This window comes from Cnephaeus nilssonii (genome assembly GCF_951640355.1).
Source record: "Cnephaeus nilssonii genome assembly, chromosome: 3".
NCBI lineage: Eukaryota > Metazoa > Chordata > Mammalia > Chiroptera > Vespertilionidae > Cnephaeus > Cnephaeus nilssonii.
The window spans coordinates 4,545,383-4,833,740 of NC_137074.1; the positions used below are offsets into that span (position 1 = coordinate 4,545,383).

A 288,358-nucleotide genomic window follows, 5' to 3' on the forward strand; every position below is an offset into this window, starting at 1 on the left:
GAGTGTGTGTGTGTGTGTGTGTGTGTGTGTTTGTATTGATTTCAGAGAGGAAGGGAAAGTGAGAGATAGAAACATCAATGATGAGAGAGAATCATTGATCGGCTGCCTCTTGCACGTCCCCCACTGGGGATCGAGCCTACAACCCAGGCATGTGCCCTGACCAGAAATCTAACCGTGACCTTAACTACTGAGCAACACTGGCTGGGCCCAAACCTGAAGATTCTTGCTTCAGTGTCAGCGGAGTCCTCCATGAGGCTGCAGTCCCCAGGGCTGGCATCAGCTCTCCAGGAGCATCATGGAGCCACACCCCTGAATTCCCGTCACTTTCCCTCCAACTGTCTTCCCCTCCTACCAGTTTCTTCCTGCCTGGCCCAGCTTCCCGCCATCATATAAATAATAATTTGTTTGCCGGCCTGTGATGGTGGTCCACCCTATGAGTCCTACTCTTAGTTCAGCTTCCTCTAAGAACTTGAACAACACAGGGAGTAGGCATAGAAGCTTTGGAGTCAGAAAGCCTCTGACTCAAATCCTGTCCCTGCTGCTTAACAGCCACGTGAACTTGGATAAAATGATTTTAACAAGCGCTCAGCCTCTTTTAAGTGAATGATCTGGAAACTCCGTTGTTTTCTTCTTCAATGAAATAAGGCAGCTTTCCTGTGAGCACGAACCAGACAGTGCTGGTTTAAAGCCCAGTGACCATTGCATCATCCCACCTTGAAGTGCAGCAGGCTCTCTGCCTCGTGGCCATCCTCTCTGAAGCAGGTGGTCACTTCCTGTCCTGCACCCCTTCTTCCGGCTTCTTGGAATATCCTGGCCTTCTAATCAAAGACTTTATCCAATTGCCGCATACCTTCTAGCCCAAATTCTTCCTCATATATTCAACCTCCAACCCCATCTCTTCCTTAGCTTCATAAGTGGAAAGCCAGCTTGGCTGCCCGCCTGATGCCTGCTGGGAGGTGTAAGTGGTTAGTCTGGAGCTGGGTTGAGGCTCCCTGGGGCAGCTGAGCCATGACTAATGCTGAGCAGACTGTGACCAACAACCCCAAGGCGTGTGCTTTTATGGAAGAGCGGTACAGTGTGCCAGAGGGGTCTCCCTCCTAAAAGAAAGTGCCGGGCGGAAGTTCAGCAGCCCCATCAGCCAGTGCCTCTCACCCTTCACCTGGGCCTGCAGAGTGGAACAGATAGGATGCATTTTAACCTCCGAGCAGACTGGGCTCAAGTCATTTTGGAGACAAGAGTCACAGGTCAAGCAAATTTGAGGGATTCTAGTGCCTATATAATGTTTAACTCACAAATGTGCTCCCGCCCTGAGGACTAAGTGATTCTGATCAAGAGTGAGCTTCCAAGCCATCATTTCAGACCCCTCTCCCCAACTTTCCATGTATGTGTACATGACATTTCATCATTTTGCATAGAACCCAAAAAAAGACCTAGCTAGTCAAGTAGTCCACCTATCATGTGCTGCTGAATATCTGGTGAGTGGTCACATGGTCCATATGAGCACGCCCACATGCAGGAATGCCTGGGCGAAGGCTGGCCATTCCACATGGTGTTTCTCTAATTTAAAGCTCTTTCTGGAGTTTGGCCATTGGGCATCCCTAATGTTACCTTTCTGATGTTCATTCGCGCACACAGGTGAAGACATGTCCTGGTCGCTTCCTATTGCCATGCACCATGCTGGGTCCTGGACTGATGGACCATAAATGTAATCTTGCTTCCAGCGGAAACTCCAGATAGTCCTTCAGCTATTCCTCCAGGGCCTAGGATGGGTGCCTCCACTGGGCTTGCTCTCGCTGGACTTCCCTTCCTGACGGGTGCTGATCGTTAGTCGGTACTCTGGCCATGTCCAATCAGCCAGTCATGACCTTGTAAAAATCTCAACTGTTTTATGAAGCCCTCTCGAAATTAAGTTCGGGCTACTATTTTGTCTCATGTTCTTTAGGGAGCATATTATGTGTCCATGAAACATAAAAAAAAAAAAAACCTAACTCTTACTGATTTTTTAAATAAAGTTCTTACATTTGATACGCTTCCTGTATAAGTCTGTAGTTAAACATGTTCTGGCACAAATCACAATCAGGTGATATTATGTCTTGCTTCGCCAGAATAATATTTCGTGAAAAACGTTTATGAGAAAAATAATTGAAGCTATTTTGCTTTATAAAGTTTTTTAAAATAAAAATTGTACGTTAGAAGAGTCTGCATAGCTCTGTCTCTTACAGAACTAACTTGGGCTGGCTTTTTAACAAAATCAAAAGAAAACTAAATACTGTGGAGAAGCTGGCATTAGCCCTTACATTTTGGAGACAGACCATCTGATTTGCACAGAGGTCCACGTTCCCAGTGAGAGAGGGAGCCATGGAGCACGGGGCTTCGGGTATACAGAACTTAGAAAATGCTAGAAGATATACTTACCCATAATGTGTCAGCAGAATTCAGACATGGCCCCCCAGATTTCCATTTCCTGGTGCACATGCCCTGCCCAGTCCTCTGGAATGTGAGCAGCTCCTGTGACTAGGAGGGAGTCTGATTCCCATGATTAGGGTATATTCTCTGATAAAAGTAATGTTTCATATGTAATTAAGGCCCTAAATGTTGACGATGAGTTAATTATAAAAAATTAAAAAAATATATTATCCTGGGTGGACCTGGCTTAATCAGGAGAAGCCTTAAAAGAAGTCAGATTCAAAGTGAGAGTCTGTTGCTGGCCTTGAAGGAGCAACTGCCTTGCTATGGAGAAGGCCACGTGGCAAGGACCCTAGGTGGCCTCTAGGAGTTGGGAGTGGCCCCTGGCTGGCAGCCAGTAAGGAAATGGGATGTCAGTCCTACAACCGCAAGGAACTGACTTCTGCCAACAACCAGCGAACTTGGAAAAGGATCTCAGCTTCAGATGAGATCACAGTCCTGGCTGAGTCCTGCATTTCAGCCTGTGAGGCCCCGGGCAGAGGACCCAGTTGTGCTGTGTCTGGACTCCTGACTCACAGAAACTGTGAGATAACCAGATGTGTGTTATTTCATGCTGAGGAGTATGGGTTCATTTGTTACTCGGCAGTAGGTAACTAATACACACAGGACCAGTTAACAGTCAGGAAGAGAGTTGCTCAGAGGAGGCATAACCCAGGATGACACTTCAGAGTAACTCACTTAACCTCATGGTCAATTGCCATGTAGCCACAGAAAAAACTTGAAGTGATTGAGATTTCACACTGAATGTTCCATACCTGGACACGGATCATCTTTCCTTCCATTGCAGCAGTTCTCCAACTTCATCCGGCATCAGAATCCCCTGCCAGGCTGTGGGAGCCAGTGGTGGGTTGGAACTGAGGGCTAAGTTTCAGGAGGTCTGGGGCAGGGTCAGAGAATACACACCCCTCACAAGTCCTCAGGGCAGGCCGATGCTGCTGGCCCGGGGGCCACGCTTTGAGAGCCACGGCTTGTGATAAATCAGGAGGTCCTCATTATCTCCAATACTTGATTTCTGTTATCCAACCTTTTCCTCATTGGACATGAAAACATGTTAACAAGGTTTTTTAAAACAAGGTTTAAGCCCAAGCGGATTTGGCTCAATAGATAAAGCGCCAGCCTTCGGACTGAAGGGTCCCAGGTTCAATTCCGGTCAAGGGCACGTGCCCGGGTTACAGGCTTGACCCTCAGTGGGGGGCGTGCAGGAGGCAGCCGGTCAATGATTGTCTCTCATCATTGATGTTTCTATCTCTCCCTTCCTCTCTGAAATCAATAAAAATGTATTTTTAAAAATTAAAACAAGGTTAAAATAAAGAGAAGGAACAGAACCTGGTATACCTTGAGTAATTCAAAGTGCTTTTTATTCTCTAACTAGTCATCCGAGAACCAAGCGAGTGATGAGAGACTAGTTAAGTCAGGTTTTTAAAGAACTACCTTGCTCTGTTCCCACAGTTAAAGATCCTCTTGGGTCCCACGGACACCTGTGTTTCCCCTCTTTGCCGTCACCTTCGCAGCTCCGAGGGTCAGATGTCCGTCTTGCACCTGTCACCTGAGGCACCCCTCCGGGCCCCGTAACCAGATGTCAGTGCGGAGAGATGCTTCGGGGCAACAATAAGTTCTCCAAGCGCACCAGTCCCCACCCAGGACCTCGCCTTGAACCCCTCGGAGATGCAGCCAGAGCATCCGCCTGGAGACAGAGTGAAGTTCTGGCTGAGCCTCAGGGGTATGCAGGTTCCCGGAAGTGCCCCAGAGACTGGGACGAGGAGAGAGGACCTATCTCCTGCCAGCAGAAGCGAGACTGCGCGGGGGTCCATGGGGCCGGGGCACGAGTTGGCGAGAGCTTGGAAACTAGATTGTGAGGAGGGCAGAGGGTCAACGTTCTTTTATGACATAATTTAAGAATGATTTATTTGGGAGGACTCAGCATTATCATCTGATCCAAAGTCACCCTGCGTGTCAGAAAGCTCAATAATCATCTGGGGGCGGTGGGGGCATGGAGGGGGGTCTAACTGGAAACAGCTGAGAGGTTGAACGTGACCAGCGTGTCTTGTTCTATTATTTGGCTCATGACACAGCCTGGAAGGAGTGGGCCTGAGTGCTTATCCGAGCGCATCTGCATTTCTGTGTAGAATGTAGGTGTGCCTGCCTTGGCACCCCAGAAAAAATGACTGATCTTTTCCATCAGAGCAGCCTGGGTCCCCCAACTGCCAGCTTTCCTGCTTTTAGTTATTTCCGCGCCCCCGCCTCCCCACCCCCCCGAGAGAGAGAAGCACTTCGGGGGGCTTTCCCAGGCCGCTGGAAAATGATTGATGGTGGAACTTCTTTGAATCCGGTAAGGCAGTGGGAATCGAACCCCACGGACTTTGAAGGCCACTGCCAAACACCCACAGCGCCGAGGCCTAGCAACTTCACCTAATCACAGCGCGAGGATTGCGGGGCGCAAAGCAAACCCCAAACCAGCTGTGCAGCGGCCCCCTCGGGCTGAGAAGCTGGTCCGTTTAGCTTCCTCTCACGTTGCTTCGTGTCCCGCCTCAAACTGCCGTCCCCTTGGCCGAGGGCGTCAAAGGAAACTGACTTTATGTCAGAGAAATACACCAGGTCTGGTGCTATGCCCGGCCCGGGGCTGGTGAAGCCCACACCGTGGCACCCGGACAATGCCGTGGCGGGAAGACCCAGGCCACAGGCTACCTGGCGAGATCCTCGGAGAGAAGAAATGAGTGGAAAATTGAGAAACTGTCCTGTTTCTTTAAAGCGAGGGATTGCAGCTGTCTCTGACGCTCTATTTACCAACAGTAATACAGCTTGCCCTGCCCTAACCGGTGTGGCTCAGTGGATAGAGCGTCGGCCTGTGGACTGAAGGGTCCCAGGTTCGATTCCGGTCAAGGGCATGTACCTTGGTTGTGGGCACATCCCCAGTAGGGGGTGTGCAGGAGGCAGCTGATGGATGTTTCTCTCTCATCATCCCTCTCCCTTCCTCTCTGTAAAAAGTCAATAAAAAATATATTTTTTTAAAAAGTTATAGTTTGCCCTGAGAGCAATAGCTTGTTCACCCTTCGACCACAGAGGGAAGTCAGGGTGATGTGTGCCCGTGCTAACCTGGGATGTCTCAGCAATCACCTCAGCGTCGGGCCTGTTTCCACTTGGGGCACGGATGTGGAGGCCCCGGCGGGGAGCCTCCGGTCCTTCTAGGACTAGGAATACGAGAGAGTGGGCAAGAAGGGCGGAGAGCCCACGCTGTTTGGGGGCCAAACATCCCAGCTGCTTGGCTCTCCCTCCCGCACGTTCCCAGGGAGGTGATGAGATCATAACACAAGACGCACAACCATCCGCACGGGTTTCTCTCAGGCAACGTCAGTCACCGAAAAAGTGCGAACGCAGACGCCGGGGTGAGTCCGACTCGCCGTGCTAGGCCAAGCTTGTTTTATTACATACATTCTGCACTCTAAGAACTAATAACTTCGTATTGTAAACATTAAGCATACAGAGTGAAATTTCAAGGCCACATTCTATCACTGATTGTCTCTTTTGTCATGTATCTTTGGCTGGCCGAGATCAACTCGTAGTGTATAAATGCATAAGTTATATAATTATTATATAAAAAAGGGGGGGGGACCGCATGGACTTGTATACTTCATTCTGACAAACGCACAGCGTTCGCGACTCGAAGGGAACCCTGGAGCCCGCCTGGCCCAGAGCCGGTGATGTCGGAGCGCAGCGGCCCAGAGCGTGTCTCGCCGGACCCCCCCACCCCCGGGGAACAGAGCCCCCATGAAGCCATGCCGTCCCGAACGACTCTTTTAAATATCAGACAATTCCAGTTACAATTTTTCTTTGGACAAACAAACAAAAAAAAGAGATGCATGTTTTCGTGTCTGAATCCCACCACTGCCCCTCGCTCCGTTCCGCCACGTCCTCCCTCTCACTGGCTTTGGTGTGGCACTGACCGCATTCAACCGCGAGTCCCCGAGATGCCTTCTCCGCAGTCCCAACACCGTCCCCTGTCCAGCCTGCCCTGCTTGAGCTCCCGCCCAGTCCTGCCTCCTCCGGCTCGGCCCCTCCCACCCGCCTGCACATCCTCCAGCCCTCGTCTGCATCCACACTCTCTCCACGCACGTGCTCAGTCCCGCGTCCGGCTCCCGGTCCCTGGAATACTGTAAAGGAGTTGGAAACTCTGGGTCGTCTTCACAGTTTGGGAGAGCTGACCGCCCTCCGTCAAATGGAATGAATCCGATTTCACCCGGAACAGCAGACGCCGATGAGTTCCGTATCAACGTCTGTTGCACAGTCTCTCTCTTTTTTCTTTTTTTGCTGGTTTTGTTTTGTTTTTGGTATGTTTCTGTTTTTAAATACAGGTAGTTTTCCTTCCAATGGTGTTAGGAACGGTACGGTAGGTCCAGACTGTGTTTTCTGGAGTGCTTTGGTTCTATCCCGGTTTGCATGAGCAGGATCCTGGACTCTGCAGAGTACACACGTCTTCAGACCGCTTTTTCTTTGGCACTGTGTCCTATGACCTCATGCTTCTACCTACAATGTCTTTTACAAGGTTGGCCCAGAGATTCCAGGGCCGTATACGTCCCATGGTTCGCATCCGCTTGATTCCTGTAGTAATACTTTGGTATATCATTCCCTCCCGCTAAGAGTCTTTGGATCTCGTCCCTGGCTTCCTTCCCCATCCCCCGCCCAGCTTTCTCCTTCCTCTTGAGGCACTTTTTTTTTTTTTTTTTTGATTCCTGGTCTCCAATAGAGTGTGTGGCAATGTCCTGGCGCCCGTGTGCTGTTGGGAAAGGCCTCTCTCGGGTCTCTAGTAGTAAGTGCCCAGGTGAGAAGGCATGTGGCTGGCTGGCAGCCTCGTGTTAGGGTAGATGCCTCCGGTCGGGGAATTCCAGTACGGGTTCGGGGCCGCGAAGAAACTGGACGAGGTCACGGGGAGGGCCGGGGGGTGGGGCGCCACAAAGTTCATCTTCTGCGGGTGGGCGTGGTAGGAGCCCATGTACGGGAGGTCCGAGGGGTACTTGTAGAGAGATGACTCCGGCGGGTGGGGCTGCAGGGCCTGGGCGATGCCGTGGAAGTCGAACTTGTAGGCGTAGCGCTTCCCGTGCACCTTGGTCATGATGTTCTTGTCGTAGTAGTAGCGCAGGGCGCGGCTGAGCTTGTCGTAGTTCATGTTGGGTTTGCTCTTCCGCTCGCCCCAGCGCCGGGCCACCTCGTCGGGGTCCGTCATCTTGAACTCCCCGTTGGTGCCCTCCCAGGTGATGCAGTTGGAGTTGGAGCTGTCGGAGAGGAGCTCCAGGAGGAACTGCCAGAGCTGGATCTGCCCGCTCCCTACAGGGGACAGGAAACAGACCGGTGAGGGTGGGGTGCACAGAGAGGCGGCCTTTCTTCAATGACAAGGGGGTGCTACGGGGCACCCGGGGCCCTTTCCCAGGCCAGCACCCGTCCCTCAGACGCCGGGGCCTCCCGTTATATTGATAACTGCCCGTGGCTGGACAGGAGCCGCCTGGCCCATTCCCAGCAGCTGCGGCCAGAGGGACAGACCAAGGCTACGGGAGATGGGCCCCCGTGCCTCAAGGAGGGGCACAGTCTGGGATGCTGTTCATGCTCCCGAGGTTCCCTGCGATCAGACTGAAGCAGGGGTCCACTAGGGCCCCAGTGTCCTCTTCCCCTGCCCTGTCCTGCTTCCTCCCTCCCTCTCTCCCAGAACATGTCCTTAGCTAGTCACACGCACAAGGATCCTTATCCCAAACGCTGCATCCAGGGAACCTGCCCTAGGACAATGGCCCTTGGTGACCAATGGTCTGGTTACAAACCCAAGTCCTTCCTAAAATGCAGAGAATTCCTATGGGGCGGGTGGAGGGCAGGCTGGTCCCGTCCATTCCTGACTTCTTAGAAGAGCAGCCAGGTCAAGGCGATGTTTTCCGGGGTGGGGGGTGGAGGGCCCATTTTTCCTATGCGGTGAGGCAGCATGTGCCGTTATGTGGATGGCAATGATGACTTAATGCCATTTATATTGGCTAGGTCAAGTGAAATAATAAAAGTCAGATTTAGGAAATGAATCCTAAAAAGTTTATGGAAAAAAAATAAGAGAATGGAAATAAACACCATTATTTCTAACATAACATTTCGCTGGCACTCGGAAAGCCATTCTGTCAAAACTTTTCCTAGAACAGAACGCGCCCACTCGAAACGAGGAAGTTTGGAGAAGCGCTGGCCCTCTTCCAAACCAGCGCGCCCCTTCCAGCATGAGGCCAACGCGCCGTCCTGGAAAGCCACGTGTGCGCCCGCCCGCGCTGCGGTGCCAACTGCGCTCACGAGTTTCCAAGGGAAGAAGAAGTGCAACAGTGAGTGACTGCAGGTCCCGGGGGGCGGGGGGAAGGCAGACGCCAACGAGGTCGAGGGGGTCTTGCTTGACTGGGGTGCCCCGTCAGGATTCTCCTGACCCCCTGGGAGCCAGCTTTCAGAGATGCAGCTTTTATGTTTTCTTAAATTCAGAGACAGCCGTAACCGGTTTGGCTCAGTGGATAGAGCGTCGGCCTGCGGACTGAAGGGTCCCAGGTTCGATTCCGGTCAAGGGCATGTACCTTGGTTGCGGGCACATCCCCAGTAGAGGGTGTGCAGGAGGCAGCTGATTGATGTTTCTCTCCCATCGATGTTTCTAACTCTCTCTCCCTCTCCCTTCCTCTCTGTAAAAAAACAAATAAAATATATTTTAAAATAAAAAATAAATAAATTCAGAGACAAATCGGGCACAACATCCTCACCACGATGTTACGATACCTTAAGCTGATTCATGGCTCGCTAAAGGGGAGAAGCATTAAATACTGACAGTCATACTGAATCCCAGGAGAGACCCAGGGGTGTCCCGACAGATGTTAGATGCTCTGAAAAATGCGTCAGAAGCAGGGCCTTTCTCCTAGACTCCCAGCGACAGCGGCCTCGGGCTTAGGGCCACGAAGACCACCTTTTACCATACTCTCAGCGAGAACCCAGGGACGTGACCGGATGGCCGAAGTCGCTTTAACGGGCAACCACTCAGGGAACCGATGTCACGTAAACCTCAATTACGAGTTTGTTTTTCACTCAGTCCTTCTCACCAGCTCCCTGTATAAGCTGCCCGGCTTGCAACTCCTCGTTCCCACGCTGGCCACGTGGAGAGGGCTGTGTCTGCGAGCCCACCCCCCGCCAGCTCCGTGAGAAAGGTCAGCCTCTCCTGGCTGCGTCCCGCAGGCGATGGCGTCGGGTCCAGCTGCACATTTGAAAGGTATTAGCAGCTTGTAGGGCGTCACCCCGGGAGCCTTGGCCTTCTCGGGACCACCAACTGTTCTCAATCAAGTCTTCTTGCCCCCAACGTTTCATTAATATGCATGTTAAACACACACACGAAGGATGGTATGGGAGGACCATATGGTTTCAGTGTATATATTGTAACCAAAGGATTAATACTTGGGGAAAAAACACCCATATGGGACCTGGGGATAGAGAAGAACGTGGATTTTTGATTTAGCAATCTGACATATGCTTCAGGATAAACAGGGAAGCAGCTGAAAATAAATATTCAGTGAGCCTCCTCCCGCGAAGAGCAACTCCACAGATTTGTAGACACACACAGCCCTTCCTATGCAGCCAAAAGAATACTCGGTATCGACCCAAACCCGGCACTGCCCCTCAGGACCTGTCCCCCTGCCGCTTCCTGTGCCCACGTGGCCCACGGGACCAGCGGGCAGCGGGGCCTCCATCTCGCCTGCTTCCGAAGCACACGCTGGCCCGGACTAGAACCCCTGGCTGGATACTCAAGCTCAAGAACCGGCTGAGCATTGCTCACTGTTTGCCCTAAATGAGCCCTCAGGGCCTGGGCTCTGGCCTCTGAGCATCCCCAGGGTCTGTGGGGATGAGATCTGTAAGCAGCATTCATCGCTCAAACCTGAGAACCCCACGTATATGCAAGCTCAGCGGACGCGCAGGAAACGGACACTATGCCCGGCTCATTCACAGCTCCATCTGATGCCCATCACCAACGCCACCATCTGACGCCCATCACCAACGCCACCATCTGACGCCCATCACCAACGCCACCGCCGCAGCACGAGCACGCTGCCTCCCCGGCGAGAGCGTCGGGTGCACGCAGTAGCCGGGAAATCGCAGTGGCAGGGGAATTAAAGGGATGCCTCATGGCCACAGAATCTCAACAGCAATCTAGTCGGTTCCTTTACTGTCAAAGCAGTAACGTTGAGTGCATTTTAGACCAGTGGGAACGGGTTCCAAGGCAAGATACCTAAGGTGTGGGAAGTTTAGAGTGACTTGGGTCGCTCGCTGGCCAAACACACAAGTAAAAGGAGGAGTTCTTATAAGACACAAGCCTCCTGTAAGCATCACCACCGGCTCCTCACGAATAACAACTGTCTCAAGAACATCCTTACCACCAGGAAGGGGAAGTCAGGTCTGACCAGGGCAGACCTGGGCGGTGGGGGCATCATGGGGGGCTGCCCGCCTCCAGGAGAGCCTGGCGGGGTGAGCAGCGCAGGGCTTGTCAGAGGCCGCCAGGCAGCCCTTCCATTGTTCAGAGGAGAGAAGAGAAACAGGGCGGCAAAGAGTCCAGACTGAGCACAAGAGGCAGAACATCTGGACGGTTTACAAACCGCAGAGCAGAGCAGGCAGGCGGGCAGGGAGGCAGGGAGGCAGGGAGGGAGGGAGGGAGGGAGGGCGTCAGCAGCTGTGGGACGAGCAGGGCTGCCCCTGAGCAGGACCCTGTGGGGACAGCTGACGGAGGGCCCAGCAGGCTCCACGGTGGCCGCTGTCTGGGGCCACTTTCTCCCACGGCTGGGATGCCGCACAACACCGTGTGCACAGCCCCCACCGTGTGAAAATCAAGGCGGCAGGCGTGGCCCCAGGACCCGTGTCCCGGGCTGCGTGTGGCTCAGAAAGGACTTGCTGGAGAGCCCGGGTGTCCGGCGGCCGCCAGGGCCACTGTGGTGACAGCACTGCTGGCTGGATCCTGGCTCCACCACGGATGGGACCTGGGGCAGCTCCCCCAGTGCTGTGCCTCGGTGTTCTCACCTGTAAAACGGGCTGATGGCAAGGGCACTGCCTTCAGGACACTCTGAGGATGAACGCAGTAGGTGAACGCTCCTATTCTGACTGGTTTGGGCTGAAAACCCAAGTTTAAAGGAAGGCACGCCCCTGGCCTGGAGCCGGAGGAAGCCCTGGCTGCTTCCTGGGTGCCAGAGACGCAGGTGACTCATGTGCAGAAGGTCAGCGAGGGTCGGAACCCTGCCGCAGGCTGCAACCCTGAGTCACCGCACAAACCTGCTCTCCGGCCCACACCTGCGAGTCCCCTCCAGTCCCTCCCGGGGTCCCCTCCCTGGGCCTGGCGTTGGGAAGTTCCCAGTGGGAGACTGGCCACGCCGGAACCCCCTAACAATGAGCAGAACATCCTAAAACAGTGTAGGGTTTTGCCTGAGCCACGTGCAACGTCCCGGCCGCCAGGGAAGGCTCCTCAGGGGTCACCAGCAGCCACCCAGCGTAACACCACGGGGCTCTCTCGTGGAAAGGTGGCCTCGGTCCATTCAAGGAGCCACGTGAAATGCTCGGCCCGCCGGACGGACACAGAGGAGCCGTCCGGTCCCCATGGAAACCCAGGGACACCTTTCCCAGCAGGAGGAACACGGGCCAAGCGCACACCAGTGAACGCTGGGGGCGGAGATGGAGCGACGCTGACATTGCCCGGGCATCCATGCTCTGTGATGTCATCCTCCCACCGAAAAGTGCACGCTGTGCAAAGAGCCAGCACTGGGAGTGACGAGGGGTTTATTTTTCAGAGCGCGGAGTAAGGGACTCCGACAGGAAGGAGCATTCACAGGAAGATGAGACACACTGGTACGGGGAAAGGCCGTGTGAATCCAGCTGATGGGGCCCAAGGCCGGATGGAGAGAAGGCCTACTTCATTACAAGCTAAGGAAACGCCATCTTCGTGTTCAGGTCAGGAGGAGGGTGCCGCCACCTCCCCCAAGGCCGCTGAGAGAGGGTTCAGGGGTAGAAGGCGGTCCTTCACTCAGATGTGAGTGTCCCTGGCTACTTAGGTACCAAGACATCGTCCCAGACCTCCTGCCTCCGCCCAGGCCCTCTCCCCACAGTGGGCATCCCAGCTGCTGGGCACCTGTGCCACTGTGAGAGCCGAGGCTCTGTTCACGGGCCGGCCACTCTCGGGGGCCCCCCCTCCCCTAAGCCACACCTTGGCGCTGTGACATGGCGGGGGCCTGCATCTCACTGGCCAGCGTGTGTGCGGAAAGGCCAGTTTGGCACCCCAGGCACTTCGCTCCCTCCATCCCTGACCTCAGATCCCCTCCCCCCAACCAGGGCACCTGAACAGCTGTTAACCGCATGGCGAGCCTTCCTTTCTCTCCCCTCACTCCCCGTTCTCCAAGACCTTACCCCCCCACCCCTCCCTGGCTTGCTCAGGGCAGTTTAGGGGAAGGCAATGAGAGACGTTGCAGACTGAGTCCGGGTTCAAACCTGGCCTCCCTCTGACTGGCTGTGTGACCCGGGGAAAGTTACCCACTGTCTCTGGTCCTCCGAGTCCCCTTCCATTGGATGGAGGTAATGACCTCCGGCTGCCAGGACCCTCGGCGTGAGCGCCCGCGCAGGCATCATGTGGGGGAGCAGTCAGAATGGGGTCTCACGTCACCGAACTAACGCTCCAGTGTCCAGCTTCCTCCTTTCCATGCTCGCGTCTCCCCTGAGCGCTGCTCCAGGCCCACCCACCTCTCTAAGCACCTCGACTCACAGCCATCGCTTCAGTTCGAAGGCCAAGGAGGCCGCTGCAGACGGAAAGCCGACCACGGGCACGAGGAGGGACTGAGACCCCAGAGATGCGCCACCAGGTGGGGCTCGTGTTCGAGGGTAGTGCCTGCGGCCGCCCTGGCTGCATGGTGTGGCCATTACCTACGGCCTCTCCATCCATGTGAGCTCCCTGGGGGTCAGGAGCTGTCTTATTGCTCTTGCACTTATTTCTTCAACGAATACCGTATTTTCCGGCGTATAAGACGACTTTTTAACCCAGGAAAGTCTTCTATACACCCAGTCGTCTTATACGCCGGAAAATACGGTAATTACTGAGCACCTGGTGGGGCCCGGGGGAGGGCAGTAAACAAACAGGCCTTCCTAACCCGTCAGACGCTTAAAGAGTATTTGCTGAATTCGTTGACGTGAACTAAAATAGCATGTGAAGATGGCAGGCTCTCCGTCAACATATTTCATGTCCCCAAAGTGCAGCCTCCCTCGTGGGGACGTGTGCTGAATCTCAATTTTTCCACTTCCAGCCCGAGCTTGGCCTCAACGTTCAGGAAATGCACGTTCCAGCTCGTGCCGGCAAGGTGCCCGTGCCATCCTGGCGTTTGGTTTGCTGCTGAGAAGACGCAGCCGGCGCGGTGGGCTTCTGCAGCCCGGCTGGCTCGGATCCGAGTGCCAACAAATAAAATAACGGGGTTGGCGCTGACAGGTGCCCACCCTCGCCAGGCCCGGGCTAGGAACGGGCCAGGTAAGAACCCGCCCTTTCTCCTGGCATGGAAGTGGAGAAACAGACCATTCTGAAGGTAACCCTGAATTTGAAATCGTAGGGTTGCAAGTAGCATTCTCCTTTCTGAAATATGATTTACCTGCTTGTGTAATATGTTGAATTGTGCCCCCCTCCCCCCCCCCCCCCCCGCTTCCCCAAATTCACATGTTGGAGTCCTAACCCCCCAGAACCTCAGGATGTGACCTTATTGGACACGGGGTCTTTTTGGAGGTGATCAAGTTAAAGTGAGGTTATCAGGGTGACCCTAATCCGATATGACCAGTGCTGGTATGAAAGAGTGACAACACGGGGTACAGAGACCCACGCAGAGGGGAGACAGGTGAAGGGACGCAGGCAGGAGGTGGCCGTCTACAAGCCAAGGAGAGAGTCCGCACCAGGTCCCTCCTTCAAGACCCTCAGAAGGAACCAGCCCTGCAGACAGCTTGACCTTGGACGTCGTCCTTCAAAACTGACACAGGAAACATCTGTTGTCCAAGCCTCTGTCCCCCTCCGTGGCCCTTTTTCTAGTGAACCTGGGAAATTCAGGCAGCGTGGATGAGGTCATGATGTCCTTTGCGGAAGTTAAAATCTTCATTTATAAACCGGCCCGTATTTTTCCGCTTGGGCGACTCATCCAGCGAGACCTAACCCTGAAACGGGTTCCGTGGAAGGAACTGGTCACCCTTGCCAACGTGTCTTTCACAACATCCACTGCCATAAAGGTTAGCAACCACACCAGCCGTATCTCACCTGGGTTTGCAAGGCGGCTACTCGTTGGTCCAAGGATCTGATAAGGATCTACAGAGAAAAGAAAAGAAAAGGAGTCAGACCCCGAAGACACAGCTGTGACTCGGGGATGGCACTGTGGGCGTTCTCCTGACCGTCTTGTGCTCCCCGATCTCAGAGCTGAACGTGGCCCCCACACCAAGGTCACCTGGCATCACCCCTGTGTTAGATAAAACTTCCCAGGGGAACCAAGTGCCTTGCTCAGGGCCTCCTCATTCGGCTGAGCTCAGACGTGGCCTGGGGTTCACCCAGCCCGTGCTCTATCCACCCCAGGACACAAATAGGGCACACGAGTTACATCCCCAGTCTCCCGGCTCCGTGTGGGCTGTGCGGACAGCATCCCTGGTAACATGGACTCCCACTGCGCTGCCGCGCAGACTGGGCACCAGTGTGGGCATTGCTGCACCTGTGGCACCAGTGGGGTGTGTCTGGATGGTAAGGTGAAATTAAAAGGACTCGTGGGTCACACAGAGACACCCTGTGTGCAAGCGGGATGTTCCCTCCACGTTCACTGAGCAGACTGTGGAGATGTTTAACCAACTCCCCAGTCATCCTGGCCGAGGAGACGGATCGTTCCGTCCCCGATTGACATAGGGAGGAGTTGTTGTGAAGAAGACAGAGCAGCATGAGTCTCGTTGAGAAAAGGACACATTTTAGAAACATGCCCCCCCAACCTGCTGCTTCTCTCATGGCCACCGGGGCTCCCGGACACATACCTAGCTGAGGCCGCTGGTCCTCGGATTTGGGCACTGCGGAAGGAGATGGCTGAGCAGCTGGACGTGAGAGAACAAGGGAGACGATTAGCTGTGACTTACACGTGGCCACTAGTCTTGGGTGCTGTTGTATCATCGTCCCATCAACTACCTCAGTGATGTAACAGCCTCCCTTTTATAATAAGATACGTCTCACAGGAAGGAAACATGTCTTTCCTCATGAAACCAAATGTGCACATTGTAGCAAAAAAAAAGCACTCTGTATTATTTAAAAAATGTATTTGTACCCCCTTTTTCCAAAAGAAAAGAATCTGAGATGGCGTACAAAACAGATTTAAACAAATCGCAATATAAAATAAGTGAAAGGGAAATGATCAGGAAAATGAAATAAAGCAAGGGCCACTTTACACGTGGCCAAGACTAGGAAACCACTCAGCGTGTAATCTGTATGCAGCCGTCCCGGGAGGCACGCGTGAGTGCGCACGGACGTCCACGACACCAGTCGTTTCGGTGTGTGTGGAAGTGGGTGTCACCCCAACAGAGAATCGCTGCCTCTGAAGACTAGTTGTGCCTGCCTTGCCGATGGGAGGAACACGTTCCATGTTGGAAAAGCACAGATCAGCTACAGAAATGACGCTGACTCCATCGGGAGGGACCCTGTGACTGGTGGGGGGTGGTCGGAGCCAACACCGTACCTTTCGACTGGGGGGCGGGGTGGCCGTGACCGGTCCAGGCTGATCTCCTGGGTGGTTCATAAGGTAAATCTGTAAAGACGAACAAATGGACTAAGAGATCAATAATTTACTTTCACCACAGGTATCTTCTATGCCTTTTGCTTTGTGTTTATTTGAATAAATACTGTGCGAGAAAAGCCAGTAATCCAAAGAAATTTTCAACCTGGATCCCATTAGATTCGGGTTTTATTTACAAATGATAACTTTGTGCATTTTATTGATCTAACATTTCTACCCGTTAATCTGCAACCCCCGCTGACAGATTCCCCCAGAGCCTGCGGACTCTCCCACGGTAACCTCCAACCACAGGTCATGGCCACATTGAATGTTTCTTCCCGTCTAAGGCGTCCTGCACCCCAATGGGACTGATCTGTATCCAGCCCCCCCCCCTTTTTTTTTATCTCCAGGACCATCGGAAACTGAGCCCACAGCTCTGACGCATCAACCAGTTCTGGCCTGAGGTCTGCACCTCCGCCCACCACATGATGCTCGCGTTCCTTTTCCGTTTCTTCCGTGGAAATGAGCTCTGCCTTCTTATCCTTATTCTCCGGCTGCCCCCCTCGGCCACCCCTCACTTTCTCTCTCTAATCTCAGCCTTTTACGTTGAATCACTCTTAACTGTCTCCTTCTTTTCCTATGCAGATGTCTCCTCTTTCTTCTTCTCGCAATGAATTTAGAATTCCTCTAAAATAAGTGGCATGACATAAACGGCAAGGCTGAGAGGACAGCGTCCCCACCACGTGTCAGCAATGAGCGTCAGGGCCTCCGGAGAGCCCAATCATCCCTTTGCATGCATCACGTGTGACCACTTGCCCCATCAATCTTTATGCACTTTGCACATGCCCATTTAATACCCACTTCTGCCTCCTCGGGGCGAGCTCTAGCAATGGTTAAGAAGACTCTAAGTCATTTTAAGTTTCTTTCGAAAACATATTCCCGGGACACTGTTACGCACGCTCCAACTGTGCACACATAAAGCTGCTCCTACCTCCATCTTAGTACAGAGCCATTTCCAAAAAAACAAACGACTTCTCGGACTGAAGGGTCTCAGTTCAATGCCACGGGTCATTCCGGGCCAAGCGAGAAGCCACAGCCAGATGTTTGGGACGTCTTCGCTGCCAGGCACCTGGAGGTGGCTTTAGCATCGCCCTTGGAGGGCGGTGCTATGCCGCTGGTTCTAAGCCTCGCTTTAAACAGCTCATTTTACCTCTGAGCCTCGCTTTAAACAGCTCATTTTACTGCACTTAAAACTGGCAATTTGGTGGGCCCATCTCCCCAAAGCTGGACTACGCTGCGGGAGACGTGTCTCTCCCTATTTTCAATCCCAGAGAGAAGAGCGGTGAAACGCAACGTGATCAGCACAGAGTGGCCGCCCCTTACTCGGCCTGCTTGGCTGCAAGCCTCCCCGGGGGGTGGTCGCAGAAACCCTACCCTCGGGCTGGACGACTTTTCTGCTTAAACTCGGCCACGGCTCGCCACTCCCTGTCGGCTGGCACCGACCGCCAGCCTCTCCCACCCGGCTCCTCAGTCTCACTTCTCTGGTGTCGGGGTTGGTTACCCGCGGGGATTAAGCCGGCAGCCGCTATCCATTTACAACGAACAGAATGCCAACGTAAGTTTCTGGGAGTGTTTTGCATAGGAATGCTCATCCAGTTGCATTTCGTCTGAAAAATGGTTAGTTAGCCCGAGTTTCCACTGGAGAGCTGTTTCAGAACCAAAGGCAGGTCTACCGGCCAGGCCATCCTCCAGCATCTAGCCCAGTTCAGGGGCAGAGATGACCCGTGTGTCCTACTTGTGTCCTGGAGAGCACGGGGCTGGAGGCTGGGAACCCCAGGGGCTTCTGGGTACCAAATGCTGAAGCAAGGTAATATGTAGGGTGTCCCCAAAATTATATCCACCCACTTTGAATACTCATAAAAGCCGTGTTTTTAAAATACACTTCATTTTCAACAAGGAGCTATCAGCTGTTACAGTGCCGACACATTTTTGGGAGGACACCCTGTAGAAATACATTCTAGACCAGTGGTTCTCAACCTTTCTAATGCCGTGACCCTTTAATACAGTTCCTCAGGTTGTGGTGACCCCCAACCATAAAATTATTTTCGTTGCTACTTCATAACTGTAATTTTGCTACTGTTATGAATCGTAATGTAAATATCTGTGTTTTCCGATGGGGTCGTGACCCATAGGTTGAGAACCGCTAGCAGGGCCGCCTAAGACCATCGGAAAATACAGATATTTTCATTACGATTCATTAACAGTAGCAAAATCACAGTTATGAAGTAGCAACGAAAATAATGTTATGGTTGGGGGTCACCACAACATGAGGAACTGCATTAAAGGGTCGTGGCATTAGGAAGGTTGAGAACCACTGCTCTAGACCCTCGTTTCTCCAAGTGCGGTCCGCAGGCCAGCAATACGGGCAACCTCTGGGAGCTGGTGAGAAGGTCAGAATCTCTCTGCAGATGGACTCTTCCGGAACCCGCATTTACCAGGATCCGGGGGACGGTGCACACGGACACCGAGGAAGCCTGCTCCAGGCATTTCCGCGGCTGATTCAGAACGCTGTGCTCCGCAGCCAGTCACTCAGAGGCACTGCCCGAGAGTGGCCACGCAGAGAAAGGAGGGTGTGCACAGAGGTCTAGATCGATGGTTTTATCTGAGCTATAAGAACACTCATAGAATTAATAGCAAGTGTCAGTAGGTTAGTTTGCTGCTATTTTAAAGTAAAGAAAAAAAAAGTATTGCGGCTGGAAAAAATTAAACACCAAACTACTAAGAGAGAAATATTTTTGAGACTCTATTTCCACCCCCACCCTCCAAAAAATCCTCCTCAGGGTGTGGCACCATGTCCATTCTCCCTTGGAAATAAGTCAGGACCTAAACGACACCAAGTCTGGTCTGTAGCCAAGAATCTGCCATGTTCACATGAACAATGACTGGCATGTTCGCAAACATGTGACCAGGGAAGATAAGCGGGCTTTGTTTGCCTTCGTGACATCCTGGCCCGATGCAGCCTTATCAGGTGCCGATCACAGCTGAGGGTGCCCAGCCCCCGCCTCCACCTCGGGGGAGGGAGGTGTGTGACAGGGGAAAGGCTGGGTCGGCCTCCCTGAGATGAGGCACGCCCAGCAGTGACCCGGCAGCACCGTCGCCCTCGGGGCAGAGGCCGAGGGATTTACTGAAGAATGGCCGCTCCCTGCACATGGGCTACCTGCCCTCAGGGACAGAGCAGGGCTTCGCACACGGATCTGTGCACACTCCACTCTCCGGGGCCACTCAGTGCACTCTCCATGCCTCCCCAACCTTGATCTTCGAGGCGACTAACTCTTGGCAGAAGGGCCTGCTCGGGGAAGGTGGATTTCTAGCAGCGATCTGGCTGTTTATTTCTGTAACAGACTGTGTGTAAAAACCGAGCTTTCTGCACCCCATTACACCATTACACAGGCAGCTCGGGGTTACAGAGAGCATGCATGTGCCATGATCCACACCCCCACCTCTGGGTACTTGCTGGGAGCTGGGATCAGTTCCTGACTCTGAAAGAGCCTCCTCCCCCCTCCCTAGACATCACGCAACCAGGACAGCACCCTCCCGGCTCTTCCTGCAGTTCGCTTCCCACAGAGCTAACCTCACCCAGTTCACATGCTCCTCCCTCAAGCCCTCGGAAGAACCGCCCTCTGGCCCTCTTGACGTCCGCCCTCCCACTTAGTTTTCCAAGGGCCAGAACCGGGACTGTGGGAGAGCCCCCCTCATTCTGCAGGACCCACCCCACATTTACAGAGCAGCTCCCTGGATGGGGACGGACAGGCCTCGCTGGCTCCCGATGAACTCAGAGGCCAAAGGCAAAGGCAGAGAGACGAGAGCTGTTGCCGGAACCAATCTCTAACCCAGGTTTCATGGGAGGAAGATCCAGACGATGAAGTCGCTCTCCTGTTTTCCTCCAGACATTTCCACAGCCTTCTAACCCCGCCGCCCCCCAAGGCATGGGGAGCTGGGGCATTTTACAGGCCTCCCCCCCCCCCCCGCCCCAGCTAGGTGTGCAGACATCTGGGTACAGTACAGTCATGGAAAAGGAAAGAATGTGTGCTTAGCCATTCGCTAAGATCCGGGCTTTCCAAAGCACCCACCCGACAGGGGAGAAGGGTTCCCACTGTCTGGTTGTGCCTGGTGGTGCTGACCGGACTACGCTGCCAACTCCAAGGGAGGGGTAACTCGTAATTCCAAGAAACCTTGGAGAGCAGCTGCTGGAAAGTGAAAGTCAAGGCTGCACTTGCAGGCTCAGCTCGCCACTCTCTTTTGATAACATCCTAGATGGCTATCAGGATGCTGGAGTACAGAATGTCCTCCTTGGCACACATGAGAGCTTTCACATAAACTGCCCCTGAGATGCCAGGTGGGGTGGCACGTGTCGCGGTCAGAAACCAGCTTGCACGTTCCTAGGAGTCAGACCTGTCTCTGTCCATGCCAGCTGAGACCACGAGGACCGTGGCTCCAGAGGCCCGCGCTCGGCAGGGGGGGTGGGGAGAGGGTTTCTGATGCTAATGACTGACAGCACGAGGAACACATGAAACACATAAAACAATGGAATGTACGTGATGCGCCTCCGCGCTACCACCTCCTAGGCGTGGGGGAGGGGCTGCTCTGGATGCTGATGTGTGGGAAAGGGACGGGGGCAGGGGTAGCAGGGGGTGGCCAGGGAGGAGGTGCATTCTGAATGGGGAACATTTGGGGAGAGCTCATAGGAAGCAGCCTGGGAAGAGGAGGGATGAGCGTGAATGGAGGAGTGAATGTCCACATGTGGTTTATCTGTCAGGTCCCTAAGTCTTGGCCGATCACGGGGTCAAACGGAAATGCCACTGCGACGTGACAGGGCAAGCAGTAGGGGACTCGGGAATAAGGGGTCCATTTGGGAAGATCAGCCACAAGAGGGTAGCGGCCCAGGGGTGGGTGACGCGTGGCAGGAAGGGAAGAGGGGGGGGGGGTGGGCAGCAGGACTGGGCGGCAGGACACAGATAGGCGGGAGGACGTGGGAGTGGGGGACTGGAGTGCACACGCCGATCATGACACGGCCACCCGAGGGTGCCGGGCACAGAAACCCGGGTGCCTACCCGGGGCTCCAGGCCCTCTCCAGGGGAAGAGTCCACGTCACCTCTTCTGACAGCAGAGAGATGCCCGCTGACCACAGGGACATGGTCACACTCCAGGGACCCCCTTTCCCAGGACTCCTGCAGCCTGGGGTCAGCTTGGCAGCCCCCCGAGCTGTCACAAGGATCCCACTGACACCATCACGGGCTGTCACACGCACAGGACCCTTCCTTCCAGGCCGAGCGCTGCCCCGCCCCACACCTACACCCTGCTCCCCGCTCCAAGGTCAGTCCCCGCCTCTGGCTCTCGGCAGCAGCTAGTTCCCCGCCTGCTCTCCTGGCTTAACTTCCTTCAGCTCAGGTACCACTGTTTGCGTCTCCTCCCATCACCACCGCCGTCCTCATCACGGGCATTTCTGACACAAACTGAGTCTTAGGAACACACCCTACTGCTAACGGAGATACAGAAGTGGGGTCTCTCCCGGGTCACCCTCAAATGACGGACGGAAGGAAGGACATGACCCGAGCCACGGGACGTGCATTTGAGTTTGACACCCTTGCCGTTCCCTCCGCTGAGGCACAGAGAGGGAGACCCAGCCTTCACCCTCCCAGCCACCCGTTCACCCGATGGGTCGTGGATCCCCCAAATCCACCGCAGCCTCAGACAGGAAACCTAGTAGACCCAGGATCCACTGTTCTAGCCACGTAGCTACAAGCAGCCAGCCTGCTGCTCTAACCACTGGGCATACCAACCCCTTTGGCCAACGCTGTCGGCCTCTGGCAGAACTCCACGCCAGCTCACAGCCCCGCTTTTGTAATGCATCAGAGGCATCATGAGATAGCATCACACAAACAAGCAAGCCCTGGCCAGAAGCCCCACAGACAGCGATTACTTTTCTTTAAGTAAGGATGGAGATGACTTTACACATTCACAAACCATTGTGATGCTCCTGCTCCCCATTTGCCCCAGGCCGCGCTTCCAGTGTGAACAGAGAGCCCTCGAGCTGGAGGTAACCGGGCGATGAGAGCCGTTCTCGGGACCCAGGCGGGGTCCATGGGACGGGCTAGTGTACTCTGCACCCCGGTCCCGTCCAGGACCGAGCGGCCTGCGCCATCTCTCGCATGCTGGATCCCAGCGCCCTCGGAAGAGCCTCCCACCAGGCTGCCCAGGGCCGGGGCACAAGCGTCTTCTCTGCGGTCGGGGAGCCGGGCGCCAGGACGCTACCAGGCAGTGTCAGGCGGAATGACACCCAAAACCTTCTTAACTGGGGCTCCTCGGCCCCCTACCCCATCCCCCCTTTCTCTCTGGGGAGAAACCGCAGCTCCAAGCTTAGCGCCCTCCCCAGCTCCAATGAGGTTCGTGAGCGGACAGGCGGTTGGGGTCCAAGGGCCACAGCCCGGGTCTCAGGGGACCGCGTTCCAGATCCGCATGGAACACGGAACAACGACCCGCCGCCCTGAGTCACGGCTCGCTCAGCTGTGAGGCTGCCATGACGACATCCAGCTTGTGGGGCTGTTGTCAGCGTGGGGAGGGGACTGGCTAGGGCACGCCGTCCCCTCCTGAAATGCCACCCCCCCCTCCTCCTCGGGGGGCATGCCGTCCCTCTCTGAGCCCCCACCCCCTCCTGCTGCCTCTGGTGGAGGGGAACTCCTCCTCCTGCTCCGACAGCGCCAGGCGAGAGGTGGCTCCTCTGTGGTGAAACCAGGACTGCCTGTCGCCTACATGTCCGTAGTGTCAGGGGATTCCTCTTGCCCGTGCTGTTCCCCGAGGAGCAACCTTAACCCTCAGGCCTGCAGTGAACGCAGAAGCAGGCGGGCTCCTGCCTGCCCGGCACCCACCCGGTGCATCTCTGCCCACCCGGCTCCCGGTGACGGGGCTGATCTGCTTTTCATTCCCCCGGGGTTAGAGGCGCCCTGAGGAGTGTGATCTGTGAGTGACATCAGGCTCCAAACCCCCAGAGGCCCATCGGACTGTGCAGGGCCCCCTCCGGGCGGGCCCAGGATCGGCTCTCTCGGGATCGCGTGACCCGGGTCACGGATCTCCCGGGCCGTCCCGGGTGGCAGGGAGCACAGCGCACAGGGGTGTTTCCGTACCTGGCCTAGTTGTAATTCTTTGCGTAGCTTCGGGATATACGGAAGTATTGGGGAAAATAAAAGCTGCACCCCCTGCAGACAAAAGGAGAGACAAACAAGTGAAGGTCTTCGGCTGCGTCCCAGGTCCATCTCCGCGGCAGCGCCCGGCCTGCCATGCCCGGTGACAGGGAGCAGGGGCCGGGGGGCCTGCGCAGGGCGTCCCGGCAGGAAAGGACGATGCCCGGGCCAGAGGCGGATCCTGGAGCTGGGAGCGGACACGCGACTCTCCGGGCCCCACGGGTGGGCAGGTGTCCCGCGTTTTGATTTTACAGCTTCTTGTTGAAGGGCATCCTGGTGCCCCACCACGTGCCCAGCAATCTCGATTTATTTTTAAAAATCCTATGGGGGGAGGGTGTTTTGATTTTGAAATTGCTCACTCAAAAAAAGTGAAATATTTTAGAGCCCTTGGAAAGCAGCCCCAAAGAATTGTATTTTGCCAACGACTATATGGATCTTATGAAAAATGAACCCACATCTCCACTCGAATGCCTCTTTTCCCTTTCTGTCTCTCAATCAACACGTGTGTTAAGTGAGCAGAAAATATTCCCTGTTCTCGGCTCCGTCCATGCGGAGGTGGGTGTCCCGGTCTTCGGTCGCTTCTACGCTTAACGATAACAAAAGGAATGACATCAGCGCTGTCTTGAAACTTTCACCCACTGTTCCAGTTTTTAAATAACCGTGAAATGATCACCAAACACATGTCACTCAAAGGTGTTTCCTAAGAGGGGGAAGTTACCTTAAGTTATTTGTGATTTCTGGCCACAAGGTCATTACTAAGCTAATGAGTGTAACCCACATGGGGAGAGTATCCTACACAAGACATTTTTTTTTTTTTACTTTACTTTAGCTTAAAAGCACAATGTTCTGAATTCTGAGGACCAAGATCAAGTGGCAATTTCACTGTGATACTCAAACCTGGACCCCCATGATACGTTTTAAAATAAAATGGCAAGTATCTGGAACACGGCTGCGTTTCTGCGTGAGGGCTGACCCCGAGTTGCCTGACTTGCTTACAGGGGTGACCTAAGCCCCGCCCTCACTGGCTTTACCCCCAGCCTGGGCCTGGGGGGATGGCAGAGGGTCCTGCAGGCTGAACAGTGGGGGTGGGAGGGGGAGGAGGGGGCATGGCCATGCTCCTGCTGCTGTCCCCTCAGGAGGGGGGAAAGGGACCCCAACTTCGGGCACATTCATGGGCAGGAAGCCCAGCCCCTATGCGGAGCCTCTGTGATGAGGTGAGGGAGTGAGGGAGGGAGGTTAGCCTGGGAGAAGCACTATGTTACCGGCTCCTGGGCTCAGGCAAAAATAAACAAACAAATAAAAGGTAGACTCCGTGGTTAGAGACAGAAGAGCAGGTACTCGGTTAGTAACTCGTATCATAGCCTCCAAAATCCCAACACCGTCTCCCTCTCCACAGACCCTCGCAATAAACACCGCCATCCTCCGACCGCCTTTCACAGGTGTTCAAAGTCTGTGCTAGAAAGACGAACGGCAAGACGGAGGCCTAAGATTGACCCCGGAGGAAAAAATAAAACGCCTGCTTGTCCTAGTCAACATTCCTCGAAGAATAAAAAAGAAAAAGAATGCTAAGGGCCCCTTTGGATCGGACATGCTCTTGGTGACTACAGCCAGCACAGCGCCTCCTACCTGTCAAAACCCCTCAAGCGTCCACCTCTGCTTCTGCCTTCCTGACACGCAGACCGGCCCACACTCCACCTCAAAGCATGCACCTGCGGAGCCCCTCGCCCGTCCGGGGCGGGGCAGCATTACCTGTGTTTCTAGCATGCATTAACCGCGGAGAGTTTTGTAAGGCTTTATCAACATCATCTGAAGTCAAATGTGGAAGAGGAGCTACAAAACAAAACAGCAACGTCAAAATGAAAAAAGGGAGAGAATTACCTTCCTTAAAAAAAAAAAGAAAAGAAGAAGAACACCCCCTCCCCGCCAGACCCTACCACCACAGCTGCTTGGCAGTCTCTCACAGCCTGACTGGTTAGCGTGTTAAAACTTAGACGGGGCCCCCATGTGACCAGGGAGTGAGTGGTGGGGATGCCAGGCAAAGCGTTTACCCCAGCGGTTCCGCCACCCCACGCTCGCCCTGCGCCTGTCCCCCGACCATGCTCGCCGTCTGAGGAGCGAAAGCATGCAGCAGACTCTGTGGTTCATGCCTCTCATCCCACCGCGCCTCCCCTTCCGTACGGTCCCGCCACATCTCATGAGGCCAGGTGGAGACGCCCCTCACACGTGGACGTGGGGTGTGACGGGGGCTTGGTTTAGCGCGAGCGAAGGTCAGCCCATACACCCCATCCTCGGGGAGCCCTGGATGCCTCCAGCTCATTGGGGCACCGTGGAGACAAGATAACGCGACCAGGTAAAGCTTCCTGTCCCTTGGGTCTTCGCGGCCCAGGGGACCCTGCAGGAGGCAGCTGAGTGCTAAGGTGACTCTCTGGCTTCCTCTAAAAGCGCCGAGGACTTCTCAGCCTGCGTTCGCCTACGGCATCGCCTTCTAAGCGACCCGCTCTCTCAGATGCTCTCTGGGGACTGTGTTAGGACAGAAAGGTGCTGTCGGTGAACTGGACGGAACCCTGTGCAGCTCACGTTGACAAGAGCCACACCCACAGGGGCCTGGGTCTGGAGCGGGGGCCCTCTTACTCTCTCTGAGGTAGTGGAGGTGGGAGAGAAGGATGTCGGCGTTGTAGCTGGGCGTGAGCCTCTGGAAGTCGTCCTTGGTCATCTTGCACAGCTCCTTGCCGTCGATGTTCTGGAACAGCAGGATGTCGACGTCCGGAAGGCCGTACTCTTTCACGGCCCACTCCAGCCACTGCCGCACGTGGTCCGTGCTCCACAGCGTGGGATCTGCGGGGGGATGGAAACATGCTAGGTCAACTCCTGGAGATGGGTTTCTGGGGCGGAGTCAGGGGTGGAGCTAGGCTCCGGGACAGGGCATGACCTTGAACCATGCTCTCGGACAGGTCATGACCTTGAGTCAGGCTCTGGGATAGGTCATGGCCTTGAACCATGCTCTCGGACAGGTCATGACCTTGAGTCAGGCTCCGGGACAGGTCAGAGAGAATGTCTGGGGGAAAGACAAAAACACCCACTGGCTCGCACACACAGATCACTGTCCTTAGCATGAACTGTCCTGGAAGTTTAGGCTTCCTTCCCCACGTGCCCCGCCGTTGCTCGGATACTCTAAAGTTTCCTGCAGGGACGGGGGCGGGTATTCTTTGCCCCCATTTACATTCATTTTAATCTTTTCGCTTAAAATAAGTATGAATAAATGGAAAACTTCCTTAGAACACGACCAGTATCTTTATAGGAAATTATGACTTAGCAACACATGTCAGGAAGATGCTAATTATAGATTACAAAAAGATCCAAAACAGCATTTACACAAGGACAGAATGGGACAGGAAGCACAGGTACAACCCTGGCCCTGCCTGGGAGCTGGCCCTGCTGGGAGCGAGCCGTCCGTTCCATGTTTTCCTGCCGAGAACATGGCTGTGCAGCCAGCTCGCACCTGCAGGCTCCGGGCTGGCCTGGCCGCGACTCACATTCCGCAGCTGTGGCGCCCACACGCCCACAGGATGCAGGCAGGCGATGGCTTCACGCTCCCCCGAGTGTGAGGGAGGGGACCTGGGAGGGCAGGGCACTGGGGAGAAGGAGCTGGCGATCCCCAACAGAAACACAGCCAGGGCGCCCCACCCAAACGCCTGGGGGCCGGGGATTCAGGGCGCCCACTGGCAGAGGGGGCTCCTCCCCAGTGGCCCTGGGTTCCCAGACACCTGGGCCGGGAGCAGGAGCCCGGAGCTGTGACCCCAGCGCCTCTCAACTTGCTGCGGCCTCTGCAGGTGCCTCTCGTCTCTGTTTTACATGTAAAATGTGAGCTTAACCCGCCCGCACAGGCCCGCGGGGTCAGGCTGCCAGGATGCTCTGGTCACGGTGAGTGAAACGTTCCGGCGTGGAAGTCAGTCATCCTACTGAATCACTATTTAGCTGATCATTTTAGCCCTGTTTGGTCTTACTAACGTCTAGGCCAGTGGTCGGCAAACTATTAGTCAACAGAGCCAAATATCAAAAATACAACGATAGAAATTTCTTTTGAGAGCCACATTTTTTAAACTTAAACTTCTAACGCCACTTCTTCAAAATAGACTCCCCCAAGCCGTGTTATTTTGTGGAAGAGCCACATGTGGCTCACGAGCCGCAGCTTGCCTACCACAGGTCTAGGCTACCCACGAATGGGGCATGGCGTGTGCCGGTGAAATCAATTTAAGTTTACAGGAGCAATAGTGATAGTGAAAAATCTCCAGACAGTCGTGTATCTGAGTTCTCTTTCCTCCCTCCCTCCCTTCCTTCTTTCACTCATTCCCTTCTCTTTCACATCTTTTTAAAAAGTTAAATGCATTGGGTGACATTGGTTAATAACATATAAGTTTCAGGTGCACAATTCTGCACTACATCACCTGTGTGTTCCATTGTGTGCTCACCACCCTGAGTCTAGAGTCTCCTTCTGTCACCACCATATGTCTGACCCCCTTTAGCCTCGTCATCCTCGTCCCACCCCCTTCCTCTCTGATCACCACCCCACGGGTGTCTGTGTCTATGAGTCTATTTGTTGCTTTCTGGTTCGTATCTCACGTGAGGGAAATTATAGGGTTCTTGTTTCATGGATATTTCTAATAGAAAGAAATGACTTCAAATCCATGCACACTACCCTCGCCCCACCCCCTCCTGCACCCTCCAGGAGTAACCACTGAAGTGCATGCTTGCGTCACGGCTATGGATGCCGATACTGTCACCCCATCACGCACACGCATTGCTTTCTGTTCTTAGAGTTCACAGCAGTGGCTGCTGACTGGCTTGGGGCTCTCCGCCCTGTATTTTCAAGATGTGCCCAAGTTAATGCATGCAGGTACACTCAGCCATCTAAGTAGCTCTCCGCACCCCTCCCATACAAATATGTCCAATTTACTGATCGATGCACCTCATGTACTGTTTCTGCATCCATGTACATGCGAAGGAATCTGCATGGTCCACGGGAGATGGAAAAACTTCAGCTGCCTGGTCTTGCCCATGGAGGTCCTGACTTAATGGCTGGAGGGCAGCCCGGACATGAGGGTTGTGCAAAGCTCCCTGGGTAATTCCAACGTGCAGCCCAGGTCAAGGCCACCTACCCGGGCCTCTCTGCTCAGAGTGTGACCCTGGGACCAGCAGCATCGCCATGACCTGGGAGCTCATTAGAAATGCAGAGTCTCTTGCCCTGGCCGGTTCGCTCAGTGGATAGAGCAGTGGCCTGCGGACTGAAGGGTCCCAGGTTCCATTCCCAGCCAAGGCACCTGCCTCGGTTGTGGGCTCGATCCCTAGTGTGGGGCGTGCAGGAGGCAGCCGATCAATGGTTCTCTCTCCTCATTGATGCTTCTATCTCTCTCTCCCTCTCCCTTCCTCTCTGAAATCAATACAAATATATGTTTAAAAGGAAAGAAATGCAGAGTCTCGGGTGCCCCCGGGACCTGCTGAATCAGGGTGTGCATTTCCTCAAGCTCCTCAGTGACCCCCGTGCACACTAAGCTTGGGGGAGTCCTGGTCCAGGGTGCGTACCCAGATGTGCGACTGCCGGGTCACAGGGCGTGTGCCCGGTCACCTTCACCAGCTGTACTGGATTTCAACCCATATTCTAACCCTCTCTCCCCATCAGCAATCAGTGCGCCGACCCTGCAAACAAAGGCGGAGCCCGGCTCTCCTGCAGAGAGGAGATCATCTACAAAAACCCCCACCGCCCGAGACAGGAAGGCGTGCCCTCCGCCGTCCAAACACATGGGAACAGCCTGTGAGTCTGCAAGCCGAACGTGAGGTGCAAGGTTCACTTTCTCCGGCTCACCGGGGTTCAAATGGCTCTTTTTAAAAAAAAACAAAAAAAAAACAGTATGTTTTTATTGATTTCAGAGAGGAAGGGTGAGGGAGGGAGGGATAGAATCATTGATCAGCTGCCTCCTGCACGCCCCCTGTGGGGATCAAGCCCACAATCTGGGCATGTGTCCTGACTGGGAATCAAACCGTGACCTCCTGGTTCATAGGTCGGTGCTTAACCACTGAGCCACACTGGCCAGGCCACACAGCTCTTGGTCACTGGGTCAGGACTCTGCTTTCAGGGTGACAACGTGCACGACTCCAGACTGTGTTCACAGGTCTCTTCTCTCCTTTCCCTCACGCACGTCATGATGCTCACACAGACAGACATGCATGGAACAGTGGCCCGGACCCCTCACGCAAGTCCTCCTGTCCTCAGTGCCGTGCAGAGGACAGGGCCACCTCTCAGAGGCAGCCTCCCTGTCCCCCTCTTCTCCCCAAGGCATCTCCCGGGACTCCTCCAGGAGACATTGGCCAAACTTGGCTTCTTTTCGCTTTGCTTTGCCTTGAACCACCGGGCAGGGCCAGGGTAACCACTGCCTAGAAACCAGCTCACCGGGAATGTCCTCCTCTCAGCGGCAGGACCAGAGTCTAAGGATGACACACAATTCCCTGAGAGCCACAGGGCCCTGCCGCCACGGCGACAGGACATCGTAGGAGGGCAGCCACCAAAGCCCAGGCCCTCCCTGTGCCCGTCAGCGGGTCCCCCGCCCGAGCCAGGCGGCTCCGGCTCAATTGTCTTCCAGTGACGCCTATGCAGGACGCCAGGCACCAGCTTCTACACCGGCACCAGCTCATCTCTGAGATTTCGGTGAACACCGTGCTCCCGGGCTCCGGGCGGGAGTGTACGCTGCACCCACCCCTCCCGGAGCCCTTTGGCCACGCGATCTCCGTGCCTTCTGAAAGAATACGTGCACGTTCTCTGAACCACAAACCCCACTCCCAGAAACGCATCCTAAGACAGTGGCAGAGGATGTGGGAAGTGATTTATGCCCACGGATGTCCTCTGTGGGTTGTTTATGATGGTGCCGCGCTGGAAACACCCGAACTGCCCACAGGGCTGGGAAAGCGAAACCCACACGCCTGGTGCGTTTACCGGCAGGAAAAGCCGCTCGGGGGGATTCAATTGAAAAGTCTGAAAACACTACGGCAGCAGCATCGCATTTTGCGAAGGAAGAGAAGTATGTCCCGGGAAAGGATTTTGGAGGAATATGCAGCCAAGTGGCAACTGCCTTTTTCTGGGGAAAAGGCGATGGAGATTTTAGATTTTTATTTTTTACTTTTCACGAAACTGTATCTTCTCTTTACTTTTTCCTTCAAAAAAAGCAGATAATGCCTGGGTTAAAAATTATTTATTAAAAAAAATGTATCCTCCCCTACGTTCCAAATCAAAACAAGGTCTTACGGGGATTAAATATAGATTTATATGGGTACTTATTTGTCACAGGGTTTTTATAAAATTTCAAGGGTATACAATTTTCATCTCGGCCCGGTCCGTGTGGCTCAGTGGTTGTGTCGACCTATGAACCAGGAGGTCACGGTTCAAATCCCGGTCAGGGCACATGTATGGGTTGCAGGCTAGATCCCCAGCGGGGGGCGTGCAGGAGGCAGCTGATCCATGCTTCTCTCTCGTCACTGATGTTTCTCTCTCCCTCCCTCCCTCTCCCTTCCTCTCTGAAATCAATAAAAACATACTTTCAAAACATTTTTCATCTCGCTTGCTTAGCTTGTTCATGGGAATTGCTTCATTTGAAAAGAATATAATTAAACAAAGTCAGGCTATGTCCGTGTGCTTTTGGGATCTGACGTCCAGGCCTCTGCCCTGAGAGTTTATAAGTAACAATTATAAAAAGGAAGTATGGCCCCTTGCTGGGGTGAACGGGGACGTCCCTCTCCGGCTTGTGCACCCCAGCTCTGCGACGACTCTCAGGGGGGTGTGACAGAGACCAGTTTGAAGGGACAAGCCCACCCTCTGCCGGGTGGAGCACGTGGCCCTTAGCTCATCCGGCCCTGCGGTCTTCCCAGACACTGCCCACCCCTCTGTCCCACAGCCACACACTATCACTGCCCTCTCCGAACCAACACCAGGCCTGTGCCCACACAGCACCCACTGCTTCTGCGGCTACCTTCACCCGCACTCACCACGCCCTGGGGGGCTGCCCTCCGTTGCTCTGGAGCTGTAAGTACTTAGAGCGAGTCTCTGGGCAGAGAAGTGATAACAGGCCTGGAGGCCAGGCCCCCCCCAGTGACAGCCCACACCGAGCCCCGTCCCGGCTCCCTGGGCCAGCGGGGGTGCTGCAGCTGCAGACTGGAATTTTCTAGGGCTCAGGCCAAGGTGCTGGGACCCAGCTCACCCTTCCACTCCCCAGAGAGCCCAGTCGAGTCTCTGGGTCTCCTCTGAGACCCATGACATGTCAGCAAAGCTTTCCTGCTTCTGTCCCACCTGCCGTCTGTCCCACCTGCCGTCTCAGAGGGAGCTCACAAGGTCCCACAAGATTCAACGGGCCTCGCCCAGCGAGCGTGGGTCAGTGGATGAACGTCGACCTATGAACCAGGAGGTCACGGTTCCGTTCCCGGTCGGGGCTCGTGCCGGGTTGTGGGCTCGATCCCCAGTGTGAGGCGTGCAGGAGGCAGCTGATCAATGATTCTCTCTCATCACTGATGTTTCTCTCCCTCTCCCTTCCTCTCTGAAGTCCATAAAAATATATTTAAAAAACGATTCTACAGGCCTTCCCTCCTTCCCTGACCCGCAGGCCTGGGCGTGAAGGAGAAAGGGGAGGAGGCAACAAGGGAGTCCCCACGAAGCATCAGCTGTGCCCGCATTCAGACGCGGCGACCACACCGTCCGCCTCCAGGTGGTGGGGCGCCTCGGGACACGTCACCTCACCTCCGCCTGAGCCAGGTTTTCCTCGGTGGGGAGCACCAGGACCCGGAGACTCCAGCAGGACAAGGGCTGAGATGACTTCAACTCAAGGAAGAGCCATCCCTGAGGCTTCCTCTGTGACAAGGACCCCAGGGTCAGAGGCGGCCAACAAAGGGATGCTGAGGATCCTCCGAGGGAGGCAGCTACACACACAGCGCGGAATGGAATGTGTTGTCCAAGCAGGTCGTGCAAGCCCAGAGAAGCTGCAACTGATCCCAACCGGGAAAAGGCAAAGGTTTCACCAGGGGGGTATGGCTTGAGTCTGCAGTAACAGAAAGAATTTGAAAGAGTAGGAGAGAAGCCCTTCAGTTTAAGGGAACGGCTTGAGCCCAGCGTCAGACCCACGGAGGCACGAAATAGCTCATGTGTCCAGGGAGACCTGGGCGTGGCTGGAGGGGAGGGGTTTCGAGGGACCCCAGCCACAGACAGATGGCGACGGAGATGAAAGGTGGGATCCGGTCAAGGGGAGCCCTGAGTATCTTGCTAAGGAAGCTGGACTTTATCAGAGTCTTCGGAAATGTCTGAGGAATCAAAGAATGTTTTAAGTTACATCAAGCACCACAAACTTGGTGACAAAATAAAAGGCTTTACTGGGGGTCAGGATACCCATATGTGGGTCTGATTCAACCATTTATGGATGTCAACGTTAAGCTCCCGGGGAGTCGTTGTCGGTGGGGGGTTAAGCAGTGAGCTGTTAGGCGACCAGAGAAGTAAGTGAGATAATGTATGTGAAAGCACTCTGCCAACATGACGTATTGCAGCGAAGGAACGCACCCACACCCTGGGCTCTGCACTGCAAACTCGGCTAAAATGAAATAAACAATCTATTATCGCCGGCAGCCTCTTCCTTCAAGCACAAAAGTCTGATTTATCACTTTATTTTAAGAAGCTCTTGGAGGTGCTTCTGTCAGATGAATCATGAGCCACCAAAGATAAGTGGTGTTTTCAGCCTCCAGGCCAATTGTTTTGAAAACATCTGTGTCATCACTCCGCATTTCACGGACATCCACGCGGCGAATCCCCGCACAGGGGCGGGGACGAGGAGCCCTCGCTCTCTGAAGCCTCTTATTCGCATCTTAGCCGACATGGTTAATATCCCAACGTGGTACGAATGCTGTTTCAGTGAATTGGAATTTAAAGAATAAATAAAAGCAAAGCATAGAGTTCTGAAGTTGCAATGTTTCCTGTACTGGGTGGCTGGGCGGAGAGGCAGTGGATGGGAGGAGGGTTGAATTTTTTTTACATTTCCCTGCCACTGGATTCTGACCTGGAGTTCCGCTGTTGCCAGGAAAGTATTAAGTAGATATTTAAATTAGCTGGAGGGTATTGCATTGCTGTAGACATACTGTACACCGTCAGGAAACCGAATCCCTCGTGCAGGCAGGCATCCTATTTCGAAGACCCCTCCTGGGGCACGACTAGCAAGCTTAAGCAACAGCCAACAGAGTTCACTGGCTTGAACTTGAGCTTTAATCCACCAGAAATTGAAATGTGATCTCTTTACAGCCTACCCTCAAGGCTGTGTCTGAAACTCTTGATTTCCAAACTTATGGGTGGAGGTGTTATCATTCTGATCATTATTAATTTCTAACTTTATTGCACTTCAGTTGGTGAATGAGGTGATATGACATGGATTTTCTTTTATATTGGCTGTTTCCGTTTTTGTGGGTTTTTTTGGGGGGGTTTTTTTGTAGATGTGTCTTGAGTGCTCAAAAATTATAAGATCTCTAACTGTTGGGTGCAGGTTTCTATACATAACTACTGAATCAAAATTGGTAACCTGTATGTAATTTTTATGCCATCAATTTATCAATTACTGAGAAGGGCACATTAAAATCTCTCACTAAAGTGGATTCATCTGTTCTTTATGTATTTTTAAACTATCTGATTAGGCATAGACAAGTTTGTCATTGTCATACATTTCTGTAAATGCAATCCTTTTCCATTGTGTAATAATCCTCAATTATCCCCAATAATGCTTTCTATTTCCACTGTTGTCAGCTTCCTTTTTATTAGAATTTGATAGTATGTCTTATTCTGTCTGTTTGCTGTCACTCTTTCTTTGTACTAAATATTTTTGTAGAGAGTATACAACTCCTTTTGGAGTGTTTTTAAGAAATCTTTCACTCTCTGTCATTAATGACCAATTTGGTGTATTTACATTTATTGTTACTGATTTAGCTATTTCTACCACCTTATTTTGTGCTATTGACCTTGCTTTGTTCTTTATTTCTCTTTTCCAAATGTCTGATTACATTGATCTATTTTTCTTCATTTTTTTCCCTTTCTCTACTGGTTTGGCTGTTTAACATTCTAGCTCTATTCTGTTTCTTTACTTGTTAACCTTTAAACAAAACACATTTAATCATCAAATACATCCTTTTCCCAAAGAATGCAAGGAATGCAGAAATCTCCAACTCTCATCGTCCATCCCTAATCTTACATGATAATGTTGTCCAATGGTTTTATTCTGCCTTATTGTACTCCCTAGTTAGGAAGCTGTGGTTGTCACTTTATAGCCATTTCTCTTTAATCTGCCCTCATGTTAACCAATGTCATTGCTCTCACTTCCTTCTTATATCTCACTCCTTTGCCCTAGGACCCATTTTCTCTCTTTATTAAATCCTGTTATGGCCTGAACTGGGGGGTCAGTTAGCAGCAAACTCACTCTTTGAAAGAGTCTTTATTTCACCCTCAATGGACCTCATAGATTAGACTGTGCTCTTAATAAACCTGTTTCATTTGCATCTTCTCAAGTTTACTTTCTTCATCTAAACGCATTATTCTAAAGAACCCATTACTTCCCCTGGCTACCATGACAGAAAAAAAGAAAACAAAACAAAACAAACAAACAAACAAAAAAAAACGGGTTAAGAGCCCAGAGGACAGCTAGAATATGCCTGTTTCTCCCGGTCTCAGGAGATCTTTCGTCTATGGCCCCCTGTCCTCTGCTCTGTTCCTGAGGAGTCTGTGCCCTGTAACTGGCATTATTTGCAGATGGTCCGTGCTTTTTCCTGAGGTGGCATTTAAGTGCTTTGTCTCTGCTCTTGCAGGCTCACCAGAATGTGATGGCTGAGGCTTATTCTTATTTTTTCCTTCGCTGGCTGGCGCTTCCTATATTTGGGAACCGGTCTTGTTCATCAATTTTGGGAAGGTCAGCATTTATCTCTTCAAATACTTCATCTCTTTCATCCTCTGTTTCCTCCTTTCTGGAACTTCATCAGATCTGCACAGGATGCTACCCCGAGTCCTTCCCACTCGGACCGTCTCATGTTTTCCATCTCTGTCACGGTGCTGCACTCTGAGAGCAACCTCAAGTCTACTTCCTTCCAGTCACTCATCAAATCAACTGTTTACCGCACCTTCTGAGTTTCTAACACTTTTTTTGAATCTTTTTTTGTGTTTCTAGCAGTTCTATTTCTTCTTCTTCAAAATAATATGTCCTTTTCCAAATTACCTTGTTTCTCTCCTTTTTGGTTCCTTCTTGTATGTATTGCATCATTTTAAAATCTATTTACTTTACATTCCCCGTCCTATACTTCAATTATCTACCATTCTTGAGAGCTTAATTATGTCAACTGCTGTTTCTGCTGAATCTTGGTCTAGGGAGACTTGTCTCTTCCTATTTTTGTAATTTGGGGTTGCAGAGCCATCTTTGGTGGGTCTTTTCTTTAAAAAAAATGTTTTTATTGATTTCAGAGACAGGAAGGGAGAGGGAGAGAGAAAAAGAAACACCAATGATGAGAGAATCATTGAACAGCTGCTTCCTGCACGCCCCCTACTGGAGATTGAACCCATAACCCGGCATGTGCCCTGACTGGGAATTGAACTGTGACCTCCTGAGTCATGGGTCGGCACTCAACCACGGAGTCACACCAGCCCTGCTTCCGTGGGTCTTTATCTGCAAGAAGTGTGTAAGGCTCAGATGGAAAACATCCCCCCCCCCCCCCCAGGGAGATTCTGTATCTACTTCTGTCTGGGTTCTAGGAGCACCTTTCAGTGGTTAATTTCTCAGCCTGGGGGTTGCTGGGATAACACAGTGGTGTGCAGGTATGTATAGGGATTGGGGAGGGAGCCAGGTTCAAATCCCTGTGAAAGCTCAAAACCTCATCCCTGCCCTAACTGACCTTTAAACTCCACATCTCTATATTATAGGCACTGGTACCCCAACCCCACCCACGCCACCTAAGCTGACCGGTGCCAACGTGAGACCAGGCTGCTGTTCCCAGTTCCCTCCTTGTTTTAGTCTCTAAGGAACTCACTTCTTCCCGGTTCAGCTTTGCATTAAAAGGATGTTAGCCTCTGGGCAGCATTTCCAGGTTTGAAGTTCAGTGTCTCACAGAACCAAGAGCCTTTTCTGCATAGTTTTTACCTATTTACTCTACACCTTTTCCATGTTGAAAGGAAGAGGTTCGTGATCGTTAATACCTGTCACCCTGACTGGGTCACAGGCCGCCCAGATATTTGGTTCAACATTATTCCTGGTGGGGGGTGTGAGGGTGTCTCCAGAGGAGATTAGCATTTGAATTGGTGCCTGAGAAGCAGGTGGCCCTCCCCTGGGTGGAGGGAGTCCTGACCTGGGGCCTGAGTAGAACAAAGGGGTGGAGGCAGGGAGGACCGGAGCTGCCTGACTTGGGCTGGGCCTTCTCCTGCCTTAAGACTCAGGCTGAAGGCACCACGGTCAGCTCTCCTCAGTCTCGGTTTGCAGATGGCGGGGTTGTGGATTCTACGATTAACTCAGCCTCATGATCACGTGAGCCAATTCCTCATAGCAGATGGAGGAGAGAAAATGAGAGACAGATATGAGAGAGCGGGAGGGAGAGAGAGGGGGCGCTCTGCTTCTGTGAAGAACCCTAATACCAAGTTGAACAAAGATCATCAAGACTCTTTGCACCGGCCCCCTCGGTGATCCTGACTCGCCCCTCGGTGATCTTGACTCCCACTAACTAAACCCGACAACCATTAGAGCCATAACTGCCGTTCACTGACCTCTGCTTGCTGCTCTGTCTGCTGACAAAGATGCAAAATCATAATCACCGTCCCACGAACCTTATAATCTAATAGACTGGCTCATAGATAACCAGCTCTAACAAGTTTGAAACATAATGTGCTGGCCTTCCAGGCTTGGTCAGAGAGCAGATTCTTCTATCCCTTGTCCTCCATCTGCTTTCGAAGCTCAGCCCTGAGATGCCATACGCAGGGAAGGTCCTGTGAGAGCAGCGGGAGCCTCTGCCAGTGTGAGAACTCAGAGCCCCGACTTTGCACCTGCCCTGGGCACGTGCTGGCTGCTCACCGAGCGGCTCTCCGATGGAACCCCTGCTCCCTGAGGGTGGGTGTCTCAAGAACCAGGCTGGTGGAACGGGCTTTGCAACCGGGCAGGAAGGGGGGTCACGTCTCCAGCCTGGACAGGCTCGAGGGTCAAGCCCAGGGGTTCCTCCCTGGGACACACACTGCCCTCCCTGCGACACTTCTACTTGAACACAGGGATTGTTTCCCCAAATAACTCTTCTCACGTTTTTGTTCTGGCTGCCAGGAAACTCAAAAGCCACACTGGAGCTCAGCTACAGCATCGCGGCTGAGCCGGGTCAAAGGGCTGCATTCCCCCTCCATGGGGGCCTGGCTTTCCACAAGTCTTTTCATTTTTGTGTTTGGAGAGTGAGGAAGGAGGCAAGGGGGCGTATCAGGATGACACTTGAACCAACTGAGCTGCCCAGCCAGGGCCCCACTAACATTTTTAATTGCCTTCGTGGTGCCCCTAATTTCTATTGGAACAGGAGTCTGGTTCACATGCTTATCGGTAGTTCCTTTCACAAGGCATCTCAGCTCCTTCATGCAATTAAATAGTGTACCTGTATGTAAGGAAGGATAGAGAATATAATCTAAAGCAGTGGTCGGCAAACTCATTAGTCAACAGAGCCAAACATCAACAGTACAACGATTGAAATTTCTTTTGAGAGCCAAATTTTTTAAACTTAAACTTCTTCTAACGCCACTTCTTCAAAATAGACTCGGCCAGGCCGTGGTATTTTGTGGAAGAGCCACACTCAAGGGGCCAAAGAGCCGCAGGTGGCTCGCGAGCCGCAGTTTGCCGACCACGGATCTAAAGCAAAATGAAGTGTTGTAATAAAAGACTTGCTAAGGTGCAAGAGAAGCAATTTGTTTGCCAAAAGATCAAGGGTGGGTTTCAAAGAAGCCTTGAGGAGTGAGAAGGGTTGCGGGCACAGACAGGAGGGGACAGCACAGAGGAAGACGCTGGGTTGGGACAATGCAGGGAGGTGACTGGCGGGCAGGACGTGGCGCAGGGAAGTGGCGGGGGAGGCAAAGGGATGCGGGAATCAGGTCACGAGGGGGAGAGGAAGCTGTTCTTGACCAGTCCTGTTTCCATCCATCTCGGTCCCCAGATGCCTTGAGGCATCTGTCTGAATCATTCATGGAAGTCTTAATCACACACCTCCTGCTCTCTTAGCGTGGGTCTTATCTACTTGTTCTTATCTCCCTCTGTCAGGGCGGTCATTTCCTCTGTGACTCCTGTGAGTGACAAGTGCTCAGTGAATGTTGCTTGAATTAAGCAAAAGTCCCCGGCATGCAGGGTCTGAGTAAGACACAATGAGTAGTTTCAACCGTGTGTGTTTGGGGGCCATGAAGAGGGGGTTTTAAGTTGCATAAAAGCTTTTATTCATGGTGACTGGAGCACAGTAAGTGCTCTGTGAATGAATGAATGAATGAATGAATGAATGAACGAACGAACGAACGAAGAGAGAAACCAGTGAAGAGATGAATGTGGCTACTCTTTCTCTCTGAGACTCATGATTACCACGAGTTCTTAAGGCCAAGGTGGATAGTTAGAAGATAAGAGTAGCATCTTTGAAAAACCCAACACTTTGGCATCCATTTTAGGGAATAAGAACAGAGAAAAAGAAAAATCTTTCAAAATAATGTCAGCGGCTAGAACCAGAGGCCCGTTGCATTTTCGATAGCATTTTGCAACTTTTGAGAAAAGTGGATGCAGACGGTGCCTTCCTCTTTGTGAGCCTCCTGGTTAGCACATCGCGAGCACAAGTCACAGCCCACGGAGCAGCAGAGGCCGCCAGAGGCACCCGGGCGGAGGGACAGCATCCCCGCGAAGCTGACCGAGCCACCCACTCATGCTCCTGAGAACAGGCCCGTTCCCGGGTGCCCTGGGGACCCGCTGACTCTACACACGGGCCTGTGCTCGCAGCCCGGGAGGCAGCCCTGGGGACACTGCCAGCCGGGGGGCTGCTGATAGGAACGCAGTGCCATGCACCCGGGCCTGGCTGGTGCTGATCCAATTTGTCCAAACGGAACTCCGCGCTGACACCAGTGGCCGTTGGCGAGGTGCCCTCGGCGCTCAAGCTGTGTTCTGGTCCCGGGTGTCCCTGGCAATGCTTTGCCCCATGGCCTTTACCCAAGTGACTGTGCCCACCAGTGACTAAAACCACATCGTGAGGGAGAAACTTTAGGAAGACCAAGTTCCCTCCTACCAAATGGGGGATGACGATGATGACTTTGGAATGTCAATGGGAGATTACTGCTTTCCATTCTTCCTTTGTGCCACCCCCTCTTCTGAAAGCGACAGAGCATGCCTTTATTAAGAATAATGAACACGGATTAAAGTAAACTTTACTTAGTGTCTTCTGTCCAGATTAGAGGTCCTCACACTTTATGATGTGTGAAACCCACCCAGGAGCGTGTTAACAAGGCAGGGCCCTCACCTCCCACCTGGAGGCAGAAAGTCTAGAATCGCGATTCTTAAATCAAAGCTCCCAGGCGTTCCTCGTGGCCGTGGTTGGAGCAGACCTGGGGAAACAGTCTCTAGTCGGGCTGCAATCAAGCAGAGCCACCAGGAGCCGTTTACCGGGCACAGGTCTCGGGCCCCTCTGATTAAGACCGAAGTCACAGAAAGCCACTTTGAGGTACATCTGTGTCAGAGAGAGCCAACCCGTGAAATGCAGACCAAGACACACAGATATGCACACCAGAGAGACAGACAGATCGATGACAGACAGGTGGTATAGATCCACAGGCAGATGCTAGAGAGCTGATAGATGATAGACAGACAGATGATAGACATATGGAAAGACAGACAAATAGATGGCACACAGACAGACGGATTAGAAGTGCAGATGTGGTTTACTGTCTAACTAGTATGCTCTGAGAGGGAGAGGCACAACCCAACAAGTTTGCCAGGGCAACAGGCATAAGCCAGGGCCTCCCAGAATGTCTGGTGGCCCTGCCAATAAGGGCTTCTCTCGTGACTTTCCTGTAATCTTCCTATAACAAGCCAAGGAACACGTTTTTCTCTTGACTCAGAGTTAATAGCTGGGCTTCATCTTTCCCACATTAGTTTCCTGATGGATACTGAGCCATGAGTCCCCTTTACACTGCCCGCTGACACCTGGGAGCCAAATAACACCCGCTTTATAGCTCGAGTTAAAGACGGTATCAAAGGGGGGACACTGAGAAGTGAGGGGTGCAAGTATAAGAACGCCCTCTGAGCACAGACAGGCCTGGGCCTGCTTTCGTGCCGCCCTGTCTACCCGCCGCTTTTCTGGCCAGTGCTATCAGGACTGTTGGTAGGTCTGGGACATGAATGTCGGTATGTAGCTGCTTGCTGGTATAAATACTTAGAGATAATCTTTTCTTTCAAGCTATCTTTCTGATGTGCACACCTAGTGTTAAGCAAAGCATCTAACTAGCACAACCACATAAACCCCTTGGACCCCCAGGTCTGGAGAAGTCTATCTCTGGATGCAGAGCCCCCATGCCCAAAATGTGCCTGAGAGAGGCCTGGATCCTGGAGCAAGGGTGCAGGTGGGGGTGCAGGTGCAGGTAGGGGTGCAAGTTAGGGTGTAGGTGCAACTGGGGGTGCCAGTGAGGGTGCAGGTGCAGGTGGGGGTGCCAGTGAGGATGCAGGTGCAGGTGGGGGTGCAGGTGCAGGTGGGGGTGCAGGTGCAGGTGGGGGTGCAGGTTAGAGTGCAGGTGCAGGTGGGGGTGCCGGTGAGGGTGCAGGTGGGGGTGCAGGTGAGGATTCAGGTGCAGGTGGGGGTGCAGGTGCAGGTGAGGATGTAGGTGCAGGTGGGGGTGCAGGTGCAGGTGGGGTGCAGGGGGGGGTGCCGGTGAGGGTGTAGGTGGGGGTGTAGGTGAGGATTCAGGTGCAGGTGGGGGTGCAGGTGCAGGTGGGGGTGCAGTTGAGGATGTAGGTGCAGGTGGGAGTGCAGGTGGGGGTGCAGGTGCAGGTGGGGTGCAGGTGGGGGTGCCGGTGAGGGTGTAGGTGCAGGTGGGGGTGCAGGTGGGGGTGCGGGTGCAAGTGGGGGTACAGGTGAGGGTGTAGGTGCAGGTTGGGGTGCAGGTGCAGGTGGGGGTGCAGGTGTAAGTGCAGCAGCTGACAGAGTGGCCTCAGGTCCTGCAACCTCAGGGCCATGTTGGGGAATGATCTGGATTGTGCAATGCAGCTGTGTGTGTGCGTGCACACATGTTCATCTGTGTGTCTGTGTATGAGCACAGATACATGAAGCTTGACCAATAACTGAAAGATACAACTTGCAAAACCAGCCACAACTAACTCTCTTACAAACACTGTTAACTGAATAACTGCCCGCACTCGCGTGAAGCAACCCCAGGCGGGAGCCGCTGAAAGAGGCCTTGCCTCAGGAGCTGAAACCGGCTTTACACAAACACTCTGAGCCAATCTGCGCGGCCAGCCCTCCGCCCTCCCCACCGGCACCGGCGATGGATCAGAAATGGTGGGCGCTCAGACTTGATTAAACTGGTACAATACTGCTCCCAACTGTTTGTTTTCCCAGGTAAAGAAACAATTTTTTAAAAACCAGCAAGGCTACCACCTGTTACAAATAGCACTTCATAAAAGAAAAGATCTTTAACACCACACAATCGCAGGGAAAGGGCAACTCGTACCTGTAGGTCACTTCCATGGACATTCTCTCTCTCTCTCTCTCTCTCTCTCTCTCTCTCTCTCTCTCTCTCTCTCTCTCACACACACACACACACACACACACACACACACACATACACACACACCAGTGAACATTTCACTGTATGTGCACAAACGCCTGCTGGCTCCCATGTACAAACCTGCTGTAGACCAGGGAGGGGGCGGGAGCCACAGGCGGAAGGACAGTTCGGGGACCCCTGGGAAGGGCACCTCACCTGCGGGGACGATGACCCTGCGCTCGCTCGTGGTCATGTTCGGGGGCGGCAGGTGCTTCTCCTCCAGGTAGCTGCCGTAGCTCATGCCCACCTCCGGGCTGCCCACCATCTTCCCGCCTTTCGCCACACTGCACTCATCGGGCGAGTTTCTGGTGGAGAAAGAGAAATTGCTCCATTACTGTGGCAACGGACACCACGCTGCCTGGCCCTGCCCTGAGACAGGGAAGCGGGAAGGTGAGGCGGAGGTGACTGGGGAGAAAGGAGGAGACGCGACAAGGCAAATTCAGGGCCCGCTAGGGACTGAAGGTGTCCCCCAAAGTCCATAGGTTAATGTCCTAATGCTCAAAGTGATGACATTTAACCCTTTGCACTCGCTTGCTTTTTTCTAAATTCATTTATTCTAATGCTAACCGTGTCGAGTCACACTCGACATCCGAGTGCAAAAGGTTAAAGACGGGGCCCTTCTTTCTTGTTTTCTTTTAAAAATATATATATATTTTACTGATTTCAGAGAAGAAAGGAGAGGGAAGAGAGAGAGAAACATCAATGATAAGGGATGTCCCCCAACCCGAGCATGTGCCCTGACCAGGAATTGAACCACCACCTCCTGGTTCCTAGTTGATGCTCAACCACTGAGCCAGGCCTGCCGGTCGGGTGGGCCTCCTAATTAAGTGTAGATGAAGATGCAAGGGTGAGGCCAACATATTGGACTCGTGTGTCCTTATGAGAAAGAGGGGAGACCAGAGAGCTCGCTCCGTCCCATGAGGAGCTGGCCTTCCACAACCCGAGGAGAGGGCACTCCCAGCCCACGACCCGACTGGCACCTTGACCTTGGGCTTCCCGTCGCCAGAACCGGGAGGAATCCTGTCTATTGTTCCAGCCCCTCTGAAGTGCCCAGGCTCGGGCCCAGCCAGGAGCGGGCGCGTGGGAGCGAGGCGGCCACCTGGCTTCTATTTCTTCAGCAGCTCCTCCTGAAACTGTCATGTCAAACCTCCATCTGCAACAACGGATTGGAAACACGTGCAGAAAACGGCGAACCGCCGTTTGTTCTCACTGCGTGACAGTAAACAGGCCACGCAGACAGATGCTGGGACGGACGCCGGCGCCCTCCGCCAGGCTCAGCCTAGAACCAAGTTCCTCTTTCTCAAAACCTCAGAACACCATCCTCGGGTGGAATTTCCGATTCCAATTTCACGCCCATCTTTAGTGATGGGGCTTGGAGCCTCACCATGTCCCAAGCTCGGTGCCAGCAGGCAGGCTGAGAGGGGGGCAGGCACCCTGGGAGGGGGGCATGCAGCGAGCAGTGAGGATGCAGAGGGACTCAGCCGCTGGCCCCCGGGGCCAGTTCCCAGGGCTGTATGTATAAGGCAGCCACAGCCATTAGGATAAGGACCGCCTGCCTTGCTGGACAAAGAAAACAGGGAATTTTTTGAGATTCAAAAAACTTGAATTTTTTGGTACAATCATATTAATATTTGATATAAGTCATATTAATAAGGAAACTCCAAATAGAAAATCCAGCTTAACCAGGAAACAGAAAAATACGTAAAATCCTTCTGAGAGGGTCCCCCACGGACGGCGAACCCAGGACTACGGCAGAGGCCTCTTCATAGTCAGGTCACGTCTTCCCAGGTGGCTTTCTAGACATGGCCTCTCATCCTCAACCCTGCACATGCTTATTCATTTTCCCAGGACACCCCGAGGCTCCCCTGGATTTTAAACTTCCTCCCCGTGTCCAAGGCCTGAGGGTGTGTGGGTGTCCTCCAAACGTCATTAGTGGGGGATGTGCCAGCCACCCGGCATGGACTTGACCTTCATGTCTGACAAGGTCACAGCCAGTCAAGGCAGGAGGGCCCTCTCTGGGTGGCGCGGGGCTGGGGTGGGATGCAGAAGGTCATTCCAGACCCCAAGGCCACAGCGGGGGAGTGGACAGGAGGGGCAGAGAGAATCCCCTCGGCATCTGGGACTTGGAAAATGTACGTCTGTTCCCAGCGCCACCTGCTCATGTGCCTGGTGCTGCTGGAGGGAACTCTGTGCCGGCCATGAGCGAGGAGCCGTTTGTGTCTGTGGACGGAGGCTGCAGTCGGGGCCACCCAGGCCTGAGGATGGACCAACACCCCGCCCTGCTCCACGGCATCCTCGCAGCTGTACTAACACGAAGGAGATTTAAAAATAATAACGGTCTGCGTTCCCATGGCGAGGACCCGCGAAGTTTCCAGCGCTGCCCACACATGCATTATTTCCCCTCGATGCCGTTTTTCCTGGCTTCCCACGTTTATCTCCGAAAGACCCATCCTAATATCAAAGCACTGAGTGTCTTCGCTTCAGCCTTGGTTTCCTAGCCTTTCGGAAAATTCCACCCGTTGAGCGGAGGGTATGTTTGGGTCTATTTGTCTCAAGGAGAGAGAGTTACTAGGCGAGTGAGCTACAGGGAACTAGATGGGACTCAGGTGAGGGGCCTACTCAAGGGACAACCCTAATGTCCAGGCTGAGACTGTTCCGAGTCCTTCAGGCACTCGGCCATTCAGGCCAGAGTTTAAAAAAAATATATTTTTGATGATTTCAGAGAGGAAGGAAGAGGGAGAGAGAGATAGAAACATCCATGATGAGAGAGAAACATTGATCGGCTGCTCCTGCATGCCCCTTGCTGGGAATCGAGCCCGCCACCCGGGCATGTGCCCTGTCTAGGAATCAAACCGTGACCTCCTGGTTCCTAGGTCAATGCTCAACCCTGAGCCACACCAGCTGGGCCGTGCCATTTTGATTGAGTGCCTGCTGTACACCAGGCACCCTAAGTTCTTTCTTCTCCAGCAAGGCAGTTACCTACCTAAAAAGTGAAAGGTCAAAGAGATATATGGAGCCACAGAAATAGGAGACTTGGGGGTTATGGACCCTTCTGATCAATGCTTTAATTTTCTTCTAATTCTTAACAGTTGCATTTCCGTTATCTGAGGACATGTACTCTGGGCATGGGTCACAGTAGTTTTCCCACAGCTTTAAAAACAAAACCCCCATCAAATCCTGAGAGGTGACAAGCCCTTAAGTCTTGTCCCGAGCTTTCCAAAACCGTGTGCAAGTATTTAAAGTTGGGGCCGTTTGAGTGAGGTTCGTTTGTTTTCGTGCTGTGACCACAAGACATAATTCATCGCCTGAAGCTTCCCCATGCCCGCTGCCGTGGTGAAAACAGGCCTGCAGACCCCATGTCAACAGCCGCCCCTTCAGGACAATGAAAACACAGTCCTTTCCCACTGTGTCTGGTTTTAGCTTCGGGGAAAGGGAGAGTGGAACTCTGCTTTTGACCATTTCAAATAGCTGTTGTAATAAATCTACGGGAACTCCAACCGCAGAGCGGGGAGAGGCTCGCCCGTGGGGCCGCGTGCTGGACTCAAGGTCGACGTCGGCGACAGGGGCCCAAGGCGTTCTAGTCTCAGTGTTTAGTCATTGCCCCTGGTTCTGACTCTTGGGAATTCCAACAGCAGAAGAGCGGCGTCTATTGTGCAGGCCCTGATCTGAGAGGGGAGCCGTGGGCCCGGTGTGGTGGGTGCAGCTCAGCCCCCGTCTGGAGGTGTGGACAGGAGAGAGGGGCTCGCTCCGGGACGCAGAGCCAGGGGGACGCGGAGCCAGGCTAGAGGCTGGGCAGCCTGAACTCACTGTCACTGCTGGCCCCTGCCTGCACCAAGGAAAGGTGGGACGCTGCCCTTAAAAGGTAAAGCAGCCGGCCAGTGTGGCTCAGTGGTGGAACACGGGCCTGTGAACCAGGAGGTCACGGTTTGATTCCCAGTCAGGGCACGTGCCCAGGTTTCGGGCTCGAGCCCCAGTGCGGGGCGTGCAGGAGGCAGCTGATCACTGATTCTCTCTCATCACTGATGTTTCTGTCTCTCTCTCCCCCCCCCTCTTTTTCGAAATCAATAAAAATATATATTTTTAAAAGGTAAAGACAATCGTAACTTCAGAAAGGCATCAAGAACTCCCACCCACGTGTCCCTGGGCTGCAGCCCTGCAATACACTTGCCAGTCCTATTCCAGGACGCCATCCCCGGGGACTGCTCCGCCCCCACACGGCAGGCGGCAGACACAACCAGGACGGGTGTAAACAGACATAAGAAACGGAGGCAATTCCTGGAGGAGCACATTTTTCCAGGGGCGTCCATTAGGCACGGCTTTAAATAAATGAATCCTGAACATGACTCGGAGAACGGGAAGTCCGCAATGAAAGCCTCCCATCGCTGCATTTTCACCCCGGGCCCAGGTGTGGTGACAAGGGACCCACGCGGCGGGAGGCCAGCCTCTTTGTCGACGGCCCTGTACACGGCCATCACGCATCCTGATTCGAGTCACGGGGGGACTTCCCACCACAGCCCGGGGTTCCGCCCGCACCAGGCCCTGCCTGGAGGGAGGGCCACGCGTTCTCCGCTCTCACATCACAGGGATTTGCACGTTCCACGCGTTGCTTTGGAAATGCACACGGCAAAGAGCGTTCCTGTCAGCCCTGGATTCTTAGTGTTCATGTAGGTGCTGTCTAGCAGCTGCTGTGAACATGCCAACGCAAGTCATTAGATGCTCGCTAAACGGAGCCTCGTCGGCGAATATGAAGTGCCTCTGTCCTACTGTTTGGGGCATAAACGTCTTTATTGCAACTAAGCACGGTTAAGGCATTTCTCTCAGACTCTTCAGAGCACACAGCAGTTATTATGCAAATCAGAGCCGCAACGAGCTATCACCTCACACCTGTCGGGAGGGCTGCCTGGGAACCGACTCATGCTAGGGTGGCTCCAAACTCCTTTCATGGAATATTTACATCAGAATAAATACGTGGGCAGGGCACTTAAAATGCTGCCTCGCACACACGATAAACGCTATGGGGTAGCTGTTCTTATCCTTTTCATCAACACGCCACCACGGGGTCGGTACCTGCAGCAGGGATGTTACAGATAAAGCCCAGAGAGGGGGATACAGGTCATGCCCAAGGTCACATGACCAGCAATGGAGGAGGTGGATTGGAACCTAGACCACGGGAGTCCTCAGTCCAAGTCCTTGACCCCACACTATAGGGTCCCCCGTGGCCTCTTTCCCAGACATAAAACACGATTGAATTGCCCCTCAGAAGACTCTGGAGGGTTTTCCGAAGGACATCCTGGGGGGCCCTGAAGACAGTCGTGCAGAAGGCAGATGTGAACGCGACAGGGGAGGCGCACTGTTTACTTGGACGCACGTGTGAATTTTGGTAAGTCCGGCTCCGGAGACGTTGGCCCCCTCAACGTGCAGCTGAGTGTCATATGCTCCTCCCCGGCCCTCCCTCGAGGGGCTCGGCGTGGGGCGCGCTCTGCAGGGGACGGGCCAGCATTCCTGAGTGGGAGAGGGGCTCAGAGGCAGAGGGGGCCGGAGTGCACTCAGATCCTGGGCCTGGGCAGAGAGCGAACCGAGGACCAGGGCAGAGGCTGGGCCCCTGGGAACGCAGTCAAGGTACTTCTGTAAGGTCACCTGGGACACAGCCCAAGACAGAGGCTCCCTTCAGCTGTTTCCACACGCCATGCCTTTTCTGCGGGAGGGGCGGCCTCGGGGGGGGGAGGGCAGTGATGTGCCTGTAAAAATGCGCCGAGGAATTAAAAGAAGGGCTGTGGTTGTTGAAAAGCGAAATGAACTTGGCATCTGACGTCGGTTTTCAGAGTCGACTGAGAGCAGGCAGTCCGTCACGGACAGAGCCCCCAGTGAATGGCACCGGCCGAGCCGGGAGCCTAACAGGGATGGAGCCCGGCCCGGTGCTGTCGTCTGTGCCCGGTGAATGGACCTCGTTTATCCAAGATCGACCCCAAGGCAGCCCCGAGCCACGACCCCGGGCTCGCCAGCCACAGCAAGCCTGTAATTCCCCCTCGGTCCAGAACAGTGAGCGGAGATTCGGGCCTGACAGGAAGTCCAAGGCGTGCCGACGTGGAATTGAGGAAATCAGCAGACCTCCTTCCGGGGGCGGAGGCACGGCTCATCCCCAAAAACTGACCCATCCTCGGAGACCTGTCCTCCAAGACCCGCCCTCCTTCCTGTTCCGAATTCCTCCTGCCCTGGGAGACTGCCCCACTGCCCTGCTCTCCACCACATGCTGGTGGGGGGTCCCAGCTTTCCTGCAGAGTGATCTTCCCAAATACAAACCCGCCCGCCCCGTGCAGCCCAGCCCTCCCTGACCCCAGGCGCCCACGGATGAATGCACACTCCCTAGATCCTCCTCGGCATCTAGTCATTATTCATTTAATACATATTACAGAGTAGCCCTAGCTGGTTGAGCTCAGTGGATAGAGTGTCAGCCCTCGGACCAAAGGGTCCCAGGTTCGATTCCAGTCAAGGGCATGTACCTTGGTTGCAGGACTAATCCCTGGCCTTGGCTGGGGCACGTGCGGGAGACAATCAATGTGTCTCTCTCACATCCATGTTTCTCTCTGTCGCTCCCCCTCCCTTCCACTCTCTCTGAAAATCAATGGAAAAACATCCCCGGGTGAGGATTAACAATAAGAGAGAGAGAGAGAGAGAGAGAGAGAGAGAGAGAGAGAGAGAGAGAGTCAGTCTGCCAGGCACTGTCCCAGGTGCTGGGGATACCTGAGTGTCCCTATTGTCATAGTGGCTGTGATTGTGTGGCTTAAGTCCCTCTCCTGACTCCCCGTACTCTGCCCCAAACACCCCAATCCACGTCACCCCGACACCTATGTGGGTACGCAAGCCCCTGCTGCCTCCCATGCAGTCTCCAGCTCCTTACTGCTTATTAGAATGTCACTGTCTTCACGAATGTTCTTCCGTTTATTGGGTGGTTTAATGTGATGAGCTCCCGGGGCGGGGGGGTGGGGGGTGGGGGGGACAGGAAGTTTCCCAGGCAGCTCCCCTCTGTGAGCCCAGGACATCAGTTCTAAGGGAGGGCTCACCGGGCAGCGAGCCGGCAGGCACTCCAGGCCCGGCTCACACCTCAACATCAAGTTCCCTTTGCTGACCAGCCAGTGTGTATCAGTGGTTGACCCATGAACCAGGAGGTCGCTGGTTTGATTCTGGTCCGGGCACATGCCTGGGTTGTGGGCTCGATGCCCAGTGGGGGGTGTGCAGGAGGCAGCCGATCAATGATTCTCTCTCATCATTGATGTTTCTCTCTCTCTCTCTCCCTCCCCCTTCCTCTTAGAAATTAATAAAAATATATTTTTTAAAAATTCCCTTCACACGTGGTTTTCTTCCTAAGAACCCTGAAAGCACACACTTAGCCCTAAGCGAGTGAACAAACGCCTAATCAAGGTTTGGAGCAGGAATTGAGGTAAGTCCCCACAAAAGGTATTTTTAGGCCCGAGACAAGGAGGGGGTTGTCTGGAGGGCTCCGGGGTAGTTGGCGGGTCTGTTTTGTTTCTGAATCAGAGGCGATGGAAAAGCTGCTTCAGGCCCCGCGGCCGGGCGGCGGGTGGAGCGCCGTGATTCATGGACGGCCCGGCTCGGGCTGACACTGGGGCTCTGTCTTCACAGCCCAGCGCAGCTCTCACCCTCGTCAACACCCCCTGCACCTGGCATCGCAGCCTCTTCCCACCAGCCTGCCGCCCCTCCCCTCTCCCAAAGAGCTGAAGACCAAGTTCATTAAAAAGTCACCACAACCCACAGCGGGCTGAGTCCCTCCCTCCGCGGCCGGAGTGTCCTGGGAAGAGCCTCGATATTCAAGGACACATTTCCCCATTTCTCTTCTCAGCTGGGAACGGGGATTGGCGAGGCCAGCCGACAGTTAGGCCTGGAAACCTGGGGGTAAAGGCATCTTCTGGGGGCCATCGTTTGGAAATGAAATGCTCTGTAGGACAAGGTATCCACAGGTAGTTACGCGACAGAGATGGGTCGTGACATCTTTTCTGTGTTGTGAGGTTTTGTGTTTCTTTTTGTTTGTTTGTTTGTTTTGCTGGAAACACTTGCATTTCTCAAGAGAAAAGACGGAAGCCCAACCATTACGGTGGTTTGGGTTTTTCCCTACCTAACAGGCTATGGAAATTCTGGTTAACCCAAACCATTTCCCTTTCGAGGCTAAAAAGTGCCCAAGCAGTGGCCCAGTGCCCACTGCCCGTGCCCACAGGGACCCTGTGGGATTCCCCGGCACCGGGGCCCTCCTGCTACAGGCGGTGCCCGTCATCTGACTTCCGAGTGATGGCCACGACCAGGCGGAGAGCCCGCCTCCCTTCCTCGATTTCCCCGCGTGTGGCTCTCCGTCCCTCCGTCCCCTCTCAGCTCCGCAGCCGGTGAACTGACATCCCGAGTCCCAGGCCCCTCACCAGCCGGACACGCTGCACCTGGACCTCATAAAAACCACCCGTTTGCGGGTCCCCAGCACAGGGCCACCCACAGTGGGAAACGGTCCTGCCAATCCGCCTCGGACCCGGGCGGAGAGGCGCACAGGCGGCCTGGCTGTGACTCCCGCTGCCCTGCAGTGATGCCCAGGCTCAGAGGACCGGGAATGTGGGGGGGAGGGGGGAGAAGTCAAACCTCAGTGAGTCTCAGGAGGAAGGCCTGCAGGGGGCGGGTCCCATGGACCCCTTTCAAAGAGCAAACACTGAGTGCTGCACGCGAAGCGGGAGAACCGGACGTGCCAAGGCCATTAGCCGAGCCGCCATCCTGCAGCCGGGAGGGGGCACAGCCCCGCTTCCCTCACGGTGACAGCCACCACCCCGAAACGGACACGGTTTATTTCTAACTTCAGCCCAACAAGTATCTGAGGAGGCTTCCTCACACGGACTCTAGGAGGTGGCTGGCTGGGAGACGCCCCCTGAAGACAGCGGAAGGAGAGGCAGGGAAACTGGCCTGCTGGGCTAGAACAAACCGGCCCTCCTAGGCCAATGTCTCACCTGTGCAGCATCTACAAGAGATCACAACAGTATCTGGATCCGTGCACCTCAGCAGAGAGGATAGACCATATTGCTTGCCCGTCAGCGGAGAACACTCAGCTGTCCCAGCCGAGAGAGAAGATGCCCACTTTAGAAGGAGCCTGGAGGGCGTGAGGAGGCGCACAGGCTGTGGCCACATTGCCTACGACAGGAGACTCGATGGTCTCCATCTGTGAAATGGGTCTAGGCCAGTGGTCGGCAAACTCATTAGTCAACAGAGCCAAATATCAACAGTACAACGATGGAAATTTCTTTGGAGAGCCAAATGTTTTCAACTTAAACTTCTTCTAACGCCACTTCTTCAAAATAGACTCGCCCAGGCCGTGGTATTTTGTGGAAGAGCCACACTCAAGGGGCCAAAGAGCCGCCTGTGGTTTGCGAGCCGCAGTTTGCCGACCACGGCTCTAGTCCAATGGTCCCCAGGGGGGACCTGGAGAATGAGTTATTAACAGTGAACCTTCTTCATTTCTTACGGTTCTAGGGGCCTCATATACAGTGTATAAACACATATTGTGACATAGGTGTGCATTTCAGTTCTCTACTATGTTTTGAAACTTTATTTGCTATGTTTTCATATCACTTCATATTATTTTTTTAAAACAATTTCTTAGTGATTCCTTCCTCAGTACCTCAACTGTCATTTCATTCTTTGATTTTTTCTCTCTCCTGGCTGCCATGTTCTTTGGAAGCTTATTTAGACCAAGTTCATGGCCTTTTAGGCTTCCTCCACGTGAATAGGAGTTCACTTTTTGAATAAGAATTACATGTCACGGGGATGACGGGGGGAGGGCGGGCATCAGGATTTTAGAGATGCTTAGGTGGGGCATGGCCTAGTCACAATGCCATCTCCTAGATTTAATGAGGAAACTGGATGACATCGTGTATATTATAAATCATGATGTGCTATAGAAGTGGTGTTTAATATTACTCCTCACAGACGCTCTCCTTCCTGCACAGGTGGTGGGAGTCACCCCCTCCCCCCCTCCCCTCCCCCCGCTGGGGCGGGGCCCTGAACACCCCTCCGTCCTTGTACTTGCCCGTGTGACCTCACGGGACCATCTCCACCTCTGCTGGACCCATCCTCACAGCAGCCAGCCCCGGGCGCGAGGCAGAGGAAACCCCAATCACGGCTGCTCTGGCGCAGGGCTCCCACCTCGCGGACGGCTGGCGCTGGGCCAGCTCATTCCTTTGGAGGGGAGGTGCTGCCCTGCGTTTAGGACGTTGAGCCTCATCCCTGGCCTCCGCCCACTAGATGCCAGGACCACCCCCCCCCCCCGAGTTATGACAATAAACATGTCTGCAGACATTGCCACACGCCCCTGGAGGCCCAGTCACTGAGGCTGAGAGGCACCGAGGCCGAGAAGGGACGTGCTGTGTTCACGCAGCGCACAGTCAGCTCAGTGACAGCGAGCGCTGTGCCTGCTGAGGCTGCGGTGGTGACGACCCCGCTGGCTCACAGCCGTGGTTCCTTCCTTCCCTCTTCTCTCCAGCGTCTTATGGAGATCTATCCTCATAGCAAGAGGTCCCACCGCCCCACTGCCTTTCATTTCAGGAGCTCTGAGCCACAGGGCTGAGGTTTTGTCACATTCTACCGCGCGGGGTCACAAACAGGCCCTCCCTCCTCCCAGAGCCCGGGGCCTTTTCCTCCTCCGAGGGCGGCTGATGGAAGGACACGGAGAGGACTGTCCCCAAGGAAGCGCTCTGCGTGGGAGGAGCCGGGTCCTGTCCTGGCAACTCCTCTCCCGAATCCCTGAGGGCACCCCTCCGGCAGGGAAGGCTGCCCTGCAGGGCAGGTGGGCATGGCGCTGGCTACTGAAGGCGGCCCGGGCCCACATCAGAGGACGGTGGCTGCTCGCCCTCCTCCTCCTGTTAACGCAGGAGCAGCACAGAGAGAACAAGAGAAGCCCTGTTCCTGCGGCACCGCTCTCACCTCCGCACCGAGGCTCTCTCCGCGGCTCCCTAAATCCAGGCCGGCCTCGGGGAGCTGGCCCTCAGCCCCACCCGGGAACAGGGACCAGGGCACGCCCGCCCTGCCACTGCCGGCTGGGCAGCATCTCGGTGCCCTCTGCCCAAAGTGTGCGCTCGCTCTCTCTCTCTCTCTCTCTCTCACACACACACACACACGTATACACACACACACACACACACACACACACACACACACACACACACATTTCCTGCACACAGAAACGGGTGTTCGAAGCAGAAAGCTCTGGAAATGCATCTTGCTCTTAGTGTCCCCCCGACGACTCTCCTGGGTGTGCATGGGGGGGGGGGGGTCACGTGACCCCACCAAGAGAGAACCCACTCAGTTCCCGGGGTTCTCTCCACCCTCCCCTCCATCCCTCCGCTGCGTTCCTCCCCACATGGCTACACACACTCCGTCCTCCTAAGTCCCAGAAGTGCAGGGCGGCGGGGGAAGCAGGCGCGTGTGGAACATCACACAATAACTAACTCATATCCACGCAAGAGTTCACTCTGCGTTTCGTGCGCTCGCCACGGTAAACCTGTGCTTGGTGGAAACACTACCACACAGGACAGGACGGACCTGTAGGATCATCACACGCATCACGTAAGCACCCGGGACTCGGGGATCCTGGACCCGGGGCGGCGTTTTCTACCCGGGACCTCTTGGGGGTCTGGGAATGAATCCCTTGGCGAGGTCCGACGTGGCCGCCTGGGCCTGAATTCCACGTGAAGCCCCCTCGCCACACCAACGCGCCCCTTCGGAGCGATACTCCCAGAGTCAGGGAGAAAGCCGACGCGCAGAGCCCAGGAGAGGCAGGCTCTGACCAGCGCCCTGCACGCACGCTCCACACTCACGATCCCCTCTAACGTGCTGGGACCGGCACCTTCATCGAGGCCGCCCCAGAAGCGGGCACACCGTTTCCAGCGCCTATAAAAACGCAGTTAGCCTTAAAACACCGGGTGTGCCCCAAAAGGTATACACACACTTGGAATAGTTCTAAACGCAGTGTTTATGAAAACACGTTTCATTTTCAAAACTGAGCACGCAGCGGTGACTCAGCTGTCACTCAGCTGCTAAGCTGTGCGTCCATTGTTCTGGGACACCCTCGCCCCACGCGCAGCAAAAAGGGCCGTTTAGTGGACAGCGCCCTCGGTGTGGAGTCAGACACCCTGGGTTTGAATCCAAATGGAGCCCCGTTAAGTTGTGATCTTGAGGTAGCCAGAACAAGTCTAAGCCTCGATTTCCTCACCCGTCCAATGGGGACGAGCACCCCTCACCGGGCTGCTGGGGGGCGCGCGGGGGCACGGGAGGAGAAGGGCCTTGCGCACGGGGAGGCGGCACCAGGGCGGGCGAGCTGTCTCGCACCTCCACGTCGGATCCTGCAACATGTTAAGAAATTACCCTTTCTTTGTCCTGCGATTTTATATGCTTCTTCCTGAATATAGATGGGGTATGATATCATAATTGAAACCAACTTTACTTTTCAAAACTACATCCGACGAAACGCTTGCGAGGGCCAAGGCTCGTTCTGCATTTGAGAACACATTCTATCTGACAGCCCCGAGACGTTAACGACCATGGCGCTAGGGGAGCCCGGCTCTCCGTGTGAGTCAAGATGAGAAGCAGCAGCGAGCGCGGGGAGGAAGGGACAGAGGAGGGGCGTTGGGGGGGGGGGGCTGGTGAGGGTGGTGAAGGGCAGATGGCTAAGCAGCCCCCTTAGCGAGGGCAGACGGCTCGGACATATGCTGCCGCCTGGCCACTAGCTGACACTCTCTCTCCATACAAACGTAACACAGCCTTCTCTTCCGGACAATAAAAGCCAGAGATGAACTCTGCCACATGTGTGCAAGCCCCGCCCCCCCCCCCCCTCCCACAGCGCCCTCACGCCTGGAGAGCTGTATTGAACACCACATCTTCAAAGCGAGTGCTCGGTAAACATACCACCAGTTTTACAACCTCCGTCCTCAGCACGGAGCCGTCGGGGAACACGTTTCCTCAGCCTGGGCCCACGGGACGCCTCCGCGGCCTTCCTTCCCGAATGGATCTTTGTGGGAAAGAGGGGCCGAGTTCCCCTGGGCCTCCACAAGGGACAGGGAAGCCGGGGGAGGGACAGGAGCCAGCTTACCTGGAGCCGTTCACCTGGTTAGGGTTGCATTCCATCTTGATGGTGACCCTGGCCGGGGGTTGCGACAGCCAGTCCTGCTGAGGGACGCGCGGGCTCATCTTGGAGGTCTGCCCATAGTCGCCGGAGGAGGAGGCGGTCATGTCCGTCTTCGCCAGGTGCGGCGTCCCGTAGGCGCACTCGAACAACGACTGGTCCTCGCTCACCACCGATAGCGCTTCCTGCAGCCCAGAGAGACACCGTCAGCGCCCCGGAGGACAGGCCTGCTTCCAACAGGCCTTTCTCACCGGGACCGCGGCTCAGGGGGTTGGAGGGTCTACCTTCCAGAATTAAAAAAAAAAAAAAAGAGGACCTGGCTTTCTCCCCTGCAGACCCTGGGAGCGGGAGCAGGCCGGCCTAGGGAAACTTTTCCGCAGGTCTCCGCGCGGCCCGGGCCCGACTGCAGCCGCCGAGGGACAGCCCACTTTAATCTCCACTCAAGGAAGTTGGATTTCAAAGGTCTTCGAAGACATCCAATTGCATGTGTCATTATTTGACAAATGCAATCTATAATTCAAGCAGACAGGGTACAGGACGGCCGTGAAGATGAAAAAAAGAAAAGCGACGCTCACACCTAAGCATCTGGCGGAGTGGCCACATTCCCCGGAGACGCTGAGGAGGAGGAGGAGGAGGCCCTTTGGGAGGGGAGCGGGGGGAAAACGGAGCGCGAAGGACAGACACACAGATATGAATTTTTCCACTTTGGAGTTATTAGCTGCAATAGGCTCGCAAGTGGTGGTTCCATGATGGCGAACATCTGGATGATAAATGAACCAGGGGAAAAAAAAAAAAAAAAGCTGTGAATTATCCAGATGCCTCCCAATACCAGGATGTTTAAAATATCTGGATCAGCGACTCACTCTTCTTTCCCCCTTCCTCCCCATCGACATCTTTGCTCTTTTGCGTAATGTGGGGAGAAGAAGTAGACCTTGGTTGCGGGTGGACCATCCTTCCGTGGTTTTAAGTCAAACAAGTGGCCAGCCCACGGCAGAGGCGACGTGGGGGCCTCCCCCGCGTGAGCGACACGCTGCGCAACACCCACGCGCCACACCTGAGAGGACCCAGCGGTGGTTTCTGTCACACGCACAAAACCCACGGGACAGCTCGTTCCGACTCCAGCCTGTTGGCGAGCTCAGGGCTGCTCTCAGCTAGAGAGATGCGGGTGCGGGCTGCGTCCCACGGTTTTTAAAAATGGAAACTTTGGAGCCTGGGGGACTGTGGAGACCGCCTCATCCCCACATGAGAAGATCGGAGATCAGAGAGATCCAGACCTTGATGTGAGCGGCCCAAGGTCAACGGGGCATCAGTGATGGAGCTGACTGGTGTCTGGTCATCTGCTCCTCCTGCCCCACAGCCCACGATGCCCTGCTTCTCTATACTAATAACAGCCTAGGTCAGTGGTCGGCAAACTGCGGCTCGCGAGCCACATGCGGCTCGCGAGCTGTGGTTTGCCGCTCTGTTGACTAATGAGTTTGCCGACCACTGACCTAGACTCTTGATTCCAATAATTACAGGCTGTCGTTGTTCCTTGTGATTAAGCCCCTATCCCAGTGGTCAGCAAACTCATTAGTCAACAGAGCGGCAAACTGCGGCTCGCAAGCCTCATGTGGCTCGCAAGCGGGTTTGCCGACCACTGGCCTAGGTGGTCCTCACGCCATCACAATCCCACAATTCATCACCAGGAGGCTGCGTGAACAGCGGGTGCACGTGGGTGGGCGGGGACTTGACGCTGCGTGCCCTGTGCACCGCAGAGGCGGGGCCCGGCAGCCGCTCTGCACAGCCAGGCCTGGGGGTCCCACGGCCCCGCGTGGCGCGAAGGAGGTGGGGCCCGGCCGCATGACCCCCGGCTCTGGCCTACCTCTTTGGGGCAATCCATCGAGGAGCCCCGGATGGGTGGGCGGGACCTACCTCTTTGGGGTGATTGATCGCGGGGCTCCCGCTCTGCGAGAGAACACAGGCCAGGCTGGGGGACCGCCCCCCCCAAGTGCACCAATTTCGTGCACTGGGTCTCTAGTATGCTGATATTTCCTGATTTAAAACGTGCTCACATTTGCACTCCCTTCTTATTCTTTGAGTTGATACTTAAATAAGTAAGGATGCTCCCCAATAGTAACAGAGCCTCACGGAGCAGCTGTTCTAAGACCAAGACCTCCCCCCAGCCCCCGGCACAGGAGTGTCAGAATCTTTGTGGAACACCTGGGATTTCACAAAACCAGCCCGGAGTGCTCCCAGCCACCTATCCCACCGGCCACTCTATGCCACTGGCCACTCTATGCCACCGGCCACTCTATGCCACCGGCCACCTATCCCACCGGCCACTCTATCCCCACTGGCCACTCTATCCCACCGGCCACTCTATCCCACCGGCCACCCTATCCCACCGGCCACTCTTATCCCACCGGCCACTCTTATCCCACCGGCCACTCTAATCCCACCGGCCACTCTTATCCCACCGGCCACTCTATGCCACCGGCCACTCTATCCCACCGGCCACTCTATCCCCACCGGCCACTCTATCCCCACCGGCCACCTATCCCACCGGCCACTCTATGCCACCGGCCACTCTATCCCCACCGGCCACTCTATCCCACCGGCCACTCTATCCCACCGGCCACTCTATCCCCACCGGCCACTCTAATCCCACCGGCCACTCTATCCCACCAGCCACTCTATCCCCACCGGCCACTCTTATCCCACCGGCCACTCTTATCCCACCGGCCACTCTATGCCACCGGCCACTCTATCCCCACCGGCCACTCTATCCCACCGGCCACTCTATGCCACCGGCCACTCTATCCCACCGGCCACTCTATCCCCACCGGCCACTCTATCCCACCGGCCACTCTATCCCACCGGCCACTCTATCCCACCGGCCACTCTATGCCACCGGCCACTCTATCCCCACCGGCCACTCTATCCCACCGGCCACTCTATCCCCACCGACCACTCTATCCCCACCGGCCACTCTTATCCCACCGGCCACCTATCCCACCGGCCACTCTATCCCCACCGGCCACTCTATCCCACCGGCCACTCTATCCCCACCGGCCACCCTATCCCACCGGCCACTCTATCCCCACCGGCCACTCTAATCCCACCAGCCACTCTTATCCCACCGGCCACTCTTATCCCACCGGCCACTCTATGCCACCGGCCACTCTATCCCACCGGCCACCCTATCCCACCGGCCACTCTTATCCCACCGGCCACTCTATGCCACCGGCCACTCTATCCCACCAGCCACTCTATCCCCACCGGCCACTCTTATCCCACCGGCCACCTATCCCACCGGCCACTCTATGCCACCGGCCACTCTATCCCACCGGCCACTCTATCCCCACCGGCCACTCTATCCCACCGGCCACTCTATGCCACCGGCCACTCTATCCCACCGGCCACTCTATCCCCACCGGCCACTCTATCCCACCGGCCACTCTATCCCACCGGCCACTCTATGCCACCGGCCACTCTATGCCACCGGCCACTCTATCCCACCGGCCACTCTATCCCCACCGGCCACTCTATCCCACCGGCCACTCTATCCCCACCGACCACTCTATCCCCACCGGCCACTCTTATCCCACCGGCCACTCTATCCCACCGGCCACTCTATCCCCACCGGCCACTCTATCCCACCGGCCACTCTATCCTACCGGCCACTCTATCCCACCGGCCACTCTATCCCACCGGCCCCAGGACGGACTCCTTCCTTCGCTTCCCAAGTACGTGAACATCACGCTGTGAATCGGTGAGTGGGGAGAATGACAAGGACCAAGCTCAGTGCTTTGGCTCAGAGTGTGGACACACCACCTTGACTTCTTCTTCTTCTTCTTTTTTAAATATATTTGTATTGATTTCAGAGAGGAAGGGAGAGGGAGAGAGAGAACATCAACGATGAGAGAGAGTCATTGATCAGCTGCCTCCTGCATGCCCCACACTGGGGATTGAGCCTGCAACCCTGGCATGTGCCCTGACCGAGAATCAAACCCTGACCTCCTGATTCTTAGGTGGACGCTTAACCACTGGGCCACACTGGCCAAGCATGACCTCGACTTCTTTAAAATCCTTAGAATCTGAGCCCTGCGACACATTAGGAAGCAGTAAGCTAGGGTTTACGCAGTACCACCAAACATACCAAAGGACAGGTGTGCCAGCCAGAGAGCCAGAACCAGGCACAAGAAGAAAAAAACAAGAAAGGCATGGGGGACACACAGCGGCTCAAAGACAGCCACAGACTCACAGCAGCAGCCTGAGGCTCCAGCACATTCGGGGTGCAGAGCCTGGCAGGCCGATGTCAGGGGACCCGAACGGCAGGGCTCTGTCTTCTGGTCACGAACCGAGTGAATGAATTTGAGGCATCTAACGTCACAGATGGGGTTTCCAAGTAACACTGGCCCCCTGGATTTAGGTAGCCGTACTCATTCATCAAGACAAGAATGGCAGCTTCCGAAATCATTTTGGCCAAACAGACTTGCTCCCCTCCCGTGGCGGCACCAGAGAGAAGGGTTTTACACACTCGGACCAGGGACGGGGCCGGGGCTCCGCGGGGAGTCACACACTCGGCGATGCTGGCGTTGGCTCACCGACCAAGAGGAACGTGAGCAATGGTGTGGTTTATGTCAGAAATTAGCAGAAACAGGTTAGACAGAAGAACCGGGCTCATTTTAAAATTACAGATAACAAAAGAAAAGGGCTTTGAGGGCGGAAAGAGAAGCAATGCTACCATCTCACTCTGCCCCTCAGAGAAGTCCGGTGCCCTTACAGACACATCGAAGGCCACGTCCACAGAGCGTGGGGTTTTGGAAACGGGCTGGAATGTCAGAGCTGAGACGAGGCCAGCGCGTGCTGGGGGGGCGGGAGCGGGGGGAGCCCGCGCCCACATCTGGCCGAGCGTCACTTCAGCACATGCTGTTCTAAAGGAAGGAATCAAAGTGAACTAAGATCGATTCAGGGGAAAAAGTGCATGAAAGCTAGAGGTAAGGGACCCACGTCTTTTCCCTCAGATCTCAAAGTCCCTCAGAGTCCCTGGTGCAGTGGTCGGCAAACTCATTAGTCAACAGAGCGGCAAACCGTGGCTCGCAAGCTGCAGTTTGCCGACCACTGTCCGTGGGGCATAAGCAGGAGGGCGGCGGTGTGATCAGAGCAGCCGAAGATGCTTTTGTTCATCAGAGGGAGAGAGAGCCCAGAGACAAGGCTTCAGGATGAACATTTCCGAAGGAGCGAGACGCAGTCCACAGCTCAGAAAGACAGAGCCCCCACAGTGTTCTTTTATAAAAATAAATGTATTTTTTATTGATTTCAGAGAGGAAGGGAGAAGGAGAGAGAGAGAGAAACTTCAATGATGAGAGAGAATCACTGATTGGCTGCCTCCTGCTTGGATCAAGCCCCGCAACCCAGGCATGTGACCTGACGGGGAATCGAACCATGACCTCCCAGTTCATAGGTGGACGCTCAACCACCGAGACGCGCCAGCCGGGCCAAAGTGTTCTAACCCACCCGAGACTGCCCCAACGTGGAATTAAGTGCAGGTCAGGAAGAGAAAGCAAACAAATACAATCGCGCGCGCACACACACACACACACACACACACACACACACACGTGTGCGCACATGCTAGTGGAGCATGTTTTTAACAGTGGGGAGTGAAGAGAAGCCACAGGATGGTCTGGAGACCTGCTTCGACAGGGATGATCTCTACAGACAACACACGTGACAGACCAGGTGTGTCTCTGCTCCCCACGGCCCCCCACATCCTGCCCAGCAGCCCTGGGACGCCAAGGCTGGGAGCGGCTTAGCCCGTGGGATTCAGACCAGAACGAACAGCTCTGAGCGCAGGCTGGCACCCAGGAGCTCGCACGCCAGCCCCCTGCTCAGGCTCCAGCAACTTCCTGCCTTGACGGAGGCTGTCCCGCCTCCCCCCTCTGCGGGCCACCTCACTGCCCACCTGCCTACCTGCCCGCGGTGTCGCCTCAGCTGGCGGGCGCAGGCGGCTCTCCCAGGACCTTCGGCCAGCCGCAGGACTTGGGGACTGCGCTGGTTGCTTTATAACAGAGAATTCCAAAAAGTCAGACCCTGGCAGGAACGGGGCATAATAATTTAATATGCCTGCCTCTATGTTGCTATAAAAAGACCTGAACTTTAGATTGGTGTGTGCGCGCATGGGGGGGTGTTTTTTCCTGCAGCTCCAGGAAAGCTGGGATATTCTGATGTGGCGAGTGGCAGACGACCAACGCCATTTTTTATGAACGTCGGAGCAGCACATAAATTCTAAGCCAATGGCCCCCAAACAAAAGGGCCCGCTGTGTGGGTGCGCGGTGTTTACGATTTCATGTGAACGCTAAACACACGGATCACATGTGAGAACGATGCCTTTGGGTTTCGGTCAGAGGGTAACAGCTGACCCATAGTTCCAGAAACTCGGCAAGATTGGATTTCATAGCGTAAGACTAAAATATGCTTTTATTTTTTCCATAACAAAGTAGATTTGGGTATATAACAAAGGATCCAAAATGTTTCAATTAAAAACTAAAAAAAGAAAAAGTAAAACGTCGAATGTTCTGTGTACGCAAACGACCATTTCCAGCCCGCGGTCCCCACGCCTCTCCTAACAGGTGGGTGTTCAGAGAGGCCCCCTCATTTCCAGTGAAAGAACCAGAAAACAGGATCTGGGCTCAGATTTGCTAAGTTGTGCCCGATGATGATTCATAAAAATGCTAGAATGTTAATAGAGAGAACCCAACACGCTTAAATGTTCATGACGAGCCGGGTGCGGTCCCGTGTTGACAGCAAGAACGTCTTAAAGAATGACGAGCTCGCTCTCTCTCACAGCTGGAGCCTGGGGAGCCCACACAGGGATGTGGGCCGTAGGAGGTTTTCAAAAATTCAGGAGAGGCCCAGCCAGCATGGCTCAGCGGTGGAGCTTTGACCTATGAACCAGGAGGTCGTGGTTCGATTCCCAGTCAGGGCACAAGCCCGGGTTGCGGGCTTGATCCCCAGTGGGGGTTAGGGGGGCGCGGGGGTTGGGGGGGGAAGTGCAGGAGGCAGCCAATCAATGATTCTCTCTCATCATTGATGTTTCTATCCCTCTCTCCCTCTCCCTTCCTCTCTGAAATCAATTTAAAAAATCAATAAAAAATAAATTCAGGAGAGGCCAGAACTGGATGTGCAGGGACCAGATTTCCAGATCGCTCTCTGGTTTCCCCAGGCCCGTGCACCGCCCATGGCTACAAAAAGCAAATGGGGTGATCGTCAACCCTCAGAGGGAAGGCAGGGGAGGTGGGGGTGAGGGGGAGAGATCAACCAAAGGACTTATATGCATGCACATAAGCCTAACCAATGGACACAGACAGCAGGGGGGTGAGGGCATGAGTGGGGGAGTAAGGGGTAATGGGGGGGGGGTAAGGGCACATATGTGACACCTTAATCAATAAAGGAAACAAATGGGAAAGCTGAGCGGGGCAGGCCTGCTCAGACCGTGGTCCTGCTTCAGAAAGTCATTCCAACCAGAGTCCTCGCTGTCACACGCAGTGTCCACGCGGGGAAGCCAGTATCAGCGTAACCACCAGCCCCCTCTCCTCGGCAGGTTCTCATCTCCTTCCCGCCCAACGCCAGCCCTTCCTGCCTGGGCTTCCTCCCGCACACGAGCAGCCCAGGTCGGTCCAGCCAGAACTCCCTGCACTGCACACGGCAGAACTTTCAGCCTCTCTCTCTCTCTCTCTCTCTCTCTCTGTCTGTCTCTCGGCTCAGAAGCAGCTGCTCCATCTCATAATAAACCAGGTGACCTTGGGGAAGCACTTTGCATGCATTATCTTTCCAATATCCATGTCGCTGCTTTTAAGAGAATCCAATTTTTCACATTTTACCAGCTCTGGGTGCCTCTCACAACCCGTGGCACGTCACAGCTCGTCGGCCGCGTTCCTTCTTCCTTCGTGGCAGATACCAGGATGGCTCACTTGACAGCCAAGGGCGTTTCACATCTTATGAACTACGGCCACTCCATCCCGACCACAGTCCGGTGAGCTCGGCTATCATTCCTGCCCTCGGAGGACTGAGGAGGATGTGAGCGGGAGGACGAGGCAGGAGCTGGGGGTGTGTCTCTAAGCGGCGTCACCCCCCACAGGCTGGACACTCACTACCTGGGCGTGACCAGAAGGAGGAGGCTGGGCTCATGGAGGCCTCGGGCAGAGGGTCTGCCCCGCCCCGGCTGCTCATGGCCTTGGAGAGAGCAGAGATGCTGTCACAGAGAGGATGGAACCACCTAGAAAGGCAGAGAGGCCGGCAGGGAGAAAGGTGGGAGGAGGGAAGGGATAATACCGACTCCGGGATTAGGACGGGATGCAAGGACCGGGAGAGTGGGAGTCCTTGGCAACAGTAAGGGGCTCTCCTGCAGCCTGCTCCCCGCTGAGCTCTGCAGCCCCGGGTCCCAGACACACCTCAGCACCCCTCACCGCACGGCTGGAATCAGCAAACTGCTCTTCCCTCGGGTCAGTCAGGTTATTCAGATGCAAGCGGACAGCCATATAATGGGGTGCGTTCATTCTGGGGGGATGCCTGACTTTCCTTAGTGAATAACACACAGGAAAAACCGGGCAGGGAGGAACCCCGATTATAAACAGGCTCCGGCCAGTGCCGCCCGGAGGCCGTAACCGGGGGTCCGCAGACCGAATGCCATTGGAAACTCTCCCTTAGGCTGCCTCAAGCCCCAACGCCCATGGCTTCTCCTCAAGGCAGAGCGCACGCAGGCGATGCTCTGGAGCAGCGGTCGCCAGCCGGTGGTCCATGGACCACTGGTGGTCCGTGAGGTCCGAAAGGTTGGCGACGGCTGCTCTGGAAAGTCTCCTCCGCATCCCACGTGGAGGAGACAAAAGCCACGCAAACCCCACAGACGACACCCCTGGGAGGAGCCCCCTGTAACCGCCCGCCCAGGAGCGTGCGCCCCGGCCCCTGGGTTTTATTCTAGATGCTGACAGAGCGGGCGTCAGGGGGACGGGAGACGATCTGGCCGGCGTGACTGTGACCTGTGGCCCGCGGAGGCCAGCGCTATACGGTACAGACGCCTCGTCACGCGCATGCGAACCACTTGCCCCTCCGACAGGCTTTTCCTTTCTGCAGTGGCGGAGACGTTAAACCACATATTAAAGGCAGCATCCAGCTTTGTGCTCACGTTTTTCTCATTTAACACGTTGCTATTTTAGTCCTTCAAAAATATAAAAAATCTTGGATTAGCCTCAAAGGAAAAATGTACATAGGCAAACGAAGTCCATCTCAAGAGCGTATTTCTCCAATGTGGTATCACTTCAGTGTCAATCAAGTTTACAGCTCGCAATAGCTGCCGGCGGGAGGAGAACGAGAACCAGGACTGGTGTGAAGGAGCATCCACACATATACGCCACACGCATATAAACACATTCACAGCACATGTATGCTCATATACACACATACACTCATATGCACACATATACACACATATAGCACATATACTCTTATGCACATATGTATGCACACGTATACATATAGCACATATATACTCATATGTACACATACATACACATACAGCACATATACGGCCATATACTAGTGCACATATGCATACATAAATATAGCACATAACACTCATGCACACATGTATGCACACATACGCATGCATACACTTATGACGCATATACACTCATATGCACACATACATGCACACATATACACATACATGTATATATACATATGCACATGCATACATGCATGCACACAGACATACCTATCTACCCATCCTCATTATCGTGGTTCACCCAGCACTGTTAGCAGGTCCCCAGGGCAGATGTTGCCTGAGCGATGGAGACGACCTGGATTCTCCCCTCTCGCCTTTACTTGCACCTCCTCCTTGTCCTGGAAGGTGCATGCCTTCCGCTCAGCACACCCCTTTGGCAGAGAATGCGCTGGAGCTGGATCCCCGGGGACCTGGAGTGGAGTTTCCTGCTCTGAACTCCCTGGCCTTCTCCTGGGCTCAGGCGTGGCCCCCGGAATTCTCTTTGCTCACATACTTCTCGCCCCACTCCCGCCTTTATTCAAATATAAGCATTTTCAGGGCAGGGTGCTTTGTGTGTGTTCCAGCATCCAAACAGCTTCCTCACATCACATGCTTGTTGATATCGCATTAACCACAGAACTAAGTCAAGGGAGGCTGTGCGAGGACTGGGCCTTGCTCACTGCCCTTGGCCTTTCCCTGCAGGCCTGGTACCCCGAGCACATGGCTGCAGGCTGTCCCTGAGATCCACGTGGCTGGAACCAGGGACCCCACACAGCCAGGGAACATACGGGAAACATGAGACGACGTTCCACATAATGCAAGGTAGACTGAAGGGAGCCCTGAGGAGCCAGAAGCCCAACAAGCCCGGTGTCCCAGCCTCTCCGCGCCCCCCCCCCCCCCTCGGCGCTCTGCAGGACGCCCTTTGAAACGCCTGGAAGGAAGACCGATGGGACTAGTTAGCCTGGCTATCGAGGACCCACGGTTTCACATAGGCAAGAGGAGTAAGTCCTAGAGAGCTACAGCTCGGCTCAGTGCTACCGTTAACCACACTGTACGGTGAACCTAAAAATGTGCCCCGAGGTTAAATCTTACGCTGAGTCTTCTTATCGGAACAAGTAAATCAGGAGAGAGGAAGTAAACCTCGGAGGGGATGGATGTGTGCATGGCACTGATTGTGGTGATGGGTTCCTGGAGTCTGAAGTACTTATCTCCAACCTCCCCGAGTTGTATACATTAAATACGTGCAGCTTTTTGTAGTCAGGCAAGCCTCAATAAAGCGGTGCGAAAACAGCCCCAGGAACACTGTGTAAGGGATGTTGATAGCTTCTTTGTTCTCCCGCGAAGGAACGCCCTTTTCCCACAGGCTTCTTTCCTTGTTGGTGATGAACAGAAAGTGTAAAAACATGTGTGAAAACATCCTGTTTGTGCATCTGCAGTCTGCGGGCAAAGGGTGCCCTCGACGTGTGGCAGGTCTCTCTGCGCCCTCCGGGGTCTGTGAGGGGCTGGCAGTCAGCACTGATGTGTGCTTTGTGAATCATATCCATCACAGGACACTTGACTATATTCATCAAAAGCCTTCATCTTATTCATGCCTGGTTTTAAATAATCCACTTGACATACAAAGGTCACTTTCATCTCGCTTTTTATAAGCAAATTTAGGATAAACACGGAGGCGCACCCAAATGCAGGAGACAGCAGCGTAGAGAACTGTGGCCCCGCACTTGGGATCAGAAAACCCGAGTGGGAAGCCCGATTCTGCCCCTGCTGTCGGTCTCCCCTGGGGACCTTCTGGGACCCCTAAATCCACCTCCTAACAGCATCCCCCTGTGAAGGCGGCCAGGCAGGGCCCACCCGCATTAGTCACATTTATTCTTGTTTTGAGTCTCAACTTCCTCAACGATAAAGGTGGTGCTAACAGCTGCCCAGCCCCCGACCAGGGTTGTTCAATGGGCCAAATGAGCGAGGGACGGAAAAGGCTTTTATAAGCCTTAAACTTCAGTATTTTCATTGGGATCACATTATAGAAAGTTGACGTGATCGCTCCAAATCCCCCACGCGGTTCAAGGCAGAGGTTTGGACCATCCACTCCCAGTCACATTGCCCTAACAAGCCACAGCCAGGAAAAAGGACACAGTCCCTCCTAGGCAATGCCGCTTACTCCTTACTGGAGGCCCGGTGCACGAAAATGCCTGCACTCAGGGTTGGGGGCGGAGGGGGGAGGGGCGGAGGGGGGGCGGGGGGCCCTCAGCCCGGCCTGCGCCCTCTCGCAGTCCAGGAGCCCTCGGGGCTGTGCTGCACATAAACCCACCGTTAATGACTAACAGACACTGGGGCTCAGGCCAGGGAGGAGCACAGGCCCGGAGCCCCCCATTTCTCCAGGGGCACCAGGGACCCCCTTCTTCCCCTCCATCCCCTCCCCGAGTATCTGTTGGCACGGGCCGAGCTGCATAAAGCAGACAGACACTCTTTTACTCTTTTTCTTGGACGCGGACTCCCCTGTGGAGGGAGCCAAGCGCTCACCCACGGCGAGGGCCCGCCCCTGCCGAGCGCTGGCCTGGCTCCCTGAGCCATGACGCCCCCTCCTCCCCGGGGCTGAGGGCTAAGCCCATGCTGCAGACTTCCCAGCGCATCAGTCCGCCTGGTGCAGCCCCGGAAGGGGACCAGGGTGTCCGGCCTTTGTTCCTGCTCTGACCCGAGCTCACTTCTCTCCCATGATGCAGTTCGGGGCTGCAGGGACACCCCGTCTCGTTGGGGACAGTCTCATGCACCAGCTCGCTGGCTGCTGCAAGACCTGATTATGTGTATGACCCTGGGAGCGCTGAGCTCCACCTAAGACATTGTCAATGCGGCCAGCAGTTGCAGACGACACGTACACGGATCCCACCCAGCAGGGCCCCCCGGCAGAGCTATAAATGGGTCCCGGGGGGGAGTCAAATCGCCCTGAGAGTCTGGGGACCCATTCACACCAAACCAATCCAACCTGCAGAGCAGCTCACTGGCCTGCGAAGCCCCATGGGCCCCCACGAGGGCCCACACCTCGGGTTTGGGATTGCCTCCTTATCCGGGACCTCTATTCCCCGTACCCCGAGTCCCCCAGGAAGCAGAGCCTGGGAAGTCCATGTCTGCCCCTCATATCCATGAGGAAGAGGAAGTGGCCAGGGCTACGGGCCGTGTGCACCACTGTACAGCCCCGTGCTGCCCCAAGACACTACCGGACAGGTGAGGGAGGGCGCCGGCCACCAGCCCTGTGGCCTCAGAGGGAAGGGGTCTAAGTCACCCCCCCCCATCCACTTGGCACAATGAGCTTTGAGGATGGCGAGTGTGGCTATGCCCGCTTAAAAGGGCAACTGGCTTAGGACAGAGATAATTTGCCTCCCCTGTCGCCCAGCCTGGGGACTGGCACCGACCACGACCGTAAGCACAGGTGCACTTGAACTTAACAGTTAACACAGGTGTGGAGACGGAGCAACCAGAGGTCCCATCTTGAGCTGTAAGCTCCTGATCTAAAAACAAGCGGACGGGAGCCCCGCTGAAGTCCTGGCCAACGGGGGTGAGGCAGCTTCCCAGGGGCCCCCACATCTGAGGCCAGACTTTTATTCATGCATTTAATGCTGGTGCAGTCTTTCTACAATCGGAGGCCCTTCCACACATCTATCCACCCACGTGGATCATACCGATCCCTTTATTTTCACTCGGGTCCATGCCTCTAACCTGCATACTTTGCTTTCAAGCAAAAGTGTGTGTGTGTGTGTGTGTGTGTGTGTGTGTGTGTGTGTGTGTGTGTTTCATGTCGGTGCCAGTGGGTGGGGTGCAGCGGGTGATGGATGGACTGCACAGGGCCACACCCCAAGCCTTACAGTGTGGTCCGGTGGTGCCTGCCAAGATCAGCACTGAGCTCTCTGTAACACCCTCAGCTCTGCACTCCCAGCCTTTCCCTTCATTATCCACTCAAGGACAGGCAACAGAAAACGTTTTAAATGCAAAATAAACATGCAATTTCTGGAGCGAATTACAACCTTGCTTTTCCAAATTTGAAGCTGGACCAGTCGCACCCGCAGCACCTGGGACCCCATGGGATGTGCAGAAACCCAGGTCCCACCCCAGAGTTAGAACCCGGGTTTAACATTCACACGGTGGGTTGCACACACGTTACGTTTTGAGAACTGGGTTAGAAGGTGGTTAGGTGCTCTGAAAAGAAAAAAACACAGAAAGGCAAAACTGAATGAGGAGGGTCAGGAGGAGAGGGGCTGATGGATGCTTTCACCATGGAGTGGTCAGGGAGGCCCTCCCGGAGGAGGTGTGGCCTGAACAAACTTGAAGAGAAGGAGCCAGTGGGCTCCTGGGGAGTGAGCCTCCCAGGCCACAGCAGCAGCTAGAACAAGGCCGGAAGTGGGCGCTGAGGTTTGAGGGTGGGGCATGGGGTTCAGGGACCGCCAGGGAGGAAGAGCGGCCACTGGAAAGGAAGGGGAGAAAGTGCGTGGCGTGGACGGGGAGGTGGGCCAGGTGAGGCTAGGCAGGCGGAGCCGGGCAGGGCGCTGGCAGGGCCTGGGCTGTGCCGAGCGGGAAATGGGCACCTCGCCAGCTCCTGTGACTAACAACCCAGGAATTGTCTTCGTTCCCGAGATGTATTCATATTTTCCGCCTGGCAAGGCCTCTGCACAAGAACATTCTTCGGAATTTTATTATTTGCAAAACTGGAAGGATCAGGATGCAGGTGCGCTGCGTGCCCTGTGCACACGGAGCCGCGCCCGCGAGGACGTCAGCGCCGCCCTTTGCCCTGCACGGCGGGAGCTGCCAGCCACTCGCCACCTTCGGAGCGAGGCCTCGGGAGGTCGGAAGAGGCGCTTTGCCTGCAGACAGGCTGCACCGCTGTGACCGCTTTGACGGGTTCGCCCACGTCGGAAACCCTCCGGAGGCTGCCCTGCATCCCTACAGTGGGCGGCCCCCGGGAGACCCCCCACAGGTCCCCCTGCCCGCAGGTCCCTGCCGACCGCAGAGCCTTGGATGTGAGGCCTGCGCGTGGCGTGGGGCTTGGGCACGCATGACAGCTGGTGGCCTCCGTGCCTCTTGCCCTCCCCGTGCTGGAGCTGAGGTGGAAGCTCGAAGCTGGAGCAGGGAGGCCAAGGGCCAGCGTTTCCTCTCTGGACCAGATGACAAACTGGCCTTCGGAAGGAGCATTTATTTCATGTCTCCAGTTTAAGTACAGCGGGCGCACACTGCTCCAGGTTCCAGGCACACAGCACAGTGACTGGGTAGTACGTGCCTCCGATGCAGTCACCTCCCTCGGGCCGGCAGCCGTCTATCCGCCAGCCGAGTTCTCACTATGACTCCCTTCCCCGTCCCTTTCTCACCATCCCCCACAGGCGAGTGTGGGGGCACACAGGTCAGCCTGCAACAGGCTGTGAGCTCCAGGGAGCAGAGGACGTGTCCCTGCTGGACCCCTGGGCCTAGCACTGCACCAGGGGCCAGACTAAGCACTGCAGGCCAGTAGTTCTCAAAGTGTGTCCCAGGAACCCCCAGGGGCCTCCAGACCCTCCCAGGGAGTCTGCTGCCCGGTGCTGCGTTTATAATAAACTGTTACCGTACTTTCCGGCGTATAAGATTTTCCTGGGTTAAAAAGTCATTTTATACGCCGGAAAATACGGTACTTGCCTTTCCTGCGCTCATCCTCCCCCAGGTGCGCAACGATTTTCTGGAGGCCGCGTGACCCCTGACAGCCCAGCAGATGGGCGGTGGCGGGCCTGGGAGCCTGCTACTCAGCCAGGGGAGCAAGAATGTGAGTCTGGGCCTCTTCTCACCCGATATCTTTTTGGAAAATATACTGATTTTTCATAACCTATTACTTAGGTTCACACATGATGGGGTGTTATTGTTACGCTTCCATGAACCCATAAATACCTGTTTAATAACATCTCAGCTTCTATTGCTCATTCGGTGGGTGCCAATCTCGGTGACCCCCCTAAGCAAAGGCTCGGCAGCACCCTCACGCACCGCTCGGCGTGGGAAGGGTCCTGGGACCGGAAGTTCAAGGACCGCAGCTACGACCAAGTGGCCAAGACAGTCTGTCTTCTCTGAGGCCACCACCGCTTCCCAGTGACGAGAGGCTTTATAACAAACACAATTTTAGTAACCAAGTGTCACGCAAAAAGCAAGCCTGGCAACCCCTAAAGCTGACAAGAGCTCTCATTAAAAAAGAAAATAAAAGCCACCCTCAGCGCTCCCACGGCAGCACTTACTGGTGTGTTCACTAACCTCAGCGCGTACACGCTTAAACCACCCAGTCGGGGGCCGGCATTTCCATGCACCCCAGCTGCTGAGCGCCGGCCCGGACTCTAACCCTGGACGGAGCTCCTGCAGAGGCAGGCTGCCCACCCCGCCCTGGCTACCAGCTACCTGCGGGCCTCCGTTCCCAGCTGAGCCTTCTGGAAAGCGCTGTGTCCGTGGCGAAGTGGGAGGAGATGTGTGAGGGGCCCCAGGCTAGCGGGAAATGAGCAGAGGCTGCAGACCACTGACCCGCTGCCAAGCCCCAGAGAGCGGTCCCGGGGCCGAGACTGGAGAGCCCGGGCGCAGACGCCCTGCCCAGCTCCCGCATGTCCATGTGGCACATTTGACATCTCTGGGTTGGCAGGTGGCGCTCTCCCATTGATGGTAGGGACCACCAACGACGAGGTCAGGCATCAACCAAAAAGCAGGGCTTCTCTTCCAGAATGTAACTCCACCATGTCCCCTGCTGCCCCCCCATAAAACCCAACTTCCCACTGTGCTCTGGCCCCTGAAGTCCTGCAAAGAGGGGTCCTGAGCTTGTCGTTCTCACTACGGGCTCTGGCAGTCGCCTGAGTGACGTGCACTATGAAGGCAGCTTCCAGGGAACCAGAGGGGCAGGTGCGCTGGGCAAGGCCTGGCCCGCACGCGCGGTCACTGCTGGAAAGCCTGCCTCCTGCTCCCTCAGGAAACACCTGGATGCGCCGGTGAGCCTCAGGGCCCACGCTCGGGGTTCAGGTCACGGAGTTCAGGAGCGTGTCCTGGATCTGGATGAGGTCCCACCTTGTAGCTCAGAGAAAGAGCCACCCAATGAGAGCAGAAATGCCACGCCACAACCACCAAAAGCAAGAGGCGCATCCGTGTACAAGTCGTGTACTGCGAACACTTCCAGGCGTGTGCTGGAGGGCAGGGGCCGGGGTGCTGTACCATGGTCCCAGACAACCCTCTCTCCTGCTGGCCCCGCATCTCCGTACACTACACAGCCCCCTAAAGCCGTCAGAACCAAAGTGTGGAATCAGAAAGACACATTTTCAAAGAAGCAAGAAAATGCATTATCCTAACAAGTCAGGTGAGGTGGGGACCGTGGGGTGGAGGGGAGGAGAGAGAGGAGATCAGGAGGGTGTGCGTGAGGACTGGAAACACGCGACGAAGAAAGAACTTCAGCAGACACACGGAGAAGGTGCTGTGACTGGCCACGTGCTCTCCAGAGCGCCAGGTCCAAAGGACACGCATCTGAGGCCAGACAGTACCAGGGACTTGTACCTTGACCTTGGGGCTCCCAAGGATTCGGTGGTTACACCTCAGGGCCAAACAGCAGAGAAACAATATACATGCAAGTCACACAGTCAGTTGGTTAATTCTAAGGAAAGCCGCATACCAACAACACAAACACACTTTCTGGCATATGCTGTAGACATCGCCTAATTAATGCACGTGCAAGCTCCCGTGCGGTGTATACATGCATGCCGTCCACGTACGGGCTACGTGCACACCCACTTCATGGCCTTTCGTGCCAGGGCCTGCTCCCCACTCCGGGAGTTCCTCAGCCTTAGTCTTTCTCCTTCCAGCTCGGGCCTTCTTAAAACAGGCCAGCGCCCTCAGCCAGTGCCCGGAAGCTGGGACACCGGGAGGAAAGGTGAACCCCTCCGAGTGCACGGGGACGCCTCGGCTCTCCAGGTGAAGGTTCCCAGTGGGAGCCCAGGAAGCCAGGTCTGTGGTTTATGGGGACCTGCGCCTCCCTCACCCCCCAGCAGGCCGGTCAATCACCAGAGCTCACCCCCGAACCTCCCTGGGCTCACCCCTGAATTCCCTAAAGCTCACCCCCGAACCTCCCTCCCTGGAGCTCACCCCTAAACCTCCCTAAAGCTCACCCCCAAACCTCCCTGGAGCTCACCCCCGAACCTTCCTGGGCTCACCCCCAAACCTCCCTGGAGCTCACCCCCAAACCTCCCTGGAGCTCACCCCCGAACCTCCCTGGAGCTCATCCCCGAACCTCCCTGGAGCTCACCCCCAAACCTCCCTGGGCTCACCCCCAAACCTCCCTGGAGCTCACCCCCGAACCTCCCTGGAGCTCACCCCAAACCTCCCTGGAGCTCACCCCCGAACCTCCCTAGAGCTCACCCCCAAACCTCCCTGGCGTGCCTGCCTGCTGCTCTCCCCGTTGGCCTGAAGCTGTGCCGAGGGAGAAATACGTGCTTGGATATTGGGGGGTAGGGGAGTAGCATGGCCTGGACACTGTGAACTCAATTGCTTTCTAAAGGCACAAATTAAACTCGGGGGAAGCAAAGCTTTTCTAAATGCCCACAGCACCGGTCAGTCCCTAAGGACGGGCTCCTTGACGAGGATGACGGAATGGCTTTGAGGGTCTGGCTGTCCCGGTGAGCACAGTCAACGAATCTTCAACACAGGTCACAGCAGAGGCAAGAGTGGAACATTCTAAATCCCCTTTTTTCCCTTTTTTAAATCGTTACTGTTGGGAGTGTTACAGATGTTCCCCCGCCCTTTTCCCCTCATTGTTCCCCTCCACCTGGTTCCCAAGCCCCCCCCAGGCCTTCATCACCCTATTGTCTGTGGCCCTGGGCGATGCATACATGTAGCTAGGTTCTCTGGTTCCCCTCTTTTGGCCCCCACCCCCTTCGCTCCGAGATGCGTCAGTCTGCCCCATGACAACTGCAGCCCAAAGGGAGCCTCGGGGGTCTTCCGTTCCCCTCGCAGATCCACGGGAATGAACCCCCCGCTGCCTCCCAAAAGCAGGTGCCCCACCACGAGGTGAGGCTGAAGACCAGCTCTGGCCCCTGGTCCCACCCAATCCCGACGGAACTGACGGTGCCACTGGGGTCACGCGCTCCATCTCCAGTGTAGATGTGTTTCTAAGAAAACGGTTCCGGTCAGAGAACCCGAGCCACTTGGGCCGAAGCTCATCCTCTTCTTCAGACTCGGGATGTTCTTGTTTTTAACATTCCAGCTATGAATCCTGGGCCCGTTCATTCACATGTCAATCATTCACATGTCAATCATTCACATGTCAAACATGCACTGACTCCTCACTCTGTGCTGTGCCCTGCAGCACAACTTCACCACTTCCGACCGACCACCCTGGGCCCTGGCCGCCTGCCGCTGGCAGGCCGTGGCCTGAAGGCGAATTCCCATCTCCCTGGATGGGGACGGTTCATGGAAATCCAGCCGCACATGCTCATTAGATCATCGGCATGAGCTGGACGCTGGTGCGGGGGGAAGACCCTGCTCTCTGAGAAAAATGAATGAGGGCCTACGGGTGCAATTAGCCGTATTATCATTTCCCCTGGAATTATCGTATTTATTGCTTGGGGCTATTCTCTTTCTTTTCTTTTAGGAAATAGTACAGACTATTTCCTCGTGGGCATTATTAATTATGTAAGAAACTCAGGCTGATGACATGATGCGTTATTAATTATGTAAGAAACTCAGGCTGATGACATGATGTTGGAGTAGGAAGGATAACCCCTCCCCTTCCCGCCTATGAGCTCACAGAGTATGTCTACTTAACCATCTCATCTGCCTCCCACAGACACACGTCTGCTACCCGCACTGCGCTACGCGTACTGCGCAGGCTCCTCGGAGAGCCGGAGTGCTGAGATGAGGAAGATGGAGCTCTGAGAGGCAGGAAGGAAAGGAGAGAAAGTGGACATTCTGAGAAAGTCACCCACTCCTGAACCACAGTGGGAGGGGGAGACAGAAGTTCTTTCTCCTTTTCAGGACCTTAGAAGAAGGACATGACAGCACACGGGCCAACGTAGAGCTCCGGCCCGTGGGACTGTCCAGGTTTGCCTGCCGTGTCTCTTGGTGTTCGCTCTGCTCCCTCTCAGGAGCCCCCTGGGGCCACACTTGACCTTGGCACCTTGGGCTGACCTCGGCTCCTTGCCTGCAGCCCCAGTGTGGGGCAGGCAGCAGCAGGGCGGGGCTGCCGATGCCCGAAGACCTGCCTGCATCCTTCTGAGCTGGGATGTTGACGTGTAGCATGTTTCCAGAACAGTCTGCAGAAATGCGCTTCCAGATGAAAGGGACTCAAGAAAGAGGCGGAGACACGTCAAAAGGGCTCAGGGACCAACGAGAGAGGGGGGGGCGGGGGGGGGGGCTCCCGGTGGCTGAAACTGGGACCGGGGGAGCAACAAGGTAAGTAACGAGAGTACTGGATTCTAACCCAGAGAATAAGTATCCAAATAAATGCCCACAGGGCTGTAAGTACAGGATGGAATTCAATCAATAAGTGGGGGAGAAGGAGAATAGAAGAGCCCACATAACAGACACAGAAGGAACGCGGCCAGTACGAATCACCGCCAGCACTCCGGTCTAACTGCTGTGGGCAGGGTGCTCACATTCGTGCCTGCCACCTTAAGGAGAAACAGGCTGTCTGAACACCTCCCCTCCCATATTGATCAGTTGCCGTCACGTTAACACATGTCCACGGCGTCTCTGACCATCCTCCCTCCAGGGGATGGCGGTGGGTGCCCGTCCCCGAGTGGGGGCTGCACTTGGTGACGAGCTTGCAGGCATAAAGCATGGGAAGGGAGAAGCAGCCGCTCTGTGATGGGGAGAACGGGCAGGCGGCCCCTGAACCCAGCGATCCCGGTCAACGCCACCAGCAGGAAGACAGACTGGTATCACGTAGCCCTGCCCTGACGCAGTGAGATGCCCACGCCAGGTCCCAGGGACCCTCTTCTAGGCACCTGGAACCCCCGCCTAGACGTGGCCGGCCCATAGGAGGGATGTCCCACCAGATCCCTGAGCAGTGCTCGTCAAAGAGGTCAAGGTCACAAAAGACCAGGAAAGACCATGAAACAGTCCCGGGTGGAGGAGACTAGTGCAATGCGGCATCCGGGACCGGAAAAGGGACATCGGTGGAAAATTGGGGGAATTTGAATAAAGTGTATCTTTTCCTTAAGAGGGGGAGGTGGCAATTGTTTATTTTTTCTATCAAGAGCCAATATGTCCTAGTAAATGTTTTTGGCTTTGGAGACCACTTAACCCTGTCACTGTGGCTCAAAAGCAAGGACAACATACACTGAGTGGCCAGATTATGATGATCTCTGAACGCATAATAATCTGGCCACTCAGTGTACATCCTATATAATAAAAGGCTAATATGCAAATTGTCCCCTCGACCAGGAGTTCGACCAGCAGGCAGGCCGGCCAACCGCCCATGTCCCCTCCCCCTGGCCAGGCTGGCCTGACCCCACCCATGCATGAATTCATGCACTGGGCCTCATATATATATATGTGTGTGTGTGTGTGTGTGTGTGTGTGTGTGTGTGTGTGTGTATATATATACACACACACACACACACACACACACACACACACAGAGTGGCCAGATTATTATGCGTTCAGAGATCATAATAATCTGGCCACTCAGTGCATACATGAATGGGCATGGCCATGTTCCAATCAAACCTCACATACAAAAGCAGGCCGTGGGCTGGCTTTAGCCTGTGAGCCAAGTGTCCTCACTCCTGGACCATGACATTAAACCTGTGTTAATCTCTTTGTTTTGATCGCTGTGCCTGGTGATGTACGATGGAAACACCGGGGGAAGTGAGGGAGAAGGGACTTGGGAACTCCCTGGGCTCCCGTTATGACTCTTCCATACATTGAAAATTATTTCCAAAAAGTTGTAGAAATAACCTGGTGATGGTCTTGGTCACCCCTACCCTGCACCTCTTCCCCCTGGCGACCCCACATACGGGTCCTGTGAACATGGCCAAGTCCGTGAACTGTTCTCTGTGTCTGTTCTGCACAGAATGAGAGGAAGCAGGCTCATGACATCACACGAGTGATGAAAGCGATAGCAGGACACACTTCCTGAAAACGAGGGGTCTGAGCCCCAGAATGGATCTCTGAAAGGCGGGAAGAGGGGTGACTCTGAGCAGCAGTAGTCCCCCCGACACCGTGCCTCTGTTCATAAAATGCTGGGCCGGCATGGCTCAGTGACTGAGCGTTGACCTATGAACCAGGAGGTCAGGGTGCCATTCCCAGTCAGGGCACATGCCTGGGTTGTGGGTTTGATCCCTGGTGCGGGGTGTGCAGGAGGCAGCCGATCAATGATTCTCTCTCATCACTGATGTTTCTCTCTCTCTCTCTCCCCCGCTCCCTTCCTCTCTGAAATAACAAAACAACAGCAACAACAAAACATCCTATCACCTTGGAACCCGTTCTCCAAGCGCAGTCCGAGGCGGGATGCGGTGCATACAGTGAGCAGCCTCCCAGAGAAGGGACATGGGGGCTTTGGAGGATGGAGAGGGCTTTGGCAGCACGGGAACAGAGCCTGAGAGCCCCCCACGTTGGAGAACCCCGACTGTGGCCCCCGGTCAGGTGGTGGGACGCACCTGCGTGCTGCCCTGAGCAGTGTGGCCTGTCAGGAGCTGGGGGCTGGAAGAGGGTTTTCTGCGGGGGGGTGGCATGGCCACGCTTGTATTTTGGAAAGAGGGCACCGTCGTGGAGGTGGGTCCCCGAAAGGAGGCTGACATGCCCAGAACCAAGAGGACAAGCTGGCTGGACCCTATGGGGTCCACAGCCCCAAGCCCGAGACCCCGGAGCAGGCCTGGCCGGGAGAACGCAGCTCATTCTCCTCAGGCCTGGGGCGGGTGCAGGCCTTGACCTTCTTAGCAGAAGGACAAAGGTCTTGAGCCCGGGGTTCCCCTGCGCCAGCCCATTTGGGTGGGGTCTGAGCCCCCGAGTGGGCCACCTCCAGGAAGCTGCGTTTTCCCCTTGCTCTGCACTGGGCTGCTCGGCTGGGTTAAGGAGGTGCTAATTGCCTCTGAAATGTAAATTTACGACTCAGATTTCATAAGTCAGAGGCACAGCCAAGAACACCCTGTGCTGACGGAGCCCGTCGAGCAATTTCCTGCACTGGGTTCCCAATCGCCTCGGCCCGTCTCGACGTCACGCACTCCGTCTGGGCAGGGGGTGCGCTGAAACCATTCGGCCTGAGGACTCCCCTTCTTCTGTCTCGCTCAGCGTTGCACTTTGCTGTGGGACACTCAGGCCATTTTTTTTATATTAACACTAGAGGCCCCATGCATGAAATTCATGCAAGCGGCTCGGCCCTCACAGCCCCTTGCAGCCCTGCCTTCTGGACAGTCGTTCTGCTGTCCGGTCTAATTAGCATGTTAGCTCTTTATTACATAGGATGATCCTACATTTAGTTCCATGTGTGAAACTGTTCTCTCTTTTTTTTTTAGAATCCTTAAATAAGACAACAATTATTTTAGCTACCAAACTGTGAGGAAACAGTAATGGTTCAAATGGAATCCTATCTTGACGAGCGGAAAACGGACTCAACTTTGGGAGTGTGATAAAAATCAAGAAGCATCTACAAACGCCTAGAAGGGACTACCCCACTTCAGGGACAAGAAATCATAGTGGAGCTAGGGGGAAGGGAGGAAGACAGTCTGACGACACTCTGATTTGGGGAAATGATACTGCATTTCAATGTGTGGTGCAGATATGACTTTAAAGTTCACTTACGTTCTACCTATCTGTAAGGCAAGGGAGCTTGGAATCAAGCAAGTACAAGTATATTTTTTAAACATATTATATACGTACATAATATATAAATGATATAATAAATAATAAACATGTACCTATAACATCAGAAGAGGAAGTAAGTTGAAAAAAATAAGCTAAAGATTTTTCCCCCTCAGAAAGGCATGAGGTCGGGGCTAACAAAGAATGGCTAACAGTCTACTCGTGTAAGTCTGTCTTTTAAGGAGTATTTCCTTCCCACAAACAGCAGTGGAGCCGGGAGCGAGGGCGGCTCCTGGCGATGCCTGAGTCATTCACGGACTGACTGTAAGAGGTGAGGCCCACTGCCGGTCCAGGAATCCACTGACAAAAATGGTCATGCCCGAGGATTCCGGTCCCTTCCCCGGGCCCCACCAGCCCTCACGGCTGTGCATTCCTGACAAGGCCTTGCGACACAATAGGAAGTGAGAAAGCCGTGCCGACGGGCCCCACTGGGTGCAGCCTCCACAGGTGTCCGGAGACCGTGCAGATCTGCATGTGGGCCGAGCATCTTCGGCTCAGGTGACCTCGGGCACAGAGCCCTGGGGGGTCCAGGGGCCTGTCCCCGGCCCTCAGAGGCCCCGGAAGAGACGCTGCACCAGCAGCTCGGACTCCACCCTGCCTCCCTTCTCTTCCTCAGCTTTTTGCCCTGAAAACCATGCACGTCTTGTGGGTTTAAAAATCTCACGGAGCCACGTGATGGCTTGTGGGACAGATAAAGCACTTGGTCTTACAGGCCCCGGGGAAACACTGCGATTCCTGCCTGGGGAGGCGGTGGCTCTTTAACCTTGGTTTGGAGAATACGGAAACAGGGCAAGATGACAGCCTTAGCTCCGGCTCTCTCTCTATTTTTTTTTTTTTAAACATTGTGATAAGTCTCTAGCCAACAAAAAAGTCTCTGGCCTTCATGATAATGTATCCTTCCCTTTCTCGGGGAGAGAGATGCCTCTAAGTAAGGGAAACACAGACCATGGGGAATCTTCGTAACACCAACAGCTAACATCACTGACACAATCACAGCGTCGCAGGCCCGTGACAGCTGCCCCTGTGAGTTCACACATCTAGCCTGCCCACTGGCCTTTGAAAGTCGGAGCTGCCATTATGCCCATTTTAAAGATGAGGAGACTGAGGCTCAGCAAGTTGCCTGGAGCAGAATGCTGGTAAGTGTCAAACCCGAACCCAGACGCCTAATTCCACGCGGTGTGTGTTTACCCACAGAACGCACTGCTCCAAGTGGCCTAGGACGGACGTGGCTGCGAAGGCCCTCAGACATGGGGAAACTGGGGGAAACTGGGGAATATGGAAAACCAGCCCGGCCCGTGGGAAGAGGCCACGGAAGGAGGCGGGAGGACAGGGGAAGGGAAGGGAACTGAAGTCACTGAAGCTTCTCTCCAGGTCTTTCACTCTGGGCTCCTGAAAATGGACCCCATTTCACTGCTCCCCCAGGGCCACGTCACTCCCCAGTCTTTCCACACCGGGTCCCCGCCAGCCCCTGACGGACACGTAAGCCGATGGACCTCTTCGTGAGAGCGGGACTGTTCCTCTTACGGCTGCCGCTGGGAAATTAGGCTCCGAGAGGCCGTGTGCCACCTCCCGTACGCGGCTCCCCTGAGCGCCCGCTGTCCCTGCCTCCGGCCTCTGCCACTCCCTCGCCCACACTGTTCCCGGGTCCCCAGCCTGTCCTCACATTTCCTGCGGGGCTCTGCTCCCCGATCCCCTGACCACACCTGCTCCCCTGCCCCCACCTCTGTCATGCTTGCCCCCTACCTCCTGACACAGTCTGTCGTCGCTGCTGCCCCATGTTCCACTTGTCACACCTTCCCCATCCCCCGTGAGCCTGACCCCCAGGCCCGTGGCCCCCGTGAGCGCCGAGACATGGTTAGTGACTAAATCAATGAGTTGATTCACACACGCCAAAGCCATCAAAGCTCCTTGGCCATGCCCGTGGGAACATGTCTTCTGACAAACCGAAGAAATGAAGCGACTAGTTCCCAAATAAAGAATAATCTGCCCCCTGTTTGGGGGAAAACATGGGATGACGGCATCTCAGAGGCCCCGGACACGAAGCAGAAGCCGGGCAAGCGCACAGATGTTCCAGGGAGGGGTCCCCGGAGCGGCGCCCGGCCACAGAGTCCCGTGTGGACGCTGCACAGAGCCAGCTCCCCGCGCGGAGGGGCCGGAGGAGGGAAGATGGGATCAGGGGAGGCTGTTCTGACACCCTCAGAGGCAAGCACAGCCCCGGCGTCTCCTCGGAGAGCGGGTCCCGCCTGCCTCACGCGATTTCAGGGAGCACTGGCTGGCGTGGCCCCGTTGTCCCCCCACACCCCCCCCCCGCCGTGGATGAGCCCCCATCTTCGCACCGCCCCTGGAATGCGTCCCCCTGAAGATGTCCCCCGAGATAGGACACCGCGAGGCATTGTTTCGCCCACGCCAGCGCTCGGATCCCGGAGCAATCCGCCCTGCTGTCAACGGCCGCTGGCAGCTCCAGGAGCTGGGCAGAAATCAGTTGAAGGAAAGGGAAGTCTTGTCGGAAGCGAGATTAATCTTGTAACGAGTGTTCAGCCCTGATAACCCATCTGGGCACACAACTGCTTAAACTGGAGAGCAATTAACCTTCACCCGACAAGCTCTGTCCAACCGTTATAAACATTAAAGAGACAGAGGCCGCCCCCGCGCCGCGTAGACTAAACAACCAGATTGGAATTCCACGTACACGGCCTCTCTCCGCAGATGTGCGGGGGGGGGGGGGGGAGGGGACAGGGTCCCGGGGCAAAGGTGGGCTCGGCTCTGCCCGGCTCAGGTGGCCGGGCCACCGTGGGGACAGGCTGAGGTCACTCGCGTGAGAGACAGACAGCTCAGGGCATCCTTAAGCAAAGCCACGCGCTTTGGGGCGCCGGACGGAGTCGGTTTCATGCGGGAACATGTCTGCTAATGGGAACACCCTTCGGGGGGGGGGGGAGGGTGTCCTTCTCTTTTCCTTCTTGCCCCACAGCAGGAATATCTGCGCTGAGCTCCCTTCCCACCTGCCTCGACTCCTCTTCCAAGCGTGGCGGCACCTGCCTGAGCGACGCAGGTTGTGGTCACGGAGGGAGGTTTTCTTTTATCGCTAAGAAGTCACTGGCTTTCGCGGGGAGCCAACCTGTGACCTCGCCTTATCTGTGAGCCCTGCACCCGAGTGGGCGGAGCAGGCGGCCTGTGTGGAATTCCAAGGGGTGGGGAGGCGGCCAGGAACGCTCCGCTTAAAAACAGCTTTCTCCACGCGGAGGGGACATGGGAGGCCGTTGAACTCCCCACTCGGGCAAGAGCTGGCCCTGGCATCGGTGTACACTGAGCCCCCAGACTGCGTTCTGGAGGAGACCCATGCACCTTACAGGGGGTACAAACCAATGTGGGTGCAGGACTTACCCCCCCCCCCAGAGGCATGTTTAAGCACAGGCACAAAGTACCATGAGGGGCAGGTGCCCTGGGCACTGAACCAGCCTGCCTGCTAGTGTGCCCACACCCAGAGTTTAACAGACAGTAAGAAGGTAATTAAAGGGGGGATGGACACACGCACCTAGCATATTCTCTACAAATTTCTCTCCGAGGTTTGAATCGGCCTTCGTGATGGCCAAAGACAGCTCTCAAAACCGTCCCTCCAGCACGAGATCGTCCACCTCCGTGAGCCCGTTTCTCTCTTCCCGGCGGCCGGGTCATGACCTCCCGCCTCGGGGATGTGTGCACACAGCAGGCTCAGTGTCCGCAGCCCGTGTCCCCGTGGTCTCAGCGTGGCCTCTGATCACAGCCCTGGGGAGCGGCGAGACAGAGGTGTGCGAGGTCCCGGGCCAGGGTCCCAGCCCCGGGGTCTCACTTTCCCGGCCTGCCTTGCTGCGCCTTCTCCTGCCATCAGCGGCAGGGAAAGCCCTCACGCCCCAGGGCAGAAGCTGTGACAAGGGAGCCTGGGGGGCTGACGCCTCCATTGCAGGGACTATACCATCAGCATCAGCAGCTGAGGATGCCAGGGTGCAAGCCAAGGATGCCCCGGCCCAGCTCTCCCCGTCACCGGTGTCTTTGCCTGAGGTGAGGGGCGATGAACACAGCCACCTGAGCTGCCAGCTTCCATCCCCAAGGGCCCATCCTGCGACCTTGGTGCAGATGGGGACACGCAAACAGCATGGCGAGCCCTCCTCCCCTCCCCTCCCCCCCTTCCTCCCCCCACCCCGCCCCCCGCCGCCCCGATCTGGTTCTCAATTTAAATGTGCGCTTCTTTCCCAAGGAAACCGTGCAGAGCCTTCCCAGGCGGTGACCAGATGAAGGTCACTGTCTGGCTGGGAGTCAGGTGCGGGTGACCACGCCTCACACCAGAATGCCTAGGGGCGGTCCACGTTTCTGGGCTCAAGTCCCCTCCGTGTAGACCTCAGTGGACATCGGAGACCGAAGACAACAACGAAAGCACAGCCCGGACAGGGACCCAGCCTACGCCACCGCGGTGTGAGCTCCGTGTTAGAAGCACGGGCTCCACCGGAGGACTTCAGCGCAGAAAGACGCCCGCACCCGTTTTATAAAGGCAGGCAGCCCTTCACCCATCAGCCTTGCAGCGTGAGGACCACAGGCTGCCGAGTAGCAAGTGCCCCACGTGACCTGAGGGGCGGGCGGGGGCTGCCCCAACCTTGTCGCGCTTCTCGGCACTGACCGAGTAGAGAGGAGAAGCGGGAGATAAGAGAAACCGCAGCACCCACGCCGGGGGCTTGTGAAACGGACACGGCTGCAGGGTGAACGCTCTGCCTGACCGTGATTTCTGCTGTGAGCACCGCACGGGATTCCCCGACGGCACGGCTGGCGTGGGTGCTAGGAGGCTGTGTACTTTTTCTTTCAATGAAACCCAGTGCATTTTCAGATTCCAAAACGGCACCTCCAGGTCAGTGATTTCCAGGTCCGGAGGAACGTGAGACTCCCGGCTTCCCCGCCTCCGTGGCCAGGCATCCTCAGGGGGCGGTGTCCTGCTCGGCCAATGGGAAAGCTCCATCCGGAGAAGAAGCCGCCACCCTGGCAACCCGCGGTGTCTCCCACCTACCCGCAGCGGGTTAGAGGCGTCCCCTCCACCACCGCCATCTGAAGGCCACCTTGTCTGGAACCTCACTGTCTCCACAGATGTAAGTGAAGTAAGGACTGAGAGGAGGTCACACTAGATTAGGGTAGGCCCTCCCCTGAATGCTACCGAGAGCATCCTGAAAGGAGACCCAAAGAACAAAGACTCAGAGAAGACGGCGGGGTGAAGACAGATTGGAGTGATGCATCTACAATGCAAGGAACACGAGGGCGTGGGAGGCCCCGGGGCTGGGAGAGGGCTTGGGAGAAGTTCTCCGGGTGTGTGTGTGGGGGGGGGGGGGGGGCGTGGATCCCAGAAGGAACCAGCCGCTGACACCTTCCCTGGGACTGCTGACCTCAGAAACAGCAGGAGAATGAAGGTCCATTGTGTTAGGCCTCCCGGCTGCGGGCGTTTCTATGGCAGCCCTAGCAAACGGATCCGCGACCAGGGCTAGTGTTTTTAACCGAAGTGTTGCCATTTTAGGGCATTCTATGGCCCATGCTTTGACTTACAGCGTTAGAATCGCTTTTAAAAGTGCACCAGACGATGCTAAGAATTAAGGAACTTCCTGGTTCCAGCGACCAGATCGCCTTAATTTTTTTTTTTTTTTTCAGAAAAACACTCGTTTTGTGAAACCTTTTCATGTAAACTCCTCTGGTGGACGATGCCCTGCCTTTTCTGCTTAGGAAAACATGCCCTCAGACCACTGGGGATGGGGGCGGGGAAATGTCTACTTCACATCCTAATGGAAGTCGGGCGGGGACGTGTTTGGACAACTATCTTTAAATCTCTCCGAGTTTCGTTTGAAAATAATGTTAGAAGGTTTTTTTTTAAAATATGGAAATTAAAATATAATTTCTTTAGTATGTTTTTCCGAACATTTGTGGGCAAATTAGTCCCATTTGGATTGCTTCATGTTTACTCCCCAAAAAAAGCCTCGTTCTCTGAGGAGTTCCTTTTAATTATCCCCAAAACAAGAGTCTAGCGATCCAAAGTATCACTGGGTCGGGAAACGCTGGAACTAAAGAGAACCCAGCGGGTTTCTTCCAACGTTTGCACTCCCCAGTAAAAGCTGCTTCCTCTCCCTCGCCTCCTTACACACCGCCGGCAGTTCTGCTGGGAGAGCCACCACGCCAGGTTCCTTTTAATCGCGTGCCCTGCTAGAGACATGCCTCGCCCAGGGAACCTTCTGCCGCCCCATTGGTCATTCACTCGTAGGTTCATTCACAGCAACTATTTATGGAGACGCACTCTGTACGCCACGCGCTGTGCTGGGGAAAAATCCTCTCACCAAGATGAAAGAATACTTCTGGTTTTATGAAAGACCTCATTTTCTTAGGCTTATACACAGGGTGTCCCCCAAAAATGAATCCACACTTTAATAGCTGATAGCTCAGTTTTGAAAATGAAATAAATATAAATACTGCCTTCATGATAGTTTGACCAGTGAAGCCTGTTACGTTAAGCGATATGTTTGCTAAACTTAAAATTTCAGTAGGGAATTCCATTTTATTATCTGACTTAGTGAAATTGATTAATTGCTATTAAAGTTAATCATTATCATAAGGCAGATTATCTTGCCCTTGAATACGAATAACTTAGCTATTTATGAAGATGCTCTAGCACCTCATTTCTACTGCAGATGTCACGTTTACAAGAATGACAGTGCACCCGACCGGCGTGGCTCAGTGGTTGAGCTTCGACCCATGAACCATGGGGTCACGGTTCGATTCCTGGTCAGGGCACATGCCTAGGTTGTAGGCTGGGTCCCCAGTAGGGGGCGTGCAGGAGAGAGCAAATCAATGATTCTCTCTCATCATTGATGTTTCTATCTCTCCCTCTCCCTTCTTCTCTGAAATCAATAAAGGTACATTTTTTTAAAAAAGAAGAGTGACAGAGCTGGAGGAGCTGCCTGGGTTACAGGGAACAAGGAAACCCTCGGTGGAGACCATGCGGATACGAGCAGATGTGCCCTAGCGACTAAGTCACAGCTTCACTGACATCCCGAAGGAGGGACGACAGTCCAGAGGAAAAGCCAACAGCACCCATCAGAGCCCATTAAAGACAACCTGTCATGGCGTCAGGGGTGTGCAGCGCATGAACACTGAGATAACCCCATGCAGACCCTGGCTGTGTGAACACCGGGAGGTGTTGCCACTCCGTAAAAGCCAAACGCCCGCCTGGTGCTGGGCCTCACGCAGACAAGTGTCGTGGAACACAATGCAGGCCCGAGGGCTGTGTCTCTGCTTGTAGGTGTCAGAAGCATCCCCAACGATGGCCCCGCAGAGAGAGTGTGCTCATCGCTCAGGTGCTCACACACTCAACACCCAACCCCATTCCGGGCAGCCGCACCATCCCCCCACCTTCCCAACACGGGCAGGCTCTTCAGGCCACAGAGACACTGTGTCTCACACAGGCACTCAAGTCATGCAGACGCTGGGCCAAGACACAGTAGTAACTCTCTCCTGACCAAGAAGCACCACTTCACCTGGCCGGCGTGGCTCAGTGGTTGAGCGTCGATCTATGAACCAGGAGGTCACGGTTTGATTCCCTGTCAGGGCACATGCCAGGGTTGCAGGCTTGATCCCCAATGGGGGGTGTGTGCAGGAGGCAGCCAATCAATGATTCTCTCTCATCATTAATGTTTCTCTCTCTCTCTCCCCCTCTCCCTTCCTCTCTGAAAGCAATCAAAAAATATAATTTAAAAAAGCAGCAGCAGCACAACTTCCCTCCCATCTCCTAGAGGTGACTTACAGGATGCTTTGCATGTCAGCAGTCAGCAACTGCTCATGGATTAAATGAATGCATTCTCTATGACATGGGATCAGGTCCCACCTCGCTAATGAACGCGCTCACTCATGCACTTATCACCAGGCAGATGTCCATTCACTTATGGAGTTTTTATCGACCAGACACCGACTGCTTCTTACAGGCATGGTCAGCCCAGACACAAGATGACAAGACGTGTAACTCAAGGTGGAGAGTGCTGAACTTGAACTCCCAGAGTTGCAAGAGTCTCTGGTGGTCAGTAAGGTCCGTCATTCGGAAGGATGACCATAACCTGGCAATGTGACCGCTCAGTACGTGCCTGCCCCTCTCCTTCTCTGCCGAAGGTTCCAGCGCTCGTCGTCAGTTCTAAATAGCAGCGGACGCCTTCCTCCCACCCCAGGGCCACTCCAGAGACCAGCTGTCACTCACATTGAAGAACCTGTCCGTTCGCTGGCCAGGGAGGAGGCTCAGGAAGAGACCGGGAACACCTCCGGGCCTCCAGCGTGGCTTTTCCTTGCAGCCTCACACCATCGGTCTCTTGAGCTCGTGAAAATGCGGCCGAGTTCGGCTGCTGGAAGTTGGGTCGACCTGTTGCTTGAACCAGTAAACGGGCTCGTGATGGGGACTCTACTGTGTTGCCTCTACTGTCCTCCAAGGAATAGCATGAGATGGAAACAAATAACATAGAGGGAAGTGCATTCATCTCTTCAGAAGCTATAAATACCCAAAGGGTATCAGAGGAGTCCCTTCAAAAGGCAAACATTGGAAACAAATACAGTCACGAATGGGTTACGCCAGAAAAAGCAAGTGAATTAAATACTAGGATGAGACCAGCATAGTGGAGAGTGAATTAAATACTAGGATGAGACCAGCATAAGTGGCCAAAAAGAGCCCCTAACAGGGAGCACTCTTTGCACACTAATGCACACGACTGTTCAAAGCACGCAGATGTATTGAGCGGTTTTATCCCTGCACCACCGCCAGGAAGCGGGTGTTGTCATCATTACGGAGTCGATGCTCCAGATGAGGAAACTGAGGCACGGGACAGTGAAGTCAGCTCGCCAGGGCCGTGGGGCAGGCCTGCCCCCAGCACTCGCATTCTGCCCCATAAGAAGGGCCCTTGGGAAGAGATACGGGGCCTTAATCGCTAAAGATCGTATCAAATGCAACCCTGACTCCTCTTTTCTTCACTGTCCTGTAAAAAAGGGAGTGAGTGGAAAAGAGCTACCAAAAATGAGTCTGGTTTCTCATATTTTATTATTCTTTTTAAAAAATATGTCTGTGTGCATGGGGGAAAAAATACCCCACCCTAAATCCAAAAGAATAAAGTCTTACAAGACTCTTGGTGGTGTAATACCAATTACTTTAATTTCTTTTTCTAGGAAATGTTTATTTCCTAATCGCCCCCCAAAATTGTTTAGAAATGGGGGAAAGAACACAGTCTGATTTTGTTGTTGTTTGAACAATATGTTATTCAATGGATAGGTCGGACCTGTATTCCCTCTGGGCTAAAGAAAACAAAACATGCAACCCCCCTCCCCAATCCGTAGGCAGACAGAGGTGACTTCCAGGGAGAATGCCAACAGGGGTGCCATTCCATCGGGCGTCAAAGAGGAGTGTCTCGGCTGGACAGTCCTGCACCAGCATCCCACAGCCGAGATCCGGGCGCTGGGACCAGCGAGGACTCCGGAGGTCCGAGCAGTCACTGTGCAAAGCATGCTGGGAGATTCAGGGATGCCTCCCAGAGTTCCCTAAAAGCTAACAACGCTGTACCATAGAGGTATCCGGGGAACAAACCCAGAGAGGCAAGCAGTCTTCCTTCAAACCGAAGGGTCCTGAGATTTTACAGGGAGCTAAAGCATATAAACAAGTGAGTCCTCCCAAGACCGTGGTCGGCAAACTGCGGCTGGCGAGCCACATGCGGCTCTTTGGCCCCTTGAGGGTGGCTCTTCCACAAAATACCACGGCCTGGGCGAGTCTATTTTGAAGAAGTGGCGTTAGAAGAAGTTTAAGTTTAAAAAATGTGGCTCTCCAAAGAAATTTCAATCGTTGTGCTGTTGATATTTGGCTCTGTGGACTAATGAGTTTGCCGGCCACTGTCCCAAGAGAATGTCTCTTTGGGTCATTTCACCATCAGTTCAACCAAGATACGTGGATTAAGTGTGTAGACAAGTCACTGGTGTGTATTCATGGACTAGCACCTTCCAACATGACTACATGGAACCACGTCTGGCAGCTTCTCGGGGTCAGACACCCCTGCCTCCCCACCTGTCAGTCAGCCACGCCCATGGGCTGGGTGCTGAAGGAGGGATCTCTCTGGGCCAGTCCCTTGGTCCATTGCAAGGCAAAGCTCCCAGGCCCTTTGTCATCAAAGGAGGTGTTTCACCAAGACGGGAGCCAACAATGAGCGGCTGCCGGGTCTTCTGACGATTTCGTGGGCGATCTGGAGCCGTGGGCTTCCTTGCTCGGAGAGGTAAACATCACTCGTTGGCGTGTGGCCAGCGCTTCAGTTGTGTGGCGTTCAGGTGCTATTTATTTTATTTAGTTTATTGTTCAGGGTTACTGTTTATTGACTTGATATGTTTTTTCCCCTGCACAGGGGCCAGTCGCTAAGGCCATATCCTGTGGATGGATAATTGATGATTCCCTATTGTTCGGTGTTTGTGTGTGATGGTTTTATTTGCTTTTTGGTTCAAAGGACCTAAACAATGCCTCGCTGGAATTTAATAACTAGTGTAAAACCAGCCCCGGGAACAGTCTGTGCCCTGAGGTTGTTGTACCCAAATCTGGTGATCTCGGCTCGACTCAGGAAAGCAAAGTCTCCAACGACTGTTACCCGTAGGAACCACGGAGAAAACCTTCAGCCGAATCTCAAAGCGGCCTATTTCCCAGCAAATACAGAAGCAGACGCATGCATCTCTCTCCGGGATAAAAAGGCGGCCGAGATGCCTACGGGACACGGATCTTAGCACAGACCTATCTGGTCCAGTCACAGTCTTCGCCGTGAAAACCAGCACGCGGACCAGCCCGAGCGTGAGAAGGAGGGGCTGAAGCCATTACTGGAGGAACATTCTCACCTCCTCCAAGACGAGCATCCTGCCCGAACATCTGTGGCAACAGGCTATTCCCCTTGGAGGGGAGATCACGAGGCCACGGCCCGCGCGCTCTCGCAGAGGAAGCGTCCGCGGGGAGCCCTTCCCGCCCCGCGTGCCCCTGGGGGGCTGGCTACGGGCGGAGGAAGTGAGCGCAGGAAGTATCTGTCTACAGACCCTTCATCCTCGAGGTAATTGCTACAGCAGCATTTTGCTGTTTACCAGAGCAGTAAACACGGGGGCTAAAAAAAGATGTTTTCCATCTCCGAGGACAAGGCTGGAAAACACGCACGTGCGCTTTTTCATAAGCAGCTTCTTATCAGAGCCGTTGCCATCTGACGGGGCTCCCAACGGTGAGCCGGTCCCTGCCATCCATCAGCCTTCTGGGGAGAACAGAAGGGACCCTCTCAGATGCCCGAGAGACAGGACGGCTTCTCTCCCGGGGACGCTACTCTAGCCACGGCAACGGTGTTTCTCGACTGTGCTTGACCCAGGCTTGGCCGTCCACAGGCTTCGGCGTGACAGGGGTGGGGACCTGTTCTCCTGCCAAGGGCCATTGGGATATTTATAACATCTTTCCGGGGCCATACACCATTACCAACCTAAAAATGAGCCTGCTACATTTTGTCAAACATTCAATGAACTCAGCCCTAATGCTTTTGAGGGCCTTCTACGGCCCGCGGGCCGGGCGTTCCCCACCCCTGGAACAGGTAACGTCTGTGAGACTCTCCATGTTAAGTCAATGTGGTGGAAAGGATACTTCGGAAGTCAGAGAGCTCACAAGGTCACTTATATTTGACCTTGGACAATGTTTATTTTACATGTGAACATCAACGTGCTTCCAATTCCAGGAGTTCCCACGAGATGACGCTGAGAGGTAAAACACAAGTCGAGGTGTAGCTACTGCTTCTGACACTGTGCCCTCACCCAGGCAGAGCCTCCTGCCCCATCTCTTTATTTCTTTGGTCCAGACCCCAGGTTTGCAGCCAAACTGTCCCCGATGTCCTGGGATGAGGGGAGTGACCCAGTATCGGTGAGAGGCAGAGGGAAGTGGACGAAAGCAGGTCTGAGAGGAACCCCTGAACATTTGAGATGTTCTAGGAGCCCCTCATTCTCATGACTGTCTTTCACATTATAAAACTCTCCCCTTGGCCTGGCTGGCCTGCCTCAGTGGTTGAGCATCAACCTATGAACCAGGAGGTTACGGTTAGATTCCCAGTCAGGGCACATGCTCCAGTTGCAGGCTTGATCCTCAGTGTGAGGTGTGCAGGAGGCAGCCGATCAATGATTCTCTCTCCTCATTGATGTTCTCTCTCTCTCTCTCTCTCTCTCTCTCTCTCTCTCTCTCTCTCTCTCTCTCTCCCTTCTCTGAAATCAATAAAAATATATTTTTTGAAAAATCTCCCCTTGGCTTATTAGCTATTTGCAAAGCAAGAGGACGAGCAGGGAAGGGGTGTGAGCATGCAAAGTGCGAAGAGAAAGAGGGTGACAAAGGCTCGAAGGTCATCCCCGGGCCCAGCTGGGCAGGGGCCAAGGCTCACCCAGCAGCAAGGTTTCCTAGCCCTGCCTCAAGTCATCCGTGCCCATCAAGTGCTCGGAGCCACGGGCACTCACTGTTCTGGAAGAGTCTTTATTTCATAATAAATAGAAAAGAACATGTTAGAGAAAAACTGGCTTACCTAAAAAAAAAAAATAATAAAAAAATGTCAATTCACAAACTGTCGTAGAAATGGAAAGAAAAACAGAGCTTTTATGGATTTCCTGATTTTAGTCCTGCAAGGAAAATGTATTTGAATGGAATGAATAACAAAATTAGCGAACAATGGACCCAGCTCCATTCATCTCGCCACAAGCCCTCGGGGCAGAAACTAGTGTTACAGAGGAAAAGGCCCAGGTATCTGAGTGGAGACCGGGCAAGGGTGAAAGGTCAGGAAGCCCCTGTCCCTGGTTCCCCGGAAGGAGCAAGGCCAGGAGGGGCGAGTTCACCTGCTGAGGTCGCGCAGCATCAGAGGGACGTGGCAGCCCCCCCCCCCCCCCCCCCCCGCTCCCTCCCCACGTCCCCCCACCAGCCTCTGCCTCTCGCCTCCCTTTCCATGGGAGCAAGATAAGACCCACCCCTTCCCCCGCAGAGGCTATTTTAAGGAAGCCCTGGAGAAACAGCACCCCAGGGCCTCCCTGGGCGGGAGACAGACACGGGCTGTGCTTGCTCCTTCCACCCTCCACATTTCTGACGCTCTGGGCACATCAGGTCACACCTACGAGCCACACGGATCCAAAGAGGACTTCGTAATATAAAACCACATACACTTCTTTTTTCTCTTCTAAACTTGGAGCAACGTCTTGGGAAATCTGCCTCAAATTGAGACACAAACTAATCGTGTTGACACGCTCTGGGGTGTTGTTTCAACAGCTCCTCTTCCTCTAAGGTGAGCACGGACCAGCACGCGCACAGAGCTCACCCTGAACAATGACACTCGGGCAGACCCCCCCCCACCCCCCCCACCCACCCCCCACCCCCGCGGGGCCCATGCTTTGAATGCGTGGCCTCCGGGGGAGTCTGAGTGGGGGCTGAGGGAGAAATTCTCTCTCCAGTGCTGGCTTTGCCGATAATGGTGCAATGCCCAAAAAATGCACTTGCCGCACTACAATATGGAAAGAAAGATGCTAAATCCTCGAGGAAGAATGCCTGGGAGGCGGCGGTGTCCGACTCAGAGCATGTTCTAAATGTCCCTTCTTTTCTTCTCCACCCTGTGACAGGCGTGGTCTTGCAACAGCCCTGATGGAAATGTTCTGACTGGACTATGATGCGGCTTTAAAAATAAATGACGCTGCTCGGCCTTGGCCCTTCTTTTCTAGATGTCCCTGCCCTTATCTGTGGGCAGCAATGGACTCCCCATTCCCCCCCCCCAAAAAAAAAAATAATTCCATGACCGCCCCGAAGGTTGGGTGACACCGGATGGAAAACTCGGAGCTGCACTTTCAGTCCCAAGACGAGAGCAAGGAAGTTGACACTTGGGACGAGGAGGAAACGCCAAGCAGCAGCTGGTCCGGGACCTAGAGCCACTGCCCCTTGGCAACTGCCCCTTGGCAACTGCCCCTTGGCAACTGCCTAACAGGGGAAGAACCTGGTCCCCAGGCAAACACGGCGTCTGGCGCAGGGTTCGGGGCCTGAGGTTTCTGGCCCCTTCGCTGGATTAACCACCGAAAGTGGAATCATTGTCGCCTGGGTGTGTTGTTACTGTTTTAGACAAAAGCAGTAACGTAAATCAGCCGGTTCTAATCATTTTCATTATTCAATGAACTGCATCACTGTATCATTGAACATCTTTTTTTTTTTTTCCTGCACCGTAGTTTACTATTTGAGGCTAGGGCCACGAGCAGGAAAAGGAGATGATCTGATGATAAACTGAGGGGAAACAAAGAGACTTGTGTGACTTGAGCAACGTTCTCAGCCTCTTTGATCCTCTGTCTTCACTGATACAAACGCAGCGGCATCCAGGCTGCGGGAGGAGCACATGAGACCGTGGGAGCGCCCAGCACGGCGTGGCCTGGACCCAGCGGTGCTGAGGATGATCATCAGTGGGGTTATAAACTCAAGATGCAACAGCTGCCTTTAAAGCTGTTTTTCTGTGCTCTTTGGAACATCAACATACCTCTATTTAATTTTTACTTACCTAGGAGAGCTCTCTCTAAAGCAATACGACGTCTATTTAAAAATCCACAAGAATGATTCTACTACCGTGTTTAGAACTTCAGAAGGAGCTAGTCTCTGGGGGAGAATGTCTTCATTTTTCTCTTTGGGACTTCAAAGGATCTTAATTAAAAGTTATCTTTTCAGCAAATTCTTACTGAGCCCCTACAGTTTGCCAGTCACTGTTGAGGACACCCGAGAGATGGAGCGTCTACACGGAAAGCGGGTCCGATGGCTGACGCGGGTCCACGCGAAGTTCTTGGAGAACATCCACAAACGCAAGTGAAGCCAGGGGAATGTGCTGACAGGAGAGAAACGAAGCGGGAGAGAGTGGACAGAATGAGGAATGGTCTTAAACTTCACACGGCGCGCCTCCGCCAAGTGCAATAGGGGAAATATGTGGGAAAGAAGTCTGATCAAACAAGGCATGAAAGGACGCATAAGAAAAAGATCCAGGGGTCACAGTGGCCACTCGCTCAAATAGGTTCACAGTCAAAAAATGTAACGAAATACCATAATTAAGGAAATACAAATAAAAATGAGATTCCAGCTCTGCCGGGCAGAGTGGCAAAGATTCAAAGAGGAACATATTCAGAGTTGTTATGCGTACAGAGAAACCAGCCTCATCTATGGCTGGAAGAGGTGGAAATTGGCACAACCTTTCCCGAGAGGAAATGGGCCCATTTTTTTTTTAATTGGCAAATATTTATATTTGGCAGAGACTTAAAAATTATGGATACCCATTGGTCCAGTCGTTCCTTTCCTTAAGCCCCAGGACTAATAAAATGAATTTTAAAAAATTAGACAGAGGCTGAGCTGCAATCTAGTTAGTGAAAAACTGAAAGCAGTATTATTTCCTACAACAGGGTATCAGTTAAATAAATTATAATGTTATTTTAAAAGGAATATAATTAAGCATAAAAAGCCCGCTTACCCTTACCAAATATTTTGAGTGACCTGGGGACATGGTTGTGAAACAATGTTAACTGAGAAAAGCAAGACAGGCAGACAGAAGGACAGAGGGAAACACACAGCAGGCAGACACAATAGATGTTGGTCACTTTCTCTGGCTGGTTGGAATTAGGAGCAATGTGTATCGACTTTATCATGTTGTTGTTGTTGTTTTCCATTTAAAAAAACAATCAAGTGCATTTTTTCACCGAGAATATGAAGGACTGGAGGTACTCCAGGAGCCTGTTCCTGCCCCCGTCAGGACAGGCGGCTTCGTAGGCTCTGTCTCCTTCAGCACAGAGCCCACCGCTGCCCGCTGTGGGGTACCTGACCTGTCACATCCTTATTCAAGGACACCACAGGCTCCCTCCTCCTGACCTCCCCCGGCTGCGGCCTCCCAGGCCGGTGTGCCTGCCCTGACAGGCAGAAGGGACCTGCTATTCTACCTCTTCAAAAGCTTTAGACTAAAATCCGCGGGCTCTGGGCTTCACAGCTGAAGCAGGGCAACCGAACAGCAGAGAGTTCAGAGCCAGGCCAGTGCAATCTCTTAGGAACAGACAGACTGTCCTGCGGCAGCTGCCATTTGCTGAGCACCTGCTAGAGGCTCTCCAGCCGCCACTAGCACCAGCACGGGACAGGACAGCCTTTAAAATCCCATTTTACAGGTGAGGAAATGAGGTCACACAGGTGAGGGCCCTTGCCCGGGGTCACGGGACTGTACGGATTCCAATGCAGGTGTGTCTGTGGCCACCGAAGATAAGCAGAGAACAGCTGCCCTCCATCCTGGCCTCCCCAGAGGAGGGACGAGTCCCCTGTGGCAGCTGAGGCTCCCCTCGCTCTCGAGAGAAGACCCTGCCCGGCCGAGCACCGAGCACGCCCCTCCGCTCAGAGACCGTCCCCCAGGGCCGCTCCGACCCCCGCTGCCCCGGCCAGAGCCTGTGTCCCCTCCGCACCGGCGTCCAGTCAGTTCCTGGGGCCGGTGGGGTTCTGTGCTGTGGGCTGTGCTCCCTCGGGGGGAGCTGGTTCCGAGGCTAAGACTGGAGCCGGATTTCCCAGAGGCATCGGTAACGGCTGTTCCCTTATCCACTTCATTCTCTGGGCGCTTTTCCGGGAGACGTGAAAAGCATACATATGAGTGTGTTTGTGAGGGTTTTCTTTCCAATAAAGGTGTGTTTTGCAAAAAAAAAAAAAAATTGTGAAATCATCACTTTAAAGAAAATGTAATTAAGCAATGGTTCGGTGATTCAGAAAGTTCCCTGAGAGCCTGGCAGTCCCGTATAAATGTACTTCATGGGAAGTAATATCCACAAATTCAGTGGCCCCATCCGCTCTCCGGGCCGCTGAGTCAGGTGCCCGGGACGAGTGCGCACAGGGGCTCAGAAACCAAACATGCCCCGGAGCCACGCCGCAGCGCACGCCGCGAGCCATCTGAAATAATGGCCTGAACTCCCACTCTCAGCGCTCCTCTGGGGCACGGTACTCACAGAGCAGGCGGCGGCATCTTCCATGTCCCACGCCTTCCACTGTCACACACCCCCCCCCCCAACAAGGGATGAAACGGTTCTTATTCCGCGTAAGCCGATGGGTTGATGGAAACCATGCATACACCCAGAGCTATTAAACTCATCAAAACCAGAGGAGATGAACTTCCTCCACAGAACCCGGAGCTTTTCAGTAACTTTCTGTGCTCACACATCAGAGCCGATACACAGCAGGCGCCTGCGGGGTGGGGTGCAAGGCATGAAATGTGGGGAAGGGGCTGGCTGCCTGTTGGTCAATGAACGCTTCAGGTGACAATTACCATCCAACCCGGCAACCTCTGTTCAATCAGAGAAAGTGACTCATCTACACAACGGATTGGAAACAGTACTATCTGCTTCCCCATCAGGCCTCGGTGGTAACTTTCCATATCCTGTGGGATCCTCGCCTGCTGCGTGCTGGGCTGGCTCCCTCCTCCTCCTGCACCACCAGGTCGCTGGGATAAAGGAAAATCCCCACATTCCCGCCCCCCCCCTTTTTTTAAAGACTCAAGACCATTCAACTCTAGAAGCAGGGGCTGTTACGGGGGCCCCTGGACCACCCAAGGAGTCCAGGGAGAGCAAGACTTTCACCAGATTTAGCGTCTCCTGTCCTGCGCCCGGCTGCGCTGCCTGCAGGTAAAAGCAGCGTCTGAGAGGGGACCGTGGCTGTAGCGGCCTTCCCAGGTGGCCTGCCGCGTCACAGGAGGATCGGGGACGTCTCAGGGGTGGATTAAAAACACCAACAGAAGCACAAATAGCGCCCCAGGGCGACCGGGCCCAGCTGTCTATGGGAGAACAGGGCGCGGTTTTGAGGGGCAGCGGGGGAAGGGGTGTCAGCGCGCCTCCTTACTGTCCCATGGCGCAGAACCAAAACCGATCCGTGACCTGCACGCGGGACCTCACCCTCAATGTTCATGGGCTTTCTGACAACTCGTGATCTGATCTCAAAATCCGGGAACACTTAGAGATAAGCGTGAGCCCCTGAAATCCCTCTACTGCTTCCCATAAACAGTGTGTTTCCAGTCCCAGACCAGCCCGGGACGATAAGGGCGAGGGTCGCCAAGGCGGCATCAAAACATTTAGCCTGTCATCACGCCTCACGGGGCCTTAGCGTCACGCCGAAAAGCCAGCCCCCCTCAGGTGTGGAACGCCGCCGCACCAAGGCAGCGCCTCCGGCACTTAATGGACCCACTGGTTTATTCACGGAGAGCACAGAGCACACAGGGCTCGCGCGTGGGCCCGGCAGCGCCTGTCGGGAAGACCGCGTCCCAGACCCGTGGACAGCCTCAGCCTGCCCTCCGCCGACGTGAGCTCTGCACTCACAGAACAAAAGCTGCGGTCCACGGCTGGTCCCACAAACACGTCGGTAAAATCACCTCCTGGCCCTCCCCAGGAAGGCAAACAGAAACCTATCTTAGAGGAAGTGGCCTATAAAGAGGGGCCATTCCGTTTTAAGGGATTAAAACGCATTCACTTGACGTCATTTTAAAAGTCCGCCTGAGACGTACACAATCCACAGATAACGCAGCGCAGTAAAACGGGACAGCAAGCGGGGTACCCCCGACACGTGGCAGCGCTGCCCCCAAAAGGTACTCTGAAAGCCACCGCACGCTCCGGCTCCAGGAATGGCTTCCCGTCTTCAGAAGCGTAACGCTGGGGTGCGTGGCGAATGCACCCACATTCTGAAGGGTGGTCTGTTGTTTTCATGTCCTTGAATGCACGGCCTTTTTGAAACACACACACACACACACACACCTAAAATCGCACTCCAGCTAGCCAAGGTGGACAAAGAATATCCGATGTAACTGCTGTGCCATAGGGACTTACTTCAGGGCGAGACTAAAATGAAGAGGGTAGCATGCTGGCTTATAAAAGAAAGTAATTTCTACTCATAGAGCTGAAATGGAGCCCGCGCCGCCCCCCATTCCACCACGGCTTTCTGTGAGTGGCATTTAACAGGCTGTGATCCCGGAGCCAGAGGAAGAAAAGTCTCTATGAGGCAGAAGTCTCTGATGCCTGAGCATTGGGCTGTGTTAGTGAACAGAGGTGGAGAAATAAAACCAGCCTGGAGAAGTGAAAACTCAACAGAGCTTCTGAAATGCAGCTCAGACGGGGGGTGTTCATCGAATCCCCTAACACAAGCATTTCCAATGACACAAAATCCCAAACCAAGGCGGATTTTTGAAAATGCCCTGGCTCCATTCTGGGCAAACTTTCGTTTTCAGGAGCTTTCAGATGAACTGAGACCGGCGATGAAAACACGCCCGAATGCTCCTCGCCTCTATGCCACCGAACAAAAGGCACGCACAGCTACCCAAAACTGTCTTTTTCCTCCTTTCTGGTGACTTTTCTCGTTTCTCCAGACGTCACCCAGGCACGGTGGCCGGGGACACATTCTAACAGCCTGGCACTCCACAGACTCCATGCCGCTGACTTGCACTGACACGGACATGGGTTTCACTTCCAGGAATGAGGCCGCAATGTAGGTTCCCACCGATACCGAGTCACGTCCACCTTAAGCTCTGTACACTAGACAGCGGACACGTTTGCAGGAAAAACACATCGGAACCCACAGCCCCCAGCACGGCGCCCGGGCAGGCCATGCCTCTCCAACCCCCACAAAGCAAACAGCGCGGGGAAGGAAGTGTACTCACAGCGCACAGAAAGGCAGGCATTTTATTAAAGACGGACACAGGACGGAGCAAGCCCAGTGACCACCGTGTGAGTGATGAGAACCCTCCGTTCTCAGCATGAAGGATCCAAAAAGCAAGTCAACATTGGCGTGTCCGTCCCATGACCAGCAGCTGCTGGCCGGGCGCCTCTTCTCCTCCACCGGGCCTGGCGGCGGGCACCCCGGGTGCCCAGGAGCCACCCCAGAGCATCCGAAAACTCTGCATCCGCAAGCCCATCCTCGCCTCGGCCCCTGCCCTCCAACCGCTCCACGTCCACCGCCGCCCGGCCGAGCGGCGTCCGGCCCGTGGGGGACAGGGACAGAGCAGGGAAATGCAGACGCGCTCCGCAAAGCCCTCGCCCGAGTCCTCCACGGCACGCCGCCGCCGTGAATTTAGGAACCCCATTTTTTTCTGAGTTTGAAGTTTTTAAGCCTTGCGGATGGTTGGAGTAGGAAAAAGGAAATTTACTAGGCAGCGCAAAGGAAATCTTGTTGTCCTCTATTGTGGCAGCGGGGGTGTTGCCCAATCCTCACTTATCTGCCTTGATAAAGGAAACCAGAGAAAAAGAGCAAGAAGCACAAGATTTCTGCCCAACCCAAGGTACCCTCTCCTTACCTTAATGGTGCTGGCCATAACGCAATCACGTTTATTGATCGTTAATAAATGTTAATAATAATTATTGCTTCTCTCTGACCAGAAAGTAGTTTTGATGAGGTTGTTTAGAGCGGATGAGATTGTGCTAAGTCTGGGAAATGAAGTCAGCCAATGGCAGGAAGGGCTTTCTATTGGTCCTGGCCGCCCAACCCGAAGAAACAGGATATTTGGGAGTGGAGAGATAAGAGACCCCGAAAACAATGTTGTTTTTCTTGATGATATGCAGCCAGGAGTTTTGTGTGGGTTTTTTTTTTTTAATTTAAAAAAAAAAAAAAAAAGGCCTCCATTGCCTGGGACTGGGACGGTCACAGCAGGTGTGACCCCGTGCGCCCGTGTGACACGCCGCGCCGAGGCAGGATGCAGATGTGGCGGGACTCCGCGTGGCTTCACACGGGCCGCCGGCACCTCGGGGACCTGCAGCCGGTGCCGGGCCTGCTCGGGCCCCGCCTCTGGAGCTGCCACTCCACTCGGACCCAGGGCCGGAGCCGGCCCCCTGCTCCTTCACCCGAAAGGAAACGGCAGGTAGAACGTATTTCTGGGCGATGTTTCACGATGGCCCCTGGCCTGCAGGTTTTTAACCACCTTCCTTTATTCCACATCTCGTGGGAATGCCCAAAATCGTTTCTTTTTTTTTCCCTCCAAACACACCATTTCTATTTGCTCCACCATAAACCCGCTGAAAACACAAAGGCTCTAGAATTAAAGGAAGCTAGAAAAATAAAGAGAAAAATAAACCTGTCAAATCCTTGCTCTAAAATATTTATTTAAAATCCAAATAACTACCCGGCTGGCGTGGCTCAGTGGTTGAGCGTCGTCCTATGAATCAGAAGGTCACGGTTCGATTCCCAGTCTGGGCACATGCCTGGGTTGTGGGCTCTATCCCCTGTGTGGGGCGTGCAGTAGGCAGCCAATCAATGATTCTCTCTCATCATTGATGTCTCTCTCTCTCTCTCTCTCTGGAGTCAGTAAAAATATATTTAAAAATAAGAAAGTAGAAAAAATAAAATCCAAATAACTAAAATCATGACGAACACTTTTTAACATGGCAGCCAGCTGGTCCCACCCGGACGCACCTCAGACGCAGACCCGAAGGCCCTCTTGCCCAGAGATGCCCCGGAGGGCCCGAGCCAGTGTTCCAGGACCCGAGCTGCAAGTTCAGGGCCACACACACATCTGTTTTCCACCCGAAGGAAGTCCAGCTCGTGTAGGCCTGGACATTCCTTGGAGGACTGCGGGCCTTTAAGCACTCTTTTCAGGAAATTACTTCTTCTCTGGAAGAATCAACATTTCGCTTTGGATCTGGCTACATGAACGCTGGCCCCGTCAAGAGGTGTGATCTCTGCAGGGGCCACAGGACACAACGGACCGAGCCCTGAGTCACGGGCAGCGCCTGGTCTCGGGGCCGCATGGCCAGCGAGTCCTAGAATGGCACCTCCAATTCCAGGCCTGCATGTGTCCGGGCTCCATCACTTCTGTTGTCCCGTGATCTCCCCACTCAGGGGGAAGGCTAGACGGGGGGGCGGGGGGGAGCGCTGAGAAGGAGGGAAGAAGGAAGGAAGGAAAGAAGGATGGAGGGAAGGACAGAAAGAAAGAAAGGAGAGATCAAGGAGAAAGTGGAAGACATAAAGACACAAAGGAAGAAAAAAATAAAGAGAAAATAAATCCCGGTCTGTGTAAGAATCAGACCCTGACAAATTCTCAGCACCCATGGTTTGAAGAGACGTGGGCTTCCGCTCTTTTCATCTCTGAACAATGAATGAGATGGTGGCGGGCTGATTAAAATTTTGTTTCCCCTGAAATTTCAAAGCACTGGGTTGTTTGATCTGGGGAGCTTCCACGGGCTGGGTCAGGAGCACTGAGAAAAACACCCTTTCCCCCCGCCCCTCACACCCCCCCACCCCTATAAGGCTCCTTGTTTGCTCTAAGAAGCATCAATTTCAAGTGTCGCCTGTGGTACCCAAACAAGCAGGGCCCTCGTGTGGCTTTCTCAGAAAGCAGCCTTAAGGAGGATGACTCCTTTAGGGGGACCCCCTCGCCAACACCGTTGCCGTGGAAGAACTTCCACGTGGTCCTGTCACCCTGACCTGGTTGACTTCCAAGCCCTTGGCTTCGGCAGCAGGAAGCCCTGGCATTCTATGGGGAACTCCTTCTTCGCTGAACACTGACATGTTTTAAACTCTCTAACTGAACGCCATTTCAAACCTACAGAAAAGTTACAGAGTAACGCAAAGAACTCTGAATATCCTTCACCCAGTTCCGCCACCTCCTGGGGTCATGTACATCGCTGGCTCTGTGTTTTCTCTCTTAATTGAGGTGAAATGCATGTACATATGTATTCGTGTAAAATGCACAGACGTATTTTTATTCTTTAATAAGAATAAAGAAAAGATATAAAACCAGATACTATTATTTGACCGATTTCCCGAATTTATAGCCATACATTTCATGATGTCTGATTTTTAAAACGTATATCAACTTAAAAAGTGATCTAATAAAAAGCTAATTTTGAGATAATGAATCATAAGAAAACAAATCTTCATTTCGAATGGTGCAATGTTTGACTGATTCTCATCATCTTCAAAGAGAATAACTGCTGAGTCCTAGAATGGCACCACAGCATCCCAGCCGGTGTTCTCCAGATATTTAATGCAAAGTTCTGAAATCAATGAATATATACACTGAGTGGCCAGATTATGATGATCTCTGAACGCATAAAAATCTGGCCACTCAGTGTGTGAGTGTGTGTGTGTGTGTGTGTGTGTGTGTGTGTATGTGTGTGTGTGTGTGTGTGTGTATATATATATATATATATATATATATATATATATATATATATGAGGCCCAGTGCATGAATTTGTGCATGACTGGGGCCCGGCCAGCCTGGCCAGGGGGAGGGGACATGGGCGGTTGGCCAGCCTGCCTGCCGGTCGAACTCCTGGTCGAGGGGACAATTTGCATATTAGCCTTTTATTATATAGGATATACACTGAGTGGCCAGATTATTATGCGTTCAGAGATCGTCATCATCTGGCCACTCAGTGTATATAAAGGTGCTACTTTTAATCCCACTTCATTTCTGAGGAGGTAGCTGAGGGCAATACCAGCTAAGGCAGCAGCTAATGGAAGCCTGATACTCCCACCGTGGGAGTTACGTTACAACCAGCTCTGCTATCCTCCTACCTGGTACCAAGGGAAACAATGTGTGTCTGCAAAGACTGTGCTCTGCCTCTTCTTTATTGATTCCAGAGAGGAAGGGAGTGGGAGAGAGAGAGAAACATCAATGAGGAGAGAGAAGCATGGATTGGCTGCCTCCTGCACACCCCACCCTGAGGATCGAGCCCACAACTTAAGCATGTGCCCTGACCAGGAATCGAACCATGACCTCCTGGTTCATGGATTGATGCTCAACCACTGAGCCACGCCAGCCGGGCTGGTTCACCTATATTTTCAGAACATTTACAATAAACATACATTCCAGTCTAATGTCAACGTATGTAAGTAACGTAACTTTCTATGTTTTTTGTAAATATCTGTATCGTATGAGCACAGGATCCCGTAGTGGTCAGCCTCTGTGTGCGTGCACACCTAATGCACAGTCCTTCCCTGTCCACAACAGGAACAGAGCAGCTCTCCTGCACGAACTGTCATCAGACACCCAGGAGACACCTGTGTTTCCTGACGGTCCTCTCTCCTCATCAGCCCACCCCGTCAGTCCCGACGAAGGAAGAGCCGCTCCACGCCAGGTGCTCGGCCGGCACTAGGAAGCAGGGTGACAGGGCTTTGTCCAGTCACTGGGTGCAGGGAGGTCAGGTTAGAGGCCAGGAAGTCTGTGAATCAACTTACATTCCACACACATCAAACCCGCGGAGGCTGGGCCGGCCCCCGAAACCCAGACTTTTTAAGGCAAAACAATGGGACCCAAGTGCTGTACATTGTTCCTACAGTGACACACGGATCTCAGATCGTGGAATGTTTGGATTATTTATGAGGTTCCTGCGAGGAGGATGTCCCAAGGCCTCATGCCAAGACCTTCTGAGACTGCAGATAAGGATCGCGCATCTGGACCGGCCGCGCCATGGAAATCTCCGTCCTCCGTGGGGCTTTTCCACCCGTGGCCACGGGACCCGCGGAGAGCAGGCAGCGTGAGGCACGCCGAGCCCCACGGCGCCCACTGCACACTCCTCAAGAGCCGTTTCTCTGGGGTGTGTTTTTGTTCTTTTTTTAATATATTTTTATTGACTGCAGAGAGGAAGGGAGAGGGGGAGAGAGAGAGACAGCAACATCAATGCTGAGAGAGAATCATGGATGGGCTGCCTCCTGCAGGCCCCACACTGGGGATCAAGCCTGCAACCCGGGCAGGTGCCCTTGATGGGAATCGAACCCGGGAGCCTCTGTCCACAGGCCGATGCTCTATCCACTGAGCCACAGCAGCTAGGGCAAGCTGTTTCTCTGTTCAAAGCAGACTTGGTGAGCACAGCTTCAGGCCATTGGGTAAGACCACGTGTGTGTGTGTGTGTGTGTGTGTGTGTGTGTGTGTGTGTGTGTAGCATATCCTCCCAGCCCCCCGTGAAGCAATCATCCAATGACCATGTGAACAGCTATTGTTTCACCACTGTCTCTGGCGGTGACTACCCCTCAGCGGCTCCGCTGCTGGGAGCTCGTGGAAACCGAGGAAATTATCACACCCCGCGTCCCAGCTTCTCAACACCAGGCGCAATTTCCTTCGCTGCGCGGCGCGTGTCTGCTCAGCTCGGAGGCCCGTGGAGCAAGGCCTCAGTGAGCCGTTTCCTGGGCGCTGCTCCGTGCCCCGTGCTGCCAGCTCCAAGGCGCAGGAGGGCTGGCCCCTGACCCGGGTTCCACAGGTGGCAATGGGTCGCTGCGGGCTTTAAAGACTACCCTGAGGGCAGAGTACTGATTCCGACGCAGTAAATCAGATGAAAAAAACTCGCAGATCATCCTGTTTCAATGACCATGTTGCTACGTTCAGAAGTGGGCAACAGTACATTTACAGCTATGACTACACTAAACAAAAGAGTTCGTTCCTGCGTTATTACTTATTAACTAGAGGCCCGGTGCACAAAATTCATGCACAGGGGGCGGGGTGGCTGTCCCTCAGCCCAGCCTGCACCCTCTCCAATCTGGGACCCCTCGAGGGATGTCCGACTGCCCGTTTAGGCCCAATCCCTAAACCGGCAGTCGGACATCCCTCTCACAATCCAGGACTGCTGGCTCCCAACTGCTCACCTGCCTGCCTTCCTGATTGCCACTAACTGCTTCTGCCTGCCAGCCTGATCACCCCCTAACCACTCTGCTGCCAGCCTGGTTGATGCTTAACTGCTCCCCTGCCAGCCTGTTTGCCCTAACTGCCCACCCCTGCAGGCCTGGTCACCCCTAATTGCCCTCCCCTACAGGCCTGGTCACCCCTAACTGCCCTCCCCTGCAGGCCTGGGTCCCCCCAACTGCTCTCCCCAGCAGGCCTGCGTCCCCCCCAACTGCTTTTCCCTGCAGGCCTGGTTGCCCCCAACTTCCCTCCTCTGCCGGCCTGGTCACCCCTAACTGCCTTCCCCTGCAGGCTTGATTGCCCACAACTGCCCTCCCTTGCAGGCCTGGTCCCTCCCAACTGCCCTCCCCTGCTGGCCTGATCACCCACAACTGCCCTCCCTTGCAGGCCTGGTCCCTCCCAACTGCCTTCCCCTACTGGCCATCTTGTGGTGGCCATCTTTTGTCCACATGGGGGCAGGATCTTTGACCACATGGGGGCAGCCATATTGTGTGTTGGAGTGATGGTCAATCTGCATATTGCTCTTTTATTAGATAGGATAGAGGCCACGTGCACGGGTGGGGCCAGCTGGTTTGCCCTGAAGGGTGTCCCAGATCAGGGTGGGGGTTCCCTTGGGGCGTGGGGCGGGCTGGGCGAGGGGCCTGTGGTGTTTTGCAGGCCGGCCACGCCCCCCAATGACCCAAGCGGAGGCCCTGGTACCAGGGATTTATTTATCTTCTACAATTGAAACTTTGTAGCCTTAAGCAGAGGCCAAGACAGGCCAGGGCTGCAGAAGCTTGGCTTCCTCCATCGCGGAGGGGAACCCTAGCCTCCTGCTCTCTCCAGCTCCATGGACTTATTGTTGGGACTTATTTATCTTCTATAATTGAAACTTTGTAGCCTTGAGTGGAGGCCTGGGCTCACCAGGGTGTGTGGAAAGCTTGGCTTCCTCCATCACCAGGGAAACCCAAGCCTCCCTCCTGCTCGCTCTGTGGCCGCAGCCATCTTGGTTGGGGTTAATTTGCATACTCACTCCTGATTGGCTGGTGGGCATGGCTTGTGGGTGTAGCAGAGTGATGGTTCATTTGCATATTACTCTTTGATTAGATGGGATTATTGTATTATTTTCCACACGGACCATGGTGAACCTACTTCTTGGCCACCCCACATAATCTGGGAACCACTAACTGCATGTGAAGGTCCGTGTCCACAGAGCTGGGCACACAGAGAGAGAGGTGAGACTCGCCTGACTGCCACAGGTAGCCACAAGGCTTGCTCCAGCACCCCTGACCCATGATTTGGGGGTGCGCCCTGCCTAGTGTCCTGCTCCTCTGCCCCCTGCTCAGATCTGGACTCCTGTGTCCAGTCCCCCTCCTCAGACATCACGTCCGTCCACCCTGAGAAGTCGCCTGGGCTGCCAAACTTAACTTACGTCTGGATCGCTGGCCAGACTTTCCATGTGCTTTTTACATGTATCGATCTCATGGGTAAGCTATTGCACATCAACATTTATTTGTCTTGATCTGTAATTACTTTATAAATTCATTTTAATAATAGACACACTCCTTCCTCAGGAAAGACAATCAATTGCACAGGACAGCGTCAGCAAGTGGCAGGGACCGCCCAGAAGCCGGGACTGAAGACGCTCCCTGCACCAGAGAGGCCGCTGTCCTTCTGTCCGTCTGCGATGGCACAGCCTCTCCCTCCGCAGCCTGCTCTACGTATGTGTTTGCTCACGGGGGTGTCTCACAAAGCAACCACAAACGGGCCCAGGAGCACAGTGCTTCTCTTCAATGCACTGACATTCAGGAGGGCCATCGGGCACCGCACCCACTAAGCCAGCCAGCGACAGTGTGGGTTAGTCCCGCCATGGAGCTGCTGAAATGGCCCCCATGCACTGTCCCCTCTGCACTGCCCACTCTGCACTGCCCTCTTTGCACTGTCCCCTCTGCACTGTCCCCTCTCTGCACTGTCCCCTCTGCACTGTCCCCTCTCTATACTGTCCCCCTCTATACTGTCCCCCTCTGCACTGTCCCCCCTCTGCACTGTCCCCTCTGCACTGTCCCCCCTCTGCACTGTCCCCTCTCTATACTGTCCCCCTCTATACTGTCCCCCTCTGCACTGTCCCCCCTCTGCACTGTCCCCTCTGCACTGTCCCCCCTCTGCACTGTCCCCTCTGCACTGTCCCCCCTCTGCACTGTCCCCTCTCTATACTGTCCCCCTCTATACTGTCCCCCTCTGCACTGTCCCCCCTCTGCACTGTCCCCCCTCTGCACTGTCCCCTCTGCACTGTCCCCATCTCTGCACTGTCCCCTCTCTGCACTGTCCCCTCTGCACTGTCCCCTCTCTATACTGTCCCCCTCTATACTGTCCCCCTCTGCACTGTCCCCCCTCTGCACTGTCCCCTCTGCACTGTCCCCATCTCTGCACTGTCCCCTCTCTGCACTGTCCCCTCTGCACTGTCCCCTCTCTATACTGTCCCCCTCTATACTGTCCCCCTCTGCACTGTCCCCCCTCTGCACTGTCCCCTCTCTGCACTGTCCCCTCTGCACTGTCCCCTCTCTATACTGTCCCCCTCTATACTGTCCCCCTCTGCACTGTCCCCCCTCTGCACTGTCCCCTCTCTGCACTGTCCCCCCTCTGCACTGTCCCCTCTGCACTGTCCCCTCTGCACTATCCCTTCTCTGCACTGTCCCCTCTCTGCACTGTCCCCCCTCTGCACTGTCCCCTCTGCACTATCCCTTCTCTGCACTGTCCCCTCTGCACTGTCCCCCTCTGCACTGCCCCCCCCCTCTGCACTGTCCCCTCTGCACTGTCCCCTCTGCACTGTCCCCCCTCTGCACTGTCCCCTCTCTATATTGTCCCCCTCTATACTGTCCCCCTCTGCACTATCCCCTCTGCACTGTCCCCTCTCTGCACTGCCCCCTCTCTGCACTGTCCCCCCCTCTGCACTGTCCCCTCTGCACTGTCCCCCCTCTGCACTGTCCCCTCTCTATATTGTCCCCCTCTATACTGTCCCCCTCTGCACTATCCCCTCTGCACTGTCCCCTCTCTGCACTGTCCCCTCTGTACTGTCCCCTCTCTGCACTGTCCCCCCTCTGCACTGTCCCCTCTGCACTGTCCCCATCTCTGCACTGTCCCCTCTCTGCACTGTCCCCCCTCTGCACTGTCCCCTCTGCACTGTCCCCATCTCTGCACTGTCCCCTCTCTGCACTGTCCCCCCCTCTGCACTGTCCCCTCTCTGCACTGTCCCCTCCGCACTGTCCCCTCTCTATATTGTCCCCCCTCTGCACTGTCCTCTCTATATTGTACCTCCCCTTCTGCACAGGGAGGTAGAGGAGCTTCTTAGACCAAGTGCAGTTCCAATCCAGGAGCCCAGCTCCTTCCCAGGTCACCGTTCATCTGTGCGTTTAATTCTGTGTGAATGCGCTGAGTGGAATCCAAGCTCTGATGCGGACTAATTCACCTTTCACCTAATCCCAGTGCAAGTCCCAGCATTCCCGGCGGGACATGGAGATGTTCCCTCTTAACATACTGTCACCGCGAGGCCAGGAGACAAGCGCTGTTTGCCGAGTGCCTATGACTGCATCCTTTACTCACAGCCACGAAGCGCATCCTGCGGCAGGGTTTTAGGAAACAACCACCTCCTGGCCAAGCCTTGCCCTACTGGGGCATCCTCCAGCCAGAAACAGCAGGCGGGCGGGAATCGCCCCGGAGCGGCTTGCATTGCTGTCACTAGAGGGCGCTAAGTGTCCCTGCAAAGGCCCTGAGAGGGGGCTGTGGGGATGCCTCATTCTTGACTTTACATTTCTGGAACGGATACTATCAGTCTCAGTTTTATCCATTAAAATTAAAGCCCCAATTTCATAAAGTAGAAGTTGTTTCCCAAAAATGCCAACTGGTCCTCATTATGGAGCGAAAGGAAGTATGCGTGTATAAGGAGCAACGATGGGTGATGCAGGTCTCACAGAAGACTAAAGGCATCGCTGTTCTGGCTGAGATCTGACCATGAAGCTTGTCTCCTTGTTCTACCCCGCTGTGAATAACTTCAAGACCCGGCAAAGGTTCCGCTTCCCAGGAATTCTCAACAGTTTGGTACATCCCCAGTCCACCCCCCCCATCGAATCGACAGGTACATTTTGAGCATCCGTTCTCTCTGTAGACAATGTCGGTCTCAGCGCTAGCCCCTGGCCTCAGCGCAGGTATTGTAGGTCCTTTCCAGAAACGAGAGCTGGAAGCACATGGGTTACGCTGCACACGGTGTGTGCAAGGGGCTTTGTAATACTTCCTCTTATTTAAAAAATGGCGTAGCTCCGGCCAGGTGGCTCAGTTGGTTGGATCATTGCCTCATACACCCAAAGGTTATGGGTTCGAACCAGTCAGGGCACGGACAGGAGGTAACCGATCAATGTTTCTCTCTCATGTTGCTGTTTCTCTCTCTTTCTTCTTCTCTCTAAAATCAATTATATCTATATAACATATACACTGAGTGGCCAGATTATTATGATCTTTGAACGCATAATAATCTGGCCACTCAGTGTATATCCTACATAATAAAAGGCTAATATGCAAATTGTCCCCTCGACCAGGAGTTCGACCAGCAGGCAGGCCGGCCAACCGCCCATGTCCCCTCCCCCTGGCCAGGGTGGCCAGACCCCACCCATGCACGCATTCATGCACTGGGCCTCTAATATATATATATATATATATATATACATATATATATATATATATATATATATGTATATATATATATGTGTGTGTGTGTGTGTATATATATATATATATATATATATATAGTACAGGGTGGGATAAAATTAGGTTTCCAGTGGTGAGTACACAAAACACAGTTTACTCTTTATTTTCCATATGAACAACTATAGACCTACTTTTGCCACACCCTGTATATATAATACATAAACGTATATCTCTTCAGGTAAGGATAAGGAAAGGTGGAGCATGGGATATGCCTACAGTGCATCACTAATAATAAGGGCATACAACATTAAAATATATATATGTGTGTGAAATTAAATAAGCTTTCAAACGAAACATGAGAGCTTTCTTGAAAATAATTCCGCAGTTACCCTTAATTTCATCAACAGGTTAAGCACGTCACGCAGAAGGCAGTGCCCTGGAAATGCCTGCAAAGCCTAAGAGGTTACTGATTTGGCAACTTGTCTCTCTCCGTCCTCACTTGTACTTAAAACACTCTGCGTGTTTCCTCCCTTTGCGCTCCTGTCCCTGGACCGAGGCCGCGTGGGGTCCGTGGGTGAGCGCCGTGGGTCCGTGTCCCTGGCTGTGTGGGCGGGTGCGGGCACCGGCCGTGCGGTCGGTGCCGTGTTTCCCTCCGGCCCTGCCCTCGGAGCGGAGGTTCACGTTCAGTTGCTCCCAGGAGGACAAGCCGGCCCCGTTCCAGCTGCTGGTCTGCGATGCTTAAAGGGAAAGGAGCGGTACGTGGCACGTCAATGGCACAGAGGAGACAGGACGGGACGGGGCGCTGCGGATTCTGCCCGGCTCCCCGGGCCGCAGCTCCCCATCAGAGACTGGCAGAAGAGCAAGGCGACGCCAGGCTCAGCACGGCAGCCCCGGCGTGACCAGCTGGCTTAGGCGGCAACGGAGGGGGAGTGCACAGCTGACTCCTCATCGGCAAGTGGAGGACACGAACGTCCCGGGGGCGGGAGGCTGGGGACCACCTCAGAGGATGAGCCCCGGGCAGCACCCTGGTCCGAGGCCTGGGCTCGGATGGTGAGGTCTCAGCCTGGCTTCCCCTCACCCGCTCAGTGATCCAAAGTCTTCTACGGCCATGCCATAGTCCCGTGGTCGGCAAACTCATTAGTCAGCAGAGCCAAATATCAACAGTACAACGATTGAAATTTCTTTTGAGAGCTGAAAACCGACTTCTGCGCATGGGCCACGAAGTTTCAATCGCACTGTACGTGCGCGCCCGCATGTGGTATTCTGTGGAAGAGCCACACTCAAGGGGCCAAAGAGCCGCATGTGGCTCGCGAGCCGCAGTTTGCCGACCACTGCCCTAGTCCATGTGTAAAAGGTGAGGAACTCTGCAGGTTCCCGCCAGGCCAAGCGCAGCAAACCCCCACAGCCCCCAGGGCTGTCACCGGGCGGGCACTCAGCAAGCATTTGCTGAATGAGTCACGCAAGCAAGCTGGCATGTCCCTGAGGCAGGGCCCCCGGAGCACTGGGGAAGCCAGCCCAGGACATGCCCTCAAGGGCCCAAAGTCTGACTTGAACCTGAGCCGCCACCAAGATGGGGGAGGTACATCTGACAATGAGAGGCCCTGGGGCGGACCCAAGCCCTCTGGGGCTCACCTGAGGCGGTGTGGCCAGGGCCCATGGTACCCCAAACACTCCTCGTTCCTCACTCCTGAACAGAATGTGCCCAGCACCTGTGCCAGTCACCTGGCTTCCAACGGCTTGCCGACCAATTCCTGAGAAGAGTTTCACTCAAAATTAAGATGAAACCTGGTACTTAAGTTGTGAGCCACCCATGCCTCCCCCATCGCACACACATAATAAACGATGATGATGGTGATGAAGAAGATGAAGATAAATGAATGGATGGATAGATAGATAAATAGATAGATAGAGATGGATGGATGGATGGATGGATGGATGGATGGATGCAGAGAAAGAGACAGGGAAGCTGGCCATCTGCCTCACCACCATGCCCCTTCCCCCAACAGTCTGCCAACTTCTCTCCCAAGTGCCCAGGCCACAAGCACTGGGTAACTTTAGAGGTGACTTGCTTCAGCAATTTTCCCATATCGAGGCCCTGGGGAGTGAAGAAGGCAAATGGTCTCTAAGCGACTTGCCGTCTCTAGATGTTATGGACTTTCCCACTCCACAACTGACCTAACAGGACCTGGCAGTGAGCAGATATTCAATTAAAAAAAGACTGAATAAATGAGCAAGTGAATGAATGAATGAATGAGTAGATGACCTCTCTTTTGCCAGCAGCATGATGCATTCATAGCAGACTCACGGGAATTTCTAAATAAAACCGCTCCCATCTGTGTATTACTTAGCCCTTACAATTTTCCAAAGCAACACCGACTAAAATGATTTCCAGCTAAACTATTTCAGCAGCGGGTTGCTTTCCCGTGCCCTGGCTGGAAACCATGAGCCTGGCAGATTCACTGCATGTCTAGACACGGGCCCTAGCACCCAGGGCCCAGTAAGATTTCCCATCACACACTCCCTTCTTACAAGGTGACGCTGACAGGGTTCCCATCAAAAACGGGGGCCCGTGTTCCCACTCCTCGAAGCCGGTGGGCCTGTGACCACAGCACAAGCTCAGCGCCGTGACTTCCAAGGCTACCTGTGCAGGTGAGACAGCGTCCACCTGGCGTTCCTGGCAACACACTCTCCCACCTCCCCACCATGCTGGAAGGAAGCCCAAGCCACACGGGGAGGCCATCTGCAGGTACTCCAGGCGTCCGTCCAGCCAACAGCCAGCACCTCCCCCAGAGATGGAAGTGAAGGAAGCGTCTAGATGACTCCAGCCCCAACTACCACTTGATTGCAATGGTCTATGAGGCCCGGAGCAAAAAAAAAAAAAAAAAAAAAAATGCCTATGGCAGCCCGGTCACCCGGGAACCACGAGGAACTGGGAGTAACATCATCATTGTGACGTTCGGCCAGTCAGTCTAGAGAGCCTCGCCACGCAGGAAAGGTGACTGGAACGCCACCAGAAGGTTCCTTATTCAACGAGCGATCCCGCAGCCGCCCGGGGGGAGCAGCCTTCCTGTGAGAGGGACGCCCCGTCCATTCGGCGGATCTTCGCCGGCATCCGCTGCAGCCACAGCTCTGTGGCAGGAGACAGGAGAAAAGGAAGCAGCCCTCAGCCAAACACACGCAAACACTCACGCCAGCTGGAGAGAAACCGAGGCCACGGCATCCTGACTCGAGAGAGAGGGCAAAGCCAGGCCATCCCACCTCCTCCCGCTCCTCTTCCGCCCCACCCCCACCCCCCGCCTGCACTCGTTAAGTGTCCGTGTGCCTGGGGGTCACTTGGCCCATCCCGGTGGGACACCCCACCCCGACTTTCCTCCTCAGTCTACACCCAAGGCCGGCAGCACCCCAAGGCATCGATGGCTGGTGCCCCATGCCCATTTTCTAGAAACATCTCTACCCATCGAGCCCAGATTGCTTTCCGGAGGAGACGTGGGAACACTCTGACTTCCCCCTCTGTGGCTTCCCCGGCGACGGGGGGTGGATGAGAAGCCGGGGAGAAAGAAAGCCCTAGTGTTCAGAAGGCGCTGTCATTATTTTCCCTGAAACACTAGCTCCTTGCAATGAGGGCCCCGTCCCCGTGTGGTCTTCGGGGCAGAGGGGGTAGGGGGGGTCCCCATCGGTCAATGCTGACTATAATGAGAGCCGTCTGGAAGACTGCAAAGGTGGCCCGGCCAGCCGGCCAGCCACCAGCCACCGGACGAGAACTTTCCAAGAATCACAGTCCCGTGCGCCCCTCCCCCAAAGGAACATGAGCTGAACAGCCGTCCTGCGGGGAAGTCGCCCCAAACATCTGGAGGCTTCTCGGAAGCCAGGTAAGTTATCTGGCTTTGAGACCCGCAGGATGAATTCCTGGAGAAGGCGACGCTCTGACCCCAGAGGCGGAGCGCCCACACTCACCCCCCAACACACACACCCACCCACCCCCACGGGGCTGGGACCGGCGATATTTGACTCCCTATGACTTAAAGCTGTTCCCAGCTTTTCATCGGGCATGGAAACCATTAATGTGTCTCGCACGCCACTCTCCGTTTTATGGAATTCTTGCACCGGGGAGCCCTTGTTATTTTATGATTTTCTTTAACAGCCAGAAAGCTGGGAAGTTCACAAAGAAATTTTTCAACTGCCTCCCGTGACCCTTGACCTAACAGGTTTGGCCTAATCTGTAAATTGGAGTTAAAAGTATTCCCGGGCCTTCGGAGCGGGGAGCTCTTTGTCTCGGGGCGCGGGGAGCCCGCTAACAATGGGGCTACACAGGCCCGCGCCTCTTTGTCAGTTTCCGCAAACCAGAAACAGATGGGGATACAGCGGCGGCTACCTGGTGCTGACCCGGGGAAGCCGCGGCTAATCCAGATCATTCTTAATAACTCCAGACGGCCACCCCTTCACGCTCTCGTTTCTTTCTCACTTACCGATGCCGAGGAGAACTGACAGGACACGTTAAAACCCATTTCCCTCCGAACACACACAGATTCCCCCGGTAAGACCGGGAACGGGAGCTTTCTCCCCCACGCTGGGCGGCTGTCCTCTGGGCTGCAGTTTAAGGGATCGGACCGCTGCCTTGAACAAAATGAAACCCGGCAGCAGGGAAGGTTCGCTGGAAATGAGATCCACCTGTTGTTACCTTTCCCCAAGGTGCCTGTCAGTGTGAGAACACCTCGAAAACCAAAGGATTTCCCTGACGCGGAAACCATTTGAATTTCCATCCTCCTGAGCTTAAAGCAGTGAGTGTACGTGAAGGAGAACAATCCACGGGAAGGAGGCAGAGCCTCCCAGATGCAGAAACCCACCATTCCGCACTACGTGTGAACATTCCACCCATACTGTGCCTACCTGCTGGGTCCGAGAGGGACTATTTTAACGTGAAATCCAAGATGAAATTGTTGCAGACACTGAATACTGCTTTTTACCTTAAAGTGGGCACAACGGTGGTGGAGTAACTTCATTTCTTTTTTTGATATATATTTTTATTGATTTCAGAGAGGAAGGGAGAGGGAGAGATAGAAACATCAATGATGAGAGAGAATCATTGATCGGCTGCCTCCTGCAGGCCCCACATTGGGGATCAAACCCACAACCCGGGCATGTGCCCTGGCCAGGAATTGAACCGTGACCTCCTGGTTCAGAGGTCAACGCTCAACCACTGAGCCATGCTGGCCTGGCCAAGGTGGAGTGACTTTAGAAGCAAGGCTAGACACTGATTGGCTGATTCCTAGCACTGGTAACTATGGCAATGACGCTGTCCTGCTATAGCACGGCCTAGTCCAGTGGTCGGCAAACTGCGGCTCGCAAGCCACATGCGGCTCTTTGGCCCCTTGAGTGTGGCTCTTCCACAAAATACCACGGCCTGGGCGAGTCTATTTTGAAGAAGTGGCGTTAGAAGAAGTTTAAGTTTAAAAAATTGGGCTCTCCAAAGAAATTTCAATCATTGTGCTGTTGATATCTGGCTCTGTTGACTAATGAGTTTGCCGACCACTGGACTAGTCCTACACTGAAATCAGATGGATGCAAAGGGAAGGGGGGATCAGAACAGGCACGCTACCACACTTCACCAAGGCACGGCTGTGGATGGTAAGATGTAAAGCTCACCAGGATGCAGGTATCACTAGGGAAGAAAGAAAGAAATCTGCCGAACAAAATGAGCCATACGACAGTCTTACTCATCAATTATAAGACGCATCGAATTTTTGAAAACGAACGCGTGCCTTAGAAGAGCTGCACCGGGATGTACTTACGAACAAATCCCGGAAGCGCGGAGAGGTTACTTGGAGTGGACCGCAGGGGCCTCGGCCTCGGCGCGATGGACACGCGGGGCTGGGTCAGTCTTTGCTGTGGGGGTCTGTCACTGTGGTTGTTGGCTGCCACCCTGGCTTCTAGATTCCAGGAGCACCCTCCTCCCCCGAGCATAACAACCCAAACTGTCGTCAGACATTGCCCATTGGCCCTGAGGGTAGAAGCAAAAGCACCAGCTGAAAAGCACCGCTGCAGAGCAATCCCATTGGATCAGCTTTGCAATATGGTTCAGTCTCCGTGTCAATGATAGATGTCCGCCAAGGGAGACTGTCCCGCGGGGTGAGACATAGTGACCTAAACACATCACAGAAGCAGACGGGTAGTGCACGTGCAAGAGTGGGTGCTGGCAATGGAATACTACGCTGCCATAAAAAAGAAGGAAGTCTTACCATTTGCAGCACCCTGGATGGAACTGGAGAGCATTATGCTAAGTGAAATAAGCCAGTCAGTGAAAGAAAAATACCACATGATCTCACTCATTTGTGGATAATAAAGAACATTATAACCTGATGAACAAAAAGATAGATACAGAGGCAGTAAAGCATCAAACAGACTGTCAAATCACAGCGGGAAGGTTAGGGAGAGATGGGGGAGATAAGAGATCAACCGAAGGACTTGTATGCAAACATATAAGCATAACCAATGGACGCAAAACTCTGGGGGGTGAGGGCATGTATGGGAGTGGGGTTGGGGGGAGGGGGGCATGGTAAGATATGTACACATATAATACCTTAAAAAAAAAAGAAAAAAAAAGAGTGGGTGCTGGCCTTCCCCGCCAACAGGACGTAAAAGAACGTGGGGAAGGGTTTCACATCACTCATCACCCGCGAATGAGACAGCCCCGCACACCTGTTCGAATGGCTAGTTTCAGGACAAAGAAATAGCAAGTGCTGGTGAGGGTGTGGAGGAAAGGGAACCCGCGGGCACTGCTGGCGGGAACGTAAGCAGAGCAGCTTCTGTGGAAACAGTATGGGGGCTCCTCAAAGAATTAAAAGTAGAACCTCTGACCCAGCTACTCCACTCCGGGTACGTACTCCCAGGGAATAACCTGGCTGTCTTGAAAAGACACCTGCGCTCCCGTGTTCATGCGGCATCACGCACAACAGCCAAGGCCGGGAACGACCCCGTGCCCGCCCAGAGGTGGACAGGCACGGGAAACGTGGTGTCCACACGCCGTGGAATGCTGTTCAGCCATAAAGAGAAGGAAATCGGCCGTTTGCCACATGGGTGTACCTTGAGGGCGTTATGCTAAGAGAAACCACTCAGACCGAGGAAGATAACACCGAATGAGATGATTTCTCCCTTGTAGGTGGAATTTAAAAAAAATCAGCAAATTCACAGACACCGAGAACAGATGGGTGGCTGCCCGAGGCAGGAGGCGAGGGGTGGACAGAGGGATGAAGGTGACTGAAGGGTACAACTTGCAGTGATGCGACAGGTAAGTCTGGGAACGAAATGGACAGTGTGGTGGCTGAACGCGACAGTACCATATTGCATATTTGAAAGCTGCTAAGAAAATTGTAAAAGTTCTCATCATGATAAATGAAATGTGGAACTAGTCCTAGCCAGTTTGGCTCCGTGGATAGGGCGTCGGCCTGGGGACCAAAGGGTTCGGGTTCAATTCCGGTCAAGGGCATGTACCTCGGTTGCAGGCTCCTTGGTTGCAGGCTCCGCCCCGGCCCGGGCCCTAGTCGGGGCGCGTGCAGGAGGCAATCAATCAATGTGTACATCGATATTTCTCTCTGTCTTTCCCTCTCCCTTCCACTCTCTCTAAAAGATCAACGGAAAAACAAAAAAATAATAACAAAATAAAATAAAATGTGGAACTATGTGTGGTGATGGATCTTAACTAAATTTATTGTGGTAATCATGCAATAACATATACATATGCCAAATCACTAGGTTGTACACCTAAAACAACGTTATATGTCAATTATATATCAATAAAAAATAAATAAATAAAAGAAGTTGGGTGAGAGTGAGTTACTATCACAAGATTTCACAATTTACAAACTCCCCAATAAATATGAAAAGAAATTAAAGACAATCAAAGTAAGGAAGCCAACAACAACGTATTTCAGGCCTATCTACCCATGTGACAAAAATGAAAAAGTTTAATTTTTGCAGCCTTGGCAAGAATGTGGAGGAGAGAGTGCTCTCATTCATGTCTATTAGCAACACAGATTCATACTTTATCATAAGGTAATTTATCCTTTGACTCAGCAATCTTTATTCTAAAAATAATCTCTAATTATTGAGACATGGATTTAAAAAAAATCTAAATCCTTCTTAAAAGAAAATGCCACAAAAATGAAAAAGAAAAATTTCAGGCCCAGAATGACTTATCAGCAAATCCTAACACATTTATAGAAAAATTATGCCAGCCTTACACAAATGTGTCTGGACAATATGAAAAGGGGGAAGCTTGGTATCACACTGATACAGTACACGACGAGAAAGGAAAACCATAGGCGGATCTCACACATAAATGCAGGTGCAAAACACCCTGAGCAAAACCCCAGAAAACCAAAGCCAACAGCATCTAAACCAGAATAATGGATACCATCATCAAGCTGGGTTTATCCTAAGAATGCAAGGTTATTTCAAGCAACGTCAAGGATCAAAATTACACTGTAAGAAAGAAAAATCAGAGGATAACCTCACATAACTAAGGAAAAAGCATTTGATAAAATTCAATAACAATTCACAATAAAAGTCCTTAGTAATTTAGAAATGAAAGAGAACTCTATCAGGCTCATAAAGGGCATCTGTCAAACCCCCAGTAACCACACGTTTTAATGGTGGAATACTAAAACGCAGCCCTTTGAGGCTGGGAGAAACAACAAACAGGCTCACTCTTCCCACATCTGTCACAAATTGTCCTGGAGTCCTAGTCAGTACGCAAGGCAGGAAAACGAAATAGAATGCCAAGGACTGGGGCGGCAGGGGGCGGGGGGATATAGACAAACCTTTATTAGCAGGTCATACCGGTTTTTTAGATAGAAAATCTGAGAAAAGTTAGAAATGAATCATTAGAATGAATAACTTTAAGAAGTTTGCTACCTGTCGGTCAATATAAAAAACTCAATTTTACTTCTATATATTGGCATCTATAGAAAATGAAGTTTTAAAATGATACTATTTTCATTAGCATCAAAAATATATTAAAATGTGAGAATAAATATATTTCAAGAGGTACAGGACCTTTGCACACCAAGTGACAAAATGTTATGGAAAGATAATGATAAATAAATGAACACCTATACCATATTCATGGGTTGAGAGACTTAATACTGTAGAGAATGTCAATTCTCTTCAAAGTGATCAACAGATTAGATGTAGATCCCATCAAAATCACAGCAAGACTTTTGTGCCACTTGGCAAATTGATCCTAAAATGCATGCGGAAATGCGCAGGGTCAAAAATACACAGGATCGGATGCTCTTCGAGAGTGAGGTAGGATAACCTGTTCCACCAAACATTATTCCAAAGGCGCAGGGAGGAGGCCAGAGTGGGTTCGTGCGCACACACACACACACACACAAAACCGCGGGAAAGGAAAGATCCCCCAGCAGCAGATTCACACGAATACGGGCACGCGTGATTTCTGGCCACAGGGCACACAGAGCAGTGGAAGGAAGAAAAGCAATCTTAGGAAAATGGTGCTGAGGAAAGGGGACAGCCAGTGGGGAAAAAAAGGAACTTGACAACTACCTCAATCCATCATCAAAATCAGGCCCAGGAAATTATAGACAGAAATGTGAGAGGCAAAACAATGATGTTTCTGGGGCATAATACAGAAGAATATGTTCGTGAGTTTGTGAATAAAACACTAACTATATAGGGGAAAATATTAAGTGGGACGACATTATAATTTACCAAAAAATGTAAGAACTTCTTTTCACCAAAAGACACTATTAAGAGAATAAAAATACAAGTCATTGAGTGGAAGGTGACATTTTTAACACATCTAACCTACTGTTCATATCCAGGATACGTAAAGGGCCCTTATAAATCAACTAGAGGCCCGGCGCACAAAATTCATGCCCTGGTAGGGTCTGTAGCGGCTGCCGGCTGCTGGCTGGGTACTTCCTCCCTTTCCCCGGCCGGCCCTGCCCTCTGGTCGAAACTCCTGGATGACCTCCTGGTTGAGGGGACAATTTGCATACTACGCTTTCATTATACAGGATAAGGAGACATACAAACCATTGGGAAAACAGCAATGAAAAAGGGGTAATTTTGCCTCGTAGAATGTATCAAGTCCACTTTTTCCAGGTGGGCGGAAGTGAAGAGCAGGAATATGAAGCATCACAAATGCTTCTCATGACCCTCAGTACCCCTCAATCAGGGTCGCCTGCTTGGTGAGGGCCCAGGAACCAGAGGGAGTGACCCTCAGTGACAAGCGGCCCGCACCCAGAAGTGGCCATCATGGAGGAGGTGGCGTTCAACCAAAACCTTCACGACAAATAGAGACCACTTATAGATGCAGGTGAGGGACCAGCGAGTCCAATCTCCCCGAGCCGGGCATACGCCTGGCACACCAGACACACAGACAGAATTCTGCAGCACCGCGCGCCAGGGCCGCGTCATTTCATCGGCGTCTGCGAGGTGGGCAAGGCCCCATCGTATTGAGGAGTTTGGACTTCATCCCATGGCGGAAAGCCACTGGGCTGGAGACCAAGCAGAGATTGTCGGAGCTGACTGACATGCGCTAAGGGCTCTCCGGCTGCTGCGTGAAGGAAGGGTTTGTCAACGTGACAGAGGGAAGCTGGGCGATCCCAGGTAAGATGCTACAGCATCCATCCAGGTGCGGGCCATGGACCGGAGCTCCTGCAGGCACCGCTGCCAGGACTGGCTGACCCACTGAAAGGAAAGGAAAGAGAAGCAGAGGTGGTGTGTGTTTCTGGCTGCTGTCTGGTGTTGCTGTCCAGCCTCGGCAGCTGGGAAGACAGCATTTCCACGTCACAGCGACGGGGAGACTCGGAGAATGCAAGTCTGGGAGGACAGATCAGGATTTGTACTTAAAGTCTACGGTGGTTATCGGTATGCACTTTGAGATACCAACTCCGAGATGGTTATAAACAGGGAGGTAAGGCTGAGAATCACTGAAATCTGGGTGGTGTTTAAACCATGCCATTTTCGGGGTCAGAGGCGAGTGACCGAAGCTGAGCCTGAGACGGCCCATCGCTTAGTTAGAAGCTGAGCAGAGGGAGAGGAGCCAGCCTAGGACCCGGGAGGGCAGAAGGCTTTCCACGCAGCGATGAGTGCCCAGCGGAGATTTGTGGTCACCCATTCAGAGGGAGGCCAGCCAGACGAGTCCTGCATGTTTTCTCAGGCAACATTCAGCAGCTCAACGTGCAGCTACTATATATGGAGCGACGGCCTGGGCCAACCATCACAAAACCTGGCGAGGTGTGTCTATTATTAGCCGAACTTTATAGCTGGAGGTGGGAGGCACAGAGAGGTTAAGTAACTTGCCCACAGTCCCGGCAAGCTATGATACCTATCGGGGGGTGGTTATCATCGGGGAGGTACGGGTGGGAACGACTGGCTTTGAGCGAAGGCTAAGTCCACACTTCACATCCTGAAACACTCCTGTGATGCCTCCTCCAAAGTGGGGGGAAAGGTCCTCGGGGACCGAAGAAGCTCGTAAGAAGGAAACTGAGAAAAAAACAGACAGAGTGTGGAACTCACATGAAGAACAGTATCAGGGTTGTGGGGAAAGGTGTCCTCCATATAAATCTGAGACGGTTCACCCCGGAGTGATGAAGAAAACGAGAGAGGAAAAGGACAGAAAGAAAGCTTATGGAGTATGTTCGCAAGAAACCATAATTCCGGTCTTGACATGTGGAAACTAAAATAAAGCCGTAAACAACTTAAGAGATGTTTTAGGGAATTGCAGCCAAAAAATAGACACAACCATGACATTGCGCCTCTGAGCGAGAGTTTGGACCCTCCAACCCCAAGGGCCAGGTCGTCATCTGGTCGCCGGGATCGCCATACGTTTGAGCAGAGGAGCACCAGAGGGGCTCCGGGTGCCTTGATCACACCGGCAATTCGTGTTGTGAATGTTAGAAGTACGGTGCGAGCCCTGGCTGGTGTTGCTCAGTGGTTGGGCCGTCATCCCATGTCCTGAAGGGTCACGGGTTTGATCCTAGGTCAGGGCACATGCCTGGGTTGTGGGTTTGATCCAGGTCGGGGTACGTGCGTGGGGCAACCGATCGATGTTTCTCTCTCTTTCCTTCTCCCTCCCTCTCTTTCTAGAACCAATGAAAAACATATCCTCGGGTGAGGATTTTAAAAAAAAGGGTGTGAATGAACCTCAGATTATCTGTGGGTAAATGTGATAATGAGTCCTGTCGTCAGCCGGAGTGTTCAGTACACAGGGTTGTAATTCGTGTTCTGTGTAATAACTACCAAAAGCACCAGATGAAAATGGAGCGTTTTCTATAACAGAACTGCTTAAATCTAAACGGAGAGTAGCATTACTAATTTTTCATAATATGTGGTCCCCTCTCTATGAATAACCTACGAGACAAAAAAAGGTTTGCTTTTTAAGAAGTGATAGAAGTACGGCCTGTTTTATCTGCAAACATTGGCAAAATATAAATTAAAATATGTAAAAGTAAGATTTGTACTTTCTCTCCAATGTAAGGAGAGATTTACTTGTAATCTAATGGTCTTTACAAAATATGCATTTGCGGTTTTCTATTTCTTACTGTATCCATAAATTTACTAATAAAAGGTTTTTTCTTGATTTACTAACATTTGAAAAGATGGATTATATTGGTATTGCAAGAAAAGGATATCATAAATTAAAAATCCATACATAAACTGTATTCTCTCCTTTGCAATATGACAAATGATTGTGTAAAGTTACAATCAATAAAGGCTATTTGAAAGTTATAAAATGGACTTGGCCAGGAGGGCTCTACGAGCAACGTGAAAGCACCCCACCTACTTTTAATGATCAGGTTAGAGTGCAGACCCAGAATGTCAAAACATTTAATTTTAATCAAGCCATTATCTATATGTAGCTTCATATTACAATGTGAAAGTTCGATCAAATATTCCCCAGGTATTTGTCAAAGTTCAATGGAGGTCCTATCTCATAAATCAGTTTCAGACTAGACAAAAGGAATAAGCGCGTTCTTGTTTATTTCAGTATTGCCCAAGCCAATCCCGAGACAAAGGTGTTATTCTCCTACGCATTTTCAGTAGGAACCCGAGCGATCTCGCTCTGACAATCTGTTTAGATACCATAGGAATGGCCATAAAACAACAACAAAAAAGCATAAGCTCCATTAAACTATTTCTCTTGGACGTCAACTATGTTTGGGGAAGAAATGAGTTGTTCCATATGAGCGACGGTAGTTATTTCTTATGTGGGAGCAACTTTGGCTCCACGACGTGGTTTATCAAAGGAGGCTTTGTGTCCGGGTGAGACCGGTTTTCCACTCGAATCATTTCAATAAATTCCACTGGATCGCACGCTTCCAGGTCCCCTCCCTGAAATATGGTCTACGGTTCTTAAAAAAAAACAAAACACCTCTCCGAGGTGGCAGCGAGGGCATGCTAAAAATAACGAGGGTTCGCACTTGTGTCCTGCCTGTGGTCGCTCCTACCTGAGCATCCAGCCTCTTCGGATGAGCTGGCAGACGGCTGCCGTCCCTCACAGATCAACAATCCATCATGAGCCCGTGATGAGTACCGCTCCACAGAATCCAGGGAGTGGTGTGATTGTTGCTCTAGCTTATAAGACACCGGGTCTGTATTTATAATAAACATTCCAGTGAGTACCTGTCACTGCCATCTCCTCCAGAAATACTCCGGAAACAATCCCCAAGGAAACACCTTCTCTTTTCAGTTTCCTCTGAAGACCGGCATTGGTTATGGCAGCAACGATACCCACCACTAATGTATCACACGCCACGAACCGCAGTCAACGTTCTGTGTACATTGACCATCTGAGCTCGTTCTTTGCGTCATCCGATGATCGACATGCTATCCCCCCATTTTCCAGACAAAGAGACTGAGGCTCAGGCAGGCTCTCGGTCTTTTCCCCAAGATCAGAAAGTGAGAGGCAGGGCCGGCGTGGCAAGGCAGATCTCTCTGACGCGCGTCGGAGGAGGGTCGTCCTGAACGTCTCCGGTTGACGCTCTGTGCCTGACTCTCACTCCATTCCTTACTGTAATTCTCAACAAAACCCCAGTTCCCCACGTGGGATACTCATCTACATGGAGCCCAATTTGCTACTGGATTTCAATGTTATTTCATATGAAAACAATCAATAGCAGAGAGGGCCTGGGTCTGGTTTCAAAAAAACATAACTGGAAAGGAATTCGCTCTGAAAGCTCCCAGCAGCCCAGCGATCTCCGTCCAGGGCCCTGGAAGGGCTTCCCGGGTGCCTTCGGCTCCCCGCGGGTGCCTCCTGCCGTCTAAAAATACCCGTCTGGCTCCCCGGCTCCCGGACAGAAACAGAGGGGCCCAGTGTCCCGAGGCGCGGCTGCGCTTTCAGGAGCGACTTTGTTTTTGTAGGTGTTCAAGGATTTGGAATCAAAGCAGCAGAATTATTAAAATTAATCCAATTTTCTCTCATTTATTTTGTTAGCTCATACCTCTAAAAGATATATTTGTGAAGGCACCGTTGAGCCCAGCCGTTTACAAATCAAAGCTTTCTTTGGAATCCGGGGACCTAACCAAAGCTAGACGGCCCTCTCCCCCGGAGGGAACGTGGAATGCGCTCACATTTAATTACAGTGTCAAAAATCTAACGTAAATGGCTTTAATCAACTGCCAGCACTATGAGTCTTTCTGGCTTGGATTTCTATAAACACAGGATAAATTCAAATATGTCACAAAGCGGCGGCAACGCGTTGACCGCTGGACGGGGAGTTATGCAACCTCTGGCTGCTGATCATTTCCAACGCTTCGTCTACAGAGCCCCGTGCCCTCGCTGCCCTGAGCCCCTCGGCGTGGGCCACGCTCGCCGCAGAGCCCGGGCGAAGCTGTCGCTGGCCGTCCCTGCCCCACCCCCGAGCACGCGTGCTCAGAATACACCACGCCAAGGACGCGTGGTGAGAAAACGTCCCGATTGGAAACTCCAAAACAGGGGAGAGGCGGCGACAGGTTAGGTCTCCGTCGGGGAGGCAGAGAAGACGGAAGCCGCCTGACCGTGGACGCCCCCAATGCAAAGAATTAGGTGTCCTTTATCTTGGAGACATGTGACAGGCTGAAAGGAGAGAGGTCCCAGTTGAACCTGGGCACTTCTGGAAATATGTGCTGGAATGTTCCGCCAGAGAACGCCTGCTGGAGAGTCTTCCTCGAGAAAGTACAGTCAGAACAACAACAAACTACATTGGACAAAAAAAGAAAGTGCAGAGCCCGCCCGGCGAGGCTCAGTGGTTGAACATCAATCCATGAACCAGGAGGTCACGGTTCCATTCCCGGTCAGGGCACATGCCTGGGTTGCAGGCTCAATCCCCAGTGTGGGGCGTGCAGGAGGCAGCCGATCCATGATTCTCTCTCATCATTGATGTTTCTCTCTCTCTCCCCGCCTCTCTCTGAAATCAATTTCAATTTTTTTTTTTTTTTAAAAAAAGAAAGTACAGAGATGCTACAAAACACAAGAGCGCATGTTCGTTCCGCACAGAGACCCACGGTCACCAACTAGGAACCATCACGCAAGGTACAGATGCTGCTCCCGGCATTTGGCCGCTGCGGGGAGGAGTGGAGGTTGATGCGGAATTGCTAGCATTTGTAATCATAGAAAGAGACCAGGAAATTAATTTGAAAAACTGAAAAGGAGCTGTATTTCACACAGTCCAGGAAAATGTGTAGAGACAACCTAAGAAGACCCTCAAGACCCGTCTCCCCCGGTGTGATGCGAAGGTCCCGGGAGTGGAGGGGACACGGCTCACAACTCCTGCCAGGCCCCTCTGCAGCCACCTCCCCTCTGGCACTAGTCCTCTCTGTCCGGGCACAGAGGGAAGCTGGGCGATCCCAGGTAAGATGCTACTGCATCCATCCAGGTGAGGGACGATGGGCCAGGCGCTCCTGGAGGCGCAGCGGCCAGGCCTGGCTGATCCGCTGGAAGGGAAAGGAACGAGAAGCAGAGGTCCCTGCCCGTGTTCTCCGTGGAAGGACACGCTCACACCCACGGAGTCCCCTGCCTCTGACACCGATGGCTCCACGGCTGCCCGAGCTCCCCCGCACCTGTCCCTCCCAACGCCGGCCACATGTCTCACCTGGATGACCAGCGGCACTTCCGAAATCGAGCGCAAAGTTCTACTCGACACCTTCCCTCCAAGGTTCCTCTCGCCTCGCAGTCGCCTGGGTCCGGACACAGGAGATGCCTGGGGCCATCTCGCTGCTGTATCTCCCCATCCAGTGTACCTCCCAGATCCTACTCCCCTGCCTCCTACACGCTGCCCCTGAGCCGACGCCGGGCATGCCGGCGCGGTGGGGGCGGACAGGCACATTAGGGCAGTGGGAAGCGTGCCTGCGCCCCTCCCTCCGCTGCCTAGAACTGCAAAGGAGAGGAAGAGGGCGGCCTGCGTCTCAGTCTTCGCCACTCCTTCCAGCAGTCACCGCCTTGGCTGAGACACGGGTCTTGGGTACGAACAGGTGGACTGGGGACCCAAGGAGCCCACGAGGGGTTGGTGCAAGCCCACAAGCGCCTTTTCCTTAAGGCAACGAGGCTAACGGGGACCCATCAGGAATCCAGTGTTTGAACATAACAGTGTTTTGACTCCCGTGGGGGAGCAGTAACTCCAGGGTGAGGGTGGGGATTCCAAGGGAGCTGGAAGAGGAGAGGAAGGAGGAAACGGGGATGTGGGCTGTTCCACACACAGAGGCTGAGTGTGAGGACGGGCTGCGGAACCCGAGAGGAGGGGCGCCCTCCCTCTGGATGTGGTTGGAGGACAGGAGAGTCAAGTAACCCAACAATGGACCACATTCCTGGAAGCAGGAACCCAGAGCCAGAGGTGCTCGGGAAACCACGAGCGCTCCACTCGGCACCGTCTCCCTCTACTTGATAACTCCATTTCTACAACTTTATACGAGATAAATTAGACTATCAACTATCATATTAAGGACTAGAGGCCTGTTGCATGAAGATTCATGCAAGAATAGGCCTTCCTTCCCCTGGCTTTGCTCCTGGGCCGCCTGGGAGCCGGCAAGTCCTCGCCAGCCGGAGCACCACTCCTGTAGCTCCCTCCACCCAGCCCCCTCATAGCAGGCGTCCTGCCCCGCCCGGCCGCTCTGCACCTGCATATGCAAACCCGTCTTTGTTGGGTTAATTTGCATACTCACTCCTGATTGGCTGTGGGCATAGCAGAGGTACGGTCAATTTACATGTTTGTCTATTATTAGGTAAGATACTTTTGTCTGTGACAACAAAAACCTGGAAGATCCCTCAGAAAGTCAAAGTCGGATTGTGAAAATATATTGGAGTCTACGCCATGTCTTCAAAGACAAGGTCACGAGAGGAGAAGGTAGGTCCCAGCTTTTGCCCCGACAGGAACAATGCTTCGCACATGGCACAGGATCAAGCAGAAATTGCTGAATGACTGGACCACCTGACCCTTAGTAGAAAATTAGGACACTTCCAATATTAAGATCAAAGTTCTTCTTAAACCTGTCCAATTATTCGCTTAGGGGGGAAATCCTAGGAACACTATTGTGTCAAAGGATACGAACGAATTTAAAGTTTCTAATCAATGACCCAGATGTGTGCCTCACACTGTATCTTATCAACCTTCCAATTTGTAAGTTGATTTCAGCTGCATTGCCATGTTTAAATCATCCTGTAATCTAACAGTGGTTCATGGTGTTTAAATTCATCCTAATATCTAGCCATCCCTGAGGCTGGGGGTGCGTGTGAGAAGTTCACTGAGGAGAAATCAGAGTTTGGATCCGAGACAGGGATGGACTTGAACTGTAGTTCTCGGAAGCAAACTTTTTAAATAGCGTGTTTTCAACCCATCCTATGGGGATGGTTTCCAAGCGGTTAAGCGCTTTTACAAGGTTTGGGCCCAACCCATTAAAATAGGATGTAAAATTCTGAATGGAAAAAAACTCTCCAGGCCTCCTTCCTGGCTTAATACAGTGAATCCCACGTCGCGAAGAGGCATGACCAGGTCGCAGGTAGGACCCAGCGGGGAGGGGAGGTGTGCTGACCTCTGCTCAGACCAGCCAGTGTGGGTGCCCAGCATTCGGCTCTCAGCCCAGGGACGCACACTAAAATCTTCAGTCACTCAAGTGAATGTGTCCGTTTAGGAAATGAGCTACTTGTGGGAAGTTACTAAGAAATTCACTAAGCTTAACATTTGTAATAATTTCTAAGTAACCTTTGGTCTATTTTATTTGGTTGTTATTTTAAAAGCATTTCGCCCGGCTGGCATGGCTCAAGGATTGAGTATCAACCTATGAACCAGGAGGTCGAGGTTAGATTCCTGGTCAGGGCACAAGTCCAGGTTGTGGGCTCGATCCCCAGTGTGGAGCATGCAGGAGGCAGCTGATCAATGATGCTCTCTCATCATTGATGTTTCTATCTTTCTCTCCCTCTCCCTTCCACTCTGAAATCAATAAGAATATATATTTTTAAAAGCATTTTAAGCTTAGTGAATTTCTTAGTAATCTTTTTTAACTGCTTGTTACTACTATCTTTTTATGAATTTTACTAGAGGCCCTGTGCACGACATTCATGCATGGGTAGGGTCCCTAGGCCAGGCCGGCGATCAGAGCCAATCTGTGGGGCATCGAGGGCCCCCACTGGCACCCACCTTGGCTGGCCTGGGGCCTGCGGGCTGGGCGCAGCTTCTGCATTGGGCATCTGCCCCCTGGTGGTCAATGAGCATCATAGCGACCGGTTCGTCCACCAGTCATTCGGCCGTTCGGTCAATTTGCACATTAGGCTTTTATTACATAGGATTAGCTTAATGAATTTCTTAGTAAGTAACCTCCTGGACTCTCTGGAAGATTCCCAGCCCTTGCAGTTATGTAAACCCGTGATAGGCCTGTGGGAAAGCGTGGCAGGTGTCCCCTGGGTCCCAGGTGTCACACACAGCAGGGGCGAGCGCTAGGTCTCTTCTTTCCTTGCCAAGGACACCCCCGAAGCCATGTGTTGAGACAACAGTGTCCTGGGAGGGGGAACTTCTGTCTCCCTGAGGGCTGTGGGTAGTGCGTGAAACCAACCCATTAGGCTGAGCCGCTGGGATGTGGAGCTCGGTTGTCCCCACAGCGTGACTTAACGGCATTTCCAACATGACGACCAGCTGTGGCTCAGGCGTGCACGTCAAGAGACAAGAACAGAGAGGAGAGTTCTTAGCCGCGGGAAGTTGTTCATGGTGCCCGAGTGGTGCCTGCACCTTCTCCTCGTCATGCACCCACCACACGAGGGACACATTCAGACCCCAGTGCATAATGCCCCCCAAGAGGAGACTTAAGGAAGAAATGATCACTACATGTAACATAGATGTCGCAGACGAAGGCAGGACAGAGTTCAGATCAGCAGGCCTCGGATGTCAGATGAAGACATTCTAAAAACACAGAGACCGCCAGGGGATGAGAAACGGCTCCTGTGGACAGCGTGGTCCGGGCTGGGCTCTCTGGGGTGACTCCCGAGCAGAGAGCCGACTGATGTGCAGGAGAAAGGCACGACAGGTTAGGAAGTGAGCGTTCTGAGTAAGGCGGAGCAGTGAGCACAGGGCCCTGAGGTGAAAACGAGCTTGGAATATTCTAGAACCAGCAAGAGGCAGTGTGCCTGCAGCAGAGGGAGAGGTGGCGCTGGGACGCAGGCCTGATCGTGCAGGGCTGTGGGAACATGACGGAGAGGCTGGGTCCTACTCAGATTGCCCAGGGACACGCAACACTGTTCAGCAGGGCAGTGCTGTCAGTGGACTTGTGAGGCAAACACTCTGACTTCTGTCGGAGGAAAGCCTGGAGGGGCCATGAGTGGAGGGGGGGGGGGTCCATCATCCAAGAGAATGGCCTCGTGACTTGAACTGAGGCACCGGTGGGGGAGGCGGTGAGGACTGGACACCTTGGGATGTGTTTTGAAGGCACAGCCTACAGAACCTGTCTCTGGATTGGCTAGGGAGGGGTAGACAATGATACCAATGCTTGGGCCCCAAACAATTGGGTGAATGGTTACCCCATTACTAAGGTGGGTTAACTACATGAAATTCAACAGAACAAGTTAGAATCAAATATCTAACATACTGATGTGCATCTTCATTCCTCCTGTCAAGATGCACTTAGGTGTTTGGTCCTTTCTGAGAGTCTTGATACAGACACAGACATGGACACACGGAGGCATACAATACCGACGTAGCGCCTTCTTTTTATTAAAAGTCACATAATCATTGACATCTGGGTACCCATCCTTTTGTAACTCTCTCTAAACATAAAAATACACAAACATAGGATTGTACAGCTACGGATCCCATTTTATTCCTGACTTTTTTCTTGGTGAGTGGCATTGCCTATCACCCTTATTTCTGGAGGGTAGGGTCCCAGACTGGTTTTTAACTTTATGCTTTACATTTTTGTGAATTATCTACCCTTTTAAATGAGCAATTATTTAGATCACCACCCATATACCAAAGAGAGCGTTTCTCCCGTAAAGCTCTTCTCAGAAGGGAGAGAAAGACAGTACAGTCAGAGCAGGGAGCACCGGGCTCGTGCTACATACTGTATGTGACTGAGAGAGACCCCCTGCGCTCTGCCACTTAGATAAAAGCTGGCGCTTGCTCTTAGCTGCAGTCTGACCAGCAGACTGACATGGCAGCAGTCAGATCCTGATGGGAGCCTCGGGAACGTACCCACGGAGAGCCACCAGCCCGCTGGGGCATCAGAAACAACAACCCCAGAGAGACTGGTGCAGGGAACCAGGGGAACCACCTTGGAGAGGACAAAATGAGGTGAGGGAGCCAGGAGGGTGCTGGCCTCAAATATTTGAAAGGTTCTATTTGGAAAAGGGGCCTCCTTATCCTTTATGGTTTGAACTAGAGGCCTGGTGCATGAATTCATGCATGGGTGGGGTCCCTCGGAGGGGGAAGGGACTGCGGGAGGTTGGCTGTGGGAGCGACCTGACCACCAGGGGGCAGCTCCTGCGTTGAGCATCTGCCCCCTGGTGGTCAGTGCACGTCATAGCAACTGGTTGACTGGTCATTTGGTCACTTAGGCTTTCATATATATATATATATATATATATATATATATATATATATATACACACACACATACACACACACACACACACACACACACACACACGGTAGATAGTTCAGGAGGGTCTAAGACGAAGGGGGGACTTCTCATCAAGGCCAAAAGGCTCATAACATGGAAGGAGAAGGTGAGGGAAGGTCGCATAGCCACCTGTCAGTAATCAGACGAGACTCATTCCTGGGATGAGGGACTGGCGGGAACAGTTCTCAGTTTCTCTCAGCCCACCCTCTCCTTCGCTGGGTTCCTGGGAAGGAGGAGACACCTCCACATCCTGGAAGCTCTAACACATGGACAGTCACATGCTCAGATGGCGTGTGGCTGATGACAGTGATGGGAGGCTGGATGCAAGCTTTTCCTAGACAGTGAATGTGACTTCCATGGGATCCCCTTATTAGTTTGACATCTGGGTCTAGAAGGAAAGTTGAAAATGCAAAGACCTGCAAGAGCAAATGACCTTCAAAGGAAGTCCCTTCCAGGTTCCTCACCTAGGATTTCGTAGTCATGCCTAAACATGAACATGCCGTCTCAGAAATGCTCATGGCATTAGATGGACAGAGTTCCACCGGGGCAGCGGCTGACCCCTAGCCCACGCCAACCACTCATGCCCCGAGAACGATGCTGGCCCAGAGACGCGGCGATGGGTAAGTCGCCATAATCTACAACGCCGTGTCCGGGGTGGCGGGCAGGAGCGCGGGCTTCGGTTCCTCCATCCGGGATGGCCGTGAAGGCAGCTCCCGGGCCGTCAGAGAGCCGGCTGCGCCTGCCTTCACACATCTGGTGACCAGGGGTGTCAATTCCCCATGAAAGAGATGTCAAGGCATCATGATTCAAAGTGACCCTCCCTCCACTGGGATAATCAGAAACAGCTCCCAAATGAAATGAGATTCCTGGGCTCCGAGAGGTAGCCTCCCACGCCTGGTGACATCACCCGACATGTGGCGACACACTTTTTCCAGGGCTTTCTTTTTTTTTTTTTTTTCCCAAAAAAAAATCGGAATCTGGCTGAAGGCTAAAATCATCACTTTAAACCAACATTGGCCCTTTCTTGCCACTTTGAAGAGGGGTCCCTGTGAATGACCGCCCGGCTCCTCGGGCTCCGGCGACAGGATCCTCCGCTTTGTTCTTCCCTCGCTGGCCAGGACCTTTCAAACACCCTCACCGAGTAAGGAGGTGCGGTTCCTAATCGTTTCTAAACTATTAAGCCCACTGCTCTTTTATAAGTAGCACAGAGGCAAACACATCTCAAGAGATTAAAAATCATGTTCTTGTGGTTTTTGTTGTAAAAGCTGCAAATTTGAATCCAATTAGAAAAATCACGGCACACGGACAAAACAAGAACAAACGAAGCTGGGGGTGGGGGGGTGCAGGGCATTCTGGAGCGTTCAGCGCCCTGCGGGGACGCGTGGTTCCAATTACTGCCATGTCTCCGTGAGCTCCGGGAGGCCTCGTCCCACAGAGCCCGAGTGCACGGCACGAACGAAGAGAGCCCGGTCCAAAGTCACCAACAAAACCCAGTCCAAAGTCTTCCTTCTAAAGGAAGCAGCTGCTAGACCAGGCAGCTCACTTACAAGAAAACTCCTGTAAAGCAGGGAGAGTAGTGTATGATTTCCCTCTGCCTCTCAATACAGAGCCACGCTGTGTCCGTGTGAGAGCCAATAGTTTGCATTTTCTAAGTTGCTTTCGGAACGATAGTGGGTCGCCAAGAGAATAGGATGAGAGAGGAAGGAAGCTCGATCCTTGTTCATCGAGGAGCTGCTAGGGAACAGCGCTTCCATGACCCTGCCTTCCAGCTCACGCCTTCGGCCCCTCCCACCTCCCAATACGTGGGGTCCGACCGTCCCTGTGGACAGAAGGGCCTGTCACCTGACATCTCACTGGTGACTCCCCATGAGACAGACTCAGAAGAAATATAAAGAAGTCAAGTAATGCAATTACACCAAGCCACCCGATAAGCCCCTGAGCGCTACACCAGCGTTCATCTCACTTTAGAGGTTGTCTGGTACAAATTAATTACTCCGTGAGCTGCGTTTCCTCGGGGCGCTATCTCTTTTTCATCTCCGTGTTCCCTGAATCTGGAAGTCAGCAAAATGCTTGTTGAACTAAGATGAAGTGCTTTGAGATTTTAGTGCTTTGAGATTTTAGATTACTAAATTAAAGAACACACACACATCCCTGGTCGGCGTGGCTCAGTGGTTGAGCGTCGACCCATGAACCAGGAGGTCACGATTCGATTCCCGGTCAGGGCACGTGGCCGGGTTGCAGGCTCGATCCCCAGTGTGGGGCGTGCAGGAGGCAGCCCATCAATGATTCTCTCTCATCACTGATGTTTTTTTTATCTCTTTCTCCCTCTCCCTTCCTCTCTGAAATCAATAAAATATATATTTTTTAAAAAGGGAACATACAAAAAAGTCCTCTTTTTGAACAAGAGTTGTTAGAACCCAGGACTAATGCCCAAGTGAGGCCTCAGAATCCAAACAAGATCGTCAGGAATCTGACTCAGTCGTTTAAACTCAGTCCTCACGTGGCCAAGGCAATGGACGGACTGGCCAGCTACGCAGAGTCTGGGAATTCTGAGCCTAGAATTCCCGATGCGTGTCTGCCGTCATTAGGTCAGCCATGTTCTTATGCAAACACCAAGACGTCGACCTATGTTCACCTCTTTGCGCAAATGCAAAGAAGCCCCCCATAAACCATCCAAGGCTTTCCCGTGGTTCTTCCGAAGGCGAGGGCCGCCACACTTCCACCCTTTTCTGTGGATCTTCTCCAGGGAAGGTTCTGAAGATGCTTGCCAATGAACGCCCTGCCTCATAGCTATGCTATCCTTTTAAACAGCATTCCGTTTAAATTAATACATTTGGCCAGACAACGGCATTAAAATGATTGTTGTTTCTCCGGGGATAATGGCAGCCTGCGGTATGACTAGTCTTCTTCAGAAACCTGCCGAGTTATTGCTTCTCTCTTGCCCGGGGACCATCATGTGTTTCTCATTTGCGTGCGCTACGCTGCGATCGCTCATTAAAACAAACAGGCCCAACGCAAGCCTCCATACGCAGCCACAAAGGGCGTAAACTCACTTAGGACGTTTCAGAGCCTCGTAACTCACTGCGAGCCGCTCTCACACCAGCTGCTCGGCTGATGCTTAACTGCGCGGGGTGATGTCAGAGGACCCGTGCCCTTAAAACCGCCTGCCTCCGGCAAGTATATACGTTTCTCAAGCAGGAAGGCAGGGCAGTTTGGGGAGTAAACAGAGCCATTTTCTTCCTACGCAGCACACCTTACCCCGCCACACACACACACACACACACACACACACACACACACACACACACCAAGCACTTCACTCCTGCTTGTGCTGCAACAAAGAGTCCTAGCACATCATGTGCATATCGGCCCTTGATAAGTGGCCTCTCATCTGCTGGACAGCTCCTTCCCTCCAGCGTTTCCCAAGACAGACAACCCCGACAGGGTCCCTTCTGATCAGCATCCTCTGCCCACAATCTCTGGCTGACTCACCTGCTAATCTTAACCTCTGCATTGCCTGTCAGTCACGGTTGACAGGAGACCAATTTATCATTTTTTTAAAAACAATTTCTACTACTTTTCTCCTTCTCCTTCTCCTTCTTCTTCTTTGTTTGTTAGTCCTCATTTTTCCATTGATTTAGAGAGTGGAAGGGAGAGCGAGAGACAGAGAAAGAGAGACACACCGAATGGTTGCCTCCCGCACATGCCCCAACCAGGGCCAGGGATTGAGCTGGCAACCGAGGTACTTGCCCTTGGCCGGATTCAAACCCTGAGACCCTTCGGTCCAAGGGCCGACACTCTATCCACTGAGCCAAGCTGGCTAGGGCTCTACTACTTTTCTTTTAAGGTTTGGGAGAGAAGGTAGATTTGGGTGTCTCATCCAAGTTGTTATTGAGAGAACACCACTGATTCAAAGAGTTCTTCAACTTCGAAATAGAGTCTGTTTCAAAGAACGATTTCTTAAAAGTCACCGCCAGACTGAAGACAAGCAAGCGGCTCTCCACAGCTTCACTCACTAATCTTAGAGGGCTTTGTACTTCACAGCCATAAGAATGTCTACCCCAAAAGCAGAAAATGACAAGTGTTGGCGAGGATGTGGAGATGGGAACCCCGTGCACTGTTGGTGGGAAAGTAAAATGGCGCAACTGCTGCAGAAAACAGTTCCTCAAAAATTAAAAATAGAATTAATCTATAATCCAGCAGGTCCCCCTCTGGGTCTATACCCCCCAACACTGACAGCAGGATCTCGAAGAGATGTTTGTGCACCCCTGTTCACAGACAGCGTCATTACTCACAACAGCCAAGAGGTGAGCGCACCCCACGTGCCCGTCAGCTGATGAAGGGATAAACAAAATGTGGGCTCTCCATACAAGGGAAATCACTCAGCCTGGAAAAGGAAGGCGATTCTGGCACCTACTGTAACATGGATAAATCCTGAGGGCACTAGGCTAAGTGAAATAAGCCAGGCACCAAAAGGCAAATATTGCTATGATTCCACTTCTATCGGGCACCTGGGACAGCCCAATTCATAGAGACAGAAAGTAGAATGGTGGTTGCCAGAGGCTGGGGGGAGGATAGAATAGAACATTATTGATTAATGGGTACAGAGTTTCACTTTTGTAAGATGAAAATGTCCTGGTGATTGGTTGCAAAACAGTGTGCAGATATTTACCGTATTTTCCGGCGCATAAGACGACTGGACGTATAGAAGATTTTCCTGGGTTAAAAAGTCGTCTTATACGCCGGAAAATACGGTAACATTACTGAGCTGTACACTTAAAACGGTTAAGATGGTAACTTTTAAGTGATGTGTATTTTGCAATAAATAAAAAAAATTTAATTGAAAATAACATATTTTTCACCTATTACGATATATTGCATTGGTGACTGTTTCATAATTTTCAAAGCATCTCTTCCTCTTTCCCTCATTCCTCCCTTCAGATAGCAGGTCCTTACAGGTAACCCACAATGTGTAAACCTATGAGCCAGGCACCTGGGAGACCTAAGATGAACAGGCTCGGACTGGACACCAGTTCCAGGGACCTGGACTTGCCCCAGACAGTGGCCCTCCCATGCAGGCCGGGTGGAAAGTGAGTGGTGACCAGATGGGGGTCCATTTCTCCTTAGACCACGAAGTCACTTTGGACCCATTTCTCTCTCCATAGTCTCCACTTGAAGACCCTGCAGCAACATCAAGGCCGGTGATAAAAGGAGGATGTGCTCACTGCCGAAAGCTATGTTTCCTGGAGTTTTCAATCCAATCCCTCTTTCAAATATTCTGCCGTATTGGCCCCTAAGTTCACTTGCATTTACAAGTTGCTTGATTTGGGTGCAGCCTCTGTTTTCCTAAAAGAGATACAGATAAAATGCTATGGAGTTTCCTGGGTGGAAGAAACTTCCTCTTAAATCCATTTTCAACCAATAAGAAGACACCTTTTTTTTTTTTAATCACCACTACCTTCTTGGTGCTTTTTCACTTCTCATCCTCTCTGCCTCTCTGCTCTGCCCAAGCAACCTGCCTCTGGGTCCCACCTCGGCCATCACACCTGCTGACAAGCATTCCACGACATAATCTATCAGCTCCCTCTGCAGCCTGATGGATGGAGCCCACAGGGGGACTCCCATCCGGCTAGGACTGAATGCCCTTCTGCTCGGTCAGCCCTGGAAATGGACTCTCCATGGTGAGGTTGTCTCCAACCAAACCCGACCTACACAGAGAGCCCCAGAGCCGCACACAAGAGCGCCATCCAGGCCCAAACTGGAGAGCTGGCCACGGAACACCACGGGCGAGCCATCTGGAGAAGTAGCCCACGTGGCAATAACAGTGGTTCCCAGGACAGCCACTCTCTCCCCGGCCTCACATCCTCTTCTCTCTTCTTACCGACCTGAGGGCTCTCCATCCTTCCGGGCCGGATCCAGCCTCGCCTCCTAAGTGCAGCCTTTCCCTGGAATGTCACCCCCTCTTCTGTGTCCCCCAGCATTCTACGTAGCCTCTGGGAAGCAACCTGTTTGCACAGCTGTACCCACCACCGTCATACTTGGAGGCAAGAGGCCACAGTTTCGAACGTTCAGAAATGAACACAGAGCCTGAGGCCCTGTGCGTGGTGGGTGGACGGGCCCACGGACAGACCAGACCAAGGGGTCTCATTCCATGACACTAGATACAAATTGTGCAATTGGGCCCGGCCGGCGTGGCTCAGGGGTTGAGCATAAACCTATGAACCAGGAGGTCACGGTTCGATTCCCGGTCAGGGCACATGCCCAGGTTGCAAGCTCGATCCCCAGTGTGGGGTGCGTAGGAGGCAGCCGATCCATGATTCTCTCTCATCTTTTGATGTTTCTATCTCTCTCTTCCTCTCCCTTCCTCTCTGAAATCAATAAAAATAGATATACTTTTAAATTGTGCAATTGGCCGAGACCAATATGTACGTACAACAAACTGATTTGTTTGAAATTATTTCAATCTTGACATTTCTTTGTGCAAGTTAAGTCTTTGCTTAATAACAACAAAATGCATTGATACATTTAACACATGCACTTTTTCTTTTTGTCAATAAAATCTCGGAATTTAGTGCTATGGGAGGAAAACAGAATTAAAGGTATGCCTGAGTATTCCTGGGCCTCCTCGGTCCTCCTTCCTCGCCAGCCCTCAGACTATGGAGAGAGAAATGTGTCCAAAGTGACTTCGTGGTCTAGGGAGAAATGGACCCCCATCTGGTCTCCACTTTCCACCCGGCCTGCATGGGAGGGCCACTGTCTGGGGCAAGTCCAGGTCCCTGGAACTGGTGTCCAGCCCGAGCCTGTCCCAGAACTAAGTGGCTAAGCCACGTGGTGGCCCAGTGTGTCCACTTCCGTGGTTTCACTGTAGTCATACAAGTTCCCCAGAGCCCACGGCCCTCTCTTTCAGCCACGTGGCCAGGAACTGGCTGGGAGACAGGGGACAGGAGATGTCCTGGGTTCGGGGTTGTGGCCTGGAAGCTGAAGGAGCCATCGGTGTGGCTCTTGTCCAAGCTCCACTGTTGACGGGGTGCCTGCCAGGACAGCAGCTGCAGTCTCTGAGGGTCACCGTCTAGTCTCTAACAGGAGACTGAGCCCCTATCCCAGGTGCACAGCCCTTCCCCCGGGGTCGGAGCCCGAAGTGGGGGCTCCTTCCTGCTGTGACAGGGATGGTCCTCACTCTGCACCTGCATCGCCGCCCACTGAGCATGCGCTGGGCCCACAGAGCACGCAGCAAAACCAGTAACTTCCAGATCCGCACGGTCCCCACGGGAGCCACGGCCACATGTGGCCGCTGACCACGTGACAGGTGGCTGGTCCAAACCGAGAGGCGCCGTGAGGGGAAAGGCGCTGATTGTGAAGACTGAGCCCAACAAAGGGAAAGGAAAACCTCTCCCGATCGTTTTTATACCCATCGCCCCTGAAAAGACTACTGGGATATAATGGACCTCACAGGCCGATGCTTTTGAAAGAAAGTGTTTACAGAAAATATGTGATTAATTTCACCCGTTTTTCTCTTCCTTTTCCTTTTGTAAAGGTGGCTACCAGAAAATGTAAAACTGCTGATGTGGCTGACGTCCTATTTCTACTGGGCAGTGCCGCTTCTGGAAATAACTTCTGAGTTATTTTTAAGCAGGGAGAGAACAGAAAGAAATCAATGGATGAAGGCGAGCAGCTGAGGAGTAGAAATGTTTAGAAATCATTATGGGGCTTTCTGGCAAGGCACCCTCAGAGCATCTCTGGCCCATGGCGGCTGCGGACTGCTGCCCCCCCTCCCCCCGAGGCTGCTCTTTGCTGCCACCGGGCTCCCAGGCGCGCTCAGCAAGGGGCTCCCCAGGCCCAGGACACCTGGGAATGCGAGCACCTGCCCTCATCCCAGAGGGTGGGTGGGGGGCCTCCTCAGAGCAGCCTCTCCAGGTCTCTTTCGACTCCAGGTCCCGTGCACAAAAGTCACACTTCAAGCACCTGGGGTCAGACACCCCTCAAATTATCCGTCTTCCAACTGCCATTTTCTAACTGAGGGGACATTCACATGACAAAGCCGTTCTAAAGTGGACGATTCAGGGGCACATGTACACATTCACCGCAGAGCGACCACACCTCCATCTAGTTCCAGAACCTTCTCGTCACCCCCAAAAGGATACCTGTACCCATTCCAGGGGTGGGGAACGTCTGGCCCGCGGGCCGCAGAAGGCCCTCGAAATCATTTGGTCGGGCCCTGCCAAGGCTTTAGGGGTGAGTTCATTAAAGGCTGGACCAAGTACAGCAGGCTGATTTTTAAGTTGATGATTGTGCGTGGCCCTCGAATGACGTTATAAATACCCCAATGGCCCTTGGCAGAAACAAGGTCCCCCTCCCCACAGCCCTATGTTTCCTGCATACTTGCTGCCCTTAGCTAGAAGGGATCCTATATAATAAGAGCCTAATATGCTAAGTGTCCGGTCGTCAGGTTGGCCATTCAACCAATCAAAGCATAACATGCTAATGATATGCTAAGGCAGCTCAACTGCTCGCTATGACATGCACTTACCACCAGGGGCAGACAGTCGACCGGTTGACCAGTCACTATGATGTGCACTGACCCCCAGGGGGTAGACTCCGACCGGTAGGTTAGCTTGCTGCTGGGGTCCAGCCGATCAGGACTGAGCAAGACAGGCCAGACATGCCCTGGAGCCCTCCTGCCGTCCCCTCCCAGCTGGCCAACCTCCCATGTTCCTTCCCAGCCCTAACTGTGCACTGGTGGGGTCCCTCGGCCTGGCCTGCACCCTCTCGCAATCCAGGCTGAGGGACCCCTTCCCTGAATACATGAATTTCATGCACTGGGCCTCTAGTATTTAAATAAAATTATGAGTAAACTCTAAGCCCAAGGGGAGTGGATGACTTAATCCCTCTCACTCTCCTGACACGGACTGACTCACCCAGAATGCAGTGGGAGACACTGAGGAGGACACACACCTACCCTCCACTTCCATGGAATGAAACACCCTCCACAGAGCGAGGCCCACTCAGGGCTCGGGTCCATGGTCATCACTGAGGCTCAGCTGCCCCGAGACATGAACACACTTGTAGACCCGCCTCCCGGAGCTTCCCCACGTCCCCCGTCATCTCCATCTGACCCTTCCCAGGAGCCGGTGCCTCCAGTGGAGGTCAGCTCCGTCTGCCTCCATCAAGCATCAGCCACGAGGCAGCTGCTAACCGGCCTCCAACCTATAAGGTGAAGGCATTTGGTGGTGACCGGGGTGGGTGGCTCGCTGGTGAGGAAGAAGAAGGTAGCTGAGGAGGGGCAGGCCAGGAGGCCACCCGTGGCCCGGTCACCAGCGCAGCGGGATTCGCACTGATGCATCGGTGCCCGGACTCTGGTCCCACGCCTGTCCCAGCTCTCCCTCCCTCCGGCACCTCTGCCTATGAAAGGAGGGAGGCGGCGGCTCTGCGCACATCCAGTCTCACTACTTGGACGCCTCTGCGCGCGGGAAGCTCACCGCAGGCCCATCTCGCCTTTGCAGGAGGTTCCCGAGCCGCGGAGCCCATCTGGGTGAAAGATGCCGTCCAATTATAAATCCTTCTGACTCTCTTTATTGCCTGCGAGAGCTCTGATGCCGGCTTTTACACGCCCATGTGTTTCTGCTTAAGGCGCTTCATTCAAATCAAATTTGAAGAAAAGTCCGGATTACCCAGCCACATGACGCGAGTGAGAGCCCCACAATCATCTGGGTGATCCCAGGAAATTCGGAGCATGGAGGCAGGTTGCTGAGCCTGGTCTCCGGACCCACCTCCCATCCTTACCCTATGCTCACTGCGCTCCCTGCGATGACGGGAAGGCCGGTGCATGCCATCCCTCCAGAGCCACTGCTGTCCTGTAACTCAGGCCCGAGATGCTTCGCCCGCTGCTAACATGACCTGGGAAAGCAGTCATGGCGTGAATTTTAAGGCACTAGTCGGGCTTAAATAGAATCTTGAGCAATTTATAATTTATTCTGTGAATCACTGAGATGCAAACACCATCCAACTTATCCCTAGAGAAAAGTTTTACTTCAAACCGATTTAAAATCTGCCTTGAATCAAATATATCGTTTGTGGCCCACTTAACAGCAAAACGAGAGCAATTCCAAGTCAAATTCACGTCACGCTTCTTAAAAACAGGGCGCCCACAATAGCAACGGCTTCCAAGCAAAAACACTGCGCACCCCCATTCTCTCTCTTCATGTCTCAATCCATCAAGATGGCCCGTGATGTTTCTGCAGAAATCACTCAACTTACTGACTTTTCTTGTAGGTCCTAGAGGCCCAGGGCACGACATTCGTACACTGGGCGTGTGGGGGGGGTCCCTCAGCCCGGCCTGCGCCCTCTTGCAATTCGGGACCCCTCGGGGGATGTCTGCCGAGGGGTCCTTAGCGCTGCCATGGAGGTGGGAGAGGCTCCCGCCACCGCCGCTGTGCTCACCCGCCATGAGCCCGGCTTCTAGCTGAGCGGCCCTCCCGCTGTGGGAGCGCACTGACCACCAGGGACAGCTCCTGTGTTGAGCGTCTGCCCCCTGGTGGTCAGTGCCCATCATAGCAACCAGTCGTTCTGCTGTTCAGTCGATTTGCATGTTAGCCTTTTATTATATAGGAGGATTCTCCAGTGGCTGTTTGTGAACTCTACTGGTGGGTCTGCTGCGATTTTCCAAAGGCTAAAAGATGTTTACAGGACACATGACATCATTACCGTGACAGGCTTCACTGTTTATACCGATTGGGTTTAGAGGGTCTTCAAAACATGCCTTTAAAATCTTAGTTATTCTGTAGCTTAATGTGTTCCTGATGTTTCTAGAGTAACACACGTCTAAAAATAGAGAGATGGTTTTGTTAACAGAAGACGAACTACTTATCTGGTCCATCTGATGCATGACTAGAGTGCGTTCGTCTGAGGTAGTCAGAACTGCACCCTGAGTACCGAGGGAGTGAGCAAACACACAAGTGAAGTGACACCGTCATGACCACGGGAGAAATAAAGGGATCTTACAAACAAGGGAAACTATCCACGGGAGTAGAAGATGTGTCCTATTTCAGCAAATTGGCTCTTACCAGCTTAAAACTGTTAAAAGTTCCTTTTTAATGTGTTTTTGCTGCCTGAGATTCTTCAGATAAAGTCCTCACATAGACCCCACCTAACAGGTAGTCAGAGAGTTTCTACCTGAACTTCCAGTGGTGGAAATTCTGTCCTTAAAACCTAGTCCCTGCCCTGGCTGGGGGCTCAGTTTGGAGCGTCGTCCCATACACCAAAAGGTTTCCAGTTCTATTCCCTGTCAGGGCACCTACTGGAGGCAACCAATCAGTGTTTCTCTTCCCCCTTCCCCCGTCTCTCTCCCTTCCTCCCCCTCTAAAATCAATTAAAAACAAAACAAACCCTAGCCAGTCCCACTGGTGGGTGGCCTACTGGAGAGCAGTGATCTCTCAATGGAGCTGAAATCCCCTTTCTGTGGGTTCCCCACAAATGTAGGTCTGTCCTAGTCTGGATTTATGTAGAGCGAGTATAATTTGTCTTAAACACTATAATATCTAAGCTGTTTATCACGCTCCCAAAGCCTCTAATCTCCACACCAAACATCCCTCCAAATATCCTTGAATTTCAGCTCCTTACCCTCCCCCCCCCCCCGCCCCAATCCTGGTCATATTCCTTTGATCACCTTCTATCCCCTAATATCCCACTGACACATCAACTATGCATACAGAGGTGAAGAGAAAAGAAGAGAGATTACACTGAAGAATCAGTGGAGATTATTTCTAGATAGAATTACCGACCATTTTTTCGTTTCTTCTGATTTTATCTGTTTGCCCAGTTTTCTACAATGGGCATGTGTGACGTTTATACCCAGGTAATTCAATATTCATTCATTCACTGGCTACTGAGCACGCAATCCGTGCCAGGAACTGCTGTGTGGAGTGTGTGAAGCTGCAGCCACAAGGGATCGAGATGAAATCCCCTGCCCTGTGCACCTACCTCCTCCCTGGAGGCGACATGCAGAGAAAAAGAGAAAAAAAAACGGGAGTAAAGTTAGTATCTCGTTAAAAGGTGATATAAAACTGAAAAGGGGTGCCGTGGTGGGGAACACCGCTAGATAGGATGGACAGGGAAGGCATGACTACGAATGGGATTAAGACCTAAAGGAAGCGAGGAGATAGTCAGAAAGCTATTGAGCAGAACATTCCAGATAGAGGGAATGGCATCTGCCAGGGTCCTGGGGCAGGGGCATGCCTGGAATGCTTGAGAAACACCAAGAAAGCCTGTGTACATGGAGTGGAGAGAACCAAGGGTTAAGCAGTAGGAGCTGAGGTCAAAGAAGTAGCGGGGTCAGAGGGAGCAGGGCCCCATGGCCACGGGAAGACTTGAGCCTTTACGCTCAGTGAGCTGGAAGGCACTGGAAGGCACTGGAAGGCTTTCGGCAGCAGAGTGACGAGGTCTAGTGACATTTCAACAGGTCCCATTCGTTGCCCGTGGAGAACTGAGCTGGGGAGGTCAGCGCAGGGAGACAGGTAAGGAAGAGGGAGCCAGGACCCACACACGAGGCACTAGTGGCCGGACCAGAGAGAGGCAGCAGGGAAGTGGGCATGTTCTGGGTCCCCACGGCTCAGCCCACAGCCTTCCTGGAGGAAAGTTAAAAGAAGCGTCTGGAACTAAACACGACACTCCCACTGTGGTCTTGCCCAGGCACAAGGGCGATAGGATTTTACGCTTCCTTTCCCAGGGTATCCTGTTCTCACACACACACACCCCAGAGACCAGCCAACCAGGATGACAAGGATTCAATGAGGTACACGGCGCACGCGGGATGGGACCCGACGAGGGTAAAAACCCTGACGGACATTCCGCCCCATAACCACAGCCTTCTCGCCCTCCACCCTGCCCTGCTCTCACCCTTTCTGAACCGCCCTGCCTCCTTGTTCAGGCCCCCTTCCTGGACCAGTCTCTATTTTCACAGATCCTTTATCAACTCATGGTTTCACTTGCCTCATTATCCTCTTACTCTACCCTGAAATCTCTCATCTCCTTACTAACCAGAAGGCTGGGCAACCCCCTCCCTCAGTCCTTTTCCCTTTTCCCAGCCCCAGAAACGAAGCTTCGCTGGAGAAACCATACGACTCTATTGGTGGGATCTGCCACAAACCCCATGATTTTTAAAACGCATTTGGAAGTTACTCCCACTCTTTAACTTTATTTATTTCTAATTCACTTCCTATGGAATATCCAACACAGCTATTGGAAACCTTCTCTTTTCCTGCCTCTTGTCCCAAACCTACTCTCACGTCACTCCCCGAGGATGGATGATTGTACCTTTTATTTTGTGGAGAAAAGTAAACCCACAAAATATAAGCCCTTTCGATGTGAGCCTTTCACTCCCAAGAATTCTCACTAGCTTCACCCTTTGCTCTTGACTCTGAGCTGTGCCTTTCCAAACGTAACCGCTCCATCTGAGCCCTGGACACAGGCCCTGCCAAAGTCTCCCAGCACGCTGCCCCACCCACTGTCCTTTCCGTCTTGTGCCTCCCATGTTTCTTTCTGCAATGGGCAGGTCCCCTGTGCAAGAGAAACGTCTTCTGTCCTAGAACAAACAATCCAAAACATCTCTTGACTCCACTTCAGCCAGCATTCAATACCTCACTTTTTTTCTTAAGTCAGTAAAAGCTCACTGAGCCAGTACAGCACCACAATTCTTCGAAACTAAGACAAATAGAATGGAGTGCTGTCCTCTGCCACCATACTTCTCCAAAGAACAGTCAACACACCTTGTCGTTTTCCCACTCTCTCTTAGTTACCTGCAAGAAGTCCACTGGAAGAACATTCATGTTGTGACCACACCCAGGGCCAGAGTGACCACACCCACGCCAGCGACACGCTCCCTGATGGGTGATCGTCACCTTCCAGCTCCACACTGTCTCCTGGGCCCCAGCCCACTTCCTGCCAAACATCTCTACTCAACTCTTCCAAGCCAAAGGTCAGGAACCAAATTCTCCAAGCTGCTCCTCCCTTCTCTTTCCCATCCAACTCCATCCTCCTCTTCCTCATGAATCTTCTTATTCCTAGAAATGGCTCCCTGGTCTCCCAGGCCTCCAGGTCCAGCCTTCAGGCACCTTTAACTCCTCCCTTGCCCTCTTCACCCTGTCAGCTTTCAAGGAGTCTTCTCTGCATACAGCCCCTTCGTGACACCTCCCTACTCCATCTTCCATGCCCACACCTTGTCCTTTGTCTATAAATTCATCTTCATTTTACCCCAGATTTGAGTGGCCACCCCCCGCCTTAACATCCTATAGTTATTATGATTTTTTCTCCTGTTGCCACAGTTACTAAGAGCAGAAGCTTTTGTGCTGTGCCTGACCTTCCCCTACTCACACAGAAGGGCTCCAGTTACAGGGACCTTGTTCTGTCCCTCTTCCTGTCCACCACAGAGCCATGCACACTACGCAGTAAGGACTGTCCTGTGATTCCTTCAGTCCCACTGAGAAGAAGAATGGTGTCTATTCCAAGTATTTCTAGTGCCCGGTTGAATGAATCCGCGATGGCTTATTTCTTGTATGTGGGTGGTCTGGTGACGGGGTTCTCAACCCAGCTGACAACCATTAAGAACAATATTCCTCTTTCAGGCCCAGGAGGTGATTTGCCTGTCTGCAGGCACCCTGCCTGCCTGTGGAATTGCTTCTTGTAATTTCCTTTGAGCTCCCAGGGTGTTGGAAGAAGGCGTCTAAGAAATGAGTCACAGGGAATTTCCCATCGCCGCTGGCCTAGTCTGCCCTGGACAACTTCTGAGTCAGTTCACAGGGTGACATGAAAAATATGGATTTTCAGCCACCTCTGGACCTCAAATGTCCTGATTTCGCATTGTTACCCAGCTCCCCATCTTTGCGGCTATGGGTTTATTCTTGCCAAAATATTTGGAGTCAGGTTAGTGATGGAAGAGGCTGCATGCGGCGCGGCCCAAGATATGCGTGGCTGACAACCAATACAAGTTTGACTGTGTATGATATTCGTAACCATCCATCAGCTCACTAGAACGAAGAGGGTAGTAAGCATATCCCCATAAGACAGAAGGGAACACTGCCTCCAAGTGGGAAAGATGCCATATTAGGCACCTGGAAGAGAGTCCCTACAGTAAACAGAAGAAAAGCAAAGGTGAGATCTCCACCATTACAGAGGGCAGAAACCTACAACTACACACGTCTCTCTGTCTATGAGAGCTCAGGCTCCCCTAGCAATATGCACCTTTGTGATTTGCTATCAAGAATGTAACACACACACACAGTAATGCACAATAGAGTGACTGCTGGGGATTGTTTGTTTGCACTTAGGACTTCTTAAATGTACTAGCATAGCAGGACAATGTCCTGGGAGATGAGTCTGCTGGGGTTCTTGTTTCAGCATTAAGAAGGGTTCAGTAATCTGGAGAAAGGCTGTGTGTAACTGAAGTAAGAATCCAGAGACGAAAGATAATTTTGAAAGGCAATGGGGGTCAGAGGAGCCTGGCTGAAGAAACCAGGTTCTCCTTGTCTCTCAGGACCCCTTGCTTTTTATTAACACAATTTTTCCTAAGGCAGGGTGGAGATATACACTTCAAAGGCCAGGTTAGTCTACAGATTCCATGGTCAGATTGGGGAATAGCCTACGGCTGTTCAGGTGTTTGGCCAGTAGGAGGCAATAACATGTAGATTAAGATGCCCGGAGCTGTCTGGCAGCAAACAATCATTCTTTTCAGGTTTGGGGAAATGCCTTTAGCCATTCCAGCAGGCTATAACATATGTGACTCAGCCCTTGTTGAGTCCCCAAGTTCCATCAATCTTTTGATGAAACTCTTGCAATTATGACATGCTGGAATTGGCTTCCAGCATGAGTCTTTCAAAACAGATGCTTGTTTATATGCATATATTTATTTTTATAAATACATTATGTGCATTTATTTCCAGAGAAAAGGTATGAGCAGTGCTATGAACCCGAGTGCCTCTGTTCACACAGTGTTGTGGCCTGGGCTTCTCAATCTTTAATGTGGAGAAAGACTGCATTTGTTGCTTCATGGGGGGAAGGGAGGAGGATGGCAAGCCCAGGGCAGTGAGACTGAGGGGACGAGGCTGGGGACCAGGGGGCAATGGAGGTGATGCATCACCACTGGCTCCATAACCAGCCCTAATAAGAATGAACAAAATGAGAAATGCGAGACTGTCTCTATTTTTAGTTGTTAGTATTTGTAGACCTGAAAACTTTATTTAAAGCCAAGGGAATTATTCCCGTATTGAATTTCAATAGTGCAATATGCTGTTTTAGAATAAAATCCAAAGGCCCAGGACATACGCTCCATGAACTTATCTAGTCTCCACCGGGTTTCACTCTGACGGGCTCCTCCAGGCTGAAGCTAGAAGGGGGTCAGGAAGACTGTGTCAGGCTGGAAGGAGGCACCCCAGGCTTCCGGCCACACTGGGGTTTAGGGATCTGTGAGCATCAGTGACCAAAGACATAGCAGCTTGAGGAAAAGCTAATGTGTCTAAAACATGGTCCAATGTTTAACAACTTAGAAGGGCTGGGACTTTAACCAAAGAGAACAACAGAGTGATCATTTAGGTGTAAAAGCCCTTGACCATGCAGATTACACCCTAACCCCCTGGGAGAACATGCCTCGGGGACAAGCCCCCTGCACCCTCAGGAGACTCTCAGCATGTTCTAAGCATGTCTGTGGGGGCCTCCCAACACCCTGACACCGTCTTCCTGTGCTATGACAATGGGTGCCCCACCCCTGCGTGCTCCCCTTTCTTCTTTGCTCCTAACGACACAGAATGAGCGGAGACTGGGACACAGACAGAGATGTGCCTTGCGCATCAACAAGTGAACAAAACTTTTTAACATCATGTATGACTGGGAACTATTTTATTATTCGGAGTTGGCAACTGGCTTCTTAGACTTCATTGTACCATTTTCTTCTTTTTTTCTCTGAACTGTGGGAGGACGTTAAGCTCCAGAGTTTTGGTCAAAGATTGTTGGCCGAAGCCCTCCTTCTTAAAAGAAGTACCAGCCTGGCCGGTGCGACTCAGTGGTTGACTGTCCACCTATGAACCAGGAGGTCACGGTTCGATTCCCAGGCAGGACACATGCCGAGGTTGTGGGCTCCATCCCCAGTGTGGGGTGTGTAGGAGGCAGCTGATTAATGATTCTCTCTCATCATTGAGTTTCTATTACTCTCCCTCTCCCTTCCTCCCTGAAAAAATAAAATTTAAAAATAAAAGACGTACCAGACTCTGGGGTAGGAGGACAGGCTTAAGGATGCCCCAAAGCTGGCCTGGTGACCTCAGCCCTTCATTGATTTCGAGGGTACAGGGGAGGAAGGGAGGACAGGAGGAGGCGTGAGCAGGTAAGGTGGGGAGGGGGTAGACCACACCCTTCTCTCCGCACTGAGGTTCCTTGGCTGGCACAGGTCAGAACCCAGGAGGCAAGAAGCCTTAAGCTGAATAGGAGACTGGAGCTTGTTCTAAGAATTAGCTGGACTTCTCAATACCTGAAACTAAATGTGTGCACGAGTGACAATAAGCAACCATAAAACCTGTGCATGGACCCAAGACACCTCCCGAGAGGGACTGTGTTCCTCCGACAGCGGGGAGGGCAGCGGGGAGGCCATGGACAAGGGTCCCTGTGCCCTCTCCTGAGCCCAGCTCACCCGTGACAAGGTCACGTACACGTGCTGAGCACGACTATTCATAGTGGTTACAGTTTTAAATGTTATTCTTCAAGAAGGAGTAAGTCATAAACCCTTCTACCTACGTCCCACTGGGCGTTCTATTTTTCCAAAGGCATTCGAACACTTCTCCCAAAGGCAAAGCTCACCGAGTGGGCCCCTAAGAGCGAGCCTTGCATCCCTGCCCATCCTCCCAGCGTCAACAGGAAGCGAGGAAGGACAAGGCAGCGCGGTGTTTGACGCGGGCACAGCGTCCGCGCACTGGACCAGGCCTTCCTTGGCCATTGCTTTCCTTTCCATCATGTCAACACAGCAAGTGGCTTTCCGTGAGCCAGAGGAAGAAGAGAAGAAACCCCCATCTCTCCTCACCCCACACACAGGTGACACTGCGCATTGCGGGAAGCGGAAACAATTCCAACGAATAAACCCGGAACAGCAGGCACACTGACAAGAAATGAAGTCAGGGAGCCAATATTTTAGACCGTTTGACTATCAACCCAGAGGACGGTGTGAAATGTATATGCCTGTCATCGAGACGAAGGGACACACAAAACATAATGTTAAATTAGTGACTACGCAATCAGAACATCAAGAAAAGATGGAAGAGCTAAGGGAGGGGAGAGAGATGGAGATTCCACCTGCAGGGTCCCACTGGCCCTCCGAGATCCCGCTGGCCATCCGAGATCCCCCTGGCCCTCCGAGATCCCGCTGGCCCTCCAAGATCCCGCTGGCCCTCCGAGATCCCGCTGGCCCTCTGAGATCCCGCTGGCCCTCCGAGATCCCGTTGGCCCTCCGAGATCCCGCTGGCCCTCCGAGATCCCGCTGGCCCTCCGAGATCCCCCTGGCCATCCGAGATCCCCCTGGCCCTCCAAGATCCCGCTGGCCCTCCGAGATCCCGCTGGCCCTCCGAGATCCCCCTGGCCATCCGAGATCCCCCTGGCCCTCCAAGATCCCGCTGGCCCTCCGAGATCCCCCTGGCCCTCCGAGATCCCCCTGGCCCTCCGAGATCCCCCTGGCCATCCGAGATCCCGCTGGCCCTCCGAGATCCCGCTGGCCCTCCGAGATCCCCCTGGCCCTCCGAGATCCCCCTGGCCCTCCGAGATCCCGCTGGCCCTCCGAGATCCCCCTGGCCCTCCGAGATCCCGCTGGCCCTCCGAGATCCCCCTGGCCCTCCGAGATCCCCCTGGCCCTCCGAGACCCCGCTGGCCCTCCGAGATCCCGCTGGCCCTCCGAGATCCCGCTGGCCCTCCGAGACCCCGCTGGCCCTCCGAGACCCCGCTGGCCATCCGAGATCCCCCTGGCCACCCGAGATCCCGCTGGCCCTCCGAGATCCCGCTGGCCCTCTGAGATTCCGCTGGCCATCCGAGATCCCCCTGGCCATCCGAGATCCCCCTGGCCCTCCGAGATCCCCTTGGCCATCTGAGATCCCCCTGGCCCTCCAAGATCCCGCTGGCCATCTGAGATCCCCTGGCCACCCGAGATCCCCCTGGCCATCCGAGATCCCCCTGGCCACCCGAGATCCCCCTGGCCACCCGAGATCCCCCTGGCCACCCGAGATCCCCCTGGCCATCCGAGATCCCCCTGGCCATCTGAGATCCCCCTGGCCACCCGAGATCCCACTGGCCACCCGAGAAGGCTCCTGGCGGAAGGACAGGAGCGGGAGCCCACAGCCAGAGAACCTGGCCCAGCACTGAGGCCGCAGACCCGCCCAGGAGGTCCAGGCACAGCCCGGAGTGGAGACATCAGGGGCCGCACAAGGGACCCATGGAAGCGTCCTCCCCCAATTCTTTTTCCTGGTCCCCAAATTCCGAGGTCTGGTAGAAGTAGAAGGCTGGGGCGGGGGCGGGGCAGGAACATGACTGGAGAGGCTACGGGTGGCCCTTGAGAGGGGACCGCTCTGCTTCTAGCATAGAACTTGGCAGGAAACCCATCCCCTCGCCCATTTCGTTCAAGCCCTAAAGGTCACAGGGGCACCACCCAGGCGCAGGCAGTGTGAGGGCCCAAACACCGACACAAGTGCTGGGGGCAAAGGCCGATGCAGGACGAAGGAGATTTGAGTGCTGAGAGCTGGTCTCTGACTAGTCGATAAAGACTTAACCCACAGCCCTAAGAGAGATTCAAGGTCCACCTTCAATAACACAAGAGGCAGATAACACAACAAATAGAGTAAAACATTGTTTATCCAGAGGTCTGCGCCTAAGAAACATCCCAACGATAGAATGAGTAGGGTTTCTTAAATAACCGTCCATTTTCGTTCAGGATCCCAGCTTTCCATCATGGCGCACTTGATAATGGCAAAGCCGTGGACAGCGAAGTGCCCGGCCCAGGACTCCAGACCAGAGGCTACACTCGGGTCGGGACACTCCAATGTCATGAGCAAAGGGCATTTCTGCTAAGGAGAAGACAGCCCTGCAAATGGTTAACCCCCCCCGAACCCCCATAAAGAAAAAGGATGGAGTAACAATATCAAGCAAATGATGATCCTGCTGCATTCTGGGAGGAGCTGGCTCCATCCCGTTCTCTTTTTAAAATATTTTTATTGATTTCAGAGAAGAAGGGAGAGGGAGAGGGAGAGGAACATCAATGATGAGAGACAAATCATTGATCGGCTGCCTCCTGCACACTCCCTACTGGGGATGGAGCCCACAGCCCGGGCATGTGCCCTGACCGGGAATCGAACCGGTCAAAGGCCGACGCTCTATCCACTGAGCCAAACCGGCCAGGGCTCCATCCCGCTCTTGCTTCGGCAACCGGAGGTGTGCCCCTCAGATGCCCCTTCAAGAAAGCCCAGCATCCGCCTGCACAGCCTCCAGCGGCTCGGCGCCGGCTCTGCCTCACCCCGACACCCGGCCATACTGAACACAGGGGCGTGGGGAGAGACCGACCCCTCTCCCAGCGCTGGACCCTCCAAGCCAATCCCTGCTCCAGGGGTCCCGGCGGGTTGGTCAAACTGTCCGGTCTGTACCCAGCCGGGGGCTCTCTCTCCCCAGTCCTGCTTTCCCCTCATTTTATCGTCGCCCACAGGCGCCCCCCTACACCCTCTCCAATAAACTTCTTGCATTCCTAATTCTCTCAGCATCTGCTTCCCAGGGACCCCAACACAACGCTCCTGAGACCAATATGAGTGCCAAGTTTCGTCCCGTGCCCCGACGTGAAGACCGACCCTGGAAAATACAATTTCCTATCCCTCCAATGACCCACGGTGCTACTCGGCCACTTCTAAGGCAGCCAGCCAGCATCCTAACGCCCAGTCTTCATGAGTGATCCGATGGCGAAAACACTGTTCTTGTCACAGTGACACAAAACGCTAGAGAACATGTTACTTCCACATTTTCAGGTAAAGCTAAAAACGTATGTGATGCCGAAAGAACAGCAGACACTTAGTAAACCCCACAGTTGATTTATACCATGAATTAACATCAATCCAGAGGTTTTCTAAGACATCTATTTTCAGTGCTGGAAAAAGCGTTTAAAAAGAAAAAGGAACTGTGAACGCATAATGCTGAGCGCCATGAATCAGACAGAGAAAGACAAATAGTGTATAATCTCACTTAAATGTGGAGCCTAAAAACCAAGCTGGCAGAAACAGAGTGGACTGGGTGGGCGGGGGCGGGGCACAGGGAGAGTCCGCTCGAGGGCACACACTTCCCGAGACGAGAGGAGTGAGTCCTGGGCTGCGCTGTGCAGCAGGGACTAGAAGGACGAGGGGGCGCGGGCAGGTTTCCCACGTGGCCGTCAGGGTTGGCTGCCCTGCAGTGAACAATGCCGTACGCCGTAGGCGCAAGTTGCTAAAAAGAGTACATTTTCCATGTTTTCACCACAGAAAATAAACTGATAAGGTGAGGCGATGGAGATGTTAACTAACCCAATTGTGGCAATCACTTCCCAAAACATCCGTGTGTCAAAATATGTAACCGCACACTTACACCGTGTGAAATACCAATCACATCTCAACAAACCTCGGGGAAAACAACAACAAAAAACAAACCTTTGTGTCCTTTTTACTAATTCATAGCCACATTTTTGCACCAGGTAAGTCTTAGGTCACATAAGATGTGTTCGTTTTCATTTCGGGTTTTTAGGAATCAAGTCACGGGCCTCTTTGAGTCTTTTGATTGGCTCTGTGTGGATTTTCCATTCCTAAAGACTCAGAAATAAGAACAGCAGTGCATGGCTTCAGTTATTCAGAAGATAAAATAGTCTCTTTGGGTCTGTGTTCCTTCCTGATGTCTTTGTTCATGGCTAACGTTGTCTATTAGCAACCCTAACCTCGCCCTAAACCCTCAACCCAAACCCTAACCTCAATGCTTCCTCCAGGTCACCTCCCCAGACAGCCAAACAGAAAACTGCCGCTCCCTCTAGTCCCAGCTGTAGGTTCTGCAACGCGCAATGAAACCGGTCAATTTACACAACCTTCCCTTCACACAATAAATGAAAAGTAAGTATTTGAATTGGGAGCTTTTTCAAACAACATACGCCATGAAAAAAACTTGACTTGCTTTTTACATTTATGTTAAGCACAAACTTTGGATTGGTGACGATCCATCTTAACGACAAAGGTTTTCAACATTGCCCCCTTTTAAACGTGGATTTTAAAACAAAGGACAGAGAGTCGCATGGTTAGAGTTACATGTTTTGTCAGCCCCAAGCTCAGCTGGCTCACGAGCACCACTATCGTAAAAGTTTATGGGACTAATTTGGAGGTCCATATAAACGGGTGTTATTGTTTATTTTTGGATATCGATAATAGCAGCATATTAGCAGTAAACATGCCATGCAAATGAACAGTGCTTTCCAGAAAATCCACCAAGAATCGTTCAAACATTAAGAGCCCTGCTTCGGTTAAATTTGTTTACTTTTTCTAAAGTACATGCTCAGAAGTAACGTGGACTCTCAATTAAGCAAAACACAACCGGGATTTTAATTTAACCCCGGAATTTGATCTTTAAAATTAAAAAAAAAAAAACTTTCTCTGCTATTTACAGTTCCTGCTCTGGAGAAATCCCAACATCTGGCCGCCAGAGTCGGCGGAGCCCAGCGCGTGGAGACACATGTGCGAGTTCATGCCTTGCGAACCCGCGGTTCCTGAGGGTAACACGCGGTGATGCCTCCCCCTCATCTCTTCCTCCTCAGAAACCCCGAGCGCTGTCTGCTCGGTGCACCCAGAGTAAGAAGCACATGTCACATGTCACAACCCGGTAACACACACACACACGCACGAAAGCAAGTCTCCCCAAGTAGTAGGCGTCCATTCCACATGGGATGCACCCGGGTCATTTCCACTCTCTCCCGCCCCACGCCTCCGCCTTTGGTTCACGTTGGCCTTGACCCCCTCCCACAGTGGGCCGTGACCCGCAGTGTGAAAGCCGTGGCTTTACGGCCTCGCTAGGGACTGGCCTCCAGGGCAGCAGCCCAGGGCCCTGGGAGCGCAGGTCTGCGGCCGCCCCTCCCCAGGGGACCCGCTGGCCTGACGGGTGGGAAGACTTGCTCTAGGAGGAGGATCTGAGGGAGTGTCCATCATCTGAGCTGAACTCAGACCACAATGAGCCCCGAAAAGGATGCCTGTTCAGAGAAGCTCGGCCATTCATGCCCCTCACTTGAAGTGGCAACGCGCTTTCTGGCAGGAGACTCAGGGGCAAATGAACACTTCTTTTCAGTTTCACCAACTGCATCCAACGGGGTTTCCATCACCAGCCCAGGGTTCCGGCCTGGGACCCCCGGGCCTGGGTGCGGTGGGGTCGCGGGTCCGTGAGGGGGCTAGGTTGGCTGCAGGAGGTCTGTGAGCATGTATGAGAGTGTGTGCACGCTTATTCTGGAGAGAAAGTACATGAATTCGTCAGGGGTTTTTAAACAGTTACCTGTTTCAAAAAAGTCAAGATGAGCTATCAAGCTATGACAAGACAGAGAGGACGCGCCTGCGCACATGGCCGATGCCAGAGGCCGGGCTGAGAAGGCTACCTGCTGCCCGATCCCAAGTCCATGACATCGGGGAGGGCGAGGCTGCGGAGCTGGAGAAGATCCGTGGTTGCCAGGGGCTGGGGAGGGGCGGGAGGAATGCGTGGTTGGAGCCCAGAGGATGTTCGGGGCAGGGCAACCGCTCCGTGTGAGACATACATGCCGTTATACATTAATCTGAACCCACAGAATGCACAGCACAAAGCTGAGCCCTATGGTAACCACGGAGTCTGGGTGATGCTGACGTGTCAACACAGGTTCACCGACTATTAGCAGATCGACCGCCTGGTGCGATGTTGCTCATGGCGGGGGCTGTGGTGTGTGCGTGGGAACAGGGGGCATATGGGAGCTGCGCACTTTTCCGCTCGTTTTTGCCGTGAACTTCAAACTGCTCTAAAAAATAAACCATATACATATACATGTACTTATACATATACATATACACATACACATACACATACATATACATATACATGTATATGTATGTGTATATGGTTAGAGGTTAGGGTTAGGGTTAGAGGTTAGGGTCAGGGTTAGGGTTAGGGCTAGGGCTAGGGTTATGGCTAGGGTTAGGGTTAAGGTTTGGGTTTGGGTTAGGGCTAGGGTTAGGGTTAGGGTTAATGTTAGAGGTATATGTATACTTATACATATACATGTACATGTACATATACATGTACACGTAAGAGTTAGGGTACAGTTCCCTTGAGAACACTTCTGTGTTGCAAATTCATGGTGTGATTACAATCATACCTAGAAAGGAGGAGAGAAATGTGCAAAGACATGGAAGCACGGAACAGACTGATGAACCTCGGAGGACAGGGGGCGAGATCCACCAAAGAACATATATGCATCTATGTATAACCCACGGACACAGACAACAGTGCGGTGAAGGCAGCGTGGGCATGGGAGCAGGCGGGGAGGGTCGCGGGGGAGAGGGGAAATGGGGACAGCTATAATATTTCCAACAACAAAGGTGTGTGGCTCCGTTGGCTGCTGGCTTGATTTCCAGTCGACACATGCCCTGGTTAGCGGTTACTGGCTCAATCCCCAGAATGGGGCAGGCAGGAGGCAGCCAACCAATGTTTCAGTCTCACATCGATGTTTCTCTCCCTCTCTCTCTCTCTCCCTCTCTCCCTTCTTCTCTCTCAAAAAAAATCAATAACAAATCGTTTTTTAAAAACTATTATTATTCATTCTCTAAGCAAGGTCTACAGAGACACCTCAGGCACTGGTTAAAATGCAGTTCCCTGAGTCCACCCCAAACTTACCGAAGACGCTTTGGGGGAACCCAAGAATCTGCATTCTTGAGCCGCAACGCAGGCTGTTTGAGAGCCACCTCTGGACGGAAGGCCCGGCGGTTTTCCAGGCCAACCGCACACAACTTACAGCCTTTCTCCCGGGAAGCGACAAGTCACCTCCGGCCCCAGCCTGCACCTCCTGGGAAAGCTGGTGCCTCCCTGAACACCAGCATCTCTGAACATTAACGAGGGGTCACCAGTGCGGGAGGCCGTGCAGCAGGCCCGGGGAGCAGGCATTGAACCTCGATGCAGGCGCCCGGAGCACAGCCCGAGGGACGCGGGAAGTGGGCGAGAGGGACAGAGAGTGGAGCCCAGCTCCCACACAGCCCACGGGCACCTCTGTGGGCAGGCCGCCCGGCGCCAGAAGCCTCTCCTATTCTGTCGTACCAAATACCTTGATATTTTCAGACAATACTCTTATTCTGATGATAAAAATCACACGCACGCCTTGTAGCGCTGTTTTTGAGTTTGCTCTTCTCTGCGTGGCAGCTCCCAACTGCCCGAGCCGCCAAGCGTGCAGGGGTGTGCACCCCGCTGGAAGCTGATCAAAGCTGAGCTATTAAGGAAGAATTAGGCCGCGAATCCAAGGCTACGTCATCTTCACAGCGCACAGACTTTGGGGGGAAACGCCGGTCTCTGGTTCCTGCTGAGTATATCCTCAAAGGATAAACTTTCTAACTTCCTGCGGAGCAAAGTGACTATAAATCAGATCTGCAAACGCGTGCAAAATGCCTGCTGCTCAACGGCCTTTTGTCAGCCAGGTAGGAGTGGGGAGCGGGGAGCAGGGAGCAGAGAGCAGGCCTAGGCCAGGAAGGGCCAGGAGCATGGCCGAGCCCCTCACCCGGATCAGGCCGGCACCTCCCCGGAGCTGGGTGGGCATCTGCGTTGTGTGCTCTGTGCTCCCGCTCACCCACTGGACTCTCAGGCCTCCTGGTGACCTTGCACTTCACGTCGGCTGCTTCTTAAAACCCTTTCAAACCCTTCCTTCTATGAAACGCAAGCAGCATTTTCGTCTAACACCTTTTACAGCCAGAAATACTCCGCGTCACTTCCAGAGCGGCAGCTACAGGATCACGGGGGGAAGGAGCTCGGCCGTTGACTTCTTGGGAAGTCCTGACCCTGTCGCTGTCAAGTTCTTTCCAGAACATTCCCTCTTCTTCCTTCTCCCCCTCGACTGCGATTACCTAAGAGGAGGCTAACGACACGCATTAGTAATATCACCCGCTATTATGCAATTGCTCTAACGTTTCATATTTGTTCTGGCAGAAAAGCACGATGGTAAATTATGCAGAATACATTTCCCTCATGCAAAAGGTTCCTCCCCCGCATCGGCCGGCGGACAGGCGTGCGAAGGACACACCACCTTTGTGGCTGCCCCCCACCCCCACTGCCCTCGCCGCACACCTGCACGGTTAGGTCACCGCTGTGGGGAACTGAAGTCCTTTTCAGGAGAAATGAGCCGAAGGCAAAGTCGTCCACTATTTACATTAACAGGCAAGTGGGCCATTCGAGCGCTATTTGTAAGATTCCCTCCCGCGAGTACAAGCCGCCTCCTCCACCGGCCAGGAACTTCTCAGCACAGAACAGTCTCCTGAGAGACTCCCCAAATCAGGGAGCTTAGTATTTTTATTTTTTATTTTTTTGTTAATCCTCACCCGAGTCCATTTTTTTCCCACTGATTTTTAGGGAGAGTAGAAGAGAGAGGGAAAAACAGAGAGAAACATTGTTATGAGAGAAACACATTGATTGGTTGCCTCCTGCATGAGCCCTGACCAGGGCCCTGGGCTGGGAGGAGCCTGCAACCGAATCGGGGAGGTGCCCTTGACCGGATTCGAACCCGGGACCCTTTGGTCCACAGGCTGAAGCTCTATCCATTGAGCCAAACTGGCTAGGGCCCCAAATCAGAGATTTTAAGGAACTACAGAAAGGCGGTCTATTTTCCTAGCGTGGTTGTCAAAGACACCAATTTCATAGACCTAAAACAAAACAAAAAAAAGTCCAGGAATGATTATTTAAATTCCCACAGGCAGAGTTGGATAGATTCACAAAGAAAACCAACACCTTTAATTCTCTCTAACCAGAACCATCATCAGCTGTTAGCAACTGCAGCTCTCACCTGCCAGCTCGCCTTCAAAACACACATAAGCAACCTGAGTTGAATTTTATTTTTTACAAACTCTCAAGGTGATCATTTTTCAAAATTATCCTTCACTTATTTATGCTAACCAATCCGATGATGGTGTGATGGAGCGGAACGGAAACACGGCCCATTCCTGAGGTCAGATCCGGGACGATCCCCGTAAACACGTGGCGAGAGGCCATGATTCTCAGATTTGTCCAAGGCTGTCTGCACTTCATGGATTCCCTTCTAAACACCTGCACTAGTTTCCCACTGACTTCGCCTGTTCCTTCCGGTTGATTAGGAACAAAATGCCAATCACAGTGGATTTCGGTTATTGACCCGCCTCCACTGAACTGTAGAAGATATTTCTCATATCACCTTCCCAGGAGCTCTCATCTGCATCTGGCAGCTTCATGGTCAACAGAGTCTTTAAAAAAAAAAAAAAAAAAAAAGGCTTTTCTGCGCACGCGCGCCCCCCCCCAACCCCCAATCTGTGTGTAACATGGACACTTACCAGGTAAGTTCCAGATATTTCGGAAGAAAGCTTAACACCCACAAGAGATTTCCCACTTGCACCTTGGTAGACAGAACTGCCATGCCCCCATAAAATGTCACACAGAAATCACATTGCAGCGTCCCTCTCTACCCCTGCTTAAAACTTAGAATCCTCAACGCTCCGCAACGCCCCCTATTTCTGAAGTTTCATCAACACCCGTAAAACCCAAAGGATGAACTGGCGCTCTTATTACTTCCAATTCCATTTCCCAAGAAATCACACGGGTAAGGGTGTATGTTACACATGCTCCCAGTCCGTCACACTCCCAAATATATCATCTTTAAAATGTGTGTATGTGATATTTTGGAAGGCATTGTATATGTTAGTCCAAAAAAAAAAAAGATTTTAAATTTTTCAATACCATAAGCTTTCCTTTCCATGATAAACCACTTTGCATTTTCAGTCAATGTTTTAGGCAAAGAACATAAATGAGTACAAGTTAGCAGGCCCCTCGGGGAGAGGGATCAGGTGGAGAACATGAAGACCTGGCCCCGCCGGGGAGGGTGTGGCCAGTGGAGCCCGCTGAGCTGAGCAGCACCAGGGAGACAGCCTCCCTGGGGAACGGGGCTCCGGCCCCCACTTTCCCACAGCAGGTACTCGGCTCAAGTCTATTAGACCCATCGCCTCATTTCCTCGCCGTGCCTCTCCCCGCGTGTGCGTGTGCGTGTGCGTGTGGGACTGAAATGAGTGGGGCAGCTTCCTCCCAGGGACCTGCCTCTGCACATGCCTCGCTTCCTTCCTCTCTCGCCTCCAGGGCCGCGGGGAAACGCTGTCGGTGGGTGAGCGCCGGGGCAGGTGCGGCGGGGCGAGCTGCTGAGGGTCCCTGTGCCCACGCAGAACAACGTCTGCACACGGAGACCCACGTGTCGCCCACTGGTCTCCTCCCGGAGGACCCAGGCAGTGCCGTCAGAAGATGGGGATGTTCCCTGCACTCACTCAGAGGTCCGCGACCTTCCGCAAAGGGCCGGGCTGGATGCTCTCAGCTCAGCGGGCTGCGTGGGCTGCGACAGCCCCCCGGACAGCGTGGACACGCGTGACCAGGCCGTGGTCCAGGAAAACTGTCACTATGAACAATGAAATCTGCATGTCCTATCATTTACCTGTGTAATGAAATATGTTCTTCCCTGGATTTCTTTCAACCATTTCTAAAGGTGAACACCCCTGTCTTAGCGGGGGACCGCAGCACACGCTGAGTGTGGGCAGGCGCCGTGAAGACCCCGCCGGGAGGAGGCCGCGGCCTCCTGGGCAGGGGCACCTACCTGGATATGAGCTGCTGGGTCCGGGACAGTCTGAACCATGTCCCTCAGGAGGCCAGCTCCTTCACCGTCCGCGCAGCCCCGGAGACAGCTGGGAGGCAGAGGGATAGAGCCGCAATGAGCAACCATGATTCTGGGTTTTCGTTTCTCAAAGGACTAAACAGCATGAAGCGATGGTAAAAAGTAATAGTAACAACAATAACAACCCCGCTCTGCAGGAAGCACGTGCCCAGAGGTCTGCCCGGTGCACGAAGCGACTGGAGACCCCACTTCCTTCTTTCCGGAACATCACCCACCTTCATCCCCAGTGAAACCCCGTGTGACAAGCCCCCCAAAACCCACGTCACATGCAGTTCCTACACGCCATTGTCCGTGGGCAGCATCTATGAATGATGCTTTAAAGGAAGAAGTGAGATAAAAAATGAGACATAGTCTCTCATATTGAGCACGTTGGACTTTGGAAGTTCCCACCAACACCGGGGCCATCTACACATCTTCCTAAGCTCCGGGCCTGTCCCCACACAGGCTCCAGGGAGTCCTGCCGAGATGATGGCAGACTTTGAGCCCTGGGCATCATGTCACTACCGACAACTTTCCTGGTCTTTTCTTGGAAAGCATGCAATTCCCTCACATCTCTCCAAGTCCTTTCAGGGGATAATATCTGCTTTAAAAATGCAACAAGAATGGAGCGCTGTCTTGAAATTGCATTGGTTTGCCGTTGTGATAACCCATGCTTGCGGCGCACCAATGAGAGAGGCTAAGGGAGGAGGGGCCTGGGCGTCTTGGCTCAGGAATCCTCGGAATCCCCAAGATTGCCTCTTCAGGAGAGCAGCAGGCCTCCCAGGAAATCGCCCTCCTCTGCGAGGGTCGTCCAGCCTCAGAGACCCATCCTCCGGGCTGCACGCCCCACGCTCAGAACAGATGTTCTTTCCATACGTTTCGGCTTCTCTCCGGGACAGCTCACTCCACACAAGTCCTCCCCACGCACATGCCGGTGCTCACACTGCAGGCTGAGCGCGTCCCCGCCCTCAGCTCACAGGGGATTTACAGCCGCCTTTGATCCCGAGAACACTGTGGAAGGCTGTTCCGGGCGAGCCCAGGCCCCAAAGAACCAGAGGCCTCCCCTTCCGCCTCTGGGAATGAGCTAAGGGGCATGTTTCACGTATAAAACACTAAAATCAGCCCCACTGGCGTGGCTCAGGAGTTGAGCGTCAACCTATGAACCAGGAGGTCACGGTTCGATTCCGGGTCAGGGCACATGCCCAGGCTGTGGGCTCCATCCCCAGTGTGGGGCATGCAGGAGGCAGCTGATCAGTGATTCTCTCTCATCATTGATGTTCTCTCTCTCTCCCCCTATCCCTTCCTCTCTGAAGTCAATAAAAATATATTTTTTAAAAATAAAATTCTGAAATCTTCCACCCTTATTTTTTTTTTTTTTTGGCATAGTTAATAAATGCAGAGGCTCCTTCTTTGAGTGTGCCTCCTGAAAGGAGGTTTCCATTGAATGCAGGTAAAATTACTAAAAAAGAACTTCAAACCCAATTTAGTAATAGGGCGGAAATTGCAAATATCATAAAAGCCCAGGTCTGTACACACCGCCCTCAGCCTTCCGGTTCTTCTGGGAGGAGTGGAAGAGGACAGAAGATGCTGGGGAAGGAGGGGCTGTGTTGACTACAATCCTTACAACGCGGGAATTTACAAAACTCTGCCGTGTGGAGGCGGGAGGGAGCAGGAGGGCTGGGCGAGGGGCATCGGATTTGGGAGGGAGACTCAATGGGATCAACATAATCCTTCCAACTACACCAACCGGTCCAAGGAGAGGTCTTTGTAGGTTTGGGGCCACCAACATCAAATATGAAAGACACAAAATGTTTACATAGTCGCATTTTCCTTCAACCGTAACTAGGACGGGTAGGCTTGCCCGGGTCTTTATTTTACCTTCAATTGCCCTGGGCTCCACCATCTTCTCTCTCTCTGAGGCATTTGTCTTGCTTGTGGTCAACGCGGCTTTTCTTGGGTCTTCGAAGATCTTGGAACAGCCTAAAAGAGAATGCAAATACATTAAACCTTGGGGATTGTCTTTATGGATGTTTTGTTTTTTTCCAAATATTAACACCAAGTATCAACTAGACGTTTAGTGACAAAACCTATTCCTTAAACATTTTTTAAACTGTCCTAAAAGGGGAATGAAGTTAAAATCCTTCCCTTAAAGAGGGGGCTGAGGGGGGCGACACGCCTCTGAGGGAAGCTCCGCATCGTGAAGCAAAAACTAGGACGGAAGCAGAGGCCCCGCCCGGACTGGCGTCCTGAGGCACACGTATACTTTTGCAAAGAAAATATTTTGAAAAGGTTTTCCTTGCCGTACAGGCCCAGCTTCGGTAATAATGGTTTTCCCAGATCATTCAGCGCTTGTCTCTGCTCAAAAGAGAGAGGAACGGGTTTAGTAACCATCCCCGAGCCTGTACTTAAGCAATTGTTTCGGTCCCAGGAAAGGAGCAATCCGTTTAATCCGTGGATGCGAGGAGGACCCGTACGTTTTCACAGATCAGAACAGCCCCAGACTGAAAAGAAAGAAAATAAATCTTTCCGAGAATAGGCCTGTCGGCGCAGCTCTGCGACCCAATCTCTTTTTCTGGAGAGATGAGAATTTCTGTGTTTATGCAACGCTCCAAGTAAAATACCCAATCCCAAAACATTTCACTTCACAGAATCCTCACAACACGACAAATTGCAAATGGCAACTGTTTGGGTTGAAAATATTTTCAAATTAGAAAATGTCTCAAGTATTGCATCAAATTCAATATTTGCCATGGGCAATAGCACAGTTATTTATAAATGGACCCGCGGACAGCTGACCCTCCCACTCCACCTGAAGGCTTTGAGCCCGTGAATAGAGACATTTAATCCGAATTGCCCAACTGTCACCGCAAAGCGTTTATTATGACATGGAAAACACAGATTCTTGTGAACAAAAATTAGGGTACAGAACCATGGTTATAGTCTGATTCCATATTGTAAAAATAAAAATAGATGATGTAAGCTAGGAGGGCAGATAGGAGGAGGAGGAGTGCGTGAAAACCATCTTTGGGTTTCCAGTGTGAATTATGGGAGACTCTTATTTTCTTCAGTAGAGTTTTGGGTACTTTCCAAAATTTAAGAACCAAGAATACTCATCTTGATAGTCAGAAAAAAACTAAGCAATAGTCGAGATATGGAAACAACCTGTCTATCAACAGATAAATGGTTAAATAAAATATACAGACATATATATGCAATGGAATAGTATCTACACTAATAAAAGATGCAAATTGACTGTACCTTCATGATGCCCCGCCAGCCAATCAGGCGTGAGTATGCAAATTAACCCAACAAAGATGGCGGGTTGATTTGCATACACAGGCACCGAGCAGCCAGGGGCATTCCGCACCGCCCCAGCTGCTCTGGGCCTCTGGGCAGCATGGGAAGGTGGAAAAGCGGCTCCGGGTGGAGCGAAGGCAGAAAGGCAGAGCAAATGCGGTGCCGGCAGCCAAGGGAAGGAAGGCCCATTCTTGCACGAATCTTCGTGCATCGGGCCTCTAGTTTAGCCATAAAAAGGAATGAACTCGTGCTGTTAGCAATCACATGGATGGACCTTGAGGGCATTATGCTAAGTGAATAAGTTGGACAAAGATAAATACCATATGATCGTATTTACATGTGGAATCTAAGAAAAAATAAAACGAAGTGAAAAACCTTATAGATACAGAGAACCTTATAGCCGGTGGTGGGAGTAGGAGGGTGAGTGAAATGGGTGAGGGGGTCAGGAGTGCGGATTTCCAGGTGTAAAATGAGGAAGTCCTCGGGGGGGGGGGTGTGACGTGCAGCATTGTGACTACAGTTAATGACACGAGATTGCGTATTTGAAAGTGGTTAAGAGAGTAGATTCTAAAAGTTCTCATCCAAGAAAGAAATAGTGTAGGTGTGGTGATGGATGGTCCCTAAACTTACTGTGGTGCTCACTTAGCAATATACGCAAATATCAAATCATTATATCGCACGCCTGACACCAATATACAGCAGTCCTCTAAGCCGTGGTTTCCCTTCCCCAGGTTTCAGTGACCCACGGTCAGCCACAGTCAAAAATATGAAGTGGAAAATTCCAGAAATAAACAATGCAGAAGTTCAAAATCACTCGCCATTCTGAGTATCCTGGTGAAGTCTCCTGCCCTCCAGCGCCATCCTACCCAGGGTGTGAATCATGCCTCTGTCCAGCTATATCCGCTCCCCACCCCTTACTCACTAGTATACAGTATTCTGGGTTCTCAGATCAGTTACCAGAGAGAGAGAGAGAGAGAGCGGGGGGGGGGGGGGGGAGAGGGAGAGAGAGAGGGAGAGGGAGAGGGAGAGGGAGAGGGAGAGGGAGAGGGAGAGGGAGAGGGAGAGGGAGAGAGAGGGACCACATTCACATAACTTTTTTTCTTTCTTTTTTTTTTCCCTTTGTTTTTCTTTTGCAAACCCTTGTGTTGAGGGCTGACTGCCCATAGGTCACAGTGAGGGAGCTGCTCTACTATGTAGGAACCCCCGATCCAGAAGCAGGTCATCTACAAATGGTTTAGCACCCGGTTCCCCAGGAAATGTGGGTTGCGTGACAGGCAAGGGGGCGGCCCTCTTTCTGGCCACATCACTTTCATTACTGTATATGGTCATCACTGTTCTATTCTCTCATTAGCTACTAGGAGCCCAGCGCGCGAAATCGCGCAGCTCCGCGCACCCACGCCGGTCTTTGGTCAGTACGGCGTTAGGCCACAGGCCTTTTATAATATATAGTTGTTGAGCTCTTACTATATAAATTAAACTTATCACAGGAAGCTAGCGATAGGAAAACACATGGTAAATATAAGTTTCAGTCCTATCCATGGTTTTAGACATCTATTTAGCCCAGTGGATAATGGGGGAGGGGGGCTACTATAATGTTGAATGTCGATTATACATCCATAAAAGTAGAAAAGACTAGCCAGGCGGTGTGGCTCAGTGGTTGAGCATCGACCTATGAACCAGGTCATGGTTCAATTGCTGGTCAGGGCACATGCCCAGGTTGCAGGCTCAATCCCCCGTGGGAGGCGTGCAGGAGGCAGCTGATCCATGATTCTCTCTCATCATTGATGTTTCTATCTCTCCCTCTCTCTTCCTCTCTGAAATCAATAAAAATATTATTTAAAAATAGAGAAGTCTAAGTCACGATCACTGCATATCCCACAGTGTCAGTGTTTTCCTTACAGTGAGGTGTGGCCTGCAGACCCCGCCTCAAGGAGCAGCGCTGGCCTCCTGGCTCCAGGAGCGGTGCCCGGAGGAGAGGGGCGAGAACGGAGAGCTGGCCCGCTTCGCCTGGCTGCACGGAGCTCGAGTGAATGAAGTGTCCCCAGATGCCTTCTCTGTGATTCCAACGCCAATACTGATGACCGCTCAGCAAAATGCTTTCCGTGGACGAGGGGTGTCAATGGCTTTGCGTTTCCAATTGCCGCAAAGGGAAGAGGAGTTTTCCCGGCCGGGGCGAAGGTTTCCCGCCCAATGTCATCCTACAGTGCGTTTCTGCACTGCACCCTCTGCGAGGCCAACAAACCATCTCCCATGTGAGTGCGGTGTCGGGCTGGATGTAAAGACGGGGAGAGCCCAGAGAAGACTGGATGAAATGTGTGCAATAGGCCCTTTAAATTAGCGTTATTCGTATCCCATGTACCCAGAGGGCACTTCTCTGACGACGTAAATGATCCACAGCACAGCTGAGGGGCCACACAGGGTCCAAACAGATGTCCCGGAGCCCAGGGAGAGAAGCCTGCCAGCCGAGGCACGCCACAGGGCGTGAGCCACAGCTGCCCGCGCAGAGCACAGAGGCCCACAAGGATGCTACCCGGAGTCAAGAACCCCAAGAAAGGCAGCCGTGCGGGAACACTAGTGTAAGAGCCAACTGCTCAGCCCAGCCCAGCAGCCTTGGTCCCAAAGACAGCGAGGGTGGGAAAGCCAGGTGACCTGTGAGGACCCCCAGCCCCGCCACAGCGAAGGCTGCCACCATCCTAACCACCACCACCACCAGCACCACTCCAACCACCACCCCAACCACCACCACCACCTCCACCACCACCACCTCCACCTCCACCACCACCACCTCCACCACCTCCACCAAATCCACCACCACCACCTCCACCACCACCACCACCACCACCACTCCAACCACCACCCCAACCACCACCACCATCACCACCACCTCCACCTCCACCACCTCCACCACCACCTCGACCTCTACCACCTCCACCAAATCCACCACCACCTCCACCACCTCCACCTCCATCTCCACCTCCACCACCACCTCCACCACCTCCACCACCACTACCCCCACCTCCACCACCACGACCCCCACCTCCACCACCACCTCCCACACCTCCACCACCACGACCCCCACCTCCACCACCACCTCCACCTCCACCACCACCACCTCCACCACCTCCGCCATCACCACCTCCACCACCACCTCCACCTCCACCACCACCTCCACCACCACCTCCACCTCCACCACCACCACCACCCCCACCTCCACCACCTCCACCTCCACCACCTCCACCTCCACCACCACCACCTCCACCACCACCCCAACTACCCCCACCACCACCACCTCCACCACCCCCATCACCACCACCACCACCTCCACCCCCACCACCACCACCACCACTACCACCCCCCTGCCCTCGGGGGCTCCAGGAGGCTCCGTGCTCTGCAGCGAGAGGCAGAAGAACGACTTGATTGGCAGAAAGTTCTCGCTGGCAGAGGCTAGAGTCAAACACGCCTGAGCACCCAAAGCAGCCGTGGCGCCCCAGAAAGGCCCCGGCTGGAGCCCAGGTCTGTGCTGACCCAGCAGCCAGCAGGGCCCCCTCGCCCAGTTTGCTCCTCTGCCTGCTGTGGGGGAGGGGCAGTGGTGTGAGGGCAGGGAGCCGCTGCTGTGGCAGTGCCCAGTGCACAGAGAGATCAGGGCATCGCCATGCTCGGGGACGTGTGACCTTGCTCCCTGACACCCTGGGCAAGGAGCTGCTCCCCCGGATAGACTGGCCTGCCCACCTGGCGTCAGCAACAGCGATTATTTCATAGTGAGGCCCGCCGCTGGGAGACGGAGAACCAGACGCCCAGAGGAGCCGCCTCCACGACAGGAAGCAGCCTGGATCCGGGGACAGGACAGCCTGGTGGGAAGGGACGCCGGGGACAGAGGGGCAGGTGTTGTGCTCAGGGTCACAGTGAACAAGGCCGAAGAGGAAACAGTTGTCCATGGATAGCCCTTCCCCCTTCCCCACCCCCACCCCACCCCCCGCACAGATAGATGGCAAAGCCAACAGACACAACGGACTGCCCTCTTTCTGCCTTACAGAGTGAACCCCAATGTTGTTCAAGTGTGTAGTCCACCCCTCAAAGTGCCCCGGGGGACGCTGACTTCAGGGTTAAGTCCTATCATGGGGCACCCCTTCCTCTTGCCACTGCCTGCTTTAGGGATCGGCATGTGGATAATTCTGGCCAATTCAACACTGGGGGTGTGAGCAAAGGGACTTCTGGGAAAAGTCTCCTGGCTGATAAGAAAAGGTGAGAGGGCATTGTCCTGTCTGGGTGACACTCAGACCGGTGAGAGCCATCTGAGGTCCAGGAAAGCAGGGAGCCTCAGATGTCTGGGACACGTGAAAGAAGCCCTCCCACCATGGTGGGGAGAGCATCCCACACACTAGATCTGTGGTCCAAAGAGGCACGCCCAGCTCTCCTGCCACCTGTGCCTGTACTCAGACATGCTGACTGCGCTCTTCAGTTCTAATTTTACAATAAAATGATCTGCTGGAATTCAGTTCAGCCCTCCAATCTTCCCACTGATACCACTATATTTAAGACTTAGGAAACAACCACCCACCATCAAGATAACGGGCTTCTCCTAATCTACACACGTGTTGGGTATCCAGAACTCAAGGTAACGTCAAACATGCCCTCAATAAGCGAAGGGTTTTCGTTAAAAAACGGACTGAAGGCAGAATGTGGGGATGGTCGTAAGAGAAGAACGAAAGAGGCGGTGATTCCCTCTCGCACCAGGGAATGGCGATGCGCCTTCAGGGGCCCGGATGCAGGGCGGGCACTTAGTGGGCAATAGGTGGTGATGGGGAGGCATCACGAGCAAAGGTGTGAAGGTGAAAGAGTGCCTTCGGGAGAGGCAAGCTGTAGGGAGAGTGGTTTCATCTCTGCCCATAGAGATGGGCCTAGAATGTGAGCTCAGAGCTGTTGCATGACTTCTCTCCATCATTAAGGAGAGGTCTCACTGTTATTTGTCTCCATCCATGATCTAAATCTAACCTGCCTTTCTGACCCAACCACCCATCCATCATCCATCCATCCATCATTCTTCCACCATCCATCTCTTCACCACCTATCCATCATCCATCCATCCATCCATCCACCCAGCCATGCATCCACCCATCCATCATCCATCCATCCATCAACCCATCCATCCATCCACTCATCCATCTATCCTTCATCCATCCATCCATCCACCCATCCATCAACTAGCCATCCATCTAACCACAATCCATCCATCCATCCAGCCAGCCAGCCATCATCCAGCCAGCCACTTATCCACAATCCATCCATCCACCCATCCATCTATCTATCATCCATCCATCCACCCATCCATCTATCCATCATCCATCCATCCATCATCCATCCATCTATCCACAATCCATCCATCCATCCACCCATCCATCTATCCATCATTCATCCATCCATTCATCATCCATCCATCCATCTATCCACAATCCATCCATCCATCCATCCACACATCCATCTATCCATCATTCATCCATCCATTCATCATCCATCCATCCATCTATCCACCCAGCCATCCATCCACCCATCCATCATCCATCCATCCATCATTCTTCCACCATCTATCTCTTCACCACCCATCCATCAACCCATCCATCCATCCACCCATCCATCAACCCATCCATCCATCCACCCATCCATCTATCCATCATCCATCCATCCATCAACCCATCCATCCATCCACTCATCCATCTATCCATCATCCATCCATCCATCCACCCATCCATCATCTAACCATCCATCTAGCCACAATCCATCCAGCCAGACAGCCAGCCATCATCCAGCCATCCATTTATCCACAATCCATCCATCCACCCATCCATCTATCTATCATCCACCCATCAATCCACCCATCCATCTATCCATCATCCATCTATCCACCCATCCATCATCCATCCATCCATCATCCATCCATCTATCCACAATCCATCCATCCACCCATCCATCTATCCATCATTCATCCATCCATTCATCATCCATCCATCCATCTATCCACAATCCATCCATCCATCTGTCCAACTGACTATCCTCCATGTGCCAATTACTAAGGTAAGGGGTGGGCTTTGCCCATGATTTCCAAGTCTTTTGGGAGGGACAGAGTTTATAGAAATAATCACAAATACCAACCCTACACTGCCTTGTTTGACCCCCAGCTGCAGAATAATTCACATAAGGGAGTCACGCAGGCCGCGTATGACTGAGGACAGCACCTGAACTGTTTGGGAAACTGAAAGAGAAAAACAAAACAGTGAAGAACACAAGGAGGAGCAATAAGAGAATTGGGAGGAAGCTAGACAAGATCCAAGTCCCGGAAGCCACGCAAGGACATTCAGAGGACAGAAGTGTTCACAGCATCTGACCGGCGGAGCGAGGAGTGAACATGAGGACTGCACTCAGCAACCACAGGATTGAGAACAGGTCCCGGACCTGGCAAGTCACAGCCTCCCGGTGGCCTCTACCAACGCTGCAGCGCCGTGGCTGGGCTAAGCCAGTTTCCCAATGGTTCAGCACTGGATGGCCTGAAGGACATGTGAAGGTCAATGCAGGCTATTCCTGAAAGGAGTTAAGCAGCACGAGAGGGGCGGGGAGAGGAGTTCAAGGAAAAGGCACCGATGTGTTCACCTACCCAACATGTGTTGTGTGTCTCTGGTGTTTCAGAAACTGCTAGCAGCTAAGGATGCAACCGGGAATTTCCTGGCCTCAAGAAGTGTACAGCCCTTGCCCTGGCCGGTTTGGCTCAGTGGATAGAGCGTCGGCCTGCGGATTCAAGGGTCCCAGGTTCGATTCCAGTCAAGGGCATGTACCTTGGTTGTGGGCACATCCCCAGTAGGGGGTGTGCAGGAGGCAGCTGATGGATGTTTCTCTCTCATCGATGTTTCTGACTCTCTCCCTCTCCCTTTCCCTTCCTCTCTGTAAAAAAATCAATAAAATATATATATATTTTTTTAAAAGTGCACAGCCCAAGTAGAAGAAGGTTTCTCTTACTGGTTCGCTTGTGGGGTAAGGACGAGGAAATCAGGTGTTTCTAGGTCAGCGAGAGGGAACCGGTGGAGGAGCAGACCCAGAGATCCAGAGACGGGGAAGCAGAAGGGCCCCTTCTGTAAGAGACAGAGCCGAGGCGAGGCACAGCGCGTGTTGGCGGGTCCGCTCTGGCACGTGGGTGGGACCCCACTGGGCCAGAAGAAGTGTGTGCTGATGGAAGAGTGATTGGCAGCCTTTGGCAATGTCTGTGGAGGAGCTACACCCACCACGGCCCATTTCAAGGAACCAATGGAAGTCCCCGATGCGCGGCTGGACAGAGATGCCCAGGATGCTCCTTCGAGCCTGCGGGACCCTGTGCTCCACGGGGGCCTGCGACTCCTGTGGAGGAGTGGCGTGATGGCCCAGGGCCGGTGGCGACCAGCCATCGCGCCAGCTCTCCTGGTAGCCGCGTCCCTGTGACGGGTCACTTCTGGGAAAGGCAAAAACGAGAAAGTACGGGAGGCCCGGGAGCTCTTAAATCACCTCCACAGAAGCGCTCTGCTTCCTGAGCCTGGTCAGCGGCCCAAAGCGCGTGTTGTTTATTGTGATCCTCCTCCCGTCTGACATGGGCAAGTGCGCACGCGTGCGTGTTTCCACTTGTAAATCACCGAGCTGCGTTAGCCGCTGCAACTTACAGGAGGCGGTGAGGCAATGCTTGGAATCTTATAGAATTTCCCAGAGGGCCTGGCTTTGCTCTCAGTCACAGAGAAAAGCTGCGAAAATAAACAAGAGCCGTTTGCTTGAAGAGAGCAGCAAAGCGTCTCCGTGAATCATGTCTGCGCCGTGGAGTGGCTGGGCCTGTGCGCTTCCTGTCGGGCGGTTCTGTTGTGGCTGTGCGCTTTCCTTTCATTTTGGGGTTTTTTAATTAAATTCATGGAGGTGACACTGGTTAATAAGATCATATATGTTTCAAGTGCATAATTCTATGCTTCATCATCTGTACCCTGCATTGTGCCCACCACCCACCGTCAGATCTTCCATCACCACACACTTGACCCCCTTTCCCCTTTCCTGCCCCCCACCCCGGCCTGGCCCTCTGGTAACCACCATACTGCTGTGTCTGTGTCTATGAGTTTTTGTTTGTTTGTTTTTCTTATTTGCTCATTTGTTGCTTTCAGTTTCCTATCCCACATATGAGTGAAGTCGTATGATTCTTAGCTTTTTCTGTCTGACTTATTTTGCATAAAATCCATTGCACAGCCAAAAAAAACCACCACCAAAACAAAAGGGCAACCAACCGAATGGGACAAGATATTTGCAAACAGCAGCTCGAACAAGGGGTTAGCATCCAAAATAAATGAAGAACTCATAGTCCTGGCTGGTTTGGATAGAGTGTCGGCCTACAGACTGAAGGGTCCTGAGTTGGATTCCGGTCAAGGGCACATGCCCAGGTTGCAGGCTCAATCCTTGGTTGGGGGCGTGAAGGGGGCAGCAGATCAATAATTCTCTCTCATCATTGATGTTTCTATCTCTCTATCCCTCTCCCTTCCTCTCTGAAATCAATAAAAATATATTTTAAAAAATAAAGAAAAACTGAAGAACTCATACAACTCAACACCAAACAAGCAATCCAATTAAAAAATGGGCAGAGGACCTGAACAGACACTTCTCCCAAGAAGAATTACAAATGGCCAGCGGGTATATGAAAAGATGCTCAGCTTCACTACCTACTAGGCAGATGCAAATCAACGCTAAAATGAGACACCTTTTCATTTTGTTTTTGAGGGTCCACCTTTTTGCCTTCACTCTAAAGCCACCTCCGCCCACAATGCTTCCTCCGGTCCTTTTCCGTCCAGAACGAACACAGACATAAACCACCTCCATGCACCAGTCAGGTCCCTCTCTCCCTCCCAGCGTGGGCATTCGCAGGTGAAAGCACGCGGGCTGGCCTGGGCGTGGAAGGTGAGGCCGCCAGCTCCCACCAGAACAGAACACGCAGCAGCCCAGAGCTCCAGGACCTCAGTGGGGACCGTGACTGGCCGGGAGGGCCCAGCAAAAAGGAGACATTTGAAGGAAAACAGGCTGCATTGGAAAGGCGGGTGACATCAAGAAAGGGAAAACAACTATAAATACCCGTTTACACTGAGCCTTCTGTTAAAGGAAACACATGTACCAGAGGGTTGGGTTTTTTTCCCTAAGTTCAACTGGAAAAACATAAATATTTAGTCATTTCATAACAGCAGACAACTGACAAGCAGGCCACAGATTAAAGGAACATTGTGTGTTTCTAAGAAAGTTTATCAAACAAAATATATCTTTCAGAACAGAATCCCCAAGCCTGTTTTGGAAGCAACTCTGACCTTCATCATGAACTCTGCCTTGATATAATCACAAAGTCAAATCTCAAAGATAGCAAAAGCATCGATAACCATCTTGGCCAACAATAGGGTCTGTTTCGTATTTTAAAATTTACAAGACTGGTGCAGAAAAACAAAATAAAACATTGTTAATAATACACGATGGCTTTTGAGGTTGTCTATAAAAATAACTGGCTTCCAGTTAGGTTGATCACTACTGTATGAGCATCTTACTGCTATAAATAAGAAATGCGAAATTCCTCAGGGACAAGACTATCTGCAATGCAACAGAACGGACAACTCGCACTGATAGCGAGACCACTTGTAAGGGGCCCAGGGACCACAGATCATCATTTTTAGGGGAAGTTCCCTCTTTCATCATCACCCCGATGCTTGGAGGGGCAGATGTCTTTATTTTGAAGTTTGCAGAGGCAGATGATGGGGAGAATGAGAAGCTTTCTTAGGGGCGAAATCAGCTAGCAAAGGCCAGAAGAAAAAGAAGAAAAAACACTTGAGACTCTCTCATAACGCAGGTGTTATTTTTGTCCGCATCGAATGCTGTTGTTTCAACAATATCTGCAAAAAAAATACTTACAGTTGCACCAACAGGGTAAGGTTTCCCGGGACTCTTTAAGGGTGTTTCTGAGAACCCTGAACTCATCGTGAAAGTCGGTCTCTGCCCACTGGCTTTGCTAAGTCACCTGGCACTCCGGGGGCAGACACCCCACACCAGGGCACCCACACCAGCTGTCCTACGCCCACTGACTTTGACTAGTGTCAGAGACCTGCATCAAGAGGGCCTCGTTCATACTGGGCACGGTGTGGCCATAAAGACACTTCCATCCTCCTCTCTGTTGTGCAGAGCAATCATGACCCTCACCACAATTGCCCGCCTCTCATCCTTAGGAAATAAGGCTTAGCAAAGCACTGCATTCTGTCGATCCAGAATTTTCCATGAGCCCCACCATCAATACGTATGAACTGACCACTCCCTGCAAAGAGCTGCGACCAGGGGCAACACGGAATGAAAGGGTTCGAACGTGAGCCTCTCGCTCCCAAAGAGCCTACGGGTCTTGCAGGAGTCAGCGTACAGCCCAGGTTTTATGATCTACAAGGAGGGGCACAGAGCAGCTCCAACAAGAAGCACCGGGTTCGTTCAGGGGACAGGGGGCGGGAGCCCCAGCATTAGGTGGTGGGGTCTAAGCAGGAAGCATTTATACAGACACTGGGGAGGCAGGAGAGTGCGCATCGCAACAGGCAGGTGAGACGCGGCTGCAGAAGATGCCCCACGAAAGGTCACGGTGCCGCCGCCTCTGGGCGTGAGGCTTAAAGGAGACACTAGAAAGGGAGCCCCCTGTCTCCATCAGCTCCGCCAGCTCCTGGCGGGGTGAGCAGGGCTTTGAGGAGCCGGACAGTGGCCTCGAACACAGGGTGCAGAGAGAAGCTGGGCCAGTCTTCAGGCAGATGTTCTAGAAAAGCAGACGAGTCGGGGAGTCCCAGGTCGGGGAGGCGGTGGGCACACCGACTGGGTCGTGAAGGCTGGTGTGGCTCACAGGGGGCCAGACCCAGACCCTCTGGACAGCCTAGAAGTCCAGGCTGTGCAGCTGGACCCTCCTCTGAAACAACGGCTGGAGTATCTGAGCATCTGTGGGATGAAGTTTCCTGAAGAGGCCGCTGGGAAGACCCGGGAGGCAGCTGACGAGGGGAGGGAAAGGCGAGTACAATGGCTGCTGCCTGGTCCAGCGGGGGGGGGGGGGGGGGGGGGCGGGGAGAGCGGCAAAGGAAGCAGGAGACAGGACGGAGGCGGGAGGAAGCGCCAGAACCTAGGGACCAGATGGACACAGACGGTGAAGGGGAGAGAGGAGGAGAGGAGGATGTTAAGCAGGGCGCACGGGGGGTCTGGATGAAGATGGCGAGTTCTGCTCCAGCCCAAAGAATGAGGTCCTTCGTCCTCAGGCCCCTGACCTGTGACCTTGGTCAAGGTGAATGGGCACTGTGACTCGACCTCTGAGCAGAGCCTGGAGGCCAGCCTCCCTGGGCCTCCCTGGGCCTCATTCCCACCGGGGCCTCCCCCGAGACCCATGATCCTCTTTCAGTTACAACCCACGAAAAGCTACGTGAAGTGGTTTCTGGAGAGGAAGTTACAAGATTATTTGTGAACTTTAAACACTCTGCCCGCTGGAGTCACATCAGTACTTACCTGTTAGCGGTCATCCCGCCTTTAACGCCTGCGGTGTGGTGAACCCCATGTGTCCGTCCACTGGGCTGGGCTCTGGCGCCCAGCTGTTGGCTCAGCACGAGTCTAGGTGTGATGGTATTTTTGCAGAGGTGCCTACGTGCATCTACAATCAGGTAACTTCACGCAAAGCAGACCGCCCTTCCCAAAACCGGTGGGTCTCGCCCAATCACCGGAAGAGCTGACAGAAAAACACTGAGGCCTCTGGGGCGGAGGACAGATGCTGCCTCCAGACCGTAACCCAGAAACCCTGTGTGTCCAGCCTGCCCACCCGCCCTACAAACTTCAAAACCAAGACTGAAGTACCAGCTCCTGCCTGGGCCTCCAGCCTGCTGGCCCAAGCTACAGATTTTGGACTTGCTTTCCCCCCCACCCCCACCCTACCCCCACCACAACTGTGTGGGCCAACCTTTTAAAATAAAACTCATTAAAATAGCTAGAGATATAAATTTTTAGAGAGATAGAGACGGAGCTAGAGGTAGACATCTACGCACATGTATCTATGCCCGTCCTATAGGACCTGTTTCTCTGGGGAACCTGACTGGTACCCTGTCTTGATCAGTCACTGGCAGCCCCAGGAAGGAGGCATGACCTTGGGCAGGAAGGTCATGTCAGCATCCCTAAAGGGCATCTTCCAGCCACACTCCCAGGGCCTAAGGAACCGAGCCCTTTGTTCCAGAGTTCACGCCCCCCAGGCAATCAGAGCTAAGACTTGTTCCCATCCAGGAGGAAACTCCCCATTTCGAGTCTCAGATGACTGGACTCCCGTGGTTCTCACTCCCCTGACGTGCTCCGTGGGCATCTCCCTCCGGCCTCGTACCGATCCGCATTTCCTTCCCAAGCATCCTCCTGTCGCCCGTGCAGCCTTTCAGCCGCCACCTTAAGCAGAGAGGATAACACTTTTCCCCTAAGAGTAATAACAGGAGCAGCTTCCAAATCACTTCGCGGACAGAAAACAACCTTCAGGAGCAGACGCCGGAGCTTAAGGAGCCCTTTCCAGAAAGGACGGGGTCTGGCGGCGCGCGTTGAACTCGCCCGACTCTGAAGGCCGCGCGCCATGCCTCGCGTTTCGTCCTGGTGTTTGCACTTGGCACCAACCGCCTCCTTCTTGATTTCATTTCGGTTTTTAACTTTTGACACTTTCATTACAAATATAGTAGCTTTTAAAAAATAAACCAAAACAGCTGTGCAAATACCAGACATTCAAAAATCAAATGATTTTAATAAATATTGACTTTAGGGGGTTGGGGGGGGGTGAGGACTGGAAACGCGGAACTGATGGAGTCATGGTGACAAGTCCCCAAGGCCACCCTTATCAGGACACACGCCCCCCCCCCCCCCCTTGTAAACAGCCCTGCGGAGCCACAGCCCCGTGGATGCACCAACCCCCTAATCGGGGGCTCTGGCATCGTCTCCTGCCTGCTCTCAGGCCCTTTTGAAGAAGAACTTTGAACACCTCAGTCTTCTGATGCTGAGCATTGAACTCCTTTAAGCAGCTGGATGTTTCCTGAACAAAACACATGAGCCTTTCATTCCTGGAACTCTAAAATCCGCTGAAAGCTCCCAAAAAATTATGATTCCAGTTGGAATGAACTTCCTCCGGAGAAGTGAGAGACAGACCACATCAAAACGGTCACCAAGGAGCTCTCTGCCTCTGCTGAGACGCGTTCGCCACGCCACGGCCGGGGCTGGAGCACAGCGGCGCCACTGAGGCAGGGGGAGCGCAGACCTGCTTCAGGGGGGTGACCCGGGCGAGGTGACATGCAAAGTCCTGCCCAGCCGACGGCATGTGAATATTCACTGATGTCGAACAGCATGGCTCAGTGGTTGAGCGTCCACCTAGGAACCAGGGGGGTCACGGTTCAATCCCCGGTCAGGGCACGTGCCTGGGTTGCAGGCTCGATCCCCAGTGTGGGGTGTGCAGAAAGCAGCCAATCAATGATCCTCACAACTGATGTTTCTCTCTCTCTCCCTCTCCCTTACTCTCTGAAATCATTAAAAAAAAAAACTTTTTAAAAAAATGTTGAACTTCTCATTCATGTAATTGTCCCCTAAAGAACTCTTCTTGGAGAGGGTATTTCTGTCACATGAAGAGACCTGGAACACGTCCAGGTCGAATCCTTTTCAACAAAAATGCGTGCAGCCAATGATGTCAAGGTCACCAGCCGCAGGCCTTATCGGAACATTTTTCAGGATTTTCAAACACGATTTTATTAAGACAAACACATCAAAACCGGAGCCACCCTCTGAGGTCCCTGGTGCTGGGACTGCGTGGGGAGGTTCCACCTGTGTGGACATGTGCTGTTTTGGGGGCCACCATTGGAAATACCCAACTTTCTCACGGGTTCTACTGGATTTACTTTGCAAGCCACGTCTCAAACCCAGACAGCAGCAAGTTCCTCTGGGCATCACTGGTCCAGGAATCCCTGACCCTGTTCTTGGATCAAAAAGGAGAAGGAGGAGGAGGAGGAGGAGAAGGAGGAAGAAAGGGAGGATGAAGGGAGGAAGAAGAAGAAGGAGGAGGAGGAAGAGGAAGAGGGAGAGGAGGAAGAAGAAGGAGGAGAAGGAGGAGGAGGAGGAGGAGGAGGAGGAGGAGGAGGAGGAGGAGGAGGAAGGAAGGGAGGAAGAAGGGAGGAAGAAAGGAGGAAGAAGGAGGAGGAGGAGAAGGAGGAGGAGGAGGGGGGGGGAGAAAAAAAGGTCCCTGGTGAGGTTTTCAATCATCCTTGGAGAAATAAGGGGGAAAGTGGAAGAATGATAATTTTATAAAATAACTGAAGGCATTTTCCTTTCTTTTGAGATTACACCCTCCACCCTCCGTATTTTTGAGGAGGGGTAAGTGCTAAAATGTCCTTCATTTGCTGAGACGCTGTGAAATTACAGAATAGGATTGTTTTTTGTTTTTAATATCCTAACTTGACACAAAAATGGGCAACCCTGACTCCCTCCCTTTTTTGTTCTAGTCGTCTCATGTCTTAAGAGCACTCTCCACTCTGAAAGATTATGAGAATTTGATTCGTTACCAGAAAACATTTTTTATAAAATAAATAGGGAGAAATGCAAACTATTATATACCGTATTAGGGCCTGGGGAAACAACACACAAATGTGATATAAAATGCAAAACGGAGATAGCTGCATAGGGATGGTATAATTCGAACAAGGTGGAATTGTTCTAAAGTGCTTTAATATTCCTATAGGATTCTCTTTTAAATTAAAATAATGAGTACGTAGGAGATCAAAAGCCAAAAAAGAAATAAAAAATTCCCTATCAAAGCATGCACAGTTCTCTCTAGAACCCATTGGAGTGTGTCTTTCCAAAAATATTCAAATAAATGTTAGCTCTTTCATCACTGGTATAATTTACACACGAGGGTTATTTATCGCATCCTATCTGAGCACTAATCCGGCCCACGTGTCCACGCGGCGACCTGGGGAACAGTCTGCGCCATCTTCAAAGCCCCTCCTGATCGGGGAGCCAGGGCAGGGGCGACTGTAAAGCCTTCCTGCCGTTCCCATTAGCCCTGCCGGAGTCACAGCCCATTTGCTCTCCTACCGGGAGTCTGAAAGGTTAGCTAGAGGGTGTTCTTATTGTAGAAATGGCCCTACCTCTTTCCTTACCCAATTCCAATGGAAGATCCTGCTTTGGTTCCCCTTAAAACAGTATTTACGTTGCATTTACAATTTTTACGGTAGTTAACAATACTGTGCTGGACACTGAAAAAGCTGTTAAGAGGGCAGGCTGGTGTTCAGTGTTCTTACAACAGCAGCAGCAGCAAGAATAACAACAACAACAACAACAATAATAATAATACCATTTTCAGTGCTTAACAGATGAAATCGTTTTCTCCGTCTGTCCTCCCTTCCAACTTCCTCTTTCCCGTAGTTGAAGGTTTACTCTCTTCCTGAATGCTCAGTTTTTCCTACCAGAGGAACGGCATAATTCTTATATTCTTCCTCCCCACTTCTGTCCACTTTTTAAACTATTGAAAAGCTGTCTGTACTATCCTAATGCTTTCAACACCAATAATATAAAATCCCATCAAAAGAAAATAATCTTCAAGTGGGACAGGACCCACTGTCACCCAATGAGGTTTTTTTTAAAAATGACTTCGTTTACTGACTATCCATTCTGTCCATGGACTTAACTAGAAGTACAAAAATTTTTTTCCTAAAAATCCACCCTAGGTCACCACTTGGCCTATTCACCTGAGACAGTCAGTCAGGCCCTATTCCCATTGCAAACATGATGAGGTGTTCTAGGAGATATAACCGCCAACACCCATCACCCAGAAAAAATGATTTACAGAATAGCCAAGAGCAAAAGAAGGAAAAAGAAATCACTAAGGTCCAGAATCAAAGTGAGAAATTAAAACAAGAGTGGTACCTGAAATCATAGTAACCCTGGGGATCTGGGTTCCAAACACAGATCCTAAGGACAGTGGTGGGCTTCTAAGGCCACGCAGGGAAAAAAAAGACGTGACTGTGGCCCAGGGGAAGCAGGAGAGGGAGGACTGGCACCCTCTATAGCAGGAAAGCTTGCTACATGCCTGAGGCCATGTGCAAAAAAAAAAAAAAAAGTTGTCTGTAAGAAATCCAAACCACATCCTTGTTACCTATTATCTATAGTTTGTACCAGGATGGATAGATAAGTAAGCCCCACTAAAGATGAGCTCACCAGCAAATATTACATGAACATGAAGAAGAAACTAAAATGAATAGATTTTAGCAGCTGTAGTAGATGCCAAAAGGAGGAAGATGGACACCCCAAACATTCTGGATTTTTAAAACACCAAACCCAAAAAGTCAACAAAATGAACTTAAAATTACTTTTCAAAAAGTAATTAAGACCATCATGAGAAGCAGGACAGTATAAACCAATTAAAGGCAGAGTTGAAATAACTGAAGACAACTTCCAGAAATGAAAAATATAACAAACTTAAAAGTCAATTATTCATCAATGATGGGAAAAAGTAGTGAACTAACTAGAAAGAAAAATATGGGGGGGAGGTGAGGCAGGAATGCAGTTTCCAGTGCTTCTCAGGATTTCCATAATGAGTGGGTAATAAAAATGGAAGATCAGAAATATTCCAGACACTTGGGGGGGGAAACAATAAGCAGATTCGAGGAAATAAATGAGACTTCAGAATAAAAAAATAAATAAAAAGAAATCCTGTGCAAAAGAAATATAATTAAATCCACATCTAGTCGTATCACAATGAAACATCAAAGACAAAAGAGAAAGTATGAAAGGTGGCCAGAGGACAAAAAGGAGATTACGTACAAAGGAGCCAATGTGAGGGAGACGAGATTTCTCAGCAGCGGCCGCCGACGCCAGAAGGCAATAAAATCACATTTTCAAAGTGCTGAGGGGAAATGCTGGTGACCTGCCTAACTGTCAGGCGAAATGAGCATTCAAATGAAGGCAAGCTGAAGAAACGCGGAGGGGAACACGGAAAGAATGTATTACTTGTAGACTTTTAGCTAAACAACGACAAGGAAATTAAGCCCAGAGAGAGAAAAAAAAATTAATTCAAGAAGCAAAGGCATACAATTTAGTAAGTAGTTGATAAACCCAGAGAAACACTAAAATAATTAAATATGGTAATGATGGTCCCTTTTAGAAGGATTTTAAAGCCAAGTAGGACTGGAAAACTAAGCAACAACAATGTGAGAGATGGGAAGAAAGATGGAGGTGAACCTTGGACTCTGTGGAAAGAAGGGTGAGATATTGCTTCACTTCCAACGCCGTTAGGTAAATAACTGTACAAGTGTAGGAGGGGCCCAAACTGACTAAAATTAGAATGTGTACATTCCAAAAACAGTAGGTGTGAAAGGAGGAGCAAGTAATTTGATAAAGTCAGAAAAGGAGTAAAAATGGGAAGTACAAAGTAAGTTAACACTGAAAATACAAAATATATAGCAACTACATTATAAATGTACTAAAGGCCCAGTGCACGGATTCGTGCACCGATGGGGTCCCTCGGCCTGGCCTGCGGGGATTGGGCCAAAACCAACTCTCCGACAGACATCCCCTGAGGGGTCCCGGATTGCGAGAGGGTGTTTCTGCACCCCGAAATTGGGCTCCCTCCTCTCTGGTTCCAGGTGCATCACCTGAGAACTGCAGCTGCCAAGTTACTGCAGCTCGGCAGCTCCTGTGTTGAACATCTGCCCCCTGGTGGTCAGTGCGCATCATAGCTACCAGTTGAATGGTCAAATGGTCGGGTGGTCGCTTAGGCTTTTATATATAGAGATGTTATATAGATTAACCCTTTGCACTCGCTTGCTTTTTTCTCGATTCCTGCTACCGATGCTAACCGTGTCGAGTCACACTCGACATCCGAGTGCAAAAGGTTAAGATCACTTGTAGAACTACAATCATGCTCATTTTGGGTGATTTTGAAAACCCAAGTTATATTCTGTTTATGACAGACATATCCAAAACATAAATGAATAGAAAGGTTGCACATAAATTTGTTGAAAGAGGAATACCTGATATACCAAGAAAGCAGCTCAACCACTAAAATAAGAAACATTGGAGTAGCAATTTTACTATCAGGAAAAAATAGATGGTAAGACAAAACTCATTATTAGGGATTAAGGTGGCCCATGCTTCATGATAGAAAGGAAATGGCATGCTTCACATAGATCCAGAAGCTGTATGCACCCAACAGCAGAGCCTCAAAATAAGATGCTAAAAGGTAGCAGCATGATGAAGAGAAACAGGAAAGTCTACTACATGTAACAGAAAGAAAAGGCCACTTTCTCCCAAACTGCCAGATCCAGCTGGCAAGAAAATCCGTGTGAGTGGTTCTCAGAGGGTGCTTTAAGAGACTTTACCTGTTCCCTGAGATTCAGTGACCAAGCCAAGATCAGGGAGAAGTCTGACACCCCAGGTTCTGGAGAGAGACATGAATCCTTGGGGCCGGGGTTTATTAAGAGGGGACTGAAGTGGCCCCAGCCAGTTTCAACAGGGGCCGGGGCCCGGGTCACGGATACGTGTCCTGTGCATGCCGTGGAGTCTCGAAAGGTCTTGCTGACACAGAGTGGACTCTGGAATCCGTAAGGGCTGCCTCTCAATGGGGTGCCCACCGGGACAAGCTGAGGGAGCCTGGAAGCAACCAGGCCAAGGGATCCCCACTCCTAGGAACCTCGGGTCCCCCTGACACACTCCCTCAGGGCTGCCATCCAGACAGAGAGGGTCAGCCACGCTGCCACAGGAGCCGCCAGACACTTCGTGTCATCCTATGAGACCCACCCACATACTGGGGAGAACCAGGGAGCCGGAACCCGTGAGAAGAATGAATGGTGGAACACACCTCCCGTCCGTACCCCAAGCACCCGTCCCTCAGGCCTTGTGGGGGCAACTCAGGGAGAAGGGAGGGGTGAAATCATGGGAGAGGTTTCTGTTGGTCTAGACCGGACTTTTAAATGACGGACGGAGACTGGAAAGATCTGGCTCTAAAGACCACGAGAGCAGGAAGGGATGTGGGAGACGCGGATGCAGGCAGAGTGAAAAGGCCGCCACGCTCACCAGTGACACAGCGGTTGCAAGCTCAGTGGTCCTCTAGCTGCAACAGGCGTTAGAAGAGTCCACCACTGATAAAAACACAGCCTTCTCCTCAGGCCCGTGCGGGAGATCTGCAAACGCTGACTGGCGGGGAGTGAGTCCCTGAGAAACAATCCACAGACGCTGGAGAACAGATGCCCACACAACGCACTCTCACCACAACGAAACACGACCGGACATCACAAACGACGTCTCAGCAAAGGGGCTTGTGAACCCAAAAAAGAACTTTCAAAATAATTCTGAGTCGCGTGAAATCATGAAATAACTACAGCTGAGCCGCCACACGTTTCAGCACAGGGACTAGACCTCCTTGCATCGCTATGAGTAAGTCTTAAAACATCATGTTGAGCCCTAACGGGTTTGACTCTGTGGAGAGAGCATCGGCCTGCAGACTGAAGGGTCCCAGGTTCAATTCCGGTCAAGGGCATGTACCTTGGTTCCAGGCACATCCCTAGTGGGGGGCGTGCAGGAGGCAGCTGATCGATGTTTCTCTCTCATCGATGTTTCTAACTCTCTATCCCTCTCCCTTCCTCTCTGTGAAAAATCAATAAAATATATTTTTTAAAAAACAAAAACATCATGTTGCGTGAAGAAGCCAATCACAGAAAGGACCTGTATGAAATAATGCCGTTTGTGTAAAACCGTGAAGTGTTTCTGGAATACATGCATGTGCATGTGCACCTGTGTGTGTGTGTGATGTGTGGCACATACATGCAAAGAGAGAGGCGTGAACAGGAAGCCCTCACACCCACGTCCCGATATGAGTGGAGGAGCGAGGGGATGAGAGGCATGAACACGCGTCACTGGCTCTATCTGTGAGCCTTGCTCTCACAGGAGCCGAGGGGAGTGCAGCTCGGTGCGGGCCGTGTGGGACGTGGCCGGGGCAGACACAGACCTGTTGTTTGCTGTTATGACGGGGCTGCGTGTATTTCAAATACACGGAATCAGACCCAAGAAAAGCCAGGCAGACGCTCAGGGCCGTTCCAGCCCGGCTCCTGCTCCTCGGAGCCGGGCTCGGCGGCCCTTCCGCCAGAGGACAGACTGGGGGCCACAGGGAAGGGACGGAGGGACCTGCCAGCCCCCCGGGGTTTGGGGATTTGGCACGAAAGCGCTGTCACCAGCGCTCCCCACACAGTGACTGCCGGCCGCTCATATCTGGGCCTCATGGCCCCCCAAGGAGAGCTGCGGGGAAGAGAGGAGACCCCCGATGCTCCCCACGGCGAGGCTGGGGTCCTGCAAGCCAGCCCGGCCCAGGCCCAGGAGTGAAGGGCCAACCTGCCAGCTGCCCGTGCCCGCCCCTGGGCCTCAGTCTCCCCTCCGCACGGCTGGCCTCTCTGCCCTCCAGGGTCTCCGCCAGCAAACCCGATCTGACAGCCGTGGTGGGGTGGATTCCTCGAAGTTTCGATGAGAACCCTGCGTGCCCACAAGGCGGGCCATATTGAATTGCAATTGTACCGGCGCTTAAGGACAATGAACTTTTGATCCGAGCCGTCCCTGCGCTGCGGTGTGAGAAAGGAAACCTCAGGAATGGCCCCGCCTGCTCCGACCACACAGGAACGGCCTCCTGGCAGCCCGCCTCTTCCTCTCTGTCCGGAGCCCGGGCTCTGCCCAGAACAGGACCCGCTTCCCCAGCGGGCCTCCCCCCCCCCCCCCCCGCCCCCTGCCAGAAGGAGGAGGAGGAGGAGGAGGAGGAGGAGGAGGAGGAGGAGGAGGAGGAAGAGGAGGAGGAGGAGGAGGAGGAGGAGGAGGAGGAGGTTGCGGCGGCCGGGAGGGGCAGAAAGAGAAGGAGAAAGTGCTTCCCGAAGAGAGGAGAGACGCTGCAGAGAAAACCGCTCAGATGAGAAAGCCTCGCCCTGTCCCACCCTGCCCCAGCCTCTCCCCGCTCCCCCCCCCCCCCCCAGCCACCAAGATTGCTGGGCATGTGTGCAGGCATATGAGCCTAACCAGCGGTTGGGGACAACAGGGGGGTGGGGGCATGTGTGGGGAGGGGTGTGGGATGGGAATGGGGGGATGAGGACAAATATGTGATACCTTAATCAATAAAGAAATTAAAAATAATAAAAATAAATAAATAAATAAAAAGATTGTCGGGCGGCAGAAAACCGACAAAAACCCCAAGGGCGCTCAGAGCCCAACCTGCTTCCTCCTGGCTCCTCGCCTCCTCGCACGCCACAAGCCGCACATCCGAACCGCATCCAGGACCGGCCACACCGCCCGCCTCCAGGGCCACGCCATGGTCACTTCCCATCCGGACATTCCCCGCTTCCCTGCTGCCAACCTTGGAACTGCCGTCCACACAGCAACCCGCCTGCCCTCCTGAAATCGCCCATGTCACGTCCCTCCCGATCCCTAAACCCTGTGCTGGGCTCCCCGCCTCACAGATTAAAACCACAGACCGAGAAGTACCACAGGATCTCACTCATTTGTGGAATACAATGAACCACATAAACTGATGAAGTAAAATAGATCCAGAGACACAGAAGCATCCAACAGACCATCCAACCTCAGAGGGAAGGCAGGGTGGGGGTGGGGTGGTGGGGTGAGAGATCACCCAGAGGACTTGTATGCATGCATCTGAGCAGAACCCATGGACATAGACAGGAGGGGGGTGAGGGGGTGAGAGATCACCCAGAGGACTTGTATGCATGCATCTGAGCAGAACCCATGGACATAGACAGGAGGGGGGTGAGGGGGTGAGAGATCACCCAGAGGACTTGTATGCATGCATCTGAGCAGAACCCATGGACATAGACAGGAGGGGGGTGAGGGCATGTGCTGGGGGTGGGAACAGCTGGGGAGAGGTCAATGGGGGGGGGGGGGGAGACTTATGTAATACTTTAAACAATAAATAACTTAGAAAACAAAAACAAAACACAGACCGGGTCCTTACAGGGCCCTCAGCCCCCTGGTGACCGGCCCCCTGGTTTCTCTGACCTCATCGCCACTCCTCCCCGGCCCTGTCCGGCTGCACTGGCCTCCGCTCTGCTCCTCAAGCTCAGAAGGCACTGGCTGTTCCCTCTGTCTGGAATGTTCTTTCCCCAAATAGCTGATGCTCCCGCCACAGGCCGTCACTCAAGTGTCACTCCGCCCACTGCTGGCCACCCTACAAATCCTCGCCCCAACTTCCCTGATTCCCGGCCCTGCTCACGATTTCTACTCTCTGCCACCCAGTCGGGCCTCTTCCTGTCCATCTTACTCACATTTTTATCCTCACCCGAGGACATGTTTTTATTGAGTTTTAGAGAAAGAGGACAGGGAAAGAGAGAGAGAGACATCGCTGTCGGCACCCGCACCGGAATCAAACCCACAACCTATGGATGTGCCCTGACCGGGGATTGAACCTGCAACCTTTTGGGGTACAGATGATGCTCCACCGGAGACCCCGCCAGGGCCTGCCTGTGTGTCTTGTCTGTGACTGCCTCCCCGGGGAATGGAAGCTCCGGGGGCAGGGACCTGAGTCTGCTCTGCCCGCTGCTATATCCCCAGCCCAGGGAACAGGGCGTGGCACGTCGTTAATAAGCAATAAATATCTGCTCACTGAACTATGGAAGTCTGGGATAAAATAGAAGCGGGGGGGGGGGCGGCTGGGGGGAGGACGGGACACCCTTCTGTCTTCTGCTTTGTGAAATCAGGGCCAGGCAGGAAAGAAAGGATTTTGTGTGATCCTGCTTTCCTGAGTCAAAATGCTAATGGCTTTGATTTTTAAATAAACAAAACTGAGTTGGAGACGTTTTAAGCCATTTTTCTCCAGTTAAGTTACATGGACTCCAGCTCATAAACAGGAGGAGGAATGTGGGGGACATTTCAAGACGGCAGCTGATGCCAGCCAAGGAGGAGACACACACCATCCCGAAGGCCCAGCAACGCAGTGCAGAATCCCGGCTCACAAAATCAGTCGTGACGTGTTCACGGAAGTTTAAATATTTCAAACGTAAAAGCCTTCGCAAAAATGGCTTCCTGAAAATGTAATTCATTTGGACTAATTTTTTGCCTTTTTTTTTAGAAATAAAATGATGGGAGTAGCTTTGTGGAGTTTTATGGGTTTTTTTTTTTTTTTGGTTGTTTTTTTTTGGCTTATTTTGGTTCATTCTCACCCAAGGATATTTTTCCAATGATTTTTAGAGAGAGTGGAAAGGAGGGAGGCAGGGAGGGGGGAGAAGGAGAGAGAGAGAGAGAGAAACACAGATGTGAGAGACTCACACGTGCCCTGATTGGGGCCAGGAATCAAACCTGCCCTTGACTGGGAATCGAACCTGCGACCCTTCGGTGCATGGTCTGATGCTCCAACCACTGCACCACACCAGCCAGGGCCATGGAGCAGCTTCTGGATGAAAGCATATTAAACTTTTATATTTTCTTGGGCTTTAAAATATTTCCCAATTTCTCATACATAGTGGCTCCTTTAGACCATCTTGATATTTTTAGGAGGCTAAGATCACATGTAATGGGTCGGTTTCATTTACCTCAAGAGCGTCTGCTCACATTACGTCCTCTATGTCCCTTCTGAAATGTCCCCTTGCCTTTCTCCGTTTTCTCTAGAGAATTACTTAAATCTTCAACTAGAACATGAAATCCGGTGGCCTTGCCGTCATCGGTTGTTGGACGAACTCATTAACTCAGAGCCAGTCCGGGAAGCAGCCGGAGGGGACCACGTTCCAATGGAAATGAGGAGCGGTCCGCGTGATGAGCAGGAATTCTCTCCCTCCCGGTGCGGTGGGTGTTCGTGATTTCCCCGAAGACAGAGGAACCCTCTCCCAGACGCACTGTCCCCAGCACAGGCAGCGGGCCATGCCCCTGCGGGCAGCTGCTCTCCACGGCTCATCGGGAAGATGAACAAGCGACAGGCCCCTTCTGCTCCCCCCTTTCTCCTCGGATCCATTCCCACCAACACCCACGCCGCTGGATCAACTGGAGGAACAGTGCAGGGCACAGGCCCTGAAGTGTCATCGGAAAAGGCAAGACGTGCCGGGGGCTCCCGAGAGACGAGGAAGGTTCTACCTAGAAGGGGACCCATCCACACCCAGCCACGGGCTCAGGTTCACCTCCACAGCTGCCCCTGGGCAGTCCACTGACCCAGCTTCCTCACGACACACGGTCATGGGCAAATCTGTGCTCCCATCAGTGGGACTCCTACAACTGAACAAAAGGAGATAAACAATCCAATCAAAAAACAGGCCAAGGACCCAAATAGACACCTTTTGAAAGAGGACATAGAGAAGGCCAAGAGACACATGAAAACATGCTCAGAGTCACTAATCATCCGAGAGATGCAAATCAAAACAACAATGAGGTACCACCTCACACCTGTCAGAATGGCTATCATCAACAAATCAACAAACGACAAGTGCTGGAGAGGATGTGGAGAAAAAGGAACCCTCGTGCACTGCTGGTGGGAATGCAGACTGGTGCAGCCACTGTGGAGAACAGTATGGAGTTTCCTCAAAAAGTTAGAAATGGAACTCCCATTTGACCCAGTGATCCCACTTCTAGGAATATATCCCAAGAAACCAGAAATACCAATCAGAAAGGATACATGCACCCCTATGTTCATAGCAGCACAATTCACCATAGCTAAGATTTGGAAACAGCCTAAATGCCCATCAGCAGATGAGTGGATTAGAAATCTGTGGTACATCTACACAATGGAATACTACGCTGCTGTAAAAAAAGAAGGAATTCTTACCATTTGCAACAGCATGGATGGAACTGGAAAGCATTATGCTAAGCGAAATAAGCCAGTCAGAGACAGATAAATATCACATGATCTCACTCATTTGTGGAATATAATGAACAACATAAACTGATGAACAAAAGCAGAACCAGAGTCACAGAAGCATTGATAGACTGTCCAGCCTATGAGGGAAGGCGGGGGGTGAGAGGGTAAGAGATCAACCAAAGGACTTATATGCATGCATATGAGCATGACCAATGGACACAGACGGGGGGGGGGGGGCAGGGCATGTACTGGGGGTGGGGGCAGCCGGGGAGAGGTCAATGGGGAGAAAAGGAGACTTATGTAATATATTAAACAATAAAGAACTTAAATTTTAAAAAAAAGACACAAGGTCAACTCGGGACGTCAGCATCTTCATCACCTGCCTCCGCCGTCTGAGTGAAGGTGCTTTAGAAACCAAGAGCCACGGGCTTCGGGACCTCAGAGACCATCCGTTCTGCTCGGCGGACAACTGAGGAGACGAGGCTCGGGGGACAGAGATTTTCCCTTCGGTCCCATGAGCAATGGAAGAACGCCAGCGAGGAGCCACGTGTCTGCACACGGAGCCCAGAGTCCTACCTTCCTTCAGCTCCTCCCTCCCTCCCCAGAATAATAATAAAACACACGTTATATAGAGGAAGACTGATTTTCACCCATTCCTCAGGTCCATGGGAGGAATGTGAAAAGCTGGCATCACAAACGCCTCATCAACATCCACTCTCCCCCTCGTCCTTCCGGGAGAGCCACAGCTGTTTGGGGCAGCAACAGCCTCAGGAAATGCCTTCCCAGGCTCCCCTGCAAGTAGGTGTGGCCACGTGAGGGGCTGGGGCCGGGGAGGTGTAAGAGCCACCTCCTCGGGTTCTGGGGAAGCCTGACCTTCCTGACCTAAGCCCTGCCCTTCGTCCTGTGACGACCTCTTCCTCTTCTTTTATCAAAAACAGAGTCAAGGTCGCAGGCGGGCAGCCACCTTGGGACGTGGGATGAAACCACCTGAAGGTGGCAGAGCAGCAGCCGAAAGGGCCCGTGTCCGTGAAGAACGACATCCTTGAGGGCTGGACCAGTCGCTGCCTAGGCCCTCCTTACACAAGATGACACACGGGAGGGGAAGGCTGAGGTATGGGATCGGAAAGTTCCGGAGAAAACCGAGCGCGCTCAGCTTGGCCCAGCAGTATGTCCGGTTTGGGGAGCCAGGCTACCCGTGGGCATCATTCTGGTGAGATGCCTGGGACAGCCTCTCCCCGGGGGTGGCTGGGGGTGTCCAGTTCTGCCTGTGACTAACAGGTACGTGTGTCTCAGAGGTGACAGGTCAGCATGCTTATGTGTTTCATCATTATTAATTCAGGGGTCCCACCACTGGCCAATGGATTTTCGGAGCGAGGTTGCCCAGTACAAGAAGGAGCAGAGAGGCACCGGGAAATCGCGCCCGCGCCGTTCATTACACGCTTCGCCGACATAAATGAACTGCGTATAGAATCTGTCCCTGCCCGTGCTGCCCACACAACCCGCCGCTGCCTCCCCGCCGGGTCAAAGGCCAGGGGGTGCGAGTTAAATGGAGAGGAGCTCCAGCGGAGGACAATGATTACCTGAATACAACGTTATCCACACAGACTGCCATGGGGCCGCCAAGTCCCCAGGTTCCTGTTCTCCTAGGTGACACCCCTGTACGTGTGGAAGGCGCCTGTTCAAAAGGCACATAATGGGCCCTCGCCAGTTTGGCTCAGTAGAGAGAGCATCCGACTGTGGCAGCGAAGAGTCCCGGGTTCGGTTCCGGTCAAGGGCATGTATCTTGGTTGCAGGCCCCATGCCTGTCCGTCGGGGCCGGTTGTGGCTGGTCACCGGTCACTGGGCAGGACGAGTGCAGGAGGCAACCAATCGATGTGTCTCTCTCACAGGGATGTTTCTCTCTGAGTCTCCCCCTCCCTTCCACTCTCTCTAAAAAAAAATCAATGGGAAAAATGTCCCGGGGTGAGGATTCACAACAACAACGAAAGGGCACAAAGCGGCAGGAGGCAGCAGAGCACAGAGGGTGGGGTCACAGGCTTTGAAGTCGGGGTAACTCCAGTCCTGTCCCTGACGTGTACTGTCGGTGTGAGTTTCGTTAGGTTCCTGTCTGCCCTGAGTCTCATCAGTGGAAACCGTCTGAGGGAATCCTAACGATACTGAGGCATGGTCTGTAAAACCAGATAAATAAGTAATATAAATAACAGAAGAATATTAAATAATACTGTGCATAATCAATGATAGCTGATTATTAGAATGCAAGATGGAAGCAGTAGTATACGGGTAAAGTGTTGTTTGTTTCTTGGACCAAAAGCCCCAATTTGTAGCAACAGCCAATTTCCATGGTGTAAATACTCCCACTGTGGCCACCCTCCGGCCCCGATGAGATGTCCCTGAATGCAGCGCTGGGAAGAGATGCAGACTCTCAGCTCTTGGGAGCTGGTAAGAGCCAGCAACCCTCCCCAACGGGGTGGCCACTGCAGTCATGCCTACGCGGGTCACTGTGGCTTCTCTTGTGTGTGGCATAACCCCTGGCGCATAGTGGGCACTAAGAAATATTTAGTGGCCTAGCAGGTGTGGCTCAGTGGTTAAGCATCAACCTATCAACCAGGAAGCCAAGGTTTGATTCCAGGTCAGGGCACATGCCCGTGTTACAGGCTCGATCCCCAGTGTGGGGCATGCAGGAGGCAGTCAATCAATAATTCTCTCTCATTACTGATATTTCTATCTCTCTCTCTCCCTCTCCCTTATTCTTTGAAATCAATAAAAATATATTTTAAAGTAAATGGTTAGTAAATGAATAAATTATTATTAACACACTAAACTATTTTCATCTCAACACTTTCGCATAAATTTGAACTGAGACTCAGATAAAATGTTCTGATGAATATGAGAACAGGGGAGGGAGATGGTAGGAGCATGGGTTGGAGCCCCTACTCAGCTGTGAGCAAGCACAGCGCGTTCCCACCTATAGTGCGGTCCTCGGGCACACGGGACACGGTCAGTAAATGTCTGCTGAGTTGGACTGAACTGAAGGAGTTTCCAGAAAGTGAGCTTAAGTCTGCTCAGGAAACACCCAAACTGTAAGAGCCGTATGAGTCAGGCTTCTCCAGAGACACAGACCACGGTGTGTGTGTGTGTGTGTGTGTGTGTGTGTGTGTTTGTGTGTGTTGTGAAAGAGAGAGAGAGAGAGAGAGAGAGAGAGAGAGAGAGAGAGAGAGAGAGAGAGAGAAGAGACTTGTTATAAGGAGTTGGCTCACATGCTACGGAAGCTCAGAAGACCCAAGATCTGCAGCCAGCAGGTGGGAGACCCAGAGGTACCGATGGTGTAAGTTCCAGCTGGCTCGACTGACACCTAAGAACCAGTGTCTCAGTTCAAGTTCAAAGGTGGGGAAAGACGGATGTCTGAGCTCAGTGCAGTCAGGCAGAATTCCCTCTGACTTAGGAGAGAATCGGGCTTCCTGTTCTACGTGGGCCTTCGACTGACATGACGAGACCCACCCACAGCAAGAGGGCAATCTGCCTTCCTCAGTCCAGCAGCTCATCCACAAACACCCACACAGACACACCCAGAATGAGGTCTGACCAAACATCCGGGCACCCTCATGAAGTTGACGCATCCCATCAGCCATCACAGGTGGGGGGAAGAGTCTGTCCTCGTTCACTTCTACTCATACTGTAAGTTCCGCTCTGAGGGTTGAACACAGCCAGGATGCCGTTCAGGTAATGGAGGTGGCTCTTTATTTACATCAGTTCTGATTTCCAACATTTCTCAGGAGCCAACACAAAGGATTCTAAAAACGCCACTCCTCAGCACACCAAGAAACTCCCTGGAGATCCCAAAGGAAGCGATGAGGTGGCCCTTTCACCTAAGGTCAGCCTTTGCATCAAAATACATTGAGAGCCTGGCCAGTGTGGCTCAGTGGGCTGAGCATCGCCCCATGCACCAAGAGGCCGCTGGGTCGCTTCCCGGTCAGGGCGCATGCCCAGGTTGTGGGCTCCAACCCCCATAGGGAGCTTGCAAGAGGTGGCCTCTCCTCAATGCTTCTCTCTCTCTCTGTCTCCCTCTCCCTCCACTCGCTCTAAAATCAATTTTAAAAAACACACATTTAATATATATATATTGAGACAGACAGCATCTTGTAAAATCCCCTGCCTGAATTTCTAGCAAAGAGACCTAAGGAGTCACGGCACATTCTGCCTCTCCAAACCCCGCTTCCGAGCGCCCTCCCCCGGTGAATGCCGCTGCTGCCTGTTGGTAAATGTCACTCTTTTCCCTCATGAACGCTGGCAGATGATCTCAAGGCTCTTCCAATGCTCATACCGGATGGTACAATAAATATGTCTTAAATAAAGAGATTTCATGAAAAATTCCTCTGGGAAGAGCTGTTCCTGGGGGGGCGGGGGAGGGGCGGGCCCAACATACCCAGCACAGAGCCCGGTTCCTCTGCAGCCCTGGCCCGCCACGGGGTCTGGGACGGACGCGGAGGACCCTGCACACTGGCCGGGCAGCCTCTCTGAACCGAAGGGGATTTCTCCACGCGCCATCGTCCACCTGGGACGTTTAGGAAAACACGGTTTGATAAATTTAGAGTTTTCTTTGAAAATACTCCCATGCCTTCACTTCGGTGGTCTCGATGGACTTTTTAAAAAAGAAATAAACGTAGCGGGTCACCCTGCTTTCCTTAACCTCCTCCCTCACCTCGTGATATTCATCGCATCGGAGACTGCAAATCCGAGAACACGCTCCTATCCCAAACCCTGACCCGACCCGAGTGATGGAGCAGTTCCTGTCCCAGGAGGCGGTGTGAGGCGTCCTCAGACGGACTCACTCAGCTTTTGCCTCGGGGTCACCAACTCTCTAACGAGAATAAAATCGTCCTCCCCCCCGCCAGGATGGCTGAAACAGCTGAGTCCGTCTGTGCTAAAGGGTGGCGCCCAGTCTGAACATTGAGCAAGCACCTAATGAATCAGAGTCAGTATCTGGGGAAGGGATAGGAGAGGACCCTGAGACAGGAAGTAGACAGACTTTGACGCCTGTCCTGCAGAGCTGGGGGACGTGGGAACACCCCTGGGTCTGCCAGGCATCCCACATCCCATCAAATGCATGGCCACCTGCTGCCGCCCGCTCCCCCGACTTCTCCAAGGTGGACCAGTGCCAGCCGCTCCCTGCAGGCCCAGTTCCCCCTGTTCCTCGGGCAGCCCAGATGCCAGGCTAGGGCACTTGAAGGACTCGGCAGCCTACGACCCCGGGGTCTGGAATTAGGGCCCCCACACCTGGAGTTCGAGAAAAGAGGCTCGGGCACTGATGTCGTCTCTAACACCCAGCCTTTCCCCTCTCCCCTCCCCATCCTCTTCCTTCTTCCCTTTTCCTCCTTCCCTCTCCCGTGCACTCTCGCTGCAATCCTAGCCTATGTCACTCCCTGGCCTCATGGTTCATTAGAACTGTGGCCCTCAGTCCTTCACATAAAGAAACAAACTGGCCCTGACCAGCTTGGCTCAGTGGATAGAGCGTCGGCCTGCGGACTGAAGGGTCCCAGGTTCGATTCCGGTCAAGGGCATGTACCTTGGTTGTGGGCACATCCCCAGTAGGGAGTGTTCAGAAGGCAGCTGATCGATGTTTCTCTCTCATCGATGTTTCTGACTCTATCCCTCTCCCTTCCTCTCTGTAAAAAATCAATAAAATATATTTTTTTAAAAAAAGAAAGAAAGGAAGGAAGGAAGGAAGGAAGGAAGGAAGGAAGGAAGGAAGGAAGGAAAAAACTGGTGCAGGAGACCTTCTGGCAAACCTAAGAGACAGCTCTCCTGAGATCCCAGCCAATGGGGATGGCCCAGGAGGCCCTGCACGGTGTGCTGGGTGAATCCATTATATTTCCATTTACAGGGCCTGACACACCGTTGACGAGGCCAGAATTTATGACCAGCCTTATGGCTTCATAAATTAGCTAGTCGAGCTATCGCCCCATCCCAGTGGGCCGTTGTACCCGTGAATTTATGGCATCCTGGCTTAAAGGAGCATCGCTGCCATCACTTTGCAGTACGGTGAGCATTAATTTTATCCTGGGACATAATCCATCACGGTTATTATGAGAACACCAACATCAACAGAGGAGGAGGGAGCACACGCAGGTGAGGGTCTAATTGCCGGCATCAATCCCGAGAGGAAGGGAGACGCTGGATAGAGCGGGTGAGTCCTGAATGTACTTAGTGTTATTCCGACTCCAAACGCTTGACACACTTGGAGGGGAAATACGCGGTGGAAAAAAGCCCGTTGAAAATCCGCAGATCGCCAGCCAAGCGGAAGTCCTGCCTCTGCCGGGGTGTCTGGGCGGAGGCCCCCCTGGAAAGCAGCTCTGTGAGTGCTAGAGGGAGAGGACCCATGAATCAGCATTGTATTCCCTCAGCACGATCCGGTGTCTCCGGCAAGGACCTTCCGCCGTGCGGCTGCTTGGTCTGGTTTGATGTGGTCAGTGGTGGCTTTGGTCTGATTTGGGGAGGGAGGGGTAAGAGAAGCTGTGCAGCGTAAAAGCTGTGGTTTGGTCTTTTGTTCTTGCTCATGACTCCAAGGACTCAAAACAATGCCAATTCAACCTGCTGCCCATGCGCGTAGCCAAACGGACCTCGGGCTTCTGGCTACAAAGGCCCAGCGCATCCCTCAGCCCCGCAGCCGGCTGGCCCGCCCAGGGAGGAACACTACCGTAGTGTGCAAACAACCAATGAGAAAGAACACTGGTGTATTTATTTTAACGTACAGGTCAGAAATTGTTGTGTTTTTTAAATAAATTAAAAAGTAGAAATTCTGAACCATTAAAATGTTCCATCGTCAAGATGTGAAGGATGCCCCAGGCAGCTGGCATTAGCAAATGGTATACGTGTTGTCAGAAAAGCATGGATTTTGGAGACGGAAAGATGTGGACTCCACAGCTCACTTCTGGCCAAGGGCGGCCTCTCTGCCCATTAGTCCGGGGCTGAGGCACGTTCCCTACGGCAGGGTCTGGGGTGGGCGTGGACAGCAGGCTGGTCAGTCTGGTGCTGAAATGGCAGGTGTGGAAAGCTTGGAAAGTTGGATCTGTTTGGAAACCACCCACACACATGCGCCTAAGCACAGACTTATCAGTCAGACGGGCCTCAGACACACCCTAACACCGGTACCCCGTCTCCCAGAGAAGAGCTGAGGATGATGCTGAGGGTTCTCCCCACCCACTAAGAGAGCAAGCACTGTTGGAGGAACAACTTTAAAGATACCCACTGGGTATCCAAGTAAGATGTCAGGCCAACAGCTGCACACAGGAACCTGAGTGTGATGGGATGGTGAGGGAGGGCGGACCTGGGAGTCATCGGCACATGGTGGTATAAGAAGCCACGGGACTGGCCGAGACCCTTTGGGGAGGACCCCCTTCTGTGACACGTGAATGATGGCTGATTCCTGTGGGTTACTGTCCCAGCCCTCAGCCCCTCCCTCCTGTAACAGGAGAATGCAGCTCCACTCAGCGTCTCGTGACCTGCCCTTGCTGACCAGTGGGCAGAGAGTATTTGCCTCCCCATTAACTTCGGGCTTGGCCAGGTGCCTTGTTTTGAGCAATAAACAGGCAAAAGTAAAAGTGTACCCGTTCCAGGAGGCAACCTGCAGAGGAATCACAGGTTCCTGCTGGCCCTTGAACTTCTGTCATTCTAAGCCACTGAGCTGTTTGGGGCTGTTTGTTACTACATCAAAGCTGACTGACGCATACATGAAACCTACCACTCCCAGGAGATGGTTCCTACAAAGCAGGGTAGGCCCGACTCAAAGGTGCCAGACCCCAAGCCTAAGAGAGATGCAGGGAGCTGTGCAAGGCTGGCCCAAGGCAAAGCTACAAAATGGGCCCAGTTCACCACGGGAACTTCCAGACTTCGCTTAGGTGCTCTCCACCCCACTCCCACGAGGGTCTTTGCCACCGTGAACCCTGCCCTGAAGGAGGGTCTGATAGGACCCACTGCAGTAGCTCAGTTCAACAAACATGCACAAGACTGCTGATCCAGTAGAGGTGCTTACACACAAAGATGAACACAGACAACCTTGGCCTTGGGTGGGCTGACACCCCGTCTATTCACTGAGTGTGTAAGGCCGGGAAGTGACAGAGAGAAGAGACTGCCTTCAATTTCTGGATAAAGAAGTAAGAGACAGTTCTATACGGCAGCCTGATACAACAGCTGGTAGGACTTGTGGTCAGCGACACTCATACACGCACTCACATTCACACACACACACACACTCTCACCTAGAAACACTCTCCCACACACACTCACACATTCACACACACTCACACTCACATATACACATTCACACCCACACGCACACTCATACACACTCACATACACACACACACTCACTCACACACACACTCTCACCTAGAAACACTCTCCCACACACACTCACACACATTCACACACACTCACATATACATATTCACATATACACATTCACACACATTCACACCCACACACACTCATGCTCATTCACACTCACATATACACACTCACACTCACACTCTCTCTCACCTAGAAACTCTCTCCCACACACTCACACTCATTCACACACTCACACTCACATATACACATTCACACCCACACACACACTCACTCTCTCACACACTCATACACACGTACACTCACACACTCATACACACACACACACACACACACACACACTCACAGAGTTTGCTTGAAGTAACAGAAAGGAAATAAAAACAAAGAGTCATTTTTCTTGCAGTGCAGATTGATGAGAAATTAGAGAAGACTAGCCACACCTAAGATCTTTGTACATGACCCCCTGAATGTCCATCCTGCTCAAAACAGGATGTCATTTCTCTCTTCCCGTGTGTGGTCGCGCTGGGCGGCTGTTACCTACACAACCAGAGCACACCTTGCTGTACACTACGGAGCCCTCACAGGCGTTAGTTTGCTTTGCACATCACCACAGCAGAGATCTAAGTCCCAGGCTCCGCGGAGCCCCTCCCTTCAGGAATGAAACACACATGTTGCTGTGCACTGACAGCGAACATATGACCCAGGCATGGGATGTAACCTGCCCGGGAGAAACACAAGAAGCATCCTTCCATAAGTAAATGACTCAATAGAACGTTCGGCCATTTAGTATCTTAAAGGGCATCTCCACTGTGTCTTTGATAAAACCAAATTCAAGTGAGTCATTTCCTCCTGAGCAAATACTTCAGTCTTTTTTAAATCCCCGGAGTTGTAGTGATCACATATCAAATAAACACATTCCTGAGACGGCTTTCATTGTCAATAGTGGGACCACTTATTAAAGCGTCCTGGCTCTCTCATCCTTCAGGTGACAGGGCAGCCTGGAGAAAAGCTCTGAGTGCAGCCACCACGCGGCCCAGAGGCCCTCATGCCCACCTTCTGGGTCCCTCTGGCCACTTCCCACCACAAATCCTGCGGCCGGCCCAGCCCCCCTGAACCGCTGGCCGCCTCCCGACGCCCCGAGCTCTCCGGCCGCATGCTTGGGCTCTGCTTCCCAGAAAGCTCCTCCCTGCCCATCCCAGATCCCCTGTGTCTGCCCTTCAGCTCCATACGGGCACCGGCTCGCCCCTGGCCCCCAGGCAGTTAGGGTGAAACCCTTCCTATAGGTCCTCCTAAGCCACCGCTCCACCTCCATCCTGATACGGAGGCAGGGACGGGGCCCTGCAGTGCCACTTCCTGGGTGTGAATCCCAGCTCACCCCTCACTAGCCCTGTGGTCCCTCACACACTGAACTCGGTTTTGTAGCCATCACTGATGGTGAAGTGATAAAAACACTATGCCATTTAAGATGCAAACGAAACGATCCAAACTTAAGCAGCGTTTCATACACAAAACATTGTTTTAAAAGAATTTCCAAACAAAATATGCAAGAAAGAGCCTTCATCGAAAAAGTGACAGGAGCAGGCGTCTAACATGTCATATCTATATATATAAAAGCCTAAGTGACCGTCTGACCGGTAGCTATGACATGCAATGACCACCTGGGGGCAGACGCTCAACGCAGGAGCTGCAGAGCTGCAGTGACTTGGCAGCAGTGGTTCTCGGGTGAGGTACCCGGAACCAGAGAGGAGGGAGCCCAATTCTGGGATTTGTCACCCGAGAACCACCCTCTCACAATCTGGGACCCTTGGGGGATGTCAGAGAGCCGGTTTCGGCCCAATCCCCATAGGCCAGGCCGAGAGACCCCACCGGTGCATGAATCCGTGCACTGGGCCTCTAGTATACAAATAACTGCGGAAGCTTCCTGGGAAGCAGTACTTGGGATGCGACCACTGAAAACAAGCAAAACCGTAAAACTGGGAGGACATTTAACCCTTTGCACTCGCTTACTTTTTTCTCAATTCCTTTATTCTACTCAGGATTTAATTTTTTAAATACCCCAGATTTTACAAAGTGCGGCAGTAGAATAAAAAACTGGAGTTTCTTTTCATACAAACTTATTTATTTGGATTTTTTTATATTTCAAATTATTGATACATTCAATACAATTCGACATACGAGCTGCTACTGATGCTAACCATGTCGAGTCACACTCGACATCCGAGTGCAAAAGGTTAAGTGAACCTGCATCAGAGAAGTCTACTTGGGCCTGGTCAGCGTGCCTCCATGGTTGAGCATCAACCCATGAACCAAGAGATTCCCGGGTCGATTCTCAGTCAGGGCACATGGCCGGGTTGTGGGCTCAATCCCCAGCAGGGGGCGTGCAGGAGGCAGCCGGTTGATGCCTCTCATCGATGTTTCTATCTCTTTCCCTTCCTCTCTCTCCAAAATAAATAAAAACATTTTTCATTGGAAATGGTAGGTGAATCTGTACCCCCAAAATGTAGATGGAGCACCCCTCCCCAGGGACCCCAACACTCCGTGTCCCAGAGGAGCTGGCGGCGTGGCTGCGAGGAGAGGGACGCACCGCGCAGGTTCCCCGGCTTAAGGTGCGCACCCCTGAACGGAACGCAACAAGCTCAGGGAAGAGAAACGGCGGCTGGACACCACGGCCCGGGACACGGTGCGGGGAAGCCAGTGCGTGGCGCTCGGCATCTCTGTCCTTCTTGTGGGAGGTCAGGGGGACAGGCACAAAGGAACTCTCACTGTCCCTCTGAGAAGCCAGCGTGCTCCCGGCGTTTAGAGCTGTGACTTAGACCCGTCTCTCTGCCTGGTCTCCTCGGCACCTTTAAACGTCCTAATGCTCCTAAGCTAGAAAGAGACGCAGTGCCTTTTCAACGCATACCTTTATAGACTTTCTATAGCTACGCACAGAGAAGTCTGGAAATAAATAAAACGAAATAGTAGCAGCGGCTAACCCTATAGGGAAATTACAGGGAGTGGTTTTTTCCTCCCTCCTGCTTCTCTGTACTTAAAATTCTTTTCTACACTGAATTCCACTCGTGTCACAAAGAAACAAAAAGCAGAGAGTCTTAAAAGGGTCACATGAGCTCAGCCATTTAAAAGAATTCTCAAGAGCTTTGCCATCTTAGGGACCACGTGAGTCGTCAATTATTTTTTTTTAAATATATTTTATTGATTTTTTACAGAGAGGAAGGGAGAGGGATAGAGAGTTAGAAGCATTGATCAGCTGCCTCCTACACACTCCCTACCGGGGATGTGCCCGCAACCAAGGTACATGCCCTTGACCGGAATTGAACCTGGGACCCTTGAGTCCGCAGGCCGACGCTCTATCCACTGAGCCAAACCGGTTAGGGCGTGAGCCATCAATTACTGATGGCCCCATACACGACCCAGAACCACAAACACATCCCCTCTGAATGTGATGACCTCAGGGCCTGGGAAGGTTGAACTGAAACACACACTGTCCCTGCGTAGCCGACACCTGCACCCTCAGCGCCTGGGCCAGCAGAGAGCGACAGCATCACTCCAGGCCGTGCCTGTGACAGATCAACGGTGCACGCAGCAGCGTCTGCCAGGCGGGCAGCTCCCAGGACCGGTCCCTTCCACCCGTGGAGTGGGCCCGCACAGCGCCTCCTCCCTCCCGCCCCCACTTCCCGCCCCACCTCTTCCCCCAACATGCTCCGAGCTCTGGGAATAATACCTGCCACGTTCCAGGGTCCACCAGGCTAAGCTGAGTATTTTTACACAATTTCTCCTACACCATCACTGTTCAGTGCTATCTGCATAGTCACTTTTTTCTCTGTTATCAAGAGAGAAAGAGAGCAGCAATACACAGCTTTGTTTATATGTGACTGGGGCCATCTTACACTAATTACCATCATTACTGCTGTTGCTGTTGTTATTGTTGGTTGCTATTATTATTACTAGTAAAGCGGCTTCTTATAACATTCACGGTTCAGGAGCCCAGTTTCCCACGCTGAGTGCACAGCTCACAGCACCCGGCAGCCCGGGACAAGCGGGAAAGAGCTCACAGATGCCTCCTCCCCACGCTCTCCAGCAGGGGGCAGAGATGTAGCCCCTGGACTGGAAGGTGGGAGTCCCTGAAGGACAGAAAGTCCCTGTCCTTGCTCGGCCTTCAAGCAGGTAAACTGAGGCAAACCATGCAAAGCTCCGCCCCCAGACCAGAGGCCACTGAACTGCTTCCAGAACTGACCGCCACGTCTCCACGGCCAGCCCCACCCAGCGGGTGCTCCTCCCCCCCTCCCCCCCCCCCCCCCCCCGCAGCACCAGGGCAGCACATTAGCTAGGGCTCACTCCGTTGTAAAGGGACAGAAGGCACTGGTGTTTTTTAATGGTGGCTTTTCAAAACAAGCTAATTTAACAACGGGCAAAGGACTGCAACAGGTGTTTCTCCAAGGAAGATATACAAATGGCCAATAGGCACACGAAAAGATGTTCAACATCACCAACCATTAGGGAAATGAAAATCAAAACCATTGGAATGGCTACTTTAAAAAAAAAAGAACAATGTTGGTGAGAATGCGGAGAAACTGGGCGTCACGGGTGGGACCGTGATTGGGTGCGGCCTCTGTGCGGGAGGGCAGGGCAGCTCCTCAGAGGGTTAGACACAGGACGGCCATGCCATCCCGCAATCCCACCTCTGAGCGCACTGAGAGCAGGGACTCAACCACATACACGCACACCCACCTCCCAGCAGCGTTACATGCGATAGCCAAAAGGTGGAGACACCCCAACCGTCCATCAAAAGGTGAAAGGACGAACAGCACTGGCTTAGACATAAATGGCTTATTGTTTAGCCTTAAAAAGGGATGACATTCTGAAACGTGCTACAGCCATGATGAACCTTGACGACGCTGCACGAGGTGAAACAAGCCAGACACAAAAAGACAAATACATGATCCCGCTCACATGAGGTATCTGAAGTAGTCAAGTTCATAGAGACAGAAAGTGGAACAGAGGTTACCAGGCACTGGGGGGATGGAAGAATGGGAGTACTGCGGACTGAATGTTTGTGTCCCCCTAAATTCGTATGTTGAAGCCCTAACTCCTCATGTGACGGTGTTTGAAGATGAAGTCTTTGAGAAGAGACTTCATTCGGGTAGAGCCCTCCTGATGGGATTAGTGCCCTTATAAGAAGAAATAAGAGAAAGCTCCTCTCTCTCTCTCTCTCTCTCTCTCTCTCTCTCTCTCTCTCTCTGCCAATGGGGGGAGGGGGGTTGTCACAGCAGGAGGGCAGCCCTACGTAGGCAGGAAGACCGGCTCCCACCAGAACCCGGCCACGTGGCCCCTGATCTGACTTCCCAGCCGGCAGAGCTGTGAGAAATACATGTCCGTTGTTTAAGTCTAGGATGGTTCCCGACAGCAGCCTGGCTAACACAGGGAGTCACCGTCTAACGGGCACAGAGTTTCTATCTGTGATGATGAGAAGGTTCTAGAAATGGCTAGTGGTGATGGTTGCACAACATTTTAGATGTCCTTCATGCCGCCGAATTGCACACTTACAATGGTTAAAATTTTGAATTTTATGTTATGTATATTTTACCAGGATATAATTCCTTTGCAATAATGGTGGCTCAAACCAACTCAAGACAGACAGATGGAGGCCGGTATGGTTATCAGGGGCCTGGGCTCCTTCGTCTTCAGGTTCTGCCACCGGAACAGGCAGCCGCTTCTCTGTGACTCAGGATGGCTGCTCCAAGTCCAGTCGTCCCACAGCAACCCAGCAGGTACCACAGGGAAAGGAGAGGAGGAGGGCACAGCCTTCCCTTTAAACCTCCTCCATGGAAGTTCACCTTCCTGGGAGTTGCACAAGGCTCCTCTGCTCACACTCGATTGGCCAGAACATAGTCACATGGCTGCACTCAGCGGCAAAGGAAGCTGGGAAATGTAGTCTTCGTTCTGGGCACCCACCTTCGCAGCTAACTTTCAGGAGGAGAACTGCTACTGAGGAGGAAGAGAAGAATGAGCACTGACAGACGCGCCGTCTTTGCGGCAGGTGAAAATCACCTTGCGAACGTTCTTTGGCACAAAACTGCAAATCTTTAAGGTTTCTAGGATCACATGCAGAAAGGGGGAGCTTTAAGAAACAACTGTGACCAAGCTTATTTCTTCCATAAGCTCACTTCACAGCAAACAGGGAATCCAGACCCTTACAGGGATGTGCAGCACAAAGATGGTCATTCACCATATGCTCCGAAGAAGTACAGCTAAATTGAGAAGCGCTGCAAAGCAAAAAGAAGCAAAAAATAAAATAAAATAACAAGAAAACCCAAAAAGATGACGACTGAGGATCACTTTCTTAATGCCTCACCCCATCCATTTTGCAGAATTTTGAAACACCTGGAATAAGTGAATGCAAAAAGGCTCTTCTAATCTGAGCTACATTCAGCTTTGGGGAGATCAGGAAGCACCCCCTGGCACATTCCTCGCATTTCGGGTGGATAACAAACATCTGCCTGGCCCAGGGCATCCGCCTCCCGCGCCTCCTCCCAGCGTGCCCTGCCCTCCAGGACCAAGATTCAGTGCCTCATACCGCCCCATTCCCCACCCTTTGTTCCCTACTAGGTTGTCTTGGGTTGAAAATTCCACAGGCCAAGTCCAAGTTTTTACGTATTCACTCAGTCAAGAGAGAGAATGGAGTTCTTATGAGTCACAGAAAAATTAGGTTTTAAAAAAAAATGGCATCAGGAAGAATCAGTAACAGTAAACGCCCACATGTCTGGTCTCTTTAGAGCACACGGGAGGGAGTTTTGCTTTTAGTGGTAATCTAACATTCTGTTGCTGCTATATATGTCATTTTCAGCAGAGACAGAGTAACTAGCAGCCTGGGAAGACTTTTATAGCCTTCCCATCCTTTTTAAGGGAAGGCGTGGTCCCAATTTTGACCTCCCTTTTACTGCTTCCCTTTCTTTTGGACAAAACCCACTCCTAGGAACTCTAGAGCAACTTGATCTCCGGCCTGTTCCTCCCCCCACTTTGGCAGAGATCTGCACATTGAGGCAAAAAGGCCCCACACTCCTCTTCTGACCTCCTGGTAGCTGGGCCCTCACGCCAACCCAGCCGTCCCGGCATGGCCTGTCTCCTGCCAGGCCCTCCGCCACAAGACAGGAAGCCCTTCAGACCCAAGGCCTGTGAACGAAATCCCGGAGACAGTTCTAGAAGGTGTGCTAGGCTCGGGAGACCCAGGTTAAACGATTTCCACTTGAAGCATCTCTCCCTCAGCACCACCGCCTTAGAGTCATCTCTCAAGTCCTTAGACACTTTAAATACTTCTTAATGTTTTTATTCATTTCAGAGAGGAAGGGCGGGGGAGAGGGAGAGTGGGATAGAAAGATCAATGATGAGAGAGAGTCACTGACCGGCTGCCTCCTGCACGCCCCCTACTCGAGCCTGCAACCCGGGCATGTGCCCAGACGGGGAATCGAACCATGACCTCCTGGTTCACAGGTCAATGCTCAGCCACTGAGCCACACCAGCCAGGCAAATCCTTGAACGCGTTAACCCTCCCTTCTTCCTAGCATTTATTTTCCATCTCCTATCACAGCTTTTCATGTCTCATGAAAAGCTAGCGTGTCCAACAGTTCTAGCTTAGCCTGTTGTCAAAATAGGTATTAACTGTGCCTTCCTTTCACTCCAGTTGTAGAAGGAAGATTACGTGACATCCAACTAATCTCTCAAATGTGTCTGCAACTTCCTTGATACCGGGAGGGTCTCCGAGGATCCCCATACCGCACCTGACCCCAGTGGGTATCTGTTAAAGAACCGAGTGGGCTATGGAAAGCATGGAGGAGCCTTAAATGCATGTGACTAAGTGAAATAAGCCAATTTTAGAAGACAGAAGGGCCCGCGCCCAGGGCAGTAAAAGGCGGCAGCCTCTCCCTGCGAGGTGGCAGGGCGCCAGGAATCAAGAGAAAAACCCCAAAAGGGACCGGGGTGCACTGAGCTTCTCCACAACAGGAACCAGCGTGAGAAGTCAATGCAGCATCGCTCTCCAAACCGCGAGGGCAATGATTGGCCATGAGCGCTGAGTGCCCAAGCAAACCGCCAACCCGAGACCAAGGAGGAGGCTGATGGGACGGCGCCCAGGCAGGGAGCCCTGCACCAGAGGCCCCAGGTGCCAGGGGCCGAGGACAGCAGGACAGCAGCGAGCCTGCAAGCAGCCAGTTCCGCTGGAGCACAGAGCACAGGACTCCCAAGGGTCTTCCCCCGCTCCCTCCCTCCCTCCCTCACTCCCTCCTTCCCTCCCTCCAAAAACCTGAAGACAGCTGAGGACACCTACCAGCTCAGGGCATCTGATTGAAAATACAGAGGAAAATGAAGGCAACACACAGCCCCAGATACAAGCAGCTCGGTGGAGTTGTAAGCTGTTGTACACAAATGCAGGTTTTTTCAACTTCCACCAGATACGGAGCCTTGGAAAAGATGACACCAGCTCACAAGCACAGGCTATGGCTCCCCGCTTCGCTCAGCAGCTCACACAGCTACAGGCACGTCAGAGGTGAGCGCTGATTTCACCCTCATTGTTTATCTCCTGCGGAAGGATGGAGAGGCAGGAGGTGGAGGCAAGGCCTGACCTAAGTTCTCATCTTCCTAACAGACAACGGGAGGCTCGCGAAGGAGCAGCCTGAGCCAGGACGGACAGATGTGGAGGTAAAGGACGGACGGACAGCTAAGAGGACAGGGCAACCCTCAGGGGAGGTATTTTCCATGAGGAGCCCAGAAGTCCTGTGGGACTTTTAAAACTGTGTCTGAATTATTTTGAGAAAAATGACAATGATATTAGAGAAGCAATGAACGGTGTCGGGCAGCTCGAGAGTGAATAAAGAATGGACAGACGTGCAGCGATTTCTGAGGACGGGCCAGGGTCCAGACAGGGCCTAGAGCCTGGTCCCACAGGACTGCCCCGTGCTCGGCGGGCCTGGGGGTCCGCCCCGGGCTCTGACCAAAGCTCCGCCCTCGGAGAGAAAGAGGCACCCAATGAACTCCCTTTGTTATTTAGCAACACGCTCAGGTGTTTGTCATGGGACCGTATGAAACAACTAAGCAAAGGCCAAACAGCTCGGTGGAGCTATTAGCTGTTGTACACACATGCAGGTGTTTTCAACTTTCACCATTAGTTTAAAAAAAAAACTACTCTGAATGGGAATTTGGCGGTAGATATCAAAAGATTAGCCATAGATGGTTTGGCTCAGTGGATAGAGCGTCGGCCTGCAGACTGAAGGGTCCTGGGTTCAAGGGCGCATGCCCGGGTTGTGGGCTCGGATCCCTGGTGGGGGGCGTGCAGGAGGCAGCTAATCAATGAATGATTCTCTGTCATCACTGATGTTTCTATCTCTCCTTCTCCCTTCCTCTCTGAAATCAATAAAAATATTTAAAAAAAAAAAAAAGGTTGAAGACATGTGCCCTTGATACTGTAATTCCACTTCTGAGAATGTACCCTAGTCCTTGGTAAACTCTACAGTGTCACTGGCAGCAGTGACCTTCAACCCTAAAAGCATATGAGCATACTGATTCCTGTCCTCACCCCCAAGAGACCTTGATTCAATTGGTCAGTGATGGAGCCTGGGAACCTGTATTATGCAGCCAAGATGGAGAACCCTTGGTTTATAACAAAGGAAAGTGGAAACAGAAAGGACTGATTCAATCTATCGTGATGGGGCCAATGGAATCCTGGACAGTCTTAAAATAATGTGGCAGAAACAGATAATTCATGAAGCATGTTTATTGACAGATACTTACAATGAGCTGCTAAGTTAAAAAATTATTAAAATGTATATGTAATATAATCAATTGGGGGGGAAGTGTATATAAAAGAATTGCCACTATTTTGGAATTAAATGCATCACTGTCAACAGTCTGAGTGTGGGAAGACTTAATTTAAATATTTTTCTTTATGTTCTAATATTTCCACAATGAACAAAAATACTATGGATACTACCTTCTAAAGTCCAAAAATACCCGGACACGTCACTTGTAAGTTTTAAACATTTCACCACTGTTCGTATAGATTTCAGCTCACACCCCACCCACGCGCCACCCAATAAACCCGTACACACGGACACACCCAAACACTCCGCAGCCGGCTCTCGGGGCACACTCTGCCTGCCAAGTCTCCGGGGCGAGGGCCACTTTCCCATGGGTTTCAGCTTCCCTCTGTAGGTAACCACGTTGGGCTGCCTCAAACCCAGAACATCCGCCTGACTTCGCTGCACCCACTGACCTTCTGAATTCACCTCCACAGATACCTGAAGGATGCGAAGGGGGCTGTTGTTATTGTCATTATATCAGAAAAACAGTCACTGGGTTTGTGACTGTGAGCAAGTCACCAGGACACCGTGCAATCCCTAAACCATCTGGCATCGCTGGTGGAAGGTGCTGGACGTTGAAGAGGGCGGATGAAGGAAGAACGGGTTCTAACAGACATTCTGAACATGGATGTGTTTTCCGAAGAAGCTCCCAACAGGAGAAAGAGGCTGAGTTACAGAAACACCAGGAAGGGGGCAGCCCCCGTGTTCTCAGCAAAGACGGCAGAGGTACCCCCCGCGTCGGCCCCTCACCTCACTCCTGATGCCCACTCCTCGCCCAGTGCCCCCTTCCCTATTCCCTGCATCAGAGTTACCCACTAAAAAGAACCAAGTAAGCTGCCCAATTCTTCAGAAGTTGTTGAAACTTCAGATAAAAGCCGTCCAGGAATGAAGACCAAACCCCAAATATGTGAGAAAAGGCACTCATACATGACATCGCATGAGCCGTCGGCCTCCCAGGGCGGGCCCCTCGCCAACCAGTAGCAATCAGGACACTGGGGCAAGCAGGAAATCTAAAATTAGGTTTTACTACCTACAGTGGAGGGTTTATGGGATGCTGTAATTGGTAGTCTCAGGACTAGAACCTGAAGTGGGGAACAAAAACATCTTTCTGGACATCCCGGGGAGCGCGCATGCACTCCACGAACCGCCCCCGCCTCGAGCGGAAGCACAAGTCTGCCGGGGAACAGAGGAAGGACGCACTTCTCCCTTCTTCTAACCTTGACACCTGCCGGAGCCGTGCACAGCCTCGTCTTCTTACTGAAGAGGCAAAATGGTTTCTTACGGTAGAGGAGGTCGTCAGACCACACACGGAAACTCTGGTGTTCTGAAGACAAAAGCACCCATTCCGTTCAGCCGTCTCCTGAAATGCCCCAAATCGCCACCACAACGCTCAAAAGGTCTAAAGAAGATCCAACTCAACCGTGAACCTGTGGACCCTCGGGAGGAATACACCTGTCAAAAAGGACTCATTTCAGGGAAAACCCACAGACTGCACTGCCAAGCCTCCTACACGGAGCGCCTGCCATCAGAGCTGGCTCTTATTTTTAAGTAAGTTTCTGAAAGGGTATTTAGACCCATGGGCTGAGACCCGCCCCATCGAATTGGGGCTGTACATATCCTCATTTGCATCTTTACTGACGAGTCAGAGCAGCTCCATAAAGTCCAATCAGAACACCCGATTCTGACCAATCAGGACAGTGCTGTTTGGACCAATCAAACTGTATACTTGGATTCCTCATTTGCATCAAAATGAGGCACTCAGGGACCAGACTGGACACTTCTCTGTCTCTGGGGCGCTCTCCCAGACAAATGCATCGGGATGCACCTGTGTGTTGCCATGTTCAGGGCTGGCAAGATCATTTGAAACTTTCCCCAGTACCGTTTTTGGTCAACGGAGAGGTTAACTAAATTGTGGGTTTATGTGGCCTCCATGTGTTCAGAAGGAATCAAGTAACTATGAGACCAGAACCAAGGGCTTGAGGGGTGTGTTTGCTGGTGACATGAGGCAGGGTAACACACTCTCCATCCTCTGCAGGGTGACTCACAGCCCAGTGACCACAGAAACTGCCCTCTGCCAGGGCTGTGGAGGCCCAGGGTCCCGTAACACGGTCCTTTTCTACCTGAGCCATTGGTCGTAGAGGGAAGTTCAGTAGGACGCAGGTTCCACCTGGACTTCTCTGAATGTCTAAGTCGTTAAGGAAGAGACAACTTATTCTTATCCTAAATTCTAGGTTCTGCTGATGAGGTCACCACAATATTGACCGAATTATTATAAATACTGTAATCTGTGTAATGCATTATATATAAATCTGTGTAACCCTTTACATATAAAAGTACATCGATAGCTGTGAGTACGAAAAACAGTTTATTCTTGTATTATTATTTACTAGAGACCTGGTGCATGGATTCATGCACTGGTGGGGGGCATGGCTGCAAGGATTGGAGTGCCACTCATCCCGGTCAGCCGAGCGGCTGTGGACCCGCCCTCTGAGTGCCTGCTCCCACTGTGGGAGCACACTGACCACCGAGGGCAGCTCATGTGTTGAGCTCCTGCCCCCTGGTGGTCAGTGCACATCATAGCGACTGGTGGACAGGTCATTCTGGTTGCTCCACCCTTCGGTCACTGGGCTTTTATATATATAGATCAATTACTGTAATACTTTCCACACAAACTGTAAACCTACTTCGCCCCACCCTGTATAATATATGAAATAGCTTCCATGTATTAAAAAACTGGGGGAGAGGGAGTACCACATAAAAATCATGTTAAATAAAACTGAGCCAGGCAGTGAGACAGCCCTGACGTGGCCCAGGAAACAAATCCACATTTGATACATACTCTTTCTGGGTCCAGACATGGACTGCGTGCCAGCTATGCCTGACCCTGGTTAGTCAAGATCATCCATGTTTCCTAAACTCCTCGACTGTTTTGTAGTCAACAGCTCCAATTATGAGGTTCAAAGGGAACGTCCCAGAAAAGGAAGAGCAACTCAAGTGTCAACTCTAGCTGTAGAAGATCAAGTGTATAGCTTTCCATATAAATAAACTTAATGTAAATAAGGGTTTGGGCAGACATTCGTGGTGCGTCATCCAATCTGACCCTATTACCAAAAACAGAAAAAGAACCTGACTTTACTGCTATGGCGTCCACTGTGAGAGCAGCCATAGCTCAAAGAGGTATTTGTAGTGACATCTAAGGGCAAGCACTCGCAAACTCCCATAGCACCTGGTCAGTTCTCCTGCTTGGTTTCCAAAGTCAATTAACTGATTGTCAGAGAGACTCAAATCAAAACGACAATGAGGTATCTATCACCTCACACCTGTCAGAATGGCTGCCATCAACAAATCAACAAATGACAAGTGCTGGTGAGGCTGTGGGGAAAAGGGAACCCCCGTGCACTGCTGGTGGGAATGCAGACTGGCGCAGCCATTATGGAAAACAGTATGGAGTTTCCTCAAAAAAGTAAATATGGACCTGCCATCTGACCCCGTGATCTCCATTCTAGGGTATCTCCTAAAAAACCTGAAGCACCAATCAGAGAGGATGTATGCACCCCTATGCTCATAGCAGCGAAGTTTACAATCGCTGAGCTCTGGAAACAGCCCCAGTGCCCATCAGCAGATGAGAGGACAGAAAAGCTGTGGGACATCTACACCATGGAATACTGTGCAGCAGTAAAGAAGAAAGCTCTCTTACCCTTTGATTCAGCACGGAGGGACCTGGAGAGTGTTATGCGAAGAGAGATAAGCCAGTCAGAGAAAGACAAGTATCACATCATCTCACTCATATGTGGAATCTAAATGAACAAAGTAAACTGATAAAATAAGTTCAGAGACCCAGAAGCATGGAACAGATTTCGGAATGGGGGGGGGGGGGGAAGTGGGGAGGGGGGAGTTGGGGGGGGGTGGGAAGAGGTCAACCAAAGACCTTGTATGCATATATGCATGACCCATGGACACAGACAATGGGGTGGTGAAGGCCTGGGGCAGGGGCGGGCTAGAAGGGGTCAATGGGGGGGGCGGGGTAAAGGGGGACAGATGTAATACTTTTAATAATAAAGATCTTTAAAAATAAAGCTGACATTTCAGGGGGAAAATTAAAAGAATTCAGATTAAGAAGTCTGCTTAAAGGAAGGGGCGTCACCTCAGCATCATATGGCCTGAACGTGGCAGACAGGGCGGGGCCCAGCAGAGCTGCGTGCTGGCCTTCCCGGTGGGGCCCATCGCTTCCGGGCGGCCGGGCAAGAACCTGTTCTCTTCATGTGTGTTCTTTCTTGTCTACTTGCAGATTGTCTGCTTTCCCTTTCAAATCCCAGACCCTTGCTCCCTCTTGGTCCAAAATGGCACATAACCGAACGTCCACTGTCCAATGCGTCTTCGGGTCTCATATTCTCATGGCACCCCCACGTGCTCATCCCCAATAAACGTTGGACATTCTCTCCTGCTAATTCTCCCTCATGTTAACCTGACTGTCAGCCCAGCCAGAACTTAGAAAGGTGGGAGGAAGTGTGTTTATTTAACCCCCATGCTCTCACAGCACTTTAAAATAAAACGGAATCTTCATCTTGCGCACTCAGTCACATGACTGACAACCAGATTTTCCCTAGAACCGTGGTCAGAAAACTGCGGCTCGCGAGCCACATGCGGCTCTTTGGCCCCTTGAGTGTGGCTCTTCCACAAAATACCACGGCCTGGGCGAGTCTATTTTGAAGAAGTGGCGTTAGAAGAAGTTTCAGTTTAAAAAATGTGGCTCTCAAAAGAAATTTCAATCGTTGTACTGTTGATATGTGGCTCTGTTGACGAATGAGTTTGCCGACCACTGCCCTAGGAGATAAGGAAGTCTGCGGTCCCATCCCTCGCTTTGAGAACAACTAGGGGATCTGTCAGGACTGCTGGTGACGCGGAGAGGTGCGCACACAGCGTGAGATTCTCACCGAACGCCCCTGGTTGTACAGCTCACGTCTCGCTCTGCCTCCCCAAGACCCGGGTGTACCTTTCCTTCCTCCCAGTCCCACTGGGTCACTTGTAGTCACTGTGCCTGAGCGGGTCCTGCCGGGGCAGGGCGTGGGTGGGCGGCTCAGCCTCTGCCTCCCAGAATACTCACCCCCTCGTCTCTGAGTCAGTGGCCTCCTCATGGAAATACTATTCAACGACCCTGTTCATAAAACCCTGTGCTGGCGCGCGTTTGTTTCTCTTGACGCTGGCCCAAGTGTTTTTCTCTTCTGATTGACTTTTGGTTGAAACTCAGGGTGTCTTTTTTGGTTGTTCACTTTTTAATATATTTCCATTTTTACTGGAGGGGAAACATTGGCATCGGTGTGACCCAGCTGCGTTAAATCAGCCCCAGGACCTACACTGAGTGGCCAGATTATGATGATCTCTGAACGCATAATAATCTGGCCACTCAGTGTGTGTGTGTGTGTGTGTGTGTGTGTGTACACACACACACACACACACATATATATATATATATATATATATATATATATATATATATATATATATTGGAGGCCTGGTGCATGAATTCGTGCATGGGTGGGGTCCAGCCAGCCTGGCCAGAGGGAGGAGACATGGGCAGTTGGCCGGCCTGCCTGCTGGTCAAACTCCTGGTCGAGGGGACAATTTGCACATTAGCCTTTTATTATATAGGATATACACTGAGTGGCCAGATTATTATGCGTTCAGAGATCATCATAATCTGGCCACTCCGTGTACACGTAGACATCCAAGACGAGGGAAAGCGCTGCCCGCAGGAGCCCACAGCTGCCCCGTGCACTGGCCCTCTCGTGGCAACGTGTGCATGCCACTGGGGTGCTTCCACAGACCCCCGACCTTGTCCACGCTGAGTCCGGAAGCTCCCCGTCACCTTCTCTCCGGCGGAGCGCGCGTCTCGGCCACTCCGGGTGGAAGGAGGCCTCTGGGACGGGGAGCCTGATGGCCTGTGGCTTTGTCCCTCTCAGGCTCCAGGCCACACGCTGCACCAGGTCAGGAGCCAATGCCGTCCCGAGGTCACCTGGCGGTCCTCCCCTCCGGCGTCCTTGCTGAGGTCTTGTCACGGACAGAACCCGTGCAAAGGTGGGCGCCGGCGTTGCGTTCGGAAGCCGTGCGCCGCCAAGGAGGCCAACACCGCTCCAGGCAGGATGAGGAAAAGTCTCCTTTTACGTGCAAAGCCCAGACTGACGTAAATGTAGGCACGTGTTTATCACGTAAAAGTGCCTAAGCAGGTATTCACGACACCTGTGCTATTACATTTTCATGTTGGGGGGGGGGGGGGAGTAACCAGGGAAAAAACGTCTGAAAAGACTCCTTAGAGGGTTGGTCATGAAAAAGGGGCTTAAAAACACTCAGCTGAGCCCCGGGCAACTGCATCCCAAAGTGCCGTTACTTCTTGTATTTGGCACCAATGCCCAGGGACAGACCTACAGACACCAAGACTGCATGTCTCCCCGTCGCTGTAACCCTTTGCACTCGCTAACCCTTTGCTACCGATGCTAACCATGTCGAGTCACACTCAACATCCGAGTTAAGAGGGCCCCACAATTACCGATGTACTAGTAAGCCGAGAAATGAAAGAGATGCACTATCCTGATAGCGCTTTAACCAACAACCCACGTACACATCACCTCTTGTTTTAAACGCCAATTTGTATTGAGCACAAGAAACAAAACCAAAAACCGAACAGGAAAGAAGAGATCAAGAGCTAATACTCGGACACCGTGGAGCAAACGACTGCACTTGCTCGCAGGCGGACAGCTCGTTTACGAACGTCCGTGAAGGGAAGGGGCTCAGGACTTCTCATTCCACAGTAAGTGTCCAAAGCAGCAGACCATCCTGCCTCCATGAGTCTGTTTCGAATCTTGCTTATTCCGAAAGGGGGCATGCATTCACCTTTCTCCAATACGTGATTTGCAATTCTTATTTTCACTTGCTCGGAGCAAAGACGAAAACAGTGTTTAACCTTGCTTCCGATGCCAGTGCAAACGTAGCTCATTCCGACCCTCATTTCCGCGCCGTGAACCTGGCTTGAGCCTGAATTTATCCCCAGCCTTTTGGAGAGGTAGCCCGCGTTCCCACCAGGGCTACCACGACGCTGCTGGGCCTTCTCCTGGCCTGCGCTGCCCATGACCTTCAGGATAAAGGAATGGAATGCCCTAGCTGGTTTGGCTCAGTGGGTAGAGCATCAGCCTGCCGACCAAAGGTTCCGGGGTTCGATCCCATCAAGGGCACATACCTCAGTTGCAGGCTCCTCCCCGGCCTGGGCCCTGGTCGGGGCGCGTGCAGGAGGCAACCAATCCATGTATTTCTCTCACATTGATGTTACTCTCTCTCTCTTTCCCTCTCTCTGAAAAATCAATGGGAAAATATCTTCGGGTGAGGATTAAGAGAAAAATAAATGAAATCCTTTTCCGCGTAATCTCAGAGGTTACGGACACCAGCAGCAGAGAATACAGAATTAACTTTGTGACGACTTCAAAGGGTGAACTCGCAGAGCGGGGACAGTGAATGGAGTGTGTTTTCTGTCCACAAAACCCCAGGCGAGGGCAGACATATGAATAATTCTCGAAGATCAGGAAGTCGGCGGAAATCCCTGCTGTTTTATAAAGATTGCAGGGCGCTCGTCAAATCTCGTAAGGCCTCCATCTCTCTCCCCTCCGCGGAGGTCCCCGGGCCTGGCTCCTCACGGCCAGGGCCAAGGAACGCAGGCACCTGCCTCCAGCAAATCCACTCTGCTTCCCCCTCATTCCCAGACACAAATTTCCATGAAAACCAGACACAGGCGAGGAGGCGAGGGCAGGCCACTCCAGGATCGCTGCACATCTGCAGCCTGGTTTCATTAGACCCGCCGGCTGGTTTCTTTCAGCCGCTGGGTGTCCACCGCAGGTGAAACTCCCCCACCTGACACTGCAAAAGCCTGCAGGTAGGGCAGACAGACCAGGGCAGGAGGGAGAAGGGACAGGACGCAGAGAGGGGGGGACGTAGAGCGGGAGAGGGAATCACTCAGCAATGCAGCACGAACGAGGTGACTCTCCTGGGTGTTAAGTTGTCATGAGGTGTAACGCACCCACACATCCCTATAGCATGGAAGTTGTTTAGCCTCTGCAGCTGTCATTATTAATCCAAGCTTGACTCGAGACAGCAGCTCCCAACAGCGTATTTTGGCCATTTCCCACCCGCAAACACCCCACTTGAGAAGCTGGTGGGGACTCCATTCGGGGCTGGGGCAGGCAGCGCCCTGGGGTTCCTGTCCCCTTCACTGTGCCGCGGCCTGGAGCACACCCACGCGCTGACGGTCCCGCATTGACCAGTGCGTCTCGGAAGCCCTCCTGGACCAGGTGGCCAATCGCGAGGACCAGGGCAGAGTGCAGCGGGATGAGAACCTGCCCTTGGGAGCCGCACGCCGCCCCGGGCCGGGCTGCCAGCGAGGACCGGGGACATGTGGCTCCCATCAGCGTGGCCTCAGATTTGTTCTGTGTTCGGACCACTTGCCTCTCACGTTCTCATATTTACACGTGCTCGCTGAATGTAACCCTCAGTGAATTATTTAGGAAGTCTTAATGTGCTTCAGACTTCTCAAATAGAATTTAGACTTTAAATTAAACCTGTTCTCCCGTGGGGGCCCGGGAGGTGGGCCGCAGCCCGCAGCCTCGCGCGGACGTGCGGCGGCCTCGGAACAGAAGCGCAGGGGCCTCTGAAGGACCTCGCCTGGTGGCCGCCACTCCGTGGGGGACGCACCGGGACCCGGCTGCAACATTCACTGAGCACGGAGAACCTGCGTGCACGGGGGGGAAACGGCGTTGCTGTTCTGTTCGTCCCTGGACGGCCTGCACCAGAGATGGATAATGGTCTAGAACGGCCCACACAACCACCCTTGTTAGTTCTGAGTTCTGGGGTTTTGTTTTTTTGTTTGTTTGTTTTTAATCATGGTATTCTTTGTCCCTTGGTGTTTGGGTACCAATAACGGTGCTGGATACACTGTTAAGTTCGCTAGGGCAATTCGTTGAGAAAAGCCACACGTATTTTATTTAGCCCAGTTTTGTTCTGTTTAGTTTTTTTTTTAATATATTTTATTGATTTTTTACAGAGAGGAAGAGAGAGGGATAGAGAGTTAGAAACATCGATGAGAGAGAAACATCGATCAGCTGCCTCCTGCACACCCCCTACTGGGGATGTGCCCACAACCAAGGTACATGCCCTTGACCAGAATCGAACCTGGGACCTTTCAGTCCGCAGGCCGACGCTCTATCCACTGAGCCAAACCGGTTTTGGCTCTGTTTGGTTTTTCACAGGAAGCACTGCCCACAGGGAAAAATAAACCAGAACGAAGTGCGTGGAATCCCCTCGCTGTGTGCTGGTGATGGGGAAAACAAGCTATCCGGGGAAGCGGGTGAGGCGTTTGCTGCAGACCAGGCACTGAACTGGAGACAAATTTCTTATTCAGGGAGCTGGGGATGAGTAAGGATCTACAGTGGGGGGTTCGAACTGTACAGGAAATTGAATTAAATCAACTTGCAGCAGGCACGCAGTAAAAGGGCTAAGTTATTCAATGACACGTTACACGCAGCACATGCATAATCCCCAGTGGCGGATGAGCGATGAGACTGACTTTATAAGGCTTTGCAGGAGCCTCCATGTTACCTACAGAGTTCCTCCCCGAGGCGAGGCCTGGGCTAATGCACTCAGCCATCACCCAGCCCTGGGAGCATGAGCTCTCAGAAGCTACTTCTGTGGCGATGCCTCCGTCCGGTCCTTCTTTCTCGGGGCTGCTAGCCCCTCAAGCAGGCTGCTCTGCAACGTGATAAACTGTATCCCTCTCCAGAATCTGTCCAAGGAAAGCAGGAAGTGTGTTCTGATGCCAGGATTGCCTTTAAAGAGGGGACACGCCAAGATGATGTTTATGCATGAAGTTGTCAGAGCAGAGCGAGACTCCGAGGAGGGCGAACGCAGTTGGTTACCAGGCATACAACGTCTCAGTCTAAAAGCAGACAGTTCGCACTGCCCTTTAAAAGCATGGAGTGAGTCAACAGGAAATTATAGATACATACTCTCCCTCGCCCCCTCCCCATTTGAAAAGATTTGGAAACTGCAGATTCTGAACGTCAGTGTTTTAGGGCTACGGTATCTGCTTCCACAGTGATATGTGGGTGACACGGCTGGCGGAGACCCCAGATTCCCACTCCTGGGACCGGGCTGTGTACAGACGCCACGTTCCTACTTCTATTCAGTCTGAACTCTTCTGCTCAACAGCCTGAACCTGCCTGTCCGATCCAGTAGCCACCAGACACAGGTGGCCCCCGAGCCCTGGCAATGTGTGCTCAGTGTGAAGCACACACTGGATTTCCAAGATTCACTATCGACGAAAGTAATGCCAAACGTCTCACCCGCATTTGTACCCATTACATTTGAAGTGACCATGTCTCAGACAGGTGCCTCATGAGCTAGATTACTGAGAACTCACTTCCCCCGTTTTCCTTTTTTAACGTGGCGACTCGGACATTTCGAAGGAGACATGAGACTCCTTCCCCTGCCTCCGCTCAGCCCCCTCTTGGCATCTGTCACGTCGGGAAGCGGACCCTCCGCTCTGACCAGGACCTCAGGCAGCAGAGCCCAGCGCGGCCGCCAGGGTCCGTCTGGCCGAGGTGCGGTCCTGCTCCGGCGCCTACCACCTGTGGAACTCGGGGCTTAGCGCTCCCGGCTCTCAGTCTGCTGTTCTGGAAAATGGGCGCAATCCGGGCCCCTCCTTCGAAGAGCCGTGGTGAGGATGAGCTGCGGCAACACCCACCCTACCCACGCCCGCCCCGCCTGGTGAAGTCAGCCAGTGACTCCTCCAGACACCGCCCTCTCCCGTCCCCTTTGCAAGATAGCTTTACCCCCTCCTTTGAACTTCTCACCTGGGTTACTGAAATCGGTGTCTAGACTGGCCCCTCCAAAACCCAAGAGGGGTTGGGCAGGTCCTGCATCACATGACCCAGCCCCCGGGGCACGCTTCCGACCCTCCTGCCTGCGGCTGCCTGGCCCGCTCCTGCCTGTCCAGATCCAACATCACAGCGCCAGGGCCTCCCGCCCTGCACTTTGGGTTAGGTCACTCTTGCATTCTATGGTTCTTAGGAGATGGACTATTCTACTTATACTCTACCTGTTCCCAAAAAAAGACGGAAAGCGATTTACACGGATATATGCACTATAACCAGGTTCGTTAAAATTCAGAAGCAGATGCAAAATAAATAATAAAGAGGAGGGCAAAGAGACGCAAGGGTAGGAACATGAACTGGGCGGAGAGCACGGAGGCCATGGAGGAGCTGAGGATCACACAGCCTCCCGAGTGACGGCCTCCACCCCGTGCGCAGCCCACTGCTCCTGACGCTGAGACTCACAGCGAAGTGCTCCCGTGCGTCCCTGAGAGAGAGGCCCGTGTGACAGGACAAGCTCCCCAAAGGCGGCCCGACAGCAGGCCCCGAGTGCCGCGTGGGTGGGTCCCTGTCACGGCCCCAACGTGGCCCACAGAGCATTTGAGTAGAAGCCCCTACGGGCCACCGCCTCCATCACCGCCCAGTGCAGGGTCCTGGCTCACGGTCACACAGGCCAGGCCCAAGCAGGTGGCACCCCTGAACGTGCCACTTTGGTTAGAATACGCACTCCCCCCCTTTCTAGATTTCATGGAACATGCACTCACCCTCTTTCTAGATTTAATAGCATATTCACTCACCCCCTTTCTAGATTTCATGGAATACGCACTAACCCCCTTTCTAGATATCATGGAATATGCATTCACTCCCTTTCTAGATTTCATGGAATACGCACTCACCCCCTTTCTAGATTTAATAGCATATTCACTCACCCCCTTTCTAGATTTCATGGACTATGCATTCACCCCCTTTCCAGATTTAATAGCATATTCACTCACCCCCTTTCTAGATTTCATGGAATATGCATTCATCCCCTTTCCAGATTTAATAGCATATTCACTCACCCCCTTTCTAGATTTCATGGACTATGCATTCACTCCCTTTCTAGATTTAATAGCATATTCACTCACCCCCTTTCTAGATTTCATGGACTATGCATTCACCCCCTTTCCAGATTTAATAGCATATTCACTCACCCCCTTTCTAGATTTCATGGAATATGCATTCACCCCCTTTCCAGATTTAATAGCATATTCACTCACCCCCTTTCTAGATTTCATGGACTATGCATTCACTCCCTTTCTAGATTTAATAGCATATTCACTCACCCCCTTTCTAGATTTCATGGACTATGCATTCACCCCCTTTCTAGATTTAATAGCATATTCACTCACCCCCTTTCTAGATTTCATGGACTATGCATTCACTCCCTTTCTAGATTTAATAGCATATTCATTCACCCCCTTTCTAGATTTCATGAAATATGCATTCACCCCCTTTCCAGATTTAATAGCATATTCACTCACCCCCTTTCTAGATTTCATGGAATATGCATTCACTCCCTTTCTAGATTTAATAGCATATTCACTCACCCCCTTTCTAGATTTCATGGACTATGCATTCACTCCCTTTCTAGATTTAATAGCATATTCACTCACCCCCTTTCTAGATTTCATGGACTATGCATTCACTCCCTTTCTAGATTTAATAGCATATTCACTCACCCCCTTTCTAGATTTCATGGAATATGCATTCACCCCCTTTCCAGATTTAATAGCATATTCACTCACCCCCTTTCTAGATTTCATGGACTATGCATTCACTCCCTTTCTAGATTTAATAGCATATTCACTCACCCCCTTTCTAGATTTCATGGAATATGCATTCACTCCCTTTCTAGATTTAATAGCATATTCACTCACCCCCTTTCTAGATTTCATGGAATATGCATTCACCCCCTTTCCAGATTTAATAGCATATTCACTCACCCCCTTTCTAGATTTCATGGAATATGCATTCACTCCCTTTCTAGATTTAATAGCATATTCACTCACCCCCTTTCTAGATTTCATGGAATATGCATTCACTCCCTTTCTAGATTTAATAGCATATTCACTCACCCCCTTTCTAGATTTCATGGACTATGCATTCACTCCCTTTCTAGATTTAATAGCATATTCACTCACCCCCTTTCTAGATTTCATGGAATATGCATTCACCCCCTTTCCAGATTTAATAGCATATTCACTCACCCCCTTTCTAGATTTCATGGACTATGCATTCACTCCCTTTCTAGATTTAATAGCATATTCACTCACCCCCTTTCTAGATATCATGGAATATGCATTCACCCCCTTTCTAGATATCATGGAATATGCATTCACTCCCTTTCTAGAGACCGGGACACATGCATTCACCCCCTTTCTATAGAGCATGGCACATGCATTTACCCTCTTTCTAGAGACCATGGCACATGCATTCACCCCCTTTCTTGGATTCCAGGACCTGTGTATTCGTCCCCTTTCTAAATTCCATGGCACGCGCTCTCACTCCCTGTCTATGTTTCAACTCCTCGAAGGCATGCCCCGAGTCTTCCCATGGTGCCCTGCAGGCATCTTGCACAGACGACAAGGCAACGACACGGATGGGACGGGCAGCCTGCCGTCCCCCACACGGCACAGCTCGCACTTCCAGGCTCTCCTCCTCACACTGCCGCTCTGCGACCCGGACGCCCTCCTCCGCTGGAGCCCTGACCCTCACCGCCTGGCTGACTCGGACACAGAGCAGCCTCTGCCTGTGGGGCGCCCTGCACTCCTGGGCACGGCCTTGCCCCTCCCAGGGACGCTCACGCAGCGTGCATGCTGTTAGCCCTCGGGCGTGGAAAGGGCTGTAGTTTTGTTCACCTGCTGTCCACACAACTAATAATTCGGGCAGCCACACAGGCAAGAACCATCCTGGAATGTTCTGGCTTTTCCCTCTAAATCTGCAGTTGTTGTTCTAAAGTCCAGGTATGTCCAGTGTCATAACAGTCCCTCCTAATCCGTGTTCCCCATCTCTCTTCTAGGACAGTGCCCCTCTTTAATGGGTGATCAATACACTGTGACTGGGAAATGTGTTTCCATGCGCTTTAAGTTCATAAAGAAAAACTAACAGGATTGAATAATTCATGCCAAGAAAAATTATATTGGCGCTACATGTAGTTGTCAATGCGATCTTACGTGCACAAATGAAACCCCTTCCCTGTCTCCTGGTCGTTAGTTTACTGTGGGTTCGACGTCCTTATGGGATCATTTTAAGGACCTACCTCTGGTTTTGCAATCTGGGCATGGAGCACGGAGGGGAAATTGTTCTTGTGGGATGTTCTGATTAATCACCTCTATGACGAGTCTTAGAAAACTGCAAAAATAAGCCCAATTCCATCACGACATGATGACACGCTGCTTCAGGACTGATACAACGTCTGCCGTAAAATCCCCCGGGGCGGCCGCCCAGCAGCCACCAGCACTCTCTCTCCGCTGCCACAGCCGGGCGCTCGGGGGAGCCTCTGACACTGGGAATGACGTGACCTGCTTCTCTGGAGACCCCCGCCCCGGAAAAGGCCTGCACGGTCCCTGGGTCTGACCCTGTTGTCATTATTTCCGTTTTAGAACTCCGTCGCCAAGTGCCTTTCCTGCCAGGGTCAAGTTCACGAAGAAGCAAATGCTCCCTCTCGGCCAGCGCGTTCTGTCTTCTCGCCGCTGGGCCTTGCACGGCCCACAGAGCCAGCCCCACACGAGACCCGTTCACGGCCTGTGCCAAGAGCCCCAGGTCTGTAAAGATGCACATCAGCTTTGGGAGGTTGGCTATGACTTTAATGAGGATCCATTCGGCATAGAAGGTTCTGGCAGAATGCTCCTAGGCCAGCCGCTGGCTTCTTTTCCACACGACTTTACCTCGTTTCCTAACTGAAGAAGCCTCCACTTTCTAGTACGTTTCTAACGTAAAAGGTTTGTGTTGAGATTGTGAGTGCGAGTGGTCTGCATTTCCAAGGGCCTCGTTTTTCTTCTCTGGTTAATATTTACTAGAGGCCCGGTGCATGAAAATCGTGCATGGGCGGGTCCCTTAGCCCAGGCTTCACCCTCTCCAATCTGGGACCCTCAGGGGATGTCCGACTGCCAGTTTAGGCCAGATCCCTCTCACAATCCAGGACTGCTGGCTCCTAACCACTCGCCTGCCTGATTGATTGCCCCAAACCACTCTGCCTGCCAGCCTGATAGCCCCCTAACTGCTCCCCTGCCGGCCTGACTGACGCATAACTGCTTGCCTGCCGGCATGATCATCCCCAACCACCCTCCCCTGCCAGCCCAATCACCCCCAAATACCTTCCCCTGCAGGGCTGAGGAGACTGGGGGACTGAGGCTGGATGAGGCAGGGCTGAGGAGACTGGGGGACTGAGACTGGATGAGGTGGGGCTGAGGGGACTGGGCACTGCCATCTTGTGGCTGTAGGCGCTGCCATCTTCTGAGGGCATGATGGTCAATTAGCATACTCCCTCTTTATTAGATAGGATACTCTGTGTAGGTCTGTGTGTGTCATGGAAGAATCCTGAAATGTGCCTTCTTCACTCCTGGGGTCGGAGGCTTTGCCTTCCTGCCCATGTGGCATGGCGGGGCCTCCCTCCCTTTCAGCCCCTTCTCGGGGGCCTGGGGTCCCCATTCGCTCCAGCTCCCAGCAGCAGCCAAGCCTGGGGCACTGGGAGGAAGAGGCAGCGTTCCCCAGCGCCATCCCAATCACTGATGGGATTAAGGAAGGGTAGTGAGCAGGCACTGCAAGATCTTGGGTTTCTCCTACGGAGCAGAGCACAGTCCAGAGCCTGGGGCCGTGGTAGCTCAGCCAGAAGGTGACCACCACCCACTAATCCAGTCCCAGACTCAGTGCTGACTGCGGCCCCACAGATACGTCCTCAGGTAGCCTCACACCTCCCTGCCCAGGGCCCGAAAAGACGGGCCCACACCACGTCAGTCTTCTCCTCTGCAACTTACACTGTGTTCCTCGGTCCCGGGAATCCGTAACACGCAGGTCCACTCCACTGCAGAGAAAAAGGAACCTTCCCACCGAGAACCGAGAATCCCTTTAGGCAGCAATTTTCACCCGCTGGGCCGCTAGGATGTTTAAAACATGCAACACCTGGCTATTTAGTCAGGGGCACCGACTGCTTTTCACTCAGGTTGTCTAATAAAATGGCAACACAACAACAGCCGTCCGGTGTGAGTGAATCAAAATTATACCTTTTTTTTTTTTTTTTCAGATTGGCCAAACATATATATATATATATATATATATATATATATATATATATATATATATATAACTATAAAACTTTGGGGGTGCTGCAGAATTTTAGTGATTAGTTTATGTGCCGCGAGATGAAAAACGTTGGAAATCGCTGGCCTAATGGAGTAAGACAACAGTGTCACCTCACCCACAGGGCTCAGCCCCTTTGTCCCCTGCACCCAAACTGAGGGCACCCACACGTCTCTCCTTTTAAATGGAGATTTGGGAGCCTTTGCCGAACCCACCCTTAATCAAGTGAAAATAAGGGTTTCCTGCCTTTTTAAAAAATCACCACAGATGTGCCTGTTTTCTTTCCTATTCATCAGAGGGATGTTTCTCTCCTCTTGATTGTGTTTTCGGGAATGGGACGGGGGGGGGGGGGGTAATTATTGGAATAATATTACTCCTAAAAGGAATCCCATGTGAGACGCCAGCATGTGTAAAAATCCCATTCCCACAGAAATAATTCAAAAATGAAGGCGATACAGGGGTCCTCAAACTTTTTAAACAGGGGGCCAGTTCACTGTCCCTCAGACCGTTGGAGGGCCGGACTACAGTTTTTAAAAAAAACTATGAACAAATTCCTATGCACATACCTTATTTTGAAGTAAAAAAACAAAAGGGTAAAACACCCGCATGTGGCCCGCGGGCCGTCGTTTGAGGACGCCTGCTTTAGGAGGAGGCAGCTACAGATCTGGATTCCCAAAACCTGAAGACGAGCTAACGGTTTGTCGTAGATCGGGTCCCCCGCCTAGTTCCCTAGAATTACAACCTAAACGTGAAGAATTCCTTCCAAAGGCCCAGTTTACACACTGTAAGGGGATTCCGGTCCTCACACACAGCCATTTCCAAACAGGAAACCGTCGCACAACCAGCGTTCCTTTGCACCCCCCATCCCAACCACGCAGGAGCCGCGGCGACCACACCCCCCACTTTCGCTGTTGAGCGGCTGTTGCTCAGACAGTCAGGGTCCTCCAGATGATGACAGGCCGCTGTAAAAATAGAAGGACTTAAAAGTCGGTTTAAATCGAAGACGCAGGCTCCGTGCGGAGCGCACCCTTTAATTTCTCGCTGTTGTCTCCGCTTCACTTACACTTAAATTTAGCAAAGTAATTTTAGAGCGCCCGCCCCCTCCACCTTCTTTCAGATGCACAATGGTACACACAGGAGGCATCCAATCCTCCCTCTTTTAAACACTGAAATGTTTAAGACCAAAGGTAACTTAAAAAGGGGGGGGGGCCTATTTTGAAAAGCTGGTTCAGATGCTGGTCTAGCCCCTGGAAAACCCTGCTCTGCATCCCTAAACACGACGAGGAGCTGTGTCTGGGCCACGCATCGCGTACAACTGCCTAACTAACGGCTACTGAGCCCAGGGAGGGTGCAAAGAAGGGCCCAGGGGGATGTCGGCGTGACCATCAGCCACACAGACCTCCCCCATCAGCACCAAGGGCTGCCGTGACTTCCAAAGTCTCCCCGCAACTCACACTCACCCCGCCACTGACCGGGCACAAAATGATCTGAAATTGCGTCCAACATATCTCAATACCTCCGCTGTACCAGTTTGTTTCTCTGACAAACGCTACCGCACAGGGCTTAGGCGTTTCAAGTTCAAGTTGTAGATCACAGACCAAAGCTGTGTGTTGAAGGGCAACACTCCCCGGAATGCCCACGTCCCCTCACACACGGGGGCAAGAAAATCCGACCCCTCCGGCATTCTCCTCCTCACCGAAAGGCTGGCCTGGGAAGCAGAGGTGAAGAAGCCAGGAAGGGGACAGAGACCTGCCTTGAGAGCAGTGGTTCCCCACCTGTTTTTGGCCGTGCCCCACCTCAGCACCTCTAAAATCCTGACGCCCACCGCCCCGCCATGGCATAGAATTCTTATTATTCCAACAGTGAACTCCTATTCACGTGGAGGAAGCCTAGAAGGCCATGAACTTGGTCTAAACAAGCTTCCAAAGAACATGGCATCCATGAAAGAGAAAAATCAAAGAATGAAAGGACAGTTGAAGTCCTGAGGAAGAAATCACTAAGAAATGGTTAAAAAAAAAAAAGTAATATGAAGTGATATGGAAAAATAGCAAATAAAGTTTCAGAATATATAATAGAGAATTGAAATGCATATGTATGTCACAATATATATTTATATACTGTATATGAGGCCCCTAGACCCATAAGAAATGCAAAAAAAATGCACTAATAACTCCTTCTCGAATTGCCCCCCTTAAAAATCAAATTGCCCCCCGGTGGGGCATGGCCCCCACGCTGGGAACCACTGATTGAGACAGGTCAACTCCCAACTTAAACCGAGAACTGACTCGCAGCGTCAAAAACCCCGGGTTCTGCTCACGGAAGCACTTGCCCACATCTGGCGCCGCAGGCTCCCTGAGTCTCGTTAGAAACGGGCCGGTGTCTCTATGTCAGCACTGTCTACATGGGGTTGGTACGCGGAGGTCTAGGCAACAGCCGACAGTGTGGCAATGCCTCCCACCACCCCGCTCACGGGACTGACGCCGACCTGCTACCCTCTCCCACTGGGAAACAGGAGAAGATGCTAGAACCAGTACCTCCTCTGTCTTGTGAAGAAATAAATCCCCCCTTTATTATCCCTTTGTTAACGGAGAGCTAACAAGAAAAAATAACACACAGCTAATATTAACTTTAGATAAAAATGTCCAAAGTTTTCTAGTACCCACTTATGAGATATGAGATATTCCATGCAGGCATACCAGGTCACATTTTAGAATACTGCCTAAGTTACAAGTCAGTACTGACATCTTCCACAGACGATGAATTTCTTCCCTACAGAGCCGGCATTCCACTGGGATCTTAGCCCTCACCACAAATAAAATACCTGATTTTTTTAGGTTAAAATTTTAACAAGATTTTCCTTTAAAACAAAACATTAGGAGTGGGTGGGGGGAGGTTATTTATGTTTACGTGGACAGGCAGGCCCCCGGCATAACCCACTCAATGTTAAACACTCATTTTCAAAAGTTTAGCTAAAGACGGTGCATCAGATCAAATCGCCAAGAACTCATCAGCATGAAATAACAGGTCCATGTAAAATGATGTACCACAACTCTACCCTAGATTTTTAAAAATAAAATAAAGTGATTGTAAAGTGTCAAAAAAAAGAGAAAAAAAAATTGAAATGTTAAGTGTAGTTGGAATTTTCTTTTCTTACAGAATTCAAAAAATATAATACCCATTTACTTAGTTTAGTGTCATTTCCAAAAGTCACTGCCTCAAACTGAAGCTAGGATTACCCAACGGAAGCAGCTGTGACGTTTGCAGCACTCATAAACCTTTCTTTAAGAACTACAGAGCATTTCTGATTTACCAACCACAAGTGTGCACGGCCTATCCTGCTTCGGACAGAACTGTCATTTCAATGGCACAATTAATTCACCCATTACTTGACACCGTGAATTGATTTACCTGGTGGAGTTTAATATAACTGCTACTGCCCGCCCCTCCCCCTGAGGAAGGAGCTCGCCCAAGCTGAGGCCAGCACGGCAGAGGTTAAACCCAGGAATGTGACAGTTCTCCGGGCGATAAGGTGGCGGGAGCTGAGGCCAGCCCAGGGCTCTAAATTACTGGGAGAGAATTGAAAATACTCAGAAATAGTCCCAGTGGTACATAAACTCTGTGCCCTATGTTAGCTTGCCCTGGGAAGAATAAAAAGTGGGGGGTTTTGGTACTCACATTGAAAGTTTTTTGAACTACGGAAGCTACAGAAACGTGACGAGTGTGAAATCTGTGGCACATATGAGTATGTTTTGTTTTGTTTTTTTTTGGAAGGATAAACGAAATGTTCATACTAACGACAAATTGTTTTAGATTCGCATTTGCATTAAAATGGTTTACCCATTGCACTGGGCAGTGTAGTCTGCTGTTAATAATAGTATGCAAATCTTAAGCTTAAAAATATTTAAGATAACTCCATGCATTACCTTTGGTAAAACATCTACACAATATATAATAGCGATATGGTAGATGGATTTCTGACAGCAGCCAAAACGACTAGCTGATTAAAAAAAAGGCTGTCTCCATGTGAAACAGGCCAAGTTTTCTCACTGAGGAGGAACACTGGGAGCGCGTAAGCATGACCGCTGAGGTGTCAGAGGTGAACAGACAGACCGACAGGGGGGCGAGGGAGAGGGGCGCGCGGACAGAGACCGCGGGTTTAGGAGCGCACGGCCGGCCGGCGCCGTCGGAGGCCGCCTGCACGCGCCGAAGGACCAACCGGGCAGTGACAAGCAAGCCCACATCTGGTCTCCACTCTCAGCCAAGCGTGGGCTTTCATTCGGCCCTGATTTCCACACCGGACCGAACAAATAACCTCTGGCTCAGCGCCCCAGATGAGGCCCCCGCGGTTTGCTCTCCTGACCCAGCCGATTTCGGCGCGCCTGCTCCTCTCCAGGCGTCCCCCACCACGCGCGTTTGCCAAGGACCTTCCCGGGTCGCACGCCCCACCTGTCCCGGAGCCGTCGGAAGAGCCGGCCGCCCGCCGCCACCGTCCTAGTCGCCGCCAGCGCGGGACCAGGACCGGGACCGGGACCGGGACCGGGACCGGGCGCCGGGCGCGCGGGACTTACCGGGAGGCGAGCGCCGCCGTCGGGGGAGGGCGTGTCCCGCACGTGTGCGTCCGCGCGTGTCCGCGCCCGCGTGTGCCCGCGCGCGTGCCTGGCCGTGCGCGCCGAGCCGGCCGCACTGACTCGGGGCGCCTGCGGGCTCAGCCCATGGTGTGGGCGCCGGCTCGGGGAGGCTCCCTCTCCCGCCAATCGCCGCGCAGGGCGGCCGCCCCGACGCGAGACTCGCGATCCCGGAGTGAGCGCCGGGGGCGGAGCGGGTGCGCGGGGGGGGGGGGGGGGGGGGCGCGTGTCCAAGGGCGCGTGGGGTGCGCGCGCGCGCGTGTCCAGGTGCGCGTGGGGCGAGGGCGCGCCCTCCGGGCGGGGAGCGCGGGTGGCGCGGCGGGGAGTTTGGGGCGGGGCGGGGGGGTCTGGCCGCTGCTTTGGTGGAGCGCGGAGTTGGCCGCTCCACGGAGAAGAAAGAGGAGAAACGGAGCCTGGAACGACTGGGCACCGACCGAGGCCGGGTCCGGGCAGGAGGGGAGCCGGGACGCACCTCCAGGAGGGGAGAGGAGCGGGGACCCCGAGCGGGCGGGCGAAGGGAGGGAAGGACGGGGAGATGGAGAGGCGCGGAGGGGCCGGGTCCTCGTGGCTCGGTGTGGCTTTCGGGGAGAAGTAATTTTCCCCCGGGCTCAGCCGTTGCCGACATCAGAAATAACCAAAGTTAAAACCGGTTGCCGCGGAAGTTTAAAATGACCGCCGACCGCCTCGGGAGCTGCTCAGAATTCAGACGACGTAGCTCGCAGGCTCGGGAAGGGGCGCGCAGCCCAGGTGCCCCCGCTTTGGGGGATCCCGCCGCCCCTGCCTGCGCGCGCCCAGCCCAGGGCGGACGGGATCGCGGGGGGCACTGGAGGAGCGGGATGCGGTGGCGAGGACGCGGAGGAGACACCCCAGCCTGCCGGGCGCGGTGACAGCAGCCCCCTGACCACAATGTCCCCAAGAAACAGCCTCCAAAAGGCGGAGCCTCCGGGTTCCGCTCTTCGACCCTGGGCGCACCGTGCTAAGCCCCTCCAGATGTTTTAATTTAAACAATGAAGGCTGACATCAAAATCGCGCTTACCTGCGTGCCTGCCGCTTCTCTTCACGTCTGTCCCTCAGGGACCATCGCGACCCAGCGACCGTCCCCGCGCGGATCGCCGGGAACCCATCCCAGAGCGTCCTCTAGCACACGCTGCCCTTCCGACCAAGTGAGAACTGCTCATGTCCCTCCCTCTCCAAACTTTAACAGCCAAGAATTTCAGCAAACAGCCAGAAGGAAAGCTAAGTCGTCCCCCCCCCCCCCCACCCACCCACCCCAAGGGAAGGGAGGGAATAAGCACCCCTTTAATTTGAAAAATAATAATTAAAACTCCCTCAACCTTTAAGGCCGGGCAACACAATCTATTAATTGGTCGCTATTAACATGCAGTTTTATTGACCGTAGCACACAGAAGTCTGATTGTGAAGGAGGAGTGTTTTCAATGAGAGTGGAGTTATTTTAGCTGCAGACGTGTTTACATTTCTGTGGTTTAGTCTATAACTTTCTCTTTTTCTTGCTTCAGAATTCTGCTCCATGAAGCAAAGCCCTTAGCTCCCAGACATTCCAAAAAGTCTGCCAAAATAATAGAAAAAAAAAGAGAGAGAGGGAAGAAAAAACACACAGAGACCCCCAAGTCTGGGTCAGGCGCAGGGTTGTAAGTGGGCATCGTAGGTATGCCCCCTTCCCACACACTTTCCAGATTTTAAAAAAGCCTTCAGGGTTCCATTTCCTGTTTGCTGGGGGGAAAAAAATAAAATGGGTCTGAAAGGCTGAGCCTAGAAATTGCCTTTTCCAGGACCTGTAGATTCCGGGAGGGCCTTTAACCCTAGGGATGCCAAAATGGGCTTATTCACTTGAGAATCTACCATTACAAACGCTCCAAGGACGTGCTTCTCTTTTAAATGGACAACCTTCATGAAACTGCAGATGCCTGTCCAGGAAACTTCTTGAGCCAACGGGCACACCATGGCAGGTCAGAGAGAAGCCCACCTCTTCGAGGGAGGCCAAGAGTTGATACAATAAAAATAAACATCGGAAACCAGAGCCGCACCCTTTTCTTGCCGAGGTTGTAAGACAAAAGGCAGAAGGCACGTCGAAAAGTGCATCGCCACGGGGTCCTGCCGATGGATATAGCCGGTGGTAGAGTCATCATCGGCAAAGCTGACGGATTCTCTAGGACGGCTCCCCAGTGCCACAGAAGTCACATTGTTGCTGTTCACTTGGTCTTCAAAATATGTTCAACCTGCCTCTGCCCTGGACTAGCCATTGCATATTTTGGTTCCTTTTCTCTCTAATTATCCTCCAAATATTCCAGATGCAAGAAACCTCGCTGTGTTTTGAAATTTTCTTCTTAGCCACTAATTTCCAAACCTCGCCGCAGGGAGCCCTTAACATTTCGGGGAGTGCTTTAAAGTAAACAGACTCTCAACCTGTCCAGGGATCTCGGCAGGCCACTGGGCAACGACTGCTTTATAACACTGCATTTCTCGATGTTTCTCCATTATTGTCACTGGTACCTAACCCTATATAATAAAGAGCTAATATTGCCAATTAGACCGAACCGCAGAACGACCGTCCGGATGACCTTCCGCACGAACCCGGGGCTGGAGGGCCGAGGCGGCCGCGGCTGCGAGGGCGAGCCCCTTGCACGAATTTCGTGCATTGGGCCTCTAATATTATAATAATAGAGAACAGGACTGAAAATGATACTGTGTGCCAGCTGACAAAGAGCATGTTTTATGCATCAAGAGCTGCATTTTAATAATAAAAAGAACATGATTTTAACAATCCAAGTTACCACGGGGGGGGGGGGAAATATGTTCAGAAAAAAACACAATATTTGAAACAACGTCAGTGCTACCTCTTCCCCAAAAGACACCATGAAGAGATAGATAGATGATAGATGAGACAGACGGAATTTTTTAAAGGCATACACTGAGCCCACTCACAAAGCTGGGGTCATTGACTTCGAAAAACCCCAGAGTTTTGCAGCGTTAGGACATCATCTTCAACTGATGGTATCTTGTAGTTGAAGTTGGGAAGTTCTTTCTGTTGTCTAGTCTAACCCCCACCTAATACCACAGCATTCCCTCAGTCTGGTGCATGGTCAGGGTCAAATATAGGAAATCAGTTTCAACGAGCTAAATGGACTGAGTTCATCGGAGAGGCCAGCAGAACGTAAGTAACGGAGACGCATTCCCTGTCTGTTTCGCAGGACAAATATGAGGCACAGTAATTCTAAGTTAATAAAAATTTCACTTAAAAGGAAGGCTTTTATAAACATAGCACTTGACACACTTTTACGAATTAGCATTTTTAAGTATCTCATACATGAGATAATCGTCTTTCTATATAAGGCTTTTGTGGTTGACTTAATTCTTTTGGAAATCCCTTTTATCCAAAAGATGTTTTGGATTAATTTAAGTATTTGTTACTGGATAATGTCAAGTTCTCGTTCAATGAAATGTCCTGCGTTGGTTTGTCACACCTGTTAAATATAAGCCTCCTTTCCTTTTGATATTCTGAGAAGGGCCTTAAAAGGTTTACATCCTTCAATATGGAGATTTAATTGCTTTACCTATAATAAAAATAATCCCTATAAAATTCAGATTGTGGGTATTTCAAAGCTGAAAGAGCTATTGGATGGGGATGTAAAGGTTGCAGTTCAAAAAGCCTTCCCCTTTTAATATCGCGGGCATGGAGTTATGAGTTTTAAACTCCTGGTTATCATTTTGTAAAGTCTGGTCTTTGTTGTCCTTGCCCGGCGTCTGCGAGCTCTCTTTATGGCTCCGCCGTCAGGTCTGCGTGTGCGTGTGTTAAATGTGGAGGGGGCAGCCTATCCCTGCAGTAAATGCTCACCGGGGAGGAAGTCTCAGGCTCCGTTTTAAAGGAGGAACTGGAGCGGGGTCCCGCACTGACACATCCACATCCTCCGTGAGTTCAAGTGGGGCGGGAGGCCCTTGGGAAGCACAGCGCGGCTTGGGAAAGGGGACGGTAGGCAGGCCTCAGTCATTGGTCATTGTCCACGCCACGTGTGCCCTCCCGCATTTCCCCCGGGCATCCTGAGCCCTCCACCCCACAGCCTGACCTTCTTTCCACCGTGGAGTGTGTGTGTGGGGGGCGGGGAGGGGCAGGACCTTCCATTCCAAGATCCACCTGGCTTCAGGGCAATCCAAGGCAGGGAAGGGAGAGCCCAGCCAGCGGGGCTCAGGGGTTGAGCTTCGACCTATGAACCAGGAGGTCACGGTTCAATGCCTGGTCAGGGCACATGCCTGGGTTGCGGGCTCAATCCCCAGTGGGGGACATGCAGGAGGCAGCCAATGAATGATTCTCTCTCATCGTTGATGTTTTTTTCTCTCTCTCTCTCCCTCTCCCTTCCTCTCTCTGAAATCAATAAAAAAATATATTTTTTTAAAAAGGGAAGGGAGGGAATATATGTCAGGACTCCGGCCTTGGGATTCTAAACACAGCATCCCTGGGTCCCCCTCTCCACACCACCATCCTCATCCCATTCCGTCCTTCATTGTTAGTGAACACGGAAGGGCAGAGGTCACACTCCCATGGAAGAGTCCGGGACCTACTACACAAGCATTGCTGTTATCTTTTACTAGAGGCCTGGCGCACGAAATTCGTGCAAGAGTAGGCCTTCCTTCCCCCGGCTGCTGACACCGGCTTCCCTCTGGCACCCAGGACTGGAGCTTCCATTGCAGCCAGGGCTTTGTCCGGAAGGTCGTCCGGAAGGACGTCTGGAAGGAAGTCCAGTCTAATTAGCATATTACGATTTTATTATTATAGAAGATTATCAGCTGCTAAGAAGTTTGTTTTCTGTGTTCTTTGCTCTCCAGACTGACTCTCACTCTCCGCAGCCCTCTTCAATACATGTCACAAGTAGTTGGTCTCCAGTACACACAGCAGTTCTTAATAACACGTGCTGACCACAAACTGCTCCGTAAAATTGCATAATGCATAATTCCTATCAACTTGCATAATTCACAAAATAAGTTGATAAGAAACACATTGTTCTTCTGTCAGTGAGCGTTGGTGACAAAGGTTGTACAAATGGATCCGGAAGCTGTGTGTGTATTTTGTAAATGGAATTACATGCAGCCCTTCGGGAGACTTACGCCGGCTCCTCTGGTGGTTGTATTTAGGCGGTTTGCTTTTGAGCTTCACGGACGATGACACAATCTATCAATGAACAACTTCGTCATGTACGTTTTCACCAACCTGATTGCTCACGAGTGCAAAAACAGTTGCCTTTTTAGACAATGGAGACAATTTCTTCTCAGTGATTTTTTAACTGATGAAGGTATTGGCCTCACAGTGCATGGATGCAAATAAAATCAATATCTTAATGACTTCCTTTTAAATAATAAATTATTATCTTATGATTATGGGCGACTTGATATAATCTTAATGGGTGAAAAGCCTACTTCAGAGAGAATGCACAGACCATGGGTAGGGAATGCATGCGAGTAGGAATCCAGCACTTATCAACCATATGACCTTGGCCAAGTCACAGCCTTTTGATTAAAGCCTCAGTTATATATATATCCTTTATAATAAAAGGGTAATATGCAAATTGACCAAATGGTGGAACGACCCATCGCTATGACGTGCACTGACCACCAGGGGGCAGACACTCAATGCAGGAGCTGCCCCTTGGTGGTCAGTGCGCTCTCACAGGGAGCGTCGCTCAGCCACAAGCCGGGCTGACGGCTGACGAGCACAGCGGTGGCGGAAGCCTCTCCCACCTCCGCGGCAGCACTAAGCTGTCAGTCAGACATCCCCTGAGGGCTCCCGGACTGCTAAAGGGCACAGGCCGGGCTGAGGGACGCCCACCCCAGTGCATGAATGTCATGCACCAGGTCTCTAGTGTGTGTGTGTGTGTGTGTGTGTGTGTGTGTGTGTGTGTGTGTATAATTGTATTGATTTCAGAGAGAGGAAGGGAAAAAGGATAGAAACATCAATGATGAGAGAGAATCATTGATGGGCTGCCTCCTGCATGCCCCCTACTGGTGATTGAGCCTGCAACCCGGAATCAAACTGACCTCCTGGTTCATAGGTCGACGCTCAACCATTGGCGGGACGAAGCCTCAATTTTCTTATCTATTAACTGGGGCTGTCGGAGTAGATGACCTGATGCTAAACACAGGACCTCCCAGAGAAGAACCCAGGAATTCATCTTCATAGCCCTACTCTCAGCACGGGGACCATGCGTGACTACCTGGTAGCCTGTTAGAAATCCCTCTCCTCTTGGATAAGCCCCAAGGCATACACCTCTGGATGCTCTCCGGACTCAGGCAGCAGGAGCGGAGCCCGCTGGGCCGGGTTCCCTCACCTTTGGGTCCTATGTCTACCTGGTGTTGGGTGGGGGGCTGCAGTCGCACCCCAGTGGTCAGAGCCCTGCCCCACATCAAATCGCCTTGGCAGCATCAAAGGTAACGCTGTCACCGGGCCCCACCTCAGACTGAGTGAGTCAGACTCTCGGGGGACTGCGGAACCGGGGTTCGATACGGATGTTTGCGACTCCGCAGGTGGTGGGAATAGACATCCACACTGAGGCTCAGAACTGTTGAAAAGATAGTCAGTAAATGAATAATGAAGGAAGTCCAGAATCTTCGAATGAGCTAATTCTAGAATACATAAACTCCATCACCCCGAACAGTTGCCTGGCCAGGATTCCCTCTCTCTCTGGTTAGCGTCACTTTCTGCTCCGTCTCCAAGTCCCGGAATCTCGGAACTTCTTTCTCATCTTTGCCTCCTGCTCCTGGGACGTCCTTCCACCTTCTGTGGTTCCCCATCTACGAAGCCCCTGCATGCACGTTTATCGTTCAGGTGCCCTTGGTCACCTGCTCAGTAAAGAGAGGCTCAAGTCCAAAGGCTCCAAAGTGGGTCTCAATCCCAGACCTCAGGAGAGTTCTGGCCATGGCAGATGGTCACCCTCTTTATTCAAAGGGCCTCTGGACCCCTCCCGGCCAGCGCTCAGCCTGGTGTAACCCTGCCCTCCAGCCAGCCCCCCTCCTCTCACAGCACGCGTGTCTCCTAACCCCTCACTCCCACGGTGGAACTAGAACCACGTCGAGCTTCTGCCTCAGACCGTGAGCTCCTCCAGGCCCCCTCAGTTTCCCTGCGGTGACTGTATACAAGTCACTCAACAAGACCAGGTCTTTGAACCCTGCCCCGTAGCTAAATAGTCACCAGGGGCCACGTGACACAGCTCCCACGGACCCCTCTGTCTATTCCCAGGGCCCAGGCCTCCCACTCAAGTTCACAGCCTCACACCTGGCCACTGGGGCATCTCCTAACTGCCCGCCCGCCACGTGGGCACCACACCAAGCACCCTCTCCCCTCATCACCCATCAGCGACCTTCGGGAGCGCCTCCTGCCTGTTGGGGAGATTCCAGATGCATGGCCACCTGTCCCCAGGGGAGACTTCGACAGTCACCAACAGGCCTTGCCTAGGGCCAGCTCCTCACCCCCAGCACTCTCCCCTGTCTGCCCGCCGCCGGGAGTGGGGAGGGGTGAGGATTTGTTGAAGAGTCTCCAGGAGGACGACTGTGACATGCAGAATAGGACCATGGACCAGGCGAGAGCTCCTCTCTAAGACCCCAGAACTCATAGGGCACTGAGCAGGCCTGAGCCCCCTGCCCAGGGCGCCCTCCCAGGGTGTCAGGATCAGAGTCCTGTGCACCATCAAGATTAGCTGGGGGCCCGGCAGGTGTGGCTCAGTGGCTGAATGTCGACCTATGAACCAGGAGGTCATGGTTCGAATCCTGGTCAGGGCACATGCCTGGGTTGCAGGCTCGATCCCCAGTAGGGGGCGTGCACCCTGCCGGCATTTGTGGCCAGAGCTTGTGGCTGCCAGGGCTCGCTGTCCAGAGATGGTCTGGGCACCTCTTGGCAGGTGGCATGGCCCAGGAGCGGACCGAAGCCCGGGTGGCATGGCCACTGTTAGGCTTTAGAACCAGATTGAGGTCAGAGATCACCTCTGTGGGGAATCGGGCGTCGAGAGATTTGGGGGCCTTGTCCTCTGAACCTGACTGATGAGGCAGCTGGTGTCAGGAAGGTGGCAGCGGGTCACTTGTTGTCTGAAGAGCCCAACTCTGCTGGGATCCAACCTCATCCTTCCACCACCACAGGCAGGCAGGACAGCGTCCCCTCCCACAGCGCCTACTTTGATTTTTCCTTGTAGCTCTTAAAGGTCATTTTGACCGAGGAGGGCAGACCCAAGTGGTAGAAGCAGCGCGGGGAGGTCAGGGTGAAATGCACAGGGAATCACCCTGCCTCCCACGGGTGACCGGGACTGCCTGGCGGGTGGTCAGGGGAAGCGAGTCCCCACCCAGCACTGCACCCACGTCCCGGGACGGCCTGGGCCCGTGGTACTAAGAAGGCAGGTGGACCTCTGTCTGCGCAAGCAGGAGCGAGGGATGGGCGCCACACAGAGCAGCTGGCATTTCTGATGCCGTCTCCCGTGGGGCACAGGCGTCCCACTCGGTTCCCACGCCCTTCCATCGTGGAGCTCAGCACATGGTGTGAGTGTCTGTCTCCTGCCAGCCCTTCGATCCTCAGCGGCTGGTTTTATCCAGTTTCTCTTAGTTCTCTCAGAGCCTGGCACATGCAGATACTGAATAAATGCTTTTTAAATTGAGTTGAAATGAATTAAATTGGGTGCGCTTTGTCTCGCATTAAAATACACGGGAGCTAAAAGCAAAACATAATGTGGTTTGTGTGAGTAGATAGATAGATGATAGATAGATGAGAGATAGATAGATGATAGATAGATGACAGATAGATAGATGGTAGATAGGCTATAAATATAATGGATATTTATGTGTTAACACACTCACTCTCTCTTCCAAACAGGCCTAAGCTGAGGCAGACTTGCGTTCATTGCATTCATCCATCAGGCCCAGAGTTTGGTTCAATTGTAACAACGTTCAGCGGAGGATTTCAAACCATCATCATGAAAGACACCCCCAGCACCCGGGGCCTTGCAGCCAGCTCCAGAGAGAAGAAAAAGAGCTTTTTCTCCACCGCGATTCGCTCTAAGGAGTGCTTTTCCCGGTGCGCATTGTTTCTGGGCCGGCAATTGAGTGCCAAATTGCTAATGAATAGGCTGACTGAGCTGTCCGCTTACTCAGGGCAATTACTATGAAAGTTGCACCCTTTTTATGATCTCCTCCCCCTGAGCAGCCGGGGCAGCCTGCCCCCTCCCTCCATCCCCCCTGGCTCCCCACCGGCCCCGTGGCTGCTCGGGGACCAAACTCCCCTTCCTGAGCCCCAGCACAGCCCGCCAGCCCCGTCCCTCCGCGGGCCACGCTGCCCGGACCAGACCGCTCCTGTGGAGCTAGCTGTCTGCTTCTATGGGGTCTATCACCAAAGCACTTAAATTCTTTCACTACCAAAGTCACTGGGCTTTTTATTTTTTTTAACAATCCTTGGAAATGATCCCAGCTTAAGAAGGAACGAAACTCAGCATTCAGCCAAATACAACTTTTGAATAATTTAAATGAGAGCTACTTAAGCCTTCTGAAAACAACGCCAACCCTGTGTTCTCTGATGCGAACAGAAAAAAAAAAAAATTATGCACCCATGTGCAGAATTTGAGCCCATGCAGATGGCATGTTTTGCACCCTCCACGGTTGTTACCGTGTTGGCAGAGGCCGCCCTGAGCCTGGCTGGGCAGAGGGTTTCCACGGCGGCACGCCTGGCAGATCGGGCCCCGGGGTTTGGCTGGCGGGGAGCTCTCTCGGCTACATGACGGCTACATCCATCATCAGATTTTCCTGGGGTTTTGTCTCCCCTCGTTGTAAGTAGATACATCAGAGACGGAGCCACAGCCAGGAACCAGGTTCCTCCGTCTCTGTTTGGCCACAATGTCCTCTGGCTTCCAGAAGAGCCTCTGACGGCCGTTGGACATGTAAAGACAGAATACGGCGCTAAGGTGCTTTCCAGAGAAAAATAAAGCCAGGAGCACAGCAAAATGGAACACGGGGGCAGGTGATTTGCTTCCCACCCCCTTGTGACGTGAAGGAGAGGTCCGAGGGCGTCTTGCTCAGCATGCAAGACGTGCATTGTCCGAGGAGGGCTGCAGAGGTGCAGAACGAAAGGACCCCAACTTCCACGCGCTCACCTCCTACACAAGAACCTACAGAAAGGGCGGATAAGATAAGGGCTGAGGAACAGAGTACTGGCATAGAGTGTAGCTGCATGCGACGTCTTTTCCTCTACCAGAAACCAAGGTGGGCTTCCTGTAAGAGGTTCAAACTCATGTGCCCTTGTGTTCTCATCATTCCCCTGGGCGTGGGTCAGCTCCCAACTAGAGAAGCACACTCGTGTATGCGTTTGGCACACACGTGTTGAGCACCGAGTGCATGCATCATGCCAGGCACTGAGGGTGAAAAGATGACAGGACTTTTTCCCCCCAGGAACTCAGGATATGCTGGGGGAGTGGAGCAGGAGGGGGGCAATGCAAACGCAGCCGTCCCTGCTCCGTGATCACTGAAATGGGAGAAACTGTCTCAGTTCCCAAGATTCACTCCCCGGCAGCCAGATGCAATGCAGATGGAGATGAGCCCTCATCTGGTGGGCAGAGCCGTTTAATTTCTAGTAGACTCAAACCACATCTGTCTGGGGAGCTATATTTAGCAAAACTCCCAAGGAGGCAGATGAGTCCCCTTGACACAAACGTCATAAACGAGGTCTCCACGTGAAGGCGCAGGATGACCTTCTGATCAATCGTGTAACGCAAATTTCATAGATTAAAGCCGAACCCCACCTTATAGAAGTATGGTGCTAATCAGGTAAGTCCGATTAGAAATTGAAAGGCAAATAAAAAGTAGTTGAAACAATTCATTTAGCACACATGTGGGTTTTTCTTGTGTTGACTCCAGAGTTGAGAATTTAACCCAAATTCTATAACGTAAGCATGCTTTCGCACACATTTAGTAAAGCCCACCAATACTTCCAAAAGAGTTTGTAATGCTTTTAGCAAGAAATGAAGCGCTGGGGTCTGACTAACCCTGTTAAGAAAATTGGGTATAAATTCAGAAGTGAAATTATGTGGTGAGACTTCCCAGACCACCTTGGTCCACGAAAATGTTTTATTTCCTGTGATTATTGCAAGGCATCAGAAACCCCCTCCTCGTGTCGCTTGCCTCTCTCTGCAGGAGTCACTGCTCAGCTGTCCAGGACTCCTGCCTCTCCCCTGAGGCTGCGGACTTTTCCAAATCCAGAGTCAGGTACCCTTTTTCCTCTATTCTGCACCTCAGATTCCCTGGAACACGAGCAAATGCATGCACGAAGAGGTTATTGCCCCATCGTGTGTTTCAGGGAAGTTGTTGCTGAATCGCCTTTGAGATTACAATACAGTTGGAATTCGTACAGTTCAGATCATTCCAGTGTATAAAGTAGGTTCTCGGGAAAACTTGGAGGTGAATGAACAGATTCTGAAGAATTGAGCATTCCACCCAAGTTCTATAACATAAGACAACCTTGCATATTTGTAGGAAAAGGCCAGCATAGCTTCTAAAGAGCTCATCACACAAACTCCAATAACATGATACCCCGGGGCCATTAACCAGAGGTACCCCATTGTTGGATACATTTATTATTATTATTGTTATTATTATTATTATTATTATTATTATTATTTTAATCCTCACCTGAGGATATGCTTTTTATTGATTTTTAGAGATAGGAAAAGAGAAACATCATGTGAGAGAGAAACATCGATCCATCAATTGGTTGCCTCCCATATGGGCTCCAACTGGCGATGGAACCCACAACCTAGTCAAGTGCCCTGTCCGGGGATCGAACCTGCAACCTTTTGGTGTACAGGACGGCACTCCATCCAACTGAGCCCCCGGCCAGGGCTGTTGGACAACGATAGACTAGAACAGAGAGGGAGATGGGAAAAGACAACGCACGGGAGAGTTTGGTTTGCTTGCCATCCACTCATTTGACGCTCACCTCCTTCCGCTCGGCTGGTTCCCTCCGCTGTTCTGCTTTGTTTCAGTGGGAACTGAAGGCACCTTCCACTTTCTGAGCAACGGCCACTTTCTTTTTGATGCGCAACCAGCAGCACGATTCCACGCTCCCTGCTCTTTAGCACCCTTTTCTACATGATTAACGTTATTTGTTCAGCACCCAGGGAAGCAGCTTGTGAAACAGAAGAGAGCGGCTTCGTCTCCATAGAAACCACAGGTGTCTGGGATGAGACCGGCAGCTTTACCAGCCACAAGGTGACCCTCCCGGCCCTGGTTGGACACGCACGTGGGCCTTCAACGGCCTCTCTGTTCTCGTCTACAGTTGCCCAGCAGCCCTGGCCAGGGGTTCAGCTGGTTGGAGTGTCGTCCCGTACACCAAAAGGTTGTGGGTTCGATCCCCAGTTGGGGCACATATGGGAGGCAACTGATGGATGGATCAATGTTTCTCTCTCATCTCTCTCTCTCTTTCTCTCTCTCTCTCTCTTTCTCTCTCTCTCCCCTTTCCTCTCTCTAAAAACCAATAAAAAACATATCCTCAGGTGAGGACTTAAATTCATAATAATAATGTATCCGACAATGAGGTACCTCTGGTTAATGGCCTATCAGTACCAGTCGTCTTTCTAGCATCTCGTGTGATTGAATAAATTCACTTATAACCATTTTTTTACGTCTAAGTCAGAAAAAAAAGAAAAATGACGTTCTGTCCCCCAAGCACGGGGTATGTAAAAATTCTGACAAGCAATTAAGAAGGGGCATTTGTGCCATAAGAACGTGTCCGTCCTGGTTCTTTAAAGGGACTGTGTTTTCACTGGGATGATCAGCACGCTCCCCAAGATGTGCCCGGCTCCCAGGATGACAGTGTTTTCACTCCCGAGCGCCGTTTTCTGAGACGGTGCAGCTTTCGGCGGCGGCATAAATAACGGCGTTGTTCAAAACTCCTGAGGCAGCTTTCCGTTCCCTCTGCCTCCTCCCCACCTCCCTGCCACCCGCCTCCCTCCCGCCTCCTCCCAGCCACACCTCTCTAGAAATACTCGCTTTCTTAATCAAAACCATATTTAAAAAAAAAAAAAAGAAAAAGAAAGAAAAGAAAAGAAAAAAGAGGGTCCGCATGACCCGCTGAAACGCCTGGACAGTCTTTACTGTCAGCTTCAGACGACACGTGTCTTATGAAAGTCTGGGCCCCGCTCGTCTGGCAGGGCGCGCGGCGTCCCACGTCTTTATGAGAAAGAGGGACAGAACTTCTGTTTTTGGCATTTTATACTGGAGTCTGTTTCAAGGGAGGAGGAAAAAAAAAAAATAGCAACGCAGAGTCTAGACAGAAGAGATGGGGGTGAAATCTGGAAGCCATTCGCCCGGCGAGGGCAGCGCAGCCGCCGGCCGCGGATCGCCTTACACGGCCCAATTACACATGAAAAATGTGCGCATCGCCGCTCCGCTGCCCGGAAAAATAGATGCTCCGAGGGCGCGGGGGGACTGCGGCAGCCGGACCCCACGTAGGTCCTGGACGTGGGTTATCTCGCTCGCTGCTCTTGGCATTGGGATTTCTTTTTCCAGGGAAGTTGTATTCCTCTCACCTCTCCAAACATTTGCAGTGTGTTCTGAGTTAGGCCAATGGACACAGGCTAGGAAGAAAAAAGGTTTAGATGCTAAAGTAGGTTCTATGGGGGTGCAGACGCATTTCTATTGCTTTTGTTTGTTTGTTTTGTTAATTTTCACCTGAGCATATTTTCCCATTGATTTTTAGAGAGGGCGGAAGGCAGAGGGAGAGACAGAGAGGAACATCGATGTGAGAGAGACACATCGATTGGTTGCCTCCTACGTGCACCCCAACCAGAGCCAGGGAACCCACGTCCAAGGTACGTGCCCTTGACTAGAACGGAACCCGGGAGACTTCAGTCCGCGGGCCGACGCTCTACCCACTGAGCCAAACCGGCCAGGGCCACGTTTCTATTGTAAAGACCTTGCTCAAGATCAAGATCAAGACTGAGGTCCACTGGGCTGTGCAGGACCTGACTTCGAGGGCGTCCGTTTGTGGTGAAGACGGTAACTTTGTGCGCTGGGCCTGCACAGGCCACCACAGCCTCTTGCTGGGCATGGTCATACGTTGTGCGCAGGAGGACGATTTTCTTAGGAGTCCTTTATTACGGTGTCTTTTTCCAAGAGTTCAAAGCATTTTTCAGATATTAACATTCCGTCACATACATTCCTGGGCCCCGGAGGGGATGGGGCTGCGGCCAGGAACTGGATCTGCAGAGGGTGCCGTGTGCAGCCTCTGATGCCCCGGTGTCTCTTCGCACAGAGGAATGAAAGGAGAGAGGAGATTCCAAACCTACCCTTACGTGACATGGCAGAGCTAGCTGGTGTGTGTGTGTGTGTGTGTGTGTGTGTGTGTGTGTGTGTGTGTGTGTTAGAGAGAGAGAGAGAGAGAGAGAGAGAGAGAGAGAGAGACAGGGAGAGATAGAGACAACAAGACAGAGGTAGAGAGACACGGAAAGAGAGAGAGAAACAGAGACAGACACGCACAACATACAGAGAGAAAGACAGAGACTGAGAGATATAGACAGAGACAGACAGACAGGGAGAAATACAGAGATAGAGAGACGGATAAATGAGACAGAAACACCAAGAGAGAAAACGAGAAATACAGAGCAATAGAGAGAGGCAAACAGGGAGAGAGACAAAGAGAGACAGAGGCCGACAAACACACAGAGAGAGAGAAAGAGAAAGAGAGAGAGAACCAGAAACACAGGGAGAAGGAGACAGGGGGCAAGAGAAACAGAGACAGCGGCGAGCAGAGAGAATATGACTGTTTTCTTTCAGAGAGGAAGGGAGTGGGAGAGATAGAAACATCGATGATGAGAATCATTGATTGGCTGCCTCCTGCACACCCCACACTGGGGATTGAGCCCGCAACCCAGCTATATGACCTTGACTGGGAATCAAACCGTGACCTCCTGGTTCATAGGTCGATGCTCAACCACTGAGCCACGCGGGCTGGGCTAGGACTGTTCTCTTAAGTGAGAAATGCAGTAAGCTTCGGTGACCTTCCCAAATTCTCACAGTGGCTTTTATGGTTGAAACCAAAATAAAGTAATTCCTATCATCTCCTTCATGCCCCTCCCCCCACCACCACCTAGGCTGCGAACAGAAGTGTTTCGCGAGAATAATAGTGCGCACGACCTGCCAACGTGTACAACTTGTTTCACACTTTCCACGTTCCTTCCTGCTGACCACCGTTCTTTCTCCAAATCTTTGCTCTGGTCTTGGAAACTCATTCGACTCCATCCTCTGTGCTTTGTTTGAGTTCGATAGGAAAATTTGACCATCTGTCTCTATGAGCGTAGGGTTTGTCCGAAATAGGAAGACCCTGTCTAGGTGAGGGGCCTGGGGCCGAGGAGTGGCAGCTGGCTTTGTAAGGGTTTTCATGCAGGTGTCGTCACCTTTACAGCAGGTGAGGGACAGGCAAAGTGCCTCCCCTTAGACAGCAGCAAATCCTATAAGGATGAGAGTGATGTCATCGCGTGTGGTGGAGAGAGTCGGGGCTGGAATCGAAGGAGAATTGGAGGGAAGAATAAAGGAGAAAAGCCTGGGTAGGGGGAGGTTTCGATCCCAAGTCCCAGGTCCTACCTAGAGCAAGGCTGAATGGGAGGGGCCGGGGCTCCTGGTTTAAGGGGGCCGCCCACCCCACAGCCGAGGCCCCATCGTCCTTGCTCAGCGGAACCCTCGGCACCTCCTATCTGTATGCCGTGATCCCCTGGGCCATGGGGGGATGCCCCTGACCTGCCTCTCAGGAAGTGTTTCTAAATCCATAAAAGCAAGCCAATCACATTGCTATTGGATTATTACAACAATAAATGCGTGATGTCTATGCTTCCTTATTAATTCATTAGACGAAACGATCTGTGGGAACATCTGATAGTTACAATACTGAAGTCACGATGAGCAAAATCCAAGTATCTACAACAACTATGACGTACCATGGAGCTATGTGGGAACTGTGTTGGTGACAAAATCACAAGTACCGCTAGGCGTAATGGGGAGGGGTTAGCTTGTAAATATCGAAACCCTGGCTTGGGGGTCAGACCCAGGTCTAAGCATTTAAGTCACCGATGAAGAAATGTTTCTGTGACAAAGCAGAGGCCCAGCAGGCCGGGAGGCTGCCATCCAGGGCGGTCTGTGGAGGCTTGGAAAGGCTGGCGGCCTCCCTGCCTCCGCCTCCGTCCCCGCCCAGGGGGTCCTGACAGCTGGCAGGCTCAGCTCTGGTCAGGCAGCTGCCTCAGGGCCACACAGTGTGACTTCAGAGCCCATACCTCCTGTACCAGGTTGTCAGGGTACAGTGTTAAGGACACAAGGGGACCCCAAAGGGAATCCTGCCGCTACCATGAAACTGCAGCTTTGCACAAGTTCCTTAAGCTCTCTGGGCTTTATTCCCCTTGTCGGTAAAATGGAGATTTTAAATATATATATATTCGTATTGATTTCAGAGAGGAAGGGAGAGGAAGAGAGAGAAACATCAATGATGAGAGAGAACCATCAATCGGCTGCTTCTTACACGCCCCACACTGGGGATCGAGCTTGCAACCTGGGCATGTGCCCTGACCATGGAATCAAACCATGACCCCCTGGCTCATAGGTCTACGCTCAACCACTGAGCCACGCCGCCTGGGCTACAATGGAGATATTAATACCTTCCTTAACGGGCTTTTGAAAATCAGAGATGACAGGAGGCACAATGCCTGATGGGTAGGAAGAGCTCCTGAGCCACAGGCTTTGTGATGGCGGTGGCAATTTCACAGCCAGGCTCCCATCCCGCCCGCCACGTGCTGTCCGAGGGCCAGAGTGTGGGTCTCCACGGCTGTCACTCTCAGCAGACAGCACGAGTGAGCCGACTTCCCAGGCCGTCCCCACAAGCAGGTTCTCCTAGCCAAGCAAGTCCGAGATGGATCACTGGGCTCCGGGGAGGGAGGAGGGAGCATCGTGGAAACCAGGGCCCTGCAGGATGGCTTGGCCGAGTGGATGTTCTGCCGGACAGAATGGTGAGGCCTCGAGGAAGAGCAGCTGGGGTTGCCATTTCCCAGCATCTGCCGGCAAGCTCCGCCAGCCCGGGGGAAGCGGGTGGGTTTAGCCAGAAGTAACCATCTCCTCTCCGGGCCCTCCACAGTCCCTCAGTACATACATCTGGACAGTGCTGCAGTCTTAGGACCAGTTACTTCGCCTGTGCTGTGCTTCATTCCAGCACACATCACCATTAAAAAGTTTGTTTAATAAATGAAATAGTTGCCCAGCTGGCATGGTTCAGTGGTTGAGGGGCCACCTGTGAACCAGGAGGCCGTGGATTGATTCCTGGTCAGGGCACATGCCTGGGTTGCAGACGCGATCCCCAATGGGGGGCAGGCAGCAGGCAGCCGATCAATGATTCTCCCTCATCATTGATGTTTCTCTCTCTCTCTCTCCCTCTCCCTTCCTCTGAAATCAATAAAAATATATTTTTTAAAAACTTAAAAATAAATGAAGTAGTTGTTAAGTACTGACAAGGCAATGTATCCACTATTTCCATGAGATGACCGACAAAAATGTAGCGAGTTACATACAACATACGTTGCCTATGTTTATATGTAATGTTTCATATGTCTAACTATGCATTTTTTAATGTGGAAGAATAGGTAGATACATCCCAAATTTCGAACTATGATTTCCCCCCAGGAATGGGGATCAAGAGGTGATGCCGCACCCCCCATGTCCCAATGTCACTTTGCACTTGATGATTGAAGGCTCCTCGGCTGTCCAGCATGGCTGTCAGTCTAGCAACGACCTACCATGACTCAGCTGAGCGTCTTCTATGATTTCTATTTCTCAGGGATGGGTAGGTGTCCGAGTAGCTGACCAGAGGAAATGAATCACTTCCTGTGGTCATCCCTCTGCCCACAGCTGTGCTATTTTTAACCATCTGTAGAAAAATCACAAATCCAACCCTGGGCGTGTATATTATTTGTTTAACAAGCTCCCAAAAAAATGAGGTGGAGGAGGCAGAATTGAGCCAGTGGGAGGGGACAGCTGAAAAACTCTCCTGGACCCTGGACAAAGACCATCTTTTTGTGACTTCTTTTGGAAAACTTGCCACAGAGAACAAGACTAATCTTTTCAGAATCACTTCTAGGAGTAATTTTTCCACTGCCTATGGAGGAGACGATGTTGACAGCCAAACAGTGCCCAGCTCGCACAGTGCCTATAGTACACGACTCCGAATCCTCAGTGAGCGCGGGTGACGTGTGAAAGTCCTTCTGTCCTTCATCAGTGCTGTCCTTCCAGTTCAAACATGGTGCCACCATTGACACAAAACCTGGGCATGATGAGACCAACCCTGTGAAATGATGCAGTAAGAAAGGTTTGACTATTGGTGCAATGCCACTCCGACATGGAGGAGGTAGCGTATCAGTTTGTCGGGGCTGCCATAGCAAAGTACCACGGACTGGGTGGCTTCAAACAACAGAAGCTTACTTCCTCACAGTTCTAGGCCGGAAGGCCCCGGTCGAGGTGTGGGCAGAGCTGGTTCCTCCAAGGCTAAGAGGGAGACTCTGTCCCAGGCCTCTGTCCTTAGCATGTCCACGGTCATCATCTCCCTGTGTCCTCGCATCGTCCTCTGTGTGTCTGTGTGTGTCCTAATTGCCTCTTGTATTTTCTTAACCTATTTGTATTGATCTCAGAGAGGAAGGGAGAGGGAGAGAGAGAGAAACATCAATGAGGAGAGAGAATCATTGATTGGCTGCCTCCTGCACGCCTCATACTGGGGATTGAGCCCACAACCTGGGCATGCGCCCTGACCAAGAATCAAACCCTGACCTCCTGCCTGGTTCATAGGCAGATGCTCATCCACTGAACCACACCAGCCGGGCCTAATCACCTAGTTTAATAAGGACACCTATTCTATTGGATTAGAGCCACCCAATGACCTCATTTTAACTTACTCGCCTCTGGAAAGACCCACCTCCAAATAGGGTCACATTCTCAGGTGCTGGAGGTCAGGGCTTCCACACTGAATTGAGGGGACACATTTCAGCCCATCACAGGTGGAAAGTCAACGTCAGAGCTAAACGTCTCCATGACATTGCAATTCCATCACATACCAGGGTCTTCGCCATCAACTCTCTATCTAACCCCTACAGGCTGTCGTCTTCCATGGTCACCCCACCCTATGTGCATGGAACCCAGCCAGCCAGGGGGAGCCCAAAACAAGCCCCAAAGGGCTGTGCTCTCTGGCCCCGCCCACTGCAGGCACCACTGCTTGGTGACCACTGCTCTTGCTGATGACACCTGAGACCTCCTAGCACTGCACTTCGGGAAGATCTCGCCACACCTAAGGACTGGCTGTCATTTAGAATCCACAACATACTACAAATGCCAGGCAGTGGGCTTCCTGGAAAGGAGGCCGCAAACTTCCCTTAAGGGCCAGAGAGGAGCTTTGTTGGGCTTTATGGGCCATTCGGCCTCTTCCCAGCTTTGGTGTGAAAGTAGCCATAAGTACATGAACGAGTGAGCTGTGTTCCAGTCCAACTTTTTGGTAAACACTGAACTTTGACTCTGATATACTAGTATTTTGTGCTTGTCACTAAATATTCTTCATCTGATTTTTTCCCAACCATTTCAGGATATCAAATGATTCTTGGCTCACAGACCATTCAAACACGTGAGTCCCATGTGGCCAAGGGTCTGAGTGGGCTGGCCCCAGCCCTTCTTGCTCCCGGTGAACGGACCACACTCATCTCCACCCTATGCTCATTTCTTCCTTCAAGGTCCCGACCTGTCCCTCTTGGTCCACATTGACCAGCTTGTAACCACACAGCTGAGTCTTTCCCACTGGCTTTCTGACAGGTGTTGACTGGTCACATCCTGCGAGATGACAGCTGTGTGCCCCCTGGGAGCCTCCTCCACCAGCGCCAGGTCTTTGCTCCCCTCCATCTCTGTCTCCATCAGGAGCAGGGCTTTTCGGTGCTCTGGTCGGGGTGGTGGCGAGAGCTGGAACCTCTGATGGTCGGCAGGGCTGGTCCTGACTCTGAGAGGAGCTGAGAACAGCTCTCCGTTGAGCCAAAGCATGAACACCATGAAATTCCTACTACACAGCCCGCTGCCCTCCTGCCGCCCCCTCCCTCCCGCGGGCAACAGCCCTCTCATTCCTCTCCAGCCATTTCAAGCTCTATCTCGTGTCTGACTTGCCGGCTGGGTCGGGCCCTGGGCAGTACCCAGTGGACCCTCCCTGAACCCCGGCTGGGTGTGGGTGGAGCACCCATGGGTGAAAACATCTCCTTATTGCAAAAGCCAGTTCTTGAACCACGGTCCCCTCCCCTCTGTGCTGAAGGCCAACCGGATCCTTTGTATGAAGAGGAACAATTAGGATAAGTTCTCGGGCGTGGGACGGGGGCTCAGGTTTGCAGGCTACACACTCGGAGGCTGGTAGCGTTATTTATCATCCCAGTCACTAATTAATTAACAAGTGAACTTCCAGTACGTGCACACCAGGGGTGTTCACCTTTTTTGGAAGAAATATAAGGAATCATGAAACTTAGGGTCTGTAACACGGAATTTTCAAACAGCATTAGAACATTTGACTTGGGCCCAAATGAGCACTGTCATCTTGAATGCTGATACTAATCATGTTTTCATTGTGCTCACAGGCTGCCCACGTTTGACAAATGCAGACATTCCCTGGGGTGTTTTCCCCCCGAGGCCACGTGCTGTGGTGGGAACCGGCCTGACCATGCTCAGACCCTGCCTCACAGCTCATTCTTCGGCTCCATCCCGGACTCAAGGCTTTGAGGGCCAGGCGCTGGCTGGAGCGCGCTGGGAGGTGCCCTGGGCGCAGACAGTGGTCGTGCAGAATGACGGCTCTCTTTGCACTATCAGAGCTGGTGACTCTCCTGGGCAGGTGTGCGCAGGCAGGGCCCTGCCCGCCCCACAGGGACCTCTCACGGCCTCGAGGCCTCGGCAGACCCTGGTTTTGCAGATGGAGGCCTTGGGCCGCATCTGTTTGCTCGCTCGAGCTCCCTGGGTGACTGTAACTCGAGCTCGCCAGGTCACCGGTCCAGGAGCAGCCAGGTCCTCTGGATGCCCTGGTGAATGCTGCTTTGTTCTCCCCGCACCAGGGTGCTGCCTGGCCTGCCCTGGGCCCCTTTCCCGAGCTGGGAGCTCAGCTGACCTCAGAGCAGCTTTGAAGCAGCGAGTCTACAGAGCTCCATGGTGAGAGGCCACCGTGAGAATCCAGACCACGGAGGCAGGAGCAAGGCGTAGGGGTGGCAGGAAGCTGACGGGACCTGCAGGGATGCGGCACTCCCAGGCTTCAGGTGGCATGTGTGTGTGTCACCTCCACCAACAACACCCCGAAATGAGAATGCCCTGGCAGGTGATTGTGGGTGACCGAGAAGCAGACCAAGAGGGGCTTGTTACGCCATAAACTATGCAGACTGGCCCAACAGGCATGCCTTTGCCAGAGGATAAGACACCTTATTCTGAGAACCTAATCATTGTTCCCATCCTCTTGGTGATGCAGTCTCCACCCGCACCTCCCACTTCCTGAGGTTGATTTTTAAAAGATTAATAATATTCACTGCTGCTGCTTCCAGGGCATGGAACTGCTCAGGGTGTGAACTTAGGGTGCAGCCCCCCCAAGAGGTCTGTGGGAAAGGTATTGATCTGATTCCAAGGACTAAAAGGAAAACACAGCGTTCATGAGTTACTGGGCAACGTTTTGCCAAGACACCTTCTGGAGCGCCCAGGTGCTAAGCTTGACCTCATCTAAGGGAAGGACATTGACCCTGAGGGCCTAGCCCCGATACCACGGCCCTGTGCCCGGCGCATCAGCTCTGCTGTTAGGAGAGGAGTTTCTCAAGGTTGACCGATAAAATGAACTGAATTATCTGACTCCTCTCACCATGGGCTAACCAGCCACCAGCCACCTGATCAGGGCCAAGGTTAACTGTCTCTGGGCTCCACATTCCAACTAAATAGCAGGCTAGGTACTAGTCTGTTCAGACTGCCATAGCAAGATACCATCGGTGGGGTGGCTTAGGCCACGGAAATATACTTCCACACAGTTTTAAAGACTGGCAAGTCCTATCAGGCAGGGTGGGGATCCTGGTCAGGGCTCTCTCCCTGGCTTACAGATGGCCGCCTTCTTGCTGTGTCCTCACATGGCCTCTCCTCAGCGTGTGCCCAGGGAGAGACAGGGAGCCAGCTCTCTGGTGTCTCTTCTTATAAAGACGCTCACCCTATCACATTCCAGCCCACGCTTTGGAACTTATTAATGTTAATTACGTCCTTCAAGGCTCCATTGCCCAGTATATAAAAAATGTACTTTCTTCAGCCACTTTCGCTCTTCATCCATTCCTGTCACTTATTTAATACCTGTTCACTGATGTTTCCATGCACCAGGTGCTGGGATCGCAGTGGGGAGCGAGAAGCTGCCTCCCAGGGAGTGGCCATCCTGGGGGAGGGCTCAGACCAATAAACCTGAAAGAAACAAACAAAAAAAAATCATGTGATATGTCCCACAATGAGAATAAGCGACTTTTCATTGGTGCCCAAATTTGTATTGTGTGGGGTTTTTTTAATCTAGATTATTGTCTGTGATAGAAAGCCTAAACCTATCCCTTCTTTAAACTTTGCCAAACAGGACGAGTATCTTTCAATTTTTGGGAAAGTGATGCCCTCAGAAGTTTTAGACTACACGCCCTCTGCAGAATTTAAACATGATTCTTGCTGCTCTTTGTTGTTCATCGTAAGTCATAACAGCCACGGCCACACGAGCTGGAATTGAACAAGAGGGTGGGTGTGATTTTAAAATAAAAGAGTATGAAAACAATTTCTTCTCGGAATAAGTGTGAAGCACCACAAAGAAGCCATTGTTTCTTACTTTGCTAATATCATTTTAATATGTGACCTCTACTTTTCTCCCCCAGATCCGTGGCTCTGGGGAGAAAACAGGGCCATGAGGAGGAAGAGACGCGGGCGGGTGGGGAGAGTCATTACAAACTTGACATTTCTAAACTGGGCCTGACAGTGGAACTTTGAAAATATTTATCTATCAGAAAATAGTTTCAGCCGTGGGCAATTTGGTGAAAAGGTTGAGTTGATGGAAAAACCATAACTCAGCGTGACTGGCTTTCATGTAAGATGTTCTTGAAGGCCACAGGATAGCCAGCGTTTCCAACAATCTGGAAAATTCAGACCAGCTTGGAAAAATCACAGGGGGCTCAGGGAGGTAGCCAAAGGGCTGTACAGGAGCCGATAAATTTATGTGCTTTAGAGATTTGGGTTTTAATATTAGATTATAAACGAACGCAACCCTAGGGCTAAGCGCTTCAGCAGGTCTCTCTGCCTGTGCCTGATTCTCCCTCCCTCCCAAAGATTGGGACAATTTCCCAAAAGAAGGTGTGCCGTGTGTCCAGATGTGATTCTTTCCCATTTGCACTTTTTTGGACAAAATGGTGAATTTCTGTGTCTCCTTTACATCGTTAATAAGAGCTCTGCCAGGGGAGTGCTGGCTGGTGTCTTGGTATTTTTGTGTGGCTGCCAAGCCCGAGACAATGGCTTGCCATCCTTGCCACACTCGGAACATCGGCCACCTGCCATGCTCCCCCAGCTGCCCCAGCTGCCCTGTGCGGCTGCTCCGAGAGGCGGCACTGCCTGTCTGGGGCCTCCCTCCTGCCGGCCCCAGCTAGTCTGTTGCTTTGGCCTCTGCGCAGGCCATGGGCTGGGTCACTTGAAACTCTGAAGCCATTTCTTCTGCCTCTTCACCTGCAGCTGCCCTGGACTAGCTCTCTTCTTCTTTTTTATTTTTTTTTAATATATTTTTTATTGATTTCAGAGAGGATGGGAGAGGGACAGAGAGATAGAAACATCAATGATGAGAGAGAATCACTGATCGGCTGCCTCCTGCATGCCCCACACTGGGGATCGAGCCCAACCTGGGCAAGTGCTCTGACCGGGAATTGAACTGTGACCTCCTGGTTCATAGGTTGATGCTCAACCACTGAGCCACACCGGCCGGGCCAGCTCTCTTCTTGAACTATCTTCTGATCATGATCAGACTTTCTTTGTCTTGTTCCTGCTTTCACACCAAAATGAAAGAAAGCTACTCTCCCAAGAACAAACAGTCCGCGGAACGAAGGAGAAGTACATAGGCCTTCATCTCACGGGTCCTCCCCAACACAACTCTCGGCCCTCCTCCTGTCCCCCAAGCTGTGTGCAGAGTGGCGTTAACCAGGCCTCCGTGCTCAGCCCCCCTCCCTGCCGCCCGTGGAATAATTTCTAAAACCACAGCATGGTTTACAAGCCCCCACTCACCTCCACAGCCTCAGAGCTCCCACGCCCCCATAATGCTCTCTGTTTCCACCACAGCCATGTGGGTCCTGTGCCCTCTGCACCCTGGCCTTGGAACACCCTAAAACCAGGTGTTGTTCTTAAAACTCCTGTGCCCCGTTCAGCTGACCAACTCCCACTCCCTCTGCTGAGGTCACTGCTCTCCCTAATGGTTACCCAGCACTGGCTTCAGCGCCACCCCCCGGCCTGGCGCCTGGGGCACCCTATCCCAGCGCTGTCTTTGCCGCTCCCTGTTGGGCTTGGAAGGCAAGGCTGTGTCTTATCCCATTGTCTCCTCGCAGACCAGCACGGCGCTGGGCACATGGGAAGCGCTGAACAAGCATTTGATAAGTGGATGGATACAATCACAAGAACCAGCGTCCAGATGAAGCCGTATGAAATTGCTGACATTTGATCACCTTGGACTACAAAAAATGGCAATTTCATGATTCCATCTAATAAACAAACTTTGGGAAACACTGGTCACTGTCCCCAGCATTAAAAAGTGCTAAAAGTTGCTTCTGAAAGACAGGGGTCTAGACTTCATGAAGAGATGCTTTGGATAACTTAGAAAAGGGTATACAGGTGGAAAGGGAAAAAAATGGATTTTGGGGGGGAGATAAAGGGGAGGGAGGGAGAGAGAGAGAGAGAGAGAGAGAGAGAGAGAGAGAGAGAGAGAGAGAGAACAGGCATTTCCAATCAATTATCTGCTGGAATTTTTCCTGGTCTCCCAAAATCGCCCCTCAGACTTCCAAACCACCTGGAGAATTCTCTCTTCTAGACAAAGTAGAATCATGCCAACGATGAACTCTGCCCCCAACATTCACAAGGAAGCCTGTGAAAGCACACAGCTCTATCGGAAAAAATTCTCCAAGTCAGAAAAGGATTCGATCTTGCTCAGTCTTCAGAGAGCTCGACAGCAATGGGGTCCCTAGGCCCAATGTCTAGTATCTGGTGGGTTTATAAAAACTATGTGCAGAGAAGCTGGGTTCTAGGAGGAAAATAAGAGATGAGAAAACACGAGATGGTGTGATTTGGGCGGAAGCTGAGACTGTGTCGCTCGTGTCATGAGCAATTGAGAGTTTGATGGTTAAAAAGGGAGAGGACCTGGCAGGCCCCTCCTCCCGGCAGGAAAGGCGCTCAAGGGCGTCTGTCCAACCCTCAGACTACGGTCCAGTCCCGGGGAGGCATAGAGTGTCTGAGCAGCAATTACAGTTCTCCATGGTGGCAGGCCTTCCGTCAATCAAATGAGACAACTTTTGGAAACCATCCCCAAAGCTGAACTGCCATGTTTGTGAGAGTCATGTGCCCTGGTGTTGTTCAGACTCTGTTTTAGAAAGATGCTTCTAAGAGGTAGTAGGTGTTCAACAGTGTCACCAACAACACAGACATCCACGGAACAGCTTTCAAAAACCAGCCAGGAAAACCACAATAGCCACTCACCAAGCATCCGTCAAGAACTTGGCTGTGGGGGTCAAGGGCCACACAGCGAAGGAACAAGGACCCTGGACCTCCAGGAGTTTGCCTTCTTGTGCAGGAGCTGAGCTAACAGGAGTCCCTGAGGCCAAAAGGAGAGGCCAGGCTCAGCGAGGATGCGAGGAGATGGCCATGGTGAAGGGATGGGGTTAGGAATGGACCCCATGTACTGGGAGTCTAGGCAAGCACGGCAGTGATGAGCATGGGAAGCCTGGGGAAACATCACGCAGGAGACAGGCGTGCATCCGTGTTCAAGGTGATGACTGTGGCGGAGCCATTTCTCTGATTTCTCTCTTATCGAAGCATCTTCAAAAGGAAAAGGGGGTTGGGGAGCTCTATGCTTTGGGCCTAATCAGAGATGAGAATTTAACTGGGGTTGTGGAATCTAATATCCTTTGGGGTGAGATGAAGTCACATCCTTGCCTGACATACACATGACCATCTGTTTTGTTTTGTTTTAATATATTTTTATTGATTTCAGAGAGGGAGGGAGAGGGAGAGAGAGAAAAAAAAACATCAATGAGGAGAGAGAATCCTTGATCAGATGCCTCCTGCACACCCCATACTGGGGATCGAGCCCGCAACCCGGGCATGTGCCTTGACCAGAAATCGAACTGTGACCTCCTGGTTCATAGGTTGACACTCAACCACTGAGCCACACCTGCCAGGCTTGTTTTGTTTTTTTAAGAGTGTTCTCCTTTTATGGATAAATTTATCTCATTTACTTTCATTAGTCTGTTTAGAATTAGTTTCAGTGTGTATTGCCTTTTATGCTTTCTGGGTGTGTTTTTTTTAACTTTTAATTGAAGCGTAACATAGGTACAAAAAGATGAACAAGTCAACAATTTACATCTGAAGGATTTCCATAGAGTTAAAGCGCCTGAGGAACCAGCACCCACATCAGGAAATGGAACATGCCCATCCTTTCAGAGGCAACCTGTGACGCTTCCCGCCACCAACTGTCCCCGCCGGTAACTGCTGGCGTGGCTTCCAATGCCATCGACGCATGCTGCCTATTTTTGAACTTTATACAAATGGAATCATACAGACACACTTTGCCCAGTATCAGGCTGAAGAGGTTCAATCATATGGGTGCCTGTGGCTATATTTTATTCGTTCTTGTTGCTGTATAGTATTCCCTTTGGTGGCCATACCACGACCGATGTACCCAGCGCACTGCTGAAGAGCATGTGGCAGGCTCCTGTTTAGGGCTGGTGTGAGTCCTGCTGGGAGTATCCTTGTACTCGTCTCTTTGTGAACACGTGTATGCGTTCCTGTCTGGCACACACCTCGGAATGGGATCGCGAGGCCACGGGGTTGGTGAGTTGTCAGACCTGGCAGGTTCTGCCAAGCAGTTTTCCAAAGCAGTTGCACCAATTTCTATTCCCACCAGCAGTCAGAAAGTCGGTAAGATTTGCTTAACAAAAAAAAAAAAAAAGAAAAAACTCAAATGTTCCCTCGGGCAATAAATACACACCGAAGACAGCCTTCTCTACCCAGTCAGCACCGCCTGACAGCTGGAGTGTTTCTGTTGCTTTTTTAGAAGGAAAGTTAAGGGCACGCTGTGTGGGTCTTGAGAGGAAAAAGCCCCAAAAGAAGTTTGTTCCGATGAGGGTGAAGGACTGCTCTCCGAGGTGAATGAATAACGGAGCATAAATAAAAGCCGATAAAATGGCACAGAATAGCAGTGCAGAGTTACCCAGACCACGCCAGATGGTGGTGAAGAGAGCCAGATGTTTCCAGAAAATGATGGTCCTTGCCTTGAACTCAGCTGGCCCAAATCGGGGTAGAATTGTCCATGTCAGACTCTCGGGGCGATCTGGCAGCGACGCTGAGCCCGTTTCGCAAAGAAGGATTGATGTCCGTGGAGGCCTCGGGAAGAACATGCTGACGAGGATTTTGAAATTCACAGGATAAATCTCTTTGGAGCTTTTTCATTTTTTTTTTTTATTGGTCTCCAGAGGCAAATTCAAAGAAACCAAAATTGCAGAAGATGTAAATGTAATAGGTGTAGAAATACGCGGTCTCTTCTTGAGCGCAAGCAGACCTGAGATTTTATCAGGAAACTGATTTTTTCTTTTTATCCTCACCCGAGGACATGTTTTTATTGATTTTTTTTTTTTTTTGAGAGAGAGGGGGTGGGTAGGGGGGCGGGAGAGAGAAAGAGAAACAGCCACGTGGGAGAGAAACATCGATCGTTGCCTCCCGCACCACCCTCCACCCCCCGCCGGGGATGGAACCTGCAGCCTGGGTAAGTGTCCTGAGTGGGAAACGCACCACAACCTTTTGGTGTCCAGACGATGCTCCAACTGACGGAGCCACCCGACCAGGGCCTGACTTTTTAACTTAAGTACAAATAAGACTTCACATTTAAGGAACTTGCCCCTCTGAAAAACTTTCCTTTTTTTTTAATCCCAATAAAAGGGAGGCCATTCCAGCTAGAGGTCCGTGGAGGCAGACACAGAATACCCAAATAGACCGAAGCAGGTCCCTTAACAGATGCGCTGGCTCAGGGCGTGGCTTCTGTCCGGGACACACAGGGCGCCTCCCGGGAAGACGCGCTCACTAAACGTGCGTGGGACCGTCCGTCCTTTCCTCGTTCAACGTGGACCTGCCGTGGCCACTGTTCAGACCCGGGATGCGGACACGGGCCGATGCTGCCGTGTGGGAGCCCCGGGAAGACAGGCGATGGGACCACTGGGCGGCTGCCTCACTTTACCGCGGGATACATTTTTTATAATTTCCCAACTTTCTGTGTTTATGAATCATCTTCTGGCATCATTTGCTCAAAAAAAAAAAAAAAAGTTGAAAGAAATTGAAAGTGAGCATCCCAGCTGGCTGGAGACTCAGAAAGGTGAAGTCTCGTCTCGGCTGCAGGACAGGAGCGTGGCAGTTAGGGAGACACACCCTGTGACTGCCCACAGGCTTACCCAGGGTGGGAAGGTAGGCACACACGCTCCACGCAGGGCATGAAACATGTCCAGAAAGAGAGGGAAATCCCGCCAGCTGTTCTCTCTGCAAACCCCTCCGTGGTGTCTTCCCGTGGCCTCACCTCCCAGCATCCGACACGGGTGCAAAGCCCCCGCCGAGCCAGCCGCTGCCGCCCAGTCTCCGTCCCTCACCCCTCCTGTCCCCCTGCCCGTCACACCGCCTCCCGCAAAGCAAACGCTCTCCAGTCTGTCCGGCCGTACGTCCCGCTGTCGGGATGCCTTCTCGGGGAGCCCGCTCGGACCGGCTTTGGTTCCCGCCGCTCTGCTCAGAATGTTCTCTCGGAGGTCGCCCCGTCCAGGGGTTCATTCTCAGACCCCCCCTTACTGGGTCACGCCCCTTCCAGGGACCCATTCTCCCCTGGGGTCTGGGCGTCCGGCTGCCGCACCGGCCTCTCCATTCACCTCCTCGGTGGGCTCTTCCTCCGCGTCCACACCTGGCCCTGGGTTGTTAATCCCATTCAAGGGCATCTGTGCATACGGCCTTCATGTGCTTTATGAAGACACGCTGCTACTTTTGGCACCATTGCCGCTAAATGTTCATCCCTTAAAAATTCAACGTGAAAAAATGCATGAAGAGTTAAAAATAAAAGCGTACATATCCTACCTAAAGAATATTAATTAACAAATGCAACATACTTCACCTTTACAGGAAAACCAAGTCACCACAGGCAACAGCTAAGAACTAGACGGTGGAGGCTCACAATAGTATTGAACTCAACATTTTAAAATGGCACTGCCATCTGAATAGGGTGTTGGAAGCGGATGAGTGTGTTTTTTTCATGAAATGCTTATATATATTTTTTTTTTAATTGATCTTAGAGAGGAAGAGAGTATGAGAGAGAGAGAGAGAGAGAGAGAGAGAGAGAGAGAAACATCAATGATGAGAGAGAATCATTGATTGGCTGCCTCCAGCACGCCCCTTACCGGGAATCGAGCCTGCAACCCAGGCATGTGCCCTAACCTGGAATCGACCTGTGACCTCCTGGTTCATAGGTCGATGCTCAACCACAAAGCCAAACTGGCCGGGCACGGCATGCTCTTTCCTGCACATGGAAGAATGCCAAGCACACATGTTGAACAGATTCTCAGTCAAAGATCACCTTCCAGAGAAGCCAGGTGAGATATTTATGCAACAAACAGCGCTCAGCCCTACTTCAGGTGCTGCCGTGCCTCTGTGTCTCCTTCAAGACCCAATGCAAAAGCCGCCTCCTCTGTGAAGCCTTCCTGGATTTCAACAGAGCCCATGCTGTTGCCTCTAGGATTCCATTTGATGTTGCCCTTTCCATCTTCTTCTTCTCAAGCCGAGGCACTAGGCACAGATGGTGTTGAAGCCATGTTTGATGAATGAATAGACGAATGAAAGTGTTAATCATCCGGAAGAGTGGTGAGCGGGCTGCCCCTCTGGGACATTCCCCCACTCCCTGATGAGGAGATGAATGAGGTGTCAGAGATCCAGGACATTTCACATGTGCTCACGTTAAACCCGCCAATCAGCACGCAAGGATGCTTCTTTCTGCGCTCTGAGCGGTTTACAAAATGCACCCCGTTCAGCGCTCTGCGGGGAGAAGCCTAGTAAACACCAAACAAGCGTTCTGACATCGCTGCATCAGATGTGCTAGTGCCTGTGGAGAGGATTCGGCACGCCTGAGCGAGTCTGCGCTGCCTCAGAACGGCGTTCTGGAAAGGCTACCGCCCACCGCTTCTGTCTGCAGCGGCGAAGGAGCATCACGGGCCAGTGAGGATGACCCGTGAGCAAGGGGCGTCCTCCACTCAGCCGCTCCCCGGGGCCGGCCTGGTGGCTGCCCACTTAGAGTCCCCTCTCGGGGTGCGCAGGCTCCATCGCCCCCCCCGCCCCCAGGTTTCCAGGCCCAGACACACGGGCCAGAAGGGAGGAAGCCCTCCCCAGTCCCGGAAGTGGATTCTGGGGACATGAGCCATGTGGCAAAGTCCAGCACTAAACGTTTGGAAAGTCAAGTTTGAGAGAGTCAGACAGACAGCACGTCCCTGTTGTTGTTGTAAAACAGACCATTGTAGTCGCTGGCCCCCTGGGCAGACGCACTTTAAACAGCACGAAGCACCCGGTAGGACTGCGTGTGGGCACCGATGCCAGTTAGCATCGTTGTGAGCCTGGCTTCTAGGGGAGCCCCTGCACCTCTGGCCAGCCCCTCGGTTACCAGCGTGGAGCCGTGAGGGGGAGATGTCCGCGCACGGTCACCCACAGGGAGGGAGCCCTTTTCTGCGAGCCCTCACCTGAATGGGAGCACGGGGTCGGTCCTCCCCGAACAGCCTCTCCCCCCCTTCCCCCGGGCAGCCTCTCCCCCCCGGGCAGCCTCTCCCCCTAGGCAGCCTCTCCCCCCCCCACAGCCTCTCCCCCCAGGCAGCCTCTCCCCCCTGACAGCCTCTCCCACCCGGACAGCCTCTCCCCCCCGACAGCCTCTCCCACCCGACAGCCTCTCCCCGCCCCCCCCCCCCACAGCCTCTCCCACCCAGGCAGCCTCTCCCCCCCGGGCAGCCTCTCCCCCCCGCCCCCCGGCAGCCTCTCCCCCCCACCCCCCGGCAGCCTCTCCCCCCCAGGCAGCCTCTCCCCCCCCCCCCGGGCAGCCTCTCCCCCCCCACCGGGCAGCCTCTCCCCCCAGGGCAGCCTCTCCCCCCGAGGCAGCCTCTCCCCCCCAGGCAGCCTCTCCCCCCGGGCAGCCTCTCCCCCCCAGGCAGCCTCTCCCCCCCAGGCAGCCTCTCCCCACAGGCAGCCTCTCCCCCCAGGCAGCCTCTCCCCGCCCTCGGGCAGCCTCTCCCACCCGGGCAGCCTCTCCCCCCCTAGCAGCCTCTCCCTGCAGCAGCCTCTCCCCCCCGGGCAGCCTCTCTACCCCTCCCCCGGGCAGCCTCTCCCTCCCCCCTCGGGCAGCCTCTCCCCCCCGGGCAGCCTCTCCCCCCCCAGCAGCCTCTCCCCCCAGCAGCCTCTCCCCCCAGCAGCCTCTCCCCCCCCCGGGCAGCCTCTCTCCCCCTCCCCCGGGCAGCCTCTCCCCCCAGGCAGCCTCTCCCCCCCCCCCCCCCGCAGCCTCTCCCCCCCGGGCAGCCTCTCCCCCCGGGCAGCCTCTCCCCCCCTGGGCAGCCTCTCCCCCCCTCCCCCGGGCAGCCTCTCCCCCCGGGCAGCCTCTCCCCCCCTCCCCCGGGCAGCCTCTCCCCCTGGGCAGCCTCTCCCAGCCCTGTCTCTGCCCATTGGCTCCATCCCCATGGAAAGGCATTGTGGGAGGTCTCAGTTCACCTCTGACACTAGAGATGCTCCCAGCAGATGCCCAGGCCCTCTCTGCCAAGCTCCCACATGCCTGGCACATGGACCTCCATCCATTCTCCAGGGTGGACCTCTGGAGAATGCCCCTGGCGAGCCCGCCAAGGTTCAGAGGAACCACCCGGCACCCGTGCCTTAGCCACCGGAGCAGGGTACCACTGCCCAGGCCTGCGCCAGGTGCGAGGGACGAGGCTCAAAGGTTAGGGCGAGATAGACGCACCTCTCTGCCTCCGTGGGACCCCGTGCCCCTCTCTACCCCTGCCGTCTCCCCTGGAAGGAGCCGTCCTGCCTTTCTCAGGGGCCGCGGCCACGCTCGGCCTGGGCTGCCCCGCAGACTCCCACCCTCCCCACCACCCGCTGTCTCCTCTTCTCCCCAGGGTGCTTCCTGTCTAGAGAAAACAATTCTGCTCCCCTCTCCAAAAGAAATGCCCCCCACCTCACGGGCATTTTATTAATCTAATAAAAATTAAACAGCAGTAAACTAGAACTCAAATTGGCAAAGATTTAAAAAAAAACCTCACCAAACTTAACATCAGTGAAATTTGAGGAACTGCATACTCTCATATGGTGGGAAATATAAAGTCACTGAACCTTTCCATAAAGCTCTTTGGTTACATATATCAAAAGCCTAAAAACTTTAGTAAATGCCCTAATTTTGCTCCCAGGACTTTATTACCAGGCAATACCAAAGGACTTGGGCAAACACCAGCACGTTTGCCCCAGCCTTGTTAATAATCGTAAAAATTTGGGAATAGTATAATTTTCCAACACTAGGAAATAGGTTAAATAAAGAGTCGTTTATATGATACATTATTATAGTATACTAGAGGCCTCGTGCACCAATTCGTGCATGGGTGGGGTCGCTCAGCCTGGCTGGCAAGCAAGGCCAAGGGACTGATCGGGGGCAGCCGGCTGGGGGGAGGGACTGCGGGAGGTTGGTCGGCTGTGGGAGGTTGGCTGTGGGAGCGCACTGACCACCAGGGGGCAGCTCCTGCATCGAGCGTCTGCCCCCTGGTGGTCAGTGTGCATCATAGCTGTTGTCTGGTCATAACAGTCACTTAGGCTTTTATATATATATATATGTAGATGAAAAATTGTGTGTAAAAATTATCATGGCACATTAGCAAGTCATGCACTGTTACATCAATATTTTAAAAATCAAAATAGATCAAGCATAAATATTGAACTTTAATAATCATATGTATGCCTGGCAACATCGTAGGAAATATGTTGTTCTCTGTATTTTGTATTTTCCCCATTTCAAAACTCAGTTAACCTGCACACCTATGAGAATGGCCCAAATCCAGAACCCTGACAACACCAAGTGCTGGCGAGGACCTGGAGCAACAGGGACCCTCAGTGACTGCCGGTGGGAATGCAACACGGCGCAGCCACTTGGGGAGACAGTTTGGCTGTTTCTTGCAAAACGAAACCTACTCTCACCACACGATCCAGCACTCACGCTCCTTGTTAGTTGCCCAGAGCAGTTACGTACTTATGTCCACATAGAAACCTGCACACAGTGGTTAGAGCCGCTTTATCCGTCACTGCCAAACCTGGAGGCAGCCAGGATGCCCCTCACTAGGTGAGCGGGCAAACTGGGGTCCCTCCAGACGGCGGAAGGAAGTGGAGGAAGGAACGCCGTGGAGGAACCCTGAGCGCGTGTTACCAAGTGGGAGAAGCCAATCTGAAAAGCCTGCTTTATGCCTCCAACCGTGGGACCTTCTGGAAGAGGCAACACCCTGGAGACAGCAGAAGGCCACTCGCTGCCCAGAGAGGAGGAGATGAGAGCAGAGCCCAGCACCTCCCAGGGCAGTGAGCATCCTCTGTGCGACACCATCATGTCATTTCCCATGTCGCCATCCGCCGGTCCACACGCGGGGAATGCCCAGCACCAAGAGTGAACCTGATGTGAGCTGTGCACTTTGGGGGTGACGACGTGTCCGTGCAGAGTCATCACTGTGACACACGTCTCGCTCTGGGAATGCGGCTAGTGGGGAGGCTGTGCGCGGGGACAGGGGAGGCGTGGGAACTCTCTGTGCCTTCTGCTCAAGTTTGCTGGGAACCCAAACTGCCCTCCGTCCCAAGCAAACGCCAACGGGTACCCCTCATGGCATGCAAAGCCACGAACAAGGATACCATTGCTGGGAAAAGAGTGGTGATGGGGGCAGGGGGGCCTGGGGCAAGCAACCTCAGAATGTGGTCCCGGGCACTTCACTGCGCAGCGGTCAAAGGCAGGCGGCCTCCAGCCCTGGTTAAGGGCAGTCAGAGGCGCAGGAAAGCAGGTCTGCGTTTAGCAAAATAAAAACGAAGAAAAAGTAACAAGTTACCTGCTCAGTCTGGGGAGTGAGAGGCAGCGAGTAAACAAAAGGTCAACCGGTGTGTGACTTGTAGATGTTTCCTTTTGCTTGCCTGTGCTTTCTCAAACTTCCCCATGAACATAGCTTAATTTTTAGGAAAGAAAAATCAATGGAAGACTATTTTAAGGGGGAAATAGGTAGCAGTCAGTGAAAAGGGGGAACGCGATTGGAAGATCAACGTGAGGAGGTGGGTGTGAGAGGCGGGGGTGCAGCGAACCTCATGGCACGCCCCCCCCGTCCCCCCCCCCCCCCCATCATTCCTACCGAGGACACACATTCACTGCTGGACACTGACTCCCGCCCAGGCCAACCCTGCTTACACACACGGTGGGCTCTTCAGGTGATGTTCATTTTTTGGAAAGTTCAGCCCCACCCATGCCATGCTGACGGCACCCACAACTTAGAACCGCCCCCCACCCCATCCCACCCCACCATGGCTCGTTACTGCTGAATCCTTCGCCAAGAAAGGAGCCACCCTTTCGGGGCTGCTGGGTGGTGGGTGACATACGTGTCCCTGTTCATCTCAGGCCAGAGACCCGCTTCCCCAGGGGGATGGAGACCTGGCTCCATGTAACCTGGATTTGGGGGGCTGTGGGCTGATGCCTGACACCTGGGGGAGGGGCCCCACAGGACGCTGTGGGCCGTGGGCTCACCTCCCTGGGGCACGGGCGTGAGGACACTGTCACAGCCCACCACAGGGCACCACAGGGCCCCCCCTGTTCCCGCGGACCAGATGCGGGGCATGTAGGAGAGCGGGCGGATCTTAAAGTTGGCTCACGGGCACCCCGTGGAGGGTGCTGGGACCGCAGCCACGAGAGCCCGGGAGGGGACCTCGGACCAGCAGGGGCCACGCGGGAAGCCTGCATCGGGCCGGAGAGGGCATCGCACGGACCACGTCTATCCCGCAGCCAGGGCCCCGGGGCCGCCGCCTGCCAAGCCGGCACTTACACTCCGCAGTTTCCCGGATTAAAAAGTGTTTAAACATCTGCTACTTAAAGGGTACGTAAAGAGTAATAAATTAAAAACGGGGAGCGGGGAGGGAGGGACTTCAGTGGAGAGAGTGAGCAGGCAACTCCAAGGTCTACAGAAACAGAGAAGCCATATTTCTTCATTTCCGAAATGATCCCTTGACAGCTTAGAAATAAGCACTAATTAAGGTGTCCGGGGTGTGAAATAAATCTGAACGAGCTTAAGAGAAACCGGGCCGCCGTCCATAAAGAAATGTAATAGGCTCCCCCTCTCACCGCTAACCCGACTAGTTGGCTTTGCCTGGGCGTTCAGTGCCGGGAGGGCTACCCAGGCCAGCGTGGGGTCCGGAAGCCCAGCCCCTCCTCCCGGGCCCTGTCCCCGCCAGGCCAGGCTGTGTGTGATGGGCTGGGCCCCTGGGGACCTGACACACTGAGATCATTTTATTGTGCCAGTTACTTTTCTTTTTTTAATTTATTGATTTTTAGAAAGACAGAAGGAGAGAGAGAGAGAGAGAGAGAGAGAGAGAGATATCAATGTGAGAGAGAAACATCAATCAGTTGCCTCCCATATGCACCCCTACCAGGGATCAAACCCAAAACCTTTGGGTTTACAGGAGGACACTCCAACCAGCTGAGCCTCCCGGCCGGAGCAGGGTCCTGTCTTGCGCACATCTTCCCTATGAGCTCTGTCTAATGGTGTGTACACCACCAGCCAGCCTTCAGGGAGTCCTCAGAAGAACATCAGCGACCGTTAAATGATAAAAATCTCGGTAACGACCTTGGCCTTGCAACAGAGGCGGGCCATGTGAGAGGCAGCTGAGCACAGCAGGGGTCTGGCTCTCAAGGCAACCTCCCTGTGACTCTGACTCATGGAAACCCTGGTTTCTCTGTCAGGCCAGACATCCCCGTGCCTTTGGCATGTTCCTTCCATGGCACACGCTGCTTACGACATGGCTGCTGCACTCCGTCCTCATGACCGCCATCCACGAGTGAGAGAAAGGGGTCACCAGGTGATGGGGAGGGCCTGCCCGCCTGAGACGGCAGGTGCCTCTCCACGCCCTGCGCTCCGAGCACCCATGGCTTCCTCCGTGGGCTGGGAGCCCGGGAAATCGAGGGTTCTTTAGTGAGGCAATGAAATCTGTTAGTAAGGAAGTGGGGAGCACGGTGATTGGTTGGGCCATTGGCATAGCTGCTACAAACATTTACAACTATACCACCCCCATCTCTTTATCCATTCATTGAACTTAAGTCTCAGCTCTCACGTGATTTTAGAGCAAGGAGAGAAATGAATCCAGACGCAGGGATACTGACTAACCTGTCACCCCCCCTACCCAGTTCTCAGCCCTGTCTTTCTACAGGAGGTGGTCCTTCCTGTGGCCCCCAGGACTCCCCTCACCTCTCTCTGCAACCAGCCTGCAGAGGCCGAGAGAGAGAGCCCCCAGGGCTTGCGGGTTCACCCTCAGCCCTCAGCAGCTCAGTGGCGGCAGAGTAACCCCTTCCCACTGTCATCCCCCAGCTGCAACCAACGGAAACAATGCGTGTCTAAGACGGCCCTCCGCCTCTTCTTTTTAAAAGAAAAATAAATGTTTTTATTGATTTTTAGAGAGAGGAAGGGAGAGGGAGAGAGAGAGGTAGACACATCAACGATGAGAGAGAATCATTGATCGGCTGCCTCCTGCACGCCCCCTACTGGGGGTCGAGCCTGCAACACAGGCATGTGCCATGACCGGGAATTGAACTGTGACCTCCTGGTTCATGGGTCAACACTCAACCCCTGAGCCACACCTGCCAGGTTCGACCTCTTCTTTGATGGGCCCTACCCTGCATTGTGCAGGGCGTGTGTGTGTGTCTGTGTGTGTGTGTGTGTGTGTGTGTGTGTGTATGTGCGCCCCATGACTCCTTAAAGGAGTCCCCAAATGCAGACCCATGGCCGCCTCCCTCGTCCCTGAGATTCTGACGCACCTGGCAGGGTCACTCTCCATTTCCAAATGTTCCTCCCTTGGGCCGTGAATTCTGCCAGATGATTCTACACCGCTCAGCTCCCTCCCTTCCCTGCACATTAGAACGGCACCAAACCCAGGCAGCGTCTGCACAGAGTCTTCAAAGAAACTCAACAAAGCTCGCTTCGGAAGAGCACTGCCCTTCCCAAACGTTCTTCCTCCCCTGCCTCCTCTTCAGTGTACGGATTCTAGATGTGGGTGTAGAGAAGGGTTAGTCATTATCGTGTCCCTGTATTCCCAGCCTGCAATGCCTTCATTTCTCAGTGGTGGCCAAGTCTACAGATGAAAGCAGTTGGAGATCGGGGTGTAACAGGTGAACACAGTGGAGTGTCTGCCCTCCTCACAGTCCTGGGCATTTCGCTTCCCAAGGAGCTGCCTTTACGGGTATTTGTTGGGCATCCTAGCAGCCACCTGAGGCAGGAGGCACTGAGAACCCTAAAACAGGGACCCTGCGGGATAATTCTAAAATGCTGGAGTTGAAAATGGCTCTAGGAACCCCCTGACCATCTTTTTTATCTTAAAAATGGACACTCCAAGGCCAACGACCTCAAGGTCCCCAGACCTCTCCTCCCAATTTTAACGTTATGTTACATTAAACAATGCAATTTGTTGGTGCTCTCTCTGCCCATGTCACACTAGAATTGGCCAAGAAAGAAATACATACAAAAAATACGATGGTGCATTGATGTGTCCTATGCTCAACCAACGTAAAAGTCATAAACAAAAAGAAAATAAGGTCCACGTACACTATTCTCCCACTTGGCCATCGGCTCCCCTCCCCCACCCCCAGGTCAAGTCCAAGGTCAGTGTCTATCTCTGCACATCTTCATTCTGCCAGCTCTTAATGTGCAGCCCTTTCTGGCCCATGATGGTTTGTCATTTGCAAGGGGCATTGTAAAAAGTTTGCATGTACATGTAAATATTATTCAGCCATAAAAAAAAATGAAATCTTACCATTGGCAACAACATGGGTGGACCTAAAAGATATTATGCCGAGTGAAATAAGTCAGACAGAGAAAAACAAATACCATATGATTTCACTTACATGTGGAATCTAAAGAACAATATAAATGAACAAACAAAACAGAAACAGACTCACAGATACAGAGAACAGACTATGGTTGGAAAAAAGTGAAGAGATTAAGAAATGCAAGTTGGTAGGTTGCAGAATAATCATGGGGATGTCAAGTACAGCGTAGAGAACATAGTAATATTGTCATAACTGTATGGGGCCAGGTGGGCACTAGAAATATCGGGGGAGACTTTGTAAAGTATATGATTATCTAAACACTATGCCATACACCTGAAACTAATACAAAAATAATATTGAATGTAAACTGTAACTGAAAAATAAAAAGAAACTAAATTTATAGAAACGTTGACTTTAAGTCATTCCTTGTCACTATTGCCTGTATGTTCACACAGTCAACCACAGACACACTCTCCCCCTCTCCTCCCCTCCCCCCACCCCCAGTCCTCAGGTGGCTTAGAAGAGGCTGAGGGGAAGCCGTTCCGGGTTTTTTGGGGTTTTGTTTTAAGGAAGGACACTCAAGGAAGCAATTGGCTAACCTTCTCACCTACAGTTAGGATTGGGAAGCACACGAGGGGCCTTGAGGAGCGAATGAAGAGGTGGAGTTCCCAGAAACCGCCCCACCACCCGGTGTGGCCTCGTTTTCAGGAGGAGGAAAGTCCACAGAGAGAGGAAGCCCAAGACATGCTGAGTGGATGTGCAGCTGATCTCACTCATACATTTCAGGGAGGAACAGCTTGACTCCCAGCTACGCCTCGTGAATTTGCAATGCATATTATAAGTGGTGCGGAGGCACAGGTGCCTGTGTCCCGCCTTAATGCTTGGAAAGAGATGTGAACATGTCTGGGTGCCAAAGGAATCTCTATCTCCACACTAACATCGAATGTGCTGTCATTTCTGAAGCTGAAAGTCATTTTTCTTGTTCAAGTCGTTCATCATTCATCATCACCATCACCCTCCTCATCATCATAAACGCGACAGTTCTGAGCGCCTGCTCTGCTGTAAGGCACACAGGTCTTGCTGGAGCCACGCCTCCATGGCCAAGACGGTCAGCTGGTTGCCGTGACCACTCTCAGCTGGAACCATCGGCAGGTCACTCAGCTGTTACGTGTATCCCATCTTCATTAAACGGGGCCTGAGTTGCACGGGATGACCAGGCAAGCATTTTTAGCTTGTATCAGAGGAGTGGTGCGCTTGGAACTCTCTTCTGCAGCATCCATTCAATGGGACCCTAAATTAATTACGTACAAGAGCAGCCAGTCCCCACGCACCCGTCAATGACCATCACATGGATTAGCACTGGGACCCAGTGGGCCACAATCAAATCTGTTCCCGTAGAACCCAGGAGTGCTTGATGGAGCTCACCACACACCAGAGATGTGGATTTCAACAGTGACCAGGACTCGTAGTTACTGTAGCTGCCGTGCAGGATGTAATAATTTGTAATCCACATATCAATCACATACAATTAATCTGTGTCTGGTAGCAACCTCAGTGATCCCCACCTCCTGCCTTTCGCAGCCAACCTGAAGAGGGCTGACTGTCTAACCCAGTGGTCGGCAAACTCATTAGTCAACAGAGCCAAATATCAACAGTACAACGATTGAAATTTCTTTTGAGAGCCAAATTTTTTAAACTTAAACTTCTTCTAACGCCACTTCTTCAAAATAGACTCGCCCAGGCCGTGATATTTTGTGGAAGAGCCACACTCAAGGGGCCAAAGAGCCGCATGTGGCTCGCGAGCGGCAATTTGCTGACCACTGGTCTAACCAAGAGGCAATTGCGGAAGTGACCACATGGTCCTTGGAGTCTGGCTCACAAGAGATGTGACAAGTGGTGTCCTGCTCTCTGCGGCCTCCCTCGCTTGGGGAGAGGCAGCCACCATGTTGTGGGGATGCTCAAGCAGCTCACAGAGACGTCTGTGAAGACAGACACCAAGGGTTACTGCCAGCAGCCAGAGGGGACTGGCAGGCCATGTGAGTAAGCTGTGTGAGAAGCTGATCCTCCAGCTGCAAACTCTCAGAAAGATGCAGTCCCCAACAGCATGACTGCAATCGCAGAAGAGACCCAGACAGCTAGTATTTGTCACGGCCTTCCCCACACTCACCGCTGCCTCTTCCACTCGCACTGCACACAGCCTGGTTGAGGCTCCACCCCCAGTTCCATGAGTGAGGATGTAACTCAGACACCACCAATGAAAATGCTGCAATCCACCAGCCTCAACGATTGGCTTAGGGATAGACACATGACCTGAAGTTGGCCAATTGGAATGAATCTCAGGGCATCAGCAAGAGCTACGCTTCCCAGTGGAATTGAATCTGGGAGGTGGTTGGGCTACTTGGAGTCACCTCAGCCCTTTTGCCGCCAGTGAAAGGAAGAGCCGAGAGACAGAGAGAAACTAAGTCAGGGTGACTTACCGGAGTCCTAGGCCTATGGCTCAAAGCAGGGATTCCCTTTTTGGCAGGATTTCTGGTTGGGCTTTCTGCACAAGCGGGTTCTGAGACGTCCAGGGCAAGTAGTTTATGTGGGCAGTGATCCCAAGAAAGGCCAGTAGGGAAGTGGGGTAGAGAGGCGGAGAAGGAAAGGAAGCCGGTAAAGGGTGCAGAGCCTGTAAATGGATGTCAGCACCTGGAATCTGTGACAAGGGGGTTACAAGGCAAAGGGGAGGTGGGGTAGCAGATGGAATTAAGTTTGTTAATCAGCTGGCCTTAATGTAGGGAGAGTGTCCTGGATTCTCCGGGTGGGCCTCCTGTCATCACCAGGGTATTTAAAAGAAGAGAGAGCTCTAGCCAGTTCGGCTCAGTGGATAGAGGGTCAGCCTGTGGACTGAAGGGTCCCGGGTTCAATTCTGGTCAAGGGCACGTATCTCGGATGCAGGCTCTTCCCCAGCCTGGGCCCTGGTCGAAACTCATAAAGGAAGCAACCAATTGATGTGTTTCTCTCATCGAGATTTCTGTCTTTCTCACTCTCTTCTACTCTCTCTCTCTCTGAAAATCACTGGAAAAATATCGAGTGAAGATTAAAATAAATACATACATACATACATACATACATACATACATACATAAATAAGAGGGCCAGTAATTCACAGCAGCTGGGACTCGGTTCCCATGCATTCCTCACACTCGTTTGCGTGGTGTTGAAAGGAGCATGAGATGGGCCCGGCCCGTGGGAGCACTCTGTCAGGAAGGACAGAGAGGAGACCCGAAGGAGGGAAGGGGACCGCGGCTCCCCTGCTCCCGAAGGCGCAGATGCTGTGATCACCCAGGCCTGTCTGTTCCAGGTTCAAGCCAGAGCCTGCAGCACTGCTTCCTAACGTCCGCCTGGCACCCTGCCTGTGAGCCCATCACGTGCAGGTAGGACAGGGCTCCCAGAAACAATTAAGAAGGGAGGCAGAGCGGGAGGGAGAGTGGGAGGGAGAGTGGGAGGCAGAGCGGAAGGGAGATGGGAGAAAAGAAGGAAGGAAGGAAGGAAGGAAGGAAGGAAGGAAGGAAGGAAGGAAGGAAGGAAGGAAGGAAGGATGAATGGAAGGAAGGATGCATGGAAGGAAGGAAGGATGCATGGAAGGAAGGATGCATGGAAGGAAGGATGCATGGAAGGAAGGAAGGATGAATGGAAGGAAGGATGCATGGAAGGAAGGATGCATGGAAGGAAGGAAGGATGGAAGGAAGGATGCATGGAAGGAAGGAAGGATGCATGGAAGGAAGGATGCATGGAAGGAAGGAAGGATGAATGGAAGGAAGGATGCATGGAAGGAAGGAAGGATGCATGGAAGGAAGGAAGGATGCATGGAAGTAAGGATGCATGGAAGGAAGGATGCATGGAAGGAAGGAAGGATGAATGGAAGGAAGGATGCATGGAAGGAAGGAAGGATGCATGGAAGGAAGGATGCATGGAAGGAAGGATGCATGGAAGGAAGGAAGGATGAATGGAAGGAAGGATGCATGGAAGGAAGGATGCATGGAAGGAAGGAAGGATGGAAGGAAGGATGCATGGAAGGAAGGATGCATGGAAGGAAGGAAGGATGAATGGAGGGAAGGATGCATGGAAGGAAGGAAGGATGAATGGAAGGAAGGATGGAAGGAAGTATGGATGGGAGGAAGAAAAGAGGGAAGGAATTTTTTTCCCTTTCTTTAAAGCACCCTGTGGAGTGTTTCATTGGGCCTGACCTTGACCACCCTGCATCGCCTCTGGGGTGGAGGAGGCCTCGTTACTAACACTGTTTCCGAGAGGGGTGACCCTGGAGGCGGGGAGTAGAGAGAAGATTCTGGAAGTTGAGGGACAGCCTCAGCCCTTGCAGACAGCCCTCTGCTAGCTTTTCAAGGTCCCCCGCCCCCCATCTCAGTGTCCTGGGGCTGCCGGAACCAAGTTCCACCAACTGGGGGCTTCAAACATCTTGGGTCTGAGATGGGGGGTCAGCAGGACCTGCCCCTCTGAAGGCTCTGGGTTGGGGGTCCTTCCTGCCTCAGCTCTGAGATGGGGGGTCAGCAGGGCCCGCCCCTCTGAGGCTCGGGGCTCCTTCCGGCCTCTTCAGCCTCTGGTGGTGGCTGGCAGTGCCTGGGGTCCCTCGGTGTGTGCACACCGCACTTGCTCTGTGGTCACGTGGTGTTCTCCCGGGTGTCTGTGTCCCTGTGTCCCTCTTCTTCTCAGGACATGGCTATTGGGTGGGAGCCCTTGGTAACCCAGTGTAACTGCACGTTAACACGACTAACTGCAGACAACCTGGTTCCACGTGAGGTCGCACCCACAGGCCCTGGGGTAGAGCTTCAAGGTATCTTTTTGGAGAACACGAGTCAACCCACGTGCCTCCTCAAACCACATTTGGTAAACAGCCACTCAGCCACATTGTACCTGTGATGTCAAGTGACGGAGGGGCGGTGAGGGGATGACAGACGGTTAATCCCGGCATGATGTCCACCCGGCCCGCGCCCCGCAGAGCCCCGTGGCCCCACTGTGTGCTCCTCCGGCACACACGGAGACTGGAATGACTGCAATGGCCCTTTTCCCGGGTCGAGGCCCTGCCTTTTGAGGGAGCTCTCCTTGTCAAAGCTTAGCCCGTCTCCATCTGGCTGTGACACCCTGGACGTGACTTCTAGCCCCCTGCCTCTGAGTGGACCCTCTGGGGGCCTGAGAGTGCACCCCCCACACCCCAGCTCTGCAGCCGGACACCCCTGTCCGCTGCCTTCCATCTAAGGTGGCTGGGGGAGGCACGGGCAGGTGAACCACGTGCAATCACCAACATCTGCATTTTGCACCTACAAAGGCCATTTCCTATCAGCCCAGTCTCCCCTGGTCGCTGGTCGGCCCCCACCAGCACACTAAGTGACTTACTGTGGTGACGATCCGATCCGCCTGCTGCAGGGACCGGCCAGCAAGGCTGCTAGTCACTTCCCGGGAGGAAGCCGAGACCAGCCATCTTTAGTTCAGCAGCCGCTAATTTGTTGATCGCATCCTTTCATTCCTGCTCGGCCGGGAAAGGAAGGGTGAGGGTGCGGAGCAGTGGGCTGTGAGAGGGTGGAGCATCCCTCGGAGCCACAACAACTTCCAGGAATGGCTTTTCATCCACAGCGCCTGCTCATAAAGATACAGGAGAGGCCTTGGGCTTGCGGAAACCTGAGCTATTATTTTATTTTAAACTAGAGGCCCGATGCATGAAATTCGTGCAAGGGTAGGCCTTCCTTCCCCCGGCTGCCAGCACCAGCTTCCCTCTGGCACTTGGGACCGTGAAAGAAAAAGCAAAAAAAGTCATTTAGGCAAAGAAGGGTGAGAGGGAGCAGAGCCCTGGGCCGGCCCAGCTTCAGGAGAACCCGGCACTGCCTGGCCCACAGGGGATTCTGCAAGGCCCCACCTGCCCCCCCCCCCCCAGTGGCTTCCAGTGACCGTCACGGAGCCTGGACCACGCGGTTAGAGCGACGCCCTGCGTGGTCATGGTACCCAGAGGTCCTGCTGGACTGAACGGATGCATCACGGTGAAACAACCTACTCACCTTAGGAATCCACTCCCTTGTATTATCTTGGCTAAATCGACGGTGGGAAGCAGAGAGCAAGGGCCTAAACATAAAGTGACAGTGACAAGGACTCTCTCAAGGCAGAAACATTAGAGTCAGGTAATGCCTGGCTGGTGTGGCTCAGTGGTTGACCCGTGAATCAGGAAGTCACGGGTCAGGGCACATGCCAGGGTTGTAGGCTTGATCCCCAGTAGGGGGCGTGCGGGAGTCGGCTGATGTATGATTCTCAGCATTGATGTTTCTCTCTCTCCCTCTCCCTTCCTCTCTGAAATCAATAAAAACATATGTACATATTTTTAAAAGAGTCCGGTATTGAGCTGTTGGGCCGTTAAGAGGACCCAGGGCCCCTGGGTGAGTCAGGGAAATGGGGGAGCATGATGATGGACAGCGTGGGGCTGCTTTAGCCAGGCGGGCTCGGACGGGGAGCAAGGCCACGAGAGATCTGTGGGAGAGAGTCTTACTGTAGGAATCACCTAGGCCAGTGGCCGGCAAACTCATTAGTCAACAGAGCCAGATATCAACAGTACAACGATTGAAATTTCTTTTGAGAGCCACATTTTTTAAACTTAAACTTCTTCTAACGCCACTTCTTCAAAATAGACTCGCCCAGGCCGTGGTATTTTGTGGAAGAGCCACACTCAAGGGTCCAAAGAGCCGCATGTGGCTCGTGAGCCGTGGTTTGCCGATCACTGGCCTAGGAGCACTGTTCACATGGGGCTGTTTTTCTTCCAGACTCTTTTCCTGCAAATATATGAATATATGTCTCCAATATTCGATGCAAAATTAGTATCCTGCAAGTCAACCTTTTTGTTTTATTTTTTACACTTTTAATATCATCCCATGAACATTTGTTGTGCTAATGTTCTTTGAAAACATAGTTTGTAATGTCTGCACAATATTCCTTTGAACAAATTGCCTTGATGTATTTAGAAATGCCTTTGCTCTTATACATGTAGCTTCTTGTCCAACAACATTTGGGAGTAAATGAGCGTGAACATAAGTCTGTCTCGATCACAGGACCGGTCCTGGGGCAGAGCCGCTGCCTCACAGGGCATGCGTGTGGCTACCGAGGCCAGTGGTTCCTGCTGCCCAGTGGTGCGCCCAGAAGGTCTGACTACTGTCCCCTCCCACCGGGTGGATGAAGCCCAGGGCTCCCTCCCAGGGCACGGAACCCTGACTTTACAGATGAGGGAAAAAGGCCCAGATCTGCTGGGTCTCAGCCCAAGATTCATGACAAAACCAGGTGGGACTCACAGATAACGTTTCCCGGGAAACAGGAGAAGGTAGACCCAGAACCTGAAGACACCCACCTGCCTGGCAGAGATACCCCAGCCTGGGACGCCCCTCTCCACCCCATCCCACCCCCCACTCCCGGCCACCCACAGACTCTCTTTCAAAGCCAACACCACACACTCTGTCTTCAGTGATTCCAGAAACTGCAACCCTAGGAACCTGCCAGGACATTTCCAAATCGTGGTCAAATGACGGTTTTCCTCACCCACACCGTCACCAAATGACCCACGTGACGAGGAGTCCGCTCGTCCCTGCAGACAAACCCAACACCCATCACGCGTTCCTGCCTCGAGCTGTTCAAAGGGAAGCCTCTGCTTTTAAATCTCCAATAAAAATAACCATAAACCTGCCGGCTGCCAGCAAGCCAGAGGTAAGCCTGAAGCACACGTCTTCGTCCTCTTAGCATCAGGCCAGACTCTGTCCTCCGCGTGGCCTGGGCCACATCCGTGGGACCACACCTGGTTTTACTCAAAGCTGTCACTCCAATAGCCCTGAGGTGTCTGTCCACTCACTTTGCAGAACCTTCCAGTCCAGTCCATTCCGAGCCGGGGCCCACGGAATCAGGGCTGCGAGTTGGCGGACAGGGAGCTGGGGTGTCAGGTGGTCGGGGAGCCGGGGGAGGGGGTCAGCCGTTTCCACGTCAGACCAACTGCACTGTGGACAGGCTGAGAAAACGGGGAGCAAAAGAGTACGTCCCCCTGGTCCTGCCACTGTGTTTTTATGTCACCAAAGTGTATCCTACCCGCTCGTTTATACAGAAGACAATTGACGTGATTTTTAGTTGAGGGTGGTTCTCGTTTCAGTATCTTTGAACCCAAATGATTACAAGACAATAGAGTTATTCCGAGGAAAACTCCCTGCGCTCGTAAGCGGGATGCCCATCATGGTCACTTCACCGAATGAGGGTCAGGCTGGGGATTGTACAAAACCTAGACTGTTCCCCTCCGCCCTTTTCAAGAGAAGCCCCAGCGACGGGCGTAGGTGTTCCTGTTTCGACCAGGTGGTGGCGCTCGAGGCAAATGGTGCTGCTGGCGCTGCAGGTCAGAGAAAGGATGCGGGGAACGCCGGGTGGCGGGATGGAGACAGCAACCTGGGGGGTGGGGGATGGTGGGGGGCACACTGCGGGGAAAGAAACAGACGGCTCGGGGAGCTTCCTCTCCTCTCGGGGGCAGCAGTGCCAGGTCTGGCCCTGGGAGCTGCAGAGGGCACCTGGCGGGCCCGCGGGAGCGCAGAGCATCCCCGCCCGGCGCCCGGTCTGCAGCGGGGGTGGGGTCACCGGCGAGGAAGGGAGCCGCGTCCAGGGAAAAAAACAAATCTTCGCCTTATTAAGATTCAGCGTTTTAAAATGCACCCCTGCTCCTGCCCCCGGATTTAAGGAGAGGGAGTCCTTTTCAGGGCGCTCCTGCTCTCCTTTCGCATGCAAATGCATCTAAGGGGCTTGTTTTCCCCGGGGTCTTATTACTTCACAGAATCACGATCGCCTTTTGCAAGTAAAAAGATCTTCTGTGCTTTGGGTGCGAGTTTAAATCCAGGTCATTATCGCCTCTGTTGAAGTAAACCTGGGAAAATAACGCAGGGCCACGCAGGCAAACGTTGAATTTACGGGAGGAAGTTGTCCCGAGAGCTGGGCGGTGGGCATTTTGCTCGAGTGCGTATTTTTCAAGGGAAGGCTGTTAAGACGGAATGTTCCTGAAACCTGAAAGTGTGAAGGCAAATGCCCAGTCTTTTCAATAAAACGAAGCCTATTTTGCACCCGGCCCTTCGTAAGAATTGAATAGACTCTGGTATATTTAGTCCACATGCGGATTCCTTTCCAGTGTGTGAATAACCGCTGGTTGGAGTCATCGCTATAAAAACCCTCATTCAGGTCCCTGAAAATGTGGGGCAGGAGGGCCCTGTGGCTCCGAGCGGTGCGGAAGGAAGAACCAGCGAGGAGAGGCCAGCGCTCTCAGGTACAAGATCCGCTATTCCTGGGGCCGAGCCGGGGAACAGCGAGTAGCAAGGGGCCTCCCTCTCCCAGAAACGCTCACGATCAAGACGGATTGCAGGTCAGAGAAGAGAGAGGGAGAGAGGGAGAGAGAGAAACACCAATGATGAGAGAATCACTGATCGGCTGCCTCCTGCTCACCCCACACTGGGGATCGAGCCCACAACCTGGGCCTGTGCCCTGACCGGGAATCAAACCGTGACCTCCTGGTTCATAGGTTGATGCTCAGCCGCTGAGCCAGGCTGGCCAAGCCAGAGACTCTTTCCCCCTAGGAAACACGCTGTACATGTATGTGCACAGGGCTCTCTTCCCTCCCGCACTCTCCGATAGCCCGGAGAGGGCGTGGGGATGCTGGCTCCTCACCCATGAACTGAGAGCTGGTGCTCATGTGTGTCCTGTGGCTGATTGGAAACGCCTACACAGAAGAGTCCATGCTCTGTTTTTGCCAGCTGCGTGCATCTTTCACAACAGATGCAAACTCCGGTGAAATAGTCCTGGTCTGAAAAAAAAAAAAAAGAAAAGGGGGGAAAATGCCTGTTAGAAAACAATGCAATCATTCTCTCCAAAGTTACACCATAATCCAAGTGCAAACAGGGCGGGGAGCCACCCACTGATGCTCTGACCCAGCTCTCAGTTGGCGAGCAGAAGCCACATGCCTAAATAGTGCATCATGTGACCGCCATCCAAGCTCCGGCCGTGATATCCAGGAAAAAGTATCAATTTACCACAATTGGCTTGATCTTTTTATTGTCTTCCGAATAATGAAAAAGGGAAGGAAAGCAGGGGGTGGGAGCTTCCTGATTACAGACGCAGAACAAGCACCCTGCCTGACAGATAGGGCGCTCCAGCGGCTGAGGACACAGTTAAAGAGGCGGTGTCGCCCTGACCGGTGTGGCTCAGTGGATAGAGCGTCGGCCTGCGGACTGAAGGGTCCCAGGTTCGATTCCGGTTAAGGGCATGTACCTTGGTTGGGGGCACATCCTCAGTAGGAGGTGTGCAGGGGGCAGCTGATGGATGTTTCTCTCTCATCGATGTTTCTAACTCTCTATCCCTCTCCCTTCCTCTCTGTAAAAAAAATCAATAAAATATATTTAAAAATAAAAAAATATATTTAAATTATAAAAAAAATAAAGAGGCGGCTTCCTGGGCTCCAATCCCACCTCTGCCAATGAGCAGAGTGGTGACCCTGGGAAAGGCACCCCCCTTTCCGTGCCTCAGTGTTCTCATCTGTTAAATGGTTATAACAACAGAACTGCCTTTTGAGGCGGCCGTGAGGTCCGAGTTCATCCACGGAACGTCATGGAGATGGGTTTCGTGCTGAAATACATTCAGCCTTTATATGTTCTCCATATCAATGCCTAATGTTGTTATTTTTCATACCTGACCACCTTTTTCCCCAACACACAGATAAGAACGCCTCATTCCCACCATGTCTCAACAGTCCTGTGTCTAACATACATGTTCTCTAAGGTTTCCCAAAGTGTGTTACTTTCCTGGCAGAGGCGGGCAAACAGCCCCACGGTTCACAGAGAGCGCCGCGGAACGAGGAGAGAACAATGCGTTTTCGACCGCGGGTCGATGTTTTTGGAAACCACCGAAGTGTCCAACGACAGGGAAATCGTTAAGAAAATTGTGCAAGGGGCACAGGATGTTTACAAATGATTTAAACAGCATTTGAATAACTAGCCCACTCTCAAGCACGCTACACAGCGGGTAGAGAAAGAACGAAGTGAAATGCTGACGTTCTGGCTGCGGGTCCTGGGAGCCGTGGAAACGGGTGGCTTTTACTCTCTCTGTTGTGCCTTTCCAACGTGCCAGGTTTCCACACGGTTAGCTGAGCACTTACTTTGTGCAAAGCAAACCTCTAAGTATCTACCGTGCATCCATCCATTGGCTCCTCACAAAAGCCATTTGACTTAGATGATAAAGTGTTCCCTTTTCACAGATGGACAAACCAAGGGTGAATGAGAATAAATAACTGGCTCATGGCTGCACCCCTAGGTACTGAGGTTCTAAAGCCGGCTTCTGATCCAGCATGCCCTTAACCATCAGGCCACACTGCCTCTTCACGTGAATATCACGTGGGAATCAGAAAAACAATCACTTCTATAAATTTAATGTTGTCATATAGACAATTTGACAAAATATGGTGTTTACATTAGAATACATTCTGCATGCATATTGTGGATTTAGTCTTTATATAGCCCCAAATATCTGCAAAATACTAAATGTGTATGGCTTATTTTGTCTATAATATTGTTTCTTTCAAATTTCAAATATTGTGCTGAAGGTGCCTTTTAGGAATACAAATTCAGATTTCCCTGCTAAACAAAGAAAGGACACAATTACTATACTAGTAAAAGAATGTACTTTAAAAGGCATCTTTGAGGTGGGGGTCCTTGGGAATATTTTTCTGCAACTTGGATATGGAAACCTGGTGGGGAAGAAAAGGACACGCTGAGGCGCGAGGGACCTGACACTTCCTCCTCCTGAAGAGTCATAGGGCTCCAGAAAATTCCAAGCTCGTTTCACTTGGTATCTTCTCTGAGAATCCAGGTTAAGGACTTGAACGTGAAGTCCTGGCCGGAGGATTCAGTCGGTTGGAGCATCATCCTTGCGCCAAAAGGTTGCAGGTTCCCATCGCCAGCTGGGGCGTGTGCTGGAGGCAACTGACCGATGTTTCTCTTTCACATCAATGTCTCTCTCTCTCAAAATCAATTTTAAAAAGAATTTGAGCATCAAGAAGGGAAGGAAGATATTTCTTTTTCATTTGAAAATACATTCAAATTTAATGTCTTAAGTAAAGCACCCTTATGTCTTAAAAAAAAAAGGATTGCTAGTCCCAGGTCCCAGCACATGGCAGGCTACACTGACCAAGGGCACTTACCCCGTGAGCTGACAGTCCGATGTACTCAGCCAGCGAACACTGATTGGAGCGCTTCCCTTGCGCCAGCCACAGTGCTAACACTGGGCACATCCCTTCTGACATGTCCACTCGGGCCAGGGGTCTGAGGTTTTCAAACAAGAGTCTACAGGGGACTGCCTCTCGGGAAACGGGGCACTGGGACATGCGGAACCGTCAGCGTCAACCCTGACAAAGCTTCCTTTCGAAGAGGCGGACGCGGAGCATGAAGAACGCCTCCCGAGAGTCTGGGTCGACGAGAACGGTAGACAAGGGTTTGGTGGTGAGGAGGAGGAGGAGGAATCTAACAACGGAGTTTATGAAAGATTCTGGGAAAACTTCACCAGTTCAGTGTGCCTGCGGGAAACCCAATGAGAGCCTCATTCAAGCAGTGAACTTGGGAGAATTTAAAAAAAAACACACCCACGTGGGCTCACACAGGGCCTTGACCTGAACCCACGCCCTCCACGCTGCCCTCTTCTGCTCGCCTGTGTGTTTAATCAAATGGCATGGCCTCCCCACAACTTGCAGAATGAAGGGAATCAGTGGAGTTTATTCCATTTGCAACAAAGACATTTTCTTTTCTTTTCTTTTGAAAATATATTTTATTGATTTCTCACAGAGAGGAAGGGAGAGGGAGAGAGAGTCAGAAACATTGATGAGAGAGAAACATCGATCAGCTGCCTCCTGCACACTCCCCATTGGGGATGTGCCCACAACCAAGGTACATGCCCTTGACCGGAATCGAACCTGGGACCCTTGGGTCTGCAGGCTGACGCTCTATCCACTGAGCCAAACCGGTCAGGGCCAAAGACATTTCTTTCCCTTCAAATTGACTTCCTTGTAGCTCTAAAATTACACCAGGAGCGGCTGTGTCTCCCAGCCTTCGGGGAAGTGTAAAAATAGAACAATTTCCTCCCCTCCGTCAGCAGTCCCCACAGAGGCCTCTGCCCTTCACGCTGCAGATTCCTTCTGAGAGATCCCTGACCGCGGATCGAAGGGGCTGTGGGGAAATGGGAGGAAATCTCATCTTTCTCTTTATTTTTGAAGGGGTAACGTGGAAACTGACAGGATGCGACAATGGTGAGCACCATTTGTGTCTGTGCAAGAGAATTTAGGAGATTCTTCTAGACCCCGAGCAGACGAGGGACCCGTGGGCTGCGGGACCTGGGCCCTCCAGGCTGGAGGAGGTCCGGGGTCCTGGCAGGGTGGCCAGGAGGGAGATCATCCATCACCGCTCAGGCTCGCATTCTTCGTCTGAAAGAGAGAGACTGAAGCGGAGCCTGCCCGAGGTCTTGTTCTCAGGCTGCGGGCCAGAACCATGGGGTGTCAGGAGCAGAGGGAGGCTGTCTTTCTCCCCAGGGTGCTGAGTGTGCCACCTGGCCCCCCTCCATCCAGCCAACCACGTCCTCCCTGAGGGGCGGGCTCTCAGGCGCCGGTGCCTCTGCGCGTCCTCTGGGTTTTCAGCATCTCCTTGGGGCCCCTGGCGACAGAGGGACCAGTCTAGCATCACTCGCTAAGGAATGAAGAGCGGGGAATGAATGAACAGCTTTTCCACACTCGCCTATTCTGTACTCATCATTGAATCCACCAGCAGCCCAGCCGTGCATTCACCCAGCAAATATTTCAGAGCCTGTTTCTTTTCTTTTCTTCTTTTTTTAAATGTATTTTTATTGATTTCAGAGAGGAAGGGAGAGGGGGAGAGAGAGAGAAACATCAGTGGTGAGAGAGAATCACTGATCCGTTGCCTCCTGCAGGCTCCACACTGGGGATCGAGCCTGCAACCTGTGCATGTGCCCTGACTGGGAATCGAACCGTGACCTCCTGGTTCATAGGTCGACATTCAACCACTGAGCCACGCGGGCCAGGCCAGAGTCCGTTTCTCATGCGGCTGGCACTAAGGAGCCTGCGTCCCCAGTGGGGACAAAACAGAACGGCGCCTGCCCTCAGGCTGCGGTCTCTGCGGCAGGAAATGGACAGAAGGGAGCAACAGTGGATAGGTTGCTAGCACTGCTGGTTCCAAGGAGGAGAGGACCGTGTCCTGAGGGTGAGTGACAGGGCGACGCCTTCACGGGTGGAACAGGACAGAGGGGACCGGAGGGAGGGAAGGACAGACCCTGGGCAGAGCTGCGTGCAGCGGCCTGGGCCTCAGGGAGCCTGGGGAGTCCCAGACCGGAGCGGCGAGGCGAGCGTGGCTGGAGGTAGTGGGGCAGACACAGGACACCTCGAGGCGGTGGGAGCGGGTCCGCAGGGCCCAGGATGCCAGGCAGCAGGTGCGGGTTTTATTCTAAGTGCGAATACCAGCCACGTGCCGGGAGCCCCGGGCTGCAATCTGGGCCCTCCCTGCAAACACCAGTCCCCAGGGCCCCAGCCCACGCCTTTTCCCGAGATAAAGGTCCCTCTCCGCTTCACGGCTGTTATCTTTCACCAGCACGTCCTGTGTCTCATCACCCTCCCAGCCTCATTGGCCGCTTGTTCCTTACATCTGACCTTTCCTTGTCGCCCAGAAGGGCTTGACCTCTGCTCAATACATTCAAGAGACCGGGCATTTGAGGAAGGAAGGGGACCGGGGCTTTCCCAGCCGCCGGCTCCCTCATGCAAACGACCAATGTGGTCCCCGCCTCCAGTGACCAGAGCTTCCCGGCACTCGGTTCAGGGAAGCCGATGGTCAACGTGGACCCCATGGCTGGGTTGACTAACGAGCAGTATTTCCCCGAGCGTGGACTGCGGATGTTTTGCACAGTGGCAAAGCAGGCTCTGTGGGGAGGTTTGGCCGAGTGGGGTTCCCAGAGATTAAGTCGATTTCGTGACCACAGGAGGGCTCGGCCCCTATCGCACAGCCCTTGATCTGTAGCTGCAGCGTGGGATCCTCCGTGTCACCATGGTGACAGCATCCGTCCCACCTCTGCGTCTCTGCTTTCCTGTCTGCGTGGGGAGTACGGCGCACCAGGAAGGCAAAGATCGCATCTTCTTAAAGACCCCAGGCCCTGAATGGTGTCTCAAACCCGGTACGACCTCAATGCTTGGTAACTAAATAAAGGACTCACCGGCGGTGGCCGCTTCCCACCCTCGGCTCACCCTCGCGTCATTTTGTTCCGAGAGCACCCTGAGACCGTTGTTCGGAGGAGCAGACCGGTGGGGAAGGCATCTGAAGAGCAGGCACTGCCTTAGGAAAGCCAGCAGAGCCAACAGCTCAGCACCCGCTATGGAATAGCCCCGAACCCACTGCCAAACGTTGTCCTTTTCCTCGGGGGGAAGTGTTCCATCCCAACTTCACGTGAACTAGAAATACCATCACCATCAGGCAAATTAGCTGTCTTGTTCTCTCTCTCTCTCTCATACATACACACACACACACACACACACACACACACACACACAATGATGCGTGGCCATCATCATTAAAAATTATCTTGGAATTGGAAAATGCAGAGTAGAAAAATCATTGATAACTTGATAATCCTGCCCCAGCTAAGATGATTTTGGCATCTTTCCTTGTTACTATCTCTTTTCCAAATCAAGATTTTTGATACTCACACTGGAAACGTCATGGCGGGGCCACAGGTTCCTTCTGCCGCCCCAAGTCCCCAGGGCGCCCGCCTTGCCAAAGCGGTTCCTGCTGCGTGAGCATCACAGGCTGCCACCGGTCGCCAGGAGCATGCGGGCAGGGCCTGGGCGGGCGCTGAACCCAGCTGGCAGGAGCTTCCTGCTGCCCGGGCCCTGGACAGCCCTCCGTGGCCCACGCTCCTTGAAGGGGAATCGGCAGAGTGCAAGCTGGTCAGTCCCAAGGCAGAGAGCACGGGTCCGAGAGGGAGTCAACCAGGCAGCCGCAGAAGCCAGGGAGGAGGGTGGGGAGCGGGCAGGGGTGGCCGCTCCATGAGGAGGGAGCCCCAGGAACCTCCAGGACTTACCCAGGACGGCGTCCGGCTGTCCCCAGAGCTACTGTGCTGAGTGTCCCCCGTGCTGGTTGGCAAGTGTCCCAACTCAGCCCCGTCACCCAGCCCCTCTCCTGGGACATCCCAGCCCCACTTGATCTTCAGGATCCCACTCCCAGGACTTCCCAGCATCCGCTTGGATTGGTGGGAGCGCGGGGGCTGATGGGAGACGGGCTGCAGGTGGCTCCTCTCTGGTGGGTGGGAGCGGGGGCTGATGGGAGACGGGCTGCAGGTGGGCACTGATCTCTGGTGGGTGGGAGCAGGGGCTGATGGTAGACGGGCTGCGGGTGGGCACTGCTCTCTGGTGGGTGGGAGCAGGGGCTGATGGGAGATGGGCTGCAGGTGGGCACTGCTCTCTGGTGGGTGGAAGCAGGGGCTGATGGGAGATGGGCTGCAGGTGGGCACTGCTCTCTGGTGGGTGGGAGTGTGGGGGCTGATGGGAGATGGGCTACAGGTGGGCACTGCTCTCCTGGTGGGTGGGAGCAGGGGCTGATGGGAGATGGGCTGCAGATGGGCACTGCTCTCTGGTGGGTGGGATGCAGGGGCTGATGGGAGATGGGCTGCAAGTGGGCACTGCTCTCCTGGTGCTCAGCTGTGGTCAGCCTGTTTCTGAGGTGCAGGCGGGCCTGGCTCCTGCTCTCTCAGACACCCTGGTCCTTAGGAGGAGTGTCACTGGGGTGACCTGGACAGCTCCTCCTTGTAGCATGAAACCGCCCCCCCCCCTACACACACACACACACACACACACACACACATGATTACAGGTCCCGGATGCCCGGCTGAGTCAGGAGCACTTCAAGCAAGTCAAAATAAAAATACCATAAATCTAAAAACGAACACCATTACTAAGGAGGTGAGGAGGCAGAACCCTATACCGAGACTCTGCGGTTGAAAAGAGAATTCAGTTCTTCGAAAGTAGCTGAAGAGTCAGGATCTCTTCTATAAAAGCAAGCCCTTTGCATCCCGGGAAGGTGCCCCTTGGGGTCCCTGAGTCACCGGCCTGGGAAGATGCGGAGGGTCATTTAAAAATATCCATGCCCCCCCCCCAAAAAAAATCCATGCCCAGTAAACAAAACCTCTTGATTGTCCCTCTTGGAGGTTTGATGAGTAAATGGTGCTGCCTAGGAAACCTCAATGCACGCCATCAGCTTCTCTCCTCGCTCTGTGCAGCCGGAAGTATTGATGTTTTCATTACCAGGCTCGATATGTAATTAGCACGTGGTCACATGTACCTTCTCGCCTCAGGCTGAGCAGGAAGCCTGTGCTGGGAGCTCAGGACTGAAGCAAGTAGCTCCTGCATCCTACCACTCTAGCGACTGCTGTGTGCACTGCATGTGGGTTTTCTTGCATGTCACCGAACGTGTCACAGGCACCCTTAAATGACGTGTTATCTCTAAAATACTCAGTGTGGCCTGGCCAGTGTGGCTCAGTGATTGAACATCGTCACCCTATGAACCAGGAGCTCAAGGTTCAATTCCTGGTCAGGGCACATGCCTGGGTTGCAGGCTTGGTCCCCAGGAGGGGGCGTGTAAGAGGCAGCCAATCAGTGATTCTCTCTCATCATTGATGTTTCTATCTCTCTCTCCCTCTCCCTTCCTCTCTGAAATCAATAAAAAAATATTTTTTTAAATAAAATGTTTAGTGTGATGCCTGCACAAGTAGATGTTCAATAAATGTTAGTTCCTATCTGGTTTATATTTTATTTTATTTTAGAAACACTGTCTTAAGCTCTTTACAAATACTAGCGCATTTAAGACTCATGCCATCCCTGCGGGGTAGTTATTATTACTACCCCGTCTTACCACTGAGGAGCCAGGAGCACAGCGAGACGAGTCACTTTTAGAGTGAAGTGGTGCTGACATCCTTGGGGCCGCTCCTTCATCCACCACCCCCCGCTGTGGACCGCCTCTGATGCACTCTATTCATCTGCTCCAGCTGCTGTAACAAATACCACACACAGACTGGGGGCCTTAAAGCTACAGACATGTGTTCTGTCACAGTTCTGGAACCTGGAAGTCCAAGATCAAGGTGCCGACAAATTCCTCCATGGCCTTTCCTAGGTCTGCGCAGAGAGAGAGCTCTCGTATCTGTGCCTCTTCCCATAGGACACCAGCCCTCTTGGGTTAGGGCCCCACCCTTATGACCTCATGTAACCTTAATGACCTCCTTAAAGGCCCTCACAACGGGGTGTGGGCCTCAACCTATGAACCTCAGGGCAGACACGAATGGCTTGGTCCATCCCAGTCTCCTTGGTCCAGTGGCAGACCGCGCTTTGGATCCAGAATTCGGTCCAGTTCAGCACTCGGTTCTGTCCTTGGCTCTGCCCTTAGGCCATTCACTACCCAGTGAAAGCGTTGGTGTGACTGACTCACTACACGGATGCATAGGCCTCCCCGTCTCCCTCCTCCCAACTCAGCAGATATTCCACCAAGAAAATGGAAAAAGGTTTGGCTCAGTGGATAGAGCGTCGACCTGCGGACTGAAGGGTCCCAGGTTCGATTCCGGTCAAGGGCATGTACCTTGGTTGCGGGCACATTCCCAGTGGAGAGTGTGCAGGAGCAGCTGAATCGATGTTTCTCTCTCATTGATGTTTCTGACTCTCTATCCCTCCCCCTTCCTCTCTGTAAAAAATCAATTAAAAATATATATATTTTTTTAAAAAAACAGGAAGAAAATGGAAGAAGTATCTGGTGCAGGCTCCACACTGCTCCTCCAGCCCGAGCCCCGTGCACTGTTGAGGCAGAATCTGTAAGCGGCGCAGCGTCCGCCTCCCCTGCATGACCCTCCCCCTGTCCCCTGTCCCGGGCACTGTCCCAAGTGCACCCTGGGAAGCACCCGCTGTCTCCCCGAGGTGGTCTGGACCCCGAGCTGCTCACACAGGCCGAGCAGCTTCAGCGTTGGCCTCAAGCTCAGGACTGGGGGGAGGAGGGCACTCCGGACCTGCTGCCCTGGAAGAGAAAGAAGGTAGGAAGGGGGCCCACAGACCCGCACATGCGGGGCCGGGCCAGCACCTCCAAGGCCGGCAGCTCTCCCCGGGGTGAGGGAGGGCCCTGCAGCTGAAACCTGGCCCCTAGGAAGAGCTTCATCTCCCCTCCCGCACCCCATGCCAAGCAAAAATGCACTTCCTTCCCCTGCGGCCTCTCCCTTCAGGGGGCAGGCAGCATAGCATCTTTCAAAGCCATTACAGAAATAACTGTTCCGCCTGCCACGCCTGCACATGCATTGTTCGGGGCCACACACTTCCTGAGTCTACTGCAGGGTTCCCGGCCAATAGCTTTGCTGTCATCTCAGGCAAAGCTCGCGGGCTTGGGAGTGATGTCATTTCCTGGCCCTGGACGGCGGGTCCCAGCCTTCAGCGCTCCCTCTGGACGGGTCCTGGGGCAGGGCAGGGTCTGCTCAGCGCCCTCGCACCCCTCACCTCCCACAGACCTGCTGACGGAGGCGGGGTGCCTTCAGCTAGGGTCCTGCTTGCCCCTGAGACAGTGGGAAAGCACGCTCCCCACCCCCCAACGTCTGGGTGCAGCCTTCCGAACGGGCAAGCCAGCTCTGCACAGAAAGGGCATCACAACCTCGTAATTAAGTTAGGTGCTCGTGGGAAACAGCACAATTAAAACCAGAAAATAATTGAGGAAGATTAAGCCCATGAGGGGAGGACATTTCTCTTTTAGTGGAGAGGAAATACAATTAGGGGAAGTTATTAAAAACACCTACACCGAGATCGGAACATCTCCTAACGCACTGACGCGCCTGCTCCTTTCGAAGCAGCGAGATTTCACTTCCGTTGTTTCCAAATCGAATTAGAGAGCCGAACGCAATGACCTCCCAGGAGGCCTGGTTACACCTCGCAGTAGATTGAAAGAAATTTAATCTGAAGCTGCCCGGAAATTATTACTGAACTGCATAATTTCCAGCGCGGTAAGGGGGTAAGCTGACGATGTTGGGATCAGTAAATCTGTCCTGAAGTTTATATAAACTTCACAGAATGACCCACAGGGCAGAAACCAGTTCTCAGGATGTGGACAGGAAAGTTCTTGTGACTGTGATCAGGACAAGAACAGATACGACCTGACTCGTACAATAAACAATGTAGGCTTAATGTGGACCTACTGTGCGTTTATCTATGTATATGGAAAGGCTGTCCTCAGAATCCGATCATTGGAGAAACACAACAGAGTGATGAAAAGCTTCTCTCTTGGAGTCAGACAGTCTGAAGTCCAATGTGGCCAGGGGGACGTCAAACATCGTCCCACACCTCAGCCTCCTCCTCCGTGAAATGGGGGTTATAGAGCCACCTTTTAGGATGTCATGGGGATGAGATAAGGCAATGCGTGCAGTGTGTTAGCACTGCCCAGCACTCGGGAGACGCCCAGTGTGAGCTTTTTATAAAGAGTAAAAAGAAAAGTCCACACACCGCTCCTGCTACGTGCCCATCTCTGTTGTACATGTGCTATGCATATGACCTGATTGAACTCTCATGAATACCTTGTGAGGAGGTATTATTAATGCAACCTCCATGTTACAGAAAAAGGCAATGGAGGCACAGAGGGTTTGACAACGTCCCCCAACAGCAAGTGGCCACGCCCGGACTCACAGCCCTCACCCCCGCGATGATAGACACTGAGGTCACTGTTGGCAGCTGGAAAGGTGGTCTCTAGAGCAAGGGAACGGACACATTTCAAAGCCAGGCCCTGCCCGGCCGGAGGCTCAGCTCAGGTGGTTGGAGCGACGTCCAGTGCACCTGAAGGTGGCGGGTTCCATTCCCGGTCAGGGCACAGGCCCGGGTTTGGGGTTTGATCCTCGGTCGGTCCAGGGGCACACGGCAGCCAACCGATCGATGTTTCTCTCTCACATTAATGTTTCTCTCTCTCTCTCTCTCTCTCTCTCTCTCTCTCTCTCTCTCTCTTTCTCTTAAATCAATAAAAACATACCGTTGGGTAAGGATTTTTTTAAAGCAGCGTGCTGAGCGCCTGTCACCAGTGTCGAAGCTGAAAGCGTGCAGCCTTGTGTGGTCCCTGTCTGTGCGCAGTCACGGCGTCCAGTAGAATAAAGTGGTGTCCACGCCACGGGCGCTCCGGCCACCAGCGCGCGCGCACTCACTGCGGGAACTCACTGCCATCGCCGCCCGCTCTCCGTCCCGCACCGCTGCACAGTAATAACCGCGTCGCCTCTTTCCGACCTCGGTGACGGTCACTGCACAGCTGTGGCTCAGGTCACACCCACACACACGCACACACAGCAAAGCAGGTAGCGTGTCGCCACTTCACATCCCACTGACAAGCCCACACATGTACAAACATGGATAATGGAAGGAGGCAGGTAGCCAAAAGGATAAAAGAAAGCAAGGGCGCAACGGGCAAACGTCGATGCGTTGGACGTGAATCCTGGATGCGATGTGTCTGGACTCACAGAAGACACAGCTGGCCATGGGAACGCGGGCGCCGGCGCTGTCCCGGGGACTTCCAGGTGGCGGCCAGCGGACGGAGGGAAGGCCGCTTCACGGCATCAGTGAGGACGGCGGGGCCATCGAAGGTGGGACAATGGCCCCGAGGAAGTGACGCCAGCAGACAGCTCCCCCCGTGAGCTCTCACCGGCATTTCACCGCGCTGAGCCACCCAGGCCGAAAGCTGGTGGCACCGGAGCACGGAGCGGGCCATCGCCGAGCTGCCCAGGGTGAGAAGGCGCAGGATGCGAAGAAGAAGGCCACGCTGCCCACGCCGCTCCTGAGGGGTTCTTCACAAAGAAACAGAACCCTGGCTCTCTATGTTTCCAATGTGTGTTACCGTGTATGGAATAAATGTGAGCTTTCAGCTTACACACTTCCCTGGACATTTACTCTCAGATATTTATGTTCTGACAAAAGGTACGAAAGGTCTCCGGACAATCCGAATTTGTCCCATTGGTTATAGTGCGGCTTTGCACAGCCCGAGATCATGTTTATGGTCTCCACTACCGTGCAAGTGCCATGTAGCTGGAGGGATGTCTGGGCATGTGCAGTGTGTACATCTCTCCCAGGGCACGGAGCTGGCAAACGCGTGCCCCTCCCCCTCCGATTCTTCCTGTTCCCACTTGCAGAGGTGCCCCCCACTGGCCTGCATCTCCAGAAGCCACACGCTCCCTTCCGCCCGCTCTGGGGGAGTCCCCGCTCTCCGGGTCCTCTCCTCCTGGAGCCCGACCCCTGGGTGCTCCCGGGCTGTCCTCCCCACCCTCCTATTCCACAGCGAGAGCTAACGCCTGCTGAGCGGGTGCTTCCTTGTAACTCAGACTGCCCTCCCCACCCCACCCCCCAGAGGGTGATGTCAGTGTCACCCCCATTTTGCAGAAGAAGCTTTGCACAGGAGCGTGTGTGAGTTGCTCAGGTCCCCAGAAAGCAGGACACAGCCCCAGGGGGTCTGGCTGCGGACCCCGCGGGCTTGACCTCCAGGCCTGGCTGCCCGGGTGGTCCTCACCCAGAGTCAGCTAGCCCTTGGGCACAGGCTTCTCACAAGACTACGGAAGCTGTGTAAACATTAGTGAGAGGAGAATATCAATCGTCTCCAGACTATGAAAACTGTAAAAACAAAACCAATCTATTTAATTAGGTGTGCACACCACATAGTGTTTATCAACTTTTTAAAAAGCTAACAGTATTCAGGAAAATTCCATTACACCTAAAAATAATGTGTAGGTTCAATTTCATAAAATGAAGCCATCCGTGAGTGTGCAGGTTGATTGCCTAGCTTCTTAGCCAAACGTGAAACAACTTCGTTTTTAAATAAATATATAACAATTGTTTCAAATTATTTTATAGTCTAATACATATACACTGAGTGGCCAGATTATCATGATCTCTGAATGCATAATAATCTAGCCACTCAGTGTATATCCTATATAATAAAAGGCTAATATGCAAATTGTCCCCTCGACCAGGAGTTCAACCAGCAGGCAGGGTGGCAATCCGCCCATGTCCCCTCCCCCTGGCCAGGCTGGCCGGACCCCATCTATGCACAAATTCATGCACCGGGCCTCACACACACACACACACACACACACACACACACACACACCACACACCACACACACACACACACAGAGTGGCCAGATTATTATGCGTTCAGAGATCATAATAATCTGGCCACTCAGTGTAGATGTGAGGTGAGATGTGGCTGCACTTTAAAATGTGTGACTTGCCCGGCCAGTTGTTCAGGAGGTCACAGTTCAATTCCCGGTCACGGCACATGCCCGGGTTTCAGGCTCGATCCCCAATAAGAGGCGTGCAGGAGGCAGCCAATCAATGATTCTCTCTCATTACTAATGTTTCTCTCTCCTTCTCCCTTCCTCTCTGAAATAAAAAAAAATATGTATTTTTTTTATTGTGATTTG

The 288,358-nt window shown here is 52.7% G+C and overlaps 1 protein-coding gene across 5 annotated transcripts; it reads right to left on the reverse strand.

Annotated features, from left to right (window-relative positions):
- Positions 1–5,868: 5,868 nt before the first annotated feature.
- ERG (ETS transcription factor ERG) lies at positions 5,869–227,604 on the reverse strand. 5 transcript variants are annotated; one of them, XM_079766580.1, is made up of 12 exons: positions 227,465–227,604; positions 161,091–161,192; positions 159,156–159,243; positions 55,453–55,670; positions 42,480–42,628; positions 26,111–26,314; positions 25,229–25,309; positions 23,423–23,494; positions 16,206–16,274; positions 15,514–15,570; positions 14,762–14,809; positions 5,869–7,785 (listed from the first exon to the last, which is right to left on the reverse strand). In XM_079766580.1, exons 3-12 carry the CDS (start codon positions 159,192–159,194, stop codon positions 7,265–7,267), a joined length of 1,458 nt encoding a protein of 485 aa, XP_079622706.1. In that variant the 5' UTR covers positions 159,195–159,243; positions 161,091–161,192; positions 227,465–227,604; the 3' UTR covers positions 5,869–7,264. The 5 variants fall into 5 exon arrangements, with proteins under 5 accessions (XP_079622706.1, XP_079622709.1, XP_079622710.1 ...); XM_079766583.1 differs by lacking the exon at positions 23,423–23,494; XM_079766584.1 differs by lacking the exons at positions 23,423–23,494; positions 25,229–25,309.
- Positions 227,605–288,358: the final 60,754 nt, after the last annotated feature.

Excerpts from the sequence above, each read along its gene's own strand:
- ERG (XM_079766580.1), bottom strand. The coding sequence starts at position 159,194 with ATGGTTCAGACTGTCCCGGACCCAGCAGCTCATATCCAG. Across the intron at positions 23,495-25,228 it reads AATGCATGCTAGAAACACAG|GGGGTGCAGCTTTTATTTTC; the intron begins GTAATGCTGCCC and ends TTTTGTCTGCAG. Across the intron at positions 14,810-15,513 it reads GGACCAGCGGCCTCAGCTAG|ATCCTTATCAGATCCTTGGA; the intron begins GTATGTGTCCGG and ends TTTTCTCTGTAG.